We start from the raw sequence: 288,358 nt of genomic DNA, 5'->3' as shown, positions 1-288,358 counted from the left end.
CCAGGCCGCAGCCACGCCAGGTGCGGCCCGCCAAGCCCAGGCCTCAGCCACGCCAGGTGCGGCCCACCAAGCCCAGGCCGCCGCAGCGATGCCCTGCTCAGCCCGCCAAGATCCCGCCGTAGCCGCGACGCCGATCGACACCGCAGGAGCAACTCCAAACAAGGCCGCAGCCACGCCAGGCGCGGCCCGCCAAGCCCAGGCCGCCGCAGCGATGCCCTGCCCGGCCCACCAAGAACCGGCCACAGCAGCGATGCCCGCTGAGACTCCGGCTGTGACCCTGATTGAGACCGCAACAGCGACGCTAATCCAGGCTGCCGCCATGCCAGGCGCGACCCGCCAGGACCAGGCCGCCGCTATGGAGGGCGCGGCCCGCCAAGACAAGACCGCAAGGTCATCTACCCCGGCCTGTAAGGCCAGAGCAGACACCACTCCCCAGCCCAAGGAATTGGACCTCCCGCTCACGCTGGGCAAGGACCCCGAATACTGGAGGTTGAAGGCCGACCTAGAGGCTTATTTCCCAAAGGAGATGGTGGACCGGTATCTGCTCCCTCCACATGCCCACAGGAAGACTCCCGTAACTTCCATGGTAAAGAGTCCACCGCCCTGGCCTGCTGATGAAAATCCATCTCCAGTGCTGCCACAAGAGGAGTGCTCAGAAGAACTAAGGGGGAGGGGAGGCCAGAAGGCTGAGAAGCTGACCCCAGAGCCAGAAATGCTGCCGTATTCTCGCTGGGAGGAGAGCCCGACACCCCCTGCTGAAGAAGAGCTGACTGTCTTCATGCCCAGTAAGTACATCACCTGGGAGCCTGCAAGCAGTGAGGTGGCAGCCCAGCAGAACCCAGCCCGCAAGACACGGCGCCGCAGCAGAACGAAGCTTTCCCCTGCACAGCAGTCTCTAGATAGGAAGGATGAAGTAACAGCCAGAGACTTGGAGGAAAACCAGTCTTTAAGGAGAGCTAAATCCCAGGTCAGAGGCCCCCTTTGTCATGGAGTTGTGGAAGACTTCAATTTGAAAAGTGGATACGGCTTCATAGTTGCACCTGGCCTGAATGAAGGCATCTTTGTAAGCAGGAGAGACATTAGAGCACACTTGCCTAGAGGACATCCAGGAAGAAACCTGTATATGGGAGACCTGGTAGAATTCACCAAACACCAAGGAGAACGCGGATGGTACGCACTAGATGTTACACCATGCCCCAGAAATCCCTACAGTAACCCTGCTGTCTCAACACTACAAGATAAAGAAAGAGAAAAAGAAACAGAAACAGAAGATGAAGATAGAGAAAATGAAGACAAAAGCAAAGAACCCATTGATGAGACCACTACGGATGATGACAGAGATGTAGAAAGCAACAGGTGCCGCAGCCCTACAGGCACAATCCCTGGTGAAATAGAGGAATTCACGTAAGCAAAGCAAGAAAGTACAGCAAGTTACTGTTTTTGACTAGTTTGCAACGTTCACAAGTTTAAGCACGTGCCCACATGAACTTATGTGAGAAACCCTTTTGCACTTTAACCTATGAACCTTAAGGCTATGAACTGGCTATAGCCACAAACTCTCGCAGTTTAAATAGTTACCCCAGAGGTACAACCACTACCAGAGCCAGCCTGTTTAGGGGCCTGGCTCGCCTGCAACCAGGGAGCACACCTGTTTATGGGGCCTGGCTCACCTGCAACCAGGGAGCACGCCTGTTTATGGGGCCTGGCTCTCCACCACAAGAGGGTACCTGGTCAGCACCAACTGTGGAGGCTGCCTCTACATCCTGCCAGAAGAGGCTAAAGGCGCGGCTCCACCAGGCCAGGTATGCCCTGAAACCACCAGACCACGAAAGCCACCTCTACATTCTGCCAGAAGTGGCTGAAGGCGCGGCCAACGGGAGAGGAAGATTGGAGGAAAGGTCTGGGGAAGCGGATGGCCCAGACCTGGTTGCTAAAAGGACCGGTGACCTGCCTCCTGACAGGGTTTTGGGTGGGTTAACGGACTTGTGGGTGGAGGTTGGTGATGTATGGTACCTGGTTGTTTTATAATGTTTTTACAATGTTTTACTGTTTTATGCATTTTAAAATGTTGTCTTGCAGCCCGAGGACGTGCTGGTGATAACTAAGGGGGAATGTGGTGCCCCTGACCTGGTCAGGCACCACTGAGTACTGCACCCATGCTGGGGGCAGTACAATACAGGTAATCCAGAAGGCTGACCGAGGTGTGACTACACAGGCACATAGTAATCAGGTCTCACACATGTACCTTTTGGGAGGAATCCTGAGAGCTTCCAGGAGGGGGCGTGGCCTCCATGTCCACTCAAGGGGTGTGGTAGAGAGCCTGGTTGCTAGGTTGCGTAGGCAAGAACAGGGGAGGAGGAGCAGTGAGCCAGTTTAGTAAGTGCAGCTCAGGGAGAGCAGATGTGAGGAGCAGACCCTGGAGTCTGTCACAAGCTGTACACGCAGTGACTACCAACGGGGGTGTTCGGTCACCTGGTAGTGCCACCCAAAATCCACCCAAGGCTAGAGAGAGCAAAGGGGTGGCAGAGTAAGGGGACTGCCAGGGAGGTACCAGGCCCGCACGGGTATCAGGTCCCAGTGCAGAGATAGATTTACCTTTCTTCTGCCAAACCTGCCTAAGGGGGCACTTCAGACCCGCAAGACAACACCACAGAGTCCGCAGCCACGTAGCAAAGTGAGGGCCCATAGTTCACAGGAAGCAAGCAGCCAGAGTGACCTGGTCCAGGCTACAAGCAAACGGGCCAAACAGAGAAGGGGAGAAAGACACCAGCTACTTCCCTGGGCGACCCCAGCAGGGCTTCAAGCAGGGGTTACCCCAAAACACAGAAGGGCTAAGGAAGGCGAGTTGGTAGTCACCTTCACAAGTCAGCCTGAAGGACGCCTGATTCCAGCCTGGTTCATCCCAGCTACGCCCGGGTTACTCACTCTGCCACCATCAGTGAGTAAAATCCCTGAAAGACTGTTTGGACTGTGCCTGAGTCATTCTGCGCCTTGTGGTTCCACACACACCTACACGGGGTCCTGGGGCTTGCCTCACTCTCGGGAGGCCACTACAACTGACTGCACCCACCATCTGCTCCAGGCACCCCTTAATCTGCAGTGGCGGTCACCCTGACCGCAATACCGAGAGTGGCGTCACGACAATCCTAGAAGAAGGTTCTCTACCTGTGACCAGACTGTTCCATCCACGTGGAGTCCCTGAAGGTAATGCACCGACACAACACCTGCGGGGCTTAACATATACAATGATGGAACAACAAGCCTGTGCTGAGAGTCAGTACACACAGTGTTCAGAGCAGACCAGTGCATTTTAATTATTGGTCAGTACTTGTGTGGGAGAAATGTGGGGAACCTTAATACTATGTGCGGCGTTATGGGTGCAGTAATACTGTATAAAGGGCTATGGGGACATCATGCTTATGTCAAAGGAGGGCACAATACTGTATGAGGGGCTGTGGAGACATCATACTTCTGTGAAGGGCTCTGGGGTCATCATACCTGTGTGTGAAGCCATAATACAGTGTGAGGGGCTGTGAGGCAGTAATATTGTGTGATGGTCTGTGGGGACATCATACTTGTGTTGCGTGGGACACAATATTGTGTGAGGGGCTGTGTGGTCAATATTTTGTGAAGGGCTGTGAGGTCATTCTTGTGTGAGGACATTATACTTTTATAAGGGACTGTGGGAAAATCATACCTGTGTGAGAGGCAGCGGGGATATCATATTACATGAGGGGCTATGGGGACAACAAAAAAAGTGAGAGGCTGTGAGCATATTATACTGTGTGATGTCCTGTAGGACCACCAAACTTTCTGGGGGCTGTGGGGACATCATACTGTTTGTGGGGGGCTGTAGGGATATCATACAGTGTGGGGGCAGCTGTTGATCAAGGTACATTACATATTAAATATACTTAAAGGGAACCTATCATCAGATTTGTCTCCACCTGCAGCCACCACCAGTAGGCTGTTATATACAGCGTTCTAGAAGGCTGTATATACAGTTGAAACCAGAAGTTTACATACTATCTATAAAGACACATCTGCATGTTTTTCTCACTATCTGACATGAAATCGGAATAAAACTTTCCTGTTTTAGGTCAATTAGGAACCAAAATTATTTATATTTGCCAAATGCCAAAATAATGAGAGAGAGAGAATGTTTTAAGGCATTTTTATTACTTTCTGGAAAGTCAAAAGTTTCCATCCATTTCTTTAGTATTTGGTACCATTGCTGCAAAAGGAAGCAAAATGGGGATTAAAGCAGGACAATTACACTACTGGTGAATATTCACTGCTTCTCCCGCCCACCCTCTGTGTCACTGTCTGTGATTGGTTGCAGTTAGACTGCTGACGTATGTGATTGGTTGCCCTCACACTAGCAGTCTCGGTTCCCGAAGTGGAATGTAAAAATAAATAGATAATTGGAAAAAAATTACGTAGGGTCCCCTGTATTTTGATACCCAGCGCAGATAAAGCAGGCAACTGAAGGCTATAGCCCCTAGCTGTGTACGTTATCTTGGCTGTGTATCAAAATACAAGGGACTCCATGCACATTTTTTAATTATTTAAATAAGTAAATTAAAAAACCTGTGTAGGGTCCTCCCCAATTTTGATACCCAGCCAAGATAAAAAAAAACAGCTGGGGGTTAGTGTTCTCAGGCTGGGTAAGCCCATGGGTATTGGGGCCTCCCCAGCCTAAAAATAGCAGCTCGCAGCCTACCCAGAATTGGTGTATCACATTAGATGTGTCAATTCTGGCGTTTTAGCCAGTTCATACTGATTACCCTGGAGTGGTGGCAATCATGGTAATATAAGGGGTTATTGACAGCTGCAATTTGTCAAAAAATCACAGCTGTTATCAAGCCTTAGGTTAGTAATGGGGAGGGGTTTGAGTTTGCCTATCTCTAGCTGTGACCCCTGCTGTGTCATCTAAACTCACTTATAATTGACTCATGCTTTCCTCCTGGTCAGGAGTTGTGGTATGTACCAACTGTGAACTAGAGAAGTTCTGCATCTTCGGAAACAGAAAATAACAATATATAGCAGGGTCACATATCGAAAATTATCTCAGCACAGAAACATTGTTTTTAACACATACAATTGTGGAACTTATTATTATTCCAATATTGATTAATTAAAATGTACTTGTTTTTTTGAGATAATCCCTTTTAGGGTACACCTGGTTGGATGACGTTTTAAATTCTTGATCAAAATATGTTACCTCATATTGTCAGAGGTCATGTTGCAGTTCAAGTGAAGGTCTGGGGTGTTGGATTTCTTTTTATACACACCTACTAATTAGGGGTTATTTAGTGAGCACAGGTGAGGATGTAAACTAGGATTGGGTGCATTATATGACAAGGCGACAAAACGTTTGCCTTGCCCAAATCTGACCCTTCTGTGTTCATTAAATGATCAATATTTCAGCTTTGCAGCAACTTTATTTTCATAACCTAAACCAAATTTGGGAGGGTTTCAGCTTTCAAAAGAGTAATTTATGGGGGGCGGAGCTGGACATGGCTGAATGAGGAGGCTGCTTCCTTGAGCTCCTTGCTATAACCCACCATAAAACCGGCATATCCCTGTAAAATGGGCAAATCAACAACAAAAAAGAACATTTCCCACACTCCTAAACGGCCATCTACCTCTCAGAGCAACATAGGCTCCTATCTCACCCGTTCACGGGAGCCTGGAGAATCGCTGCAGCCGGGGCGAGATCTGCGGCCTGAAGATTCTGGGCCCAAACCTGGCCCTGAGCCTGCCAGCGTGGAGGAACCGGAGGTCCGGAGGCTGGGGGAGATTCCGGGGAGCACCCATGACCTGGAGGGCCCCATGGACACGTCCTTACCAGCGGCGGGACACAGCAGCAGCCCCGCGGCAGAACACATGGAGCCACCAGCGGCGCCATGTCAAGATGGCGCCCGCGAGTCTGGGCGACGGGCGGACGGACCAGCACAGACCGCCACAACATGTGCAGCCAGGGCCTCTCCTGGGTCCTGCATCGCCGTGACTCTGCCGGGACCGGAGTTCTCGTCAGGCCCACCCGCGGTCGGCACACGTAGAGGTGCTGCAGCTGCAGCCTCTGGGAACGCTGCACACGTGCGCGCAGGCCTGGGCGCTGAGTCACCGCTGCAGCCTCAGGCACTGGAGGTACCAGCGCAGAGCCGAGGAGCTGGAGTGATGCCATCTGAAGTCCCACATGCAGGTGCCCTGGATAGGGGGGAGGAGTGGGCTTTTGGCGACCCTGCTGAACTGTCTGTATGCCACCCTAAGTTGCTGGGGCTGCAGGGAGAGCCTGGGAAAGGAGCACACGCTGGGAGCCCTGGCAGCAAGCATAGTCACACTTCCTTACCTGAAACTCCACTGGCCATGATGAGAAGTGGGGAGGTAGGGGGACCTCACAAACCCTCTGTGTCTATGAACATGTCCTGGGAGTTCCCACAGAGAGAGCCATCCCCTGTCCCGTCAGATAGGTGGTCCACGGGATCCTCCTGGGCAGAGAGCCCAACAGCTCAGAGGGGGGAATTGGAAGGCGGCACATTGTTACCCTTGAATGGTGGACCCAATGTGCCGGGGTCGTCCCCACGCCGTCTCACAACCATGCCACAAATGTGGGGTAGCATAAATAACCCCCAAGGTGCACAGAAAATATTATATGGTCCAGCCCTGCAGGACTCTTATTGCACATACCCCAAAACGTCATATACTGCTGCTTCAGGGGGCGAGGACCGTCCAGCATCCTTGGCGGATTTACGTGCCCTGCTGCAGGCGATCCCCACCAAGAGCGATATTGCTGCACTGGCCAATCAAGTAGTGGTGGAGTGTAAACAAGAATTTGTTCAACTGCGGACTGAACTCTCCTCACTTACTCAAAGGGTTGACACACTGGCCGAGCAGCAATCCAATTCTCAGGTCTCTGTTCAATCTATCCAAGAGGCAGTAGAGAGCCAGTCCAAGCAATTATTCGCCCTTCAACAACATGTAGATGACTTGGAGAACAGAAACAGAAGGAACAACCTACGTGTTAGAGGTATTCCTGAATCAATTGCTGCTCCGGATATTCCTACTGTTCTCCGCTCCATTTTCAATAGCCTACTAAAGCGGCCTCCGGGTAATCCCCTTGAGCTGGATAGAGCCCATAGGGCGTTACGTCCCCCGGACCCAGAGGACTCCCGCCCAAGAGATGTTGTGTGTAGGGTGCATTTTTTTGCCGCCAAAGAGGCCATCTTACAAGCAGCTAGGAAGAAACAGAACCTATCATACAACGGCGCTGCCATCCGTATAATGCCGGATCTCTCAAGGCACACTTTGGCCCAACGTGCTACTCTTAAACCCCTTCTGGATGTTCTGAAAGAGAGGGGCCTACCGTTTCGGTGGGGATTTCCATTTTCACTGTCGGTTCAGAAGGACTCGCGATGGTGGGTCCTGCACTCCCCAGAGGACCTCCCGACATTCATCAAGAGCCTAGGTCTGCCTGCAATCTCTATCGCAGCCTGGCCAACTACTCTGCTGCAGCCTTGGGTTCCCAGGGGAAGAGCCATCAACTCTTCACCGGTTCCATCTTCCGGGTTCAACAGGGGGCTGCCACCGAGAGGTGAACGGAGCCGTGGGACGGGCCGTTCTCGGCAGTAGACATGGCCAAGTTAGGAGGCTGTGCGCGCCTGTACGACCTATATTTCTTACAGTTATATCAGTTAATTGACTCTTCCATGTTGCCTTTCAATATACTTACCGCCCATATTGCATAAGCATTTGATACTTTTGCCGGTGTTTGTGGTTATCTTCAATGTTTTCAGTATATCTAGAGCTCTGCTCGGTTATGTCTAACATCCTTTTCCCCCAAATAGGTTGGGATCCTCTGTCTTGCCTCGATGAGGCGGATATGTTCCCTAGGAACGTTTGTTCGGACTTAGAATATTATGCAGGGTTTTTATACCTGCTGTTCTTTCTGTTTTTTTCCCTGATATATTCTATCCTTCTTAAGTCTCTTCTTCTCTTTATTCCCTGCGGCCGGGTTGTTCATGTCCGATCCCTTCTCTCATATATCTCTAATGTCTCATTTTCTTATAGATGGCGGATCTAACCATCGCTTCTTTTAATGCCAAGGGCCTCAATATTCCGGAGAAACGGACTCAGATACTCTACCACCTTCATAAACGGAAGGTGAGAATAGTGTGTTTCCAGGAGACCCATTTTAAACAAGGACATGCCCCTATTCTTAAAAATAAATACTACCAGACATGGGTATCCTCAAACAACCCAGATTCCCGTTCCAAGGGTGTGGCAATAGCCATTCACAAATCCCTCCCACATCAAATTTTAAAATGCACAACAGATAGTTTTGGAAGATATATTATCCTCTCACTGAAGGTGGGGGACCAAACATTCACAATAATCAATGCATACGCCCCAAATCAAAAGCAGGACAGCTTTGTTGCCCGTTTGGTCGACACCGCGATTCCGGTGATACAAGGTACAGCAATCCTATGCGGCGACCTTAATGTCACCCTCGATCCCACATTGGACAATTCCAGGGGGAAATCTAGCATTGCATACACCATCATTAAACGCATCAAAAAAGCTTTATTGCGCATTCAATTGTTCGACACATGGAGACTGAAGCACCCGTCGGACAGAGACTACAGCTTCTACTCCCATACACAAGACTCATACAGTCGCATAGATTACATACTGCTACAACACAATGCTCTCCCCTGGATTCAACATACTGAGATGGATAATATATTGTGGTCTGATCACGCCCCGGTCTATTGTACGATCGAAATCCCCTCTCTCTCGGCCCCTAGGGGAACGTGGCGGCTGAATGAGTCGTTGCTGCTGGACGAGCTCTGTGTTACTGATGTTCAGACCTCTATCACAAGGTTCATGGAGGACCACTCGGTGGATGACACAGCCCCCACTTATAAGTGGGAAGCATTGAAGTGTGTCCTGCGAGGTATTTTTATTAAACATGGGTCCCGAATTAAAAAAGAAAGGGCCCAAGACATAGTTAAAGCTCTCCATAGGGTTTCTGAACTGGAGCTCGTTCATAAGCGATCCTTATCGGCCGCAAATTTACAAGCCCTTCTACAAGCTAGGATAGAGGTTAAAAAACTGTTAGATTCTTCATACAAGCGCTTGCTGCAGGTGGGGAAGGGGAGGTTTTATGAGTTTGGGGACAAGCCAGGAAGACTGTTGGCCAACGCGTTGAGAGAGGGGAGAGCCCACACCCTCATTCCCTGCATCAAGAACTCACGCGATAAACTACTTTATGCCACCCCCGACATCTCAAATACCTTTCACGACTTTTATTCCCAGCTATATAATCTGCCTGTCGAGCCCCCTGAACCAAGTGATGGTGACCTCTCAATGCCCTCACCTTTTAAACGTCTTAATAGTTCTATAATTGTAGACCTGGAAAGCCCATTTGTACTGGAGGATTTGTTGGCGGTGATTCGCAATACACCTGGTAACAAGAGTCCTGGACCTGATGGGTTCCCCGCCAAATTTTACAAATCCTTTTCAGAACAGTTAGCACCCCTAATGCTTCTCTCTTTTAACTCAATCTCCGACTCTGTTCCTTTCCCGCCCCACTCCACCACGGCTCACATCTCTTTGCTCCGTAAGGCTGGAAAAGACCCCACGGCGTGTAACAGTTTTAGACCGATATCACTTCTTAATGTAGATTTAAAAATCTATGCCAAGCTTTTGGCAAATAGACTTGGCCCCCTGCTCCCGGACCTGATTCATTTGGACCAGGTCGGATTTGTCCCGGGTAGGGAGGCAAGGGACAATACAATAAAGACCCTGGATCTAATCCATCACGCACACACCAAAAAACTTCCCCTAATGTTATTATCTCTGGATGCCGAGAAGGCTTTTGACAGAGTCTCCTGGCAGTCGCTTTCACAGACTCTAGTCCATATAGGTCTGGGGCCAGTTTTTTCATCTAGGATTATGGCCTTATACCATTCCCCGACTGCATATCTTAAAATTAATGGCACTCTGTCGAGACCCTTCTCCATCCATAATGGGACCCGGCAGGGGTGCCCCTTGTCACCTCTACTATATATTCTGGTCATGGAACACTTGCTGTCGGCCATCAGGTCCAACCCCGATATACAGGGAATTAGGATCGCTAATCGGGAGCATAAATGCGCCGCTTTTGCTGACGATCTCCTTATATACCTCTGTAATCCCCTCACATCTCTTCCTTCCCTAATGATGGAACTAAACCGTTTTAGCAGGTGGTCCAATTTTAAAATTAATTTTGATAAATCAGAGGCCCTGAATATAACCCTGCCCCAAACGACGGTTGATGCTATAAAACCAAACTTTCCCTTTAGATGGCCACCCCACGGCAGTATTGGATACTTGGGCATCAACATCCCATCCGACCTGACCAGGCTCTTTCAATTAAATTATCAAAGTTTCCTGTCAAGACTTGAGGGAGATTTAGCCTCATGGCAAAAGGGCACTCTCTCATGGTTTGGCAGGATTGGTGCCCTCAGGATGACGGCTTTGCCAAGACTGCTATACCTGGTACAGACGGTCCCGGTTTATGTCCCGGCAGCCTACTGGGCCAGGATGCAGCGCCTATTTAATCAGTTTGTCTGGTCGAAGAAACGCGCTCGTCTCGGAGGTAGCGTCTTGACTAGGACCAAGAACGCAGGAGGAGTGGGGTTGCCTGATGCAAGGCGGTATTACATGGCGGCTGCCCATGCCAGAGTCCTGGACCTTTTACATAGCTCTGGGTCCAAACTCTGGGTTTGTCTAGCACAAGACTTATGCCCCTTATCAGTGCCGACCCTGCCGTGGACCTGGCCACTTCTTACCAAACATAAGATTGAAATGTCCTATAGCACTAAACAAACACTAAAGACTGTGCACTCTGCACCATTGCGGGGTCGCCTGATTCAGTCCGGGGGACCCCTCATGCCATTAACCGATAACCCAGAGTTTTTACCGGGGGCATCATCCAACAATTTTCTGGGTAGTACGAAACAGAGCCCCCTAAGACTGAACCAGGTGGCCCCGAGGGGTTCTCTCCTACCACTACTGCAGATTGTGGAAAATCGTAATTTCAAAATGCGGTTCCACTTTGAATATGCCCAACTCAAACATTTCATAGTCTCGCAGAACATTGTCGTGGCTCACCCCTCTCCCATAACGCCTTTTGAAAACCTTTGTACTGGGCCTACTAATACACGTCACGCCATATCAAAAATTTACAAGATCATAACTAGCAAGGCAGATGTATCTCTCCCTCGCTTTTGCGCGGCATGGGAGGTAGAGCTCAATCAGACGTTCCCAAGGAATCAGTGGGAACGCTGTTTCCGTCTGACCCACAGATCCGTGGTCGCCACCAGGATGCAAGAAACCAGCTATAAAATACTTTCCAGGTGGTACAGGGTCCCAACGTCACTCCATGCGTGGTGTCCCGAAGTACCTGATACCTGTTGGCGTTGTGGAGCACATGGGGGTACCATGTCCCACATCTGGTGGCACTGCCCGAGTTTGGCGGTCTTTTGGAACAAAGTGTTGGCAGCCATACAGGAGGTCACCGGGGTCACAGTCCCTAGCCGTCCGGAGGCAGTCCTTTTGTACATCTTTAACGTTTCGGAAAAGGCCTATAAAAAATCCCTCTTGGGTTACCTCCTTCAAGCAGCCAAGACGGTGGTTCCGCGGCGCTGGAAAGACCCTGCCCCCCCTACGCTAGATGAGTGGGTAATGGAGGTGAACGTGATCCACCGCATGGAAATGGTGATGGCTCAGTCGCATGGACAGACGGTAGAGACGGCCACTAAATGGTTTCAATGGGACTCATTCCTTTCGGGCAAAAAATTTCTTGAACTAATTTAATCTCCGGAAGTTAGGCACCTTGGCTATATCCCTTTCAGACAATATACAGCATCCCTATGACAAGTTTTGGTACAACGGACAATGCATTAGACCCGGCCAACACTCTCTACTCTTTATCTTCCTTCCTCCTTTCCGGACTCATTCTTTCTTTTCTACTCATGGTGACTGCCCTTTTCTTAATCTCTCCTTTTTTGTTTTAGTGTTTTCTGAGATTTAAAATGACTACCCAAGCATTATATTAATCATCTATATTTTGTTATGAAGTTTGCAAATGTGTTATGTCACTTAGACTTTTGATTCGCGTCATTCGTTACAACAGGGATCTATGTTTTCTCAATGTATGCTTTTAAAATTCAATAAAACTTTCAATTGGAAAAAAAAAAGAGTAATTTATAAAACCAATGGATGAATTTAAAGTCAGGTTATAAGCTTTTATTTACATAACATGGAAAAGCAACAGAACTTCTGTCAGGGAGTGTATTGGTTAATCACAGTTTGCTGTAACATAGTGTATGTATATGTTTATATACTAGCCATGGTGCATTCTGCACCTGTACATTAATCTTACACCAAAGATGTCCAAGCCATTTTTTCTTTTTTTTGGAGTTTACTAAACACAATAATCAGGATAGTTCCTAGACATATTAGACTAGTATGTGCACCAAAAGAGGTTTAAAATTGTTGACATCGAGGCCAATATGACCATGCTTTTACTATTGATTTGGGCTAAGTGATTCCTGGTAGTAGTGTTGTGCCATCGAAATTGCCATTCTTAATTTATAATTAGTTGAGCAACGAGTTTTCATGGAAATAAACATTATGAAATAACTGGAAAGTAAGAATAATGGGTAAACTGAGTGGTCCAGTGATAGGACAGTATCAAAGGGGGCCAGCAACCAAGAGGGTCTACCCTTTACCCTATATATAAACCATATAAACCTTACAGGTGGGTACCTTCCTTATCAACAGAATTAAGGGCACTTTACACGCTGCGATATCGCTATCGATAACGCTAGCGAGCTTACCCGTCCCCGTCGGTTGTGCGTCACGGGCAAATCACTGCCCATGGCGCACAACATCGCTTACACCTGTCACATGGACTTACCTTCCCTTCGACGTCGCTCCGGCCGGCGAACCACCTCCTTTCTAAGGGTGTGGTTCGTGCGGCATCACAGTGACGTCACAAGGCAGCCGTCCAATAGAAGCGGAGGGGCGGAGATGAGCGGGCGGAATATCCCGCCCACCTCCTTCCTCATTGCCGGTGGACGCAGGTAAGGAGATGTTCGTCGTTCCTGCGGTGTCACACACAGCGATGTGTCATGCCGCAGGAACGACGAACAATCAGCGGCATGCACCACCAACGATATTATGAAAAGGTGCAACATGTCAACAATCAACGATTTTTGATATTTTTGCGATCGTTGATCGTCGCTCCTAGGTGTCACACGCTGCGATATTGCTAACGACGCCGGATGTGCGTCACTAACGACGTGACACTGACAATATATCGTTAGTGATGTTGCAGCGTGTAAAGCACCCTTTACTCTACTCAGCTAGCTCAGTTATCTTGGTCTTACAATGGGTCACTGTGTTGAGTGGATGACGCTTTTAAGTTCCAGGTCCGGAGTCTAGGGAACCCTTAGTTTTCAAATATTTATTAAAACATACAAATGTCTTGACTGAGATTTCTGCTTCATAAATCTAAATCTACACTGAATACATTAAAAACTGTATGGGCTATCTCCATTCCAAGTTATACAATATAAACAGATAAAGGTATAATGCAGCTACTGAGAGATGTCGGGAAGGAACAACAGATAAATGACATGGACCAACTTATTATGCAGGAGCAGCGGGAGATTAACATGACTTCACTATACAAAGCTTTACGAGAGGTGTTAGTTCCCTTAAGCACGGATAAGACCCTGGGAACATGGGCGAGACAATTGGGAGATGAGACAGCAGGGGACAAGATACTAAGAGGATGGATGAGAATGAGAAAAGAGGTGGTTAATGAGAGCTGGAGGGACACACAGTTTAGACTGATGCACAAGGCGATCTATGGCTTCAACATACCAAACAAACAGAAGGTTAATAAGATAGTTAATTGTCCCAAATGTAGGATGCTAAACACGGATCTGTTACATGGGATTTGGCAATGCCCAGAGAGTCAAAAATTCTGGAAAAAAAAGCAGGCGCTAATAACTAGTATATGGGGGGTAGAGGTGGCGATGGACCCATTGATATGGATTTTTCATGATGACCATGTTGAACAAATGGCAAGAGTGAGTGAAAAAAGAGATAGAATACCAAAGCTGTTCCATAGTATAGCCATAATAGGAAAAAGGGCTTTGCTGGGCAAATGGCTCGAAGGCAAGGTTCCGTCAGAAGACGAGGTAATGAGGCAGATTAAAATGCTACTTAGAATTGAACAGAGGACAGCAGAAAAAAACAAAGATGGTTTGACAGACACATTCTTTAAAAAATGGAGAAAATTCATTGAAAAACAATGTGAAGCTACAGAAATACAAACAATAGTTACCCCCTTCACGTACACAGAGTGGTATCTACTAGAAGACATTAAGAGAACATTAGGGAAATTAAAACAGCCATAATGTGAAGGAGTGATAAGGAGGCAAATGATTCATCTAGAGGCATGGGGTGGAAAAAAATATAAATGACAAAATGTGGCGTGGTTGGGTATTCTTCGTGTGGGCTAGACAGAAGGAAAAAAAAGTGTGCTAAGTTGTTGGGGGGGTTATTTTAGAATAGAAGGGGGGGAAAACAAGGGAAACAGGAGGAATAGTTATTTGCCAATAACCTGTTAATGGACATGGTGAATCCATACTTGCTATATTGTTTAACAAGATGTAATGCATATGAAAATTTGGAATAAAATTTGGTGTTTAAAAAAAAACAAACTGTAACTTTTATACCCTTGTGTATTTCTATTTCCTTCTTCCCAAAGTAAATATTTTTTTTAAGAACCGAATCAAAAATATTATTTCAAATTTTCATTCTATTTCAGTATGCAAAAGAGCAGCCTCACCTCACAGCGCTGATTTGCATTTTACTAGGATCACTGACTGTACGCATCTGGTAAGCTAATTACCATCCAGTAAACGTATCTGGAAAGAATGGAAAAGTTTGTTTTTCCCTGTTAGTGGTTTGGAGGGTTTTCTGCTCTGAATGAAAATATCTTTGGGCTGAATTCTGTGTAGGAAACAGGAGGTTTACTTAAACAAGTAGTGTGTATAATGTCATTTGACATGACGTCCTAACCGGAGAAGAGCAGATTTGTGGTGGAGAGAACGCCGTGTCCTATATATTGCAATGTGAGCACAAACACTTGGCGTGCACCTCAGATTTTAGCTTCCGACTGCCTTGATGTATAACTGCAATCTCACAAAAAGGAAGATCACTTTCAAAACTACCTATATAGCCTAGCGGCAACTACACTAATGCAGCCCTGCATTGTTGTTTGCTTATTTTGAATGCCACCTGTAGTACTTATAATATAACGCCATACCTAGATTTTATTATGCCATTTAGGTTGCATTCACACTGCGTTCCATGCTCCGTTCAGTGGTCCCACAGGGGCTTCCGTCCAAACCCCCCACAAAACGGGATTGCGCCAACGGAGCCATTGATTCTAATGGTGCAAATGGAGTCACCGTGTGCTCTGTTGTGCACCATTTTCCGCAGTATACACTTTCCGGAGGCAGACACCTAGACTCAGTCTACTACATCTTGGTGTCTGCCTCCAGAAAGCGTAAACTACTGAAAATGGTGTGAAATCCGGAAGCAGTGAGACAGCCACACGGAAACTCGGTAAGTATAATTGTCCTGCTTTAATTCCCATTTTGCTTCCTTTTGCAGCCCCTAAGCTCTTTATCTGGGCGGCCAAACTCGATCAGTAACATGGAGTTCCCTGAGAAGTCCATGTGCGAGTTTCATGCATGGCCACTACAGTTTACACTACACTACACTACACTACACCACACTACACAGTAGTGATGAGCAAACCTGTGTTTGGGAGATGGAGTCTCTAGATGTTTTTTTTTGTTTTATTTGTAATAAAAAATTTTTTTCTATGTGTTGTGTTTTTCTTTTTACTGTTTACTAGAAATTCATTGTGGCCATGTCTAATTTGGCATGACACCATGAATTTCGGACTTAGTACCAGCTGGTATTAACCCCTTTATTACCCAGCATGCCACCACATTAGGGCTGCTGGGAGAGCTGGGTAAAACGCCTAGAAATGGCGCATTGTTTCTTAGCTAAGAAACAATGCGCCATTTCCAGGGGCGGCTGCGGGCTGAAAAGAATCCCAGCCCCCAACTACCTAGTTTTACCTGACTGGCGATCAAAATACGGCAGGAGCCAACGCATTATCTTTTTTAATTATTTTTTTAATAATAAAAAAAATAAAATAATGGGCTTCCCTGTATTTTGATTGCCAGCATAGGTAAAGCCAGGCAGATGGGGGTGGCAGCCTGTAGCCGTCCGCTTTATCTGTGCTGAGAATCAAAAATACCTCAGAGTGCTACGTCATTTTTTTAATTTATTTATTTTTACACTACTAATTGTCACGCAGAAAGGGCATCTGTGATTGTCTGTGACATTTTTTGAATAAGCAGCAATGTAGCACATAGTTGTCAACACTTCGAGAAAGGCCGAGAGGCTTCCAGAAATAGGAGAGACCTCCTAAATTGCAGTAAGAGTTGGGAAATCTTCCTGGCAAGGAGCACTTTCAAATGTAGCAGAGGAGAGAGTCATCAGCTCTCTGCTCAGTCTTCCACCCAGTGGCGTAACTAGAGTTTGATGGGTCCTGATGCAAAGTTCAAACCTGGGCCCCCCCTCACCACGTAAGCTGACACTTGGGGTATGGGATAATGACGCTGACACTTGGCTCTTACCCTCAGCACCCAGGTTTCCCATGATCTGAAATCCCTCTATCAGCACCCAGCTTTCCTATGTTCTAATATCTATCTTGTCCTCGGCACCCAGCTTCCCCATGCTCTGTTATACATCTTTCCCTCAGCACCCAGCTTTCCCATATCAGAGCATGGGAAAGCTGGGTGCTGAGAGATGTATAGCAGAGCATGGGAAAGCTGGGTGCTGAGGGAAAGAGCCCTTTTCCCTCAGCACAAAACGTTCCCATCCCCTGCTTGTATCTTTGTCCCTCCCTTGTATATAGTTCTCCAAATACTATAATGGCTCCCGCATAGCCTTCCATATAGTATAAAGTGTCCCACATAACCCGTCATATATTAGAATGCACCTCCATAGTCCTCCATGTATTATAATGCATTTCCCATAGTCCTCCATGTATTATAATTCACCCCATAGTCCTCCATATATTATACTGCACCATATATTATACTCCTCCATATATTATAATGCAACCACATAGTCCTCCATGTATAAAGTAGCTCTCATAGCCCTTCATTTATTATAATGAATTTCTCATAGTTCTCCATGTATTATAATTCACCCCATAGTAATCCATATATTATACTGCACCACATAGGCCTCCATATTTTATACACCGTGTGCAGAATTATTAGGCAAATTGTATTTTAGAGGATTTATTTTCTTTATTATTGATTAACAACTATGTTCTCAATCAACCCAAAGACTCAAAAATATAAAAGCTTAATATTTTTGGAAGTTGGAGTGGTTTTTTTTTAGATTTGGCTATCTTAGGGGGATATCTGTTTGTGCAGGTAACTATTACTGTGCAGAATTATTAGGCAACTAAAAACCAAATATATTTCCATCTCACTTTAATATTTTCACCAGGTAAACCAATATAACTAAAATTGTGGCATAACAGGTATAAGGATTGGACAGACCAAAAAAGGCTACAATAATAATATACAATTCATAATGTACCATATATAACCATTCAAAAATTGATAAAATGGATAATACTGACAATATTTCAACAAAGTGCCCACTAACAAAATTCAATATCAGGATAATAAATTAGTATATTAATATAGTAACCTTGAATTAACAGCCAAAAATTGTTAAATTAAAGAATGTTAGGCCAATAATTTATTAGTGAAAAATAACAGTATTCCCCTCTGCAATCAATAATATATGCAGAAAAACGCTGGATATAAATATTACACTGACCGAAAGAGAAAATAAAAAAGGTGCAAAGTGCTAAGATAGCAAACTGAAAGGTGTAAGACAAGCCCAAGAGTATATATATAAAAAAGTGCAAAGTGCTGTTTAAATAGATCTGGGCATAGGTGATAGATAAATAGATTACAAAAAAATTGGACTAATAACTAATAATTAACCTTTTGTAAGGGAAAAGTGCAAAAGTGCTAAGATGATCAATTGTAATTTCTAAGATAGGCATATAAACACAGTTCACAGTGATATAGCTTGAAAAGGGGAAAGCATAGAAGTAAAGGCTGAGTGAAAATGTCACTTACAGAAAGGTCTGTACAATCCTGCTACTCCAACGTACGTTTCATACAAAGCCTTCTTCAGGGGGCGCTCCCCAGAATTGCCGCATCCATTAGATACCACAGTCCCGGCACTTTACCCTGCTCTTCCCAATTGCCCTGGTGCAGTGGCAATCGGGGTAACGAGGGAGTTAAAGGCAGCTAACAGCAGCCACTAAGTCCTGGATTAGTAATGGCAGGTGTCTATGAGACACCCCCATCACTAATCTGTAAGTAAAAGTAAATAAACACAAACACCAAAAATTCCTTTATTTGAAATAAAAGACAAAAAAGCAACCTCTCTCACCCCTTTATTAACCCCCAAAACACCCCCTGCAGGTACAATGTAATACACACAAAATCCCACAACGCTTCCACCACTGCTACATTTCAAGCTCACAGCGAACGCCATTGAACTTGACTGCCCACTGTGAGCTCCATGCAGCGACTGAAGTGAGCCGCGCTATCAGCGGTGATGTCACAGGTGATTTGCGGTCACAGGCGGAGGACTCCAGCTGTGGCCACGCCTAGTCTTTGTGATCTTGTTCACATCATGGTGTTCCAGATGTACATTCTTTAATTAGTATGCATTTTCTGTCTGAGAACCCTGTCCCACCCATAGCCATGTGTCTTATTTCACATATATAGCTTGGTCCCTTGCTTCCCATACAGAGCAAGTTTTTAAACTGCAGGTGAGGTTACACGTAGGTTAGGGACCCCAAAAATAGAGATTACCTTGGCGTTTGGTTTTCGGGCTCCTTTGTATTGATCAATACAATGGCTAAATGGCTCTCATTCCTATTATTCATAGCAGTTATGCACATATCATTTTCATGTTTTTCACTTTTTTCAGATAGTCCATTGTATTTTTCAGTCTAGTTTTCCCATAGCAGTTCTGCTTTTCATTATTCCCCTATACATTGTGACTGGTGTACAACTCTTTATCCTATTATTTAATCTTAGTGATGGCACCGCTGATCACGCCGCTCACTTCAGTCGCTGCGTGGAGCTCACAGCGGGAAGTCATGATCTATGGCACTCGCTGTCAGCTTCAGATGTAGCATTTTTGCCGTGAGTGTTTTTTTAGGGGACAAAGACGTGCATCTATGTGGTCATCACAAAGATGCAGCGTGCACACATAGCCTTAGATGACATATGACCACAAGTCTGCAAATCAATGTAAGCAATTATGTGATGACCGCTTGTACAGGCAAGCAGAGCAAAATCCTAACATAGCGTATATTGCACACCTTTAGGATTCGGCAGGTTAATTTCAACTTTACAAACAAGTAAATGACACCTAATGTCATGGCCTGAAAGTGTTGAAACCATTGAAATTGTTCCAGAAAATGAAGTATTTCTCCCAGAATAAACAGTTTGGCGACATATTGCAACATTTATTATTGTCCTTATGTGGGGCTGCACGAGTGCTCTTTGTGTCGGTAGCTAGATTTCAGTATATCATGAATTCACAGATTTACTGCTCTATATTGAAAGAGAAGATGCTACCAACACTTCATGCCCATGTCAGATGTACATTTTTCCAAGAATGATCCAAAACACACATCTGTTGCACTTCTGAAGAACAGAGTGTAAGGGATTCAGTGGCCAAGTATGTGTCCTGATCTGAGCCCAATCGAATACCTATGGGGAATTCTAGCGAGACAAGTTGTCATCACTCTCCGTCCAGCATCCAGGCTCTAAAAGAGGTCGTTCTTGAAAAATGGAAAAAGATAGATGTTGCAATATGTCGCCAACTTGTTTCAAAGGGAATGTACTCATTTATGCAAAGCACTGTATGTAAGCACAATTATTAGGTATGTGAGTATTTTGACTATATCATCATTTTTATGCATAATTTCAAATGTCAACACAAGGCCAAGAAATATGTGAAGACAAATTTTTCAAAGGTTTTATGGACTGATGAGATGAGAGGGACAATAGATGGGCCAGATGGAAGGGGCTGTAGCTGGATCAGAAATGTGTTCAGACTTCCACTTTGACTGAGATGGAGGTGGGGTACTCCTATAGGCTGGTATTATTAACCCCATAGCGACGGCCTAACGTCTCAAGACGTCGGAAAAACAGGGTACTTATTCTGTTCCGACGTCTTGAGATGTCAGGCCGGAAAAAGCTTGTAGCGCCCCCCAGTGACGAAAAATCTCGGGGGTTTCAGCTACCGGAGGTAGCTGAGACCCCCAAGATTATGAATCGGGGTGTTTTTTTGGACCCCGGTAATGTGATCGCCGGTATACACCGTATACCGACGTACACATAAAAAAAAAAAAATGGCAAATAATAACGATTTCTTTCTCATCTGACATGATCAAACATGTCAGATAAGAAAGAAATATAAGCCCCTAGTGCCCCCAAAGCCCCCGGTACCGGAGAAATGAACCCCCACCACCCCCACCCCCACCGGACATCCAAAATGGCGCCGACGCGCGCCGAAAACTGCCGCCGCCGCCGGCTCTGCATTCATTTCCCTCCGATCTGAAGTGATCAAACATTTCAGATCGGAGGGAAATGTGCTCCCCCTGATCCCTCTACCGGTACACCGGAGCTGTCTGGTATCCCGGAGCACCCTTCGGTTCTCCAGAGCCCCCCTCCGGAGCATGCAAGATGGCGCCGATGCGCGCTGAAAACTGCTGCTGCCGCTGCCGGTGCATTCATTTCCCTCTGATCTGAAATGATGAAACATTTCAGATCGGAGGGAAATGTCCTCCCCCTGACCCCCTCCACCGGTCCACCGGAGCTGTCTGGTATCCCGGAGCACCCTCCGGTTCTCCAGAGCCCCCCTCCGGAGCATGCAAGATGGCGCCGATGCGCGCTGAAAACTGCTGCTGCCGCCGCCGGTGCATTCATTTCCCTCTGATCTGAAATGATGAAACATTTCAGATCGGAGGGAAATGTCCTCCCCCTGACCCCCTCCAGCGGTCCACCGGAGCTGTCTGGTATCCCGGAGCCCCCCTCCGGAGCATGCAAGATGGCGCCGATGCGCGCTGAAAACTGCTGCTGCCGCCGCCGGTGCATTCATTTCCCTCTGATCTGAAATGATGAAACATTTCAGATCGGAGGGAAATGTCCTCCCCCTGACCCCCTCCACCGGTCCACCGGAGCTGTCTGGTCCCCCGGAGCACCCTCCGGTTCTCCAGAGCCCTCCCTCCGGTCCACCGGGGTCTTATCCGCTATTCCCGGTATCTCCCACCCGATCTGGGATCCCCCGTTCCCCCACCGCCCCCGCACAGTACCTCAATAAAGAATCTTGAACCCCCCGGTCCCCCGCGGCCCCCCTTCCTCCCTTCTCCGGGAAAATGGTGGGCGCATGCGCAGTGTGCTTGGCATAATCTGCCTCCTGCACCCGGCAACAAAAAAAAAAAAATCTGATTGGCCGTTGTGATTTGAATACTGTGATAGATCCTATCACAGTAGTCAAAATGCCAATATTTGATAAATATGGCAGCACTTAGGTCTGCCTTTCTCCTCTCTCCCTTGTAGTTGATCTGGGAGAGAAGAGAGAGAGACTATGTGCTGCTATATTAGAGACAAGAGAACTCAGAAAAAGCGGAGTCATAATCCAAAGTTTATATTAAAAAGGTATAAGTTTATTCAATACAAAATTCATACAAATAACACACAGTAAAAACTGGGGGAATGAGGTGCAAGGAACAGCTATACTACCACAGTAAAAGTGGTTGGTGAGTATAAGGGAATTCAAATAGCATGTAGTGCAACCCACATCCGGTACAATTAATATCAGTGCAATAGTGCTGATATCTGGGTTAGCCAAATCTTTCAACATACTGTAGTAACACCAGTAGCCGTAGGGATCCTCCTCCCACCATATACCATAGGCTACTGTCAGTGACACGACAGAACCTGTAACATTATAGTGAGTATTTGTAATATGGTGGTGGAGGCAGAGATCCCAGTGGCCACATGGAAAGCGCCTTCTGGCACAATGTGAATGTCGTTGGATCCACATTCTGGGAACGCTTAGACCAGGTGGTCTTAATGAGCAACAGAGCTTTGCTCCTTTTTTGTAAATTATGCTGAGCTCTTTTCTTGGGTCCTTAGTTTTTAATGTGTGTTTTCTTTTAATTATTCTTATTTGTGTTTTTTATCTATCTCTTTTATAGGCTGATGGGATCCATATCTCTTTCAACTATTGATATCATCACCTCGAGCAACAATAAACTCTCTATGGTGCACATCGCTATAAATAATTGTTGCTCTTCCCCATGTATCATATAAATGTAAATGTGCTACATTCTTGGTAAACTCCATATGTTTGATCTCTCTTCCTATACTTACGTGCTTTATGACTCTCTGTTTACCTCCTGTCTGTGTGATTACTGGTGCGCATGCGCGCCGGGAGCCGGCGGCTTAGACGCATCCTGGAAGGTCTCTCTGAGTGATGTGGGCGGGACTCTGTGACATCACCAGGGTTTTCCCTGACCCGCGACGTCACTCTGAGGCCGGAAGTGATGCGGCCGTGTTGCCCGCTCGCGCTGCGCATGCGCCGCATATGGCGGTAATCTCACAGTCACGTAGGGCTTTAAAAAGCCCGGCACACACAATCAAGGCATGGCCCCCCGAGGAAGCCCTACGCGAAACGCAGCGTCGGGGCCCCCTGGACAGTCCTACCGCATCTCATACTATGGGTGAGCATTCATAACTTTATGTAAACTTTACATTCTATTTTGGCTGTAGTGCAGCTCTGCTATACATCCGATGTAACTGACCTTATTGTATGTGCTGAGCTCTGGGTGTTTGCCTTTCACTACACACCTGCGGCATATCTCCATGTGGCCACTGGGATCTCTGCCTCCACCACTATATTACAAATACTCACTATAATGTTACAGGTTCTGTCGTGTCACTGACAGTAGCCTATGGTATATGGTGGGAGGAGGATCCCTAGGGCTACTGGTGTTACTACAGTATGTTGAAAGATTTGGCTAACCCAGATATCAGCACTATTGCACTGATATTAATTGTACCGGATGTGGGTTGCACTACATGCTATTTGAATTCCCTTATACTCACCAACCACTTTTACTGTGGTAGTATAGCTGCTCCTTGCACCTCATCCCCCCAGTTTTTACTGTGTGTTATTTGTATGAATTTTGTATTGAATAAACTTATATCTTTTTAATATAAACTTTGGATTATGACTCCGCTTTTTCTGAGTTCTCATATCGTTGGGAGTTTCCATATGTAAGAAATATGTTTATGATACACCGGATGTATTTGATTGTATATATTAGAGACAAAAAGTTATAAATCTACAAAATTCCTGATAATCAATTCCCAATTTTCTGATCACCTCCCCGTGATCATCCCCCCCTCCGTCATTCCGTCATCCCTTGCTGCGCCGTTCCCCTAATCAATATTTTTTTTTTTTATAATCATTATAAATCTGTTTTAGGGTTAGGGTTATAAAAAAAAAAAAAAAAATATACTAGTGTTAGATTAGGTTCAGGTTTATTTTTTGTTAGGCAGGGATGCATAAAAAAAACGCCCCCCAAAAAAAACATGGCCCGCAGGATGTTTACGGCAGAGCAAGCGTACTCACTGCTTGCCTCCGGCAGTTCTGGGTCGGAGAATGAATCAGCCTCAGAAAGAGAGGAGTTTTCGGATAGCGGGTGACGATTCGGCTTCCTCCACGGGGTCCCACACCCCGCCAGTCGCCACTGCTGAAGCGTCAGGGGCAGGACCTAGTTGTGCAGTCCCCCATGCTCCCTGGTATCCCAACCCGTCCTTTACCCCACAAATTCCCCCTTTCATAGGAGACCCTGGCATCAAAATAAATGTCACCAATTTTGCCCCACTGGATTTTTTCCAAATTTTTGTTACCCAGCATGTGCTTGAGCATATCACCCACCACACCAACTTATACGCCCGCCAATATATTGCCCAAAAGCCAACATCTGTCCATTCCCGTTCCTGGATCCCCACAAGCGTCCCGGAAATCAAAAAATGTTTAGGCATTACCCTCAACATGGGAATAGTGAAAAAACCCAGTTTGGGCAACTAAATCTGTCCACGCCACCCCTGTATTTGCAGCCGTAATGCCCAGAACCCGATACGAGACCCTATTGAGATTCCTCCATTTTAGTGATAATTCCCAAGTCCCCCCAAGAACTGACCCCAATTATGACCGCCTTAATAAATTGAAACCCCTAATATCCCTCCTGAAAGAGTCCTTCCTAACTTCCTAAAGCCCAGAGGAGAATGTTTCGGTTGACGAGTCCCTAATGAGTTACAAGGGCCGTCTCTCATTCCGTCAGTTTATTCCCTCCAAAAGAGCCAAGTATGGCATAAAATTATATAAAGTGTGCGAAAGCACCAGCGGGTACACGTGTAACTTTATCATTTATGAGGGTAGGGACCGCCAAATAAGCCCACCCAACTGTCCCCATACAATTGGCGTCCCAGGAAAAATTGTCTGGGAGCTAATGACGCCATTTCTTGGTAAAGGTTACCACGTGTACACCGACAACTACTACACCAGTATCCCCCTATACCAATCCCTCCATGCTGCAAATACAGGGGCCTGTGGGACAATAAGGAAAAACCATGTTGGTTTGCCGGCACAGTTAGTGTCCAGATGTGTAGAGAAGGGGGCGTCATTCGCACTGGCAAGTGACAAACTGCTTGCCGTAAAGTGGAATGACCGCAAGGACGTCTACATGCTCACCACCCTACATGAGGACACCACTGTGTCGGTCAGAGAGAGGGGAGCCACCAGGGACAAACAAAAACCCTTCTGTGTGACACAATACAACAGGTTTATGGGTGGCGTGGACCTGTCTGACCAGGTGCTCCAACCATACCTGGTAAAGCGGAAAACGAGGGCCTGGTACAAAAAGGTAGCAATCTACCTGATACAGATTGCTACCTACAACAGTTTTGTACTGTATAAAAAATCACAAGGGGCCCTCACATTTCTGCAATACCAGGAAAAAATTATTGAGTCCCTCATGTTTGACTCAGCGGCACCAGAGGCAGCCTTCGAGTCAGAGAATGCCCGGAGACTAACAGAACGGCATTTTATGCGTCTCGTGCCTCCTACTCCCACCCAAAACCGTCCTAAAAAAAGGTGCCGGGTCTGCAGCAAACAGGGCAGTAGGAGCGAATCTAGATATTACTGTCCCATGTGCCCTTCCCAGCCAGGACTTTGTGTTACCCCCTGCTTCGAGATCTACCACACATCCCACAATTATTAGACGTTATACACTATTCCCAAATTGTGTGGTAGGGTTTTTCTTTCACAGCATTTATATTTCCTGTGTAGTGAGCCCCTGTGTTACTTGTCAAATAAAATTTACTATTTTCATCAGTAAAACACATTTTACCCCATTTCACAAATAATTCCAGGACTTGATCACTCACATACCGAAGTGTTATGCACACAAATTCTCGTCATATGCCCACGTCTGCGTACTCCAGAATGTGGACCCCGCAAATGTTCTTGAAACATCTGATCATCTGACAAATAATTCCAAGATTTGATCACTCACAAAGTGTTAGCACCAATCATCTTAGTCTGACTGCTATTACAACTATGTCTTGGTGATACGGGCATGATAATTTTATTGGAGGATCTGAAGCTGTTCTGTAATTTTACACCATGGGCTTTACTGCATGGTTCTTTCCGAACCTCCTGCACTGGACAATACTTTTATAACCCTGTAGGGGACTGGTTGTTTTGTGCATATAGCGGTTCCGACCTTGGCAGGTAGGAGCCTGTTATGGTGTACCACGTCGGCTGGCACAATTGTCCCTCATATAGGGATTGATGGTGCTAAACAGACGTTGTACGACCAGTCTCTGAAAAATTAACGTGTCCTTCTAGCCCTCCTGGTGTTCCTTGATCTCTGGAACAAGCACAAGTCTGCCATATAGTTGGCGGTATTTTCCTCCACATTTTGCCCTTCACTCCAAGATAAAATGTACAAAAAATCCATTTATGTGGGTTTTCAGTTGTTCTGAAAACACATAGGCTCTGCAAATCAAATAATCCAAAATTTTAAAAGTGCACCTTCCCTTCCAAGTCCTGCCGTTTGCCCAAACAGAAGTTTTTGACTACATGTTGGGTATCGCTGGACTCGTAAGAAAGTGGGTAACAAAATGAGGGGTCCACTTTTTGGTGTTACATCTTGTAAAAGTGGAAAATTTGGTGCTAAAGCATCACTTTTGTGAAAAAGAAGAAAATTTTCAATATGACAACCTATTGTTATAAAATTCTGTGAAGTACCTGTGGGTTCAAAATGCACACTATACACCTAGATAAAATCCTTAAGGGGCATAGTTTCCATAATGGGGTCAGTTGTGGGGGAGCTCTACTGTTTAGCCACTTCAGGGGGTCTCCAAACGCAACATGGCGGGCGCTAATGATTCCTGCCAATTTTGCAGTCAAATGGTGCTCCTTTCATTCCGAACCCTGCCATGCACCCTTACAGGTGATTTCCACCACATATGATGTATCAGCGAACTCAGGAGAAATTGCACAATACATTTTATGGTGATTTTTTTCCTGTTACCCTTGTGAAAAAAAAGCTACATGGTTGAAGTAACAATTTTGTGTTAAAATTTAATTTTTTTATTTTCATGGCTCAACGTAATAAAATTCTGTGAAGCACCTGGGGGTTTAGGGTACTCACCAAACATCTAAATAAATTCCTTGAGGGGTCTAGTTTCCAAAATGGGGTCAGTTGTGGGGGGTTTCTGCTGTTTAGGTACCTTAGTGGACCTGTAAATGCAACATGGTGCCCACAATCTATTTCAGCCAAATTTGCTTTCCAAACTTCAAATATTGCTCCTTGTGTTCCCAGCCCTCCCATTTGTCCAAGCAGAGGTTTCTGACCACATATTTGGTATCACCGCGCTCATAAGAAAGTGGGTACCAAACATTGGGGTCCAATTTTTGGAATTACCTCTTGAAAAAGTGAGAAAATTAATGCTAAAGCAACATTTTTGAGAAAAAAATGAAAATTTTCAATATGACAACGTAACGTTATCAAAATCTGTGAAGTACCTGTGGGTCCAAAATGCTCACTATACCCTTAGATAGAAGCCTTGAGGGGTCTAGTTTCCAGAATGGCATCACTTGTGAGGGGTTTCTGCTGTTTAGGTACCTTAGCGGACCTGTAAATGCAACATGGTGCCCGCAATCTATTTCAGCCAAATTTGCTTTCCAAAATTCAAATATTGCATCTTCTGTTCCGATCCCTCCCATTTGTCCAAACAGAGGTTTCTGACCACATGTGGGGTATCGGCGCACTCATAAGAAAGTGGGGAACAAGTTTTGGGGTCCATTTTGTTGTGTTATTTCTTCTAAAATTGATTACATTTGGGGTAAAGCAACATTTTTAGGTAAAATTTTATTTTTTGCTTTTTTCATTCCACATTGCTTTAGCTCCTGTGAAGCACCTAAAGGGTTAATAAACTTCTTGAATGTGGTTTTGAGTACTTTGAGGGGTGCAGTTTTTAGAATGGTGTCACTTTTGGGTATTTTCTGTCATCTAGGCCTCTCAAAATCACTTCAAATGTGATGTGGTCCCTAAAAAAATGGTTTTGTAAATTTTGATGTAAAAATGAGAAATTGCTGATGAACTTTGAACCCTTCTAACTTCCTAACAAAAAATATTTTTTTTTCCAAAATTGTGCTGATGTAAAGTAGACATGTGGGAAATGTTATTTATTAACTATTTTGTGTCACAGAACTCTCTGGTTTAACGGTAAAAAAATTCAAAAGTTGAAAATTTCAAAATTTTCAAAAATTTTGCCAAAATTCATTTTTTTTCACAAATAAACGCAAAAAATTTTGTCCAAAATTTGGTACTAAAATGAAGTCCAATATGTCACGAAAAAACAATCTCAAAATCACTGGGATCCGTTGAAGCATTCCAGAGCTATAACCTGATAAAGTGACACTGGTCAGAATTGCAAAATTTGGTCTGGTCATTAAGGTGAAAATTAGCTCCGTCACTAAGGGGTTAAAGATGAGCTAATTGGACCTTTTCGGGTTGAAGATTAATTCAAAATCAACTCCCAAACCTACTTACAGTTTTTAGAAGACATTTTCTTCAAGCAGTGATACAGGGGAAAGTCTGCATCTTTCAAGAATAAATAACCTACTGTATAAACATGTATATACAGATGTTTACATACTTTATCTAAAAAGACACATCTGCAGGTTTTTCTCACTATCTGACAAGAAATCAGAATAAACCTTTCCCATTTTAGGTCAGATGGTAACCAAAATTATTTATATTTGCCAAATTCCAGAATAATGAGAGAATGTTTTAAAGCATTTTTATTACTTTCTGCAAAGTCAAACATTAAATCTTTATTTTTATATAGCGCTAACATATTCCGCAGCGCTTTACATACATACATTTACATACACTAAGAATACTATGCCTGTAGACAATATGGGACAGCCCATATGATGATGTCATGTCATTGGAAGCTTCTAATATGTTGCCAATAAACCTCTGAGTTAATTAGAGACACACCTGTGGATGTATTTTCATGCACACCTGAAACACACTGCTTCTTTGTGTAGTATCAATGGAAAATCAAAAGAAATCTGTCAAGATGTCAGGAAGAGAATTGTGGACTTGCACACGTCTGGTTAATCATTGGCTGCAATTTCCAGATACCTGAAGGTGGCTTGTTCATCTCTACAAACAATTATATACAAGTACAAACAGGAAGGAGACGGGTTCTGTGTACCAGAGATGAACGTGCTTTGGTCAGACATAGGCATATCAGCCCATGAACAAAAGCAAAAGACCTTGTGAAGATGCTGGTGGAAGCTGGTAAGATTGTGTCATTACCCACAATGAAACGAGCACTGTATCAACATTGGCTGAAAGGCCTCTCTGCCAGGATGAAGCCATTACTCCAAAAAAAAAATTAAAAAAGACAGATTAATGTTTTCAAATACACACAAGGACAAAGACCTTAATTTTTGGAGACATGCCCTGTGGTTTGGTAAAACTAAAATTGAGCTGTTTGGCCATAATGACCATCATTACGTTTGGAGTAAAAAGGGAGTAACTTCGAAGCCTAAAGGTCGCTTTACACGCTGTGATATCGTGACCGATATCGGTAGCGTGCGTACCCGCCCCCATCGGTTGTGCGACACGGGCAAATCGCTGCCCGTGACGGACAACATCTCACGGACCCATCACACGGACTTACCTGCCTAGCGACGTCGCTGTGACCGGCGACCCACCTCATTTCTAAGGGGGGGCGGTTCGTTCAGCGTCACAGCGACGTCACAGCAGCGTCACTGAACCGCCACCCAATAGAAGCGGAGGGGCGGAGATGAGCGGGACGTAACCTTCCGCCCACCTCCTTACTTCCGCATTGCCGGCGGGCGCAGGTAAGGTGAAGTTCCTCGTTCTTGCGGTGTCACACATAGCGATGTGTGCTGCCGCAGCAACGAGCAACTGCATCGCTAGCTGCAGCAGCAGCGATAATCTAGAATAGGGGGGCATGTCACCGATGAGTGATTTTGAATGTTTTTGCGACGATTCAAAATCGCTCATAGGTGTCACACGCAACGACATCGCTAAAGCGGCCGGATGTGCGTCACAAATTCCGTGAACCTAACGAGATCGCTTGAGCGATGTCGCATCGTGTAAAGCGGCCTTAAGAATACCATCCCAACTGTGAAACATGGCTGTGGCAGCATCATGTTGTGGGGTTGTATTGCTGCTGGAGGGATTGGTGCACTTCAAAACATAGATGGTATCATGAAGAAAGAAGAGTTTCTGGCAATCATGAATTAACATCTTCAGACATCAGCTAGGAACTTAGGGGCACTTTGCACACTACGACATCGCAAGCCGATGCTTGCGGTGCCGAGCGCGATAGTCCCCGCCCCCGTCGCAGCTGCGATATCATGGTGATAGCTGGCGTAGCGAACATTATCGCTACGCCAGCTTCACATGCACTCACCTGCCCTGCGACGTTGCTCTAGCCGGCGACCCGCCTCCTTATTAAGGGGGCGGGTCGTGCGGCGTCATAGCGACATCACACGGCAGGCAGCCAATAGAAGCGGAGGGGCGGAGATGAGCGGGACGTAAACATCCCGCCCACCTCCTTCGTTCCGCATAGCTGGCATGAGCCGCAGGACGCAGGAAGGAGATGTTCCTCGCTCCTGCGGCTTCACACAGAGTGATGTGTGATGCCGCTGGAACGAGGAACAACATCATAACATCGGTAATTTCCAAATTATGGAAATGACCGACGCTACACCGATGATACGATTATGACGATTTTGCACTCGTTAATCGTATCAAAAAGGCTTTACACACTACGATATCGCCTGCGACGCCGGATGTGTGTCACTTTCAATTTGACCCCACCGACATCGCACCTGCGATGTCGTAGTGTGCAAAGTGCCCCTTAAAGTTTGGATGAAAATGGGCCTTCCAAATGAACAATGACCTGAAGCATACAATCAAACTGGTTACAGAGTGGCTTAAGGATAACAAAGTCAATGTTTTGGAGCTGCCATCACAAAACCCTAATCTCAATCCTATTGAAAATTTATGGGCAAAGCTGATAAGGCCGGTGTGAGCAAGGCGACCTACAAACATGGCTCAGTTACACCAGTTCTGTCAGGAAGAATGGGCCCAAATTCCTACCAACTATTGTGAGAAGCTTAAGGGCCCATTACACGCTACGATATATCTAACAAATGTCGTCGGGGTCACGTCGTTCGCACATTTCAAAAAATCGATCGTCCTTCTGTGTGCTGGTTGTTCATTGTTCCCGAGGCAGCACACATCGCTCCGTGTGACACCCCGAGAACGATGAACTGCAGCTTACCTGTGGCCGCCGGCAATGCGGAAGGAAGGAGGTGGGCGGGATGTTACGTCCCGCTCATCTCCGCCCCTCCGCTTCCATTGGGCGGCCGCTGTGTGACATCGCTTTGACGCCGAACGTCCCTCCCCCTTCAGGAATAGGATGTTCGCCGCCCACAGCGAGGTCGTTCGAGAGGTAAGTACGTGTGACGGGGGTTACCGACTTTGTGCGACACGGGCAACAAATTGCCCGTAACGCACAAACGATGGGGGCGGGTGCGATCGCTCATGCAAACGCACGATAAATCGTAGCGTGTAAAGCAGCCTTTATGGAAGGAGATGCAAAACGTTTCACACAAGTCATACAGTTTAAGGGCAATGGTACCAAATACTAATGAAATGGATGTAAAATTTTGACTTTGCAAAAGGTAATAAAAATGTGTTAAAACATTCTCTCTCTCGTTATTCTGGCATTTGGCAAATATAAATAATATTGATTCCTAAGTATTCCTAAGTATGCTCTAAATCCAGGATTCTTGTGCACACTTGCATCAGCACAGCCTGGGGTGTTGTCTCCTGGAGATGTTGGGGTCTCTTTTTTACTAGGCTGTTTCATCTTATAACATCATGGTTTATCGTGACCTTATGTCTAGCTGTGACTAGAGCCTAAACACACGGTAACTACTTGGAAAAATCTAAATGCATTTATTGTAATGTATTTTTTGCTAATTCATTGTGTGTTTTGTATTTCCTTAAAACATTTACTGTGTGTTGGTTTTATATACTAGCCAGCTTATTAAATTCTGGTCCATTTTATATTGGGGATCACCTGGTTTTCTTGTGTGCTTTTGCATGTTTTAAATGTTTTTAATGGTTTGGCTATGGTTGTTTCACACCATAGGTGCTGTGAGACACAAAAATGTTTTTGACATGTAATAATCTTATTTATAATTATTGATTTATTTGTTTGGTGATCCCTCATTTATGGCACTTCTTTTCTCCTTATTCTGATCACATGCTTCTGTGGCGCCCTGGACTAGCCAGGTCGTCACAGGTACTACAACACACCCCCCCACCCAGAGACAGGCACATCAGCCAGACACAAAATCCTTGTTGCCTCCCTCCAGGGGCTGATGTCCACACCAGGTGGGGTGGAGCCAGGCGGTTGGCCTCACCCACTGAGGAGTTCACAGTCCTGGAGGCGGGAAAGGAGTCAGAGTAGAGTACAGTTAGAGGAGAGGAGTGAAGTGGAAGTAGAGGAGCAAACTGACCGTGTCCGGGTGTGTGGCCCGGGCACTAAGAGCAAGGTTGGCAGACGGTGGTGGCCGTCTGCAGGAGAGGTGAATCAACGCGGAACCGTAGGACCGGGGACGGGCGGTGGTGATACCGAACCGGGGAGCAAAGTGAAGCCAGCACACACAGGCAGGGCCTACGGACCCCGACCAGGCTTGAAGTCGCCATTAGAGGTCAAATCCGTCAGTGACCGGAACCCCAGGGGTTTCCTAACAGCCAAGACCCGATTGAAGGCAACCGTCCGACCAGCAAAAGGAAATACAGCTACCGCCACAGCTAGAGTTCCAAGGGCCAGAGCCTGCGGGCAAAAGGGCTCCTCCGGCACATATACACGCTGGGGAGCGGGTTACCGGTGGGAATCCATCGGGACCGAACATACACAAAGGTGCAGGGAAAGGCAGCCACCACCAACCGTCCAAGAGAAGTCACAGCAGCCGACTGCGGGACCCGTCCATCCAGCCGTTTGGTTTACCAGAGACTTTGCGTACATTTGTGGCTGAGTGAGTACAACCGTGCCATCCGGCACCGCGCTGCGCAGTCCAGGCGACCCTGCACCTTGCCAACCCTGCCTCCCTGTCACCTCACCGGGCCCCGGGACCACCAACCCCTACCCACGGAAGGGGAAAACAACATCCCAGCTGCTCCCTACCATCGCTCCCGGGATCCCCGTCACCAGCAGCGGTGGTGCCCAACCTCACCACAACCCGTGGGTGGCGTCACGGACTAAATCTCCAAACCAAACTACCCCCTTTCACTCACGGGTGAGGAGCGCCGCTCGAGTCCCCTGATCCGGCCCACCGCTCGAGCCACCGAGCAGCCATCGCAGCAGCGCCGGACCCGAGCGTTAGCGAGCGCAGCACAGTGGCATCCTTCCCCCGCCCGCGACACTTCTAGTGCCAGGGGTGATCCCAGGGGTTGGTGCCCTCCTCTCTTCTTAGTATATGATTCGTAATTGACCTAAAACGGGAAAGGTTTATTCTGATTTCATGTCTGATAGTGGGAAAAACTGGAAATGTGTCTTTTTAGATAGTGTATGTGTCGCGGGCGGGGAGGAGGGTGTCAGCACACTACGCTCACCCCCTTCTGCTCGGGTCCGGCGGCCGCTGCTCAGTGGTGGCTCGAGCTGTAGGCCGGATCCCGGGGGTTTCTCGAGCGACACTCCTCGCCCGTGAGTGAAAGGGGTTTGTTGGGTGTGGGGATTGTTTATAGTCCGTGACGCCACCCACGGTTGTGGTGATTGCACCACCGCTGCTCTATACGGGGATCCCGGGGATGGTGATGCGGAGCAGCCAGGTGTTGTGTTGCCCCTCCGTGGGTAGGGGTTGGTGATCCCGGGGCCCGGTGATGGCTTGGGAGGTGCAGGACCTGGTGGGCGCAGGGACGCGGGGGCAGCGCTGTGCCTTGCGGCACTGTGGTACTCACTCAGCCTGAGACGTTGACACAGTTTTTACGGTAAACCAGATGGCTGGTAAGACGGTCCCACGGACGGCTGCACTTGCTCTCCCGGTAGATGACGGTGATGTCCCTTTTCCTAGCACCTTGGTGTACTTGTTGGTTGCGATGGGTCCCCACCGGTAACCCGCTCCCTGGCTTCAAGCTGGGCCGGAGGAGCTCTACTCTTTGCCCGCAGGCGCTGGCCCTAAGAAACTGGTGCCTTGGCGGTGGCGGTGTCTCTCTTACACTGGCTGGGCTGTTGCCTTCAATCGGGACTTGGTTGTTGGGGGATCTACGTCCCCTTCACTGACGGATTCGGCAAATTGTGGCAACTCCAAGCCTTGCCGGGGTCCGAGAGGCCCCTGCCCTGGTGCTGACTGTCCTTCGGAACACTGCTCCAGACCACCGGGCACACAGCCTACGGGGTCCTTCCAGGAACTTCCAAACGGTCCCCCTTCGGACAGTCACCGCCGTTGCTGACCTTGCTGACCTGCCTTGCACTTAGCTGGACTCTTCAGGCTTTGCACACTCTTTCTGTTCTGTCACCACTCTTGCTTTCCTCCTTTACTACTTTTCTTTCTTCACTTTCACTTAGCTCTTTACTTTAGCCCTGTCTGGGCTACTCCTCCACTCCTTCCACTTCCTCCTCCAAACTCTATCTCTGTTGTTTACTCAAGCTCGTCCCTGAGCTGACTGCCTGGTTTCTCCCGCCTCCAGAGCTGTGATCTCCTCGGTGGGCGGAGCCAACCGCCTGGCCCACCCCCTGGTGTGAATCATCAGTCTCTGGAGGAAGGCAACAAGGATTTTTGGTTAGCTTAGATGTTTCTACCTGGGATGTAGGGTGTGGTGGTGTGTGACCTGTGTCCCCTGGCTTGCCCAGGGCGAGACATTCCCCCTTAGCAAAATGCAGACCGTCCGCGGGCTGCCGTCCAACACCGGATTTATTTTTCTGCAAAAGATAACATAATAATAATATAACATATTTACATTTTTAATAACTCTTCCCAAAACGGGAGGCACATTTCTTTAACGTTGCAACGGTTTACGGTTACGGTTTCCGCTCTCTCCCACCCAAGCAACCTGGCCCTGATGCTGCCCCTAAAGCCCAGGCAGCACCCCTTGACCCACAGTCCAGCACACGGCACCCGAGCGGGATCTGTCCTTCCCTCCAGAGGGTAGCCACCGGTTCCTTTGGTGGCTGGGCCCTAGCCTGCTCTGCTCAGGGCCCTCCCTCCAACCTGCCTCTCCGGAGGCGGCATTGCGGAAAACGGTAACGGCAAACAACATATTTACAAGCCACTTAACGTTTGTGGGTGCCCTGCAAGTTCACAGGCTTGTCCATGGATAGTTCCCATGCAAAATAACTTTGAAACGGTCCCCACGGGGACAACGGTGCCGGCTCCAGCCGGTTCAATCACAAGGATAATCTGGTGAAGTACTCGGTATCATTTCACTTATCATTTTCAACTTTTAAACAAACTTGTACACATGCTGACTGGTGGTCCCAACGGGGACTGTGCAGCAGCACTCCGCTGCCTTTTGCGGCTCAACAGTCCATTCTCACTCGTGGGGCTCTAGTGCCACCTTCACATGGTGCACTGCTCTGGACCCCAATGGTAGCTCGCTGCAGGCGATCTTCTTCCATATTCATGCGGGCATGCACATCCGCTCTACACCCCTCTCGGGCATCGATCTCCCTGCGCAGCTGCTGTTGCCGCCGCTCCCAGCCGGGAGTACTTTCTGTTTGCTCCGGTTCAGCGTGTGCGGGGGACGGACCCAGCCAGAGTCCCTCCGTGTCGGCTACGACCGGCACCTTCAGTAATGAGGGACCCCGCTGTGACATGGCCTCCTCTGCCTCCTGGCAGCTGCATCCCCGCCGTGCCTCCGGTGCATCTTTGCTGACGGGCTCAGCCTTTGGCTTCTTCCCTGGAAGCGGTTCAGGGTGGTCATGAGCTTCTGCTGCAGGTCGGTCCGCCGGGGCGGATTGGCAGGGTACCGCTACCGGTGGTGGTGGTAGCGGGCCTAGTGGCGGGGCAGCAGCAGCTAACACGGGTAGCGGGGAAGGTAGCAGGGCGAGCGGGTATGGACCGGGTCCCTCAGCCGCGATGACCGACCCACTAGGGGTACAGGGGCGTGGGTCACTTACCCTCCCTTCCAAGACTCCCTCCACCTCGCGTCTCCGTATGGCCGTCACCACGTCCACCATGTCGGCCTCCCACTCCTCCAGGAGGAGCTGCATGCGGACCTGCAGACGGCTGCTTAGCTGGACGGTCCGGGCTTCCACCCGCGCCGCGATGCCAGGCGCGGGGACCACGGTGTTGTTGGTCGGACTCAGCATCTTTAGCAGCGGCTTCTTCCAGGAACCAGTAAATGGCCGCAGAGTCCTGGCGTCCCTGCTTCTATAGCCGCGGCTACATGCGTCCAGCCGCCATCGCGTCCCCCTTAGCTCTTTCCGGCCCCTCCTCTCTCGGGGCGGGGTTTTGGCCTTCGCGCCTCTACTGCTCGAGAAGACGCTCGAGCGGGAACTTTTCGCGCCAAAGATGGCGGCTTCTGAAATTTTTCTGCCGGATACCTCCGGCGGTAACAAGGCGCACCTCTACCAGACGGCAGAGCGGTAAGATCCTGTTCGTGACGCCAAGTTGTCGCGGGCGGGGAGGAGGGTGTCAGCACACTACGCTCACCCCCTTCTGCTCGGGTCCGGCGGCCGCTGCTCAGTGGTGGCTCGAGCTGTAGGCCGGATCCCGGGGGTTTCTCGAGCGGCACTCCTCGCTTGTGAGTGAAAGGGGTTTGTTGGGTGTGGGGATTGTTTATAGTCCGTGACGCCACCCACGGTTGTGGTGATTGCACCACCGCTGCTCTATACGGGGATCCCGGGGATGGTGATGCGGAGCAGCCAGGTGTTGTGTTGCCCCTCCGTGGGTAGGGGTTGGTGATCCCGGGGCCCGGTGATGGCTTGGGAGGTGCAGGGCCTGGTGGGCGCAGGGACGCAGGGGCAGCGCTGTGCCTTGCGGCACTGTTGTACTCACTCAGCCTGAGACGTTGACACAGTTTTTACGGTAAACCAGACGGCTGGTAAGACGGTCCCACGGACGGCTGCACTTGCTCTCCCGGTAGATGACGGTGATGTCCCTTTTCCTAGCACCTTGGTGTACTTGTTGGTTGCGATGGGTCCCCACCGGTAACCCGCTCCCCGGCTTCAAGCTGGTCCGGAGGAGCTCTACTCTTTGCCCGCAGGCGCTGGCCCTAAGAAACTGGTGCCTTGGCGGTGGCGGTGTCTCTCTTACACTGGCTGGGCTGTTGCCTTAAATCGGGACTTGGTTGTTGGGGGATCTACGTCCCCTTCACTGACGGATTCGGCAAATTGTGGCGACTCCAAGCCTTGCCGGGGTCCGAGAGGCCCCTGCCCTGGTGCTGACTGTCCTTCGGAACACTGCTCCAGACCACCGGGCACACAGCCTACGGGGTCCTTCCAGGAACTTCCAAACGGTCCCCCTTCGGACAGTCACCGCCGTTGCTGACCTTGCTGACCTGCCCTGCACTTAGCTGGACTCTTCAGGCTTTGCACACTCTTTCTGTTCTGTCACCACTCTTGCTTTCCTCCTTTACTACTTTTCTTTCTTCACTTTCACTTAGCTCTTTACTTTAGCCCTGTCTGGGCTACTCCTCCACTCCTTCCACTTCCTCCTCCAAACTCTATCTCTGTTGTTTACTCAAGCTCGTCCCTGAGCTGACTGCCTGGTTTCTCCCGCCTCCAGAGCTGTGATCTCCTCGGTGGGCGGAGCCAACCGCCTGGCCCACCCCCTGGTGTGAATCATCAGTCTCTGGAGGAAGGCAACAAGGATTTTTGGTTAGCTTAGATGTTTCTACCTGGGATGTAGGGTGTGGTGGTGTGTGACCTGTGTCCCCTGGCTTGCCCAGGGCGACACATATGTAAGCTTCTGGTTTCAACTGTAAATAATCACAGTAGTTGTAGACTATCACAGTAATCTATTGATAACTGACAAAAATATTACATGCCAACTTAGGCAGTCATAAATGTTCAAGGAGAAGAAGAGCAAAATACAGGGAAAATATAGTATAAGTGGCCTGAGTACAAAAAACACAAGACTGGCGAGCACAATGTACTTATAAATGAAAAGTGATGAAGGAATAGTAATGCTCTCCTGGCTAATTCAGCAGACAGGATGCGGAATTGGATGGCACATTGCCTCACACAGCTAGCCCCTTGTCTTAGCTGCAATATGGAATCTGCAGCTCAGTGAACGCAACCTGATTTATGAAACACTTGATGGACTGTGATCTGAAAGGAGAGCTGAGAATGCATCATGGGGTCATCTCAGTCCTACAATGGTGTGGCTCACACCAAAGCATCACCAGGAAATAAAGAAAAAAGATATGCCTCTTTACACTGATCAGAAGAAAAATCCTGAGGACACAATTTGAAGCGCATTAACTGTCAAAACCTCGTCAGGCTTCTGGATCACCATTAAAACATGCAGGCATAGGTAAATGCAGAGCAACTTCCTAAGTAGAATCTTGCACATTAGGGTGTGGTGGGAGCTGGTGGAAAGACTGCAGGAGTCTGATGCGGGGCATCATATGGGCTGCAAGGTTTGCACTATCTGGACAAATTCACATTGGCTGGCAACCAGTTGAATCACAAGTGCCAGCAGTTCATCCATATCCCACAGCAATGGTGTTGTTGTTGTGCCATTGGTATCCATAGTCTTGGTATTCTGTTAGGATCACCTGGTGAGGTGGATTCTTCAAGCCCAAGGTCCGAGTGGGCACAAAGGCCACTGGTGTCAGTGCAGCAGGCAGGTGAGGCATGCGGAAAAGAGTAGGTAACTGAACTGGAAGTGTGGCGCCACTGCGGCTTCAGTCGCCACAGAGTATTGCATCTGTCTTAAGGTGTAATGCTTATCCCGGGTAAGAGGAGGTTAACTGCTGGTGCTTGGAGCTTACACAATACAATTATATCAACACCCAGTCAGCACTTACATTACTCAGGAAGCCAGGCTAAATTCCCCGGCAGGATGAGTCATAAAAAAGGTGGGGGCTGTCTGGGAAATGTGCGAACACACTTAGTTTCACTTTAGAAGGCGTTTTACCTAAGAACAGTTTGGACGCAGGAGAGAGAACAGCTTGAGGTAGAGAAGAGCAAGGCCTTTGGGGGGATGCTACAGCTCCCCCCAGAGGGGCCGACCAGGTGCGGGCAGACAGAGAGAAGCAGGAGATGACCGAGTGGAGCTGTGAGACAGAGGAGTTTATACGGTAGCCGGAGGGTGAGCTCCAACAGCCCCTTCAGGATCAGCGCCAGTCAGGGTGCAGAGCCCTCGGTTAGGGGAACCTTCATGGACTCTAACAAATCTGCAGGGAAAGAGGATTTCACGTCCCATTACCCACCAGCAAAAGTCCCTGGGTACAGCAGCAGATAGAGACAGGAGCCATGGCCACGGTCGGGTCCATAACAAGTTTTGCGCTGCCTGCCTACGGGACGGCAACTAAAGCCAAGAACACTGGGGTCCCCAAGTAGCTTCACGCAACAGATATCCACACTACAAGGCGCAAGGAGAAAGGTCTCACGTGCTTCTGTAGTCAAGTATTTGCCACCTAATCTGAGAGCAGCATAATGTAGAGACAGAGACCCCAATTACAGAGATGTGTCACTTAATGGCCAGCTTACTATAGTTTTGACAAAATCATTGTTGTATCGGCAGGAGATTATCACTAGAAGACTAGTAACCATCACAGATTGGCAGCTTTCTGCCTATGCACATGTCGCGGGCGGAGGAGGGGACGCCGCGCTCTCCCACTGCTCGGGTCCGGCTGCGGCTGCGGCTGCGGCCTGCTGCTGCTCGGTGGCTCGAGCGATGGGCCGGATCCCGGGGACTCGAGCGGCGCTCCTCGCCCGTGAGTGAAAGGGGTTTGGTGGTGAGGATTGTTTATTGTCCGTGACGCCACCCACGGTTGTGGTGATTATGTGGACACCACCGCTGCTCTGGCTGGGGATCCCGGGAGTGGTGGTATGGAGCAGCCAGTTGTTGATTTGCCCCTCCGTGGGTAGGGGATTGGTGGTCCCGGGGCCCAGTGATGGGGTTGGGATGGTGGACAGGCGGGTTATGGGGCCTGTGGAGGTGCAGGGGCGCAGGGGCAGCGCTGTGCCGCACGGCACGGAGGTACTCACTCAGCCAGTCAACACGACACAGTTCTCGGTAAACAAACGGCTGGTTGGACGGGTCCCTCGGACGGTTACGGTGCTGATGTTCCCTGCAGTTGACGGTGACGGTCTCTTCCCTGCACCTATGTGTAGTCTGTTGGTAGCGATGGATTCCCACCGGTAACCCGCTCCCCAGCTTGGATATGAGCCGGAGGAGCCCCTCTCTTGCCCGCAGGCGCTGGCCCTGGGAAACTGGTGCCTTGGCGGTGGCGGTGTCTCCCCTTAACGGTTGGACTGTTGCCTTCAAACGGTACTTGGTTGTTGGGAGACAGAGGTCCCCTTCACTGACGGATTTGGCAAATTATGGTGACTCCTAGCCTTGCCGGGATCCGAAAGGCCCCTGCCCTGGTGCTGACTGTTCTTTGTATACCGCTGCGGTACCGCCGGGTCACCACCCGTCCACGGTCCTTTCGGCAACCTCCGAGCAATCTCTCCTGCAGACGGTCACCGCCGTCTGTCAACCTTACTGTCTCAGTCCGGGGCACACACCCGGACCAACTTCAGGCTTCTTGCTGTCACTTTTCTCTTGTCACTTCCACTACTGTCACTTGCTCCTTTACCACTTCCTTCTACTCTCAACTCTTCACTAGACTCAACTGCCTGGTTTTCCCGCCTCTAGAGCTGTGAACTCCTCGGTGGGTGGAGCCAACCGCCTGGCCCACCCCCTGCTGTGGACACCAGCCCCTGGAGGAAGGCAACAAGGATTTTAGTTTCGACTTCGGTGTACCTGCAGGGAATGTGGGGTGCATGTGGTGTTGTGACCTGTGACCCCTGGCTTGCCCAGGGCGTCACACACAATGTACACAGAAAGCTGCCAATCAGTACTGTAGGCGGGGTTATACAGAGCTCATCATTCAGAGAACTGTAGCAGATAGGACAGTTTTTAACTGGTACAGCCTAGAGAATGACATTGGTCAGGGTGCTGTCTGATTTCTACTTGGACAGCACACATCCATGTAATCCGCTCATCTAAATAAGCCCTTACAGTATGTACCACCATTTGTTGAACCACTAGTGTAGAAATAACCTCTCTATATTGTGACGCCCCAGGGCTGTGGGGTACTCTGTCCCGGGCGTGTTTGACACTCAGGGGAGTCGTGGTTGATGCCCGGTTCCATGACCCTGGGGGCCGTCCCGAAAAAAATGGGGGTAAAAATAAAAATAAAATAAAAGAGTTTGTCGGCTACGCCACTTGCCAGGTTATTGAGGCCACTGCTGCAGGTTTCTGCTGGGGCTGATGAAGTAGTGCAGCTTAGGACCCTCCGCAAGCAGGGCTGGACCCCAGCAGTGGATGATGGGGGTTGTAGTGGGAAACAGTCAGTGTGTGTGTACGGAGGCGGTAAGGAAACAGTCCTCACCAGTTTTGCAGTTTTAACTTGCCTTGTTTTTACTTGAGTGTTTGGACCTGCTAGTGCCGGTTCCAGGTGTTCCCGCTTTCCTTGTTCTCCATGCCAACTGTGACTTGGGTTGGCTGTCCTCCAAGCACTCTTGTTCTTGATGGGCTCCCGTGGTCTAGAGCTGCTTGGGAACCCCTCTGTTTCTCTTGGTCCTATTGCAGGCAGCCTGGACTATTTAAGGGGTTCAGTCCCCGCTCCCCTCTTTGCTGCTGATGCTTCAGACTCTTGGGTGGGTGATGGATCCTGGTGATCTTCTCGCCTGGCAGATTTAACAGTTGACCATAAAGTGTCCCGCTGTCCTAGGGTCTGCACCCCGCCTCGTGCTGAGTCCTGTGAGCCTAGGTTACAGACTTCCACAGGTGTCCTACAGTCACTGGAGTTTTCCACTTCCACAGGTAACTCACGGTCCCTGGAGTCCTGGTCCCTTACTCCACAGTCCCTCACTCCTGTCACACCACTCTGATGTTACTGCAGGTCTTTCTTTCTTTCTGCACTTTCACTCTTTCACTACTACTCTCCTCTCTCCTTCACTTCCTTTTCTGACTCCTTCCTCTGACGGACTAAACACTTCCTCCCACCAACTTTCCAACTGACCACAGGCCCCTCCCCTTGCTGGGTCTCTCCCTACAGATTGGTTGGCGACTATCCAGTCAGTGGCCATCCCTTTACCTGCTGCTAGGCAGTCTCCCAGTTTGGTGTTGGGGTGTGTGTGTGGCCTGAAGGTGATGGTGTGTTGACTGGCATGGATAATCCGGGGTTTGGGTTTCCCCTTACATTTTGTTGCACCTGGTACCTCAGGGGTGCTACAATATGATCAAATTGTACTTGTTATGACCAGAGCTCCATCTGACTTAAGAATATAATGTGACTCTTCTACGTTCGAAATGTTGAGTCCCCTTTGGAATATGAATTGCACTTTTTTACATGGAACGTTACGTGATCAATCATAAATATCCATATTACGCTGCAGCTGCATTAGATGTCAATCATTAGTCCTCTATTCACATTTTAATTTTAAGAATTTCTCAGTTTCAGACATCACCATGAATGAAGCTTAGGGTCAGACCTTCCACTTCCCAAAGAGGGAACTGTCACAAGAAACAACTAAGCTGATTTTCTGTTTCCTTGTCAAACACAGTTTCACTGATATTTATTATTTTATTATATTTTGTCTATCATATGCAGAAGAATGAAATATCTACGGACTTTATGTTAATAATGTCCGAGTAATGCTAAATAATTACATCCGAAACAACTCCCCTGGGTGCAATGTGTCTGGCAAAAGTCCTAATCTAATTAGACCTTCGGCTTGTATTATTTAATTTTCCAGGAGCTTAAGGATCTGTCTTGAAGGAATAATAATGAACCTGCCACTCTCCAGGCAGCTCTTGAAGGTTGATGGATGTGAGAAATTTGCTACATTAACTTTTCTTAACATGTAGTATTCTAAAATGTGTCATATAGTCCCGAACATTCACATTTTTTTCCAACATCAACTTCAGCATCAATAAAAGTCATTGAATATTTCTGCTCCATTAAGTGTTCATTCACGGAATAAATTAGATTCGTGAGTTAAACGGGTAAATATTTCCCCGAAAATAAAACACTGTCTTATATTATTTTTGCACCAAAAAATGCACTAGGGCTTATTCTCGGGAAAACACAGTTGGGGGTATTCCCCCCAAAAAAAGCAGACCCACCTTCCCATGAGAATCATACTCACCAATCCTTGGATGATGGCGTTGCTCTCATTTCCTCCTGTGATCTTTGGCGGGCCATCCCAGCAGGTATGTTTCATGCGGTACTCAACTGTTTGTGGCCGACACCCACATAGATCAGATAGCGCGCACACACACACTCATACACCCACATACAGTACATGAGGTAGCACACACACACACATACACACACATACACACACAAACACACTCATACACCCACATACAGTAGATCAAATAGCACACACACACAAACACACTCATACACCCACATACAGTACATCAGATAGCGCACACACACACCCATATACATCAGATCACACACACACACACACACACACACACACACACACACCACATCCGGCAATACCGATTGCTTCTGACCGGCAGTGGAACCAGGGACGCAGTGCCGTGGAGCACGAGGACCTGCGGTGGAACGCATCAATGCTTATTTTCGGGGTAGGGCTTATGCCGAAAATTATGAAAACTCCTGCTAGGGCTTATTTTCTGGAAAACACGGTAGTACTTCACACAACAACTGTAGAAAAGCTTCTGGTGTACATATGAGTCTGATATGTACAACAACTATCCTGATTCATACACACTGTTAATTGCTAGCCGCACTTCATCAGCATTCTGACAGCACTATAGGCACTGGAACTTTTTTTTTTCCTAGCATGCATTGCTCATGCTATTGTCCAATGGCTTTCCTGCCCCTCTCTGTAAGTCTACCCCTCTGTTATGTCTGTAGCAGTTTGATATCTCAATATGTCTGCTACTACTATTCACAGATTACATCTGGAAACAGATAGTGGACTGCAAGTTACACAAAAGGAAGACACTCACCAAATATGCTCAGTAAAAAAGTTGTTTATTCAACCATAAGGTCAGGGGGAAAGGCGTGAGGGAGGTGGGAACACACAATCCATTGGACGATGGCCGTTTCGCGTCTTTACAACCAACGCTTCCACGAGTCCATGAGTTGGACTTGTAGAAGCGTCGGTTGTAAAGACGCGAAATGGCCGTCGTCCGACGGATTGTGTGTTCCCACCTCCCTCACGCCTTTCCCCCTGACCTGATGGTTGAATAAACAACTTTTTTACTGAGCATATTTGGTGAGTGCCTTCCGTCTCTTTTTCATGGACTGTGCGGATTGTTGTCTATTGAAATGAGCACTGTGGCCAACATGCTATGGATTTTACTGCCATATAGTGCGCTCATAAGCCTGGATTAAGTGGACAGAGCGGGTAGCTCGCTGAATAGTGACGGTGATTCCTTCTTCCTCTTGAATACACAAAAGGAAGACACATCTAATGGCCAACATGTTGGAGTGATTTATCATGCGTATGACATAGTTTTTTAATAAAATGGTTTGAATATTCTTATATTTACCTATCCAATATAACATCAAGTTGAATAAAGTACAGTGACCTTCTAAATATTATTATAGGGATTCTGTGCATTAGATGATCCACTTAATTTGACATTTTTATATTCACGATTTCTATTAATTAGCCGGAGCAGAGAGGAGAACATGAGCTCTCTTCTTCGCTAGCTCTAAACAATGGAGGAATATAAACTCTTGAGATTGTTAACTGCAGCCGAGCGCTCTACATTCCTATTAGTATGTGCATATTTACACAAAAGTCTCCAGGCAGAAGTTATCATTAGAAAACTCTTGAATATTTGATCTGTCATCCAGCACAAGCATATAAAATAATTTTCAATCTTTATTCCAAGAAAACTAAACTTTTCCCAAGTTTCCCCTGCACATACAGATGAGACTAGAATATATATATCTAGGTGTTATAAATAAATCAATGTGGGGCTTAGATGACACTGCTTGTGAATATCTTCTCCCAAATAGCATGTATATTTTTGTAAGGTGCTGCCAGAGGGATTAGCAGCAGAGAATTTACCTTAGGCCAGTGTCCCACTTGCGATTTCCTCATGTGTATGTCGCGGTGCATCACCCGTCATGGGCTCACACTCTGCTCACAGGAGCGGGTCGGTTGCATGCATCTCTATGAGAGTGACGGGTGATGCACCACGAAACTCACGCGAGGCAATCGCAAGTGGGACACCGGCCTTAAAGGGGTTTTCCACCTATAATGTTTAATGAACGATTTAATGGATTCTAAAACATTGATTGTAGGGATTTGACCCATTGAGACCACCTAAGGACAGATTGTTTGAATTTTCCTAGGGAACTCAATGCATCTGCTTGAAGGAATTGGCAGGATGCAAAAATCTTTGCAATCGTCATGACTCTCTGGGTTGAGTTGGAAAAAACGTGTATGTGCTACCTCCTTTCCCACATGAAACAGGCTTTTATTTGGTACCGGTCTCTGTGGTGACTTATATTAATGGTCATCAAATATAAGTGTTATAAAAAAAACAAGTGAAGCTTTTTCACTAACCATCTCACATTTTTTTATGGTGTCTGACCTCCCATTAACAGCTCATATAAGGGATCCAAATTAGGTCAGACCTATTGGCTATTCCGTTTGACAAGTATGTTGTTGCCATCACTGGTGTAAAAACCATACAATGTCTCGGTGGCAGTGGTCGTCAATAGAGATGAGCGGACCTGTGGGTTCTGTTTGTTCAGCCAAACTTTAGATAAAGTTTTGTTCTGGACTTAGACTTGACCTGAACCTCAGTGGAAGTCACTGATTGGGCAGTCCAGGTCTTCGCTCACATACAGCCAACCATAAACAAGTAATTTCTGGGGAGGGTGGACAGGGCTTTTTTTTTTTTCATTCTTTTTTGTACACACTACATCCGACATGCTGTCGGTACCCCAGTGCAAGACGTTCAAACAAGGCTCGCACTGGGCCGAGCACCGAGCGTACCCGAGAACAGCGATGCTCGCGCGAGTGGTTTACATACATAAAGCATCCAAACTCTTTTTGCAAAGTCTGTATTCAGTACAAACACCAAACTTTACAGTTCTGGTATACTCATCTCTAGCAGTCATCCAATATTACACCTAATAAAGCTGGGACCCACTACAAAAGTTAGCCATGATGTGGCAGTGAGAATTAACATTTAGAAGTCATCAGTTATTATTTTTTCCGTGTGTACTATCAGACTGTGAGATAAGCTTTCTATATAATGGACAGGTTCATGTCTGCCAGAGCTGGAGTTTCTCTTTCATTAGGGATATCTGTTCTGGTTCATTGGTATATAAGAGCTGTGCATGAATGGTGGTCCCTTTAAAGAGTATGTATACAATGGTACTTGTTGGTCTGGGTAGTTTCTCCACTCAGGGCATACGGTATGTGGACAAACACCAATTACAGTTTAATTGGATTTTGCTCCCAAATCTTGAAAAGAGTTAGATGATTAGTAAAAAGCAATCTTCACTGTTGGTGGACACACTCTTCACCCACAGGCAGGAATAAGCATATGTGTTCCTGTCCATGGTGGCAATTCTCGCTCTCTCCTAGCCTAGCAGGCTGATCAATTCCTCCTGGAACAAACTATACAGTCTGTAGCGCAGTAAAAGCTTCCTACATGCTCCTCCTTGATCCCTAGGGAGTTCCTTGGGGTGGCAGACATATTGATGAGTGTTACTCCTGCCCAGGGGCGTAACTAGAGTTTGATGGGCCCCGGTGCAAAGTTCAGACCTGGGCCCCCCCTCCACGTACATCGACATTTAGGGTACAGGATAATGACACTGACACTCGGGGTACAGGATAATGATGCTGACACTTGGCTCTTACCCACAGCACCCAGGTTTCCCATGATCTGAAATCCCTCTATCAGCACCCAGCTTTCCTATTTTCTGATATCCATATTGTCCTCGGCACACTGCTTCCCCATGCTCTGCTATACATCTTTCCCTCAGCACCCAGCTTTCCCATATCAGAGCATGGGAAAGCTGGGTGCTGAGACATGATGTATAGCAGAGCATGGGAAAGCTGGGTGCTGAGAGAAGATGTATAGCAGAGCATGGGAAAGCTGGGTGCTGAGGGAAAAGAGCCTTTTTCCCTCAGCACAAAACGTTCCCATCCCCTGCTTGTATCTTTGTCCCCCCTTGTATATAGTTCTCCAAATACAATAATGGCACCCACATAGCCTTCCAAATAGTATAAAGGGTCCCACATAACCCTTCATATATTAGAATACACTTCCATAGTCCTCCATGTATTATAATGCATTTCCCATAGTTCTCCATGCATTATAATTCACCCCATAGTACTCAATATATAATACTGCACCACATAGTCCTCCATATATTATAATGCACCCCCATAATCCTCCATGTATAAAGTAGCCCTTCAATTATTATCTTGAATTTCTCATAGTTCTCTATGTATTATATTTCACCCCATAGTTCTCCATGTATTATACTGCACCACATAGGCCTCCATATATTATAATGCAGCCCTATAGTCCTCCTTGTATAAAGTAGCCCTCCAATTATTATAATGAATTTCTCATAGTTCTCCATATATTATAATTCACCCCATAGTTCTCCATATATTACACTGCACCACATAGTCCCCAATGTTTTATAATGCACCCCCATAGTCCATGTATAAGGTAGCCTCCATAGTCCTCCATATATTATAATGTAGCCCCCATAGTCCTATATGTATTATAACGCAACCCCATAAAACTTCATATTGCATTATGCAGCCCCATACTCCATCATGCATAAGGCACCCTATATTCCATGTATGAGGTGTCCTTCATTTTGTATTATGCAGCCCCCCTAGACCTCCATATATAATAATGCAGCCAGCCTCTCCAGGCCTCCATGTATAATAATGCAGCCAGCCTCCTCAGGCCTCCATGTATAATGTAGCAGCCAGCTTCTCCAGGCCTCCATGTATAACAATGCACCCAGCCTCCTCAGGCCTCCATGTATAATATAGCACCCAGTCTCTCCAGACCACCTCCATGTATAACAATGCACCCAGCCTCCTCAGGCCTCCATGTATAATATAGCAGCCAGCCTCTCCAGGCCTCCATGTATAACAATGCACCCAGCCTTCTCAGGCCTCCATGTATAATGCAGTATCTCCAGGCCTCCATGTATAATGATTCAGCTTCCCCAGACCTCCATGTATAAAGCAGCCTCTCCAGGCCTCCATGTTTAATAATGCAGCCACCCCAGACCTCCATATATAATGCAGCCTCCCCAGACCTCCATGTATAAAGAAGCCTCTCCAGGCCTCCATATATAATGCAGCCTCCTCAGACCTCCATGTATAAAGCAGCCTCTCCAGGCCTCCATATATAATGCAGCCTCCTCAGACCTCCATGTATAAAGCAGCCTCTCCAGGCCTCCATGTATAATAATGCAGCTACCCCAGACCTCCACATACAATGCAGCCTCCTTAGACCTTCATGTATAAAGCAGCCTCTCCAGGCTTCCATATACAATAATGCAGCTTCCCCAGAACTGCCTTCCCAAGCCTCTGGCCATCGTTTACTCACTTATATTAAAAAAAAAAAACCAAGTACTCACCTTCTCTCTTCCTTCCACCGCTGCTGTCTTCCCCGCTGCTCGTTCTCCCGGTGCTGCGGTCGGCGTCCTCCTGTCCTGCACTCTGTGCACTCAGCACAGCAGTCGCTCGGGAGTGACGTCATCGCACAGGGGGAGAATGGTGATGCATAGCGTGGCACCGGCCGCGCTATGCTTCATCATTACTGTGCGCGGTGATGGGGGAGACGCTGCAGCCACTGACACCAGGCAGGGGGGCCCGGTGTCGGCGGCGGCAGCGGGTCAAATAGCGGCCGCGAGGTCTGTGACAGATCAGCGCAGCTCCTCTCACACTGACAGGAGCTGGCTGCTGATCTGCCTGGCGGCCACCGGGCCCCTAACCTCCCGGGCCCGGTCGCGATCGCGACCGCGGTAGTTACGCCACTGCTCCTGCCTTATTTGCTAGCAATCTATATTACAGATCGTCTATGCAAGACCTCTCTCCTCTCCTGCTATTACCTGATTGCTTGTCTGCATGTGTTTGCACCCTTAGGAAGTAACAGAGAAAAATGTATCTCTCCTCCCAGTGGACATAGTCATATATGTTAATGCCACAGTCCTAGACTGAGCATTTAAGACACCAAGCTCAGCATCAACCAACTAAAATGGCATTGGGCCACATACACAAAATAATTATATTAGGTTGCAGTCATGAATGCAATAATTATAAACCCATAATAGGAACGACAATCACCAAGAAACTCAGTGTGTCAACTCTTTTAGCTCGTTGATTGCTTACTTACCTCTATAACCCCCAATCACCAAGAAGCTCAGTGTGTCAACTCTTTTTGGTCATTTATTGTTTCTTCACATCTGGAATCCCCAATCACCAAGAAGCTCAGTGTGTCAACTCTTTTTGCTCATTTATTGCTCCTTCACATCTGGAATCCCCAATCACCTCTGGTATCCATTTGTACCCATAGTAGCATTTTAGGACCAGGGTATTTCTCCCACAAAATAGATTGGTCACACATTTCCAATCTCTGGCATCATATACTGCACATGGAATAGATGATCACATGGCATACATCTACCAGCATACATTAACACAGCATGAGCACAGAGAAACAGTAACTTAGGTAATTAGTTGATATCTCCACTGCAACTGGATAGACCTACCATACACACCAGTCAAGTTTAGCATACGTCAGCATGTGATAAAGGGGTTCAATAGGCCACAGTCCATAATATTTGTAAAACTCCTTCTGCAAAACTTTTTCAAGCATCCTTAACAGGGAACCCGCTCTGTGAAACACATATACTAAAATTGGGCATATGAGCAAGTTTTGTCCCGAGTCAACCCTGCTAATTATTTGGGAAGGTTATATAATTGCGACCTGCTTACATATAAATATAACAGTTAAAGTTATTTTTCCCCTTTTATATTTTGTAGGTCATTTATTTTTTAAGAAAGTAATTGCACTGACATGAAAACAGGCCATTCACTGTGCAGGGTATTGTGGAGCTATTACCTCGGCACTGCAGCGAGGAGCAGTAAAACATTGCACTGATTGCTTCTTAGCACAAACCACAAATAACCATCATGTAACTGGTATAAGAGTCGCCTTCAACAGCAATTATACTGACAAGGGCATCTGGATCACTGTCATTGAGCGGTTTCTCAAAATATTTCGTCTTCTATTATTAGCTGCCTTGCGAATTGACTGATTTTTCCTCTTAGAAACTGATTTTTTTTTATTCTATTGCTGAAAAATTGCAAATAATAATGTGTATATTGAGGGTTCCCTGTATATACGGTTTGTGTAAAACATTCAAAATATTGTTTTTACCATAATTTTCTAATATTTTCCTGCTCATTTAGCAAGGGAAGAGGAACACTGAACACCTTGCATAAAAACTCACACTTTTTTTTAACCTTCAGATTTTAGGATTCCTTTAAAAGGAACTTGTCAAGTAAACAAATGCTGTACTAATGCAATGCTGAGCCGTCTGTCAGTCAGTGTCAGGGCGTGGTTACAGCTACCATTCACTATACACAGGATCACCCAAATAATAAATACATGATAAAATAGATTGCATTTTATTGAAATATGTTAAAAATAGATATGAATAAAATAGTGGGGAGAAACATCTGTCACACTGAGATTTTCGCAAACTTTGCCGACTTTCATGGTAGCATCAAGTTCTGTTTAGACTATAGATTCTCACATACTGCCTGATAACTCCTCTGGTGTCTGTAATCTATGCAGGAAGACTTGGGTGTAAACATGAGTGCTAATTCAGAGGCAGTTTAGCAGGAGTTAATCTCTACTAGTCTGCTTGTTAGTCTCCTTTGATCACCTGCTGTGGGGGAGCCAACCACATCTGCTTCCCTTCTACATATGCTGGCTGGATCCTTCTATCTTTGCCAGGTATAGCTTATCTTAATTGATGTGGTGATCCAGACTATCTGGTGTGATACCTGTTGCTGTGTATTTATTTTGACTATAGAAAGACACAGGACTCCGGCGTCTCCACCATTAGGAGTAATCTGGAGTTGAGGGATAGCCTAGGTTCCCCTAGTGTAAGGGACAGCATAGGAGCCCTCTGACCCTAGCTATCCCGAAGTAACATTCTGAAAAATAAACACACAAATAATTTTTTGCATAAATAAACCAATCTGGGAGGGGCATACATACAAAGTGTCAGAAATATTTCATAGATATTTACTAAATATCTGATAAAAATGCATAGTATTACAATGTATTATATAAAAAATGTTTTATTAAAAAAAAATTCATTACAAAATCAGATATTTAACATACGAATGTGCAAAAGGGTCACCACATGAGATGAAGAACCCCCACTTTATCACATTTATTAAATATGTACTAATATTTTTGCCACTTTGTATATATGCTCCAACCAGATCCGTATATATATATAAATCTGTGTTTTTTCTCTCCACTATTTTATTCATATCAATTTTAATGTTTCACTAAAATGTAATCTATTTTATATGTTTATTTTTTTGAGTGATTTTTTTTACCCTTAGTGTTTAGCTATAATCTTATCAAGTGTAATATTCCTTCTTATCATCCAATATTTTTCCTGTGTGTTTCGTGATTGCTATACACAGAGCAATAATTGAAATTACGACAGCCACCCTCATGACTGAAAGCCCGAGGCAGCCAGGAGGAAATAAGTTAATTTCCTCCAAGCAGCATGGATCTCAGTGTGGCAGCCACATGAACTCTATTAACCTGCAGATTAACTCCATTAATGTAGCATAATAGTGTTTTTTTTACATGACAGGTTCCTTTTAACAGGAAACCAAAGAAAATATAGATTATGTATAAAAATGAATGCAAAAAGTATTGTTGGTCATTGCATCAGCTTAAAGCACACATACAGTCAGGGCCAGAAATATTTGGACAGTGACACAAGTTTTGTTATTTTAGCTGTTTACAAAAACATGTTCAGAAATACAATTATATATATAATATGGGCTGAAAGTGCACACTCCCAGCTGCAATATGAGAGTTTTCACATCCAAATCGGAGAAAGGGTTTAGGAATCATAGCTCTGTAATGCATAGCCTCCTCTTTTTCAAGGGACCAAAAGTAATTGGACAAGGGACTCTAAGGGCTGCAATTAACTCTGAAGGCGTCTCCCTCGTTAACCTGTAATCAATGAAGTAGTTAAAAGGTCTGGGGTTGATTACAGGTGTGTGGTTTTGCATTTGGAAGCTGTTGCTGTGACCAGACAACATGCGGTCTAAGGAACTCTCAATTGAGGTGAAGCAGAACATCCTGAGGCTGAAAAAAAAGAAAAAATCCATCAGAGAGATAGCAGACATGCTTGGAGTAGCAAAATCAACAGTCGGGTACATTCTGAGAAAAAAGGAATTGACTCGTGAGCTTGGGAACTCAAAAAGGCCTGGGCGTCCACGGATGACAACAGTGGTGGATGATCGCCGCATACTTTCTTTGGTGAAGAAGAACCCGTTCACAACATCAACTGAAGTCCAGAACACCCTCAGTGAAGTAGGTGTATCTGTCTCTAAGTCAACAGTAAAGAGAAGACTCCATGAAACTAAATACAAAGGGTTCACATCCAGATGCAAACCATTCATCAATTCCAAAAATAGACAGGCCAGAGTTAAATTTGCTGAAAAACACCTCATGAAGCCAGCTCAGTTCTGGAAAAGTATTCTATGGACAGATGAGACAAAGATCAACCTGTACCAGAATGATGGGAAGAAAAAAGTTTGGAGAAGAAAGGGAACGGCACATGATCCAAGGCACACCACATCCTCTGTAAAACATGGTGGAGGCAACGTGATGGCATGGGCATGCATGGCTTTCAATGGCACTGGGTCACTTGTGTTTATTGATGACATAACAGCAGACAAGAGTAGCCGGATGAATTCTGAAGTGTACCGGGATATACTTTCAACCCAGATTCAGCCAAATGCCGCAAAGTTGATCGGACGGCGCTTCATAGTACAGATGGACAATGACCCCAAGCATACAGCCAAAGCTACCCAGGAGTTCATGAGTGCAAAAAAGTGGAACATTCTGCAATGGCCAAGTCAATCACCAGATCTTAACCCAATTGAGCATGCATTTCACTTGCTCAAATCCAAACTTAAGACGGAAAGACCCACAAACAAGCAAGACCTGAATGCTGCGGCTGTAAAGGCCTGGCAAAGCATTAAGAAGGAGGAAACCCAGCGTTTGGTGATGTCCATGGGTTCCAGACTTAAGGCAGTGATTGCCTCCAAAGGATTCGCAACAAAATATTGAAAATAAAAATATTTTGTTTGGGTTTGGTTTATTTGTCCAATTACTTTTGACCTCCTAAAATGTGGAGTGTTTGTAAAGAAATGTGTACAATTCCTACAATTTCTATCAGATATTTTTGTTCAAACCTTCAAATTAAATGTTACAATCTGCACTTGAATTCTGTTGTAGAGGTTTCATTTCAAATCCAATGTGGTGGCATGCAGAGCCCAACTCGCGAAAATTGTGTCACTGTCCAAATATTTCTGGACCTAACTGTAGCCAATTAAGATGAGATAGCCCATGTCCAAAGGATATATTAACTTTGGAGACTTGAGGAGGGTAAAAAGGTTTAATGGGAACCTGTCAGGTGCAATATGCACCCAAAACCACGAGCAGTTCTGGGTGTATATTGCTAATCCCTGCCTAACCGTCCCTGTATCTAGTAGCATACATAAAGAGAGCTTTAGATTTCCAAATCAGAGGCGCTGGATGTTGGTCTTCCTCCCACGCTGGTGAGTCACTTTAAGGCTATGTGCGCACTAGAAATGTGAAGTTTCTCAAGAAAATTTCTTGAGAAACTTCTGGGAGTGAAAGATTTCCGGACCTCCGGAAAAAATCCGCACCAAATCCGCATGCGGATTTGCCGTGGATTAGCCCCGGAATAGCCGTGAATTTGCCGCGATTTTCCCGCGGGTGGTTCCCTGCAAATTTTGCAGGCTGTACTGCCAAAATCCGCAGGGTACCTGCGGAAAAGAATTGACATGCTCATTTTCTCAAGAAATTTTTATCAAGGAAATTTCTTGAGAAAAATCCGCACAGTGTGCACAGCTATTTTGTTTTCTCATAGAATTTGCTGGGAAATGTCTGCACAAAGATTGCAGACATTTCTCAAGAAATTTCCGCGGCAAATCCGCGGGTAAAACGCACTAGTGCGCACAGAGCCTAAGGCTATGTGCCCACGGGACAATTTACCCGCGGATTTTGCCACGGAAAACCTGTGGATTTATTTGGATTTTCCAGATAAATCCGCAGGTTCTAGCAAGTACAAACATTCCCCATGGTATCCTATGGGATTTGGGGAGTGCTGTATCAATGATGCGGTATGTGCTGCTGTGGAATATGCTGCGGATGTCCTGCCGACGTACGTAACTGCATGTCAATTATTCATGCGGAAATATCTGCAGAATTCTTGTTCCTCCTCTATGGAGATAGAGGCCGGGACTTCCGCAGGTATTTCCGCACTTGTCCCGCAGGTTTACCACAACAAAAATGCTCGGAACCCACAGCAATGGATAGCTGCAGATTCCGGGGAGCAGCTTCAGGAAACCTGCAGACAAACCTGCGGAAATATCCGCGGGTACATTGTCCCTTGGGCACATAGCCTTAGGGAGCCTTTAGTTTCAAATGGGCAACACAGACGTTTAACTACCTGGGAATAAAGATTACTGCATCTCTTCCGTTACTATACCAATGCAATTTCCCGGGACTTCTCAAAGTTATACAGGCGGACTGTGATAGGTGGTCCAAATCCCTGTTTACCTGTTTGGGTAGGTGCCAAATATTCAAAATGAATGTGAGATTATTACATTTAATGCAGGCCTTTTCCATTAACCAGCTCTGTCCTCACCTATTGTACCATCACCCATTCCCTGTAGACTGTGAGCCCTCGCGGGCTGGGTCCTCTCTCCTCCTATACCAGTCTGTTTTGTACTGTTAATGATTGTTGTACGTATACCCTCTTTCACTTGTAAAGTGCCATGGAATAAATGGCAATATAATAATAATAATAATAATTATTATTACAGTCCCTTCAGCCTTCTTCATGACCGTGGATGCATTTCAGACGACCTTTGTTTCAGGCGCTCTGTCCTATGTAGACCTAAATTGGAAGGAGGCATTGGTCTCCCAAATCTTAAGCTTTACCACATTGTGTGTCACTTGTCTCGGATCGCTGACTGGTTTAGAAACAAATGCAATAAGGCTTGGGTCCAGATCGAACGGAGCTTTTCAGATTCCTTATTGTGCACCCTCCCCTGGGCTGCCTTGGCGGACCCTAATACTCTGAAAACGCACCCAACGATCGGGCATACACAAACTTTGTTGGGTTCCTCTAGTGTCTGGGGTGGCGATTCCCCTGCTTTCTAACCTTACTCCGATTATTAGCCACCCGGGTTTTATCCTGGGCTTTTCTGAGCCCGTTTTCAGGGCATGGAAAAAGGCGGGTTTTGACAGAGTAGCTGGCTGGGATGGAGACACGGACTGGTCTTCATTCGCCGATCTGAACACTGCTTCAGACCCAATCCCTCTGGGGAGTTGGAGGAGCACTCAGCTGAAACATTTTCTAAACACTCTCCCCCCTTTAACCCCTTCAGCCCCGGGGCACTTTCCGTTTTTGCGTTTTTGTTTTTTGCTCCCCTTCTTCCGAGAGCCGTAACTTTTTTATTTTTCCGTCAATCTTGCCATATGAGGGCTTGTTTTTTGCGGGACAAGTTGAACTTTTAAATGAAACCATAAGTTTTACCATATGGTGTACTGGAAAACAGCAAAAAAATTCCAAGTGTGGAAAAATTGCAAAAAAAGTGTGCTGGCACAATAGTTTTTGGGATGTTTTATTCACGGTGTTCACTATATGGTAAAACTGATGTGTGGGTATGATACCTGAGGTCGGTGCGAGTTTGTAGACACCAAACATGTATAGGTTTACTTGTATCTAAGGGGTTAAAAAAAATTCACAAGTTTGTCCAATAAAAGTGGCGCACGTTTTGTGCCATTTTCCGAAACACGTAGCGTTCTTATTTTTTGGGATCTATGGCTCAGTGACGGCTTATTTTTTGCGTCTTGAGCTGATGTTTCTAATGGTAGCATTTGTGCGCAGATGCTACGTTTTGATCGCCTGTTATTACATTTTGCGTAAAACTTGCGGCGACCAAAAAACGTAATTTTGGCGTTTGGAATTTTTTTGCCACTACGCCGTTTACCAATCAGATTAATTGATTTTATATTTTGATAGATCGGGCATTTCTGAACGCGGCGATACCAAATATGTGTATATTTATTTATTTTTTAACCCTTTAATTTTCAATGGGGGGAAAGGGGGGTGATTTGAACTTTTTTTTTTAATTTTTTAAAACTTTTTTTTTACTTTTTTTATTTTATTTTACTAGTCCCCCTAGGGGGCTATAGCGATCAGCAATCCGATTGCTGATCGCTATCTGCTGATTACAGCTATACCGCTGTAAACAGCAGAAATAGTCACTTTCTTTCTTCCTCTGCTCCGTGCCGAGGAAGAATGAAAGTGAAACTTCGTAGCACCAGGCGTCATCACATGACCCTGTGCTACGATGGCAACCACCGAACGTCACGTGATCACTCACGTGACGTCCGGAGGGGGCGGCGGTAAGTAAAAAAGATGGCCGCGCGCATATAGATCTCGCTGCCAGACTTTGGCAGCGAGATCTAAGGGGTTAATGTTCCGGGTGGAATGCGATTCCACTCGGAACATGTAGGCACACATGTCAGCTGTTGAAAACAGCTGATATGTGTGCCGATCCACGCCGCCTGCCCGCGGCAGGGGGCGGGGCTTACCGGGACACGATCCATGACGGATATATCCGTCCATGGTCGTGAAGGGGTTAAGGGTAAGATAGAGCAGTAGTCTACTGGACCTACACACACTTGAATCTGGTCCTGACTATAGAAACTGTTCAAATTCTCTCTCCAGTAAAGGAGACAAACTCTAGCACAGCGCCACCTATTGGAAGTAGTATCCTAAAAGTCACAAGTGGATTTTTAACAATCCTTTGCAATATGACTCAGATTATAGAAACTGTTGTAATTTGTTTGCCATGAGAAAAGTGTGTTTTTCTTCAGAATGTAGAAACCTACATTTGAGAAACCTCCAATAACAACTGCAAAAATCATATAAAAGAGAATTCTGGATAACTTTTTGCTGACTGATAAGTTCACCCTATTGACCAGGAATTTTGTGTTCAATTATTACTACCTGTCTGTGGTAGAATACACATTACAAAGCTTTTTCTCAAATTGTTTTCACTTCTGGGGATTGCAATACATTTAACATCCCATAACCTTCCGTGAGCGTTTTAAGAGTCTTCCAGCTAATAGGTTTCCTCTGGATCAATATCTGTTTGATTTCCCAAAAGGTAATAGTGCAGTGTTGATGAATAAAAGAACAAACCACAAAATGGATTCTTCCGCTGCTTTGATAGATTATATCCACATACAGAGGAGAAGAAAAAGGAATATTCTCCCAATGGACTACATGAAAATCCAATTTGACAGGGTAGGATTACTCTAATACTTCAGAATTAAAGGAAAGTCTCACAATAAAATAAAAAAAAAAAGTTACTTGAAACAAGGCATGACAAGAGAAATCAGTCAGGAAGATGGATTATACCGGTATGGTTACATAAGACTTTCCGGAACACTATGGTCAGATGTCCGGCTGATACTGTCTTATGGACTTTGTTCTATCGAGAACTACTCCTTAGCTATGGCTATGACGTTATTACTGTGGCACAGTAGAAGATAGCTATAAGTTATCAGGATGTCAGTTGTGGGGGCAGCATGTGGCCATAGAGTTGGGTACAGTCTTTTTAGAGTACTGTTATACAAGGCAGCCAATTGCATTGCCAAATCTGGGGTCTCAGAAATAAGGATGGGCGATCCCCCCGATGTTCAAGATCGGGAGACTCGCCCAAACGTTTTGTAAAGATTGAGTTCGGGTTCTGAGCTAATGCGAACTTGCGTTCGAACACCGAATTCGGGCTTTACGTTCCGCGACGCATCCCGCAGACTGTCTCCCGGCCGCTTCTGCTTCCGTATCCAATTATTGCTGTGCACCCGGAAAAGCAATACTGACTAAAGGACCTTCCATGACGTCATAGCCATGTGATCAGTCTGGTGTGAATGTTGTACAGACACTGGCTTACAGACTGGTCACATGGCTATGATGTCATCAAAGGTCCCATTAACTGAACTTTGACTGTGCGAGTGTCGCATCGCATCACCCGACATGGCGCACACTCTCCCAACAGAAGCGGGTCGGCTGCATGTATTTCCATGCAGCTGAGGTGCTCGTGTCCGGAGAGTGTCAGTCCGTGCCAGGTGATGCCGATGCGAGACTACACGAGTCATACGCAAGCGGAACTCCAGCCTCAGTGTCCGCCTGCTTCTCACTTTGTATAGACGCTGTCTGTACAGAGTGATGAAGCAGAGCTAACAATGCTCTCTCTGCTTCTCACTCTGTATAGGCAGTTGTCTGTACAGTGATGAAGCAGAGCTGACAATGCTCTACCTGTGAACTACGTCGGACTAAGGATTTTTTTATAGTAAAGATTAAGTCTCTAAATGTTTTTTTCTAATAAAAAAAACCCATCACATCTGAGTCAGAAACCCAGTATTGTCTTGAGGGTGTGTAACGTTAGGGTATGTGCACACAAGTTTTATGAAAAGCTCAAAGATAACTAGTTTTCTAGTGGAAACCACTTCAACAAATGATGTTTTTGGAGGAGTTTTTTTGATTTCCTAAAGTATTTTGGAGATTTTTCTTTCTGATACTTTTTGTGCAGTCTTCCAATTGGTCAACGTCTTGTCTGGAGGTTTTTCAAATCAGTAGATGGTTCAAAGAACTGACATGCACTTTGTTTTCTCCAATCAGGAGAAAAGAAAAACATTCAAACATATGACCAGAAAATGTTTTGTTGTTTTTTTTTTCAATAGAATTGAATGACTATCCTTTCAGGCATTTTTTTGGAGCAGAGCTGCTTCAAAAAACAGACTACAGTATACATTTAAAAAATGTTGTTTCATAAATGGCAGATTGTCACTAGTTTTTAGAAAGTGAGACACGCCATTAGTGATGAGTGTGCGTGCTCACCATTGCTCGTTACTCGATCGAGCATTGGATTGATCCAACAACAATGGAAGTCAATCAGAAACTCGACCTCGGGGTACTTCATTAAGCTCAGTAAGCCCACCTGAGGTGAGGTCATTAACTTTACTGAGGTCACCCGAGGTCAGATTACTTGCGGTCACAGGTAGAGGGCCGTGGGAACCTCCAACTATGCCCACAACTTATCTCGGTAAGTATAGACCACTTACTTCATTCTTATTTTCTTTATCGTTCCATAATTATTATTTTTTATTTCCTGAGTTGCCGGATCCGCATCATTAGCCGGAATTCTCCGACAATTCCGGGCCCAGGGCCGGCACTCGGTTACACTTGAAACCGCTCTGATCCAGAACTTTAAAGTCCGGGTCCGCCCATCACTAGTCATAAGCTTTAGATTGCACTTGGCCACACAAGCATCAAAACAAGAAGAGGGTGTCTTACTTGAAGGCCAGCTTCACGTAGCCATTATACTCGTATATACACGTTTTCTTACTTCTCAAATAAACCACTGATTTTTATAGTAAAGTAAAAATTTAAAAAAATCGTAAAATTACACTTATATGGCATTAAGACACTTTTTGGTTTATGCAGCATGCAAGGCCACATTGGATGCATATATTAGAAAATACACCAGACAAATAAAACGCCATTTTCTCTTTTAAATCGAGTAGGTCAGCCCAGAGTATAAACTGAGCATACAGCCTTGGACGGAGTATCGCCTGTAGAAAAATTGCAACTTTACTGCTCTGATCATTGCCTATGTTCTGCAGAAACAGAGGTTTAATCAAACATGCTAATTAGGGGGCAGGGTGAAACCTTGTGTGGTCAAGTGGCTTGGTGCACTTTTCTGCCCACTGGTTTTGCCCATCCCTGTGTCACGCTAGGTACAGGGAAGTACCAAGCGAGCGGTGGAAGACACGGGAAGGGGACCCCTGCGTCTAGGGAAGGGAGATGGGGACCCCTGACCAAACCTACCGTTGATCCCTGGGGTCCCTCACCACCCTAAATAGGTTCCGCACCTATGCGCCGAGTCGAATACCTGACCTTAGGATCCTAGTGCTGGGCCTTAAATAGGGAACCGGTGGGATGAGCTCTTCGTCAACCCCACTAAACACTAAAGGAAGACACAAGGAGGACACACGGGAAAAAAATGCATGAACTACTTATCCACAGATGCCTCAGGCAGAAGTTCAGCAATTAAACTACAGATGAGTACTAGCCACCTGCTTGCAATCCAAGCTTGTGTGAACTGAATAATATCAGCACAAATCCAGGAAATATGGGAATATTTAAGCACAAGTGGAATACTGAAAATTAGCAACTGGATGGAATGAGAGTGTCTCTGAGTCCTAAAGAAGAATAGGTGAAAACTCAGCAGCAAAACTACCTAGTACAATGAATACTAACAGCAGGAACAATAGAAAGTCAGGGAGCATTTTGTGCAGCCAAACGTTGTGACCTTCTATTGCCAGAAACCATATGAATGTCATCTGTGACACCCTGCTCCACCAGTGAAAGTTGAGGAGCGCAAAACCAGTGAACAGACCACTGCACCAAGCCTCTTGGTAACACCAAGGATGAAAAACTAACAGAGGCACCAATTAGGAGGTGTAATTTGTTATAGGAGATATCTCCCACAAGGCTATATGCTTAATGATATCAGTGTGGGATGAAAGACTCGCTTTAAAATAGAAAATTACTTTTTTTACGTGAAAGAAATATTGTACACCAATGAATCAGGTCTACCTCCATTTTATTGCGGTCCAAATATACAGTGGCTTTGTGCATATTACATATTTACAGTGCAGATACATGTGAAATGACCGTTTCAGCACCTCTTTAGAAACAGGAGAGTAAAGCAACAAAATACACAATGAACAAACATCATTCATAATAACGGCATGAGGGGTCAAAAAGGAGCATTGTAAAATATTCATCAATTAGTTACATAGCAGCTTTTAACGAAAAATACTGTATATGCTGAATTTACAGTAAAATGGACTGTAACTGATGTAAATTACTGTCATATACCATCACCCATCAAAACTGCCAGCCAACGCTGAAAATTCGATTCACCATTCAGCACTGCGAGGCTTTCCCCTTGTAGTATCTCAGATGGGGGCCTTGATTTTGAAGAAATGATGCCTATCTGCCTATATATATATATATATATATATATATATATAATATATATATATATACACACACACACACACACACACACACACAGTATATATACAGTATGCATATATACACACACATATATATATATACACACACAGCTATATTCACATATGTACAGTATACATGTACATATGTGTATATAGATATATATATATATATATATATATATATACACATACACATACACTGTATGTGTGTGTGTGTATAATATAATATAATATATATAATATATCTCTGATGGGGAGCGTGACCAATCGTTTCTACATTCCCGGGTGACTGTTCCATGGCTTGACAAAATGAAAATTGATGCATCAGTGAATTTTTTCGGTAGCTGGAGAAGCTGCGGGACTTTTACACGGAAAATATAAAATGGTGATAACTACGTCTGTGTCAGTATGTTAAGCAGTGGACAAATATTACTTTTTGCTGCCAGCAGAGGCTTTTTTTTCTCTGCAGGTACATTTGACCTGACCGGATCCAGTCAACTTCAGGGCAGCACTAAAGGCAGGCTCTAAAGCAAAGAGCAAGTGATGTACACGTACCCAGGTAACCGGCCTCTCGAGACTCTAGGGTGGTCGGTGACCTAGGTAATGAGCTGTAAACTATAGAATTAAAAATCCCTCTGTTCTTGAGAATGAAGAGGATTTTTAATTAGATAAATTGCAAAATTGCTTGTTTTTATAAAAAAATTATAATTTGACCCTGAGTCAAGCCATTTAGTTTTCAGAATGGAGTTTTAGGCTATGTGCCCACGCTACAGGATTTACCGCGGATTTACCGCGGATTTTGCCGCGGATTTACCGCGGATTTGCCGAAAATCTGCAGCAGCAGCACTTCCAAGCCATTTCAATGGCATTTTGGAAATGCTGTGCCCATGCTGCGGATTTTTCCGCGGCGGATTTGCCGCGGATTTTGATCCGGAAAAATCTGCAGCATGTCAATTGTTTGGTGCAGATTTGGTGCGAATTTTTGGCTTTGAATGGGGAAAAAAAAAAAAAAAATCCGCATCAAAATCCACGGTAAATCCGCGGCAAATCCGCGGGTGCGGATTTGCCGCGAAAGTCGCGGATTTTCAGGCAAAAAAATCCGCAGGGACATTCTAGCGTGGGCACATAGCCTAAGGGTGTATTTAGACTTAAGGAGCTGAGAGCGTTTAAGGCTGTGTGCACACGTTTTTTTTGCTGCAGTTTTGCTTGCAGATTTCCAGAAAAAAAAACGCATAATAACAACACGACAAATCTCGGCAAAAGTGCACATTTTTGCTGCTGCGTTTTTTTCTGCCAGAAGATGCAGATTTGGTTGCACAATGTCTGCAACCAAATCACCAATGTGTGTACATAAGATGGAAAAATCGGAGAGGAACCAGCTCACCTGTGTAGTGATCTGGATCTAAAACCCTGGAAACTCCAACAAAAAAGGAAAAAAATGATCCAGCACTATAAAAAAGACTTACTTTATTAGAAGTCCATTAGAAATAACATTCAAGCGGAGAGCAGACAGAAGCCATAGTGGTTTACAAGTTTCGAGGTATTCACCTCTTCATCATAACCTCTTAAGATCAAGAGGTGAATACCTCAAAACACGTAAACCACTATGGCTTCTGTCGGTTTTCCACTTGAATGGACTTTTAGTAAAGTGAGGATTTTTATAGTGCTGGATCTTTTTTTCCCCTTTTTTTGTGTGTGCACATAGCCTTACGGTTGCCAATTGCACTACCATGCACAAGGAACGATTGCCAACATGATTGTTCTGTGCGCATAGAGTAGCACTGTTCTCAGAAGCACGTCCTGTTTACACAGGACAAATGTGCTGCCGAAAACGACGATTTTTAAGCAAGCATAAAAATAATCTAATCTGAAGACCAAGCATTTTACTCTTTCGTTGGGTGTTTGGAAAGCCATTTAGACATGCCAATTAATTTACTTTATTATACAGTATATGCTCATATATTGTTTTCTCTTGGGTTTCACCTGTGAAATGGCCACGGCGTGAATGTGCTCTTATTGCATGTATGCAAACTTGTAATCTGGCTATTTTTTTTGCCAATTAATAGAAAATGTTGGTAATAGGGTCCATTTACACTAGTCAAACTGGCAAATTCTCCATGAAAGAAAAAAAAAATAGAAAGTGAAGTTGCCCGAATAATGAGCATGATACTTCTTTTTATACATTTCACAGTTTCCAAATGCTGAAGCAGTTAAGAGAAGTAACAAAAAACATAGTACTTGCATGGCGTTGCTGTGTATTACCATGTGATCATTTTTTTCAGAGGTTTTGTGGCGCTTTTTCAGGAGGGTTTCAGGAGGAATCTTCCTGATAAAGATATTATGTACACATACCCTTAGGGTTGTCTCACACAAATCACTTTTTGGAAAACATTTGAGTCAAAGCCAGAAATTGATTCAAAAGGAAATCTAAAGAAAGGATTTATAGTTCTCCTTCCGGTTTGATTCACTTCTGGTTTTGGCTCAAAAACTGCAGTAATATTTTTCCAAAAACACTCAATCAGAAACCATATTAAAGTGCATCTCCAGATATGAATGCATTTACATCCCTGTGTAACATTTTGATGTGACATTCAGCCAAAAGAACAGGAAGTCCAATCTTATAGACCGGTGTTCACCAAATCCAATCCTCAAGTTCCACCAAAAGATCAGGTCTTCAGGATTTCCATAGTATTGTGCAATACCATGGGTCAGCTTACATGGACCAGGTGGCGGCATGATACAACTTCTGATTGGTAAACGTTTACTGGTTGGCGGTACTTTGAATTCCTGTTTACACTGGCAGACTAAAACATATGATGCATATTAAGCGATCAGTAATATACATAGGCTGCCATAGCTCTCACCAGTGGCCAGTACTGTTTACACAGGACGATGCCCCACCAAGAACAATGATGAGTGATGAGCGAGCATGCTTGGCATTGCTCATTACTCAATCGAGCATTAGTGTGCTTGGGTACTCGCAGAGCTCGCCCGAGTGTCACGGGTGCTTGGATACTTTGTTCGTGAAGGAATGACTACAACGCAGAGGCTTTTTTCAATGCATGATGTATACAGGCCCCATAGGGAGAGCCATTCACAGTCTCTGTGGCTGACTCTCACAGGGATGAAACAATGTTTTCAGATGTAGTGTGACAACAAAAAACCCCAAAAACCTGCTCTCCCTCCAGCCGGAAATGCTCTGTTTATGGCTGCCTGTATGTGGGAGACCCGAACAGGCCAGTCATTGACTTTCCATAATGCTCGTTACTCACATCGAGATCGTCCTATCGTCTAATCAGCTCAAATCGAGGAACAAGCATTTTAGTGCTCGCTCATAGTTATTTATAAGGCAATCCAAGAGAAGGCAGATCCAGCATATCTAGAATAACAGCAAACTTTATTTTCTTCAAGTAAAAAAGCAATACAAGGATCACATGTCAAAGTCAGAGAAAAAAAAAAAAGTCTCATACCTGAACATATTAAAGCAGGGTTCACATGTCCTGTAATCATCCATTAGGATCCGTTAGAGATTCGTTTGCAAAAAAGTTGTGCAAAGACAACTTTTTTGTCCGTTGTGAAATAAAGGATGTTGATTGGATACGTTTTTAACATGTGGAGTCTATGGAAATTGAATGCGTTAACGGTTTGTCATTTATCATTCATTTGGAATGGATCCTTTAATAAAACAACAGATACGTTAGAAATGCAAGTACAACGGATGGCTACATGGCAATCCGTTAATGGATCCGTGGTCCATAGACGCCCATGTTAAATAAAAAAAAAAAAAAAAAAAATCAGATCCGGCAGAAATCCGATTCGCAACAGATCCATTCTAACGGATGACTACAGCACATATGAACATAGCCTAATCCAGGTTTAAGTGTTTTTGAGTACAAGATGTCTTAATCACCATGACTTTTTCTCTCCTACTTTGACATGCTATTCTTGTATTGTTTTTGCACATGAAGAAAATAAAGTTTGCAATCTAGACGTGATGTATCTGCTTTCTCTTGGATCGCATTATCCCTGTGGATTTGAGATCCATTGCACCTGTAAAGACAGGTGAGCCGGTTATCTCCCTGATGATCTTTTATGCGGCATTTCACCCAATGAACTAGTGTTTTGTTTTTTTTTATCTGGGGATTGACAGACTGTTTACATGGCAAGATAATTGGGAACATTTTTAACAATGTTCATTCACGATTATGTTTCAGTGTAAGGCTATGTGCGCATGCTGCGTTTTTTTGACGCTGCGTTTTTCTGCGTTTTTGGCCACTAAAAACGCACAAAAACGCACCTGCGTCGAAAAAACGCATAAAAAACGCATGCGTTTTTCCGCGATTTGCTGCGTTTTTGGCTGCGTTTTGCTGCGTTTTTGATCTCTGCGTTTTGCTGCGTTTTTCCAATGCATTGCATGGGCGGAAAACGCAGAAAAACGCAGGAAAGAATTGACATCTCCATTTTTTTTTCAAGCTCAAAAACGCATCTTAAAAAAACAGTTGTGTGCGGACAGCAAAAATGAAAACTCATAGACTTTGCTGGGGAAGCAAAGTCATGCAGTTTTGAGGCCAAAAACGCACCCGAAAAACGCGCAAAGACGCTGCGAAAAACGCACTGTGCGCACATAGCCTTAAGGCCCCTTTACACACAGACTTTCTAGCGATCCCACCAGTGATCCCAACCTGGCCGGGATCGCTACAAACTCTCTGGTGAGCTGTCAAACAGGCAGACCTGGCCAACGACGCAACAGCGATCTGGACCTGCAGAACGACCTAGCTAGTCATTGGGGACGTTGTCACACATCCGTGAAAACCACCGTGAAAACCACCGTGAAAACCACCGTGAAAACTGTCGGCAGATAGAGTAGCGCGATGAGAATGAACTCGGGTGAACTTCACCCGACTTCATTGTCATGCCGCGGCTCTGTCTGTGTGCCGTGTACTGATTAGCGGTCACCTGTGAAGGATTCACCGGTGACCGCTAATCCCCCGAGTGACTGAAGTGTCCCCCCCTCTCTCATACTCACCGATCCCCGATCACCGGCGCTGCACGGCGTTCACACTGCTCCGGCAGCTTTTTCTAATTTGAAAAAGCCGGCCGCTCATTAAACAATCTCGTATTCCCTGCTTTCCCCGCCCACCGGCGCCTATGATTGGTTGCAGTGAGACACGCCCCCACGCTGAGTGACAGGTGTCTCACTGCACCCAATCACAGCAGCCGGTGGGCGTGTCACTATGGAGTATAGAAATAAATAAATAAATAATTTAAAAAACCGGCGTGCGGTTCCCCCCACATTTAATACCAGCCAGATAAAGCCATACGGCTGAAGGCTGGTATTCTCAGGATGGGGAGCTCCACGTTATGGGGAGCCCCCCAGCCTAACAATATCAGTCAGCAGCCGCCCAGAATGGCCGCATACATTAGATGCGACTGTTCTGGGACAGTACCCGGCTCTTCCCGATTTGCCCTGGTGCGCTGGCAAATCGGGGTAATAAGGAGTTATTGGCAGCCCATAGCTGCCAATAAGTCCTAGATTAATCATGTCAGGCATCTCCCCGAGATACCTTCCATGATTAATCTGTAAATTACAGTAAATAAACACACACACCTGAAAAAATCCTTTATTAGAAATAAAAAACACAAACACATTCCCTGGTTCACCACTTTAATCAGCCCCAAAAAGCCCTCCATGTCCGGCGTCATATAGGATGCTCCAGCGTCGCTTCCAGCTCTGCTGCATGAAGGTGACCGGAGCAGCAGAAGAAACCGCCGCTCCTGTCACCTCCACGCAGCAAATGAAGAGAGCCGCGTGATCGGCTGAGCTGTCACTGAGGTTACCTGGATCTAGCGGTGGATGCAGCGGTGGCCGCGAGTAACCTCAGTGACAGCTCAGCTGATCGCGATACTAACCTCAGTTGCTGCGTGGAGCTGACCGGAGCGGCGGTGAGTAGCGCGATCAGCTGAGCTGTCAGTGAGGTTACCAGCAGCCACCGCTGCATCCACCGCTGGATCCAGGTAACCTCAGTGACAGCTCAGCCGATCACACGGCTCTCTTCATTTGCTGCGTGGAGGTGACAGGAGCGGCGGTTTCTTCTGCTGCTCCGGTCACCTTCATGCAGCAGAGCTGGAAGCGACGCTGGACCATCCTGGATTCCGCCGGACATGGAGGGCTTTTTGGGGCTTATTAAAGTGGTGAACCAGGGAATATGTTTGTGTTTTTTTTTTCTAATAAAGGATTTTTCAGGTGTGTGTGTTTATTTACTGTAATTTACAGATTAATCATGGAAGGTATCTCGGGGAGATGACTGACATGATTAATCTAGGACTTATTGGCAGCTATGGGCTGCCAATAACTCCTTATTACCACGATTTGCCAACGCACCAGGGCAAATCGGGAAGAGCCGGGTACTGTCCCAGAACAGTCGCATCTAATGTATGCGGCCATTCTGGGCGGCTGCTGACTGATATTGTTAGGCTGGGGGGCTCCCCATAACGTGGAGCTCCCCATCCTGAGAATACCAGCCTTCAGCCGTATGGCTTTATCTGGCTGGTATTAAATTTGGGGGGAACCGCACGCCGGTTTTTTAAATTATTTATTTATTTATTTCTATACTCCATAGTGACACGCCCACCGGCTGCTGTGATTGGGTGCAGTGAGACACCTGTCACTCAGCGTGGGGGCGTATCTCACTGCAACCAATCATAGGCACCTGTGGGCGGGGAAAGCAGGGAATACGAGATTGTTTAATGAGCGGCCGGCTTTTTCAAATTAGAAAAAGCCGCCGGAGCAGTGTGAACGCCATGCAGCACCTGTGATCGGGGATCGGTGAGTATGAGAGAGGGGGGGACACTTCAGTCACTCGGGGGATTAGCGGTCACCGGAGAATCCTTCACAGGTGACCGCTAATCAGTACACGGCACACAGACAGAGCCGCGGCATGACAATGAAGTCGGGTGAAGTTCACCCGAGTTCATTCTCATCGCGCTACTCTGTCTGCTGTCTGCCGACAGTTTTCACGGTGGTTTTCACGGTGGTTTTCACGGATGTGTGTTTTAAGCAGCTTTTTGAAAGGGAAGTCGCTAACGAAGTCGCTGTAAAGTCCCCTTTACACACTGAGACTTTGCTGCACAGTGGGAAACAAAGGACCAAAGAATGGTCCTGAACGATTTGTAGCGATCAGCAACTTCACAGCAGGGGCCAGGTCGCTGATGTGTTTCACACACTGCAATGTCGCTGGGGAGGTCGCTATAACGTCACAAAACCGGTGACGTTACAGCGATGTCGTTTGCGATGTTGCAGTGTGTAAAGCCACCTTTAATGCTCCTTAAAGGGAATCTGTCAGGTGATTTTGTAGTACAATACTAATGTTATCTTTAAAAAGGGCTTAAGGAGACCTTTCAGGATCAGTAAGTTTTATTGCTTTACCTTATCCTGTTATCTTCCTGTGAGTTCTGTAGAATTCAGTGTCTCCCACAGGCTATTCAAGTGTGTGTAAATACAATTTGCATAATCACTGGTCCTCCTACCCATCTACCAGTGCATTCACTATCATTACTGAGAGTTTGGGAGAGAGTATGGGTAGGGGCAGCAGTGCAAATTCAATTCAGATTTACTTTCAGGGATGTCAGCAAACACAGAACTCAGAGGGACTAGCACATGACTTATTCTTTCCAAAAACAATACTAGGGACTAGGGGGCACTTACTGCGGGTAGAAGAAAATAGATTCAAATAGCTGAATAGGAAAGGGATCTTTACAGTTAGAGTAGTCAGATTGTTGAATGCCCTACCACAAGAGGTAGTAATGGCTGACACTATAACAACTTTTAAAAAAAGGTCTGTATGATTTCCTCAGTACACACAATACTGTTGGTTATAAATGATTTAGTGACAAAATATATAATTGGTGGAGGAAGGGTGAACTAGATGGACCTAAGACTTTTTTTTACCTATGTAACTATGTAAGCACTAAGAGGTTGGAGCAGTGAATATTTCGTTTGTATTTATATATGCTTGACTAGTTACTAAGTGCAATGAATTCTATGGAGCTTATAACAAGATAACAGGATAAGGTAGAGCAATAAAACTTACTGATCCTGAAAGGTCTCCTTAAGCTCTATTGAAAGATCACATTAGTATTCTTCTACAAAATCACCTGACACATTCCCTTTAAGGAAATCATGAAAACATGATCTGTTGGTGAGCCTAGAGGACTGGAGTTGGGGTACACTAGTATAGATTACAGGTGGAATCCTCTCTTGTAAAGCTCCATAGTATGAGAAGCATCACATAGTAGATATGACGGGGACAGAAATACCTGCAGCTGCTTTCCTTTGTGCAGAAACTACATTTTGCAGATGGGGCAATACACACACACACTCCAGTCACACAACAGTTCCAATCTCCAATGTAGTCTGATATATAACCTACAGCTTCATTAGTAACTGTAACGCGACTTTCATGCAGTTCGTGTGCAATGTTTTATTGTTAATTTTGAAGTGAAGTCAATAGTCTCGAGAGTGGAAAAAAAAAAAAACCATGTCAGTCGTCCAATAAATTAAAGCAAAAAATTTGCACAAAATTGCCAACCCTCTTTACAGTCTTGAGGTATCTTGAAACATGAACACATAACTTCTACAGAACTTCCACATCCCTGAGAAGTTGTGACAAAAAAACCCAAAACAATAAAACAAGTAATTTCCACAGGGTATATTCAGAAATTATACAGAGCAACTGCTCAGAGTTTATCATTAGCGCATGAAGACCAGTCCAAACTCTTGAGATTGTGCAGCATTCAAGTTTTGAAACTGTAAAGACATCAAAGGTTCTAGAGAAAACTTAACAAGTTTTCTTGCATTAAACACATAAAAACTGAACAGAAAATGATCTGAGACACAGACACGACGCAGCGCTGAAAATCTTGGGCAATAAATAAACGCTGCTACTCCGTGACCCCTTTTCTTTGACTTTCATCTTTCCGCTTTGGCTGCCGTGTAAGTAACTAATTAAGCAGAGACCCATATGTAATGCTGTTTGATTTTGGCTGGATTTTATCCACTGATTCCTTTCCTGCAGAGAGAAGAAAAAAAATGAAATTAATAAAAAAAAACCCAAAACCCTTTTATTCTATTTTCCCAATAGGACATTAGTGGTGTTACTTTGACAAGTTGTTCGCAGGAAATGTGAAGACGCCCTTTTAACCCACACACAAGACACCAGAGAACGCAATCTGTTGCTAGAAATAATCCAGTCACTCGTTAGGTGCAAAGTCTTAAAACATTCAGCGGATTTAAAGCTCCGAAATAATAATAAAAAGTGTTATCTGGTGTTACCAGCATTAATCCAATGTGAGGAGTGTTAGCTAGTTTGATTGGACAATCCCCATGCTAAAAGCCTAAGGGTTCATTCATATGTCAGTTTTTCACATAAGAGTGCTGATTTTCAGTGACTGATAGAGAAGAAAAAGTTTCTAATGAAACTTACTGGTGTTTTTCTCGTACATGAAAAAAAACTGACATGTGAATGAACCCTAAAGGCTGCTTTACACGCAGGGACGTCACTAGCGATCGCACCCGCCCCCGTCGTTTGTGCGTCACGGGCAAGTCGCTGCCCGTGGCGAACAATATCGCAGGTACGCGTCACACCAACTTACCTTCCCAACGACGTCGCTGTGGATCGCCGAACAAACTCTTTTTTAAGAGAGCGGTTCGTTTGGCGTCACAGCGACGTCACACAGCGAGCCACCAATAGAAGCAGAGGGGCGGAGAGCAGCCGCATGAACGTCACTCCCACCTTGTTGCCGGAGGACGCTGGTACGTTGTTCGTCGTTCCCGGGGTGTCACACGTAGCGATGTGTGCTGCCTCAGGAATGACGAACAACCTGCGTACCAAACGAGCAACGATTTTTTGGAAACGAACGACGTGTCAACAACCAACGAATTTGTGAGTATTTCAGATCGTTAGCGGTCGCTGGTAAGTGTCCCATGCAACGACGTCGCTAACGAGGTCGGATGTGCATCACGAATTCCGTGACCCCAGCGATATCTCATTCGCGATGTCGCTGCGTGTCACGGGGCCTTTAGGCTTCTTACACATGTTTATATTGTGCCGAAGGTCAATCTCCAAGCCTTGGAAATATTGGGCACACTACTACACTGAGAAGCAAAAGGGTAACAATGTTTTGAAGTTTTGACTTTCAGGCTCCATATCTCACCATCCACTACAGCTTTGAGTGGAGACTATCTTCATTTTCTAGAGACAATCATCTTGGCTATCTCATACATAAATTTGACTTGCAACTATTTAGCATATGATTAGTTATGCAGATTCGTTTCATGTCACTACACGGTTACTGTTTTGCTCTTAAAAATCTACATTTTTATTATTTTGTTAGTATTTTATAAATCCACCTTTGACTTTCATCACTGCATGAATCCTTCTGGGCATGATCTCGATCATATTCAAGCAGGTCTCTATCGAAATCTGATCCCAGGTTTCTTCTACACATTCCCAATGTTGGTGCATACTGGTTGGCTCACTTGGGTATGTTGTATAGTTGTATACAGCTTTTTCTTCAACTTTACCCACAACTGTTTGATAGGGTTGAGGTCTGGCGACTGTGGGGGCCAATCCAACAACTCTACTTCATTGTCATTCAACTATTTCTTTACCAAACTCGACATATACTTTCGGAAAGGGGTTTCCTGGTAAGCACGTTTTTTTTTCTCAACTCGTCCTGGTATGTTGCTATCTGCAGCACTGTTCTTGTATCATGTCATGACATGGAGGTAAGGTCCAGCATGAGGTAAAACACACAACAGACAGGGGTTTTACCAAGACAAACAAGGGGTACATCAGGGACTCGTTAACAACGGTGGTCCCTAGCACTAGTGAGAGGGAAGATGGACCTCCTCCACTTACCTGCAGCTGTGCCCTGCACTCCTAGCCAATCCCTATACAGGTTCCTCACCGGTCACCAAACAGGAATCTAAATCTCTGAGTGACCCTACAGTAGTTCTGGCTAGTGAGTAGATAGGTAAGGATCACTAGTCACCGCTGCACTAAAACAATACACACGGGAAGGAAGACAAACAGGGGAATCAACAAAATGATAAGTCCAGCTTCACAGCTGGAGTCAACCACCAATACTGCAGCCTACACCGCTTAACAGCAACATGGGCTCAGCAGCGCCTTCCACCTCAAGGCCCAGCTTCTAAATGGATCAGAATAATTGGCGCCCTCTACTGGAGTTGTGACCATATATAGGGAAAGGGAGTGGTCACCAACCGGAAACACCTGAGGCCTGGAGTCAGAAGCTACTGCAAAGCAAAAACTGACATAAACCCATTACACGCTAAAAGAAAAGAAACTACATTTAATATTGAGAGCCTTGCATGGAAATCACTCTCTAGCCTTGAATCTGTCACTAGTGTCAAATGCAGAGAGATAGCCGTGACATATCAACAGCGCTGTAGCCAATCTGTGAGCTCAGAGTTCCTGAGCGGTTCAGGCTGTCAACTCGAGTAGAGCCGCTGAGCTCAATGATTGGCTGCAGCACTGTTTACATGACGTCAGCTCTGCAGACAACAAGAGACACAGGAAGGAGTAGCAGAGACTCAGCATCAGACGTGATTGAGCAAAGAACAATTATTATTTATTTTTAAGTTGTTTAAGCTGCCATTTTAGATTTTTAATAGAGAAATTGTAGAAACTACTTTAACCTCTTAACGACTGCATTAAAATGGTGGTTGTTAAGGGGCCTTATTCCTTAATGCTGTTTTTAAAATTACAGTAAGTAATAAAAAAAAGATTACCTCATCTTGGGCCAAACTTTCAAGGGTACCAGCTGTCATGACGTCATAGGAGCGGAGGGGCGGAGATGAGGGGGACGTAAACATCCCGCCCACCTTCTTCCTTCCGCATAGCCGGTGGAGGCAGGTAAGGAGATGTTCCTCACTCCTGCGGCTTCACACACAGCAATCTGTGCTGCCGCAGGATCGAGGAACAACATTGTATCTCCTATTGGTGCGACATTATGGAAATGACCGACGCTACACAGATCACCGAATTTCGACGCTTTTGCAATCGTTAATCGGCGCATCTAGGCTTTACATGTTGCGACGTCGTTACCGGCGCCGGATGTCCGTCACTTTCGATTTGACCCCGATGATATCGCAGTAGCGATGTCGCAGCATGCATAGTACTCCTAAGTGTTTAAAAGACTCCCTTTGCCAGAACCGCCCCCGTGATCATAATCGCTGGTGCCAGGAGAAGGCCCCAGAAGAAGTGATTCTGACCCGCTGGGTCGTATCCCGCCACTGGAGACATGGGGCTCTGTTGAGAGATGGGCTGACCGAAATATGTTCCAAAAGGGTGAAGTCCAGACGGCCTGGATGGTGGCTGCTCCCTGGCCTACAACCAGTGTTTCAAATCCTCATGTCAATTTCTTGTGGGTATGCTCAGTCTTCTGTGCAGATTTTCCCCATAAACTTATGTAACGTCCCTGGACTAGTCAGGGTGTCACAGGGAACTGCACTCCTTCTTATGGTGCAGAAACCACCCTCCATGGTTCTGGGATCCTAACCTTTGGTATTGCTTTATCAGCATTCAAATCCTAGTCACTTTACACCACACCCTGTCAGGCACACCAGTGGGTGGTCTAGCTGGAATAGGGCCACTCGCCTAGGGGTCAGGCTGACTGGTGGTAGGGACTTAGTCAGTTGAGTGGTAGCCCTCAGAGAGTGAGGAGCTACGGGAGTTGTAGATCCCTGGGAGACTTTGGCTAGGTCGCAGACGGTGATCTGGGACCGGAGGAGTCAGAGACCCAGTCGCAGGGTATTGGAGAAAGGTGCCAGACTTAGTTTTGGAAAACGGTCGGCACCAGAATATCTAGTAACCGGACTGGTACAGAGTACGGCAAGGTACTGGACCCTAGATCAGGGAGTAGCTTCACACAACCTGATAATTAACCTGTGGAGGATAGTCTCTTTATGAAGTTTTCCCAAGAGCTCAGAGATTGAGGGCACCAACACAACGAGGGGATAGGGATTTCCAATCCATGCAGCCCACTAAAAGTGTCAGCCATCGAGAGTACAGCTCCTCTATCAAAATATAGGGAGCGGGACCCCAAAAGCTTTAGGCCGAGGGGTCACTCAGAAATGTCTAACATCAGTGCATGGAGGCAGGTCAGGACCATCAGCAACACCAATGGGAAAGGGTTCCCGGACGAGCTCCCCCAGAGAGGCAGCAGCACCCAGAGACTTAGTTTACTCGAGTGTCAGAGTCTCCTTAATGGTTGCACCAACATCCACACGGCCTGAGTGAGTACGCTGCTTCCCCTCTGCGTTCTGCCTGCTGCGCGGTCTGCACCACGCTTTCCTGCACCTCCACCATCCAGAGTCCCAGGGCCTACACTACCCGTGGAGGGAACGACATCTGGCTGCCCCACTCCATCTCCCCCGGGTACTCCCATCGGCAGCGGCGGTACTCCCCTTACCGCAAACCACGGGTGGCGTCACCAACACTAATCCCCTGTACATAGTTCCCCCTTTTTATTTTCGAGTGGCCACGAGCCCCTGGGTCCGGAGACCCTCGAGCCACAGCAACCCCCGAATCCGAGCAGTACGACTGCTGCAGGGGCGGTACACTTACATTAGATGCGGAAAATCCACAAGTAAATAAAGCAAATGCATCAAAAACGCATGTAATCCGCAACTAAGAATAGCAATAAAGTGATGTCAAAGCCAAATATCAGAAAGTATACAAAACAAAGCAGCTTTATAGCATGAAAAAACCCCAAAACAAAACAGACAAAAACCAAAGCTTCAAAAAGGTGATAAATGGACTGATGTAGTGAGAGGGAAGGGTTAAACCACGCTGCCGTGGAAGAAATACAGTGAAGCAGAGATCCTGGATCGTGATTTATTCAGTCAACGCGTTTCAGAGAATGGAAAGCTATTTTAATAAGTAGTAAATTGCAAAATTGAAAGGTGCAATTTTACCCATTTAATAAGATGAGAATCTTTTTAATTCCAGCATCAATAAGCAGAAAACCCTTTCAATTTTCAGTATCTTTTTGGTGACAAAGCAATGACTGTGACATTTCTGTATGGCCATACTTGTGTGTAAGGATTGTGGTGCAGTCCCTTGTCTCCTCACCCCGCGTCCAGCATGATTCACTGTTGCTCACAAGCCTGGATGAGATAATCCTTTACCTACGGGACCTATTCTGGCTCGGGCCTAATTGGGATTCCTATATTATGCTGCATTCAGGAGGAACGCTCCCAACTCCCGGCCTGTAGAAAGCTCCAAGTGTGGAAAATATGAGGCCACGGAGAGTCCTCATTTGGGAAGTGCAAACATCTGTCAACATGGAAATCATCGAAACACACTCAGGAGGTGCTATGCTCCAATATGTCTGAACATATCAGAATGAAAAACGACATCTCTACCCTTTTTCAACAGGATTGATCCTCGCCAACCATCCGGACAATTATCACTTCAGCACATATCTTTGATAAAACACGTGTCCACATGAACGTAACTCTGCTGTTTAGTTGATAATGGAATTTTGTAACATAATCTGCATCACTATTTACAAATTTGTATTTATAGCCTCTTATTTTCTCCCCATTCACGTCCTTTAGACATCCCCCATCCCATCTGTGGCCTTGGATTAGTGGCTTCTTATATTGAGTGAGGTAATTCTTTATGTACCTTTGGGGCAAGTCATTTAAAAAGGGTTGTCCACTACATGGATAACCCCTACTCATTCCCCTTGTTCGCCCCATAACAATAAATAACCCTTTACTCACCTCTGATGTGGCTGCAGTTCCAGCGATGTTTAAAGCAGTGTTCCCGGGGCCAAACCTGACCTTGTTATGATATGCGAACCCCGTGACCAATCAGCGCCCGGTCTCTGTCTCCACACCTTCAGACATTTGAGCAGGATGTGAGCGCAGCGCTGACTTCCTGCTCAAAAGTCCGAAGGCAGGGAGAAGGAAGCCAGTGCTGATTCGTTGCAGGGGCCATGTTTCATAATGTCATAAGGGCCCAGAGAAAGCGACTTTAGTTTTTTCTGCTGCAGATCTACCAGTTTCCTGAATGCTGAGCTTTATATAACCCGACCCACAGAACTGATTAGCAACTTTTTGACTATGCAGTGTACACAAAGCAGCCAATCAGTGGTATGTGCAGGGTTATAAACCGCTCATGTAAATGAAGGACTACTTGGCAGGTTTACTAGTCCTCTAGTGATAATCTCCTGCTGATAAAACTGTGATTTTACCCAAACTATTACACACAGCCCAGTAAGCTACACATTGCTAGAATCAGGGTCTCTGCTCCTATATAATGCAGCTCTCTGATTAGGTGGCTAAAACTTGGTGACAGATTCCCTTTAATAAGAGATATATTAGTATATTCTTCTGCAGAACAACTACATCCAAGCTTGAGATCTTACAGGACACATCCATAGGGACAGAATATACTGTGGACTTTTCACAAGTTTTTTTTGCAAAACCCACATTAAGTCATGCAGATTTAGCTGCGAAAATGTTCCAGATTTACAGCAGGTTTTACCCTTTCCATTTCAACTGGTGAAAACTGTATTTTAAGTCTACAGCGCAGATCAATTTTGTTGCGCGGCATGTTGATGAGATAAAAACCCCCAAAAACTCATGCACAATGCAAGTACTGAAAAAAATCTAAAAAAATTCACAAGATATCTGCATACCACAATATGGACAACTATTAATACAAATGATCAATACCCAGTCACGAACTATATGGTTGATTAGTTACAATTAGCACAAATTATTATTTTGTTTTAAAGGGCAGTGAGCTGTACTTGGTGAGATTAGTCAGCATCAAAGCAATCACATTCATTTGTTAGGCTTTCTTTTTTACCTTTTTTTTCTCAGAGCCTTCACTTCCTGCTGCAGGCTGCCCAACCCTTGTACCACTGACAGGCTAAGCAAAGGAGAGGCAGGAGGAGACATTCAAATTTCAAGAGGTCATATATCATTTTTACAAGGCCTGTTCAGAAGATGATGTCAGGGGCCAGATGTATCAGACAAGCTCACTGATAGATCCAAGGTTAACTCATTCTGCTATGTACTTTGATACTGAGAAGACAAATATATATATATATATATATATATATATATATATATATATATATATATATATATATATACATACATATACACACACACATACATATATATATATATATATATATATATGTATATATACACATACATACATACATATATATACTGTATACATTATATTATAGACACAGACACACAACCTAGGTTGGTTGTACAGAAATCTTAAAGTTATTTTTATTATTAAATGCATGCATTTCGGGTTTAAAAAAAAGCTGTGGTATATATATATTATATATGTATATATATATATATATATATATATATAAATATTTACACTGTGTGTGTGTATATATATATATATATATATATATACACACACATACACACAGATATATATATATGCATATATATATAGATATATATATATATACACACACACATATATGTATATGCACACACACACACACACACATTATATATATATATATATATATACACACACACACACATATATATATGCGCACACATATATATATATAACACACACACACACACACACACACACACACACACACACACACACACACACAGTGTAAATAAATATAAAAAAATATATATATGCTGTATATAAAAAAATACTGTGTATACCACAGTTTTTAAGCTCGAAATCCATGCATTTAATAAAAAAAAAAATCTTTAAGACCTCTGTACAACCAACCTAGGATTGGGTATTTTCACACAAAGTATTTTACATGGAATATGAAGTGGATCTGCTTCAAAATCCAGATATAAAACCTTGTGTGACCATACCCCTTCCTTAGGTGATGTATTACTAGGTCCTTTTATTTTAGAAGTCCTTGATCTGTGATCTCCAAATTGTACAAAACCGTATCACTACATCATTATTTTAAGAAATAATGCTGCGTTATGTGGTTGAATTTTATTTAAAAACTATTAACTAAAGCGTACCCAGGAACATCAGACAGGAATGCCAACTCATCTATTTCTGCATGGCTAACAGTCATCAGCCATGACCTCCGGCATGATCGTGTCTTACTCAACACAAAGTGTGACAAATTCTAAAAAGTGTGAAATGCACTGCAGCAAAAAAGAATGTTATTTCTTTTTTTATTTTTTTTTTTTTAAATTGTGAAAAGTTTATTCAGAGGGTCATTTATTATTCAACCCCTCAAACCACAAGAATTCTGTTTGGTTCCCCTAAAGTATTAAGAAGTATTTCAGGCACAAAGAACAATGATCTTCACATGTTTGGATTAATTATCTCTTTTTCCAGCCTTTTCTGACTAATTAAGACCCTCCCCAAACTTGTGAACAGCACTCATACTTGGTCAACATGGGAAAGACAAAGGAGCATTCCAAGGCCATCAGAGACAAGATCGTGGAGGGTCACAAGGCTGGCAAGGGGTACAAAACCCTTTCCAAGGAGTTGGGCCTACCTGTCTCCACTGTTTGGAGCATCATCCAGAAGTGGAAGGCTTATGGAACTACTGGTAGCCTTCCACGGCCTGGACAACCTTTGAAGGTTTCCACCCGTGCCGAGGCCAGGCTTGTCCGAAGAGTCAAGGCTAACCCAAGGACAACAAGGAAGGAGCTCCGGGAAGATCTCATGGCAGTGGGGACATTGGTTTCAGTCAATACCATAAGTAACGTACTCCACCGCAATGGTCTCCGTTCCAGACGAGCCCGTAAGGTACCTTTACTTTCAAAGCGTCATGTCAAGGCTCGTCTACAGTTTGCTCATGATCACTTGGAGGACTCTGAGACAGACTGGTTCAAGGTTCTCTGGTCTGATGAGACCAAGATCGAGATCTTTGGTGCCAACCACACACGTGACATTTGGAGACTGGATGGCACTGCATACGACCCCAAGAATACCATCCCTACAGTCAAGCATGGTGGTGGCAGCATCATGCTGTGGGGCTGTTTCTCAGCCAAGGGGCCTGGCCATCTGGTCCGCATCCATGGGAAGATGGATAGCACGGCCTACCTGGAGATTTTGGCCAAGAACCTCCGCTCCTCCATCAAGGATCTGAAGATGGGTCGTCATTTCATCTTCCAACAAGACAACGACCCAAAGCACACAGCCAAGAAAACCAAGGCCTGGTTCAAGAGGGAAAAAATCAAGGTGTTGCAGTGGCCTAGTCAGTCTCCTGACCTTAACCCAATTGAAAACTTGTGGAAGGAGCTCAAGATTAAAGTCCACATGAGACACCCAAAGAACCTAGATAACTTGGAGAAGATCTGCATGGAGGAGTGGGCCAAGATAACTCCAGAGACCTGTGCCGGCCTGATCAGGTCTTATAAAAGACGATTATTAGCTGTAATTGCAAACAAGGGTTATTCTACAAAATATTAAACCTAGGGGTTGAATAATAAATGACCCACACTTTTATGTTGAAAATTTATTAAAATTTAACTGAGCAACATAACTTGTTGGTTTGTAAGATTTATGCATCTATTAATAAATCCTGCTCTTGTTTGAAGTTTGCAGGCTCTAACTTATTTGCATCTTCTCAAACCTGCTAAATCTGCAGGGGGTTGAATACTACTTGTAGGCACGGTATATATATATATTTATTATATATATATATATATATATATAGATATAGATATATATATGTATATATATATATATATATATATATATATATATATATATATATCCCGTTTCCCCGAAAGTAAGACCTACTGCAAAAATACGACCTTTTAGGATTTTGGGGGCTTTGAGCATGCTTAAAATATAACCACTGCTCCAAAAATAAGCCCTAGTTGTGGTTCCATAAGGTATTGTCAAAGCAGCTAAAAAAAAGTAAAAAAAATAGCCGGAAAGAAAGCAAACACCCTCAAAAGAAAGCAGACAGCCTCCCAAAAAAATAATTAAAAATAAATAACACTCACCAGACCCCAAACAATTAGTTGGCAAATGCCAGTGGTAGATGGGCTATCACACAAAGATCTGTGTCGCTGTCAGGTCCCTCGCCATTCTGGCTGCATTACACTACAGCTATCACAAATAGATCGGGTACAAGTAATCACTCAGCGAGAGTAATTCTGCTTCAAGTCACCCGGGGGGAGCTAACCACTGTAGAACGCAGGGAGCGACACAGGTTTGTATGTAAGAGACCACTCACTTGCAAACTCTTAATTGTTTGGTGTCTGGTAAGTGTGATTCATTTAGATGTTAAGCAGGTAATTTAAACCTCTGTAAATATGGTATACACCCACCACTATAGGACTGGTTCTGCACCAATAGAATAGCAGATCAGATAAGAAAATGTGCATCTGAACCAGTAATAGGATTAGCACAAAATGTTGGAGTTCCAGAATGTGATGAGATGATATGTGAAAAAATGTTGACCTTTTTTTCAAGTATATATGTGGATTGTTCATAGGAAAATATAAGAATTCCCCTGGAACTAAGTTCCAGCGCATCTTTCGGAGCAAAACAATAATATAAGTCCCAGTCTTATTTTCATGGAAACACGATATATGGAAACACGATATGTGTGTGTGTGTGTGTTTACAGTAGGTACGGACAGTATTCAGAACCCCTATACATTTTTCACTCTTTGTTTCATTGCCACCATTTGGTAAATTCAAAAAAGTTCATTTTTTGTCTCATTAATGTACACTCTGCACCCCATTTTGTCAGAAAAAAAAACCAGAAATGTAGACGTTTTTGCAAATTCATTAAACAAGAAAAACTGAAATATCACATGGTCATAAGTATTCAGACCCTTTGCTCAGACACTCATATTTAAATCACATCCTGTCCTTTTCCTTGTGATCCTCCTTGAGATGTTCTACTCCTTCTTTGGAGTCCAACTGTGTCTAATTAAACTGACAGGACTTGATTTGCAAAGACACACACCTGTCTATATAAGACCTCACAGTCAGACCAAAGTAGAATCATGGAGGTCAAAGGAACTGCCCAAAGGAGCTCAGAGACAAAATTGGGGCAAGGCACAGATTTGGCCAAGGTTACAAAAGAATTTCTGCAGTACTCTAGGTTCCTAAGAGCACGGTGGCCTCCATAAGCCTTAAATGGAAGAAGTTTGGGACCACCAGAACTCTTCCTAGACCTGGCCGTCCAGCCAAACTGAGCAATCGTGGGAGAAGAGCCTTGATGAGAGAGGTAAAGAACCCCAAGATCACTGTGGCTCCAGAGATGCAGTAGGGAGATGGGAGAAAGTTCCACAAAGTCAACTATCACTGCAGCCCTTCAGCAGTCGGGCCTTTATGGCAGAGTGGCCCAACAGAAGCCTCTCCTGAGTCCAAGACATATGAAAGCCCGCATAGAGTTTGCAAAAAACAAATGAAGGACTATGAGAAATAAGATTGTCTGGTCTGATGAGATGAAGATAGAACTTTTTGGTGATAATTCTAAGCGGTATGTGTGGAGAAAACCAGGCACTGCTCATCACCTGCCCCATACAATACCAACAGAGAAACATGGTGGTGGCAGCATCATGCTATGGGGGTATTTTTTAGCTGCATGGACAGGATGACTGGTTGCAATTAAAGGAAAAATTAATGCGGACAACTAGAGATATCCTGGAAGAAACCTCTTCCAGAGTGCTCTGGACCTCAGACTTAGTCGAAGGTTTACCTAACAAGAAGACAATTACTCTAAGCACACAGCTAAAGTAACAAAGGAGTGGCTTCAGAACAACTCTGTGACCAGTCTTGACTGGCCCTGACCTAAACCCAATTGAGCATCTCTGGAGAGACCTGAAAATGGCTGTCCACCAACATTCACCATCCAACCTGATGGAACTGGAGAGGATCTGCAAGGAAGAATGGCAGAGGATGCCCAAATCCAGGTGTAACAAACTTGTTGCATCATTCCCAAGAAGACTCATGACTGTACTAGCTCAGAAGGTGCTTATACTCAATACTGAGCAAAGGATCTGAATACTTATGACCATGTGATATTTCAGTTTTTCCTTGTGTAATAAATTCGCAAAAATTTCTACATTTCTGGTTTCTTTCTGTCAAGATGGGGTGCAGAGTGTTCATTAACGAGAAAAAAATAACTTTTTTGAATTTACGAAATGACTGCAATGAAACAGAGTAAAAAATTTAAAGGGTTTTGAATACTTCCTGTACCACTGTATATACGCACACACACTATATATATATATTATATATATATATATATATATATATATATATATATATATATATATATATATATATATATATATATATACACACACAGTTCCGACCAAAAGTTTGAAAGTTTGGACACACCTTATCTCTAGATCAACTATTAAGGGCGGCACGGTGGCTCAGTGGCTAGCACTGCAGTCTTGCAGCGCTGGGGTCCTGGGTTCAAATCCCACCAAGGACACCATCTGCAAGGAGTTTGTATGTTCTCCCCGTGTTTGCGTGGGTTTCCTCCGGGTACTCCGGTTTCCTCCCACATTCCAAAGACATACAGATAGGGACTCTAGATTGTGAGCCCCAATGGGGACAGTGTTGCCAATGTATGTAAAGTGCTATGGAATTAATAGCGCTATATAAATGAATAAAATTATTAATTATTATTATTATTAAGAGGAGGTTTTGTGCAGCAGGCCTTCATGGTAAAATAGCTGCTAGGAAACCACTACTAAGGACTGGCAACAAGCAGAAGTGATTTGTTTGGGCTATAGTACACAAGGAATGGACATTAGACCAGTGGAAATCTGTGCTTTGGTCTGATGAGTCCAAATTTGAGATCTTTGGATCCAACCACCGTGTCTTTGTAGAGAAGGTGAACGGATGGACTCTACATGGCTGGTTCCCACTGTGAAGCATGCAGGAGGAGGTGTGATGGTGTGGGGGTGCTTCGCTGCTGACACTTTGGGGATTTATTCAAAACTGAAGGCATACAGAACCAGCATGGCTACCACAGCATCTTGCAGCGGCATGCTATTCAATCCGGTTTGCGTTTAGTTGGACCATCATTTATTTTTCAACAGGACAATGAGCCCAAACACACCTCCAGGCTGTGTAAGGGCTATTTGACTAAGGAGAGTGATAGGGTGTTACGCCAGATGACCTGGTCTCCACAGTCACCAGACCTGAACCCAATCGAGATGGTTTGGGGCGAGCTGGACCGCAGAGTAAAGGCAAAAGGGCCAACTCCTTCAAGACTGTTGGAAAACCATTTCCGGTGACTACCTCCTGAAGCTCATCAAGAGAATGCCAAGAGTGTGCAAAGTAGTAATGAAAGCAAAAGGTGGCTACTTTGAAGAACCTAGAATATAAGACATATTTTCAGTTGTTTCAAACTTTAAGTATTTCATTCCACATGTTTTAATTCATAGTTTTGATGCCTTCAATGTGAATCTACAATTTTTAGAGCCCTGAAAATAAAGAAAACTCTTTGAATGAGAAGGTGTGTCCAAACTTTTGGTCTGTACTGTATATATACATACATACACATACATATATCATTCTCTTTGGTTCAATAGTCAAGAAGTCAGTGGTGGTCATCTATCCACTGAAGTTACAGTAATTACCAGGTCATAAATTTACATCGTGCAATAATGGCTACAATATTACTTCTTCAACTGAAACAGACTAATTTATACTCAATCAATATAATTTTATTACTTACCTGGAATTTCCCCAAAATTGATGTAAGGTTCTTGGAAAGTCTGCTTCTCTTGGTTTCTAGCGATTAGAAACACCCCAAGGAAAGACAAGAGGCACCTGCAGGAAGACATTGAGTTACACATATAGGCAATGTCACATATGTGTCTGGCAGATATAGATGATTACATTCCATTACATCATTTTATAGAATAAGATGTAGGAAAACATCTTAAATTGGAGAGACTGCAAGAAAAGCTTAAATCGAGTGGTATAAAGCCAACCAAAGCAGAAGGCTCCATAAATAATGAGAACACAGCGTTTGATAGATGAAGAGATTATTGCTCAGCAGAGGCATACGTTATCACTGCACTTTGTTAATCTGTTTAATGCAGAAAAGTTTTAAAACCAGAGTTATAAATATATCAAGCATTCGTCACTGAAGAACGAAATCTGACATGACAGAGAAGGCATTTTTGTAAAAAAAAAAAAAAAAAATCCAGCCTCCTCCATCACAGCACACAATGTTCCTATGAAGCAGATAATGCGAGCCCGGCCTAATGTCCTTTTTATATCAGCTGCTTCAACGGTAACTGAAGATGCAGAACAATAAAATAATACATCTATGGAAGTGATGAGGCACAACACCTTTCACCAGGTTTCCCCACACATTGTAGTCTATAACTGGTAGAGATTAAGTAGGTGGCTTTATGACCCGAGGTGAGGTCACTGACTTTACTGAGGTCACCTGAGGTCAGGTTACCTGGGCTCACAGGTAGAGGGCCATGGAAAACTCCAGCTGTAACCGCAACTTACCTGAGTGACATCACCACTGATCGCTGCTCAGTCTCTGCCTGAATTCCGCAGCAGATACAGAAAACGGTATATAACAGGGCACTGCAGACCATAAACGAAGGAATAATAATTTATTTTATTGCACTACGCGTTTGAAAGACTGTGCTGTCCTCTTCCCCAGGTGCTCCCCTCCGGTAGAGCATCTGGTCTCCCTCTTTGCATTTTTGCAATTGAGGTGGTGTATGGTGCAGCAGCAGACCAGGAAGGATCTATCCACCTCCATCACAGGAGGGGATTGATTGCAAATACACCAGCTTACCTGTCCGGCCAGTCTCCTGACCGCATCTATTGTTACTCACCCGACGAGAGCAACCTGAGAAGGAACTGACTAACACCTTCCATATCACCCATTGAGACACTGTGCTCCATCAGCAGCTGTAGATCTCTCTGTGTGCCAGTGTCTGAGTCCAGGCGATCACTGTAGTTGTGCAGGGGTGCACAACCATCTGGGTGAGGAGTACCTCACATTTAATTTATGCTCACTACTTTAAGCAGGTTCACACAGGAGCGCACCGTTTTTTTATTTTTACATGCACTTAATTCCACAGCGGGCGGTCATGTTGCATGATCACGCTCTGTGACTTCAGAGACATTTTTGATTTGCATACTTCCCAGGGGGCAATGCACCTAGGATTTCACTGTGTTGAGCACCTTCGCTGGCTGCCGGCAGTGTTTTCTTTGGCTGGTCTCCCTGAGGTCAATGATTGTTTTGTCTTGCTGGTCTGCTAGGCATTGCTCCCATCTAGTCAGAATCCTACTCCACACTGATGAGGGGCAATACCCCAAAACAGCTGTCTGTGGATGGATACCTGGCCTCGGTATTTCCCTTGTTATATAAATAATAAATAAAACTTTATTTTTATACTAGAAGGTGGTCCGATTCTAGCGCATCGGGTATTCTAGAATCTATTGTGTAGTTAATGTATGATTTTTGTTATATATATATATATATATATATATATATATATATATAGATGTTGTTGTGTGTAGTTCCCAAGTGTTTGTGTAGGGTGCTGTACATGTTCTGGGTGTGGGGGTGTGTGAGAGCGGTGTTATTTGTGTGTTGCTTTGTGTGTGTTGCATTGTTTGTGGAGCGCTGTGTGTCCGCAGCGTTGTGTGTGTGGTGCTGTGTGTGTTGCGCGGTTTGTGTGGGTGTGTTTTGGGGGAGGTATGTTTTGTGCACTAGGACTAGTCCTGGGGGGAGAGGAGTCTAATAAAAGGAGTAGTCCTGGGGGGAGAGGAGTCTAATAGGAGTAGTAGTCCTGGGGGAGAGAAGTCTAATAGGTGGAGTAGTCCTGGGGGGGAAGCATGGCCGAGCGGGCACAGTGTGCGGGGGCGTGGCCGAGCGGGCACAGTGTGCGGGGGGCCTGGCTGATCAGGCGCAGTGTGCGGGGGTCTGTGGCCGATCAGGCGCAGTGTGCGGGGGGGTTGGCTGAGCGGGCCCAGTGTGCGGGGGGGCATGGCCGAGCGGGCACAGTGTGCGGGGGGGCATGGCCGAGTGGGCACAGTGTGCAGGGGCATGGCTGAGCGGGCACAGTGTGCAGGGAGTGTGGCTGAGCGGGCACAGTGCGCGTGGGAGCATGGCCGAGCAGGCACAGTGTGCGGGGGGGCATGGCCGAGCGGGTACAGTGTGTGGGGGGGCGTGGCCAAGTGGGCACAGTGTGCGGGGGGTGTGGCCGAGCGGGTACAGCGTGCAGGGGGCGTGGCCGAGCGGGCACAGTGTGCGGGGGGCGTGGCTGATCAGGCAACGCGTGCGGGGTGGTGTGGCCGGGCCGACCAAGCGGCCAATGCGTGCGGGGGGCGGGGTCACACCGAGCCGAGCAGCCAATGCGACGGTTGTCACTGTAATCACATTATTTTGGAGCAAGACAGACAGACAGAATAAGGCAATTTATATATATTTTTATGTATATATATATATATATATATATATATATATATATATATATATATATATATATATATATATATATATATATATAGATAGCGCTAACATATTCCGCAGCGCTTTACATACATCAGGAACACTGTCCCCATAGGGGGTTCACAATCTAAACTCCCTATCTGTATGTTTTTGGAGTGTGGGAGGAACTTCGGAGAACCCAGAAGAAACCCACGCAAACATGGGGAGAACATACAAACTCCTTGCAGATGTTGTCCTTGGTGGGATACGAATCCAGGACTCCAGCGCTACAAGACTGCAGTGCTAACCACTGAGCCACCGTGCCGCCCATCATATCTTTAAACTCGTCAAGAGCTGGATATTGACTAAAAGGGCCACTTAAAACGGTGGTTATGGTGGTCTCCTAAAAAGAGCCACTCCTTGGCTAGGTCCTTCCCGGAAGGATATCTGGCTATTTTCCGTGTCGAGACTCCTAACAGAGGCTCCACGGACCTTTTTGATTTGCATACTTCAGAGACATAGCACAGCTGGAATCATCATGGGACCTCGTGTGGATTATGTCGGACCTCCAGGGGTGTTTTGGGGATGGATTAATGTGGTGAAAGAGGAGTTTTTTCGTATTTTATTTCATAGTTGCATAGGTTGAAAAAAGACCTAAGTCCATCTAGTTCAACCTTCCTCCACCAATTCTACATTTTGTCCCTAAGGCCCTGTGTGCATTTATCGTTTTTTGCCGCGGATTTCCTGCATGTTTCGCTGCAGAAAATGTTAATAACATCTCTGCAGTAATTCACCAGCAAATCCTATGGGAAAAAAAAGCTGTGCGCACTATGCGGATTTTGATAGCTGCATGTCACTTCTTTTCCGCAGGTAGCAGCGGGATTTCACTCCATTAACTGTAATGTAATCGTGAAAACCCGCAGGGAATAACGCAGGTAGCAAATTCCGTGCGGTTCATTGCGTTTTCCTGCGTTATTCCCTGCAGTATTTCGCGTTTTCAGGCCATAATGTTCATCACTGCCTGTGTTTTGCAGGGAAGTGATGTCATTATGACAGGAAGAGGAAGCGGAGCAGAGTAAACACTCACAGATCACACACAGACACATACATATAGAATACACATAGAGATCAAACGTACATACAAAAATAGAAAAAACAAAAAACCGCGGGCTCCGCTGTATTTTTACGGTCCAGCCGAGGTAAACACACAGCGGCGGCCCGGTATTCTCAGGCTGGGGAGGGCGAGGGCCGGGGTTAATGTCGCCCACCCTCCCGCAGCCGAGAATATCAGCCCGTAGCTTCCCCGGGACTATCGCATCCATTATGCGACAGTCCCGGAGTGTCCCCGGCTCTTCCAGATTGCCGTGATGTGGTGGCAATCCAGGTAATAATAATAAGGAGTTAAATGGCAGCGGATTGCTACCATTTAAGTCCAGGCTTAATCATGGCAGCGTCTATGAGACAGCTTTCATGATTAACCCGTAAGTAAAGTGAATAAGCACACACTGAAAAATCCTTTATTTTAAATAAAAGACAAAAAAGCTCCCTCTTTCACCCCTTTATTAACCCCTCCCAACACACAGCTCCGGCGTAACCAAGGTCCCACGACGCTTGTATCCAGCTGCAACTGACACACTGTACTGAATGCAGCCTTGTAACAAGCCTGCAGAGGTAATTACAGGTCATTTCTCACGGTCGGTAATGTGAACACACTACCGCTCGGGAGAACTGCAGTGTCCTCACAGGAACTCTATCTATTGATTGATAGAGGACAGACCAATCTATTGATTATTTATCTATCTATCTATCCTTCTATCTATCCATCCTTCTGTCTATCCTTTTATCTATCTATCCCTCTATCCATTATCTATTTCTCTATCTATCTATATCAGAAGGAAATTACCTTTTTTTTTTTTCAATGTGCTTTATTGCATTAAATGCATTAAAACACATGTACCAACCCGTGGAAAAAATGCACCAAAACCGCACCGAAACGCAATAAAACGCATGCGGATTTCGGTGCGGGTTTTTTTGCATTTTTTACAGCGGGTGCGGTAATCTTTCAGTGCCTGCGGAATTTTCTTAAGAAAATTCCATTTTCTAGTGCGCACAGGGCCATAGTCACTTATAACCAACAATGTTGTGTGTACTGAGGAAATCATCCAGCCCTTTTTTAAAAGCTGCTATAGTGTCTCCCATTACTACCTCTTGTGGTAGGGCATTCCACAGTCTGACTGCTCTAACTGTAAAGAACCCTTTCCTATTTATAAGCCGGAATTGCTTTTCTTCCATTCGCAGTGAGTGCCCCCTGGTCCTTAGTACTGTCTTTGGAAGAAATAAGTCATGTGCCAGTCCTTTATATTGACCACACATGTATTTATACATATAAGGCCTGTTTCACACGTCAGTGAAAAACACTGACGTTTTTCACTGGCGTGTAAAACACGCACATGTCCCTCCGTGTGCCGTGAATTACGGCACACGTGGGTTGTCTAAGTGCAATCCGGGCTCCGTTCTCCGTGGCCCGTGATTGCACTTAGAGATTAACTCACCTGTGCCCGCTCCCGCTCTCCATGGTGCTGATCGCTCCCGCGGTGCAGCATCCGGCCGGCGCTGACCCCTGCAGCAGCTGCTTCCGGGTCGGCTGTGTCGTGCATCATTAATATGCGCGACAGTAATGAGCCGGCTTAGAAGCAGCAAGCAGCAAGCTGCACGGGCTGCAGAGGGCGCCGCTGAAGCCGGGTGAGTAAAAATGTTTATTATTTTAAATGCACGTTTTTTTCTGGCACGTGTTTCACGGACCACACCACTGCGTGGTCCGTGGGACATCAGTGATGCCAGAAAAAATGGACATGTCTCCGTGCGGCATTTACGCACACGCGGGTACGCCGCACGGAGACACGTGCAGTGAAAAATCACTAACGTGTGAGCAGACCTATTCATTATAAAGGGTCTGCGTATGTCAGTGATTCTGGTACGTTTAAAAAAAAGCACAAACTTACCAGAATCACTGACGTGTGAAACAGGCCTAAATCACATCTCCTCTGAGATGTCTTTTGTCTAAGCTAAACATATCTAACTTTTTCAACCTCTCATCATATGGGAGGCCTCCATTCCTTGTAGTAGTCTAGTTAGCCGCCTTTGAACTGAGTCTAACTTCTGAATGTCCTTCTTAAAATGTGGAGCCCAAAACTGGATCCCATATTAGAGATGTGGCCTTACAAGTGATTTATAGAGGGGTAACAATAAATTGGGATTCCGGCATCTAATCTCTTTTTATACACCCTAGAATCTTGTTTGCTTTAGCAGCTGCTGCCTGACATTGAATACTACTGCTTAGCTTATTTGTAATGAGAATACACAAGTCCTTCTCCTGTTCTGTAATCCCTAGTTTACTTCTATTTAATGTATATACAGCTATAGGATTACTCCGTCCTAGGTGCATTACTTTACATTTATCAACATTAAATCTCATTTGCCAAGTATCTGCCCATTCTGACATCTTATCCAGATCTTTTTGTAATATTGTACTATCAAGGTCAGTTTTTAATATCCTACATAGTTTGGTGTCATCAGCAAAGACTGATAATAAAGAATTGGTCCTAGCACAGATCCCTGCGGCACCCCACTGCTGACTATAGCCCATTTAGAGTATGTACCATTTATGACTACTCCTTGTTTCCTATCTTTTAGCCAATTCCTTACCCAGTTGTATATAGTTTCCACTACTCTTTGCTTTTTGGAGCTTTAGTATAAGGCTATTATGTGGTACAGTATCAAATGCCTTTGCAAAAGTCCAAATAAATCACATCAACTGCATTACCAATATCCAGGTTTGCACTTACCCCCTCATAGAACCCTAACAGACTGGTTAGACACGACTTATCTTTCATGAATCCATGCTGTCAGTTATTATATTATTTTCTGCAATATATTTTTGCATGTCATCCCTTAAAATGCCCTAAAAAAAACTTTGCATACTACTGATGTCAGGCTTACTGGACGGTAGTTGCCTGGATCCACCCTCTTACCTTTCTTAAATATCGGTACCACATCAGCAATCCTCCAATCCTGAGGCACCAACCCTGTTACAAGCGAGTCTAAAAAGATGAGATACAGAGGTCTGTCGATTACAAAGCTCAATTCCCTCAATATTCGTGGATGAATGCCATCAGGCCCAGGGTATTTGTCAATGTGTAATCTACTCAGATGCAGGCGTACTTCTTCTTGTGTTATAATTAATTATATCATGCGGTGAACTTTGATTTTTCACTTGTTGAATGATTCCTGGAACAGTCTGCTCCTTGGTGAACACTGATGAGAAATGCCTGTTTAATATCTCAGTTTTCTGTTTGTCCTCTATAACTAACTTGTCATTATATTTTAAGGGGCCAATACTATCCTTTGTTTTCTTTTTTGCATTAATGTATTTATAAATTTCAAATAAAGGATTTTTTCAGTGCTTGCGTTTATCTTGGCTGGGGGGGACAGCACGCAGGTTTTTTTTAATTATTTAATAAAAAAAAAGCAACATTTAGTTTCTCCTATTTTGTTACACAGCCAAGGTAGGCTTATCTGTGCTGGGTATCATAATTTGGGGGGACCCTATGCCAAATATTTTGTTTTTTTATTTTTACTGTATGTTAGACCCACAGACAGAGCCTGTGATTGGTTGCAGTCAGATGCTGTCACACAGGCTGGGGGCGCATCTGACTACAACCAGTCACAGATGTCGATGAGCGGGGAAAGCAGTGCATATGCAATGAATGTAATGAGCGGTCCCGGAAGTGAATGAGTAGCAGCGGGAGCAGTTACAGCTGCGTCGGAGCCTAGGTAAGTACAACACGCTTGTTTCATTCTTATGTTCTTTATTTTTCTTTTCTAAGTCCAGAGTTGCTGGATCCGGATCAATACCCGGAATTCCGAGCCCGGCACTCTGATACGTTTAAATCCATGTGGATCCGCCCATCACTATTCTTGTTCCAAATGTTTTGTTTTAGAAGTGTAACGGTCGTTTCAGGAGAACATCTGCCACTAGCTCCTCCTTCCCACTCCATAGATATATATAAGCAGCAGCTATCTTCTATCTCAACAATGTGAAAATCTGTATTCCCTGAAAACAGATTTTATGGGTGGAACTTAGAGTGAGTGATCAGTCCTGGAGAAGAAAGAAGCAGATATCTTTAAAAAGATACAATACACTGTTTTGTTGTGTACTACTTGGGCCTCAAAAAAATCTAAAAAAAATAAAAAGACAGTTAATTTTAAAAGGGTTTTTCATCCTCAGGGTACAAGTCTGGTCTGGGGTCTGTGACCGTAAATATGCGATTTGCATACATGCGGTCACAAGCCGACTAGACTTGTTCAGCCTTGCTGAATAAAAGTGAATGAGCACGACCTGATACACCAAGTTGGAATGAGACCAAAACTATGCAAATAACATACTTTTGGTTACATGACTGTCGGCTCCTGGCAGCATCACCAAAGAATCCTGACAGCATGCCCTGTGTGCTGAGAAGGCTCAAAAGACTGCGGTCACAGAATGACCCCTTTAAGTTTACTACTCACTCCTATAACAATACAATTGGAAAATAAACAAGTTCTCAAAAATAACAGAAGTTGTCTCTTTTTTTGAAAAACAACAACAAAATATTGCATTGGTGACTATAAAAGTGAGAGAATGTTCTGTATATTCCCAGAAGACATGACTGTCAGGCAGATTGAGACATTTCTATAGGAGAACAATGTGTTTAAGATAAACTGGTGAAGAAACCCCCGGTTATTCCTGATTGTGGCGGTTTCAGACCAAGTCATTAAGCGCAAATGATTTTAGGCATCACGATGTTCAATGTTGCTTTTTAGAGTATCTAGTAAACCATTTACACATAAACATACACTCACAGATCAGAAACAACAGTAAAATGGAATTATTTGTCCAAAATATTGTTTAAGTCAGGAATGTGTGACTTTTTATTGTTAATTTTGACAATTTTTTTTTTCTAATATCACGAGCCTTATAATAAAACCCCCCCTAAATTAGTAATATTGTAATTGTCACACTGGCCACTGTGGCTAGTTGTGACTAAAATTCCTGTCCTTTCAGAAACAGTTTTCAGCAGTTTCCTTATCATCAGAGGCAGGATTATACTGAGAGATAACACCTTTATACACAGCTGATAACACAGGATGCACCACTCACATGTCACAGCTCCCACTGCTCCCCATTTCTTACATTATCAGTTTTGCACATACTTATTAGATGCTTCAATATGAAAGATAAAAAAATTTGTTTCTTGATGCTAATATACAGTACATGTACATTTCCTGAAACAGGACTTTACAATCTAAAGTAAAAAATGCTCGAGTGGCCAGTGTGAAAATTGCAAGATTTCTACTTTTTACTTTAAATAAAGATGGTGATATGAGGGGAAAAAAATAAATAATTGGCAAACGTTATTAACCCCTTCACCCCAGGATTTTCTGTTTTTCTCACCTTCCAAGAGACATAACTTTTTTATTTTTCCGTCAATATAGCCATATGAGGTTTGGATTTTTTTAAGGGACAAGTTATAATTTGAAAGTCAACATTCATTCTGCCCCATGTTGTATTGGAAAACGGGTGAAATTAAAAAAATGTGCAATTGCACAACTTGTTTTTTTGTTTTTTTTTTTTTTTATTTACCAAGTTCACGATTTTGTAAAACTGACCAGGCAATATGATTCTCCAGGTCAGTACGAGTTTGTAGATACCAAACATGTATAGTTTTACTTTTATATAAGTGTTGAAACAAAAATTCAGAAGTTTGAAGAAAAATAAAAAAAATAGAATTGCGCTTTTGTCGCCATTTTCCGAGACCTGTAGCATTCTCATTTTTCGGGATCTGAGGCTCAGCTATTGCTTATTTTTTGCGTCTGATCAGGAGAAATGCTGCTTTTCTGTGAGAGCCGGCGCTCTGCTGGAATTCACAGGAAACACGTCATGGTAGCGAGAGGGGTCATCATCTGACCCCACGCTGTCATGACAATCCATTGGTGTCCCATGATGGCGTCACAGGGCAGCGGGAAGCAGCTCAATATTCGCCATAGAACGTTAGATTGTGCTGTCAGCTTGACAGTGCGATCAAGGGGTAACAGGTGCAGGTGGGTCTGAGATCCACTTGTGCCTGTTAGCTGCACATACCTGCTGATCGGATCATGTGCGGGAAATAATGTGGGCTCGCCACGCAAGCCCGCATTAAAGGGACACACACGGCCAAGGACATATAGGTACGTCCTTGGTCGTGAAGGGGTTAAAATATACAAATGACACAAATACCTTATTTCTTGCTAAGACATGCTTCCTAAGGAGGACAGGTAAAGGGAATATTATTGATACAATAAGAGGTAAGGTCACACAGGTGATCTCACTTTGTCATGTCCATGTAGCTTCAGAAATTGTAATATAGGCATGTGAGACCTTTATAAGCCGAAATTGATTTTGCCTTAATCATCCGACCCACGTCAAGCTAAGAGATTTAATGTACTATTAACCAGACAGGAATCCGATGCCATGCAGCAGTAACTGTTCAGTTATCCAATCCTTCCGCCCAGTGATTTTACAATTGTGCACAAGAGAGAGCACACTATTAGAGCGATATCTACTTTTACAAACTGTCCTACACTAATTTTTAATGGTTTTTTTTCTGTTCTTTAGATAAATTTATACTGCACTCCAAAAAAATTAAGAGAACAGAAATTACACCTCGGATCTCGACGAAAGATTCAAGTTGATCATCTTTAAGCCCGCTTTACACGCTGTAATGTATCTTACAATGTGTCGGTGGGGTCACGTTGTAAGTGACGCATATCCGGCATCGTAAGGTACACTGCAGTGTGTAACAGCTACATGCGATTGCGATTGAATGGTAAAACGTTCATCGCACGCACGTTGTTCATTCCTCAGGAATTGAACGTCAGGGTGTTCATCGTACCCGGGGTAGCACACATCACAATGTGTGACACCCCGGGAACAATGAACAGACCTTACCTGCGTCCTATGGCTCCCGGCCAGCAATGCGGAAGGAAGGAGGTGGGCGGGATGTTTACGTCCCGCTCAGCTCCGCCCCTTCGCTTCTATTGGCCGGCTGCCGCGTGACGTCGATGTGACGCCGAACGTTCCTCCCACTCCAGGAAGTGGACATTCACTGCCCACATCGAGGTCGTATGGACGGATAAGTACTTGTGATGGGGGGGTTACTCGTATGTGCGGCACATTCAACAAATTGAACGTGCCGCACATACGATGGGGGCGGTTACGATCGCATACGATATCGTATGCTGGATCGTAAGGTGTAAAGCAGGCTTTACAGATATAAATTGTGCAATTCGTTAAAAACATAAATATGGATCAACAGTCAATGGAAATCAAACTAATTGACCAATTGAGACCTGGTTTGAAATTCACTTAAAAAAAGGAAAGGGAAAAAAACTGAAATCACAGCTGGATCGAATTCTGGTGAATCTCATAATGATTGCTCATACTGTGACTCAGTAGTATTAATGGCTCCCATGTGCCTGTATGTGTGCTCCCGATGAGATGGCAGATGATGCACCAAGGGATCTCCTCCCAGACCGAAATTAGGGCATCATTGAGACTTTGGACAGCGTGTGGAGTTACTTGGTAAATTCAGATTCACTGATACAGAAAGGTTCCAGAGGCTGTCACTTATATTTAGGTCTGGGGAACTTGAGGGCCAGTTTATGTCTTAAATGCCTTCCTCATCCAGGAGCTGCCTTCACTCTGACCATATGAAGCTGGGCTTTCCCTGAACCAGAAGGAACCCAGAGCTCACTGCACTGGTGTAATGTGTGACAATGGCTCTAAGGCGGGCTTTGCACGCTGCGACATCGGTAACAATGTGTTACCGATGCTGCAGCAATAGTCCCGCCCCCGTCGCACGTGCAATAACTAGTGAAAGCTGCCGTAGCGATTATTATCGCTACGGCAGTTTCACACGCACATACCTGCTGTGCGACGTCCCTCTGGCCGGCGACTCGCCTCCTTCCTAAGGGGGCGGGTCGTGCGGCGTCACAGCGACGTCACACGGCAGGCGGCCAATTGAAGTGGAGGGGCGGAGATGAGCAGGATGTAAACATCCCGCCCACCTCCGTCCTTCTCATTGCAGCCGGCGGCAGGTAAGGTGAAGTTCCTCGCTCCTGCAGCTTCATACACAGCGATGTGTGCTGCCGCACGAACGAGGAACAACATCGCACCTGTCGCTGCACTGGCATTATGGAAATGTCGGAGGCTGCAGCGATGATACGATAACGACGCTTTTGCGCTCGTTCATCGTATCAAAAAGGATTTGCACGTTGCGATATCGACTGCGACGCTGGATGCGCGTCACTTTCGATTTGACCCCATCGACATCGCACGTGCAATGTCGCAACGTGCAAAGCCGCCCTAAGAACTTCATCCTGCCATCTAATGGCACTGAGGAGAATATTGGCTCTGACAAGGAGGTTTGTTCAACCTTATGCCTCCCAGATCATCATGGACCTATTGTCGACTCAAACACATCGTGCTGGATGATGTTGCAGGCAGCCTAACGTTCCCCACAGTATCTGTAGACTGTCAGATCTGTCTCATGTGCTCAGGACAAACTTAAGAATTTTTTTAACCCTTTAGATAAAAGTAATCATATACATGTTTGGTGTCTACAAACGTGTACCAACCTGAGGCATCACACTGACATCAGTTTTACTATATAGTAAACACGGTGAATAAAATATCCCAAAAACAATCATGCAATCACATTTTTTTTTGCAATTTTTCTACACTTGGAATTTTTTTGCTGTTTTCCAGTACACTATATGGTAAAACGTATGGTTTCATTTAAAAGTACAACTTGTCCTGCAAAAAAACATTCTCTCATATGGCAAGATTGAAGGAAAAATAAAAAAATTATGGCTCTTGACAGAAGGAGAGCAAAAAACAAAAACGAACAATGGAAAATCGCCCTGGGGGTTAAGGGCTTAATTAAGACATCACATTTTGATTTGCCCTATGATGGTATATGAATGTCAGAGGTGATCTCCACTCAAGAACTCACTTAGCCAAGTTGAGTTTTGGCAAACTGAGTCTTCCATGTATTGCACTGAACGGCTAGCAAATAATCCTTTGCATTAAAAGCGTAAATACATGGCCAGTTTACCATCCGATCACTGGTCGCCTGCAATCTGGAATGGGGATTGTTTCCATGACACAACTCCTATTAGGAATTACAGTATAGTCTGACATGCCCAGCTCCAGGGCTGGGGGGTACTCGTTACCAGGCCTGACTAGTCCGGTGATGTTGCAGCGGTGTGGCCCGGTTCCGTGACCCTGGCGGTGTCTTTCAATAATAAAGGGATGATGATTGTGATGATGGGAGTTGTAGTTGAAAGTAAAAGTTCATGACACCATCTTTGGGCAACAGCTGGGCTATGTATTCCCCGGGGCAGATGTTGATGGCACATCTGAGGCGCAATTGCTCCCCACAGGTAGGGCTTGAGGCCCGGGGATCATGAGAGGGCGTGGGAAGGATGTAGATGACACTGGGGGTTGCAGTCAAAGTCTTTACTCATAGTACCAGTTCCACAGGGGTACAGTAAGTTGGCAATCACCCGCGATATGCTTGGATCCACCGTAATGGGCTCCCGCCGATCCCGGGCAGCTCAGAGGTCAATATTGGTGCACCCCTCAGATGTGCCTTTCCTGGTCGTCTCTACTGCGCTGACTCTCGCCCTCCTGTCCTGCGCCTCCGCACACAGTGCCCTGAGCCAGGGCCGCGGACCTTCAGCGGGTTTTCTGCCTGCTTGGCGCCTGATCCTCACTGGATTTGTGTGCTGATTTTCGGCCCTGGATGCTTGTAGCCACCCAGGCCCCCGGTGTTACTAAAGAGTACATTAGTTTTCTTTAGTCTAAAGATCGGGTCCCAGTTTTGCGGCCAGATCCTTCCACCCAATGTTCTGTGGAACAAGCCCATGGGTGCTTCCTGCACTCCCGTGTCTCTAAAACCTCAGATTCTAATAAAAGTACAATCTTTAATGAGATAAATTAAAATTAATAACACCCAGAAGACATGAAAATAAATACAGGAACAGTATGAGGGAATAATCTATGTAGATGGGATCCCTATAATACCCTATGGGATCTGAATCTTGCCTAACAACGGAGGGTTTGACACCGTAACTTTTTGGGCGCCCCCGTTCCGCGTCGGCTATCCCTCTCTTTACCCTGTAAATAACAGTGAATTAAGAAAAAATTACCTAAAGATTGCCATAGAGGGAAAATTGGGTCAAAGTTTAGTGGTGTGTTGTGATGAGTCTGTCTGTGTGCATGTGTCGTGTGAACCGGTGGATGACCCCTTCCCTATCCTGGGATAGGAAACCACACATCTGCATGAGGTGCAGCACCTCTGTGGTGACAGAGGCCTCAGGGACACCACACTTCCATTGCCTATTACGGTATATACATACTGTACAGGGTTAGCAAAGAAAACTACATATTTATTATTAGGTGTTTAATTGCATTTATGATACATTTCTTATGGTTTCATAACATTTTTTCAATTTTTTTTTATATTAAAATCCTAATATTATTGAGCTACAGAAGATAAATAGGACTGAATCGGAGAGTAGAACATAAAAGTAAAATGATTGATTGAAAACAAACCCTATTAGATCAGTCACTTGGAGAAGAAGGGAATTTTGTTTACTTACCGTAAATTCCTTTTCTTCTAGCTCCAATTGGGAGACCCAGACAATTGGGTGTATAGCTATTGCCTCTGGAGGCCACACAAAGTATTACACTTAAAAGTGTAAGGCCCCTCCCCTTCTGGCTATACACCCCCAGTGGGATCACTGGCTCACCAGTTTTAGTGCCAAAGCAAGAAGGAGGAAAGCCAATAACTGGTTTAAAGACCAATTCAATCCGAGGAAACATCGGAGAACTGAACCATACCACATGAACAACATGTGTACCCGAAAAAACAGAAAAACCCCGAGAAAACAGGGCGGGTGCTGGGTCTCCCAATTGGAGCTAGAAGAAAAGGAATTTACGGTAAGTAAACAAAATTCCCTTCTTCTTTGTCGCTCCATTGGGAGACCCAGACAATTGGGATGTCCAAAAGCAATCCCTGGGTGGGTAAAAGAATACCTCATGATAGGGCCGTCAAACGGCCCTCTCCTACAGGTGGCCAACCGCCGCCTGAATGACTTATCTACCTAGGCTGGCGTCTGCCGAAGCGTAGGTATGCATCTGATAATGCTTGGTAAAAGTAAGTAGACTCGACCAGGTGGGTGCCTGACACACCTGCTGAGCCGTAGCCTGGTGCCGTAATGCCCAGGATGCACCCACGGCTCTGGTAGAATGGGCCTTCGGCCTTGAGAGAACCAGAAGCCCAGTAGAACTGTAGGTTTCAAGAATTGGTTCCTCGAGCCCCCGAGCAAGGGTGGATCTGGAAGCTTGCGACTGTTTACGCCGACCAGCGACAAGGACAAAGAGTGCATCCGGGTGGCGCAGGAGCGCCATGCGGGAAGTAGAACCTGAGTGCTCTCACCAGAACCAACAGATGCAAATCTTTCTGAAATTGATGGACTGGACGAGGACACAAAGAAGGTGAGGTGATATCCTGATTGATATGAAAATGGGATACCACCTTAGGGAGAAATTCCGGAACCGGACGCAGAACTACCCTGTCCTGGTGAAGGACCAGGAAGGGAGTTTGTATGAGAGCGTTGCTAGCTCGGAAACTCTCCTAAGAGACGAGACCGTTACTAGAAGGCCACTTCCCGTGAAAAACGGGAAGGGAGACATCCTTCAAAGGCTCGAAAGGCGGCATCTGGAGAGCAATTAGAACCTTGTTCAGATCTCAGGGCTCTAACGGCCGCTTGTACGGAGTGCTGAGAAGACAAACTCCCCGTAGGAACGTGCGTACCTGAGGAAGTCGTCGTTTCTGAAAAAATACAGATAGCGCTGAGACTTGTCCCTAAAGGGAACTGAGCGACAACCCATTTTCCTACCTAGATTGCAGGAAGGAAGGAAACATAGACGATGCAACCGGCCAGGGAGAAACACCCTGCGCCGAGCACCGAGATAAGAACATCTTCCACGTCCTGTGGTCAATCTTGGCGGACGTTGGTATGCTAGCCTGTCTCATGGTGGCAACCACGTCCTGAGGTAATCCTGACGACACTAGGTTCCAGGACTCAATGCCACACCATCCGGTTGAGGGCCGTAGAATTCAAATGGAAGAATGGCCCTTGAGACAGCCAGTCTGATTGGTCTGGTAGTGCCCCCGGTTAGCCTACCGTGAGGCACCACAGAACCGAGTACCACAACATCCTCGGCCAATTTGTAGCGACGAGGATGGCGCGGCCGCAGTCGGTCTTGATCTAGCGCAGTACTCTGGGCAACAATGCCAGAGGTGGCACCTAAGGTAGCTGGAACTGCGACCAATGCTGAACTAAGGCGTTTGCCGCCAGAGCTCGATGATTGTGAAACCGTGCCATGAAGCTGGCACATTGTTGTTGTGCCGTGACGCCATTAGATCGACGTCCGGCCTCTGTCAGCGGCGCCAGATCTCCTGAAACCCGTCCGGGTGAGGAGACCATACTCTTTCGGCCACACCTCAGCGACTTAGGAAGTCAGCTTCCTAGTTTCCACACTTGGGATGTGAATTGTGGATATGGTGGATGCCGTGTCTTCCACCCACATCAGAACCTGCCGGACTTCCTGGAAGGCTTGCCGGTTGCGCGCTCTTCCTTGGTGGTTGATGTATGCCACCGCTGTGGAGCTGTCCGACTGAAGTCGGATATGCTTGCTTTCCAGCCGCTGTTGGAAGGATTGTAGGGCAAGATACACTGCTCTGTGTTCAAGAACATTGATCTGAAGAGTGGACTCTTGCTGAGTCCACGTACCCTGAGCGCTGTAGTGGAGAAAAACTGCTCCCCACCCTGATAGACTCGCGTCTGTCGTAACTATCGCCCAGGACGGGGATAGGAAGGACCTTCTTTTTGACCAAGAGGTGAGAAGAAGCCACCACCGTAGAGATTCCTTGGCCGCCTGAGAAAGAACGACGACTCTGTTGAGGGACATCGACTCCTCGTCCCATTGGCGGAGAATGTCCCATTGTAGTGGACGCAGTAAAACTGCGCGAAAGGAACTGCCTCCATTGCTACCATCTTACGTAGGAAGTGCATGAGGCGTCTCAATGTGTGCGACTGGTTCTTAAAGAAGAGCTTGCAGCCCGTAGTGAATGCTGTTTGTCTAGCGGCAGCTTCACTATCGCTGAGAGAGTAAGAAACTCTATGCCTAGATATGTTATCGATAGGGTCGGGGTCGGATCTGACTTTAAAAAGTTGATGATCCACCCAAAACTCTAGAGAGTCTCCAGCGCAACGTTCGGGCAGTGTTGGCATGTTTCCTAAGAGAGTGCCTTGACAAGTAGATCGTCTAAATACGGGACCACAGAGTGACCCTGAGAGTGCAGGACTGTGACTACTGCTGCCCTGACCTTGGCGAAGACCAGTTGGACTGTCGCTAGCCGGAAGGTAGAGCTACGAACAGAGGGTGTTCGTCTCCTATAACGAAGCGTAGAAACGCTAGTGCTCTGGATCAATCGGCACGTGTGGATAAGCATCCTTGATGCCTAATGATGGTAGGAAATATCCTTGGGACCTTGAGGCGATGACATGGCGGAGGGATTCCATCCGGAACCGCCTGGTGTCCACGAGCTTGCTGAGCATTTTTAGATCCAGAACGGGACGGAACGGCCCGTTGTTATAGGTACCGCAAAGAATTTGGGGTAAAAACCGTGACCTTGTTCCTGAAGAGGAACGGGGGTCATCACTCTTTCTGCCTATAGAGTGCACCGTGTTTGCAGAAGAGCAGCGGCCCGGCCGGGAGGTGGAGAAATTCTGAAGAATCGAGTTGGAGGACGAGAAGTGAGCTCTATCCTGTACCCGTGAGACAGAATGTCTCACACTCAATGGTCATTGACCTATGGCAGCTAAATATCGCCAAGGCGGGAGAGCCTGCTACCGACCGAGGCCGCAAGTCATGAGGAAGCCGCCTTGGAAGCGGGTTTTCAGACTGTCGCTTTTTTGGGCGAGACTGAGCCTGCTAAGAATCTTAGCTCCTCTGATCCTTTTGAGTCCACATTGGACGAGGAAAAATGGGACCTGCCCGAGCCTCGAAAAGGCCGAAAACCCCGACTGCCTCTTGCTCTGTTGGGGTTTGTTGTGTCCGGGCTGAGGAAAGGATGAATCCTTACCCCTGGACTGTTTGATGGTTACATCCAACGCTCACCAAACAGTCGGTCAGCAGAAAAAGGCAACTGGTTAGGCAACCTTTTTTGGAAGCAGAATCTGCCTTCTATTCACTTAACGAGCAGACCAGGCTCTGCTTAAAAACACGGAGTAGCGGAGGCTACCGCCGCACGGTTCGCAGAGTCCAGGATAACCTGAATCGCGTAAGAAACAAATGCAGACATTTGAGAGGTTAAGGATGCCACCTGCGGCACAGATGTACGTGTAACCGTGTCAATCTGTGTAAGACAAGCTGAAATAGCTTGGAGTGCCCCAAGGGAGAGAATGCCGGAGCCAACGGTGCGCCGACAGCCTCATAGATGGCTTTCGACCAGAGATCCATCTGTCTGTCAGTGGCATCTTTGAGTTTGCAGTTCCATCTCCCACTGCAACTATGGATCTAGCTACAAGCCTGGAGATTGGAGGATGCCGCTCGGGACATTGGGTCCAGTCCTTGACCAAGTCAGGGGACAGGGATAACGTGTATCCTAAGCCGTTTGGAGAAGCGCATATCTGGATAAGCGTGGTGTTCCTGGACTGCCTCTCTGAAGGCAGAGTGGTCCAGAAAAATACGTGAAGCTGACTCCTCCACTGGAGGAGCTGTGAGAAATAACCCACATTCTATAGATGGACGCTATAAGATTATTTACTATGGCGTCACAATCAGGTGTATCCAGATTGAGAGCGGTCTCAGGATCAGAATCCTGAGCCGCTACTTCCGCCTCATTACACAGCGAGTCCTTCTGTTAGGACCCTGATGAAACCGAGGCCGCTCATAGCGAGCCCACTTAGGCTGTCTGGGACTGACGTCCGTGCAGAGCCGTGACTCTGGGATGCGTGTGACATTCCCGGAGCTGTTAGTTATTCACACTGAGGGGGGCCATGGATCAATGATTCAACAGTGCCCATATTGTGAGAGACATGTCCGGACTGCTAGGCTTCTAGTATCATAGCCATAGTCTCAGAAAAACTGTCAGTAAATACTGCAGACACCGTCCTCATCCCCTGGCCATTAGTGCATACAATGGGAGTCTATGTACCTGCCGGCCGTATAGCCGTACATGCTGTACCAGCTGTATAGAAAAACATGTGGTTCTGCACCTTTGTTTTACACAGAGAATATGCTGATAACTCCTCCGCATAATCCAGGAGGGTATATACAACGTGCGACCAAACAGTGCAATGTATATAGTACAAGCATATCTATAAGTGCACTTCTGCACTAGTGGGGTTAGCACCACAGGTGCTGCTTAACGCCTGTTACAGCGATTGTGTGACTATCAGAATGCCAGGGTCTTCCACACTTGTCTCTGTATCGTACAGAAACTGACACTAATGGCTGCCGGTGTCCTTGTAGAGAAGGAAGCCGTGGGCGTGCCTGAGAAAGTGCGGGAATCCGGTTTCACAGTGCACACAGTGAGAGGGGTGGAGTATGCAAAACATACTCCAGCTCTCAGCTCTGCTCTATGCAGCGTCACGCCCCTACCCTGACTGTCAGGGCTGTGGGCGGTAACGAAGGGAGACTAGGCCCAGAAGCCGGGGACTCGAGTTAACAGCGCGGCCGCCGTAAAAGCGCGGGCCGCGCTGAAGTCCCCGGCGCACCACAAGTGCCAGCCGCGCCGCAGTTCCAGCGGCCGGCGCGACCGATTCATAGAAGTGGCCAGCGTCCCGCCCCTCTCCTGACTGGCAGGTCTGGGGGCGGGATTCCCATAAGTGAGCCTGCTTCAGCAAAGCTGAATGAGGCCATGGCACAGGCGCCGCAGCGCTGATGTCCCCCGGCGCACTACAACACCCAGCATGCTGCGGTGTGAGCGCCAAATGCACGGGGACACAGAGTACCTTGAGGAAGCAGGGCCATGTCCCTGATGTACTCCGCTCCATCCAGCATCTTCTCCAGGGGCTGTAGATGGAGCACGGTCTCAGTGCCTGGAGACCGGTAAATCCCACTTCACCCAGAGCCCTGTAAAAAGGGATGGGGAAGGAATCAGCATGTGGGCTCCTGCCGCCGTACCCGCAATGGGTACCTCAACCTTACAAACACCTCCGACATACAGTGGGGTGAGAAGGGAGCATGCTGGGGACACTATATGTGTCCTCTTTTCTTCCATCCGACATAGTCAGCAGCTGCTGCTGACTAAAAAGTGGAGCTATGCGTGGATGTGTTGCCTCCTTCGCACAAAGCACAAAACTGGTGAGCCAGTGATCCCACTGGGGGTGTATAGCCAGAAGGGGAGGGGCCTTACACTTTTAAGTGTAATACTTTGTGTGGCCTCCAGAGGCAATAGCTATACACCCAATTGTCTGGGTCTCCCAATGGAGCGACAAAGAAATATAATTTCATTTGAAAACCACTTTCCATAAAGCGTTAGATTAACACATTACAAAAGTCGTTTTATTTCCCTTCACTTTTTTATGTCTTTCATAATATCAGCCATTAATATGCAAGAAGCTCGTCTTCCCACACACCAGGCCGCTTTGTGCAGCAATTATCTTTGTTAATTATGATATTCATTGTCTGCTGGAGCACTTCACTGTCTGAGAGGCCTAAATGGACTAATATGAAACCTCGTTTTCGGTGTAAGTGACTCTAAAACAAGCCAAACATCATCACTGCCGAGCATTAGACTAATTAATGGATCGTCCATTTATAAAGTGCCGTTTTATTGCCTGGAATTAGATAGACTTGTAAAGAACCATAAACTTGTTTTTATTGCTTATGGCTTAATGAAAACAAGGCCAGTCCTCCGTGTATATGGCATAATAAGAAGATTTCAGAGATCTGGATTTCATATAGAGATGGAGTCAAACACCACATTTACTCTTAGGTTTTTGTTGTTTGTTTTATTTTTGTTTTTTTTTTTGTTTTTTAAAAAAAGAAAAGTTACTGAAAATCAGGAAAAAATACTAAAACTCTGTGCAGACATGGTGAATAATTTTTTTTTTTTTAAAGGGTTCAATATACACTAAAAATGCCGTGCCAATATGAATATTTAATCCCTCCATGACTGGTGACGAACTGGTATGTCCTTGGTCATATCGAGGTAATCACCTCTGGCTGCTGCAGTGAGCCAGCGGTGATCCTTGCACATGTCTGCTGATTTGAACAGCAGACATGTGCGGCTAGCAGGCACGGGTGGATCCGCGATCCACCCGCACCTGTTAACCCCCTTAGAGCATGCCGTCAAACTGTGACAGCACGATTTAAATGGCCACTGTGGGCTGTGACGCGATTACGGGGAGCTGATGGTTGCCATGGTAGTGATGGGTCATGGGATGACTCCTGTTACTATCATGATGTGTTTCCTGTTCGAGCCGACAGACACTGGCTGTAACAGGAACGCTGCATTTGTGCTGATCAGAGCTGTGCAGCTCTGATCAAGAGAAATGAACAAGCGATCAGACTGCTGATCCTTATAGTCCCTTAGGGGGACTAGTAAAATCAAATAAAAAAAAAAAAGTTTTCAAAAAAGTTTAAAAAAAAATAAAAAACCCCTAAACGTTCAAATCACCCCCCCATTTGCTCTATTAAAAATTAAACAATAAAAAAAAAGTAAAAATATACACACATTTGGTATTGCCGCATTCAGAGATGCCCGATCTATCAAAATATAAAATCAACTAACCTGATTGGTAAACAGCGTTGTGTCATAAAATTCTAAACAAACACCAAAATTATGATTTTTTTTTTCGGTTGTTGCAAATTTTGCGTAAAATACAATAACAGGTGATACAAATGGCACATCTGCACAGTAATGGTATCGTTAAAAATGTTAGCTCGAAACACAAAAAAATAAGTCATCAATGAGACCCATGTCACGAAAAATGAGAACGCTACGGGTCATGGGAAATGGAACAGAAAGTGCACCACTTTTTTTGGACAAATTTCTGAATTTGTTTTCATCCTTTTATAAAAGTAAACCTATACATGTTTGGTATCTATGAACTCGTATTGACCTGAGGCATCACACCGCCACATCAGGTTTACCATATAGTGAATACTGTGAATAAAATATCCCTAAAACAATCGTGCAATTGCACTTTTTTTTGCAATTTTATAATACTTTTAATTTTTCTGCTGTTTTCCAGTACAGTACATGGTAAAACGAATGGTTTTGTGTAAAAGTACAACTTGTTCTGCAAAAAACAAACCCTTATATGGCAAGCTTCACAAAAAAGAAAAGTTACAGCTCTCAGAAGAAGGGGAGCAAAAAAACAAAAACGAAAAATCACCTGGTTGTAAATAAGTGAGATAATGGCCATATAAAAATTGTACAGTTTTTAAAATTAGTTTAGTGCCAAAACAAAGTACAGAACTTTGTAAAAAAAAAATAAATAAAATAAATACATTTTGGTTTGCATCGACATTTTATGAGATCTGCAACTCTTATCTTTAAGACAATGAATCTGTATGAAAATTTGTTTTTGGAATGTCAAGCTTCTGTTTTTATTGATCTCATTTTGCACTAAATATAGTTTTTTGACCATTTTTATACTTAAACACGGGACAAAATTAAAGGCAAAATCAAGATTTCCATTACTTATTAAATAGTTTTTAGTTGCAAGGATTGGCATCTGTACTGCTGCAAAGGAAAATATACTCCGCACACTAATATAGTTAAGCTCTGGGGCAGAGCAGAGAGAAATTGTCGCCTTGCACCCCTGCTATCCGGTCTGTCGGCAGTAGACCGCTTTAGGCCTGCAGAATGCAGAGTGGCAGGTCCCAAGTGGAGCGAGGCAACGACATCATTGTGCCACGACACGCAGAGGACGTCAGTTCCAGCATGAAGAGGTCATTGCATAGGTCTGCCTGGGACCTTTATAGGGATCTGTGGGAAGCATCATATTTCATATAAGGGAGCGGTGGGCCCTTCATACTGTGTAGGAGGGGGCTGTGCGTCCATCATACTGTGCACATGGGAGCTGTGAGTTCATCATACTGTGTGGGAGGGGGTGTTGGCTTCATCATACTGTGCACAGGGGAGCTATGGGCCAACAAACTGTGTAGTAAGAGATGTGAATCCATCATACTGTATAGTACGGGGTTGTGAAACCATCATACTGTGCAGGAGGGTGCGATGGGTCCATCATACTGTGCAGAGGGGAGCTGTGGGCCCACCATACAGTGTAGGAGGGTCTTACGGGTCCAGCATACTGTGCACAGGGGAGCTGTGGGCCATCATACTGTGTAGTAGGGGGCTGTGGGTCCATCATATTGTGTAGGAGGGGGACGTGGGTCCATCATACTGTGTAGGAGGGGGACGTGGGTCCATCATACTGTGTATAGGGGAGCAGTACGGGCACCATACTGTGCGCAGGAGGGGGACAAAGGAGACATTATTAAATGTTCAGTAGGTATTTATTGTTATAGGTGCACTAATAGAATGGTATTGTGACTGTCAAAGGGGCACAAGGGGCTTTTACTGTCTGAGACTTGAGCAGCAGTATATGGCAAACTGAAAAACGCCAATTTGGGGCACATGGCTTGTATGGGGGAAAAAATCCTCTATATTAACAAACCCCAGACCAGACCCCTAAATATGATCAGATTCCCTATAATAATAATATCCCATTGAAAACAGAACCCCTAAGTAAAATTCAGACCCTCAAACCAACCCCCCCAAAATATAGTCAACATACCCAGTCTTGTGACTTGCTGAAATGGTCACGTGTGCTTTAGTTGTACCACGACTCCTGCAGCCGGTCAATAAAGACCAGACCAGGGATAGAAGCAGTGCAGGACCTGCTGGTAAGTACTGGTAGGTTTGTCATTTCTTTATGTCTGCAATACTATAGTAAAAAAATATTTCTTATATATTTATATTCATAGAAAACTTCTTTAGTGTCAGACCCCCTGGCAAAATTCAGGGGATAGTAAAAAAAAATAAATAAAAAATAATAATATACATAACCTCCACCTATCGGACTAGACTGGAAAACTCCAACAGAGAATGATTTTTTTTTTTAATAAAGAAGAGGGCCTACAGGTCTACAATACACCCTCTCCAAATTCTGGTATTCTGGTTAAGCTTGTGACAGTAGAGGGTGAGTAAACATGTCTTCTGTTTTAGAATGTCGGACACTTAGTGGACACCAGAAACGTTTTTTTTTCTCAAACCTCCATCGGTATATTTTTGGAGTGTTGGAAAAACCTGGAAAATTCAGAAAATACACTCAAAAAGCCAAGATTTTTCTGAGGTGTATCTATAGTGTTTAGAAGACACAAACAAATACGATTAAATTACCTACCCAAAAATAAACATGAATATATTCAGTAAGGCCGCATCCCGAAACTCCTGGTAAAAAATGATTCCTGTGAATAGAGAAAAAAGGAAATTTTATTAAAACATTATATATGTAAGTGTAGAAAAAAAGAAAAGCCCCAGCTAATCAGGAAAGAGGGGTACAATACATATAAACCAGAGGAAAAAACCCCCCATATAAAATAGAACCTTTTAGTTAATACATTAATGTATTAATTAAAGGTTATATTTTATATGGGGTTTTTTCTTCTCTGGTTTATTATATATATATATATATATATATATATATATATATATATATATATATATATATATATATATATATATATATATGTAAATCTACAATGATCAGCATAAATGAGTACACCCCTACAGATTTGTCAGAAAACCTTTAGTTTCCATTCAGACTCAACATACCATACTACATAATACTTCCACAAATGTGGGCCATTGATTGCAAACAATACTTATTATTTTGAACTCCAAAAAAAGTAATTTTCCTAACAAATTCTTATAAAAATGAGTACACCCCAATGAATGTCTTAGGAGCAAAGCTAAAGTTTGGACTACAAAATTCCAATTAACAAGAATTCTAATTATTCATTAAAGGGAACCTGTCACCAGTTTTTTCACTATTAAAACAAAAGTATCACCTTCTGCAGCTCCTGGGCTGCATTCTATGAAGGTGCACCTTGTTGCTGACCCACCTTGCAGACCCCAAAAAGAACTTTAAAAAATCTCACCATTTCCTATGCAAATGACCTGTGTTGGCCAGATGGGCAGGCTCCATTTCGGCTCCTGTCCCCCCTTCTGCCGCTGTTCGCCGTCCTCCTGTCATAATTGACATGGATGACGCTGCCGCCGTCATCATCCATGCTGCTGGCGAAGTCTCGCACAGGCGTAGTTCACTGTGCCCCTATCGCGGGCCTGAGCAGAAAACAGTTTGCATCGCACGCGCTGGTGATATATTTGCGCAGGCGTGAGATTAAGTGTGGCGCTGTGCATGACCTCACCAGCGTCATCCTCATATCCGCCCATAATCTCGTGCCTCTGCAAATACATCACCGGTGCGTGGGAAATGGTTTTCTGCTCAGGCCTACGATAGGGGCACAGCGAACTGTGCCTACGCAAGACTTCCCCAACAGCGTGGATGATGACGGCGTCGTCGTCATCCATGTCAATCATGACAGGAGGACAGCGAACAGCGGCAGGAGGGGGGACAGGAGTCGAAATGGAGCCTGCCCATCTGGCCAACACAGGTCATTTGCATAGGAAACAGTGAGCTTTTATAAAGTTCTTTTTGGGGTCTGCAATGGAGGTCAGCAAACAAGGTGCACCTTCATAGAATGCAGCCCAGGAGCTACAGAAGGTGATACTTTTGTTTTAATAGTGGAAAAAATGGTGACAGGTTCCCTTTAAACAGGTGTCCAGCAGACCGTTGACTATAAAAGAGCATTACTTAAAGAAAAGCCCTTCCCATTTCATGATGTCAGCAATGGCACAACATGTAAGAGAAATGGCAGAAAATCTGAAAAAGAATATTAAGGTGAAAGCTACAAGAAGATCAGTAAAGCTTTACTTATCAGTCGGAATACAGTAGAAAAAGTGATACAAAAATGTATCAAAGATGGACTACAATGGTCTTACAAATGTCCAGGACCATCATGAAAGTTAACACCTAAACAGGATCATCGTCTGATGAGACGGGTTAAAGAAAATAGTCATGCAAGTTCACTGCAGCTAGCTAAAGGCGTAAAAAGCCAAAACAGAGTAAGAGTTTGACACAATACATTATTACGTACACTGCGGAGGAATAGCATGTATGGGTGTCATCCACGAAGGAAGCCTCCCCTAAAGCCCATGCACAAAAAAGCTACAATTTGCGAGGGCCATTGCTGAAAATTATGAAGGCTACTAGGACTCTGTACTCTGGAGTGATGAGACCAAGATAAATGCTTTTAGAACTAATGGCTTCAAAACTGTATGTTGTCACAAAGGTGAGGAGTATAGTGAAAAATACACGGTGCCTACAGTGAAACATTGTGGTGGCAATTTCATTACGTGGGGTTGAATTACGTGGGGTTATTGGTGTCGCAGAGCTACATTTCTTTGATGGTATCATGGATTCACAGATGTACTGATCTATACATATAAAAAGAAGATGCTGTCATCACTCCATACCCTTGGTAGACATGCACTTTTCCAACATGACAATGATCCAAGACACACATCTAAGGCCACTGTTGCATTTCTGAAGAACAGGGTGAAAGTGATTCAGTGGCCAAATATGTCTCCTGATCAGAACCAACCGAACGCCAATTGGGAATTCTGAAGAGACAAGTTGAGCATCACTCTCCATCCAGAATCTAAAACATCTAGATAAATGTTGCAAAATGCCACCAACGTGTTCATTCCAGGCCTAGAAGACTTGGTGCTTTCCTTGAAAATCATGGAGGTCAAACAAAACACTAGATGTAATAGTTTTTGATGTGGGGTGATCTCATTTTTGCATCCACTAATTTGAGTAAAACTGATGATTTTGTAATGGAAGTTATATTACTAACATTACTTTCATGTTATGTTTTAAAAAATATTCTAGAAAATTCAGTATTGTCAAAATTTGGGAAATTATTCTTCTGTTCAGTGAGGTGAGATTTTGATTAAAATCTTTCTTTTCAAAGGTGTAGTCATTTATGTGCTGTCATTCTGATATGTTGCTGAAGTCATTTAATTGACTCATCATTAAATTTCTTAAAACTCCAGGAAACCTCTTTAAATAAGTATTCCAGCCAAGTTATTATACAAGCAAAACTCTTATGTGTGAAGGTTCATGTTGTCACTAGCTACCTCTTAAAGGGGTTTTCACATGAATAACAGTATGCGTTATGCACTGTTAAGATGATGAATATCTTGATCACTATGGGTCCGATCAGTCCCATAGACAATGAATGGAAAGGAAAAGTGCACAACTTATTTTTCCATTCCATAGCAACTTTAATTGGAGAAAAATAACAGGGCTTCAGAACCTGTCCTAGTGATTGGTGGTAATTCGAGCAGTGGGAACCCAAGAACCAGACCTGGATCACCTATTTTAAGAAAAGTGAAAAATGTGATTTGTGGGAAAACCTCTAAAACTGTCAAAGATCTCTTTCTCTTGTCTGTATTATCATTCTATTGTATTCTGAATTGTATTAACATTGCTGTTTATTGTTTATGGTGGTTGTAGGCAACTAATAATAGCTGCTTAAACTACTGTTTTCAACAAAGATGATAATTAAAAGGGCGTTTTTTATCATCAGAAATAGTTAAAATTTCAAAAGTATTGGAAAATCAAGCAACGTTTTAATTGACTCATTAAAAATTCTCACCATTCTCACTTCCTGACATCTCAGTGTTGGGTGGTTTCCTAAGGAAGGAGTGCAGCACTTACAAGCCCTTTGCTATGGAGCTTACACATGCTGTTCTGAAGCTGACCGGATCGCTGGATCTGCCCAGCTTTAGGGCCCCTACATTCCTCCTCCTCTATCCACAGAAGTTTAAAGGGAACCTGGCACTTGGGAAAAATGCTATTAACCTGCAGATATGGGATTAATTAATCTTCAAGTTAATATTATTCTAAACCTGCCCCGGCGCCTGCTGCTGATCGGAAAAAAATGTTAATCCTCCCAGCAGTGTTTTCCGGTTTCAGTCACGGGGGCAGCACCGGCGCGGGTTTCAGTCAACCTCTGTGTATGGAAAAAGGCAGCTATAACAATGCTCCCAGCAGTGACTGACAGCTGGTCCTAATGCTGAGTGGCTGTCAGTCAGTTCAGGGGGCGTGGCTATAGACGCAGCTCTCCATACACAGAGCAGTGACTGAATACGCGCCGGTGACAACCCCATGACTGAAACCTTAACACTGCTGGGAAGATTAAAAGTTTTTTTCCTCCCAGCAGCAAGGTTTAATGTGCAGGCACAGGGTAGATTTAGAACACTATTAACCTGAAGATTAACCCAATATCTGCAGGTTAGTAGCATTTTTCCATATCACAGGTTCCCTTTAAAGGGAACCTGTCACCACTTTTTTGGCCTATAAGCTGCGGCCACCACCACCGGGCTCTTATAATACAGCATGTTAGGATGCTGTATATAAGAGCCCAGGCTGCTGTGAGAACATAAAAAACCCTTTATAATACTTACCTAACGGTCGCGTGGTTGGCCATATGGGCGTTTCCGTTGTCCGGTGCCGGCTCTTTTGGCCATCTTTGTTCTCCTTCTCTAGCCTCGGTACATGACGTGTCCAACGTCATACACACTCGCCTGCATTCAGGTCATGAGCAGACGCACTTTGATCTGCTCTGAGCAGGGCAGATCAAAGTATTGTAGTGCACCTGCGGAGGACCAGCGAGTGTTTATGACGTAGGACGCGTCATGCACACAGGAGTCAGAAGGAGGACGAAGATGGCCGAAAGAGAAGACGCCGGCACCGGAGAATGGAGACGGCCATATGGCCAACCGCGCGACTGTTAGGTAAGTATTATAAAGTGTTTTTTATGTTCTGACAGAGGCCTGGGCTCTTATATACAGCATGTTAAAATGTTGTATATAAGAGCCCGGTGGTGGTGGCCGCAGCTTATAGGCCAAAAAAGTGGTAACAGGTTCCCTTTAATAGTAGCTGTAATCTGGCGCCTCACTGAGCTGGCTATCCATGTTACTTTGAAAACCAAAAAAAAGTTTTGAAAAAATAAATTCATAGGACCCTGATCCAGCACCCACAACAATATTCTGTGGCTGCTGATCAGGATTACCATGAACACTTTCCTTGCCAGTATCCCCACGCTCCACTTTGATTAGCTGGTCATGCTAATAAAAAAAAAAAGAGCTGGAGATGCCAGCAAGTAGGAAATGGTTCACAGAGTTCCTGTCCAGTAGTATCGGCTCACTAATGTGGCCACTGGACCAGGGTCCTGCGAATCGTTTCACTCATCTCTAGCAGCGAGTTCTGCAGGCAGGGGAAGAAGTGGCTTATAAGTGGAGAAAGAATCAGATGTCTCTGCTAAGATATATTTCAATTTTTTTTTTTAACCCATTTACGAACAAGAACGTCTATATATGTGCTTGGCTGTGTCTGTCCCTTTAATGCAAGCCAACATTATTCCCCGCATATGTCTGCTGGTCTGATCAGTTGACATGTGCAGCTAAAAAGTTCATATCACCCCCCCCCGTTTTTTTTGTTAATTGCAAATAAAACAAAAAAATACACATTCATAAATACCCAATCTATCAAAATATAAAATCAATCAATCTGATCGGCAATGGGCATAGCGAGAAAACAGAGATCAAAACGGGTTCTTTCTGTGCCACAATATTGCATTAAAATGCAATAACAGGTGATCAAAATATTGCATCTACGCAAAAATGGTACAATTAAAAACGCATCTCACGATGCAAAAAGTAAGCCCCAGATCTCGAAAAGATAAAATTAAAGCTATACATGTTTGGTATCTATGAATGTATACTGACCTGGGGAATCATACTGCCAAATCAATTTTACCATATACGGAAAATGGTAAATAAATACCCCCGCAAAATAATTGTGGAATTGCACTTTGTTTTGCTTTTGCAATTTCACCGCACTTGGATTTTTTTCCCCCATTTTACAATACAATGTGGGTCAGAATGAATCATGTCGTTCAAAAGTACAACTCGGCCCGCAAAAAAGAAGCCCTCATATAGCTTATACTGACGGAAAAATAAAAACAAAAAAAACAAAAAAAAAACAACTTATGACTCTTCGAAGAAGGGGAGGAAAAAACGAAAAATCACCCGGGGGTGAAGGGGTTAATATTTGCCTGTATCATTTATTTATGCAAAGTTTGTTGAAGGCTTTAATTACTACTCTAAGATGTTGTCATGGGGGTGTGATGGAACAGAGGCTCCTAGGCTGACCCTAAGACTGGGGCCCCTGCGCTGTCCCTAATCTTGAAGGTAGGCTCGATGGTAGCCAGGTTCGAGCCTCCAACGTGGCCCTGCTTCCTGTTCAAGCCCTGATACTACTTCCCCTCACCTGGGGAGCGGGCCGAAAACCCAGTAACCAAAACCCCACAAATAATCACAGATAACAGTAAACGAAAACTCGTGCACATAAACACAAAGCAGGGACAGTATATGAACTGGGTAGCAACACAAAAGGTGTAGGAGATAAGTACACAACTGGACGACTCACACACCATGCAGAACCGTAACAACTTGTAGATCACCATAAAGCTGGATAAACATAGGAACCAGGGAGGAGAAAGCAATATCTGGCACTCAGCCCCAGAATGCAGAAGCTTATAAAGGGTGAGGGCAGCTAGTGGTGATTAGCAGCCTGAGCTCCCAGCAGACGATCACAAGCCAGCAGGAATTAACTCCTTCTGTACTGAAGAGCAGTGAAACCAGAACGAATTGACGCCCATGACAGGTTGTACAACTAAGTGATCCCAGGCTGTTTGTCAGACTCTGCAATGTACACAGCGTCAGACACTGCCATGACACCCAACAAGTGCAACACTAAACACTGCACGACAGATGTGCAAAGTGGTAATATGGCACTTCTATAGGTCTCGCAAACTCTTACATTCTATATAATAGTGTCAGACGGAAGCACTACGCAGAGGTACACAATGTGCCTACAGTTCTCAATGACCGACAGGCTGCGGTTCTAATTTATTTTAGTAATATATAAAAGATTAATGCTTCAAATTGAAATATTGACGTGGCAAATTTAATCTCAATCTGTCCTTCAAGCTAATTTTCTTTAATTTATAGAAGGAAGTTTAAAGCCTTTTTTTTTAATAAACTTGAAATGAACCACATTACAGAAAAAAAATAACTTTAGCAATTGAAAGCCTCAGGCCAATCGCTTACATAGAGAAAAACAAGACGCAATAAGAAAGTATTGATTTGGATAGAGAACAAACATGGAAATGAGACTTTTATTGAAGCTGGCACTGCCTCTGACTAATAATCCAATAAAACACTGCTGAGATAAAAGTTGTCAGGATTTATCCTGAACCATTACAACCGGCTATAAATTAGCAGCTGCCGGCTGATTTCATGAAGTCATATTATAAGGCAAAGTAAAAATCAGATATACTTTATTGGCTGTTTTTATATACTATGACATAATAGTACAGTACCTGCGAGTATCGCGCTGGTCGTGAAAAACACATAGTTAATTGGCACCACTTCAGTTGCATTGTAAAGCTGCATTGCCTGATTTAAAAACCTAACAGAAAAAAAGTACAAGAAAAACAAGTGAGAATAATGCGGTAGACGTTTTAATAAAGATTTACCAGCGTCATAAATATTTATATAGAGCATGGTGTTCAGCGGGACCTAGAATTACTTCTCAATGCGCTCCGGAAGCCAAATTAAATAAATAAGTACCCCTCTGAGATCAAAAACTAGAGGAAAAAGCAGACAATGTAAAATTAATCCCTGAAAAATGCACTCGCCGCGTACGAGACGAACGATCGTAATTAAATTTCATTTTCCGCACCTATTTTCAGTTATGTTTCCGTTATGGTTGAAGAAAATAGACAATAACCCAAGTAGAAAAATAAGTAAACGTGCTGCGCTCTTATCTCTGGGAGCAGGAGTCTAAGACCCCGATACATCATTAAAGGAAAACTCAAGCAAAGTGTTATAGAAAAAAAAGGCTCTATACTGAATATTTAAGACACAAAAACCTTTCCAGTATCTCATTCTTGTGACGAGAGTGATTTATAGGAGGCTTCAAGTCTAGCGTCTGCAGCTCCTTTGCTTTATTTTGCCCAAATGATAACACTTTCTCAAAGCTCAGATAGTTTAGTGTTATCACAGGGAAATGTAATGGATCCCAAAGTTTTTTTGTGTATTTCAGGCTTCCATGACATAAAAGTAAGCTGTGGTTAAGAAGCGCAGATAAGACCCTATCTGGTGGGATTTGACAAGACAACAGGTAAGGTACTCGCCTGTAGAAGTTGCGCCAGTCACACCGCCTACATAGGCATAAAATGGCGTCTGCTGCAACCCTGGAGAGACGCGTTAGGCTGCTTTCACACCTCCGGTTTTTGCTATGCGGCACAATCCGGCACTTTGCAGGAAAATCACAACCGTTTTTTTTTGCTGCCGGTTGCAATTTTCCTGCATAGACTTTAATTAGTGCCGCATTGTGCCGCATGGCCTTGCGTTCCGTCCGGTTTTTGCCGCATGCGGCAGATTTAGCCGATGCGGCGGCCGGATGGAACGTTGCTTGGCACGTTTTTTCGTGCGGCAAAAAACCCTGCATCGCGCCGCATTCGGCCGATGCGGCGCATTTTTCAATGCATGCCTATGGCGGCCGGATGCGGCGCGATGCGGCAATAACCGCATCCGGCCGCCGCATGCGGTTTTTGCCACTGCGCATGCTCAGTAGCATGCCGCAAGCGGCAAAAACCGGACTGGCCGCAAAGGAAAAACTTATGCAAAGGATGCGGTGTTTTCACCGCATCCGTTGCATAGCTTGCACAGCCGGATTGAGCCGCAGAGCTCAAGTCGGATGTGTGAAAGTAGCCTTACAGATGTGGAAGAAGGAAACCGGGATATGCCACGCTGACATCAAACATCCAGAAGTTGTTTATGTTCTCTTTTATTCAATCAGGTCTATGCATTTCGGAGTACGCAGCCTCCTTCTTCAGGACAATTACAGAAAAAAAATCAACCATATGGTTGATTTTTTCTGTAATAATTGTCCTGAAGAAGTAGGCTGCGTACTCCGAAATGCATAGACCTGATTGAATAAAAGAGAACATGAACAACTTCTGGATGTTTGATGTCAGCGTGGCATATCCCGGTTTCCTTCTTCCATATCTTTAATAAGGCTACCATGACAGACAGACTGTATTAAGAGATTATTGAAATATCTGCCCTAGCTCAATTTAGGCCACTTGTACACGTTGAGTATTAGATGAGTTTTTTACCTCAGTATTTGTAGCCAAAATCAGGAGTGGAGCAATCAGAGGAAAAGTATAAGGCCCGTTTCACACGTCAGTGATTCTGGGACGTTTGTGCTTTTTTTTTTAAACGTACCAGAATCACTGACATACGCAGACCCATTATAATGAATGGGTCTGCTCACACATCAGTGATTTTTCACTGCACGTGTCTCCGTGCGGCGTACGCGCGTGTGCGTGATTGCCGCACGGAGACATGTCCATTTTTTTCTGGCATCACTGATGTCCCACGGACCACGCAGTGGTGTGATCCGTGAGACACGTGCCAGAAAAAAACGTGCTTTTAAAATAAAAATCATTTTTACTCACCCGGCTCCAGCGATGTCCTCTGCAGCCCGTGCAGCTTGTTGCTTCTGAGCCGGCTCATTAGGCTATGTGCGCACGTTGCGTAAAAACATGCAGTTACGCTGCGCTTTGTAGCGCAGCGTAACTGCATGCGTCCTGCGGCCCCTGCACAGTCTATGGAGATTGTGCAGGGGCCGTGCGCACGTGGCGTCTAAGAGCGCAGCGCTTCGGCTACTGCCGAAGCGCTGCGCAAAAAGAAGTGACATGTCACTTCTTTCCTGCGCTTTGCCGGCAGCTCCTGCTCTGTCTATGGCAGGAGCTGCAGGCAGAGCGCATGGAATCGGCGCTCACTACGGACATTTCTGCAGCGATCTAAAGCGCACATGTGCTCTTCAGATCGCTGCAGAAATTTCTGCAGGGCTTGTACGCAACGTGCGCACATAGCCTTACTGTCGCGCATATTCATGATGCACGACACAGCCAACCCGGAAGCAGCTGCTGCGGGGGTCAGCGCCGGCCGGATGCTGCACCGCGGGAGCGATCAGCACCATTGAGAGCGGGAGCGGGCACAGGTGAGTTAATCTCTAAGTGCAATCACGGGCCACGGAGAACAGAGCCCGGATTTCACTTAGACAACCCATGTGTGCCGTGATTCACAGCACACGGAGGGACATGTGCGTGTTTTACACGCCAGTGAAAAACGTCAGTGTTTTTCACTGACGTGTGAAACGGGCCTAATAGAACCACGGGCTCCACTTCTACACTTATTACCCACTCCTGGTTTTGCCCAACAAATACGGAGGTAAAAAAACCCTCACCAAATACTCAAAGTGTGAACAAGGCCTAACCGCTTCTCTGCTTCTGCCTTTTTCATTTTTTTATTGTCCCCTTCTTTCAAGAGCCATAACTTTTTTTACTTTTTTCTTTTCTGCTGACCTAGTTGTATAAGGATTTTTTTGCGGAATAAGTTGCAGCTTTGAATAACAGCTTTCATTTTCCAATTCAATATAATTTAAAAAACATGGGGTGAAATGTGCAAAAAAACCAAAACCCAAAACCCTAAAATTCTGTAATAGCTTTCTTAGCTTTTTTTCAATACATTTCTCTCAACATGATTCTACAGGTCAGTACAGCTACAGCGATACCAAACTTGTATAATCTTTTTGTATAGTATAGTTTCTTGTATGGACAGGAACATTTTTTTTTGCCGGTGTTGCCAATTTTCAAGACCCATACCGTTTTAATTTTCTGGTTGAGTGAGGGCTGTGAAGACATGTGATTTTTCATGGTGAGCTTATGTTTTTATTGATACCATTTTGGGGTGCATAAAATGTTTTGTAGGGAAAGCTCAGAAATCTGGGGTAGAGGGAAGCCACTCACCAATCCCGGGTTCCACCTGTTCCGAATGGAGATATTACGCACGGAGCTGCCCAGGTCAAGGCTTAATTAAGCATAAGAAAAAAAAACTAATTTCCAGTTTCCAAACTACATATTAAAGGAGTATTCATTCATAAAATAGTAAAGGCAAACATGCCACCAAACAATCTACTGCTAACCACAAAACCCAACGCATTTCGACTGAGGAAGTCTTATTCATCATGGTATACCATGAATAAGACTTCCCTAATTCCAAACGCGTCTGTTTTTATGCTTAGCAGTAGATTGTTTGGTGGCATGTTTGCCTTTACTATTTTATGAATGAATACTCCTTTAATATGGACTTTGGAGAGGTTTTTTTTTATATATAATGTTTTGACTGCATCCAGTAAACAGAAAAAATGCAATTGTGGCATTTTTATTTTTTTTCCTTATTATGGCCCTTGATGGAGTTAATTCATTTTACATTTTGATAGATTGGACCTTCATGGACATAGCAATATGACGTATATTTTTTAAATAATTTTATTTTGACTTTTTACATTGTTATTCCCCTTAGAGGACTAGAAACTGTGATTGTCTGATTTCTTATGCTATAAACTGCAATACCACAGTATATTATACTATATATAAAAATAAGTCTCCTATAAGTCCAGCCACAAGCTTGTCTTCATAGGAGCACAGTCATGACAATCGCGGGGATCTTCCGCTGGCTTCTGGATGTCATGGCTACCAATATGCAATCACATCGTGAGGGCGCCAATGGGCACATGGAATGGCTCACCAATATTCCCTCTTCTCTTAGATTTACAGTAACATTTCAGTGGTCAAAAGCAGCTCTGCTACACCGGCTTCGGTTAGTGGCAAATCCTGACTGTATCACAGCCATTAGCTGCAGTGAAAGATGCAAACTCAGGGACGAGACGCAACATTACATGTACTGTTACATCCTATCTTGGCCAGGCGTTAATATTTTTATGTGTGTAATGTATGATAACAGACATACTTATATGGCACCTATTTTGTATAGAACTCTATAATTGCAGCCACTTACATTGGGGATTTCGCAAATATAATATATATAATATATATATATATATATATATATATATATATAAAATATAATATTAATTCAGTGAAACTATGCTGCATTGGACTGGATTTATTATTATTATTATTTATCATTATTGCGCCATTTATTCCATGGCACTTTACAAGTGAAAGAGGATATACGTACAACAATCATTAACAGTAATAGTGATTTAATACATTTATTTAAAAAAGGCTCATTTTTGTTAAATTGTTATGCTTATGAGCTGATCACAAGGTTTCCATCTGTTGGGGACCCCCAATAATCAGCTATAATTTGGTATAACTGAAAGAGTTTGATTTCCCTGCAGCGCCACCACAGGTGAAATTAGGCATTACACAGTGCTCAGTCAAATCAATGAGTTGTCTGTGTACAAGACAGGTCCTGCAAAAAGAGTCACTCCTTATAACTGCTCCCCACTTGTGCTGAACAGAGGTCTCACACTCCATTAACTCTTCATTGTATAAAAGGTATATTAAAAGAGGAATTTAAAGGGCTGAAGGAAATCAAATCTCAGTAAAGAGGAATGAATAATAGAATTGTAGATAAATGTGGTTAACATTTCAATCAATACTTATTGATTGGCAGAGTACTATTTGGCAGTGCAGTATTGTATTACTTGAGTTCAGCCTAACATTATAAAGAAGCACTGCACAGAGAACCAACCAACCAACCTCAGAGCACCATATGTTGGCCCAAACGGCCGTTGCTTTTCGGGCGGGCTTTAAGATAAGTGTCATGCACCCCGCCCAAAACCATGTCCGCAGACGGAGTCTCCTTGGCGAAGGAGAGCGGTGCCTGTGTGGCCCGGGGCTGGCTCATTCCAGATCTTTACCACCACCCATTCTGTCACATGTTGGCAAAGGCAGACACAGCATGGCGAGGACAGTGGGACCGAGTGGGAAACCTTGATGTAATGATTAAGATGTGCATCCCATAATATTTTTTGTCCTTATTGTGCATGTAAGGAATGGCTCAGTAAGTTTTGCATGAGAGGACAACTTTATTGTATTGATAACTATTCCTTCTTTTTCTATTCAAAGCCGATAAAGTTTTGCGTTCTCCAGCAGCGTCACATATACACAGCTGCCATTTTTGTTAGTATTTGTTCCTCACAACTATTCTATTTGGGTCGAGCTCCCATCTTACGTATGAACAGTTGTATTGAAATGTTCATTAGGGACAGATGTTCAGCCCTTTGAAGTGGAACTCCATTTTTTATTTTTAATCAGCGCATTTATTTTACTTGGTGTCTAGTAAATAGTCTTATATTCCAAACTGCAAATAATAGAAGATGACATTTCTATGTATAATTAGGGATGAAACCGCACTGACATCCGCTAATGAAGATTAATTATACCGGATCTTAGTCCAGATTTTAAACTATTATTTCTCAGTAAGATACCGGTGAGCAGAGATCCCAGTGACGTTTCGCTGTATTGTGCTCAGACAGACGGTACAGTCATTATGATTCTGTTATAGAAGGACCTGTCTGGTCAAACAGACAAATGAGGGCTGTCATGTGGAAGCAAACCATTATAGATAAATGCGGCAATACTTACTTGACCTGAAAGGCACATGATGCGACCATTGCAACTACCATGACGTAGAAGATGGCGTATGTGAGCTGCATATCCCCCTTCAAGGTCATTGCAATCATACCCGCTACAGCTTTTACTGAAATCACTGCTACCGAAGCTGAAAAGGAGAGAGATAAAGGTGTGTAAGAAAGTCATACATTACTTATACAGAACTCCCGTAAATATCTATATATATCATTGCCTTATTCTGTCTGTCTTGCTCCAAAATTGTGTCGTTACAGTGACAGTGTCGTTACAGTGACAACCGTCGGATTGGCCGCTGGGCTCGGCCTGGCCCCGCCCCCACACACGGATTGGCCGCTCGTCTCGGCCTGGCCCCGCCCCCCGCATGGATTGGCCGCTCGCCCCGGCCCTCCGCACGCATCGCCTGCTCGGCCACGCCCCTTCCCCCGAATTCAAACGAAGCCCCGACTCCCAGGTGACTGCTGCAGTGCACTCCCAGGAGTCCACACCGGCAACCCAGCCCAGACATAACCTTGCGATGCTGGGATCGTGACGGAGCCGGTGTACGCTGGTAACCATGATACACATCGGGTAACTATAGGAAGCGCTTCCCTTAGTTACCCGATGTGTATCATGGTTACCAGCGTACACCGGCTCCCGGTACACATGTGCAGGGAGCCGGCATACGCTGACGCCTCGCCTGCTCGGCCCCGCCCCCGGCACACATTTGCCCGCTCGGCCCCGCCCCCGGCACACGTTGGCACGCTCGGCCCCGCTCCGGCACACGTTGGCTTGCTCGGCCCCGCCCCCAGCACACATTGGCCCGCTCGGACCCGCCCTGCCGGCCCGCTCTGCCCCACCCCCGGCACACGTTGGCCCACTCAGCCCCACCCCGTCACACGTTAGCCCGCTCGGCCCCGCCCCGGCACACGTTGGGCACCTATACACCACCCTCCAGGACTACTACTCCCATTATACTCCTCTTTCCCCAGGACCACTTCTCCTATTATAGTCCTCCTATTATACTCTGTGTATAATAGGAGGACTATTATAGCATGGGGGATGGAGCACGATGGGGGGTGTGCAGCATGGGGGATGGAGCATGATGGGGGGTGCGCAGCATGGGGGATGGATCACGATGGGGGGTGCGCAGCATGGGGGATGGAGCACGATGGGGGGTACGCAGCATGGGGGATGGAGCACGATGGGGGGTGCGCAGCATGGGGGATGGAGCACGATGGGGGTGCACACCTCCCCCCAAAACACACACACACACCGCCACACGCGCACCGCACAACACCACACACACACACTGGGAACCACAAACACCGCCCTACACAGACACCCACACACACAGACAACGCCGCACACACACAACACCTAACACACAAACACCGCGGCATACACAAATATACGCACATATCGCGCAACACACACACATTGCACAAAACATACCTCCCCCCAAAACACACACACGCACCCCACACCCACACAAACCGCGCAACACATACAGTACCACACCCAGACAACACTGCAGAAACACAGCGCTCCACAAACAACGCAACACACACAACGCAACACACAAACAACACCGCTCTCACCCCCCCACACCCAGACAACACCCAGAACATTTACAGCACCCTACACAAACACTTGGCAACTACACACAACAACATCTATCTATATCTATCTATATATTATATATATATATATATATATAAATATAACAAAAATCATACATTAACTACACAATAAATTCTAGAATACCCGATGCGTTAGAATCGGGCCACCTTCTAGTGTACATATAATAGCAGGGCTATTGTAATACTTTAATCATATAGATGCATTTGTCATAAAAGTGAATTTTTTGGGCATCCAACCATTAAATACACCTATATCGCCACATGCACTACATCACATCGAGCCTGGTAGGATGTACACCGCGTGCAGAAATATTAGGCACGTTGTATTCTAGAGGATTTTTTTTATTATTAATCAACAACTATGCTCTCAATCAACCCAAAAAACTCATATCAAAGCTTAATATTTTTGGAATTTGGAGTGTTTTTTTTTTTTTTTTTTTTAGATTTGGCTATCTTAGGAGGATATCTGTTTTTGCAAGTAACTATTACTGTGCAGAATTATTAGGCAACTTAATAAAAACCAAATATATTCCCATCTCACTTGTTTATTTTCACCAGGTAAACCAATATAACTGCACAAAATTTAGAAACATTTCTGACATGCAAAAACAAAACCCCAAAAAATGACTGACCAATATAGCCAGCTTTCTTTATGATAACACTCAACAGCCTACCATCCATAGATTGTGTCAGTTGCTTGAGCTGTTTACGATCAACATTGTACAGCAGCCACCACAGCCTCCCAGACACTCCGAGAGGTGTACTGTTTTCCCTCCCTGTAGATTTCACATTTTATAAAGGGACCACAGGTTCTCAATAGGGTTCAGATCAGGTGAACAAGGGGGCCATGTCATTATTTTTTCATCTTTTAGACCTTTACTGGCCACCCACGCTGTGGAGTAGTTGGATGCATGTGATGGAGCATTGTCCTGCATGAAAATCATGTTTTTCTTGAAAGATACCGATTTCTTCCTGTACCACTGCTTGAACAAGTTGTCTTCCAGAAACTGGCAGTAGGTCTAGGAGCTGAGCTTCACTACATCCTCAAGCCGAAAAAGTCCCACAAGTTCATCTTTGATGATACCAGCCCATACCAGTACCCCACCTCTACCTTGCTGGTGTCTGAGTCGGAGTGGAGCTCTCTACCCTTTACTGATCCAGCCTCTGGCCCATCAAGAGTCACTCATTTCATCAGTCCATAAAACCTTTGAAAAATCAGTCTTAAGATATTTCTTGGCCCAGGCTTGACATTTTATCTTATGTTTCTTGTTCAAAGGTGGTCGTTTTTCAGCCTTCCTTACCTTGGCTATGTCCCTGAGTATGGCACACCTTGTGCTTTTTGATACTCCAGTAACGTTGCAGCTCTGAAATATGGCCAAACTGGTGGCAAATGGCATCTTGGCAGCTTCACGCTTGATTTTCCTCAATTCATGGGCAGTTATTTTGCGCCTTTTTTGCCCATCACGCTTCTTGCGACCCTGTTGGCTATTTACCATGAAACGCTTGATTGTTTGGTGATCATGCTTCAAAACCTTGGAAATTTCAAGACTGCTGCATCCCTCTACAAGGCATCTCACAATTTTGAATTTTTCAGAGCCCATCAAATCGCTCTTCTGACTCATTTTGCCAAAGGAAAGGAAGTTGCCTAATAATTAAGCACACCTTATATAGGGTGTTATTGTCATTACACCGCACCCCTCCTCATTACAGAGATGAACATCACCTGATTTACTTAATTGGTAGTTGGCTCTCAAGCCTATACAGCTTAGAGTAGACAACATGTATAAAAAGTATCATGTGATGAAAATACTCATTTGCCTAATAATTCTGCACACAGTGTAGATGTTATTATATACTGGGATGTGAACCCACACCAAAAAAAAAACCTCTGGGGTGTTTGCCTGTAAAACTGTAACTCAACTTCAAAAGGAAAAAAAATAAGGAACATTTTTCGTAAAAATTAAAGGGCTTTTAGAATATTATCCTTGTTGAATTCCTTTAAAAGGGAACCTGTCACCAGGTTTTTCCCTTATGAGCTGCGGCCACCACTAGTGAGCCCTTATATACAGCGTTCTAGAATACTGTAAATAAGAGCCCAGGCTGCACTGTATAACGTAAAAACACATTTATAATACTCAGCTTGGGGGCAGTCTGGTCCGATGGGTGTTGTTGCTCTCAGTCCAGCGCCTCCTTTATCTTATGCAGTCACTGTCCTCCATCCCAGCCCCGTGTGGATGACGCGTCCTACGTCATCCACCAGATGTCGCCATTGCACTCCTGCGCATGTGCACTTTGATCTGCTACAAGTTTTGTTAAGCAGTTCAAGGACCAGATCTACATCGCTGCTCTTGGTCCGGCACCTCCTCCATCTTGTGCAGTCGCTGTGCTCCTTCCCTGCTTTGTTTGGATGACGCATCCTACATCATCCACATAGTGTGCTCCATTGCGAGCCTGCTCACGCACACTTCTCTGTGCCCTACTAAGGGCAGAACAAAGTACTGTAAATGTCAAAGACGGTCTGCAAATGTGTACTTCAGTACTTTGATCTGCCCTCAGCAGCGTAGAGAGAAGTGCGCATGCGCAGGAGTGCAATGGCTTCCTTTGTGTAGATGGTGTAAGACCTGTCATCCACATGGGGCTGGGAAAAGGGACGGTAAGTGCACAGGATGGAGAGGTGCCGGACTCTAGAGGAGCGTGCCCATTAAACCCGCCCACCCCCTAGATGAGTATAATAAAGGTGCTTTTTACGTTCTACAGAGTGGTCTGGGGTCTTATATACAGCATTTTAGAATACTGTATATAAGGGCTCACTAGTTTTGGCCGCAGCTCATAAGGGAAAATTCTGGTGATAGGTTCCCTTTAAGCCTTTCAAGGCCAGGGGATTTTCCGTGTGTGTGTTTTAGTTTTTTTCCTCCAATTCTTCCAAGAGCCATAACTTTTTAATTGGTGAAATGGTGAAATTTGATGTTTTTCACCATCGTTTTTTTGTGTTTTTGCTTTTATGGTGTTCATTGTGTCATAAAAATGATCTGCACACATCATTTGTCAGGTCAGTATTGATATTAGGATTGTCATATTGATATTAGGATTGCTGTCAGAGACTGGAGACAATTAGTATGATAAAAAATTGAAAGTATATTTTGTCACACATTTCATAAGTTTAATTCTTATAAAACAAAAATGTATCAAACACAACGTCCCTACATAGCAATGATACAAATAAAACAACCACGAGAACAGATTTTCTCCAAGAAGATTTGATTTCAGCAGACTCTAATGGGAAGAGAAGAAAATGATGCATAAGTTTTGATGTAATCAGAAAGCGAAGAACACTCACCCAAAAGAGCCACCAGAAGTAGCAAAACCACAATATGATTAACCCCCTTCTTCTTGTACACGTACAGGAGGACACAAAATGCGATCACTTCAAGGATCTACAAAAGATATCATACATAAAACATAATGAGAAATCTCCCCTATCCAAGCCCCTCATACTTCTACATTGAGTCTAAACACCATTCTTCTACCGAAATATTAATATATAATTATATATATATATATATATATATATACAGTGCTGGCCAAAACTATTGGCAACCGTGCAATTCTGTCAGATAATACTCAGTTTCTTCCTGAAAATGATTGCCATCACAAATTCCTTGGTATTATTATCTTCATTTAATTTGTCTTCAATGAAAAAAAAAAAAAAAGTTTGTCATAAAGCCAAATTGGATATAATTCCACACCAAACATAAAAAAGGGGGTGGACAAAAGTATTGTCACTGTTTGAAAAATCATGTGATGCTTCTGTAATTTGTGTAATTAACAGCACCTGTAACTTACCTGTGGCACCTAACAGGGGTTGGCAATAACTAAATCACACTTGCAGCCAGTTGACATGGATTAAAGTTGACTCCACCTCTGTCCTGTGTCCTTGTGTGTACCACATTGAGCATGGAGAAAAGAAAGAAGACCAAAGAACTGTCTGAGGACTTGAGAATCCAAATTGTGAGGAAGCATGAGCAATCTCAAGGCTACAAGTCCATCTCCGAAGACCTGAAAGTTCCTGTGTCTACGGTGCGCAGTGTCATCAAGAAGTGTAAAGCCCATGGCACTGTGGCTAACCTCCCTAGATGTGGAAGGAAAAGAAAAATTGACGAGAGATTTCAACGCAAGATTGTGCGGATGGTGGATAAAGAACCTCGACTAACATCCAAACAAGTTCAAGCTGCCCTGCAGTCTGATGGTACAACAGTATCAACCCGTACTATCCGTCGGCGTCTGAATGAAAAGGGACTGTATGGTATGATACCCAGGAAGACCCCCACTTCTTACCCAAAGACAAAAAAAAGCCAGGCTGGAGTTTGCCCAAACTTACCTGAGAAAGCCTAAAACGTTTTGGAAGAATGTTCTCTGGTCAGATGAGACAAAAGTAGAGCTTTTTGGGAAAAGCCATCAACATAGAGTTTACAGGAAAAAAAAAAAGAGGCATTCAAAGAAAAGAACACGATCCCTACAGTCAAAGATGGCGGAGGTTCCCTGATGTTTTGGGGTTGCTTTGCTGCCTCTGGCACTGGACTGCTTGACCGTGTGCATGGCATTATGAAGTCTGAAGACTATCAACAAATTTTGCAGCATAATGTAGGGCCCAGTGTGAGAAAGCTGGGTCTTCCTCAGAGGTCATGGGTCTTCCAGCAGGACAATGACCCAAAACACACTTCAAAAAGCACTAGAAAATGGTTTGATAGAAAGCACTGGAGACTACTAAAGTGGTCAGCAATGAGTCCAAACCTGAATCCCATAGAACACCTGTGGAGAGATCTCAAAATGGCCGTTTGGAGAAGGCACCCCTCAAATCTCAGGGACCTGGAGCAATTTGCCAAAGAAGAATGGTCTAAAATTCCAGCAGAGCATTGTAAGAAACTCATTGATGGTTACCGGAAGCGGTTGTTCGCAGTTATTCTGGCTAAAGGTTGTGCAACCACGTATTAGGCTAAGGGTGCCAATACTTTTGTCTGGCCCATTTTTGGAGTTTTGTGTGAAATGATCAATGATTTGATTTTTGTTTCATTCTCTTTTGTGTTTTTTCATTGCAAGCAAAATAAATGAAGATAATAATACCAAAGAATTTGTGATTGCAAACATTTTCAAGAAGAAACTGAGTATTATCTGACAGAATTGCAGGGGTGCCAATACTTTTGGCCAGCACTGTATTTTATATATATATATATATATATATATATATACATACAGTTAGGTCCAGAAATATTTGGACAGTGACACAATTTTCGCGAGTTGGGCTCTGCATGCCACCACATTGGATTTGAAATGAAACCTCTACAACAGAATTCAAGTGCAGATTGTAACGTTTAATTTGAAGGTTTGAACAAAAATATCTGATAGAAATTGTAGGAATTGTACACATTTCTTTACAAACACTCCACATTTTAGGAGGTCAAAAGTAATTGGACAAATAAACCAAACCCAAACAAAATATTTTTATTTTCAATATTTTGTTGCGAATCCTTTGGAGGCAATCACTGCCTTAAGTTTGGAACCCATGGACATCACCAAACGCTGGGTTTCCTCCTTCTTATTGCTTTGCCAGGCCTTTACAGCCGCAGCCTTCAGGTCTTGCTTGTTTGTGGGTCTTTCCGTCTTAAGTCTGGATTTGAGCAAGTGAAATGCATGCTCAATTGGGTTAAGATCTGGTGATTGACTTGGCCATTGCAGAATGTTCCACTTTTTAGCACTCATGAACTCCTGGGTAGCTTTGGCTGTATGCTTGGGGTCATTGTCCATCTGTACTATGAAGCGCCGTCCGATCAACTTTGCGGCATTTGGCTGAATCTGTGCTGAAAGTATATCCCGGTACACTTCAGAATTCATCCGGCTACTCTTGTCTGCTGTTATGTCATCAATAAACACAAGTGACCCAGTGCCATTGAAAGCCATGCATGCCCATGCCATCACGTTGCCTCCACCATGTTTTACAGAGGATGTGGTGTGCCTTGGATCATGTGCCGTTCCCTTTCTTCTCCAAACTTTTTTCTTCCCATCATTCTGGTACAGGTTGACCTTTGTCTCATCTGTCCATAGAATACTTTTCCAGAACTGAGCTGGCTTCATGAGGTGTTTTTCAGCAAATTTAACTCTGGCCTGTCTATTTTTGGAATTGATGAATGGTTTGCATCTAGATGTGAACCCTTTGTATTTACTTTCATGGAGTCTTCTCTTTACAGTTGACTTAGAGACAGATACACCTACTTCACTGAGAGTGTTCTGGACTTCAGTTGATGTTGTGAACGGGTTCTTCTTCACCAAAGAAAGTATGCGGCGATCATCCACCACTGTTGTCATCCGTGGACGCCCAGGCCTTTTTGAGTTCCCAAGCTCACCAGTCAATTCCTTTTTTCTCAGAATGTACCCGACTGTTGATTTTGCTACTCCAAGCATGTCTGCTATCTCTCTGATGGATTTTTTCTTTTTTTTCAGCCTCAGGATGTTCTGCTTCACCTCAATTGAGAGTTCCTTAGACCGCATGTTGTCTGGTCACAGCAACAGCTTCCAAATGCAAAACCACACACCTGTAATCAACCCCAGACCTTTTAACTACTTCATTGATTACAGGTTAACGAGGGAGACGCCTTCAGAGTTAATTGCAGCCCTTAGAGTCCCTTGTCCAATTACTTTTGGTCCCTTGAAAAAGAGGAGGCTATGCATTACAGAGCTATGATTCCTAAACCCTTTCTCCGATTTGGATGTGAAAACTCTCATATTGCAGCTGGGAGTGTGCACTTTCAGCCCATATTATATATATAATTGTATTTCTGAACATGTTTTTGTAAACAGCTAAAATAACAAAACTTGTGTCACTGTCCAAATATTTCTGGCCCTGACTGTATATATATATATATATATATATATATATATATATAATATATATATATATATATATATATATATATATATATATATATATGGCATATTTTGCATATAGGGCATATTTTGCTGTCCTTAAAAAAATGTGAGGTGTGTGATTTTTTTTTTTTTTTGAGGCTGAGGAGGCATAAACAGATTATTTTGACTGTAATTATCATTTTACAGTTTATATGCAGCTGATGTCTTCATATCAGAATTATGGGATGTACACATGTCACTTAGAATCATAATGATTTATTATGGTTTTCCAATGTGTCTGTATAACATATTGTCTGTCCATGATTTTTTGATAACTCATCCAGAATAAAAACGAAAGCCAAGTTGGTAACCCTGACAGTATATGATTGACATCATCCATTTTTAAGCTTTTGATGAACACAGAGAGATTACCATATGGAGATCAGAAGAGAATTACAGTCACAAAATACTCGGTTAAACAATAGTGACATCTCTATCTGCATTTTTTAGTCTACGTGCAAACAGTTGTCACTAGAAATGGGCAAATACGCAAATATTCAGGATCAGCGGATCCAACCGGATTTAAAAAAAAACAAAAACAAAAATAAAACCCGGGTTGGGACCAGAATTAATCCAAAATAGTTGCCCGGATGCCGATCCCCATATAAGTCTATGGGGACCTTAATATTGTGCTTTAAAATGGTGGTAGAAAGGGTTAGGGGGATAAGAGCAGGTGCTTTGTACTTACATTGTCTCCCACACGACTGTAACACTGCTTCTGGGGCTCCTCATTACCCTCATACATATTCACTGCTTCCCCCGCCCACCACCATTCCAGTGTCTTCGATTGTTTACAGTCAGACCGCGCCCCCAGCCTGTGTGACAGCATGTCTGATTGCTTGGAATCACACATGCGTGTGCATATACCCAGCACAGATAAAGCATACAGCTACAGGCTTAAGCCCACAGCCATGTGCTTATCTTGGCTGTGTATCACAATAAAAGGGACCCCATGCGGCTTTTTTTAAAAATTATTTGATTAAATAAATTTTTAAAAATAGCGTGATGTCCCCCCAAATTTTGATACCCAGGTATGATCAAGCCAACAGCTGGGGGATGCGCCCCAGCCTAAAACCAGCAGCCTTCAGCCACCCAGAATTGTTGCATCCATTAGCTGCAGCCTGTAGCCATATGCTTTATGTGTGTTGGGTATCACAATCTGTGGGACCCTACACCAATTTTTATTTATTTATTTTTACACTACCATAGAGCCGCAGACAGCATATGTGAATCCAAGTAGTCACACAGGGTGGAGGCGCAGTGTGACTGCAACCAGAGATGCTGGGACTGCCAGTGGGCGGGGGAAATCGTGAATATGTAAGAGGGTAATGAGCGGCCCCAGAAGTAATGTTACAGCCATGTGGGAAACTCGTAAGTATAATGCTCCTGCTTTATTCCCTATTTTATTTTTATTTTTTTATTATTTGGGTGGTTGAATCCTGATAGTTACATGGAGTTCCTTGAGAACTCAGTATTTGGGGTCGGTGCACAGAGACTAGGTATCCCTACTAGGGATGAGCGAGTAGTGAAATACTCGGACTCGCTATACTCGTAATGAGTAGGTCCTAATACTCGGGTGCTCGATACGAGTAGCGAATCCAATGCAAGTCAATGGGAAATGCGAGCAATTGTCTGCTGGACCCTACAAAGCGGTCTGTCGGCTGATTAAAAGGCTTAAATAGATGCACAATTGTTTAAAAGCCAGGCGGTAAAAAGCCGCCCGCTTTTTTAAGCAATCAGCTGATGCACGCTCCCCGCCCAGGTCCTTCGCTCCCAGCTCCCTGGTGCTGCGCAGGCTGGAAGGCGGCGGGGGAGCGAGGCAGCGGAGAGGGAAGCATCGGACGGGAAAGCCGTCTGTGAAGTTTCACCTGGCTCCCCGCTGCTGTCCGCGGTGCTGTAACTCTACTTACGGAGCCACTCATTACACCTAATGTAATATGCACTGCATCGCCATGCCCACTCCATGTGACAGCCGAGTGTGTAAATAAATAAATTTAAAAAAACGATGCAGGGTCCCCCCACCCCCCAATTTTGATAGTCAGCCAAGATAAAACAGATAGCTGGGTGTTGGTATTCTCCCCCTGGGGGGGCACATAGTTATTGCCCCCCCAGGGTAAGAATAGCAACCGGCAGCCGCCCTAGATTTGGCAGATCCATTAGATGCGCCATATCTGGCGTTTATCCCGGCTCATCCCAATTGCCCTGGTGTAATGAGCGGCTCCGGAAGTAGAGGAACAGCACCCCTGGACAGCAGTGGAGAGCCAGGTAAGACTTCACCAACTGCTTTCCTGTCTGATGCTTCCCTCCCCGCTGCCTCGCTACCCCGCCTGGTGCTTCCCTCCCTGTTGCCCGGTGCTTCGCTCCCCCGCCACCTCCCCACCCGATCTTAAATTAGGACCGTGCGGGGAGCTCAGCATCAGGGAGCGGTGAGCGAAGGACCTGGGCGGGGAGTGTGGATCAGCTGATTGCTTAAAAAAGCCGGCGGCTTTTTACTGCCCGGCTTTTAAACAATCATGCATCCATTTCAGCCTTTTACTCAGCCCCCAGACTGCTTTGTAGGGTCCAGCAGACAATTTCTCACATTTCCCATTGACTTACATTGGACTCACTACTCCTAACGAGTAATTAAAAGGATACTCACGGAGTAACGAATAGCCCGAATACCATACTACTCGAGTAGTAATGAGTATACTCGCTCATCCCTAATCCCTACAGATTCCGAATTTTACAGGCCAGGTTCACGCATGACTAGTTGTCACTATTTTATGGAATGAGTTGCAGGTGTTAAAGATGACCAGTCCCTTTTTCTTTTGTTCCTGTGCTTCTCCATTCCTGAGAAATGGCCCCCTCTTCCATGTGTACAAATCTAGTCTTGTTTGCCAATGGGTCGTGGCAGTGAATTCTTCTCTGGGTGTCTTCTTGGTGACCATGCCTAGTTGGCTAACAGCACGAGATTTTTATTCAGGATAGATAGGAGAACCAGGGGTGGACATATTATTGGTGTAGCCTGTCCGGCCGCACAGGAGCCCAAGAGGAAAGGGGACCAATTTCTACCTAAAAAGAAGGTGGGATTGTGCATGAAGATGACCTCTTAAGGCCCATTTACACACAACGATATCGCTAACGAGATATCGTAGAGGTCCCGGTGTTGGTGACACACATCCGGCCTCGTTAGCGATGTCGTTATGTGTGACACCTTTTTGCGATCAGTAACGATCGCAAAAAGGTGTCAAATCATTCGTCGTGTACACGTCATTCATTTTTAAAAAATCGTTCCTCGTTTGGAACGCAGGTTGTTTGTCGTTCCTGCGGCAGCACACATCGCTATGTGTGACACCGCAGGAACGAGGAACAACATCGTACCTGCAACCGCCAGCAATGAGGAATCAAGGAGGTGGGCAGGATGTTCCGGCCGCCCATCTCCGCCACTCCGCTTCTATTGGGTGGCCACTTAGTAACACCGCTGTGACGCTGAACGAATCTCCCCCTTAAAGGAGAGATTGTTCGGTGGCCACAGCAACGTCGGTGAGCAGGTAATTGCGTGTGATGCTGCCGTAGCGATATTGTTCACTACGGCAGCAATCACCCCGTGACGCGCCATCGACGTGGGCGGGTGCTATCGCTCATGACATCGCTAGCGATGTCGCAGCGTGTAAAGCCCGCTTTAGACTGCATATGTTGTTCTTGCACAGGGGCCCTTCTCTGTTTGTTTCAGCCAGTAGAGAGGACTATATCTCAGGAATAGAGGCACAGGAACAAAAACAAAAACATTGTCAGATTCAAGTGACCAGCAGCATTTAATCCAACGGAAATTACATATACAGTATATCTATGATCGTACTCCCCATGTTACTGAAGTAGACAATGCATTTTTTCTTTAGATGTATTCTGAAAGGTGCCTACATTTATAGGGAATATTGCATGGAGGTCTATAAGGGTATGGAAATTTCTCCAATGATGATCACAATGAAATTTAGGCAGATAAGTTATGAGCCAAGACTGAATGGTATTTGCGTGCTTATACCGGAGGGTCTCAATGTTGAAATCCTATTGGATATTGAGAAAAAGGCTCCAGAGTTGACCCTATTGAATGGAGCTGCAGTCAAGTATGGCTGACTTATTCCAAGTCTATGGAGCTGCAATAAACAGCCAAGCTGCATGTATTTCTATGCAGCTGACCCGCTCCTGTCTGAGAGTGTCGGATGATGCAGATGCGAGACTCGCCGAGTCATAAGCAAGTGTGACTCCGGCCTAACTGTTAAGGCTGCTTTACATGGTACGACCAATTGTGCGATTTCACAATCGATCGTACCTGCCCCCTTCCTTTTTGCGTCACGGGCAAATTGCTGCCCGTGTCGCACAAAGTCAGTAACCCCCGTCACACATACTTACCTCTCGTGCGACCTCGCTGTGGGCGGCGAACGTCCACTTCCTGGAGTGGGAGGGACGTTCGGCGTCACAGCAACGTCACACGGCCGCCGGCCAATGGAAGCGGAGGGGCGGAGATGAGCGGGATGTAAACTTGCCGCCCACCTCCTTCCTTCACATAGCCGGCGGCGGCCGCGTGACGCAGGTGAGCTGCTGTTCATCGTTCCCGGGGTGTCACACGGAGCGACGTGTGCTACCCCGGAAACGATGAACATCTAAATTAAACGATATTATGGAACCTAGCGAGCAGTACACGACTCACGATTTGTGAGCGATACTGCGTCGCTAGGAGGTGTCACACAGGCCGGCATCGCCAGCGATGCCGGATGTGCGTCACAAAAACCGTGACCCCGACAATCTATCGCATGATAGATTGTCTGGTGTAAAGCAGCCTTAAGCCTCCTGCCCCTGGTCATATAATCACACGCTTCCGTCCAGCAGTGCCATTTTGTGCCCATAATTTCTGACTTGCTGGAGGTCAAAAGTTACATCACAAGTGCTCCAAGCAAGTCTATGAGAGCCAGAACGATGCTCCCATAGACTTGTATGGAGTTGTGACCTCCACTATGTTAAATGAAACACTGGAGCTGTTGACTGGTCACTTTTCGGTGCAGACCAACTGGATTGCCGGAGGAAAAAGATGAAGGAGGTGGAAGGAGAGTATCCAACAGGGATCAGGGGATTTAGATTGTAAGCATCACTCCAGAGCTGCAATTAAAAATAAAAATGCTGTAGTGAGTGGTGCATTACGCATCTTGGTAACAATTTTCCCAGCTCTGAAGACCACTTTCCTTAGGTAGTACGACATGTGCTCAATATAAACTTTGCGAACCTCTGTACACATGACCACCTCCACCAAGACATGGCAAACGATGTAAGAAATAATAATTGTGTTGTTGTACTTTAGAGGAGACATAATGACCTTCATGGGAACAATTTTTCATGTTTTTGCAAATCGTTGCTTTTGTGCATGGAACATTTTCCAATAACGAGCCCTGTACATTGGCATGCCATAGTCGCAGCATATGAAATGATAAGTGCAAAACCAATTTCTTAACTCATTTTTGCTACATTAGAGACTTTTTTTTCCTGCTTTTGAGCTGTACGGATATTCTAACACCTCACTAATGATGTCCCCAGATAACTCGTCAGTCCTTCCTATAGCAAAGGCTCTGCCTATCATTGATTCCAGTAAATCCCAATCATTACACAACAACTGTTCTGACGAATGACTTCATACAACCATGAATTTGACGATTTTTTTTCTAAAGTATAAAGCGAAGAATGAAAAAGCAAAAGCTATTTGTCTATGTAATTAGATTTTATTATTATTGCTAAACTGAAACATTTCCAACACTACAAACAATTTTTTTTTAAAAAACGTTGTTTTTTTTAGGCCTAATGGTACTGACTTAAAGGGAATTGGTCACCAGGTTTTTTTTCCATCTAATCTGAGAGCAGTAAAATTCAGGGGTACAAACAAATTCCTGGGATGAGTCACTTATTGGGCTGCTTGCTGTAGTTTTGATATAACCTCCTACTGACTACACAGTGACTTTTTTTTAAAGGACTAGTAAACCTGCTTCATATTAATGAGCTCTATATAACTTTGCCCCAACCACTGACTGCTGATTGGCAGCTTTTTACCCATGCAAAGTATAAAAAGAAAGCTGTCAATCAGTGGAGTGGGCGGGGTTATACGGGGCTCACCATTCAGAGATTAACAAAACTGCAGCAAGCAGTCCAGTAAGTGATACATTGCTGGAATCAGTCTCTGCACCTATATCTTTCTGCTCTCAGATTCTTAGATGGGGTAGCAAAAACCTGGTAACAGAAGTCCCCCTTAGGGTATGTGTACATAGAGTTCTTTTCAGTTGTTCAGCTTAAAAAAAAAAAAAAAACCTCAGACATGCGAGGAATGGCGTAAAAAATAAAAAATCTAAAGACCCCATTAGATTAAATTGGGCAAAACGTAGAGATTTTGTAGGGATCAGCCAACCATCTCATCTGTATGGGGGCCTACTGCCCCATTACAAACAAAAAAATGCTGGGCTAAACCCAAGCATTACGAAGAAAAAATGTTTTGGAATGTGAGACTCATAGATTATAGAAAATTTTCAAAACAATGAAAAAAATATATTGGTTAAAACCAGAATGCCCTATAAGTTGGTATTTTCTATGTGATGATATTACGGTCAGTATTTTAAATCAACCTATGTAAAGCAAAACAAGAGTGGCTCCAAAATAAAGATCTTGCATTATACTTTTTATTTTCCACTTTTGGCTTTGGCGTAAAAATAGAGATGAAGAACCCGTGGTTTGGTGTTCGTACCAAACACAGACTTTACAAGAAGAGTTTGGGTTCTTTACGTATGCAAACCACTCGCATGAGCATTGATGTGCTCGGGTACACTCGGTACTTGGCCCAGTGCGAGCCACTTGCAGTGGTTTGAACGGCTCACAACAAAGTGATTGAATGTGCACCAAACAAAACAAGAAAGGAAAAACATTGCCTACCGAAACTGTACTGTTTATGGCTGGCTGTATGTAAGCGGACACCCGAACTGCTCAATCAGTGACTTCCATTGGGGTTCAGGTCTAGTCCGGGTCCCAATTTGAACTTTATCTAAAGTCAAGCTGAACCCGCCGAACCGAACTTCCACGGGTTCTCCTCAAAGCATGCATAATGCTGATCAAAAATACACGGGGTTGTAAATGCAATTTAGGTTAAGAAGTGAGTAAGAAGGATATTCTCATTCTCAGCATGAAAAAATAAAAATATTAGACTACATTATAAAAATAGCAACAAAAAGAGGAAAATATCCTCCAAAAATTAAGCATTACTTACAGCAAGATGGGCTGCAGTGTGTACATCGCCCAGGCCAAAAACTAGTACTCTACCAGGATACAGCTAAACCCCCACTAAAGTGGAAGCATCACAGGTGCAGGAGGAGCAAATCACACACACACCTCCATGGAAAGGAAACAGATAACACAAGACAAGGGGTGGGAAACAAGGGAATGGTTAGGACAAAAGAGATGAAGGAGAGAGGTATTATGGTCATGACTAGAATTGAGCGAGTATCAAAATATTCGTGTTCGCGATACTCGTAACAAGTAGCTCGAAATAATGAGTACAATGCAAGTCAATGGGAAATGCGAGTAATTTTCTGCTGGAATCCAGCAGAAAATGACTCACTTTTCCCAATTAGCGAAAAATACTCGTGTATCCCATTGACTTGAATTGTACCGCTATTTAAAACAAATACGCGAGTATTACACAGTACTTGTTAAGAGTATCATGAACATGAATATTTTGATACTTGCTCAAGTCTAGCCCTGACTCCATCAGACTTCTAGAAAGTGGGCTGTGGCATCATAGATACTCCAGTGGTCCCAGATCTGCAGAAATTTTTGTATGGTGTTGCGGAGGAAGGCCGTAAAGTGCGCCGGTCTTGTGGAACTGTGCGCCGGAGTAAGATTCATGCACTTCCTAATGAATTTGGTGCATCTTTTAGTTGCCAGGTGTCACTGCAAAAAAATGTACTAATGTACTAGTGTACTAAAAATGCCAAAAGTCAAACTTTTTGCATACATAAGAGTTGGGGGGGGGGGGGGAGTGACATCAAGCAGCTATGCTATTTGATTTTTCAACCCTTGGTATCTGGATGGATCATGCTTGTGCGAGTTATTTATTCTCCCGCTTTGCACAAAATATTGGTGACGTGAACTACTATTTGGGAAATACTGTAATGCTTCACAAAGATGAAGTATGCCTAATAAGGGTTAGCTACCCATGTAGGTCAATGTAGCACAAGCTGTCTGATAGAAGAGCAAAGCACTCACCGGGTAAATGAGCTTACCGGAATCCATTTCTGTCCATTTTACATAGACAATTATACACTGTACTAGAAGGTGGACCGATTCTACGCATCGGGTATTCTAGAATTTACGTATTGTGTAGTTCATGTATGATTTTTGTTATATATATATATAGATGTTGTTGTGTGTAGTTACCAAGTGTTTGTGTAGGGGCTGTACATGTTCTGGGTGTTGTCTGGGTGTGACGGGGGGTGAGAGCGGTGTTGTATGTTTGTTGCGTTGTTTGTGGAGCGCTGTGTGTCTGTAGCGTTGTGTGTGTGTTGCGCGGTTTGTGTGTGTGTGTGGTGTGTTTTGGGGGGAGGTATGTTTTGTGCAATGTGTGTGTTGTGCGGTATGTGCGTATATTTGTGTGTGCCGCGGTGTTTGTGTGTTGGGTGTTGTGTGTGTGCAGCGTTGTCTGTGTGTGTGGGTGTCTGTGTAGGGCAGTTGTTTGTGGTTCCCAGTGTGTGTGTGTGGTGTGTTGTGCAGTGCGCGCGCGTGTGTGTGTGTGTGTGTTGGGGGGAGGTGTGCACTTCCCATCGTGCTCCATCCCCCATGCAGCGCACTCCCCATCGTGCTCCATCCCCTATGCTGCGCACCCCCCATCGTGCTCCATCTCCCATGCTGTGCACTCCCAAACGTGCTCCATCCGCCATGCTGCGCACTCCCAAATGTGCTCCATCCGCCATGCTGCGCACTCCCAAACGTGCTCCATCCGCCATGCTGCGCACTCCCAAACGTGCTCCATCCGCCATGCTGCGCACTCCGAAATGTGCTCCATCCGCCATGCTGCGCACTCCCAAACGTGCTCCATCCGCCATGCTGCGCACTCCCAAACGTGCTCCATCCGCCATGCTGCGCACTCCCAAACGTGCTCCATCCGCCATGCTGCGCACTCCCAAACGTGCTCCATCCACCATGCTGCGCACTCCCAAACGTGCTCCATCCGCCATGCTGCGCACTCCCAAACGTGCTCCATCCCCCATGCTGCGCACCCCCCATCGTGCTCCATCCCCCATGCTGCACCAGCATCAGCCTCTCTACTCGCAGCATCAGCCTCTCTCCTCCCAGCATCAGCCTCTCTACCCGCAGCATCAGCCTCTCTCCTCCCAGCATCAGCCTCTCTGTCCCCAGTATCAGCCTCTCTCTCCCCAGCATCAGCCTCTCTCATCCCAGCATCAGCCTCTCTCATCCCAGCATCAGCCTCTCTCCTCCCAGCATCAGCCTTTTCTGTCCCCAGCATCAGCCTCTCTCCTCCCAGCATCAGCCTTTTCTGTCCCCAGCATCAGCCTCTCTCCTCCCAGCATCAGCCTTTTCTGTCCCTAGCATCAGCCTGTCTCCTCCCAGCATCAGCCTCTCTCCTCCCAGCATCAGCCTCTCTCCTCCCAGCATCAGCCTCTCTCCTCCCAGCATCAGCCTCTCTCCTCCCAGCATCAGCCTCTCTCCTCCCAGCATCAGCCTCTCTCCTCCCAGCATCAGCCTCTCTCCTTCCAGCCTACCCCAGCCTCAGCCTCCCCCAGCATAAGCCTCTCTCCTCCCAGCATCAGCCTCTCTCCTCCCAGCATCAGCCTCTCTCCTCCCAGCATCAGCCTTTTCTGTCCCCAGCATCAGCCTCTCTCCTCCCAGCCTACCCCAGCCTCAGCCTCCCCCAGCATCAGCCTCCCCCAGCATCAGCCTCCCCCAGCATCAGCCTCCCCCAGCATCAGCCTCTCTCCTCCCAGCATCAGCCTCTCTCCTCCCAGCATCAGCCTCTCTCCTCCCTGCATCAGCCTCTCTCTTCCCAGCATCAGCCTCTCTCCTCCCAGCCTACCCCAGCCTCAGGCTCCCCCAGCATCAGCCTGTCTCCTCCCAGCATCAGCCTCTCTCCTCCCAGCATCAGCCTCTCTCCTCCCAGCCTACCCCAGCCTCAGCCTCCCCCAGCATCAGCCTCTCTCCTCCCAGCATCAGCCTTTTCGGTCCCCAGCATCAGCTTCTCTCCTCCCAGCCTACCCCAGCCTCAGCCTCCCCCAGCATCAGCCTCTCTTCTCTCAGCCTCCCCATCCCAGCCTTCCCCAGGATCAGCCACTCTCCTCCCAGCCTCCTCCAGCACGCCGTGCTCCTCTGCCGACACTCACAGACCCGATCGCATACACTCACACACACACACACCCGATCGCATACACTCACACACACCTGATCGCATACACTCACACACACCCGATCGCATACACTCACACACACACACATTGACGATATTGCACATACGCGCTTATACTCACAACATCCGGAGATACCACATGCTTCTGGCCATGTGATCCTCCGGCAGGTCCTGGAAGCTCACAGCACAGTATCGCCGCCGAGAAGCAAGCGATATCCCAGGATGTGTGTGTGTGTGTGCTGTTATGTGTGTGCGTGTGTGTATGTTCCGCCGCTGCAGGACCTTGATGCGCTGGTAACTATGCTAGCATGGTTACCAGCGTATCTCGTCCCCCGCTCGCACGGGAGCCCACACCAGCATACGCCGGCCAGCCCCAGCAATGCGAGGGTATGTGTCGGCTGGTTTGGCGGCGTACGCTGATGTGGGCTCCCAGGGGTACAGTACTCACCTGGTAGTCGTGGCTCCCTGACCGTGTCGGTTCGGGGAATGCGTGGGGGGGCGGGGCCAGAGCTAGCGTGCATTGCGTGAGGGGGGCGGGGCGTGGCCGAGTTGCCAATGCCTGCAGGGTGCCGGGGCGAGAGGCCAATCTGTGGGGGGCGGAGCCTGGGCGAGCGGCCGGCCAATCCGTGTGGGGGCGCAGCCTGGGCGAGCGGCCAATCCGTGCGGGGGGCGGGGCCATGGCGAGCCCAGCGGCCAATCAGCTTTGTGTCACCGTAAGGACACAATTTTGGAGCAAGACAGACAGACAGACAGAATAAGGCAATTATATATATAGATAATAAAGCAAAATAAGAGAAAAGTCTGGTAATAGATGGCTATAGAAGATCATACTATATGTCACAAAGTCCCTGTTTAAGAATAAATATGAACATAAAACGGGCGGCATCTTGTAGAGGACACATACAGGCACAAGTTTCACAGAATTTACCATCTAGATCGCAGAATGGTAAACAGATTTGTAATTTTTACTAAAAAGTTCCACGTAAGCATAAAATTAATTATAAAGAAATCCAACCCATCATTGGTTCAAGACGTCTCATTTCAATTCTTAGCAGCCTGGCATGCGTCAAAGCGGTTGTAATCCATTCCATGAACTTTCCATGCTGCAAAGGTCAGAACGTTCTTGCTTTATAGATACACAATCAAAGCCATAATCTAATGAATTTCTAATGGTGTGGTAGAATCCAGAATAGGATTTTGTATGGTATAATCCTTTCATTGGAGGGAACAGAACTGCAAACATGTGTTAAATAGTGTTAACTACACATGTTGAAATTTAACCATGTCTTGGCCTTGAAAGATCAAGTGAAGACTAATGCGGGCGTCACATGATACAATCTATCGTGCAGGTAAGCTGCAGTTCATCATTCCCGGGGTGTCACACGGAGCGGTGTGTGCTGCCTCGGGAACAATGAACAACCGGCGCAAAGAAAATAAACGATTTTTTAAAAATAAACGACGTGTAAACAATACATGATTTGTAACCGATTTGCGATCGTTCTGAGACGCTCGTAGGTGTGTCACGAAACGATGTCGCAAACGATGCCGGATGTGCATCACGAAAACCGTGACCCCAACGACATATCGCACAATAGATCATCTCGTGTGACGCCCGCATAAGCCTCTTTTTGGTGTACACCAGAGCTGGACAAAGTGCAGCCTGAGGACCACATCTGGCTCTCTGACTGTTCCAGTATGGCCTACGGAAGGGCTGAAAACAGTGGACTGTGCGCCGCAACATGCCCTCCACTGCCATCTGCTTCCCGATGTCACCACTATTTGCACCCTATAGGATATAGACAGCGGTGAACACATTGGTGGAGGAGAGGCCTCTGGCTCAGTCACTTGAGTGGAAGTAAAAAGTGTGGTAGAAAAAGGTGCACAAGCAGCTGGGATAACTTCGGCTTTGAACAGATTGTTAAGAAAAGGCCATTCAAAAATTTGGGGGAGATTCATAAGGAGTGGACTGCTGCTTGAATTTTTTTATTTAATTGGTGAAAAAAAAATTCTGAAAATTGTAAAAAGAAATAAATACATTTTCTTTTGTCACCATTTTCCGAGACCTGTAACATTTTCATTTTTCAGAATACGGGGCTGTATGAGGGCTTATTTTTGGCCCCGAGTTGTCGCTTTTAGGATACCATTTTGGGGCAGATACAATGTTTTGATCAGCTCTTATTGCATTTTGTTGCAATGTTGCGGTGGCAAAAAATGTAACTCTGCTGTTTTTATTTCTCGTTAGGCCGTTTACCAATGAGATTAGTTTACTTTACGCAGCAATACAAATATGTGTATTTTTTTATTGTTTTAATGCTATTGTCAGTGCAGCTCCTGCTGTCCCCAAGGGAGTGGGCACCCTGGATAATTGCCTAGTTGTTACGTAACCACCGGAGTCTGCTCCAGCGACTTCTGCTCCGATCGCCAGGCGACGCCATGTTCCTGACGTGGATGGTGCTGGTGATGGGAGAGGAGTCGATGCCAGCGCCACCGGTGGGCGCAGGCTCCGATCATCCACTGGGCTGGATTATCTTGGGATCTGCAGTACCACTGGCTGACTGTGGGTGGCGTGTGTCTTCCAGCTGAAGTTGTAAGCGTTCAGCTACAGCCAATGGGAAGACACCACACCCTTCTTAGTTGCCCTCCTATCTGCTGACCTCTGCCAGAGATAGTTCTGATTTCCTGGCTCCTGATCCGCGCTATTCTGTTTTGTGATTCCTGTGTGCTGACTTCTGCGTGTTTTCTGACTACTCTTCTGCCTGCTGTTTTTGTACTTCGCTGCCCGTTCCAGATTTGACCTTTGCTACGTTTTCGGATTACGTCCTTGCCTGCTGATTCTGCCCTGTTCTGCTATTCCTGGTTTGACTCTGGCTCACGACTACTCTCCTCGAACTGCAGCCTTCCACAGGTAGTGATCTCCAGGGCCCTGTGTAATTCCAAATCCCTGTATAGGGGTTAAAGGGTTTCAGGGTTCTGGGGGTCCTGCTTGGTGAGTGGCTTCCCTCTAGCCTGTCCATTACATCTCATCTGAGTCTGTTGATCCAGGCAGGCATTACACTAGTTTGCTGCCATCCCCCTAACGCTGACCCTGATTGTAGGTTATCAAGGAACGAGTTGAATGAGAAGTGTGAAAAAAGTTCACTGTGTACATGATGTTCAATGCGTTAGGAGGCAAACTGGAGAAGTGGAATGTTAGGTTGAAAGATGACTTTCTCAAGTTCCTGATGTGTGAGTATTGTATGTTTGTAAGCAAAAGAGAAAAACCAAAAGTAAATGATAGGTTCAAGAGATTGGTTGGGTAGGGAGAAGCGAAGTGATGTTGAGGTTGGGGAGAATAAGAGCTAGAATAGGATCATGTACATAAGTGGTAAAGTGTAATTTGGAGAGAAGTCCTTAACAGAGTTGAGCGGACATCAGTCTCAAGGCTCGGGTTCGGAAAATTACATGAAAATCACCCTGGTAAATATCGCACTGTACTGGTGTTTGAGTCATGCGCAGCATTGTGGGCGCTGTGGGAAGTGTTTGATCTGCTCAAATCTGACTTAGGGAGGGGAGAGGGGGGAGGAGCACAGGAGGGACAAAAGATAGTTGCAGGAGAGAATTAGGAGGAGAGTCCCTGAGTCGTGAACGTAGACACATGTGTGAGAGGCCTGACCTCAGAGAATTAGTGGGTCCTAAGGGCCAATCCTGGACCGGCAGAACGAGGGATCCTGTTGCTGAAGGACTGTCTGAACCTTGTCCCCTGCTGTGGGTATCGTCTGGCCAGTTGGGAAGACGACCGTTCCCCTGCTGCGGATACTCAAAGAATTCCCCTGGTGACTGACGGTCGGTTGCACCCTCTGGAAAAGGGTACGTCTGGTCCCGGCCGGAGCAAAGCCAACGAAGAAAACACTAAGTCCTTTCCAGGCAACATGCAGGTCCCTGTGGGTGGGATAGAAGGGTGTTGTAAATACGTTTCCCAGTTTGGGGCTCCCCATTGTGGTCAGTGCTGGCGGTGCAGTTGATGCGTGGAATAAAAGCCACACACCTGTGGAGAACTGGCAATTAGGGTCAGATTGGGCTATTTAACTGAGTAGTTTTCTCTTGTTACTTGCCGGTGGTCATTCTATCCTGTGTTTTAAGGACATTCTGTAACCAGCTCTGCTCACTACCAGAACTCCTCTCACATAAGTGGTCTTTGTAGTTCCGCTGTTTGTTTTCCCACTTTCTTGTTGTTTTTTTCTGCTTTAATACTAATGCTTGATTCCTATTTTGTCTGTGTGGTGTTCTTTGTGGAATGGGATCATTCCCTGCTGGGAGTGTCTGTATACTTAGCTCCATGATTCTGCAACGTATTGTGTTTTTCATGCTTGATATTAATTCAGTCCCTCATCTGTATTAGTGTTTTTGGATCCCAGTAACATCAGAGTGCTGATACAGTGGGGGAGAGGTTGTGTGACCTCAGGATTTTTCCATATCAGAAGTGCTGGTATATATTAGGGTGTCAGGTTTCCGGGTTTTCCAGTCCTCTTTTGAAAGAGCTTGCCCTCGGTTAACATGGAGTTTTATGTTCTGTTGCCCTACTTCCTGTCCAGCTGCTTAAAAGGCCGCCTCTAAGCCTAGTCCAGTGCCTGAGTATACTGCTTGCTGTGTGCTCCTGCTTTACTGCTGCTGCTACTTGATTACCTTTGGATCCTCCTGAAAATCTACCAACCGACTCTGGACCACACCCGGTTTCTTCAAACTGTGCCCGGACTCCGTCTGCCGTCTTTGGTCAGCACGTCTGCCCGGTTTCTTCCGGTTCGTAACCATTCTGGACTTTCATCCCGTACGGACACTTCTGGACTTTACCGCTTGCCCCTTGTGTCCCGGCTGCGGCGCATTTAGGCCTTCCGGGGTTGATTGCCGGACAGTCCCTGTATAGGGGTTCGCTCTGGTGGTCTCCCTGGGGGAGTCCGGTGCGTGGCCCCGGGAATCCCCTTCGCTCCGTTTTGGAAAGGTATTTTCATGTGTTTGTTATACTGTGTATTTCCGTTGTGTATCTACCGTGGTTACATATCATAAACATCTTGTACCACAAACTCGTCTCTGGCTGTCATTGCCCTAACGCTATCGAAATCCTCAAAACATACAATAGTATTACATTATACTCAGGCCATAAGAGGATTTCGCTGGGGCAATGACTGAGACACGAGGAGTAGATCAGCTCTTTTCTATGATTAACTCCTTGCAGCAGGAGATGGAGGTGGTGCAGACTAAACTTAGAGATGTGGAGGCACAGCTGGGCCATGATCACCAGGTACTGGGTCCGGCTATACAGGACTTGCAAGTCAGAGTGGAGGCTCAGGAAGCCGGCCCCACTACGTCCGTATCAGCTGCCGGTATGCCTAGGTTACCCCCATTCCGTTTCAATGGTGACCGTAGTCAGTTTCGTGGATTTGTGAACCAATGTATACTGTTTTTTGATGTACATGCCGATTATTACCGTTCTGACCGGTCCAAAGTGTTATGTATAATTATGTTATTAACCTCACGAGCACTGGCTTGGGCTAATCCTATGATAGAGAACCGGGACATCCGTTTAAATCACCTAGATGATTTTCTGACCGCAATGGCGCAGATGTTTGATGATCCGAATCGCCGTGCTACCGCTGAATCGGCTCTCCTTTCCTTACGTCAGGGAAAGCGTTCTGTCGTTGAATACGCCACTGAATTTAAGAGGCTAGTGGTAGACACCGACTGGGGAAACAATGCATTATTGTCTGTTTTCAGAAAGGGGTTGTCCGGTACCATCAAGGACGAGTTAGCTCGTTCTGAATCTCCAGGGGATTTTGAACTGTTTCTCCAGCACTGTGTGCGTATTGATACCCGCTTGACGGAACGTAGACAGGAAAAATGGGCAGCTGTAAACCGTGTAAACAACTTTGCATTTCCTTCCAGAGAACCCGCTCTCAGGACGCCACGGGAGGCCGAGGACGTTCCTATGCAAGTGGACTCTCTGCAAAAGCGAGAGACCAATGAACGTCGCGAACACCGGCTCCGTGAGCGTTTGTGTTTCTATTGCGGTCAATCGGACCATTTCTTGATCGACTGCCCGAAACGTCCGAATCGCCCAAATAAGGTATTGGCAGCCATGGCAGAGTGTGACAACACGGACGCAGAGTCCGATATCTCTGAGGCAAGTGGACACTTGGATGCGGTATTTCCCTTGACTGTAATGTCAACCTCACCGAAGGACTCGGAAGGGAAATATACCCATTGCTCGCTCCCCATTCAGATCCGGTGGGAGGGACAGCTAATACCTACCTCTGCAATGATAGATTCTGGGGCAGGGGGAAATTTCATGGACTCCTCTTTTGCCAGGAAACACGGTATCCGGACTCAGCAAAGAGCTTCACCGGTTACCATGGAGACGGTAGACGGATCTCCGTTAATCTCTGGACCAGTTGATCGGGAAACCGTACCGCTAGAATGCGTCATGAAGCCAGGTCAGCAGGAGACCCTTGTTTTCATGCTAATTTCCTCTCCTCATTTTCCGATTATTTTAGGTATTCCGTGGCTACGGTCTACAAATCCGGTCATCGATTGGGAAACTAAGGAAATATCCTTCCCACCGCAGAGTATTCCGACCATAAGTCCAACTGTTCCGGTTCCAGTAACACCGAATGCGGAGGGCACTGTACAGGTACCTGTTCTACTCCCGGTGTATAACGACTTTGCGGACATATGCGACAAAAGAAAAGCCGATCGGCTTCCCCCGCATAGACCGTATGATTGCCCCATAGACTTACTCCCAGGGGCGGAGATCCCGTTTGGTCATGTCTACCCGTTGGCGGCACCTGAGCTAGAAGCACTAAAAAACTACATTGATGAAAGTCTAGCTAAGGGATTTATTCGTCCGTCTACCTCACCAGCAGGGGCACCCATCTTTTTGTGAAAAAGAAAGAGGGGACTCTAAGACCCTGTATTGACTACCGGGAACTGAATAAAATAACCATCCGGAACCGGTATCCGTTACCATTGATTCCTGAGCTATTGGAGAGGGTCCAACAGGCAAAAATATTCACCAAATTGGACCTCCGTGGGGCATACAATCTACTCCGCATACGTCCCGGAGACGAGTGGAAGACCGCGTTCCGATGTCGGTATGGACATTTTGAGTACCTAGTGATGCCTTTTGGACTTTGTAACGCTCCCGCGGCTTTCCAACATCTAGTTAACGATATTTTTAGGGATATCATGGACCAATTCATGGTGATTTATCTGGACGATATCCTAATCTTTTCTGATTCCCTACAGGAACACCAGGAGCACGTCAAGACCGCACTTACCCGGCTGAGGGAAAACCACCTGTACATCAAACTGGAGAAATGCGAATTCCATTGCTCACAGATACAATTCTTAGGTTATGTCATCTCTCCTCAGGGACTGAACATGGAGTCTGGCAAAATTCAAGCAATTCTAGACTGGCCGGAACCGGGAAACATCAAAGAGGTACAACGCTTTGTCGGTTTTGCCAACTTTTACCGACGTTTTATCCGTAATTTTTCAGAGATCGTTCGTCCCATCACTCTGTTAACCAAGAAAGGACAGAAGTTTGTGTGGTCCGCCCAGGCCCAGGAAGCCTTCCATCGTCTCAAGGTTTGTTTTACCTCAGCGCCTATATTGGTACATCCGAATCCCGCACTTCCCTTTATCGTGGAAGTCGACGCTTCCGACTACGCATTAGGGGCCATCCTTTCTCAAAGGACTGGGGACAAGAGTCTCTTACATCCGTGTGCTTTCTTTTCCCGCCGGTTGTCCCCTGCAGAAAGGAACTATGACATTGCGGACAAAGAATTGTTAGCGATTATTTCCGCTTTCAAGGAATGGAGACACCACTTACAGGGAGCCGCGCAGCAAGTGATAGTACTCACAGATCATCGTAACCTAGAATTTCTTAAGTCTGCCAGGTGCCTGTCTCCACGGCAAGCCCGTTGGAGCCTATTCCTTAACCAGTTCAATTTTGTCGTTACATACCGTCCAGGTTCACGTAATGGGAAAGCCGATGCCTTGTCCCGAATCCACGCCGTGGACTCCGTGCCTGGAACCCCGTCTCAGACCGTGTTATCGGATGCCAATTTCGTTGGAGTAATCCAGGACCAGGACTTGTGGAAGGACATCAAGCTGGCCTATGATGGTGACGTATTTCTTGCTGCCCCCCCGAATGATGTAACTCTTGTTCTTCGGAATGGTGTGTGGTTGAGAGAGCGACGCATTTATGTCCCGGAGGCCGTAAGACTTCGGGTTCTCAAGTTGGTCCATGACTCCGTGTTGGCTGGTCATAGGGGGGTACAGAAGACGCAGGAATTTCTGAACCGTTTTTTCTGGTGGCCTACCTGTTTAAAGGACGTAAAGGACTATGTCCACTCATGTGTGGTTTGTGCCCGGTGCAAGGTCCCTCGTGTGGCTCCTACAGGACTCCTCCAACCGTTACCCGTGCCATCTCGCCCTTGGGGGTCTATCTCAATGGATTTTATTGTGGAGTTGCCCGTCTCAGACGGTCACAATACCATTTTAGTGGTGGTGGATCGGTTGACTAAAGCTGCTCACTTTATTCCGTGTGCCGGTCTTCCCTCAGCCGCAGAGACAGTGGATCTGGTTATCCAGAACGTATTCCGATTGCATGGGGTACCAGACGAGATCATCTCTGACCGGGGCGTGCAGTTCACGTCTAGGTTCTGGAAGGGGTTTTGTACGGCACTCCAGATTGATGTCTGTTTGTCTTCTGCATACCATCCTCAGACAAATGGGCAAACCGAACGGACCAATCAAACCCTGGAACAATACCTTCGCTGTTATGTCAGCCATCTGCAGGACGATTGGTTGAAGATGCTTCCGTTGGCGGAGTTCTCATATAACAACACTCAGAGCAGCTCCACTAAGGTAACGCCCTTCTTTGCTAACTTGGGTTACCATCCGACTATTTTGCCTAGGTCACCGGTTGCGGTCTCAGTGCCTGCGGTGGAGGACAGATTGACAGAGCTACGACAAAATCTGGAGGTTCTGAAGGACACTGTGGCTACAGCTCAGGAGCGTTACAAGAGGTCGGCAGACGCTCACCGGAAACCGGCACCCATGTATAAGGTAGGGGACTCTGTATGGTTATCCACCAAGAACCTGAGATTGGGTGTCCCTTCGCAGAAGCTGGGACAAAAATTCATCGGTCCGTTCAAGATCACCGGGATCGTGAGCCCTGTGGCCTGTCGGCTGCGGTTACCGCACCATCTAAAGGTACACCCGGTCTTTCATGTTTCTCTCCTCAAATCCGTCTCTCCCAATACGTTTCATGGTCGTGTCGTGCCTCCTCCTCCGCCTGTGATGGTCGACGGCGAGGAGCAGTTCGTGGTTGAGGACATTATTGACTCCCGGCTCCATCGTCGTCGGCTTCAGTATCTGGTACGTTGGCAGGGGTACGCCCCCGAGGACGATTCCTGGGAACCGGTGGGTAACATTCGAGCACCCCGGAAGATCGCTCAGTTTCATCGACGGTACCCGGACAAGCCGGGCCCTGACCCGTCCTGAGGCCGTTTCTGGGGGGGGGAGTAATGTCAGGTTTCCGGGTTTTCCAGTCCTCTTTTGAAAGAGCTTGCCCTCGGTTAACATGGAGTTTTATGTTCTGTTGCCCTACTTCCTGTCCAGCTGCTTAAAAGGCCGCCTCTAAGCCTAGTCCAGTGCCTGAGTATACTGCTTGCTGTGTGCTCCTGCTTTACTGCTGCTGCTACTTGATTACCTTTGGATCCTCCTGAAAATCTACCAACCGACTCTGGACCACACCCGGTTTCTTCAAAGTGTGCCCGGACTCCGTCTGCCGTCTTTGGTCAGCACGTCTGCCCGGTTTCTTCCGGTTCGTAACCATTCTGGACTTTCATCCCGTACGGACACTTCTGGACTTTACCGCTTGCCCCTTGTGTCCCGGCTGCGGCGCATTTAGGCCTTCCGGGGTTGATTGCCGGACAGTCCCTGTATAGGGGTTCGCTCTGGTGGTCTCCCTGGGGGAGTCCGGTGCGTGGCCCCGGGAATCCCCTTCGCTCCGTTTTGGAAAGGTATTTTCATGTGTTTGTTATACTGTGTATTTCCGTTGTGTATCTACCGTGGTTACATATCATAAACATCTTGTACCACAAACTCGTCTCTGGCTGTCATTGCCCTAACGCTATCGAAATCCTCAAAACATACAATAGTATTACATAGGGTTTTTATGGCTGCAGACAGTTGCCTTTCCTATCCTTTCCTATAAAGATAGTTTGGGCCTAGCCTTTGCTGAAATCTATCTTTTCTAGCTTTGTATTGTGTTTTTCTATATCACCGTAGCTTTTACATGTGGGAGGCTATCTATCTTTGGGGACTGCTCCGAGGCAGATTAGCTTTCTTATATCTCTATCTGTGAGATTATTTAATTCTCTGCCTTTGTCGAGGCGTCCAGATCATCGTAGGCACGCCCTACGGCTACTTCTAGTTGTGTGTCAGGATTAGGTCTGCAGTTCGTTAAGGTTCCAGCCACTCTGGTACCTTTTGGGATTCCGCATTTTTTTGATCCTCCTCGGTCCCTGAATCATAACAGAAGGGCTTAGGAGCTGTAATGACTTGGCCAGTGCTATTGTGAGGTCTGTCAGGTCAGGGGGATGAGGGGCCTAGTGATGCCCAAAGGTATACAGGTGCCCGGGAAGCGGCCGGCTAGAAAATTAGACTGTGTAACTGAAAATGCTGTAACTGTAGAGAACCCCTGTGGGACCAATGTTGGTGCCCTGTTTGCCGAGACTGTGGTATCTATGAACCTGAAAGTTGTGGGGAACTCCTGTTGGACCAAATCCGGTGCCCTGGTTACCCAGTCTGTTGATAATAAAGAATGTTGTGTTGGTGTTGGATGGGAGGGCTAAGTACCCTGATAACCAAAAAGTTAAAGTTGCAAAGAAGAACTCCCTTGAGTGTCAATTCCTGTGTCGGAAAGAGTGTGATGTACTGAATGGAAGACACGAATACCCCCTTTTCATTGGAGCTCAGACTGTGGAGGCATGTAGTTAACCGCCGGCCGCGCTGCGGCCTGGTAACCCCTGAAACTACGGCAACTACTGCCTGCCAGCTTGGCTTCAACACACCCACCTCTGGAAGTGTTTTACTGTGGGATGATAGTACCAGGTTAACACCAGGTAGTTTAAAAAACAAAACAGTTTATTTAAAGCATGGGACACCAAACAGATACAAAATTTGCAGAGTCTAAACACAATAATGAAAGAAAAAAAAACCCAAAAGCACAAGTAAACAAGGTGCAGAAATTCTGCAGCATCACAAACGCTACAAATACGGATTGTGGGAACGTAGCCTTGCTGTGTCAGCTGCATTGACAAATTCTTTTCTACTATACAATGATTGCTTGTTCTTTTAGAAAGAATATAAAATTGTAATGTGAAATTCAAGGGGTTGTAATTTCACCCAAGTACAAGGTGGCCATAAAATAACCTTAGGTGTTTGGAGCCGTGTGAAGACTGACCCAGTGGACAGAATTGGCTGATAATTAGTATTTATGCTATTCAAGGCATGGGGAAAGAAGACATCTTAAAAAAAATAATATACCAAAATTCCCCAGCCGGTGAAAAAGTGGCGCTGTACAGTGAGCGCGCCTTCCAATTCAGTCAGCAAAATGCCTGTCTCTTTGCCGGATCGCGCGCTGTTAGTGCGGTTGTTTTAGGAGAATGCCAGGAATGCTACAGCTTGACTGAGAGCCTTTCGTCATTTGAAAGACATTCACACACGTTGCGGTCCAATGGCTGTCAATTCACTGAGACAGATGAAGTCTGGTCCCCATCCAAATGTCTCCATATGGCATATAGGCATCTAAGCAAAGTTCTCCAGCTTTAAATTGTATCTAGTAAACTAGAAAGTTTGTATATCAGGGGTCTCCAATCTGAGGCTTAGGAACCACATGTGGCTTGCTGGCCCATGATGTGTGGCTCGCACCTGTCTTCCAGCTTGGGACACTAGCATCAGGTCAGGCTCCAGATAGTCGAAAATGTGCAAGTGATCGGCACTCTATCCGTGGAGGTTATAGTGCATGTGGAAACAATAATATGAGAAGAAAAAAAAATCCCGGCACTCACAAAATCATTGATTGAGAAGATTCTTTAATACCTTCTGAAAATATTATGCGCCGAGCCAGATACCTGACCCTAGGTATCCCTAGTGCTAGACCCTAAGGATACCTAGGGTGGGTGGGATGAGCTCTTCCCCGGAAATGCTCAGTATATGGCTGGCTGTATGTGGGCGGAGAACCGAACTGCCCAATCATTGACTTCCAATATACTAGTTACTCAAGTCGAGCCCGGTAGTTCGACTTATATGGGCTTCGGGGAACAAATTTAGGTCAGGTCTGGGTCCCGAAACTAAATTTTAACTAGTTCGGCCGAGCCCAAACACACACAGGTCCACTCATCTCTACTTAGGAGGCATTTTAAAAGGGTTGTCCACTACTAGACAACCACCATTTAATAAAATAAAAAATAATAGACTTACTTCCTGGGCCATCAACACTCTTCCAGTGTCAGCGATGTGTCTCCTGATGGTCATGTGACTGCTGTAGTTAATCCGTGACTGTTGATCGTCTGCAGCCTTTACCATTCTGCTCATTAGCTGCAGCCTTTCAAGCTGATCAGTGGCTGACGATTATTATGTCACATGTCAGCCAATGTCTTATGAGCGTTCGTAGACACAGCTCTCACATCTGACTTGCGCAGTCCTTTTGGGATGTAGGTGTATGGTTTTTTTTTCTTTTGGCTTCTTTAGCTGTCAATAAGCGATTATTCAACCCCATAACTGGCTGGCACCCTTGTCTCGCCATGCCACATGGCCTGATTTTACTATATCTGACCATAGTTAAATGCCAGGTTTTTGTAAAAAAAAAAAAAGAAATCGTAGCGAGAAGAATAATTTCAGAACTTTTTCCACCTTTAACACTTTTAGGATATGGCGATTTTTCATTTTCGTGCTTTAGTTTTTTTCCTTCTTTTTATTCTTAGGTCCACAACTTTTTTTATTTTTCTGATGGCTTGTGTTTTGCAGGGTGAGTTGTTGTCACGCATAGAATAGGATAAGCCCATGTGCACATCGTGACCGCTGCATACAGACCTACGATTGTGTGGCGCACTACAAAAAACACTGCAACCAAAAGGGGGAACACCGAGGACACTATAACAAAGGTGGACCCTGGCGCTAGGGAGGGGGAAGATGGGACACCTCGTGTACTCACCTGCAGCTGTACCCTGTACTCCTAGACAGCCCTATACAGGTTCTGCAACTGTCGCTGAGCAGGATACCTGAAACCCTAGGAAAGCCCTGCAGTTACCCTGGCTAGTGAGCTGGCAGGTGACTATTACTAGACCCATCTCTGCACTAATACAACACAAGGGAAAGGTAGACACACGAGGGAAAAGGATACAATACAAACTCCATGGCTGCATTCAGACTACAAGACAGCAGACAGAAGGGCACAGGTCAGTACCCTATCAGCTCCTTTCACCAGAGTAGAATGAATGAACAGCAATGGATGCGCCACTATATAAAGTTGAGGGACATGGCAACTAAGCAGTTACTCCTGACATGGACTGCTGGAAAGCTGCTGACAACAAAACTAACATTAACCCTTCATACACCAACGGAAAGAAACACATTTAATATTAAGAGTGTGAGAATGAGACTCAGGCCCTGACCCTGTCACAGGTCTCTATATGAAGAGAAACCACCGTCACAGCTGTATTTTTCAATGACACCATTCATTTTATCTTATAACGTACAGGAAAACAGCAAAAAAAAAATCCAAGTGTGAAGAAAGAACAAAGAAACCGCAATTGTGCAAGGAGGAATAACAGAAGAACAATACGGAGTTCTAAGGCATTAAGCTACAGAACGGCTATTTTATCGGGGATAGAAATTATTCATAGTGGAGAACCTTTGGTACATTGTAAATTAAATACGGCAGCAATGTATACTAGGGGAATAGAACATAGCTGTATATCACAGGTTTTATAATCAGCTCATACATACCCAGGAAACTTTATTTTAAATTGCGCTGTTTATTTTCACTGACGGAGTAAACATAGCGAGCAGATGGTTATAAAATATCGCACATCATTAACTTAGGGATGACATTAATTGTCGTTATAAAAATGAATTTATAAAGCATGCAGAGCGGCGACATGCTCGAAATCCTCCACTTACTCCATTAATTGGAAGCCTGTGACACTCTTAGTGCCAGGGGTGTACCTTGGTTATACAGTTTCTCGGAGTATAAGCAGTGACATTTGAACAGGATAGATAGGATAACAGAGTGACTGCCGTCCTGATAAGAAGATAAATCAATATGAGAGGTGTAGGGAAGAGGACGGCACAGATTACTAGCATAGCGCCGATGAGCTGATGCAGACACTAATTGATGTCAATCAGCTGTCGGTGCAGGGAATGGTAATGAAAATTACTTAGTAATGCAAAATGTGGTAATATTCTCCGAAGGCAATGCTAAATCTGTGCTGGAAAAATATAATAAACTGCTTAAAAGTTTTATACTGTAGAACTTTTTATGAGCAACCAATCCAGAATCCTGTATTTGCCGGATTAGTAGTAAAATGCCCAATGTAGTAGCAATTTTAGGGATGTGTAAGGGTATGTTCACCTTGGGAGATGGCCGGTATGTATCACAGAGTCCCCTGGCATCTAAACCTGGAATGTCTACTCTGGTACCATAGTACTGTGAGCTTTGTTAAGGAGTTCAGGGGCCAGGTTTACGAATAGCTGGGTAGATGGGTGGTTCTGGCTATCCACATACCTCTATCAAAGGGTGTGTCTCATATGTTTTAATGAGACTGTTTGTTTGGGACAAATCAGTCTGCGTGAAGAAGTTGCCACACTTCCTGATGGAGGAGTGGTGCACTGGCCAGAGTGAGAGTGTGTGCACTGACAGGAGTCAGTGTATGGAAGGACCAAACCTCCTAAAGGTAAACGGACTTGAAACCCATGGGTGAATACTTGCTGGAGTCAGTGAATGGCAGCTGATAGCTCCACTGGGATACTTGAGGAAGGTATCTGAACCTGTGCGGGCATACCTGTAAGGTAATGGACTATAATACTGTGTGTATGTGCCTTTAAGCTGGAATAGGCTTTGTATGTTATATTCCTGGAGAGGCTTATAGGATGCTCATGAACCTGCCAGACTTTTTAAATAAATTGTGTTTCCTGTGTGCTACCTCGCATCGCAAGCAAAGTGAGTAACCCCATCACATTCAGTGAGTGCACTGTCACAACCTTTAAACACAATTTACAATTTTTATAAAAAGGTGCAGGCTACATGAAAAATTAAGGGGGCATTTCAGACTAATGATAATAATGACCTTAGAATAGCTAATCAGTATAAGATTGGTGGGTGACTAACACCTACAGCCCTAGCCCTCAGCGATCATAACTGGGTACTGCAGCTCAGCTGCTATTCACTTACACAATCTGCATTGCAGTACCACAGAATGGCCATTACACAGTGTACGGCACTGTGGCGTTCTGGCTCGGTACACTGTGTACATCCTGCCACCACCAGAACTGCAAATAGCTGATTGACGGGGTACCAGTTGTCAGACACCCACCAATGTGATATTGAGTACCTATCCTAGGTAATGGTCATTATTATTATAAGCCTGGAAAAGTAATTTTATAAATACTTTACATTGCATTATTTATCTTGCATTGATTCTTATTACAGGCTACTTTATAATCCAGAGCCACAGTCACACTTCTACAGATTGCTTTGGGAAAGGGTCAACAAGCTCGTCATCTCTAACTGGTAAGAGGTTAAAGGGTTTTTTTGTCCCTGTTTAATGAAAAAGTTGAAAAAGTTTGGAAGCCATAATTAATGCCCAGTATTGACATCTGTTACCCTTAGACTACATTGGTATCCATCTAAGAGCTTTTCATGACTTCTTACTTCCTACCTTCTAAAGATCGCCGTCCTCCGTCCCAGGCCCATGTGAATGACGCATCTTACGTCATCCACACGGAGGCCGCCATTGCACTCCTGCGCATGCACACTTCTCTCTGCCCTGCTGAGGGCAAAGTACTGTAATGTTCAGGTGCTGGGAAAGGTCAAAGAACTCCAGCGCATGTGCGCTAAAATAATCAGATCTGCACTCAGCATGGCAGAGAGAAGTGCGCCTGCGCAGGAGCGCAATGGAGGCCTCTTTGTGGATGACATAGAACGTGTCATCTACGCAGAGCTGGGAATTAGGACGGCGATCGCAAGAAGAAAGGAGGTGCCGGATCGATACTAGCAACACCCATCGGACCAGACCATCCTACAGGTGAGTGTTATAAGAGCTGTTTTTTTATGAATTACAGATCGGCCTAGGCTTTTATATACAGTATTCTGGAATGTTGTATAGAAAAAAAGGGCTTACTGGTGGTGGTCATAGACTATAGAGAAAAAACCTGATAACAGGTTCCCTTTAAACAGATATTATTATAGCCTATGGGTGATTCTTGACACTGTTAGGCACCTCCCCACAAGCATGATCACCTGCAGAATCCATTGTTAACTCCTTAAGGACCTACTTATTTTTCATTATTGCACTTTCATTTTGCCTCCCCTTCTTCCACATGTGATTATGGCAATACCAAATTATTTTATTATTGTTGTATTTTTTTTTCATATTTGAATTGTTTAAAATACATTTTTAGTTCATGTCATCATTTCTTAGACCCTTTAACTACAGTTTTTAATTATACCATTTTGGAGTACATACAATGTATGCTTTTTATTGTATTTTTGGAGAGGGGGGCGTTAATGGCGATCAATAATTTTTTATCAGGTTAGGCCATGAAAATACCAATCACTTTTTTTTTATTTTTTTTATTTATTTTTTTTACAGGGGTGTTATAAACTTTTTGCTAGTTTTAACACTTTCCCTAAGGGGACTTGAATCTGCGATCACTTTATCGCCTACTTAATACACTAATATATATATATATATATATATATATATATATATATATATATATATATATATATATTACTGTATAATACTATAGTACTTAGGGTACTGTAAATTTAGGCTCTTCTGTGACATCTAGCCATGGTTTCACATGAGCCATCAGTAGGCCTCCATGAGCCGTGGCAATTGATCACCACCTTGTGATTGAGTCACGGAAGTGAGAGGCGATGGCCGACAGAAGAAGTGCCGGACAATATTTCAAAGCCTTTACATGCTACGGTGTCTTTTAAGAGGTTAAACTGATCCGATTACCTCAGTTGCTCTTAGATGTTGGCTGTGTAACACGCCCGGCACCCAATCTGCTTTTTATTTTTTACGGTGCCCCACAAAATAGAATAGTCTACTTTACTATTCCAGAACTTCTTTGCCAACTACTGGTATATAATGACCAGTCCGAGGTGAGAAGTACACCGATTTGGCTTCCATTGGACAATGCAGTCCTATGGACATGATATGAGCGTTGATCGGAGAGGTTTCTACACACAAACAATATAAACAGAATCCAACTAAGCTCTTATGATGCAATAAATGAGTTTGTTTTCAGATTACAATGTCTCATGTCAATACTACACCTCAAAAAGATGCAAATCACTAGAGCAAAATCTATGCATATACTGAGACATCGGGGCATGCTGGGAGATTTTAGTTCCAAAACCTCAAAAACTATAACATATAGGTGTAACGCAGGACCATGGTTGCACTTTTCAACCCTCAGCAATCACAAGCAGTTAAAAGGAATCTGTCATCACGTTTTTCACATCTAATCTGAGAGCAGCATGTAGAAACAGAGACCCTGATTCCAGCGATGTGTCACTTAGGCCTAAGACACACGGCATGAAAATCGGACCGAGTGGAATGCGATAAAGCATCGCATTCCACTCGGACCAATATTAGCCTGTGTGCTAGCACCCATGAGCGATTATTTTCTCGGCCCCAATCGGACCGAGAAAACAATTGCAGCATGCTGCGATTTTAATGTGAGACTCTTTCTCTCGCACCCATTCAAGTCTATGGGGCGAGGGAAAGATCGCACTGTACTCACGGTACACCAGTGTAATACGAGTGCAGGGCGAGAATAGCAATAGCCGGCAACGGAGGAGAGAGGGAGATAAATCCCTGCCTCCCCTCCTCAGTGCCGGCCCGCCCCCGCAGCTGAGGTCCGATTGCATGATCGGACCTCAGTCGCAGTGACACTCCCATGACACTTGGCTCCTGCTGTACTGCCAGTGAGAGCCGACTCTCATGCAAGGATCGCATTAGTCCCCATTTGGCCCCGGCCTTACTGGGCTGCTTGGTGTAGTTTTGATAAAATCACTGTTTTAACAACAGGAGCTCATCATAAGAGGACTAGTAAATCTGCTGCCATGTAGTCCTCCATATTCATGAGCTCTTTATAACCCCGCCCCCACCACTGATTGGCAGCTTTCACAGTGTACACAGAAAGCTGCCAGTCAGCAGTGGGAGCGGGGTTATTACAGACCTCAACATTCAGGGAACTGGTAGATCTTCCACAAATAAATCAGCGATTTTAATCAAAAATACAGAAAGCTGCCCAGTAAGAGATACATTACTGGAATCAGAGTCTCTGTTTCTACAACATGCTGCTCTTAGGTGGGTACGCAAAAACTGATGACAAATTCCCTTTAATTATGCACTTAGTTCGTCAAATCTGAAGAAAAGCAAAGGATTTGCAGTTCTGTGTGTAAATTTAAGCGGTGCAAATAACTAACCCCCTTAGACGAGCTGATCCAGAAGGTTAATTAAAATATATCGTGCAGCAGAGTGGCTCAGTGGTTAGCACTGCAGTCCTGCAGCGCTGGGGTCCTGGGTTCAAATCCCACCAAGGACAACATCTCCAAGGAGTTTGTATGTTCTCCCCGTGTTTGTGCGGGTTTCCTCCGGGTTCTCCGGTTTCTTCCCACACTCCCATACTGATAGGGAATGTAGATTGTGAGTCCCAATGGGGACAGTGATGATGATGTCTGTTAAGTACTAAGGAATTAATGGCACTATATAAGTGAATAAAACATAAATAAATAAAAGCAGCGTGTTATCTGCGCCCGTCGCCGCGTTACACCGGACGATGCGCTGCCAATTATGATGAACTTTAATCTGGTTTAAGAATCATTGCAAAAAAGCGTTTTGTTGTACGTTGTGTGGACAAAGCAGTAATCACGAATGAGCTTTGCTACAAATGTGCATTCCCCAATTATTGACTTGACTAAATGGGTCAGAATTTTCTGTTTGTTTTAAAGTACATGAGGGGAATTTTCATTCTATGCTTTGCTATTGGCTCTATAATTTCTGGAATAAACTCTGGATTATCACATGTGACCTATACACCACATGGTTTTAAAGCGAATCCGTCAGCAGGTCTTTGCTCCCCCATCAGAGAGCAGCATAATGTGGAGACAGAGAACCTGATTCCAGCGATGTCACTTACTGAGCTGTTTGCTGTCATATTGATAAAATCCGTGTTTTCTCTGCTGCAGATCTAGCAGTTATACAGAGCTCATGAATATGCTGGACTACCTGCAGCACACCAAGTAGTCCTGTAATGATAATCTACTGCTGATTCAGGGGCGTAACTGCCACGGTCGCAGAGATCGCCATTGCGATCTGGCCCAGGAGGTTAGGGACCCGTGGCCGCCCGGCAGATCAGCAGCCAGCTCCTTTCTGTGAGAGGTGCTGCGCTGTTCTGCCACAGACCACGCGGCCGCTATATGACCCGCTCGCCACCGCTGACACTGGGCCCCCTTGCCTGGTGTCAGCGGCAGCGGGCCCCCGTCATCGCACACTACTATGATACTGCATAGAGCGGCCGGCGCCGCTCTATGCATCATTATTCTTCCCCCGTGCCTGCGCGGTGACGTCACTCCTGTGCGACTGCTGTGTGTGGGGAGAGCACAGAGCGCAGGAGGACGCCAACCGGAGCAGTGGGGGAACGAGGACAGAAGTGAAGACAAGCAGCAGTGAAACAAGTAGAGGTGAGGACAGAGCAGCGGTGGAAGGAGAAGAGAGGTGAGTACTTGTTTTTTTATTTTTTTATAAATCAGTGAGTACACGGGGAAGCTGGCTGCAGGACCCTTAAGGCCTTGGTGGGTGGGGGGAATGGGGGGGCTGACTCCATGACTCATGGAGGCCCTGGGGTCTGGCTGCATGGCACAAGGAGGCCCATGGGGGGGCTGGCTGCATGACAAATGGAGGTCCTGGGGGGGCTGGTTGCATGATACATGGAGGTCCTGGGGGGCTAGCTGCATGATACATGGAAGCCCTGGGGGGGCTAGCTGCATGATACATGGAAGCCCTGGGGGGGCTAGCTGCATGATACATGGAAGCCCTGGGGGGGCTAGCTGCATGATACATGGAAGCCCTGGGGGGGCTGGTTGCATGATACATGGAGGTCTATGGGGATACATAATACAGGGAGATCTATGAGGCTGCATAATAAACATGAAGGACACCTTATACATGGACTGTAGGGGTGCATTATGCATGGAGGTGTATGGGGCTGCATAATACAATATGAAGGTTTATAGGGCTGCATTATAATACATATAGGACTATAGGGGCTACATTATAATACAGTGCCTACAAGTAGTATTCAACCCCCTGCAGATTTAGCAGGTTTACACATTCGGAATTAACTTGGCATTGTGACATTTGGACTGTAGATCAGCCTGGAAGTGTGAAATGCACTGCAGCAAAAAAGAATGTTATTTCTTTTTTTTTATTTTTTTTTTTAAATTGTGAAAAGTTTATTCAGAGGGTCATTTATTATTCAACCCCTCAAACCACAAAAATTCTGTTTGGTTCCCCTAAAGTATTAAGAAGTATTTCAGGCACAAAGAACAATGAGCTTCACATGTTTGGATTAATTATCTCTTTTTCCAGCCTTTTCTGACTAATTAAAACCCTCCCCAAACTTGTGAACAGCACTCATACATGGTCAACATGGGAAAGACAAAGGAGCATTCCAAGGCCATCAGAGACAAGATCGTGGAGGGTCACAAGGCTGGCAAGGGGCACAAAACCCTTTCCAAGGAGTTGGGCCTACCTGTCTCCACTGTTGGAAGCATCATCCGGAAGTGGAAGGCTTATGGAACTACTGTTAGCCTTCCACGGCCTGGACAGCCTTTGAAAGTTTCCACCCGTGCCGAGGCCAGGCTTGTCCGAAGAGACAAGTCTAACCCAAGGACAACAAGGAAGGAGCTCCGGGAAGATCTCATGGCAGTGGGGACATTGGTTTCAGTCAATACCATAAGTAACGTACTCCACCGCAATGGTCTCCGTTCCAGACGAGCCCGTAAGGTACCTTTACTTTCAAAGCATCATGTCAAGGCTCGTCTACAGTTTGCTCATGATCACTTGGAGGACTCTTAGACAGACTGGTTCAAGGTTCTCTGGTCTGATGAGACCAAGATCGAGATTTTTGGTGCCAACCACACACGTGACGTTTGGAGACTGGATGGCACTGCATACGACCCCAAGAATACCATCCCTACAGTCAAGCATGGTGGTGGCAGCATCATGCTGTGGGGCTGTTTCTCAGCCAAGGGGCCTGGCCATCTGGTCCGCATCCATGGGAAGATGGATAGCACGGCCTACCTGGAGATTTTGGCCAAGAACCTCCGCTCCTCCATCAAGGATCTTAAGATGGGTCGTCATTTCATCTTCCAACAAGACAACGACCCAAAGCACACAGCCAAGAAAACCAAGGCCTAGTTCAAGAGGGAAAAAATCAAGGTGTTGCAGTGGCCTAGTCAGTCTCCTGACCTTAACCCAATTGAAAACTTGTGGAAGGAGCTCAAGATTAAAGTCCACATGAGACACCCAAAGAACCTAGATAACTTGGAGAAGATCTGCATGGAGGAGTGGGCCAAGATAACTCCAGAGACCTGTGCCGGCCTGATCAGGTCTTATAAAAGACGATTATTAGCTGTAATTGCAAACAAGGGTTATTCCACAAAATATTAAACCTAGGGGTTGAATAATAATTGACCCACACTTTTATGTTGAAAATGTATTAAAATTTAACTGAGCAACATAACTTGTTGGTTTGTAAGATTTATGCATCTGTTAATAAATCCTGCTCTTGTTTGAAGTTTGCAGGCTCTAACTTATTTGCATCTTATCAAACCTGCTAAATCTGCAGGGGGTTGAAGACTACTTGTAGGCACTGTATATGGAGGACTATAGAGGCTACCTTATACATGGACTATGGGGTACGTTATAAAACATGGAGGACTATGTGGTGCTGTATAATATATGGAGAACTATGGGGTGAATTATAATACATGGAGAATTATGGGAAATTCATTATAATAATTGGAGGGCTATGAGGGCAACTTTATACATGGAGGACTATGGAGGGTGCATTATAATATATGGAGGACTATGTAGTCAAGTATAATATATGGTGAACTATGGGGTGAATTATAATACAGTTAGGTCCAGAAATATTTGGACAGTGACACAAGTTTTGTTATTTTAGCTGTTTACAAAAACATGTTCAGAAATACAATTATATATATATATAATATGGGCTGAAAGTGCACACTCCCAGCTGCAATATGAGAGTTTTCACATCCAAATCGGAGAAAGGGTTTAGGAATCATAGCTCTGTAATGCATAGCCTCCTCTTTTTCAAGGGACCAAAAGTAATTGGACAAGGGACTCTAAGGGCTGCAATTAACTCTGAAGGCATCTCCCTCGTTAACCTGTAATCAATGAAGTAGTTAAAAGGTCTGGGGTTGATTACAGGTGTGTGGTTTTGCATTTGGAAGCTGTTGCTGTGACCAGACAACATGCGGTCTAAGGAACTCTCAATTGAGGTGAAGCAGAACATCCTGAGGCTGAAAAAAAAAGAAAAAATCCATCAGAGAGATAGCAGACATGCTTGGAGTAGCAAAATTAACAGTCGGGTACATTCTGAGAAAAAAGGAATTGACTGGTGAGCTTGGGAACTCAAAAAGGCCTGGGCGTCCACGGATGACAACAGTGGTGGATGATCGCCGCATACTTTCTTTGGTGAAGAAGAACCCGTTCACAACATCAACTGAAGTCCAGAACACTCTCAGTGAAGTAGGTGTATCTGTCTCTAAGTCAACAGTAAAGAGAAGACTCCATGAAAGTAAATACAAAGGGTTCACATCTAGATGCAAACCATTCATCAATTCCAAAAATAGACAGGCCAGAGTTAAATTTGCTGAAAACCACCTCATGAAGCCAGCTCAGTTCTGGAAAAGTATTCTATGGACAGATGAGACCAAGATCAGCCTGTACCAGAATGATGGGAAGAAAAAAGTTTGGAGAAGAAAGGGAACGGCACATGATCCAAGGCACACCACATCCTCTGTAAAACATGGTGGAGGCAACGTGATGGCATGGGCATGCATGGCTTTCAATGGCACTGGGTCACTTGTGTTTATTGATGACATAACAGCAGACAAGAGTAGCCGGATGAATTCTGAAGTGTACCAGGATATACTTTCAGCCCAGATTCAGCCAAATGCCGCAAAGTTGATTGGACGGCGCTTCATAGTACAGATGGACAATGACCCCAAGCATACAGCCAAAGCTACCCAGGAGTTCATGAGTGCAAAAAAGTGGAACATTCTGCAATGGCCAAGTCAATCACCAGATCTTAACCCAATTGAGCATGGATTTCACTTGCTCAAATCCAGACTTAAGACGGAAAGACCCACAAACAAGCAAGACCTGAAGGCTGCGGCTGTAAAGGCCTGGCAAAGCATTAAGAAGGAGGAAACCCAGCGTTTGGTGATGTCCATGGGTTCCAGACTTAAGGCAGTGATTGCCTCCAAAGGATTTGCAACAAAATATTGAAACTAAAATTTTTTTTTGGGGTTTGGTTTATTTGTCCAATTACTTTTGACCTCCTAAAATGTGGAGTGTTTGTAAAGAAATGTGTACAATTCCTACAATTTCTATCAGATATTTTTGTTCAAACCTTCAAATTAAACGTTACAATCTGCACTTGAATTCTGTTGTAGAGATTTCATTTCAAATCCAATGTGGTGGCATGCAGAGCCCAACTCGCGAAAATTGTGTCACTGTCCAAATATTTCTGGACCTAACTGTACATGGAGAACTATGGGAATTGAAAGGCATTATAATACATGGAGGACTATGGAGATGCATTCTAATATATGAAGGGTTATGTGGGACCCTTTATACTATATGGAAGGCTATGTGGGGGCCATTTTAGTATTTGGAGAACTATATACAAGGGGGGACAAAGATACAAGCAGGGGATGGGAACGTTTTGTGCTGAGGGAAAAAGACTCTTTCCCTCAGCACCCAGCTTTCCCATGCTCTGATATGGGAAAGCTGGGTGCTGAGGGAAAGATGTATAGCAGAGCATGGGAAAGCTGGGTGCCAAGGACAAGATGGATATCAGAACATGGGAAAGCAGGGTGCTGATAGAGGGATGTCAGATCATGGGAAACATGGGTGCTGTGGGTAAAAGCCAAGTGTCCGCGTCATTATCCTGTACCCCAAGTGTCAGTGTCATTTTCCCGTACCCTAAAGGCCCCGTCACACACAGAGATGAATCTTTGGCAGATCTGTGGTTGCAGTGAAATCATGGACATATTGTTCCATTTGTACACCGCAACAAACCTGGCACTGATTGTCCACAATTTCACTGCAACCACAGATCTGCCGCAGATTTATCTCTGTGTGTGACAGGGCCTTAAGTGTTGGTGTACGTGGAGGGGAGGCCCCAGTCCAAATCTTGCACCAGGGCCCATCAAACTCTAGTTACGCCACGGTGTTGATTAATCAGTGATTTTATCAAAGCTACACTAAGCAGCTCAGTAAGTGACATCACTGGAATCAGGATCTCTGCCCCTACATTATGCTGCTCTCAGATTAGGTGGCAAAAACCTGGCGACAGATTCCCTTTAACAAAAATTCACTGAAATTCAAAACGGTCTGCAAGAAAGACAATGTTAAATTTGGAAATACGTCACTTGCTATAAACGCTAAGTTTTTCATTTTTTTGGCATGTACACCCCTTCAATAGTTATGAGATACAGTAAAATTTGCAACCCGTATCTCTATATGATTCTTAGGTCACTTCTTCAATAAGGGCAGATATTCAGAATCTAGTGAAATAAAATCCTATTAGGCCGAGATGACCCCATTTGTGTCCAACTCCAACACTTACCAAATACAACAAGAACTGCCAGCTTACAAAATACCGCTCCACTTTCAGTGCTGTAATATCTTGAGATACATTCGGAGAAAAGGTTACCAGAAGATACGTGCCCGTGACAGCCAACGTGCCACCTGCAAAACAAATAACACCCATAACTACAGGACCTTATGGGGGGAAAAAAATAGAACGGTGACATTTAATGGTCCTTTATCTGATAAGTATTACAATGCAAAGTCTCCTGGGTTAAGGCTAATAATAAAGAATGATCAAGTGATTATATCATAATAAAACAAAATGCCAAACTAGACACAAGACAGTTATAAAACACACTTATAATAAAAAAAAGGAGCATTTCCAGCTGCAAACATAAATCACAGTGTCTCAACATGAAATCCTATCACACTAATGACCAGAACAGCCGACGAGCCAGGACGCACACCACTAGTGGATGATAGAAGAATAGGAATTTATATTAAACACATAATGAATTTATATTAAACTCATAAATTCAATATAAAAAGGCTTACAGGGCATGTTATCAGAAAATTAACTATTGTTTAAACCAGTTTTCCAGTTGTGTGTGATAAGTATATTTTCTTTGGGGTGAGAGGGGGGGGGGGGGGGGGAAAATCGCAAAATGTTTTTTTTTTCTTCAATATCTTAATCTGTATTAATAAAAAAAAAATGCAATTTTCACTCTGGTCATAGCGGCTATTTTAGACTCAAGTGTTCCTTACAGAAGACTTTTCAGCGGTCTCATTATCATTAGTTATGAACGAGCACTACCAGGCTCGAGTGCTCGGTACTCATAACGAGTATTTGGACGCTAGGACAGGAGCAACTCGAGCTTTTTCATATAAGACTTTTTGTGTCATCCTGTATATAGAGTGTCTTGCGAAAGTATTCGCCCCCCCTTTGAATTTTTCAACCTTTTCCCACATTTCAGGCATCAAACATAAAGATATAAATTTTAATGTTATGGTGAAGAATCAACAACAAGTGGGACACAATTGTGAAGGTGAACAAAAGTTATTGCTTATATTAAGCTTTTTAAAAAAATAAATAACTGAAAAGTGGGGTGTGAAATATTATTCGTACCCTTTACTTTTAGTGCAGCAAACTCACTCCAGAAGTTCATTGAGGATCTCTGAATGATCCAATGTTGTCCTAAACGACTGATGATGATAAATATAATCTACCTGTGTGTAATCAAGTCTCCGTATAAATAAATCTGCTCTGTGATAGTCTAAATGTTCTGTTTAAAGCACAGATAGCATCATGAAGACCAAGGAACACAACAGGCAGGTCCCTGATACTGTTGTGGAGAAGTTTAAAGCAGGATTTGGTTACAAAAAGATTTTCAAAACTTTAAACATCCCAAGGAGCACTGTGCAAGCGCTCATATTGAAATGGAAGGAGCATCATACCACTGCAAATCTACCAAGACCCGACTGTCCATCCAAACTTTCATCTCAAACAAGGAGAAGACTGATCAGAGATGCAGCCAAGAGGCCCATGATCACTCTGTATGCACTGCAGAGATCTACAGCTGAGGTGGGAGAGTCTGTCCATAGGACAATAATCAGTCGTACATTGTACAAATCTGGGCTTTATGGAAGAGTGGCAAGAAGAAAGCCATTTCTCAAAGATATCCATAAAAAATGTTGTTTAAAGTTTGCCACAAGCCACATGGGAGACACCAAACATGTGGAAGAAGGTGCTCTGGTCAGATTAAACCAAAAATCGAACTATTTGGGCACAATGCCAAACGATATGTTTGGCGTAAAAGCAACACTGCTCATCACCCTGAACACACCATCCCCACAGTCAAACATGGCGGTGGCAGCCTCATGATTTGGGTCTGCTTTTATTCAGCAGGGACAGGGAAGATGGTTAAAATTGATGGGAAGATGGATGGAGTGAAATACAGAAGCATTCTTGAAAAACATCTGTTGGAGTCTGCAAAAGACCTGAGACTGGGACGGAGATTTGTCTTCCAACAAGACAATGATCCCAAACATAAAGCAAATCTACAATGTAATGGTTCACAAATAAACATATCCAGGTGTTAGAACGGCCAAGTCAAAGTCCAGACCTGAATCCAATTGAGAATCTGTGGAAAGAGCTGAAAACTGCTGTTCACAAACGCTCTCCATCCAACCTCATTCAGCTCCAGCTGTTTACAAAGGAGGAATGGGCAAGAATTTCAGTCTCTCGATGTGCAAAACTGATAGACACATACCCCAAGCGACTTGCAGCTGTAATCGCAGCAAAAGGTGGCGCTACAAAGTATTAACTTAAAGGGGACTAATAATATTGCACTCTTCAATTTTCAGTTTATTATTTTTTTTACAAAAGTTTAAAATAAACAATAAATTTCGTTCAACTTCACAATTGTGTCCCACTTGTTGCTGATTCTTCACCATAACATTAACATTTTTATCTTTATGTTTGAAGCCTGAAATGTGGGAAAAGGTTGAAAAATTTAAGGGGGCCGAATACTTTCGCAAGGCACTGTATTTATTTTTTCACTATAGTGTTGGATTGACAAAGGTCAGAATAGACAACATGTCATGTGTTTGACACGTGAGCCACAAATTAAAGATACTCTTTTCACTGCCATTTTGTGCTGGATTCTTCTTAGATATTTTTACAGGAGTATATATGCAGTGCCCCATGGAGCAGGTGGCTAACCTACTCATTGCCGGGCAGTCGCGGGTCGGGTCAGGCAATGTCACAGGTGGCCTTGCCCGGTTCAATTGCCCCGAGGCGTGCAGTAAATGAAGTGGAAGCGGGGGTGATGGGGAAAGTTTGTTGTGATGCCACCTGTGGTACGCGGCCAGGGAGTGGCCACCACTGCAGAATTCCTCACCGAGGCGGATGTTATGGCAGCCGGGATGGTGTTGCTCCCCACAGGCGGAGCGTCCCTGGGTGGATGACGAAGGGTATGGCAGTCCCTTGGGAGAGCCGGAGCGCGGCGCGACAACGTCGCTAATCAGAGTCTGAGTCAGCAACTGTGGTTCCAGGTTCTTTTAATCACTGATTTCAAGCTGCACCCAGGTGCTGGTCTCTGCCGTCGTGGGCTCCGGTAAATCCCAAGCAAGTAAGGGGCCACCACCGGTGTTTGAAGAGAAAAAGAGAGCGAGAGAGTGTCCTTTTCCTAGGAAGTCCCCCTCAGCGGTTAGGTACCCGGGCTGAGCTCCTGCTCCAAGCCCAGGGCCTAGTAAAGTCCAAGAGTTCCAGAACTGTCTTGTCAGAATTATGGTCCCGACTCGTCTGTCTGTAAGAGTGTGTTGCGCCTACCACTACACCCAATGGTGCCCGTCCCCTGGCAGTTGCCCTAGCGACTGGAAAGTCCCATGACCCTATATGGCCACCCCCCATCTGCCCCAAGACAGCTCTCCAGTGGGAAGCACCTGACTGTATGTGAGATGAAATATGGTGACACCGATTGTTAACCCCCCCTTACCTGAGATGATACCGCACCTTAACTGAGGTGCAGTACCCAGTGGCAACCAGAGCCTCAGGGGTGCCACATATACACTACAGTTCAAAAGTTTGGGGTCACCCTGACAATTGTCTTTTCCATGAAAAATCATACTTTTATTTATCAAATGAGTTGCATAATGAATAGAAAATATAGTCCAGACATTGACGAGGTTAGAAATAATGATTTTTAATTGAAATAATAATTTTCTCCTTCCCACTTTGCTTTTGTCACAGAATGCTCCTTTGCAGCAATTCCAGCTTTGCAGACCTTTGGCATTCTAGCTATTAATTTGATGAGGTAATCTGGAGATATTTCACCCCATGCTTCCAGAAGCCCCTCCAACAAGTTGGATTGGCTTGATGGGCACTCATCAAGCCAATCCAACTTGTTGGAGGGGCTTCTGGAAGCATGGGTTCTTTTGCGGACCATACGGTCAAGCTGCTTCCACAACAGCTCAATAGGGTTGAGATCTGGTGACTGCACTGGCCACTCCATTACAGATAGAATACTATTGTTTTCAAGGAAGCTTATCCTTAAAAAATTACATCATAAAAAAAGTGAAGAACCTTTGACCACATCAGAGCATATTACAGAAGAAGATACCTTGAGAAATTTGAATGCCTTGTTGGATGAGCAGGATGGAATAACTGAAGGTAAATACCCTAGACATCTATACCCAAAGTCGGTCACGTTTCCCCCTTTGTCAACATGCCCAGCGGTGGAGATCTTCACTGACCTGGTTATCCGGGATCTCAGGAGGATCTCCACCGCGCGACGTAGTGATAATCTCACACGGGCAGAACGTCTAGCTTTACATGAATTACAATCACTGGACGACCTTGTTATTAAACCCGCTGACAAAGGGGGAAACGTTGTATTATGGCCTAAAAGAATGTATGAGAGGGAAGCACAAAAACAGCTGAGGGATCGAACCACATATACCAAACTACATACTAACCCCATAGTGTCGTACTCAGCTGAGCTGGATTTAATTCTGTATGATGCCTTTATACAGGGCATCATACCGAAAAAAGTCTATGATGGTTTAACTGTAAAATTCCCCAAAACACCGACCATCTATTTTATCCCCAAAATTCACAAAAATGCCATAGAACCCCCGGGTAGGCCAATAGTGTCCGGTTTGGAGGGCATCAATGACCCAATATGTAAGTTCATAGACTTCTACCTGAAACCTCTGGCGGAGGCTCTTCCATCGTACGTCCGGGATACCACTGACGTACTAACCAGAATTAATGGTATCCATTTGGAAGATGATATGTACCTCGTGACTGCGGATGTAGAGTCTCTCTACACTTGCATAGATCATGAACTAGGGTTGGAGGCGGTCCGCTTCTTTCTCATGAATAGCAACTGGGATGGAATCACATGTGAGTTGGTCCTTGCGCTGCTTGAGTTCATCCTCACGCATAATTATTTTTCATTTAAAGAACAATTTTATCTACAGCGGAGGGGTACTGCAATGGGGGCGGCCTGCGCGCCTTCGTTTGCAAACCTCTTTTTGGGGTTTTGGGAGAGGGGTTTGTGGGGGGGCGAGGGTGCGCAGGCTGTGGACCATATACCCCTCTGGCTTAGATATATTGATGACATTTTGTTTATTTGGCAAGGCGATGGGGATGGGCTTAGGCAGTTCATGGACCAACTCAATGTGAATGATTAGAACATCAAGCTGACCTATGTGTGCAGCAGGGAGGCGGTGGACTTCCTGGACATTAAGATCGAAATTGACAGTAGCCTACAGTTGCAGACTGATTTGTTCAGGAAGCCCACTGCAGTAAACTCCCTGTTGCACGCAGGGTCTAGCCATCATTATGCAACCATCAAATCCATTCCAGTTGGACAATTTATGAGAATGAGGAGGATCTGCTCCACCACGCAGAAATTTGAAGAGCAAGCTGACAAATTAAGAGAGAGATTCCAGTCACGAGGGTACAGTAATAGATCAATTAAAAAAGGATACAATAGAGCAAAAAAACTTTCACGTGAAGCTCTATTGAAGCCCCCCGCCAGAGACAGCAAAAATAGTGATAAGGTCAGGTTCATCACGACATACAACTCACAATGTGATGAGGTAAAGAGAGTCTTGCAACATCATTGGTCAGTCCTCCAAACCGAACCTATTTTGAAAGAATATATATTAGATTACCCCCAGATGACCTATAAGCGAAGTAAAAATCTCAAGGACATACTGGTTAGAAGCCACTATGTGGCGACTACTAGTACTCCTTTTGGTACAGGACCACCAATTCGGGGATGTTATCCCTGTGGTGGTTGTAAGGCATGTACCAATATTTGTCGAACCAAAACCTTCGTGTCGTCTGGTGGTGACAAAGAATTTGAAATTCGTCAGTACATTAGCTGTTCCACAGTTCAGGTGATATATTACGCGACGTGCGGTTGTGGGCTTATTTATATAGGGCTCACATCACGGCAGCTAAGAGTCAGGACAAGGGAACATATACGTGACATTGTCGCCGCAAAATCAATTGCAAATATGGAGGAATTAAAAACAATCCCGCGACACTTCAAATTAAAACATGATAGTGACCCTAGCACTTTTATAGTAAGGGGGATTGAACAAGTGTCGATAGGGATTAGAGGCGGCAATATAAACCAAAAACTATTACAACAGGAATGCAAATGGATTACCCTATTGGAAACAAAAGCACCCAGGGGATTAAATGAGACCAATTCCTTTGCTTGCTTCTTGTGATAGATAACTAGGCCCTGACCCTTGTTGTCTGAGTATGTGATAGCCCTGCAGCCCCCACCACTATTTGATTTTGATTTTAATTGGTTTATTGCGCAGCAGCCCCATTATTTATTTGATAAAAATGTCAAATTGAGTTCTGCAAAAATATTCTTATATATAGTTATAGAGAATTTATTATAGGTTTCTCCACTGCCTTCCTGCACTGTTTTTAATCGGTTTTTTATTTATGTATTGTTTACAGCACAATCCGCTTCAACTATATCGATCACCTTATTGTACTTGAGGATACAAGCTAATGAGATGGATGTCTACTTGGATTTGTATGGCATGATGGAACCACCTTGCATGACGATGTCTGCGCTACATGGCTTATATATATTAGCGCATGGTTTAGCGCTTTAATGCTATATCTTTGTATTATTATTTGTTTAATAAGTACATTGTAAGATCATGGTATGGTATAATGTGAGAAAATGTCATGTAATTGTTTATCCTGTGATCTGGAGCGCGTGCCCGCTGTTCTTCGCCCTCCGGCTAGGTCGCGCTGCTATCTAAAGGTATGGACACATGCACTGGCTCACACGGCCACTGCGTGCAGCCAGTACCGCAGACGAGCGGCTCTTCCTGGCCGGTGTTTGTGAACACCAGTGCGCATGCGCCGATAATTGATTGCAGGTGACACCCATCAATAGCACATAGTATAAAGGGTGAGGGGAGACCGATTACCAACAGCCCCCTGAGGAAGCTATAACTGTGAAATGTACATAGGGGTATAGGACGATTTGCCCTTGAATGACTCCCTCTCAATCTGGTAATTCATATTACTATTTACCATACAATTATGGGTTTCCATGTTTCTAGCACAACCATATGACTTTAATTGATTATTTTGAACCACTGCTATAGCCATTCACTGGCATGAGTGCACTGTGTCTCTAAATTGTAACTAATAGCCTGCAGAGGCAGTAATGGTAGCGATACAGTGTGCTGATCGCATGGCTTTGAGATTATAGTAGACTGACTTCCCTGTTACTCGCAGAATGGAGATGATTTCCATTGCATGACATATTGTATTGATGTAAATGCGGTGGTAGCTTTGGAGGTCATAATCTGTGGTGACTGGAACTCACCTCTAACCATTTTGTTTGCAATCCACGGAGTTTGGCTGTTCAAAGCTACAATCGCTGTTATCAGCCAATTAGCTATTTCTATAGGGAAAATACATGCTATTTAAAACACTGAGTACACTGTGTCTCTAAGGGTACCTTCACACTTAGCGATGCAGCAGCGATCCGACCAGCGATCTGACCTGGTCAGGATCGCTGCTGCATCGCTACATGGTCGCTGGTGAGCTGTCAAACAGGCAGATCTCACCAGCGACCAGTGAACAGCCCCCAGCCAGCAGCGACGTGCAAGCGACGCTGCGCTTGCACGGAGCCGCCGTCTGGAAGCTGCGGAGACTGGTAACTAAGGTAAACATCGGGTATGGTTACCCGATGTTTACATTAGTTACCAGTGTGAGCAGGGAGCAGGGAGCCGCGCACACTGAGCGCTGGCTCCTTGCTCTCCTAGCTACAGTACACATCGGGTTAATTAACCCGATGTGTAATGCAGCTACATGTGCAGAGAGCAGGGAGCCGCGCACACTGAGCGCTGGCTCCTTGCTCTCCTAGCTGCTGTACACATCGGGTTAATTAACCCGATGTGTACAGCAGCTACATGTGCAGAGAGCCGGAGCCGGCAGCACAGGCAGCGTGAGAGCTGCAGAGGCTGGTAACTAAGGTAAATATCGGGTAACCACCTTGGTTACCCGATGTTTATCTTGGATACAGCTTACCTCAGCTGTCAGACGCCGGCTCCTGCTCCCTGCTCGCTTCATTTGTCGCTCTCTTGCTGTCACACACAGCGATCTGTGTGTCACAGCAGGAGAGCGGCTTTGAAGAAAACGAACCAGGGCTGTGTGTAACGAGCAGCGATCTCGCAGCAGGGGCCAGATCGCTGCTCATTGTCACACACAGCGAGATCGCTAATGAGGTCCCTGTTGCGTCACAAAAAGCGTGACTCAGCAGCGATCTCGGCAGCGAGCTCGCTGTGTGTGAAGCACCCCTAAAATAGCCTGCAGTGGCAGTAATAGTAGTGGAGGAGTGTGCTGATCACATGGTTATGAGATTATAGCAGATTGACTTTCCTGCTACTCGCAGAATGGAGATGATTTTCATTGCATGACATATTGTATCAATGTAAATGTGGTGGTAGCTTTGGAGGTCATAATCTGTGGCGATCCATACTCACCTCTAATCATTTTGCAAACCACAGAGTTTGACTGTTTAAAGCTACAATCGCTGTTATCAGCCAATTAGCTATCTCTATAGGGAAAATACATGCTATTTAAAAACACTATCTACAAAGTGCAACAAATGCAAATTTATACATAATTAAATGACTGATTATTCTGAGTCACTGTCATTTGGTGCAAAGCGTTAAGATTGTGGTAGAGGTAAAAAGAAAAATCTCTGGTCGTTTGCAGAACGGTGATGTATTTTTTTTTTTTCATGATACTCTGCACTGATCAAACTGCGGCTGTAGCTGTGGAGGTTACAATTTATGTTGATTGAAAAACTTCTATTCAACCATTTAGTGATCCACATAACGTGGCCATTCAGGCTGCAATCGCGGTTTTTCAGCTAGTTGGTTATCCCTATATAAGATAGCATACGCTATTTAAGCATTACCCACACATTGTGGTAAATGTACATCCATGTATCAATCTAAGGCTGTTAACAGGATACCCATTCACAATCTAGCATAGTACAAACGATATGTATATTCATGGCTAAAATTTCTACCTTTTGTATTTGAAGGAGTCTTATGAAATTATAATATATATTATTCATTATTGAAAATTATCCAATATTTCTAATCAAGCGCTATCGTCCTACACATCTTTGTGTGTCAACATCTTGTAACACTGCATTTTTTAACGTGTTCTGTATATGTTTGGTAAAAAAACTTTTTCACCTTTTTTGTACTTAATCATAATAATAAAATAAATAAAAAAATTTTTAAATGTGAAATTACTCCTAGTCTCTTGTTTAAATATGAATTGTATGGAGTTAGCATAATAATGCATAAGAATATAAAAATCTGGATTTTTTTGTTGGTACAGATAGAATACCAGCTGCATGCTTCTTCCCTAAATATTTCATGCATAATTTGGAGGTGTTCTGTTGTAGCATGAAATGTGCTCCAATCAAGCGATGTCCACAGGGCATGGCATGGCGTTGCAATATGGATTGAAAGCTTTCCTTATTTACCAGCACCAATGCAACCCCAGACCATCACATTACCCCCACCATGCTTGACCGATGGCGTCAGGCACTCTTCCAGCATCTTTTCAGTTGTTCTGCGTCTCACAAATGTTCTTCTGTGTGATCCAAACACCTCAAACTTCAATTTGTCCGTCCATAACACTTTTTTCCAATCTTCCTCTGTCCAATGTCTGTGTTCTTTTGCCCATATTAATCTTTTCCTTTTATTAGCCAGTCTCAGATATGGCTTTTTCTTTGCCACTCTGTCCTGAAGGCCAGCATCCCGGAGTCACCTCTTCACAGTAGACGTTGACACTGGTGTTTTGCGAGTACTATTTAATGAAGCTGCCAGTTGAGGACCTGTGAGGCGTCGATTTCTCAAACTAGAGACTCTAATGCACGGTACTTGTCTTGTTGCTCAGTTGTGCAGCGGGGCTTTCCACTTCTTTTTCTACTCTGGTTAGAGCCTGTTTGTGCTCTCCTCTGAAGGGAGTAGTACACACCATTGTAGGAAATCTTCAGTTTCTTGGCAATTTCTCGCATGGAATATCCTTCATTTCTAAGAACAAGAATAGACTGTCGAGTTTCACATGAAAGTTCTTTTTCTGGCCATTTTGAGAGTTTAATGGAACCAACAAATGTAATGCTCCAGAATCTCAACTAGCTCAAAGGAAGGTCAGTTTTATAGCTTCTCTAAGCAGCAAAACGGTTTTCAGCTGTGCTAACATACATGCACAAGGGTTTTCAAGGTATTTCTAAACATCCATTTGCCTTCTAGCACTGTTAGCAAACACAATGTACCATTAGAACACTGGAGTGGTGGTTGTTGGAAATGGGCCTCTATACACCTATGTAGATATTGCATTAAAAACCAGACATTTGCAGCTAGAATAGTCATTTACCACACTAACAATGTATAGAGTGTATTTGTTTAATTTAATATGAGCTTCATTGAAAGAAAAAAAAGTGCTTTTCTTTAAAAAATAAGGAAATATCTTAGTGACCCTAAACTTTTGAACTGTAGTGTATATTATATCTAATAAATATAGCATTCGATTAGATTTTGAATTTCTGAACCTGCGCCACTTTCACCTATGAGCTGTGCATATTATTGCAGCAAAAGCCATATTCTGATACAAAATCCTTTAAAAATAAAGTAGAGGCTTAAATAAATATAAAAACAAAAAAAAAATTGTGATTGTAAAATATTTTTCAATGTTTTTATTTCTAACTGGGGAACATGCAAGTGAGGCATAATAAATCACATCGCATGATACAACTGCATCAGATAAAATATTAATCAAGAACACTTTCTATTATACTAGATGACACTCTGCCTTCTCTCAAAGTACTTAATAAAAAGCCATCTTTGTGCACATGCAGGTCACAGATTGTTAAATAGATGCCTTGATATTTGCCATATCAAGTCAATGAGCTGTTAAGGTCTATAGGTACGACATAAATCTTCCTGACAATCTGCCTCCAGATTTATGTTAAAGGGAATCTGTCAGCAAGTTTTTGCTATGTAATCTGAAGACAGCAGGCTGCAGAGATTAACACAGAGATTTCAGCGATATCACACTGTGTGCTGTTGTTTGCTTACATTATTTGTTTTAGCTTCAGGAGATTATCATTGCTGGACTAGGTCAGCTAGTCCAGCACACCCCTAAGGCCAGAATCACACTTGCTAGTGCCTCGCGTGTAACTCGCGCGAGTCTCTCATGGTAGAACCTGGCTTGGCCGCACACTCCCCTGACAGGAACGGGTCAGTTGCATGTATCTCTATGCAGCTCAGACGCTCCTGTATGCATAGTGTGCGGCCATACCGGGTGATTCAATGAGAGACTCGCGCGAGTTACACGCGAGGCACTAGCAAGTGTGATTCTGGCCTAACTGTGATTAGCAGTTCACGGTCTATAGACTTTTAAGATTATGAACGTGGTGTATGGGAGGCAGCTGTATCAGGTCTGCTGCATTGCTAAATCTAAAAACCTCTGATTGTGTCAGACCCACTGCACCCAGTAATCTAAGCGATACATCGTTGGATTCAGGACCTCTTTGCCTATATCATTCTGCTCTCAGATGAGGTAGCAAAAACCTGCTGACATATTCCCTTTAAATGAAAGCAAGTGAAGCCAGTGTGAGACATGTAATGACTGACAGTATTCTCTCCTGATCTCACTGAAGAGCTTGTGTAGCTGACACAGTATATCAGATATCAAGGTATACTTTTATTCAGCTTTCCATGACCTTCATGCCCATATAGACGGCTTAGAAGGGTTGATTCCTTTGCCAGATTCCTTTGTAAGTTAATGACTACTGTTCAAATTTTATTCTAATGCCTTATTAGCCACTAACGTTAAAGCCTTAAGGCTATGTGCCCACGGGAGTTTGTACCTGCGGATATATCTGCAGGTACGGCCGCAGGTTTTTATTTTTTTATTTTATTTTTAGCTGCGGGATTCCAGCGAAATAGCTGCGGTAAACCTGCGGACATTCATGCGGATTACCTGCGGAAGTCCCGGCCCTATCTCCATAGTGGAGGGCCGGGATTTCCGCAAGTAATTCCGCAGAAAGAATTGACATGTAATTACGTGCGGCTACGGGACATCCGCAGCATATTCTGCAGCCGCACGTATCCGCAGCATGAACACAGCACTCCCCATGTCCCATAGGATATCATGGGGAGTGTCTGTACATGCTGAAACCTGCGGATTTGTCTGGAAAATCCGCGGATTTTCCGCAGATAAATCCGCAGGTTTAATATCCCGTGGGCACATAGCATTAAGGATATGTGGTTCAATGGGTAAAATAATTTTCTTCATTATTATTTAAAATTGGTTGCCCACAAAGATGTATGAGCACAGAAAAGATGGACTTCTAGAGGTACACTTTTAGCCATTTCTTTGTTGTTGCATTAGTTTCTGAAATATGGCCGATATTACAGACAAACATACAGTCCTAAAAAGTAAATTTGCTGGTTTATGTAGAAATTTTGAAGAAATGGGATATATTATTACATAAATAGACAAAATAGGTGGCCGACCTTTGGGCAACCGCTATATTGTAAGTGTAATAAAATGGCCGAATATGCTTTTTTTTTTATTTTAACAATAAAGAGGTACAGATACAGCATCAATAACTGTAATAAATATTAGGACATCAGCCATTCCTCTAAACTCCTTCATACACATGCACACTTGAACAGTGTGAGCGTACATGTATTCTATTGAAGAAAGGGAGAACAAACTTGTCCGATCATGTTTCCACCTAACATCTGTTGGAGGGAGGCCTCTATACAAATAAGATGGCCAAGGGGTTCCATCAAATTTACCTTCTACAAACTTTGCTGTAATGTGTATGACTGTCCATAATGTAAACGTCCCACTCACATCTACAAGACTTCTCTCGTGCTGCACCAGCATCCCGGGACACACTATCACAGACGGTCATGCCAATTAACAGGATCCATAGTTTTAAGCACAGCGTATAAAGTTTTTTTTAGGCAGGTCAATCATATTATTGCACTAGTCTCTAAACTTTTCCCTTTTCTTCATTTTTGTTTGAAATCTGGTCTCCTTTCTCAAATGTTTTCCCCACACTCCATACCACTTTTTGGAGATACACAGACATGGGCTGGCAACCAATTCATGCAGATTTACTTGGATCCCCTTATTTATTATAAAGATGGCTGGACCATATTATGCAAGCGCTTTTCATCTTTATCCCCATTTCCTTATGGGTTGTAATCCCTTGCATGAGTAGCTATAACAAATCCTAAAACCTTTGAACCTGTATAATTAAAATGTGTTACATGGACTAACATTTCTAGAAAGTAATATATAGAGAAAACATAGTTAAAACTATAGGAAATGCAAAGTTTACAGTCACATCGGAACTTTGAATCCTGAGTGGACCTAAATAGCCCATTTGACCCATAAAAATAAAGCCCTAACAGAGGGTTCTTTACAGTTAGAGCAGTCACACTGTGGAATGCCCTACCACAAGAGGTAGTAATGGCAGATACTATAACAGCTTTTAAAAAAGGGCTGGATGATTTCCTCAGTGCATACAATGTGGGTAATAGATAATATAATCAGAAAAAAATATATAATTGGTGGAGAAGGGTTGAACTTGAGGGACCTAGATCTTTTTTCAACTTATGTAACTAATTTTGCATCTGGACCCAAATATTCACATTAAGCCAATGGAGTGATAGGCAAAGTTGGTGATATCCCTTACTAACAACTGGCCAGTCTCTCCATTGTGAAGAATTGGGCCGGAAGTAAAGTCATGCCCATACCCAACAATATTTTTTTTTTTATTTCTAAAAGAGGAATTAAAGATTATTTCTCACCAGTGTGAGCATGTTTAACTGGACATCACACAATAGTGGCTGCAGAGCTGAATAAAACAGTTTTTATTTTTAATTTCTCCTTTCCGTTGCAGAGATTAGCTTGTAAGGTTTAGGATATGATTTACCCAACTGGGCATTATCAGAGATTTTTCTCTGGGGGCGTGTACTTATTCACCTGCATAACATTGACCAATTATAGGCAGAAAGCGTTTTGCAGGGGGAAAAAAAACCACCCCCCATAATAGGTTAGAATATACTCTCAGTGTGAGACATGTACTGAGAGACAGTCTGCTCTTCTCACTGATCTCACTTACAGAGCTGTATGTGATTACAAAGTGCTAGGAGAAGAGTAGACAGAAGTGTGATTATATACACCTTTCATCTCATGGTAGTCAGTGAAGGAAGAGGTGCAGCTGAGCAGACAGTTCTGTGAGGAAAGCAGATATAAGTGTTTGTTATGAGAAAGCTCAGCTCTGTTGTACTGTCCCCAAATTGGCTGCCATGAGATTAAAGCTGATAAGGTGTATGTAATCACATTAATAACTGCACTACGCTCAGCACTTCATAATCAAACACAGCTCTGCAGTGAGAGTAGACTGTCTATTATTACGTCTCACACAGGAGAAAGTCTGAGGTAATTATGTTCTTCTTTTCCATGTATGTTGCTGCCTGCTTATGATTGGTCAACCTTATACAGGGGAAGATGTACATATCCCCAGAGACAAATCTCCTGTAACACTTAGTTGGGCCCATCATAAATTCTAACCTAAACTTTACAACCTAATATCTCTTCTTTTCCCTGTATGTTGCTACCTGCCCATGATTGGTCAACCTTATACAGGGGAAGATGTACACACCCCCAGAGATTAATCTCCGGTAAATTCTAACCTAAACTTTACAACCTAATATCTCTTCTTTTCCCTGTACCTTGCTTATGATTAGTCAACTTTATACAGGGGAAGATGTACATACCCACGGAGACAAATCTCCTGTAACACCAAGTTGGGCCCATTATAAATTATCACCTAAACTTTACCTTTACAACCTAATATCTCTTCTTTTCCCTGTAGGTTGCTGCCTGCTTATGATTGGTCAACCTTATATAGCGGAAGATGTACACACCCCCCAGAGATAAATCGCCGGTAAATTCTAACCTAAACTTTACAATGTAATATCTCTTCTTTTCTCTGTATCTTGCTGCCTGCTTATGATTTGTCAACCCTATACAGGGAAGTCCCCCCCTCCCCCCCCTGAGAAATCTCCTGTAACTTCTCACCTAAACTTTACAACCTAATACCGCTTCTTTTCCCTGTATCTTGCTGCCTGCTTATGATTAATCAACCTTATACAAGGGAAGATGTACACACCCCCCGGAGACAAATCTCCGGTAAATTCTAACCTAAACTTTACAACCGAATATCTCCACAATGGAGAGGAAAATTTAAGAAATAAAAAAAGTCGCTTTAGGGTATGTGCGCACGTTGCTTTTTACCTGCTTTTTACCTGCTTTTTTGCTGCTTTTTCTTCTGCGCTGTTTAATGCCAAAATGGATGTGTTCTTCTATTCAAGCAAAGTCTATGGGAATTTGGGTTTCTTGTTCACACTATGTTGTTCAAAATGCTGCCTTTTTGTGGCAGAACTTTGGTCAAAAACTCAGCTTTGCAGTGCAAAACCCAAATGGCAAAAACAATTGCCATGTTGCTTCTTTGAAAAGCTGAGTTTTTGACCAAAGTTCTGCCACAAAAAGGCAGCATTTTGAACAACATAGTGTGAACAAGAAACCCAAATTCCCATAGACTTTGCTTGAATAGAAGAACACATCCATTTTGGCATTAAACAGCGCAGAAGAAAAAGCAGCAAAAAAGCAGGTAAAAAGCAGGTAAAAAGCAACGTGCGCACATACCCTTACTCACTCCTGCAGCCATTATCCCATGAAGTGGCCAGTTTAACATGCTAAAACTGGTGAGAGGTGCTCTTTAAGAAATGGCTATATAGTCAGGGGCATAGACAGCATGAGAGGACTACTCAAGAGATTTTGCTGTATTTTCGAATCAGTCGTTAGTCTCACGTACACACATGGACTCCGGTGTAATGAGGAGCACACACGTCGTAAATAAATAAAACATTTATTTTAAAGCCATTACAATGCCAGGTTTTTAGTTACAATGTTGATGTGAACCCACAAGGCTGAGCTACAGATTTCACTGTCTTTAGTACAATGATATACTTGTTCACATCTAGCCAAACAAATATTTATAAGATGATACATCTGGAATGCGAACTCTCTCGGCTTACACCCTTCCCAGAGGAAAACGCTGAATTATACAAACTGACAAAGTTCTTTCAACATGAAATAATTACTTCCATATATGACAGTATCTGTCTGATAAGAGGATTTCTTGTAGTGCGCCAATGCCACTGGCCTGGATCAGTGCTGTAAATAAGAACAGGTTCTGTCTACTCAATGCCAGTGGTGGGACAGCGAGCAGCCAGTTCCACCCGGACAGCATGAATGCATTTCACAAGTCAGTTTAGGCCAATGGAGTAGAGCCAGTGTGGGCACCGCAGGCCAGAATTTAATGAAAAGAGCAATGCTACATCACCTCTTAATATGGAACATTATATTAGAAAAAGACTTCCTTTAAAAGTAACATGTTTTATGTATTTATTTCTTAGCGCAAAAAACTGTAATCAAATATTTGTTTTTTTGTTTTGTTATTTTTTTTTTTGTTACGTGCCCTAATTCTTTCAGGATCATTTCCATCACGGGTCACGCCAGTTTATTAAACTTTATAAACGGTTTCCCACATATTACAGCATTTCTTTCTAATTTCAAGTTTTATTTATGATAAGTAACATAGGTGAAAAAGGGAGAAAACAACAAGTAATTATATTTAGTGATGAGTGAGCACTACCATGTTCGGGTGCTCGGTACTATTAAACAGTTGGATGCTTGGACAGGCTCAACTCATGTACCGAGTATAATGGAAATCAATGAGGAACTCGAGCATTTTTCTGAAAGATCTTAGGGAAAAACGTTTGAGGTCCCTTAATGACTTCCTTTATACTCAATACACGAGTCAAGCCCGTCTGAGCGTCCAAGCTCTCGTTACGAGTACCAAATCACCTGAGCATGGTAGTGTCAAGCTAGGTACGGGGAAGTACCAAGCGCAAGGCGAAAAGGGAAGGGAAACCCTGTGTCTAGGGAAAGGGAAGATGGTGACCCCCTGACCAATACTACTGCTGGTCCCTGGGGTCCTTCACCACCCTAAATAGGTGTGGAACCTATGTGCTGATCCGGATACCTGACTCTAGATATCCCTAGTGCTGGGCCCTAAATAGGGAACGGATGGGAAGAGCTCTTCGTGAACCCCGCTAAACAAGTATAGGTGGACACACGGGGAAAAGCATGAACTACTTATCATTAGATGACTCAGATAGAAGTTCAGCACAGTTATCAGCAATGACAACGCAGAGGAGTACAAGCCACTTGCCTCCAACCAAGGCTTGAATGAACTGAAAATATCACCAGCACCAGTCCAAGGAAGGAAGGGATAGTTAAACACACCAAGGGAATACTGAGGATAAACAGCTGGGTGGAAGTCGAGCTCCTGCTGGGTCCAAAAGGGAGAGAGAGGAATCCAGCAGGAAAGCTACTTAGTACAATGAATACTAATAGCAGGAACAATGGAAAATCAGGGAGCATTCTATGAAGCCAAACGCTGTGACCTTCTATGGCCAGAAACCACATGACTCTCTGTCACACGTAACACACCCATGACAGGTAGTGCTCGCTCATCACTAGTTATAGTTCTGATGCTTCTTATTCTTAGGCAATTTCAGGTGACCATTCAGATGTTGTGACTGATAACATTATTTCTGGCATTATTATGGGACATGTATCCTATATTTTCCACAAATTTTCTCTTCTGGCCTTAATTTTTTCAGTTGATTCTGAGCGAATTGGTGCAGGCTAGCTGCCATGATGCCTAATATACAAGGAACATAGAGACATGAGGAATTCCAATATATCTATACATAGATATAGAATGCTCAACATAAATAAGTGCACCCTCTTTGAAAAGTGCACTAATGTATGCTGAGTACTATATACCTACATAGATATAATAATAATAATACACACACACACTCAACATTGAAATTGCAACACAAAGGAAAACTTGTGGAATTATGGAAATCGAAGGATGGAGAACCTCTTGTCTTTATGAAGAACAACCGCAGGAGCAGCAGCATAGAGGGCAGACCATTGGTGCAACCTGTGCACTATAGGGGCCTAAGAGATAAGGGGGCCCATGCTTACCTCCCAAACAGGTGGAATTGAGTATTACGATGAGCTATTGGACTGCAAGTACCCATATATTGTGCTTGCATGGGGCCCTCTTCCCTCCGTGTCTGCGACTGTTGGAGGTCATTATATAACAGTACACAGCAGTGTAGCACTGGGGTGAGATAAAACACTTACTTAGAATACAGCAGCACCCCTCTACCTAAAATGATATACATTTAAATAGTTTTTGTCTTTTGGTGCAAGCGGGATACTTTGCTCACACTTCACACAGCGTATCATTATACTCATGTATGTCTATACAAACTCCACTAACAGCAAAAGCTTCTGCCAAATAATTCTTCAAATCTCAGTAATGAGTCACGTTACCATATTACTTGTAGAGCCAACACGGAATGATAGGATATATTGACATGCATATGGCAAACATCTCATTAATTTTCCCTCAGTTTGGTTTCAGAAGAAAAAAAATACTTTTTTTGCTTCCAAGTAAATGCTAAGTCATTTCTGGACCAAGACGTGGAAAAAGAAGGCAAAGAAAAGCGGGGGCCTGCATTCTTAAGACATGTGTATGCCATCTGAATTCTGCTCAAAGATGACTGCACTAATTTACATCGGTGTGGGAATCCTGCAAATAAATAATCCAATGGAGAAAAAAAAAATCACTAGCTGACGGCATGTTCAGACCTTTCATTTGTACTTCACTATCTATTACGATGAGTCGGTTGCAGATTTCTCAGAGATTAAAAGGTAAAATTAGCCTATTCATGTTATAATATTGAGAAACAGAAATTGGAGGTTGGTAATTTAGGTGACATTTAAGTTGGAAATGATATATGTTCAGTTTCAATATATATATATATATATATATTTTTTTATATATATATATATATATATATATATATATATATATATATATATATATATACATACATACATACAGTTAGGTCCAGAAATATTTGGACAGTGACACAATTTTCGCTAGTTGGGCTCTGCATGCCACCACATTGGATTTGAAATGAAACCTCTACAACAGAATTCAAGTGCAGATTGTAACGTTTAGTTTAGTTTGAAGGTTTGAACAAAAATATCTGATAGAAATTGTAGGAATTGTACACATTTCTTTACAAACACTCCACATTTTAGGAGGTCAAAAGTAATTGGACAAATAAACCAAACCCAAACAAAATATTTTTATTTTCAATATTTTGTTGCGAATCCTTTGGAGGCAATCACTGCCTCAAGTCTGGAACCCATGGACATCACCAAACGCTGGGTTTCCTCCTTCTTAATGCTTTGCCAGGCCTTTACAGCCGCAGCCTTCAGGTCTTGCTTGTTTGTGGGTCTTTCCGTCTTAAGTCTGGATTTGAGCAAGTGAAATGCATGCTCAATTGGGTTAAGATCTGGTGATTGACTTGGCCATTGCAGAATGTTCCACTTTTTTGCACTCATGAACTCCTGGGTAGCTTTGGCTGTATGCTTGGGGTCATTGTCCATCTGTACTATGAAGCGCCGTCCGATCAACTTTGCGGCATTTGACTGAATCTGGGCTGAAAGTATATCCCTGTACACTTCAGAATTCATCCGGCTACTCTTGTCTGCTGTTATGTCATCAATAAACACAAGTGACCCAGTGCCATTGAAAGCCATGCATGCCCATGCCATCACGTTGCCTCCACCATGTTTTACAGAGGATGTGGTGTGCCTTGGATCATGTGCCGTTCCCTTTCTTCTCCAAACTTTTTTCTTCCCATCATTCTGGTACAGGTTGATCTTTGTCTCATCTGTCCATAGAATACTTTTCCAGAACTGAGCTGGCTTCATGAGGTGTTTTTCAGCAAATTTAACTCTGGCCTGTCTATTTTTGGAATTGATGAATGGTTTGCATCTAGATGTGAACCCTTTGTATTTACTTTCATGGAGTCTTCTCTTTACTGTTGACTTAGAGACAGATACACCTACTTCCCTGAGAGTGTTCTGGACTTCAGTTGATGTTGTGAACGGGTTCTTCTTCACCAAAGAAAGTATGCGGCGATCATCCACCACTGTTGTCATCCGTGGACGCCCAGGCCTTTTTGAGTTCCGAAGCTCACCAGTCAATTCCTTTTTTCTCAGCATGTACTCGACTGTTGATTTTGCTACTCCAAGCATGTCTGCTATCTCTCTGATGGATTTTTTCTTTTTTTTCAGCCTCAGGATGTTTTGCTTCACCTCAATTGAGAGTTCCTTAGACCGCATGTTGTCTGGTCACAGCAACAGCTTCCAAATGCAAAACCACACACCTGTAATCAACCCCAGACCTTTTAACTACTTCATTGATTACAGGTTAACGAGGGAGACGCCTTCAGAGTTAATTGCAGCCCTTAGAGTCCCTTGTCCAATTACTTTTGGTCCCTTGAAAAAGAGGAGGCTATGCATTACAGAGCTATGATTCCTAAACCCTTTCTCCGATTTGGATGTGAAAACTCTCATATTGCAGCTGGGAGTGTGCACTTTCAGCCCATATTATATATATAATTGTATTTCTGAACATGTTTTTGTAAACAGCTAAAATAACAAAACTTGTGTCACTGTCCATATATTTCTGGACCTAACTGTATATATATATATATATTATATATATATATATATATATATATATATATATATATATATGAAAAATGTATTCCATATATACACACATACACTGTAATATATATATATATATATATATATATATATATATTATATATATATATATTACACATACATATATTACATTTGAGCCAGTAGCTGCTGTACTTACTGTAACTAGGACACCATGCAAGAGTGACATGAGAAGTATATAGATGACATGAGGACATAAGAGGAGTATACAGATAGCCTACGGCCCATAGTACAACGTAGAATGACCCGCAGATCTGGAATATGCACAGCCCCTTTATTAAAGGTTAATTTCTATCATTCTACTTTGGCTTCAACATTCTGTGTTGATGTTTCTCATTAATCCTTATAAAGATATATTTTTAATTTTCTGTCTCTACCACTAGGGGGAGCTAACTGCACATAGATTTATAGAATTAGTTCCGAGCTTCCCCTAAAACAGTTTTGGGCCCACAGTGTTATATATGATACAAACTCAATAACTAAAGGAAATCTGTCACCCTTTTGAGTAGTTATTAATATGTGCATACAGGTGGCATATACCTGAATTTAGCTATACCTGTATGCCTCCTGGATGATGAGCAATTTTGGCAAAATCTTCTTTTAGATCTTCCGGGCCATGGGGCGTGTAGTGCCCAGAAGATAAACCGGCCTCCGGTCTTCATCATCCCCAATTTCTCTTTCTCTTCTCTTTCCTATGTGCCTGCGATGTCAGCAGCACGGCTGGAAATTCTGCACCTGCACATTATGCCTGTCTCACCTCCTGCAATATGTTGCCCTTCCGTGGGCACAGTCTTCAATTTTGATGTGCGCAGGCACTGGCGAGTCACTGCTAATTCACAGTAGATCAATACTTAGACATTGGTGGCCTACCCGCAGAATAGGTCATCTACATCTGCTCAGTGGGGATCCGGCACCCGACACTTCCAGTTAGCTACAGCACTGGTGGTGGCGGTTAGATGAAAACTATGTACAGAGTCGGAATACTACAGCACCATAAACAGTGTAGTGGCTATTCTCAGGTACTGCCTCTCAGATCCCATTAACTTCAACAGGAGCTGAGGTGCAGTACCCCTAAGCACTTTACAGTATACAGAGATATAGTAAGCATGTGGCATACACTGTTTACATCTAGTTGGATGGTGGGGTGCTGGGTGTCGAACACTCACCAAACTGATACTGATGACTAGTGACGGGCGAACCCGAACTGTAAAATTCGAGGTCCATACCAGACACTTAGTGTTCATGCATGGTCCGAAAACGGACTTCTAAGGGAAGTCAGTGTTACTGTTCAAGTTTGGCTACCCATATACCTATATATATAAAAAAAAAAGTTAAATGGAAGCAAAATAGAGATTAAAAAAATAATTCTACTTGCCTAGTCTCCCGTGAGACTGTCACACCGCCCTTGCGTCCGCTTATTAGCTCTCATGCATATTCAATGCTTCCCCCACCCACCTTCTGTGACTGTTTCTGTGATTGGTTGTGGAGTGGAAAAATAAATAATTGGAAAAAATAGCATAGGAGCTTGCATTAATAACCAGCTGGACAACTTTCAGGTTATATGGATGCCTTAGGACCTTGTTATGGACAGTCGATAATTAGGTGTCGGAGTAAAAAGTTGGCATATTTCGGAGCCTTGCTCAGACGTTTAGTGTGTACCACATGTTTGTCATCCACTCTCCCTGTCTCTTCCTACAGCATCCCTCCTTGTGCCTTACTCTTGTTTGATGTCTTGTTGATACATTGTCAAGATACTGTGATTATACAGTCTGAAGTTTGTATGGAAAATATCTCAGTAAATACACAGTTTAAAAAAAGAAAATAGCATAGGGTCCCTCATATTTTGCTACCCAGCACAGATAAAGCAGACTGCTACAGGCTGCAGTCACCAGTTATCTTGATTGTGTATCAAAATACGAGGGACCCCATGCAATTTTTTTTTTATTTAAATAAATAATTAAAAAAAAAAAAGTTTCCCAGTCCGCCAAATTTGGATACCAAGCCTGGATAAAGCGGAGAGTTGGGGGATGGTATTCTCAAGCTGGTAAGGCCCATGGTTATTGGGCCCCCAGCCTAAAAATAGCAGCCCGCAGCTACCTCGGAATTGTCGCCTCTATTAGATGTGATACTTCCAACGCTTTATCCGGCTCATTCTGATTACCCTGCTGCAGTGGCAATCGGGTTAATATAAGGGGTTAATGACAGCTGTGAATTGTCAAAAAATCATAGCTGCCTTCAACCCTGAGGTTAGTAATGGGTAGGGGTCTATGAGCCCCCTTTAAATTTTTCACTCTGTTTCATTTGAGATATTTGTAAATTCAAAAAAGTTAATTTTTTTTCTCATTAATGTACACTCTGCCCCCCCCCATCTTGACAGAAAAAAAAACACAAATGTAGAAATTTTAGCAAATTTATTAAACAAGAAAAACTGAAATATCTCATGGTCATAAGTATTCAGACCCTTTGCTCAGGCACTCATATTTAAAGTCACATGCTGTTCATTTCCTTGTGGTAATCCTGCTTGAGATGGTTCTACTCCTTCATTGGAGTCCAGCTATGTCTTATTAAACTGATAGGACTTGATTTGGAAAGCCACACACCTATATATAAAACCTCACAGCTCACAGTGCATGTCAGACCAAATGAGAATCATGAGGTCAAAGGAACTGCCCAAGGAACTCAGAGACAGAATTGTGGCAAAGATCTGGCCAAGGTTACAAAATAATTTCTGTAATACTCAAGGTTCCTAAGAGCACAGTGGCCTCAATAATCCTTAAATACAAGAAGTTTGGGACCTCCAGAACTCTTCCTAGACCTGGTTGCCCAGCCAAACTGAGCAATCGTGGCAGAAAAGCCCTGGTGAGAGAGGTAAATAAGAACCCAAAGGTCACTGTGGCTGAGCTCCAGAGGTGCAGTAGTGAGATGGGAGAAAGTTGCACAAAGTTATCTATCACTGCAGCCCTCCACCAGTCGGGGCTTTATGGCAGAGTAGCCCGACAAAAGCCTCTCCTCAGGGCAAGACATATGAAAGCCCGCATAGAGTTTGCAAAAAACACATGAAGGACTCCCAGACTATTAGAAATAAGATTCTCTGGTCTGATGCAATGAAGATAGAACTTTCTAGTGATAATTCTAAGCGGTATGCGTGGAGAAAACCAAGCACTGCAAAAGAACAAGAAGGTGTGTAAGAAAAATGGCATCACCAAATATAGAATCAAATATAACAATTTTTATTTAGCAAACAGACATCAATATTATATTAAAACCATTTAAAATACAGAGTGTTCAAAACAAGTAGGGTTGCATATAATAAGACAAAACCCCACAATTTACCCCCTCCTTATGGATGAGTGTCATATACAAAGCACACTATAGGTCAGCAAAGCCTCAATACAAATGGCTACAGGTATAAATAACAGAGAAACATATAAAACATCCAATACCTATGCTGTTGCACAAAATATCATAGATACCAGTCAGATGTCCAAATGGAGGTACCAGCAATCAAAAAAAGGACCTATAGGAGCAAATGGGGCAACCATAATGGAGGAAGGCAACAAAGAAAACCAAGCACCGCTCATCATCTGCCCAATACAATCCCAACAGTGAAACATGGTGGTGGCAGTATCATGCTATGGGGGTGTTTTTCAGCTGCAGAGACAGGACGACTGGTTGCAATTGAAGGAAAGATGAATGCGGCCAAGTACAGAGATATCCTGGAAGAAAACCTCTTCTAGAGTGCTCTGGACCTCAGACTTGGCCGAAGGTTCACCTTCCAACAAGACAATGACTCTAAGCTAAAATAACAAAGGAGTGGCTTCAGAACAACTCTGTGACCATTCTTGACCAGCCCAGCCAGAGCCCTGACCTAAACCCAATTGAACATCTCTGGAGAGACCTTAAAATGGCTGTCCACCAATGTTCACCACCCAACCCGACAGAACTGGAGAGGATCTGCAAGGTAGAATGGCAGAGGATCTCCAAAATCCAGGTGTGAAAAACTCGTTGCATCATTCCCAAGAAGACTCATGGCTGTACTAGCTCAGAAGGTGCTTCTACTCAATACTGAGCAAAGGTCTGAATACTTATGCCCATGTGATATTTCATGTTTTCTTGTTTAATGAATTTGAAAAAATGTCTACATTTCTGGGGGTTTTTTCAAAATGGGGTACAGAGTGTACAGAGTGTACATTAATGGGGAGGAAAAAAAAAATCAACTTTTTTGAATTTACCGAATGGCTGCAATGAAACAAAGAGAAAAATTTAAAGTGGTCTGAATACTTGAATACATATATACACACACACACACACACTGTATATATATTGTATATATACTGTATATTGGCTACAATAGAGAAAAAAAAATTCCAAATACGTTACTACTTTGGTATCAGTGCAATCATACTGACCTAAAGAATTGTGTTGGCAGGTTATTTTTAATGCAATATGAAAACTGCTAAACCTAAAAACAAATTGTAGAACTGCACTTAATTTTTTTTTTAGACATTTCATTTTTTTCCCTAACTTCCAGTGCATGGTATGATAAATTGAAAGGTGTCACTCAACACTACAAATCGTCAATCACAAAAAGTACTCATTGTATTGCTATGTCGACAGAAAGGAAAATGTTATGACTCTTAGGCAACATTCACATGACCGTTCCGTTTTTGCGGGCAGCAAAAAACAGTCCGTTTTTTTCACGAATGCATCAGTGTGGCATCCGTGTGACATCCGTTCCGTTCCGTATACGGTCCGTGTGTCATCCAAGTGCCTTTCATTTTTTTTGAGGACCGCAAAAAACGGAAGCAGCAAGAAAGAAATAGATGAGTAGATATACAGTCATGGCCAAAAGTTTTGAGAATGACACCAAAATTATATTTTCACATGATCTGTTGCCCTCTGGTTTTTAATTGTGTTTGTCTGATGTTTACATCACATACAGAAATATAATTGCAATCATATTATGAGTACCAAAAGGTTATATTGACAGTTAGAATGAGTTAATGCAGCAAGTCAATATTTGCAGTGTTGACCCTTCTTCTTCAGGACCTCTGCAATTCTCCCTGGCATGCTCTCAATCAACTTCTGGACCAAATCCTGACTGATAGCTGTCCATTCTTGCATAAGCAATGCTTGCATTTTGCCAGAATTTGTTGGTTTTTGTTTGTCCACCCGTCTCTTGATGATTGCCAACAAGTTCTCAATGGGATTAAGATCTGGGGAGTTTCCAGGCCACGGACCCAAAATCTCTATGTTTTGTTCCATGAGCCATTTAGTGATCACCTTTGCTTTATGGCAAGGTGCTCCATCATGCTGGAAAAGGCATTGTTGGGCGCCAAACTGCTCTTGGACAGTTGGGAGAAGTTGCTCTTGAAGGACATTCTGGTACCATTCTTTATTTATGGCTGTGTTTTTAGGCAAGACTGTGAGTGAGCCGATTCCCTTGGCTGAGAAGCAACCCCACACATGAATCGTTTCAGGATGCTTAACAGTTGGCATGAGACAAGACTGGTGGTAGCGCTCACCTTTTCTTCTCCTAATAAGCTGTTTTCCAGATGTCCCAAACAATCAAAAAGGGGATTCATCTGAGAAAATGACTTTACCCCAGTCCTCAGCAGTCCACTCCCTGTACCTTTTGCAGAATATCAGTCGGTCCCTGATGGTTTTTCTGGAGAGAAGTGGCTTCTTTGCTGCCCTCCTTGAAAGCAGGCCTTGATCAAGCAGTCTCCACCTCATAGTGCGTGCAGAAGCACTCACACCAGCCTGCTGCCATTGCTGAGCTAGTTCGGCAATGCTGGTAGTCCGATCCCGCAGCTGAAACAGTTTTAAGATACGGTCCTGGCGTTTGCTGGTTCTTCTTGGCCGCCCTGGAGCCTTTTTGGCAATAATGGAAGCTCTCTCCTTGAAGTTCTTGATGATGCGATAGATTGTTGACTGAGGTGCAATCTTTGTAGCTGCAATACTCTTCCCTGTTAGGCCATTTTTGTGCAGAGCAATGATGGCTGCACGTGTTTCTTTAGAGATAACCATGGTTAACTGAAGAGAAACAATGATACCAAGCACCAGCCTCCTTTTAAAGTGTCCAGTGGTGTCATTCTTACTTAATCATGACTGATTGATCGCCAGCCCTGTCCTCATCCATACCCACACCTGTGTTAATGGAACAATCACTAAAACAATGTTAGCTGCTCCTTTTAAGGCAGGAATGCAATGATGTTGAAATGTGTTTTGGGGGTTACAGTTCATTTTCTTAGCCAATATCGACTTTGCAAGTAATTGCTGTTAAGCTGATCACTCTTTATGACATTCTGGAGTATATGTAAATTGCCATTAGAAAAACTTAGTAGACTTTGTAAAAATTAATATTTGTAGCATTCTCAAAACTTTTGGCCATGACTGTAGAGATGGATAGATAGATATAGAGACAGAGAGATAGAGGGATGAATGAATGAATAGAGGGATAGATATATAGATAGATAGATGAGAAAGGCATATAATGTCCCACCCCCCTGCATATTCTAAGCTGGCCCCCTTTAGTGACTTTCATGTGGCACTAAAGGGTGCTTAGCCTTGTATTTAGCCAAAAAATAAATAATTTTTAAAAAAATGACTTGGGGTCCCCCCTATCTTTTGTAGCCAGCTAGGGTAAAGCAAACGGCTGCAGCCTGCAAACCATAGCTGGCAGCTTCACCTTGGCTGGTAATCCAAAACAGAGGGCACCCCACGCTGTTATTTTAAGTTAAATACATAATTTAAAAAAAAAATAAAACAACAACAACATGTGGGGTCCCCCCCAAATTGGATCACCAGCCAAGGTAAAGTGGACAGCTGGGGTCTGATATTCTCAGACTAGGGAGGTCCATGGTTTTACACTTTACCCAGCCTAAAAATAGCAGGCCTCAGCCGCCCCAGAAGTGGCGCATCCATTAGATGCGCCAATCCTGGTGCGGTACGATCCATTATAACTATTGACGGATATAACGGAATCCGCCGTTTAGTGTCATTTTAACTTAAGCAATTAACGTTACATGCTGCGTTCCTTCCGCCCAGCGGAAGCAACACAGCGTCGGCCAGCGTAAGCACCGCAGGTACAGCTGTCGCAATCCGTCATCCATACAAGTCTATGGGAAACAGCGGAATCCGTTAACGGATTCCGCTGTTTTCGAAAACAGCGGATTGCGACTGAAGGGAAAAAACGCAAGTGTGAAACTAGCCTAAGGCAGAAGGAGGGGGGAGCAAACAACTGAAATTGGCTTTGGTGGTAGGGGGTTAAAATAGACAGTTACAGTATAGGGAGCCCAAGAGCCCGATCCTCCGGCTTTCCTAACTAGTGTGCAGCTTTTAAAGTACGTTCCTCTCAGAGAAAACATAAATAAACAAATCATTCTTCCAGTGTTTGATTCACGCTGGTGCAATTTTATTACATCAGGGCACACGGAAAGGAAAGATCAAATAGAACACTATTTCTTGTGTTCTAAAGGTCCATCACAACCCCGAAGTAGTGCACAGTTATATATACAGTATATATATATATATATATATATATATAAATCCAAAGGAGAAAGAAAGTCGCACTCCAGATGATCACCATATCACTCCGTCTTTATTGCAGGGGAAATATGAAGGTACAAGTGGTGGGGAGGGTGAGACAAGCCATACAACGAAAACGTTCGGTGTTGTATGGCTTGTCTCACCCTCCCCACCACTTGTACCTTCATATTTCCCCTGCAATAAAGACGGTGTGATATGGTGATCATCTGGAGTGTGACTTTCTTTCTCCTTTGGATTTATCTTGGTCTTCACCGCAAGTCTGCACCATGATCCCCTCTATGGCTCAGTAGGGCTCAATGAAGAAAAACAAAAAGCCAGCACTAATTGTGCACTTCAGCACTAAACATTCCAAACTGTACTGATTATAAAAATTTTGAGATTTTTGGCAAAAAATTGCAATTTCTTGAGCTGCCTCGCCACGTCACGGCAAATCTCATTTGAGGCAGTCCTACACTAAAATATTTTTATAAAATGTACCATACGGCCTCACATATGAATAGTAGAACTGCTCTTAGCAGCACTCACCTGGTCTATTTCAATCCCGTACCCATGCATGAAGTAAGCAGTTCTACTATTCATAATATATATATATATATATATCTCTCTCTCTCTCTCTATATATATATATATATATATATATATATATATATCTCTATATCTATATATATATCTCTCTCTCTCTATATATTATATATATATATATATATATATATATATATATATATATATATATATATATATATATACATATATACACACACAACACACACACACTATACTATATACATAGTAGCTTTATCACACTGTATATATTCAGAGGCAATTACTTAATGCAATCCATTAGGGTATGTGCGCACGTTGCTTTTTACCTGCTTTTTTGCTGCTTTTTCTTCTGCGCTGTTTAATGCCAAAATGGATGTGTTCTTCTATTCAAGCAAAGTCTATGGGAATTTGGGTTTCTTGTTCACACTATGTTGTTCAAAATGCTGCCTTTTTGTGGCAGAACTTTGGTCAAAAACTCAGCTTTTTAAAGAAGCAACATGTCAATTGTTTTTACAATTTGGGTTTTGCACTGCAAAGCTGAGTTTTTGACCAAAGTTCTGCCACAAAAAGGCAGCATTTTGAACAACATAGTGTGAACAAGAAACCCAAATTCCCATAGACTTTGCTTGAATAGAAGAACACATCCATTTTGGCATTAAACAGCGCAGAAGAAAAAGCAGCAAAAAAGCAGGTAAAAAGCAGGTAAAAAGCAACGTGCGCACATACCCTTACTTAGCTTTGCATTTGTCTGTAAAGACACATTCTATTTACAATCCCAGTCTCTAGGTTTCCTGTAGGTGTCATTATTGTTACAGGCATCCGCAGTCATTTTACTACAGATTTAGCCAGGAATCTCCACGGGCAGCGATGTTCTCAACATCACAAGACGCTCTGTGTAAATATTGAAATATCTGGAATAATATTTGTTTCTATTAAATGTCATTTTGATGACAGTTTTAGATTAAAGCCAGCTCCGAGCTGAGTCACCTCCTGAACACATCGCCATGTAATCTGCTCCGTAAGGAAATTTCTTGCATATTCTATATAATAAACCTGCGTTTACGTGGTCAGTTTCTCACTCATTTTAACCCCTTAAGAACCTGCTTATTTTAAGTCTTTAAAAACAAACTGATTTTTTCTTTATATACAGTATATATTTTCTTATTTCTTTATGAGCTAAAATTCTTTCAGTTTTCTGTTCGTAAACTTTGCAATAACACGTTATTGTAAACAATAATATTTATTATTGATTCAATTGAATAGAAAAGGTTAAAAAATACGGGGATTAAGGAGAAGGAGAGGGGGAGGGGATGCAGAACAGTGATAATACAAGATGACCCCCAGTGGTCACCCAACGCTTGTAATCAGGATGTAGATACATAAGGTTACAATCAATGTAAATAATGTTGGGTATACTTATGGAGTAATGAAACCGAATTAATCCATGTAGTCAAAAGATCATATAGAGCCGTGGGTGTATGAAAAGTAAGGAGCATAAATAGTTGATCTTAAAAGGTCAAGGTTACCATAAATAGATCTCTAGAAGATCTAGTAGATGCTCCTAACTGTAACAAGAGGGCTATTTTAAGAGGATAAATTCAGTTTACATGAGACCATACGTATACAATGACAGTTTTATACAAAAGATGCTCAAGATGCTGGGACTGTGGAAAAGGTTCCTCATATTCCTATATTCAGGCTAGACTAGTGGGTGGGATAACATCAAAACAGTTTTTAGATTTTAATAATATGTAGAGTACTATATGCAACCCCCATCAGGTGGAGCAGACATGGAGCGCACCATACATAGATAGGCTAGTGCCTAGAAGAATAGTACTTTGACATTTGAGTACTAAATCAAACCAACATATATATAGGCAATATAGGAAAATACATGTGTTCATGAAACACTCCATATGTGCTCCATCAGACTGGAGGAACCACATCAACCAGCAATGATATAGTCATTTAGCATAATTGTTGACCTGTTATTAGATGTATATATATATAAAAGGATTCTATTAATTATCCATTAGTCCATTAAATGCAGCATCATACAGTAGTTACAGAAAAAAGTATATTCAGCATGTCTATTTGACCAGGTAGAAGGATAAATACCATTCAGGAATAAAAGTATATATTACCAAGTTGGTATATCTAGAGATGAAAATTATATAATACCCAGTGCAATGAATGCTACAATATAGGGGCTATAATTTCCAGTTTGTAGATATATCCCTGAAGACACAATAGAACAGTTGAGCTAATGAAGATATTAAACCTGGAGCATGCTGGAATATACACATACAGATGCATAAAAAGCAATCAATGAATTACTTACAAACAGGAGACCACTGGGAGGCTTCCCAACGCGCGTTTCGCCGTCTTTATCAAGGGAAACATATATATTGTAGCATTCATTGCACTGGGTATTATATAATTTTCATCTCTAGATATACCAACTTGGTAATATATACTTTTATTCCTGAATGGTATTTATCCTTCTACCTGGTCAAATAGACATGCTGAATATACTTTTTTCTGTAACTACTGTATGATGCTGCATTTAATGGACTAATGGATAATTAATAGAATCCTTTTATATATATATACATCTAATAACAGGCCAACAATTATGCTAAATGACTATATCATTGCTGGTTGATGTGGTTCCTCCAGTCTGATGGAGCACATATGGAGTGTTTCATGAACACATGTATTTTCCTATATTGCCTATATATATGTTGAAATAAATCAAAAGAGGGCCACTTGATGAATAAAGGCAACAACTCTACAAATGAATATAACCAAGAAAAAAGAGTCTTTCAGTTTGCCAAGTAGCAAATATACCCACACAAGCCATATTATGAAAATATATATAAATATTTATTATAAAGGCTGTAGGGGAAAAACAATACATAGGCATACATATATGAACATAGGACCAAGGGAATTAGTGCTGAAGGGGAAAACCCCACGTGTCCCAAGCATTCATTCAGGAGAACAAGTCTCTACTGAGTAACGGCAGACATACCATAGTAAAATCACACCAGGCAGGCACAGCTCAAAGAGAGTAGAAATGGCCAAGATGGCACAACCAGTTGTTAGCAAAAGCCGAGCAAACCTACCAGGAGGATATGACGCCGAGGGCCCGGGTAACACGTGGGGACCAAACGTCCCAACACGTGTTTCGCTCCGTGTGCTTCGTCGGGGGACGTCCCCCGACGAAGCACACGGAGCGAAACACGTGTTGGGACGTTTGGTCCCCACGTGTTACCCGGGCCCTCGGCGTCATATCCTCCTGGTAGGTTTGCTCGGCTTTTGCTAACAACTGGTTGTGCCATCTTGGCCATTTCTACTCTCTTTGAGCTGTGCCTGCCTGGTGTGATTTTACTATGGTATGTCTGCCGTTACTCAGTAGAGACTTGTTCTCCTGAATGAATGCTTGGGACACGTGGGGTTTTCCCCTTCAGCACTAATTCCCTTGGTCCTATGTTCATATATGTATGCCTATGTATTGTTTTTCCCCTACAGCCTTTATAATAAATATTTATATATATTTTCATAATATGGCTTGTGTGGGTATATTTGCTACTTGGCAAACTGAAAGACTCTTTTTTCTTGGTTATATCTATATATATGTTGGTTTGATTTAGTACTCAAATGTCAAAGTACTATTCTTCTAGGCACTAGCCTATCTATGTATGGTGCGCTCCATGTCTGCTCCACCTGATGGGGGTTGCATATAGTGCTCTACATATTATTAAAATCTAAAAACTGTTTTGATGTTATCCCACCCACTAGTCTAGCCTGAATATAGGAATATGAGGAACCTTTTCCACAGTCCCAGCATCTTGAGCATCTTTTGTATAAAACTGTCATTGTATACGTATGGTCTCATGTAAACTGAATTTATCCTCTTAAAATAGCCCTCTTGTTACAGTTAGGAGCATCTACTAGATCTTCTAGAGATCTATTTATGGTAACCTTGACCTTTTAAGATCAACTATTTATGCTCCTTACTTTTCATACACCCACGGCTCTATATGATCTTTTGACTACATGGATTAATTCGGTTTCATTACTCCATAAGTATACCCAACATTATTTACATTGATTGTAACCTTATGTATCTACATCCTGATTACAAGCGTTGGGTGACCACTGGGGGTCATCTTGTATTATCACTGTTCTGCATCCCCTCCCCCTCTCCTTCTCCTTAATCCCCGTATTTTTTAACCTTTTCTATTCAATTGAATCAATAATAAATATTATTGTTTATATAACATGTGTTTCAGTGTTTTTTCTGTAGGTTTTCATGTATATGCACACTGGAACAATTAATATGTTCTCTTGTTTATTGAAACACGTTATTGTGATGTAGTGTACACACTGGAACCTTGGATTAAGAGTAACTTGGTTTGAGAGCGTTTTACAAGACAAGCAAAGCTTTTTAAAAATTTGTAACTTGGTTTAAGAGCAATGATTTGGAATAAGATACGGATACGATACACTTTATTGATCCCGTGGGAAATTATGAGAATAATGAGAATAAGAGCAAATACTCACAGCGCAAACTTGCGGTTCAGTCTTTTCACCGCGCTCTGACCCACTCTGAGTAAACCTACTGGAGGTAATTTTCTGTACATATGTGCTGTATACAGTATACCATTGTACAGTACAGTATATATATAGCATGTCTATCAATTTGCATTTGTGGATACAGTACTGTACTTTCGTTCTGCTAATCAGTACAGCGCATTGCTTGTACAGTAATTATTTGCCTGCGCAGTATTTTTACCCAACATTTGGCATAGCTCTGCCCTTATTTTGGGGAGAATAGATTTGGGGTGTAATATTGTGTAATGTACTAGAATACAGGTTATGATATTTATACATCATTTTTTCTCTCAATAGTGCACCTCCTGCACCCCAACAATTCTATTGTAAGCTAACGTGCAGTTTAATTTGCTTTATGTTTTTTACTGTACAGTACTTTGTATTAGTGTACTGTAATAATTTTATATGAATACAGTACATTTTGTATTACTGTAATAGGTTTGTATAAAAACAGTAAATATTCTTGGGTTGTGGAACGAATTGCCTGTGTTTCAATTATTTCCTATGATAAAATTCGCTTTGATATAAGAGTAACTTGGTTTAAGAGCGCACCTTCGGAATGAATTCTGCTCGTAATCCAAGGTTCCACTGTATTAGCCTAATTTTGCGATCCATACAATTCATTAACGTTCATTATTTATTTTTTTATTACAAACCATAACGCATGCAGAACAAATAACACGTGAAGGATAAGTGCATACAAATTCTTTTAGAGACTGAAGTATCCCCATCATTTTTGATACTGAAGACGCTTCAGAAAAAGTCTGCAGCATTTTTTCTGAAGTGTCGTCTTTGTTGTCTTTTTTTATTATTTTTTATTGCATCTGCTCTTCCCCCCCCCCCCCCCCTTTTTAAATATGTATATAAAATAATAGGCAATATTGGAAGGTGCTAAAGAATGGTCAGATCTATTCATTGTTTATATTCTAGGCCATATTTGTCTGTTAATGGTCACAGTGTCTTTGTGCACCTACACTTATCCTAACTGGTGCGCTGATTCATTTTTTTTGCTACAGTTTCTTGTACGGAGTACATTTGGGTTATGCCCACCCTTTGAGCTGTGCACCCTATCCACTCAGCTTTCCATGGGCAGGTGTAAAACCCACCCAGGACCAGGTCCTGATCTGCCCATTATATAATGCCTGCCACATAACGAGGTGAGATATTTGCGATAGGGACCATCCTGATTGGTTACATCTTGTTGCAGTGGGAAGGACAAATAGAGCTCCAGCAGCTTTGCAGGGCAAGCAAAGGGTTAATTATCCTGCACTATGTGGGTGAGTAATTAGTTGGGTCAAAAATTTAAGGGGTGGTTATATGGGGATGGTTGCAAGAAAGAGTGGACATACAGTATATAAGTCAGTGCGCTGAATGCTTGCGGCCGAAGGAAGGTGACCGATGGCGGCAGGCATTCAGCAATGTCAGGGTTATTTTTTTTTCTCCGAAATGAACCCCCCTCGGGTAGGCAGGAGGTAGCGCCCTAGGCAAGTGCCTACTCTGCCTATTTCTCATCACAGCCTTGGGTGGATTCCTCCGCGATGGAGTGAAGCCTTCATGTGGATCTTCTGTCATTGTTCCTGAAAGATGTGATTTGCATGGAAGGGAGATAATGGTTAGACAACTGAAGGGGTAATGACGGGTCCAAGGAATGAAGATCGGCAAGATTCAGGCTCTTCGGCAGGTGCATTTCGGGTGCCTATGTAGCCTGGTGAGTAAGATTTTATGTGGTGTCCATCTTTTTCTACTGCAGCTTCACTGGATGCGGTAATTGGTCAAGTGTCAGATCCATTGCAGGGGGTTCACTGCCACGGTATGGGCTGCAGGTGGTAATTCCACAGCACAATTTGTTGAGGTTGCTTCAAGTGAAGAAACTAGTGGGAATAGTATGTCAGTGTCCGTTCAGACCAGAAGAAAAAAAGTGGGAAAAATTTAGCTAGATGTATACTTACATTCAAACTCCCTCTCCTTTTTATAGTTAGGTGGTTCGCATTAAGTGTGAGTTTTAGGGCACTAGTTTGTATATTGTGGGTGATAAGAGCAGATATACACAGAAAAGGGCACCAGATGGGTTCTTCTAGGAGCAAGGTTGTGATTAGGTGATTAGATGTTCAAGGCAGGAGTTGGCAGCAAGTATTACTGATTTGAATTGCTTTGCTTGGTTAGAGCTTTATCTAAAATTACTTGGGGGCAATGACCAGGGTATACGCCCCTGCCGAAATTTGATCAGAGATATTCGTCTCTGTGCATCTTATCCAAAACTGAAGATTGTATGGTCAGACAGTGTTCCTAGGTCTGGCGCAAAACCAAATCCATTCAAAAAATGAATAAGACAAAAATTAAAGCAAATAGGGCAGTGGGGAATTTTATAGTAAGGAACAGTGGCATAGCGATCAAACATACAGATCTGGAGGTGGTGGAGGGCAATTTTTGGAGTAACGATGGTGTACATTTGTACACAGTCGGTATTGACTTGTGGAGCTTGAAGATATAGGAAGGTGCTTCTTTTGGTGGAGTGACGCACATCATTGAGGAGTCAAGTGATGCTTGCTGTGGCGGTGTGAAGGAGTTCTTGTAGTTATTAGAAAATTGAAGTGTGGATTTGTACATCAAGTAGATGGCACCCTCCAATTACGTTTTTTCCATCTCCTATATAAGAAAGTCCTTAGTTACCCCTCTCCACCCATAGCAGTTTTTAATTGCAATGAGATGACACACAGTTAGGGTCACAGAGCTAGGGACCCCAATATAGAGATATGCCTTGACGAGGCCTTGGGGCTCAGTTACATTGATCAATGCGATTGCTAAATATCTCCTTTTTCCTAATATTCATGGCAGGTATGCAATTCATTATTCACATGTTCAAATTAGCAAGTAGCATTTTTCATTGTATATTCCAATATTTGTCCATATGCTTGAGGCATTATACCATTATCTAAGTTTGATGTGCAGCCTTATCCTTTTATAATGTATGTATTTTTTGGCTTGCACTCAATATATATATATTAGTGCTCACTTCAGTTATCCTATTCAGTTATATGGAATTTGGTAATGGCCTGGCGGCGTTTTGTGACTCTTCAGGGTGAGGTCCTGGGGAGTTTGTGCCATGGAAAATGTTTTCTGGGGACAGAGGTGTCCCTAAGCTGGTGGTCCAGGCTAAGGGTAATACTGGAAGATTACAATATTAGGCTACCGACAAGGCCTTCGGAGCTCCAAGAACATCCTTCAACCTAAAGTCATTATTGTTATGTTTGCTGTAATAAAGGCCAGCTTGGCCATTTTAATCCAAAATGATGGGTCTGTCTTGCTCTGGAGGGAAAGGATTTACTGCCAATATGCAAAGTAGTCGACAGAAGGTGGTGGAAGCACAGCCTCTACAATACTCGAGTCATGGATTTTATGATTTTTTGATCAAAGAAATATCAACTAATTACCCTATGTTTTTGACATGTATTACTATTTCCTGAAACCTGACTGTAATATACATAGTGTGGATATGCCCTAACTATGGGACAGTACAATTACGGCAATAACAAATTCACATACCTTTTTGAAAAAAATCATTTTTGGTTTTAAAATTAAATCTTTGTTGTTGTCCACACATTCTAAAGATTTATAGCATTTCTATTTTTTCATTAAAAGTAGCCATATGACGCATCATTTTAAAAGGATCTATAATTTATTGCATGACCTTTTCTTTGAATAGAAAAAAAAGTATTTCTTAAGTAACACATTATCGTTTTTTTCTGAGGTTGTTAAGATTGCTGCTACCACAAAGATCTCATTATTTATTAAAAATAAAAGTATAATTTTGAGTAGGTTTATCATATTATATTCTATAGAAACTAATAACTTTTTTTGTTCCCTTAGAAGACATGTTAAAGGGAACCGGTCAGGTGCAATATGCACCCAGAACCACAAGCAGATCTGGGTGTATATTGCTAATCCCTACCTAACCGTCCCTGTATACACTAGCATAGATAAAGAGATCTTTAAAGAAAGTGTTTCTAAAGTTTTTTTATCATATGCAAATGAGCGTGGGGACTAATCCCAAGGACGTTATATCTCCATATAGTCCACCCTCTTATGTTAGCATGCCCACAGGGGCGTGCTAACATGCTATTCAATGCAGCATCACCAGCACTGCCACGCGTACCTGTGTCCCCGCTTCTGAATGCCGGGTACTTCTGGTCATCCACAGTATGAAGCCGGGTGTACGCGTCCCAGCTTTCATTGAGGTTTACTGCACATGACTGGAAGTGCCGGGCAATCAGAAGAGCGGTCACAGCGAACACAGGTATGCACGTCATCGCTTTGAATAACACATTCACATGCATTGAATAACATGTTAGTACACCCTTGTGGGCGTACTACCATGCTAAGAGGGTGGACTATACGGGGATAACACGCCCTTGGGACTAGTCCCCGCACTCATTTGCATAAGATAAAAGATCTTTAGAAATTCTTTTTCTAAAGATCTCTTTATCTATGCTAGTGTAGGGACAGTTAAGCTGGGTTCACACATAGCGACAGCGACGACGTCGCTGTTACGTCACCATTTTCTGTGATGTAACAGCGACCTTGTAAGTCACTGTTATGATCGCTGCTTAGCTGTCAAACACAGCAGAAGCAGCAGCGATCATAACGACACGCGTCGCTGTGCTACATGTTCAGAGAGCAGGGAGCCGCGCTTAGTGCTGGCTCCCTGCACTCCTAGCTACAGTACACATCGGGTTAATTACCCGATGTGTACTGCAGCTACATGTGCAGGGAGCCGCGCACACCGCTTAGCGCTGGCTCCCTGCACTCCTAGCTACAGTACACATCGGGTTAACTACCCGATGTGTACTGCAGCTACATGTGCAGAGAGCAGGAGCCGACACTGGCAGCGAGAGCGGTGGACGCTGGTAACGAAGGTAAATATCAGGTAACCAGGGAAAGGTCTTCCCTTGGTTACCCGATGTTTACCCTGGTTATAGCTTACCGCACCTACCAGAAGCCGGCTCCTACTCCCTGCTCGCTTCATTTCGTCGCTCTCTCGCTGTCACACACAGCGATGTGTGCATCACAGCGGGAGAGCGACCACCAAAAAATGAAGCTGGACATTCAGCAACGACCGGCGACCTCACAGCAGGGGCCAGGTCGTTGCTGGATGTCACACACAGCTACAGAGATGGGACGTCGCTGCAACGCCACAGAAAATGGTGACGTAGCAGCGACGTCGTTGTCGTCGTCGCTGTGTGTGACACCACCCTTAGGCAGGGATTAGCAATATGTACCCAGAACTGCTCGTGGTTCTGGGTGCATATTGCACCTGACAGGTCCCCTTTAAGGCTAATGCAATTTTACCACAATGGTAAGGGTATGACACCATTTTGAAGATTAGCCATATGATTTTTAGCCTCACCTCCACCACGTACACAAACAGCAGAATCATTCCGCAGTATGTATATCGTGAGTAAAAGCTACAGATTTTTCAGTGTAAACACTTCAATGGAAGAAATCCAGAAGAAAATCCAGAAATTCACAAAAAAATTTGCATGTAGCACATGACTGTTTTGCAGCATATTGGCCGTACTAGACAATATATGCCACCTGTGCCCTCCAGACATGGTGGAATTGCCACAAAAATTTACAGTGAATTACATAAGTTTTAAAAACCCCATTGAGACTTAGCAGGGAATACAAGAAAGATTAGATCATCAGATCAGATTTTATCCTTTGCAAAGCAAAACTCTGATTGTAAATCATTTTTGCCATGGAATCATAATGAGCGGTAAAATCTGTAGCTGCATGTACCTTTTGTGCATTGCTGATTATATATGGGGGATCTCATTTTTAGGAAACCCTTGGAATTAGAATTCTGACCATATTGGCTGATTTTTAGCCTTCAGCGAATAAAACATTTTCAATTGCGTTTTTATTTTACTTTATTTGTACAAAATGCTGATCTTACACATAATATAAGCCTCTATTGATATCCATATGAAATACCGTGCCACGTCTGTCATGGTTAGGGATGCACCGGTAGGGTTCAAATCCGTAATTATTATTATTTATTTTCATAGCGCCATTTATTCCATGGCGCTTTACAGTGAAAGAGGGTATACATACAACAATCATTAACAGTACAAAACAGACTGGTATAGGAGGAGAGAGGACCCTGCCGGCGAGGGCTCACAGTCTACAGGGGATGGGTGATCGTACAATAGGTGAGGACAGTAATGATAGAAGATCAAGCCGGGCACCAACAAAGTTATATTGAATCAAGAGAAAATTTATTTATGCAGTGAGTCCAGAAAATCATAAAAGACGTTTGGGTCTTGAGACAATTCTTCATCAATTTAACATGCTGCCGAAAAGGAGACCGCCTGCATTGGGGGTGTGGAGAGATATCAGTGATATGTGGCGCCAGATCTATTGACATCCATGTCATGGATTCTATTACTTAAGGGGTTGTCTGGTGAAAACAAGTCATAACCTACTGATCAGTCAGGGTCCGCTTGGTAGGAGCTGGACCAAGCAACAGAACAGGGAATGTTATCTTTGATCCCCACTCTCTGTGGGTCTGCCGAAAAAAGTTCAGTGCAGGACTAATCCCCTCCTAGAGAATGAATGGAGTGGTGTGTGTCAAGTGTGTGGCTGTGGCTTAATTTTAATGGGGATAAAAGTACTTTCTTCTCCAATCAGCACATGTTCTTGGATAGGTGATAATTAGTGATTAGCGACTACTAAAATGCTCAAATCATCATTACTTGAATCGAGCTGGTCAGACGTGAGTAAAGGTCCAGTCACACTAAGCAACTTACCAGCGATCCCAACAACGATAGGGATCGCTGGTAAGTTGCTAGGAGGTTGCTGGTGAGCTGTCACACTGTGACGCTCCAGCGATCCCACCAGCAACCTGACCTGGCAGGGATCGCTGGAGCGTGGCTACACGAGTTGCTGGTGAGCTCACCAGCAACCAGTGACCAGCCCCCAGTCTCCTAGTTACAGCACACATCAGGTTAATTAACCCGATGTGTGCTGCAGCTAAATGTGCACAGAGCAGGGAGCAGCGCACAATGCTTAGCGCTGGCTCCTTGCTCTCCTAGTTACAGCACACATCGGGTTAATTGCCTGATGTGTGCTGCAGCTATCTGTGCACAGAGCAGGAGCCGGCAGCACAGGCAGTGAGAGCGGAGGAGGCTGGTATCAACTGTAAATATCGGGTAACCAAGGACAGGGCTTCTTGGTTACCCGATGTTTACATTAGTTACCAGCCTCAGCAGAAGCTGGCTCCCTGCTCACTGCACATTAGTTGTTGCTGTCTCGCTGTCACACACAGCGATCTGTGCTTCACAGCAGGACAGCAACAACTAAAAAATGGCCCAGGACATTCAGCAACAACCAACGACCTCACAGCAGGGGCCAGGTTGTTGCTGGATGTCACACACAGCAACATCGCTAGCAACGTCACAAAAGTTGTTCGTTACCAGCGATGTTGCTAGCGATGTTGCTTAGTGTGACGGGGCCTTAACGAGCAATATGGAAAGTCAATGATTGGCCTGTTTGGGTCTCTGCCAGCCATAAACAGAGCATTTCCGGTGGGAGAACGGGGTTTTTTGGGGGGGAAGGGGAAGGGTAGTGTCACACTACCTATGAGAACGTTGTTTTATCCCCCAGGAGAGCAGTGAAGCAAGACTGTGCATTGTGGTCATTATTTCATGGCCGAAATATCCGAGCACCCACAATACTTGGCCGATCTCTGTGAGTACCCTAGCACCCGGATGCTCGATCGAGCAGTCGAGCATGCTCACTCATCATAACCTGACAACCCCTTTATGGAAGCCATAAAAGATATGTCAGACTCATTTTCAAATGTGTTTCAACTAACAATTCCAATGTTTTGGAAGGATAAATTGCACATCATTCTTCCTCATTCTTGCTATGAAATTAAACAGAAACAGAGCGCCCAAACATTGCGTTTACTTACTTTCCTCCCTATGATTTGGTACTAAAACAAGTATCTTTAACCCAACCTTTAACCTGTATGAAGTCAGCCATTATTCTGGAATAATCCATATCCAAGGAGTACCCCATATGCATTTACACAAGTATTTACATTCTTTTGGCATTTAGATTCTTACCTATAACATCAGATGCCCTCAAAGATTCCTTCAAGAACAAAACCGATATTGCTGCACTCCCTGTAATAGAGAGGTTTTACTATTAGCAGATTTACTAATATATTCAATATTCCAATCTCCAACAGTATATCCAATCTAATGCAGACCATAGAAATATAGGCATATGCAGAAGAAAAGTGGGACAAGTACAACCCTCTACTGTTCTTTCATCAGAATATACTACACAATTTAAACAAAACTCCTGAAAAGTTTAGATTTTTCCTGCATGTAACCTTCTCAACCCAACATTTTAAAAAAATATTGCCATTAGTTTTTTTTTCAAATCCCCGTTTAACTTTAATAGGGTTGTAACTTGGCAAATAGCACTTATATAGTAAACATTATCCTCTTTTGCTGGCCTTTGTGTCTCCATGGTTACAGACTACAAAATACTCTATGACTGTAGAATCAGACTACATAGTCACATCCAATTTTATTAAGTATTGGACAGATGGAAGAAATAATACATAGACCATCATAAAAGTTATAGGCACAAACATTAGAATATTCTTTGTTACATACATTATTATAATTTATTTATATAGCAGCATTAATTCTGCAGCACTTTACAGACTTTATCATCACTGTCCCTATTACTATCCATATTCCCTATCAGTAAGTCTTTGGAGTGTGGGAGGAAACCGGAAAACCCGGTGGAAGCAAACACGGGGAGAACATACAAATAATTTTTCACCCATACTCCCTATCACTCAATGGGACAGTGCAATTTATGGGGTCTTACAAGACTCATGTTACAGATATAAATGGTGCCGGATTCTCTATTCTGCAATGAATTTGATCTTGGTTTCATCCTTGGCACCGAAAGTGGTAAATTTGATGGCCATTTCCAGCACTTTATTACAGCTGAAATATTTTGGTGTTGACTCTATGACCTGTAGCTGATAAGAGGCTCAACAGGCGCAGGTTTACTTGGATGAAAAGAATACTACAACGTAGAATGTAAAATGTAATATAAAATGTAGAATATAGAATATTAGATGTAGGGAATAGCAGCCATAATACAGACACCATATAGTCAATTGGAACGAGCCTTGTAGTCAAAGTTAGGATGTGCCATCAGTCTTTTTCTTAGGCTATAGCGTCATGCCTTCTGATTGAGCACTCCTCCTCTTCAGCCTTATGCGATTTTAATTTTTTATTTGCAGGTTCCTGTCCGCTCATAAACTGGAGGTTGTTTTAACCCAAACAGAGGCATTAGAGTAAGCAGGGACCCAACAAAATCAAGTCACCTTCACGTTGGCTGTTGGGCTCACATAAAATCTGGCCATTTTTGTGTGCTAAGTATCTCAATTTTTACGTTTTTTCATAGCAGTAATTCATATCTATATGTCCATATTCATTGTTACACATACATTAGCACTACATAGTGCAGCGGTCTCTTTTTGTTATTATAGTCAGAGTTAGGCTACGATTCCACAATCTGTATTTGTTGAATTTTTAAGGCTGCAGAATTCCTGCACCATTTCTTCACCTTAGGTTGCTTTCGATTTTTTTATTGCATTTTTGTATGCATTTTTTTAACGTGTTTATCTTTTTTATCTTTAGTGTGTCATGCTTTACATAAAGCGGCCTCATTTTTGAATGTTCCTGGTATTGACAGTCTTATGTTTGGATTACATGTCTTTTTGATGCATTTCTGCCAAGAAACGCACTAAAAGCACATCTGTGTTTTTTCATGTGTGGATTTTCCGCATATAATACAACTCTACGGGTAAATAACACAAAGAAAACTCAGCATACCCGCAAGAGAAATTGACATGCTGCGGATTGGAAAAACGCATCGCAGGTCAGTTTATGCAGCGTAAAAAGAAGCGCAGTGGGGAGATTTCTATAAATCCCATCCACTTTCCGTAAACTGTAAAACGCTGCATTTTTGACGAAGCAAAAATACGCAAAGCTAAAAACGTGGTAAAAACTCATAGTGAGAACGCATAAGGGTGAACGCATTAAGGAAAAAGGTTTACTGAACAGAACATCAATGCTTCTGAATAGCGCGGTCCTAGATATGTCACACTATGGTATAATCAATGTAATTATGTTATGGCTCTCTCAGTTTTATATCTCCATATTTTTCGTAAGTGCACGGCTGTTAGGCTCAGAGCCTGATTCTAGTTTATAAAGACCCACAGGGGGAAAACAAAAATGACATTAACTTTCTAAATGATCTGTTATCTCAGCACAAGCCTAATCTCTGACAGCAATGTGCATTAAACAGATAAGGCCAAAAGGCCAAAGAACTGCTCTTCTGTATCTGGAAGTCACATCCCAGGGCTATTTGTTTTGGTAATTGTATCTGCAAAGCAGCTTTAAAAGAACATTTACAAACATTTATTCTTTTAAACACAGAACATCAATCTCCCAATAAACTGCGTCATTTATTATTGACGACAACTGGTCATTTATACGTAAACTTTTCATCGCAGGTCAAATTGTTACATGCAAATGGTGGTCTCCTGACTTGTCCCCCTCTCCTTTTGTAATTATATATTCTGTGCTCAGTGGTTAGCAATGTAGCTGCAACACTGGGGTCCTCCAGAGTTCAAATCCCACCAACGACATCATCTGTAAGGAGTTTGTATGTTCTCCGCGTGTTTGCGGGGGTTTCCTCTCACACTCCAAAAACACATAGGAAATATGGACCAATGTCCAAGGAGTAGAAAGTCACGGCATACAGCATCCAATATTCCAAAGTGTTTTATTTCATGGTAAAGTGCAGATAAAAGTAGCGGGGAGAGAGCTGGGTGCAGGTCCCCTAAAGACGGCCGACGGCTGTTTCGCACCTCTTAGTGCTTCGACGGGTCCATTGAAATAAAGCACCTTGGAATATTGCATGATGTATGCCGTGGCTATCTACTCCTTGGACATTGGTCTGGATTCTCTTTTCCTATGCCCCGTGCACTCATAATTTTTTCCATAAAGAGGACTTAAGCTGACATGTTTATCCGGTTATAAGGTAGAGCATGGTTTGATGCAGAAACCGCTTCTGTTTGATACATAGGGAATATGGATTGTGAGCCCCAATGGGGACAGTGGATATCTCTTTAAAGCGCTGTGGAATTAAGAGAGTAAAATAAATTCAAGATTCAAGGGTGCTTTGTATTCCATTTTGGGCTGGAAAATAAGAATTTTTTTTAGGTAAAATTTGGCAAAAACAATTATGTGAACGTAGCCGAAGCACTCACTTCCTGTTGATTCACTTGTTTGGTCCAAAGGCTCGTTTGGTCTTAAAGCCATTTGCTAGACCTGTTGTTAATGCACCAAGCTGGCAGACTGCAAAGTGTCCCACTTCATGGGCCTGCGAGCTACAATGTGACTCACGAGACCCCAAGTGTACATGTTGACCTCTCAGATAGGCAAAAAATAGTTTCTGTGCCATTTACGAGCAGATAGCTTTAGGCTTTGCGCGCACTAGAAATGTGAAGTTTCTCAAGAAAATTTCTTGAGAAACTTCTGGGAGTGGAAGATTTCCGGACCTCCGGAAAAAATCCGCGCCAAATCCGCGGTAAATCCGCATGCGGATTTGCCACGGATTAGCCGCGAATTTGCCGCGATTTTCCCTGCAGATTTTGCAGGCTGTACTGCAGAAATCCACAGGTACCTGCGGAAAAGAATTGACATGCTCATTTTCTCAAGAAATTTTCTCAAGAAAATCTTCTCAAGGAAATTTCTTGAGAAAAATCCGCAGCGTGCGCACAGCTATTTTTTTTTCTCATAGGATTTGCTGGGAAATGTCTGCACAAAGATTGCAGACATTTCTCAAGAAATTTCCGCAGCAAATCCGCGGGTAAAACGGCCTAGTGCGCACATAAATTTGCAATTACTTATTGAGAGAAGATCAACTATATAGCTAGTCAATAGGCACTGGTTGGCTTTCATTTTTCATAGAGCAGCCGAAAGATTGTTTGCACTATTGGGTGTCCAAATACTGAGCCATCGTTGTCAGCAACACATCCTCTGTTTATATGAAATGATGTGCTGCCAACAATATAAAATTTTGCATCAATGATAAGATCGAGTTTGTTTCCTTTTCGACGGGTAGACATTGTTACTAGAGAAGAGCGAACCTTAAAAGTAAAGTTCGGACTTTAAAAAATAAAACAAAAAAAAAACAAAAACACAACAGTGTCTGAAGTTCGGGTGCTATATGCATGCCAACCACTCATGCGAGCATCGCTGTGCTTGGTTACGCTCGGTGCTCGGCCCAGTGTGAGCCACTTGCAATGTTTGATCGGCTCAAACTGGGGGTAACAACAGCGTGATCAGATGTAGTGTGTGCAAAAAAAAAAAAAATGGAATAAGCCTGCCTTCCCCTGGAAGTGATCTGTTTATGACTGGTTGCATGTGGAAGGAGACCTCGACCTGTCCAATTAGTGATTTCCAATGGAGTTCAGTGCAAGTCTGGGTTCCAAAGTGAACTTTATCTAAAGTCCGGCAGCACCCACAGAATCGAATTTCAACAGATACGCTCATCTCTAATCATTATATCAGATAATGATCAGAAAGAAATTATAAAATAGTAATTTGGCCAACCATTACCAGATGGAAAGCAGTTTTTCCGTCAGATTACTAATATTTTCAAAAAATCCTTCAAAGTAACAATTATCACTATCACAAAAAAGACAAATTTTATGGCACCAATGGGAGTAAAATGCATTTATAAATGTGACCCAGTAAGTTGTTGCCCACGACTAATTACAGTTTAGTTTTCATTGTAACTCATAGATTAAAAAAAAAGTGAGCAGGCTCTCTCTTGATTTTTCTTCACTACATGGCTAGCCTCTTGAAGTTTCTAGTGCACAATGGGGCAGATATCCCACCAGAAGACGCACCTCCAGCAATTAGATATCTATGGCACATCTTACATTACATGGAATCTTTTCTTTCAATGGCCTTCAGCTTGATCTTGAGCCATGGCGACTTGATGGATGAATGCTCTGTAGGAAGGTTGATGTTGTGCAAGGCTAGATAGGTCCACCAGGGTCTTCTCCAATGTTTTTTTGATAGTGCCTAGCCATTGGGTTGCTGGTCTTCCTCTTCACCTTGTTCTTTCTTTTTTCCGGCCATGATGTCCTTCTCCAGTGATTGCTCTCTTCGAATTATGTGTCCAAAGTTAGCAAGACGTAGTATTACATTGAATAGCCCATAAAATATATCCATGTGCAATGTTGCAGAAATCATTTGAAGACTCACCATGACAGCCGGTAACAAAAGGCTACTTACCAATAACTGCAACACAACCTAGAGGAGCGATCAGAGTAGCTGGGGCAAATCCATAAGCAGCGAAGTTCCCCAGCTCACCGATGCCCATCAGCAGGACTCCACACCACCACAGCTTGCTTTTGTAATAAGGTAATGGATCTTGTTTCTGAGCTAGCCGAACATGCGTGTATTTCTGAAACAGAAAACTCAATTATCATGAAAGGTCATATTATGCTATAGTCATATCAAATTCATCAAAAATGATTCATGGAAAATTAGATTTACAGAGGAACAGAACATTTTGTGTAAAATGGGTAGACGCATTCAGAATTTCTATATAAATATAAAACTGACAATAAATCAAATGAAGTAGTCAGCCCAAATCAGAACAATGACCCAAGTAGTTCCCAAAATCTGAATAATGAGATTTCCCATCTTGGATTTGTTTAATTTCCATACTGTTATTTTTTTACCGAAATTTTTGTATTTTGGACTAAGAATTATTTTTGGATTCTATTAAAAATGTTGCATCTTTTGACTTTAAAGGCCGCTTTACACGCAGCGACATCGCTAGAGATCGCACCCGCCCCTGTCGCTTGTGCGTCACGAGCAAATCGCTGCCCATGGCAAACAATACCGCTAGTACGTGTCACACGCACATACCTTCCTAACGACGTCGCTGTGGGCGGCAAACAAAATCTTTTTTAAGGGGGAGGTTCGTGCAGCATCACAGCGACGTCACACAACGGGCCACCAATAGAAGCGGAGTGGCGGAGAGCAGCCGCATTCACGCCACTCCCACCTCGTTGCCGGAGGACGCAGGAATGCTGTTGTTTGTCGTTCCCAGGATGTCACACGTAGCGATGTGTGCTGCCTCAGGAACGACGAACAACCTGTATCCAAAATGAGCAACAATATTTTGGAAATGAACGATGTGTCAACAATCAACGATTTTTGCAGTTTTTCGGATCATTAGCGGTTGCTCATAGGTGTCAAACGCAACGACGTCGCTAACGACGCCGGATGTGCGTCATGAATTCTGTGACCCCAGCGATATCTCGTTAGCGATGTCGTTGCATGAAACGGGGCCTTAAGGCTGTTAACTTCCATGAACAGCAGCTCATGATAAGGAACTTAAAGGGAATGTGTAGTCAGAATATTAGATTTTTGCTTTAAATGTATATTTTGGCTTCTTTAGTCTATATTTCAATCTGTATCAAAAATAAAAAATAGAAATATTGCAATTTTCCCGCTGACCATGTGGGATAGCCAGTTGTTTCAAGAAATAACACAGGGATATTAGCCACAATTAACAGACTCTAATCCTACCTTTTGTACTGAAGCATCTAATGAGCATGTGCAAAGGCCACTGTGAAGGGAGGGGGAGCAGGGGGAGCTGTGACATTGTCTACTGTGATTGGTGAATCCTGTGTTATCAGATGAGTACAGAGGCGTTATCCATCACTCTAATCCTGCCTCTGCTGAAAACTGATATAAACTATTCCTGAAAGGACAGGAAGTATAACGCTAACTACCCCCTCCCCCGAAGAGCCACTGTGAAAATAGCAATATTACTTTTTTTTTTTATAGATAGTATCATGAGAAAAAAAACATTGCTATACATAGATAAATGTAACAAATATCTGACTGAAACAATAACTCATTTTCTGATATCTAATGGATGGTAAAGGATTTTAATATATAAATATGAAATTTTTCTTTTGAAAATGTGTGAATCCTATCCATATTTTGTATTTTATTACGTCTCAGTCTCTTTCTATTTAGAGTCAAGTTGCAATTCCATGAATTATCATAAAAAGCATGTAAACAACAAATTGGAGTAAGATGTGCTGCCGAGAACATCGATACAAAGGTGCATCACATATTTATACCAGGACAACGCATTTGAGAATTGTAGGTTCTCATCAGGTCTCAAAAGGCGCTGCCTGAAAAATATTTGATGCACCCTATTTTATGTAGACATTCCTGACTTTACTGGCAGCACATATTACTCCAGTTTGACGTTTACATTCTTTTTTTATTTTTTTGAAAACACGTGCAAGGTTGAGTTTTTCAATCCCGTTCATTTGTGTAGTTGCTGTGTGGCGGCCATTGTTGCTGTGGCGGTGGTATACCTGTGGAGTGGTATACCTGTGGGGTGGGAGTGGCCCTAAGCCTTGGAGGCTTGCAGCTTGGGTTCTGTGGGGTGCAGGATGCCCCCACTGCTGGGGCGCGGTTTTGGCGGTGGTCGACACATAGGACTGCACCTATAAAGTTAGGAATTATGGGCCCCCGAGAGGTTCACCATGACGTGGTAGTGGACTTCATAATCTGATCAAAAAATAAGAACTTCATTTTCAGTTTTCTAAATTTTCACCTGGTGGCATAAGATGAATGGATTGTTTTTGGATGTGCAGTTCATGAGTTTTTCTACTTGCGTGCATTTTATGCTGTGCTATTCTAGATGACCTTATCTACTGAGAACTGGAGAATTTCATCAACTCCACTATGGACCAGTGCGGTGCCAAAGTATGCACAGTATGGACAGGTGAGAAGATATCTTTACACCATCTACCTTTAATACTGCTCCTAATATAATACTCTATGGTACTTTGCCTTTTCTTTATAGGTACTCTATAAAATAGCTATGGACAGGTATAGCGTGATTTGTGAAACAAAGCAGTAATGTTTTTTTCTAAAGCTGAACGTCACTTTTGAAGAAGTCTTCCAAACTGACACATTTCTGTTATATTATGCAATAGATGCTTGATACATACTTTCCAACATTTACAATGCAATTGCCAAAATCAAGACATTTACATATAGACAAACTATTTACATTGAGGAGCAAAAGGGTAACAATGTATTAAACATTTGAATATCAGGCTCCATATCTCACCATCCAGTACAGCTTTCATCATTAGACTATGTTAATTTTATATACAGTCATCTTGGCTATCTCATGCAGAAATTTGATTTGCAACTATTTAGCATTTATGATTAGTTATGCAGATTCTTGTCATGTTCCTGCATTGTTACTGTTTTGCTCCTAAAAATCTAAATTTAATTTTTATCATTGTGATAGTATTTTGTAAATCTTCCTTTGGCTTTCAACATTGCCTGAATCCTTTTGGGCATGTTCTCGATCAAATTTAAGGATGTCTTGACCGAAATCTAATCTCAGTTCTCTTGTACACACAGTCCCAATGTTGGTGTACACTGGTCGTCTCACTTGGGTATGTATACAGCTTTTTCTTCAACTCTACAAGTGTTCAATTGGGATGAGGTCTGGGGACTGTGGGGGCCAATCCAGCACTTCTACTTCATGGTCATTGAATAATTGCTTCGCCAATCTTGACGTATGCTTTAGGGCGCTGTCCTACTGGAACACTATGCCGTCCTTTTCATACTCATAGTACTCGAATGTACGAAGTAGCTTGTCTTGTAGGATACTCACATATAGCTCAGCATTGAGACCACCATCGATCTTGGTCATCATCATGCTTCCTCCACTGAACTTGACAGTTCCCTCAATTTCTCAATCTGTTAGCCTCCTGTTCTCCACGTTTCTTACAAACCCATTTCCACCCGACAGAGCCTTGTCTTAACGTTTGACCCAACGCTCCAAATCACCAGTTTCCAATCTTCTACTGTCCACGTCTTAATTTTTTTGAAAACTCAAGCCAATGCCTTTTATGACAATACTGAATTTGATGTTTCTTCATCTTTTTTCGGGCCCCATTCAAGATCTGTCTAACATGCGTCACATGGTGCTTGTATGGACATCTGTGATCTGACTATTATGAAGGATACGAGCAGCCTCCACTGCCGTGTTTGTTGTTCCAGAACTGATAAACCTTGTGATGAGCCGACTTCTTGACTCTGATATTTTGCCTTGACGTCCAACTCTTGGCTTTTGAATGGGTGGACGGATTTCATTTCGTATTCTTCCAACTGTCATGGCGCTCACATGATGCAGTTTGGCAATTTTCCTGGCCGAGAGACCACTATTGATGAGCTGGATGATGCAGTTTCTTTTTTCTTGGGAAATATCCTTGATACCTGCTCCTCGATTTGAACCAGTGACTTTTGCTTGGGAATAGCCTAATAACACACTGAGCTATTAGAGAATGTGAGAACAGGTTTTAATTTGCAGTATACAGGAAGAAAATTATTTTTTCACTATTAGGAGCAAAACAGTAACAACGCAGTGACATGACAAGAATCTGCATAACTAATCACACTAATCATAAGTCAAATTTATGTATGAGATTGCCTTCATTCTATAGACAATCATCTTGGCTATCATATGCTCAAAGCTGTAGTAGATGGTGAGATCTAGAGACAGTCAAAAGTCCAAATATTGTTACCCTTTTGCCTGTCAGTGTATGTTTATTTAAAGCACCACTCCAGCGGTTGTTTTTTGTTTTTTTTAATGTTAGATACCAGCCCCCTGTCTCATGTATACCCTACGTTGGCTTCATCCTTTTTCAGTGCTGCTTCGGTCCCACGGCACTATGTTGTGACTGCAACTTCTGACTGGCCGGAAGTAAGAAATTACATCACAAGCTTTCAATGCATCTCTATAAGAGCCAGAACGAGGCTCTCATAGACTTGTATTGAGTTGTGATCTCCGGCGCGCTCCATGAAACACTGAAGCTGCCGACAGGTCACAAATCACAGAAGATCTACGCTGGAGACAGATAAAAAACGTGGCAGGTGAGTTTAAGACAGGGGACTTATATGTAAAGTGCCACTCCAGAGGTAAAAGAAAAAAGGAATGATGAAGTGGTGCTTTAACAGATTGGAAAAAAGGAAATATCTGACATTAAAGTACATTCATAATCGTTCTCGCCAAGGAGGTCACATATGAATTATACAACCAAATCTTCAAAGAGCTTTGGTTAGGATATGACTTAAACACATTAGCTAATATGTGACTATACGTAACCCGTGTTAAATTTACAATTGCAAATTAAATGGTTATGCATTAGCTAATGCAATCACTAGGGCTAGAGAACAGGTCAAGAGCATCCACCGAGGCCATAGCTCAGTCATCTGCCGGCCAGATTTACACGCATACCGGAAAATGATCCAACACAAGTATTGGCCATCAAGATATTCTCAATGAAGTCTTTTTCTTTTTTTCTATAGGTGTATATAAATGTCAGGCACAAATAAAAATATCAAGCATTCGAGCCCCATTTTCCATGAAGAGATTAAATAACTGTATCTGCCTGGGGTGAAGACTAATAAAGAACAAATTTTCATAGATGTAAAAATAGATGTAAAAAAAAAAAGAAACAGGAATAACTAGTTAGAGAAAGGATAATGGTTTAACAGAGTCCAGCTGTCGAAATAGGAGGATTAGGGTATGTTCACATGTAGCATTTTTTGCAGTGTTTTTTTGCGCAGTGTATTTGGTGCATAAAATATGCCGCATTTTACAGTGCCAGTATAATCAATGAGATTTTTTAAATCTTGTGCATACGCTGTGTTCTTTTCCACATGTATTCTGAGCCCTACAGCGTTTTTACCAAGGCACACTTGTCATTTTTTTTCAGTGTTTTTGCAGAGCTTTTCATGTGGTCAAATTAATGTAAAAGCACTGCAAAAATGCCAAAAAAGTGATAAAATGCATGTATTGTACTCCGTGTTTTTCCTGCCAACGCGTTTTTGGTGCAGATTAAAATGCGTTGGAAAAAATACTCTAAAGGTACCGTCACACTTAGCGACGCTCCAGCGATCCCACCAGCGATCTGACCTGGCAGGGATCGCTGGTGAGCTGTCAATCAGGCAGATCTCCACAGCGATCAGAGATCAGCCACCAGCGACCCGTGTAACGACGCTGTGCTTGGTAACCATAGTACACATCGGGTTACTAAGCAAAGCGCTTTGCTTATAGTTACCTGATGTGTACCTTGGCTACGTGTGCAGGGAGCCGGCTTTTAGAAGCTGCGGACGCTGGTAACCAAGGTAAATATCGGGTAACCAAGCAAAGTGCTTTGCTTAGTTACCCGATGTGTACCTTGGTTACCAGCGTCCGCAGAAGCCGGCTCCCTGCACATTCAGATCATTGCTCTCTCGCTGGGAAACACAGCGATGGCTGCTTCACAGCGGGAGAGCAACGACCAAAAAATGGTCCAGGACATTCAGCAACGACCGGCGACCTCACAGCAGGGGCCAAGTCGTTGATGGATGTCACACACAGCGACATCGCTAGCAAGATCGCTGTTGCGTCACAAAAAACGTGACTCAGCAGCGATGTCACTAGCGATGTCGCTTAGTGAGACGTGGTCTTAAGTTTATGTTCACAAGCAGCTTTTTCAATGCATTTTTCTGCATAAGAGATGTAGGCTATTGCCAGAAAACCAAATCAGAATGCGTTCTTTTGGGCTGCTAAATAAACCTCTTTGATGTCAATGGGGAAAAACTGCAGTAAAAACGTTGAAATGCAAGGGAATAAAAAACAACACTGTCTGAATAAGATTTTAGAAATCTCATTTATTTTGTTACTGTAATATGCAACATGAAAAAAAATGTAGGAAAAATGTTTCGAGTGGACAAACCGTCACACTCAGAGTCAAATCATGCAAGTAGAAAGGGTTAATTATAATAAAATATGATGCCTAAAAAGTATTAGCAAAGATTATAACTCTAGAAATTACAGGCAATGGAGATAGACTTTTTCTATTTAACTAAGACTGCAGACAATTGTCGAAAAGGAATTTAAAAGGGGTTGTCTACTACTTCGAAAGCCCTTTCTCTTTCCTCATGTTTGACCCCTTTAAAATAAAAAACCTTATACTTACCTCCGGTGCCAGCACCATTTCAGCGATGCCGGGGCTCACATTCCTGAGGTTCACATGAGGTTGTGACGTCACATGAGCCCTGCACCCAATCACCGAAAAATCCTGTTGAGTACTCATACGGCCCTCCGACATATAAATACTCGGCAGGAAGCGAGTGGCCGGCCCAGCTCTCTCTTCCTGTTAATTAATCATTCATCTGAAGGCGGGGAGAGAGACGTCACAACTACACGTGAGCCCAAAGAACATGAGCAACAGCACCGCTGGACCTGCACCAGCATGGGAGGTAAATATAGGCTTTTTCATTTTAATGGGGACAGTTATGAGGGATGTTAAACGGCTGTTTAAATAGTGAACAAACCCTTTAAATTTAAATACTTGAAAACATTTTGGTAAAATTTATGGCCCACACTTTTAAAAAAATAAATGTAAAAAAAAAAAAAGTTGTAATTTGCACTAAATCTTTAGTGCATTCACTTCAACTTCACCACTTCATAATAATGATACCATTGTCATCAATTAAAGAGGACCAACCACCAGGATTTTCAGATATAAAACTAAAACCAGTGCTATACTGGTGCGATCATGCTGATTCTATACATACCTTTAGTTGTGAGATCGGATGTATACGTTCTGAAATATACGCAAGTAAAGTTCGTGAAATTCACTGTTATTTGATGAGAGGTGCAACGGAATATCTAATAGGTGGGTCGGGTTTTGCTAGTTATTTCTGCCAATGTCTGCCTTCCTGTCCTTCCAACTGCCTCTTATTACAGGGGGAGGAAGAAGGAAGGAAGAACGGGGGAGTAATAACTAGCAAAACCCAACCCACCTATTAGATATTCCATTGCACCTCTCATCAAGTAACATTGCATTTCACAAACTTTACTTGCCTATATTTCAGAAAGTATACATCCGATCTCACAACTAAAGGTATGTATAGCATCAGCATGATAGCACCAGTATAACACTGGCTTTAGCTTATATAGGAAAATCCTGGTGGTTGGTGCTCTTCAAGCCAGCACAACTTCTTAAGCATGGTAGTGCCCTTCTCAGTGTTCTATCATAGTCAATGCAAAATGTTGGCACAAATTGTGACTTGGTGATTGAGAGACTTCCCAGTGCTAGAAAACTACAGGAGACCAATGTGACAAATGTCACACGATACAGAATTTCATGCAAATTTGTAAGCAAGTTAAAAATGGTGACAACAACGTAGGTGTTCCACACCTTTTTAACTATGAACTGCCTAGAATATTCAACTTTTTAAAAACTTTTAAGTGGAAATGCTATCAGAAATATGTCGTATTTCAGGCTGAAAAGGTAACCGCACCTCGTTTTCTCATCATTTTTTACATTTGTGAGTAGTGAGTAGGTAAAGTGGTGTAATAAAGCAACCTGTCAGTGATTCATGCTCAAACTCTATCGAAAAAATCGGAACCTGTCTGCATGATTGTACCTAGTATATTCTATGGCATTTCAGAGAAAATATAGTTTAAAGATCCAGTGGAGGACTTTAGGCAGAAATAAGCTTGGTCAAATGATTTGACCGGCCAGATTCCAGTGACAGGACTCTCCCTTGTGTGAACATTGATTGAGACTGAATCACAGGGAACGTTGGGTAGAGAAGCGGGTTGGGGACGTCATCTATCTGATCTCATCTCTTAGCCTAAGGTCTTCGACTACATCTTTAATATATATTTTTCCTGATATGCCAGAGAAGAACATGACTGCCTGCAATATTACAGGCTCTGATTTATGCTGCCCTTGGTGTGGGCAGCATGAATCAGTTTACAAGTTCCCTTTAAACTGGACTTGGGCCTTTACGACTATGAAGTGTCACAATTTGCACACAAATTTAGGCACAAACACAATTGATAAATATCCCTGTATATTTTTTGTTACATCATATTTTTTTTTTTACATTTGAATAATTTTTTTATTTAGCTTTTTCTTTTCAGCCGTGTACGCAACGTAAAATTGTGCCCACGATGATATGAAGAGTGTAAACCGGTGCAGTAAGGGGAAGTGAAGGAACTGTTGTTGATTAAATTAATTATTGAATATTTTTCTTCAAAATTACCTTCGGGTCAGCTGTAAAATCCACAACTGATGATTTTCAACCTATTTATTTTATTATTTGTTTGTTTGTTGTCTTCCTTTTCAAAATCAGGCAGGCGAGTCTACAAAATTTAGTGCAAATTTTCCTACTGCTTTCTGCAGATTTTCCTGATATTTTCCATAAGTAATTCCATCCCACATGAAATGTCTAAACAATCAAAATTCATGGACTAACAAAATATGATGGGATGCCAAAGTCTGTTACAGCGAAGCATAATGAAACATATGCTCTAATTTTCTGTATAATAATATCATGCAAAAAAACAAACTGTCAAAGTCACTGAAAGGGACGACATTGTCCCAGCCCTTCTCTATTTGACCATTTAATGCTAATTTTATGAGTTCATATTGAAATATATTCAAACTAAGTGTGTCAAGGCATTTTTTCTGACCCACTCACTGAATATATTGGAATTTTTAAATAATTAATTTAGTTGGAATTAATTCCTTTCATTGGTCATTTGCTTCCTCCTATTTAACAGTTTATGTATAATTCGCTAGACAATCTCTTACCTGCAGATTAAGGGATATGCTGATCAAGAAACTTCCAGCAATTGACAAAATGATTCCAAAAATTAGGTTCTAGGGGAGAAGAGAGACATAGGATTGTGAAAATAGAGAAATTCCATTAGTACTTCAGATCGTATACAAAATTCTGAGATTTCTCCACGTAAAAACTGTCAACAAGGCATCATTTTCATGACGTCCATCGTGTCCGTCACAGGGAGATTAATGGTGCCTGCCTCGCAATACCAGTACACCCCCTCCTCCCAGCCCATCGCCTCACTCGTGCCACCTCCAGCTTCCCATGACCCTGCTCCACCGCCCTTGCGCCGTCCATAAAGATATATTCGGCTTATAAGACGCACTGCCATTTCCCCCCCAATTTTTTTGGGGAAAGTGCGTCTTATAATCCTAAAAAATATGGTACATCTACTGTTTTGTATGACCTTCATGATTTTTAAGGACAGCACCAACTCTTCTAGGCATGGAAAACATGTTGGAGACATATTATAACATCTTTTTCTATTCTTCAAGAACGACCTCTTAGTTTCCGAATGCTGGATGGAAAGTAATGACAACTGGTGTCATCAGAATTCCCCATAGGTGTTTGGTTGGTTCAGATCAGGAGACATACTTGGCCACTGAATATCTTTCACCCTATTGTTCTTCAGAAATCCAACAGTGGCTTTAGATGTATGCTTTGAATCATTATGAAGAAACCAGAAGAAATGTGGGTTAAACCATGCTGCAGTAGAAGAAAAGAAGCTTCAAACCACTGGAAAGTACTTTTCAATGGTTTGGAACTTCTTTTCTAATACAGCAGCGCAGTTTAATCCATGTTTTCTTTTTTTCATAGTGCTTCAGCCTCTGGGCTTGTGGACCTTGTAGCAGCTGTTTACATTCGTACTGCTGATTGTGGGTGACACAGCCATACAAAGTGAGCACCTTACTAGCATAGCACCACCCTTATGTTTTGATAAGGTCCTATTGCGCTTGTTTATCCACAGAAATTGAATGGTTTTGAATCATTGTCATGTTAGAAAAGTGCACGTCTTTCAAAAAAGAGCAGTACATCTGTGAATTCATGATACCAATGATATGTAGCTCCCTGACACAGAAGCACTCACCCACGTAAGGACACCATCATGTTTAACTGTAGGCATCAAGCATTTCGAAAAATGCATGGTGTCTATAGTGAAACATCTTACTTTCCAAAGGGGGTGTACTCCTTTATGCCTGTGGATATATAACCGCTTGCCATTTACGTGTTTTAGGAGGTGATACTGGTCCCCTGATATATATTGGTACTGCTTGTTGCCTATACATATATTTTCCTTCGGGATATGACTGTTTATTATGGCCGGTTGGCACTGCTACTACATGGTTATATATATTCCCTTAAGCAGGTTTTTCTGATTGTGTACAAGCCAGTTGGCATCTTGCATTTATGTGAGATATTTCATCAGCCTTTCTACATTTTTGCATGATTCATATTTTATATGTATGACGTCTTTATTATTGCATATTATTGCTCATGCTGTGTATATGACGGGGGTCACAAGGGGTATCAGGCCGTGTTATCTTGTGTGTCACATTTTTTAGTGTTTTTATTCTTGCTGTCACAATAAAGATTTGCTTTTTATATATATACTATTGTAGGTGTGCTCCCTGTTATATGTAGCTCTTTTCTCCATATATTGTCCAGCTTTTTCCGCTACATGGGTGAGCACCTAACTATTTATCATTATTAAGGTGGTGCACCTGCCTTGTTATTTCCCTTTACTCCTTTATGCTGAACATTGTTAGATATACAATGCCATTAGTTTATATTACCAGCAATCCAAAACAATAAAGTAAAATGTTAACAAACGTAGCACATGATTTCTGGCTTTAGATAGTAAATGTGATAATTAATACATCGGTCATATACATAATAAAAAACACAACAAAAGTGTCTTGCTAAATAATAAAAATAAGTTGTGAAACTAAAAACAATATAGTAAGGCGCTCACTATTGGATGTAAAGCCATAATGGAAAGTAACACGGTGTCTGGAGTAACACAGGATGGAGATACCATTAGAAAAGGCAAAATCATGACAAAGGACACTTCCAAAACTCACCAAGGAGTATGGCACGCATAAGCAGAATGAAGAAGCCACATCAAAGGATATTTCACATGGGTAAATACAGTATATAATGTGCACATGCTCAGCAGGCAAAGCACTGACACGGGCTCCATATAGGAAGGGCAGAACCATAGTTCAGTGTGCACATACTCAATCTAAAAGAAATTAAAGTAGGCACCATATCTTAAAAGGGCAAAACTATAATGCTTCTGCTAATTAGCCATCTTCTCCAGATCTTACAGCTATTGCAAAGACATATGCTCAGTATAAGAGGTCTTGCTTCTATTCCTTATGCTGGATGTACTGTATTTGTATTCCTTTGCTGCCATCTATATTGCTATACTATGATTTTATGTATTTGTAATTTTTCAGTTTGCCTCTTTCTATAACTAGTCCTATCTTGTTTCCTCACATTCTGTTCTTCTTGGTCAGTGCCATATTGTCAGAAACGTGCATCGGAGCTGGAGAGAAGATTTTCCTGTTTCTTTCCCTCATCTGTGTCTCCTCATCTTCCTTAGATATCTGTACCACATCATTCATCAAGGTGTGGTCAACAAAACCTAAAAGTTATTCTACTGCATCTTCCTATTTGGCAGGGGCATAATGACAGTGGTTCCAGAGGTCGCCATCGCGACCAGGCTCGGCAGGGTTAAGGGGTTCAGTGTCTGCTCTGAGAGAAGCAACTGGCTTCTCTCTGTGAGTGAGGAGCTGCACTGCTCTGTGACAGACTATGCGGCCGCTATGGGGCCTGTGAGTTAGGGGGGCCCGATGTCAGAGGCGGCATTGGGCCCCCCTTACCACAGGCTCTCGTTCGTCATCACACACAGCAATGATGAAGCATCGACCGAAGCGCTTTACCCCATGCTTCATCATTCTCCCCCTGTGCCTGCGCGCGACATCTCAGTGCAGCAGAGCGCAGTGATGTGACTCGTGTGTGACTACTGTGCTGAGACTGCATAGCATAGGACGGGAGGAAGCTCTGACCGAACCAGTGGGGAACAAGGAGAGGGGAGGACTTTTTTTTTTTAATCAGTGAGTACACAGTGGCCAGAGGCCTATGGGGCTGCATTATACATGGAGGTCTTGGGGCTACATAATACAACATGAAGGACACCTTATACATGGACTATAGGGGTGCATTATACATGGAGGACTATGGTGCTCCATAATACAATATGAAGGACACCTTATACATGGACTACAAGCCTGCATTATACATGGAGGTCTATGGGGCTGCATAATACAATATGAAGGTCTATGGGGCTGCATTATAATAAATCTAGGACTATGAGGGCTGCATTATAATATATGGAGGACTATAGAGGCTACCTTAAACATGGACTATGGGGGTACATTATAAAACACTGAGGACTATGGAGGTGCAGTATAATACATGCAGGGCTATGGGGGCTGCATTATAATATATGGAGGATTATGTGGTGCAGTATAATATATGGACCTCTATGGGGTGCATTATAATATATGGACAAATATGGGGTGAGTTATAATACATGGAGGAGGACTATGGGGTGCATTCTAATATACAGTATGAAGAGTTATGTGGGACCTTATACTATATGGAAGGCTATGTGGGGGCTATTATTGTATTTGGAGAACTATATACGAGGGGGAACAAAGATACAAGCAAGGGATGGGAAAGTTTTGTGCAGAGGGGAAAGAGGCTTTCCCTCAGCACCCATCTTCCCATGCTCTGCTATATATCTTCCATTCAGCACCCAGCTTTGCCATGCTCTGATATGGAAAAGCTGGGTGCTGAGGGAAAGATATCTAGCAGAGCATGGGAAAGCTGGGTGCCGAGGATAAAATGGATATCAGAACATAGGAAAGCTGGGTGCTGATAGAAAGAGGGATTTCAGATTATGGGAAACCTGGGTGCTGAGGGAAAGAGACAAGTGTCAGCATCATTATCCCGTACGCAGAGTGTCGGTGTACGTGGAGGGGGGGGGCCCAGGTCCAAACTTTGCACCGGGGCCCATCAAACTCTAGTTACGCCACTGCTTTTTGGATTAACTACATGCTGGTCAGGCAAGAGAGTAGAGGATATCGAGTAACCGATCTACCATTTCTTCTACAGAGACCCTTGCTCACACTTCTCAGAAACATCTCACTTATGTACATTGGTGGCAGAAAAGTGCTTAGGTGTTAAAGTCCAGAAATATATTAAACAGAATTTGGAAATTAGGACCATAATGAAATTAAAAAAAAAATACATATATATGTCCGAAAAATAAAAATAAAATAAAGAAACATAATGTGCAAAAAAAGTAGGTAATAACAAAAGTAGATGTTTAACATGAAACACACCCAAGTGTAGCATCTATACTCACTATGGACGTACTTAAAAAGCCAGGGGATGAAAGGGACCCACAATTATAGCATTACAAAAGTAGCCATAGTAGTAACATCACCAGATCTTATCATAGTATCATAGTTTTTAGGGTTGAAGGGAGACTCTAAGTCCATCTAGTTCAACCCGTAGCCTAACATGTTGATCCAGAGGAAGGCAAAAAAACCCCAATGTGGCAAACAAGTTCCAATGGGGAAAAATTTCCTTCCTGACTCCACATCCGGCAATCAGACTAGTTCCCTGGATCAACACCCTGTCATAAAATCTAATATACATAACTGGTAATATTAAATTTTTCAAGAAAGGCATCCAGGCTCTGCTTAAATGTTAGTAGTGAATCACTCATTACAACATCATGCGGCAGAGAGTTCCATAGTCTCACTGCTCGTACAGTAAAGAATCCTCGTCTGTGATTATGATTAAACCTTCTTTCCTCAAGACGTAGCGGATGCCCCCGTGTTCCAGTCGCAGGCCTAGGTGTAAAAAGATCTTTGGAAAGGTCTCTGTACTGTCCCCTCATATATTTATACATTGTGATTAGATCCCCCCTAAGCCTTCGTTTTTCCAAACTAAATAACCCCAAGTTTAATAACCTGTCTTGGTATTGCAGCCCCCCCATTCCTCTAATAATCTTGGTCGCTCTTCTCTGCACCCTCTCCAGTTCAGCTATGTCCTTCTTATATATCGGTGACCAGAATTGTACACAGTATTCTACGTGCGGTCGCACTAGTGACTTGTACAGAGGTAGAACTATATTTTTTTCATGAACACTTATACCTCTTTTAATACATCCCATTATTTTATTAGCCCTGGCAGCAGCTGCCTGACACTGTCCACTAAAGTGAAGTTTACCATCCACCCATACACCCAAGTCTTTTTCTGTGTCTGTTTTACCCAGTGTTCTACAATTAAGTACATAATCATAAATGTTATTTCCTCTACCCAAGTGCATGACCTTACATTTATCTACATTAAACTTCAATTGCCACTTCTCAGCCCAATCCTCCAATTTACATAAATCTCCCTGTAATATAAAATTATCCTCCTCTGTATTGATTACCCTGCAGAGTTTAGTATCATCTGCAAATATTGAAATTCTACTCCGCATGCCCCAAACAAGGTCATTTATAAATATGTTGAAAAGAAGCGGGCCCAATACTGACCCCTGTGGTACCCCACTATGAACTGAGACCCAGTCCGAGTACGTACCGTTAATAACCACCCTTTGTTTCCTATCACTGAGCTAGTTTTTAACCCAGTTACACATATTTTCCCCTATCCCCATTATTCTCATTTTATGTACCAACCTTTTGTGTGGCACCGTATCAAAAGCTTTTGAAAAGTCCATATACACAACATCCACTGCATTTCCCTGGTCCAGACTTGAACTTACCTTTTCATAGAAGCTGATCAAATTAGTTTGACAGGATCGATCCCTCATAAACCCATGTTGATACTCTGTCATAAGGTTATTTTTCTTGAGATACTCCAGTATAGCATCTCTCAAGAAACCCTCAAGGATTTTACCAACCGTAGAGGTTAAACTTACCGGCCTATAATTTCCCGGCTCTTCATGTGATTGTCGGCAAAAGATGGACTATCTGTAGGCTAGGTCATCGATAAGAGATTTGTGAGAGTCCAGTGGCAACACTATAGATTAGCTGAAATCAGCTATGGCATTGGTGGGATATAAGCAAGAAGCGGGCCGAACACAGCAGCCCCGTAGATTTCCAAGTGGACAACTCCTGGTATTGCAGCACTTTATCTTATAGCAAGTGAGACCAGTGATGGATGGGAGGTACCAGGTGTCAGACCACATTGATATCAAATTGATGACCTATGCTTTGCTTAAAGTGGTTGCCCTGGCTTGTGTGCAAGTCTGCAGTCACTCTATATAACTGCAGACTTGTGAACCCTCCACCGCCGGAAGTAGACGATGCGTGACCCCAAGTATAGGGTTTGCATTCATGCAGTCACTTGACAACTAGTCATGTGCAGCCCTGTTCAATACAAATGGATTGAGCAAGCCAGGACACTTCTAGTCAGAATGTGACCAGAAGTATACAAATAGCATACTTGCAGTCACACGACTGCCTCCCTCCAAGGACTGGAGAATCCTGGCAGTAAGGATTCACAAGTCTGCAGTGACTGCAGACTTGCGCCCAAAGACTGGACAACCCCTTTATGTCCCAGACAATCTCCATTATGTTGGACATCTTTTTGACAGGGTCAGATGAGCTGTTCAGAGAATGTTAATACCGGCTTCATCTTTTTGTGTGGTAATTGCTAGAAGATATCTGGCCCCAACATTACTGTAGAGAGATTTCAACACCTTGTGAAGTGTATGTCAGAAGTAAATGGTCTTCTGAGCCAAAGTGTGACAAGATGGCTGTCACTAAGTGGCTATTATATACACACTAGAAATAGGCCTAATGCTATTGCATCGAGAGCTGCGGTGAAATGAACATCTGTCTATGCTTATTGGCGCTTTCCAATATATCACGGCCACGCCTCCTTACTGCTCCGTGACATCGCAAATGTGTAATTTAAAACACCAACACCTCATTATACCTGCATGTGGTATGGGTAGCCCAATTTTAGACTGGGAACAGAATTGCGCTTACTCAGCCCACAATTTGGGTTCCGCCTGCACTATTGTCCCTGGTTACCCTGGCTATGATGCGAACTGCGGTTGCATAACTGACAGTGCTGCAGTGCATTGTGGGATACGGTTATATCCGCAACTGGCAATTATGTATGTAGATGTATGCAGAGAGCGCCTCTAGTGGCTGCTGCAGGTGGCACAATAGTGGGAAAGCAAACCTAGGATGTAATTCTGTACTAGGCCCAATCCAATGTCCTCAGTTGATTGGTCTCCACTTTTTTCCTGTTTAGATAGATGAGGCCCGATGGGTTATGGTATAATTAAGAGCTAAGCTAACATTTATTAAGAGAGTTACTTATCTTCTTATCATGAAAACAATTGGTGATGGGGACAAACTATGTACAAGAAAAGGAAATAAGACAGAATTTCCTAAAAAAAAAAAAAAAAGACTTGAATTATATAGTATTTATAAACTGTAGGCTGCAAGGTTCAGATAGTAAAAGCTAGAAAGATAATTATACTTCTACACAACTGTTTTGGTTGAACAAAGCATTTACTCATGTACTACAAAAAGGGCTATGCTTTATTAAATTTAGTTTTGTCCAACCTTTGAGGATATTTTTTTTCCTTAGGCCTCGGATCCACTTGTGTTTTGCAGGGACGAACATCGGATTGCACTCGCACCAGTTCAAAACTATGGGGCAGTGTCCATCTGTGATTGATTTCTCATGCCATATTGGCCTGAGAAATGAAATCACAGCATGCTGCGTTTGGCAGCGAGTCTTGGCTCACACACACCCATACAAGTCTATGGGAGCGTGTGAAACATCGCACTGCACTCGCATGTCATCCGACTGCAGTGTGATGTATGCAGACACAGGCAACGGAGGAGATGAGAGAAAGTGCTCCCCCCTTCTTTTCCGCAGCTGTGATCCAATCGTCTCACATTCGCAGTAGAGTGTCATTAGCATATTGCTTGATACTCTCACAACAGAAGCTCTGGGAAAGTGGAACCGATGCCTTAAGTGCTTTTCATTTGGTTTCATACTGTCTCTTTGTTGCACTGCCTATCATTGGCTGTAGTATGGATAACCTGAGAGTTTGTCAGTGAGCTCATTCTGACAATACTGATAGTAGTTTTTTGGCCCATCGACCACATCAAGGTTGAATGTGCAGGGAAACAAATAATCAGTCATTTTATATTCATTGGCATCTTCAGATTCCACATTAATTCTTCTAAAATGTAAAATTACACACTAAATTACTTTTGCACATACTGTGGTGCTTGAAAGTATGTGAACCTTTTTATAATTTTGAATTTTCATAAGTAAACTCGACCTAAAACTACAGCAGTTCATGGCAGTAAACCTACCAACATAACAGAGTTCAAGCTGTTTTGCAGGGAGGAATAGGCTAAAATTCCTCCAAGTCGATATGTAGAAATAATCAACAATTACTGGAAACATTTAGATGCAGTTATTACGGTAGAAGAGTCACATGAGATACCGAAAAAAAACAATTGACATAAATTTGCCCCTAACAGACATGTGATATTGGATAATATTTTTAACTCATTTGTTTCTGTTGATCTACTTTTAGGACCTGTATGAAAATCTGTTGTAGTTTTAGGTCACATTTCTGCAGACAGAAACTTCTGAGGGGTTCACCTTCAAGCACCACTGCAGATTAACCCCTTCACGACCATGGACGGATCTTTCCGTCATGGATCGTGTCCCGGTAAGCCCCGCCCCCTGCCGCGGGCAGGCGGCGTGGATCGGCACACATATTAGCTGTTTTCAACAGCTGACATGTGTGCCTACATGTTCCGAGTGGAATCGCATTCCACCCGGAACACTAACCCCTTAGATCTCGCTGCCAAAGTCTGGCAGCGAGATCTATATGCGCGCGGCCATGTTTTCTACTTACCGCCGCCCCCTCCGGACGTCACGTGAGTGATCACGTGACGTTCGGTGGTTGCCATCGTAGCACAGGGTCATGTGATGACGCCTGCTGCTATGAAGTTTCACTTTCATTCTTCCTCGGCACGGAGCAGAGGAAAAAAGAAAGTGACTATTTCTGCTGTTTACAGCGGTATAGCTGTGATCAGCAGATAGCGATCAGCAATCGGATTGCTGATCGCTATAGCCCCCTAGGGGGACTAGTAAAATAAAATAAAAAAAGTAAAAAAAAAGTTTTAAAAAATTAAAAAAAAAAACAAAAAGCCTGAAAGTTCAAATCACCCCCCTTTCACCCCATTGAAAATTAAAGGGTTAAAAAATAAATAAATATACACATATTTGGTATCGCCGTGTTCAGAAATGCCCGATCTATCAAAATATAAAATCAATTAATCTGATTGGTAAACGGCGTAGTGGCAAAAAAATTCCAAACGCCAAAATTACGTTTTTTGGTCGCCGCAAGTTTTACGCAAAATGCAATAACAGGCGATCAAAACGTAGCATCTGCGCAAAAATGCTACCATTAGAAACATCAGCTCGAGACGCAAAAAATAAGCCGTCATTGAGCCATAGATCCCAAAAAATAAAAACCCTACGTGTTTTGGAAAATGGCGCAAAACGTGCGCCACTTTTATTGGACAAACTTGTGAATTTTTTTTAACCCCTTAGATACAAGTAAATCTATACATGTTTGGTGTCTACAAACTCGCACCGACCTCAGGCATCATACCTATACATCAGTTTTACCATATAGTGAACATCAGCAATAAAACATCCCAAAAACTATTGTGCCATCACACTTTTTTTGCAATTTTTCCACACTTGGAATTTTTTTGCTGCTTTCCAGTACACCATATGGTAAAACTTATGGTTTCATTTAAAAGTACAACTTGTCCCGCAAAAAACAAGCCCTCATATGGCAAGATTGACGGAAAAATAAAAAAGTTACGGCTCTCGGAAGAAGGGGAGCAAAAAACAAAAACGCAAAAACGGAAAGTTCCCCAGGGCTGAAGGGGTTAATTCCAAAAATCTAAAAAGGCATCTCCAAATGTGAGCCAAGTTAAAGGGAACTGCATTCATAGAAATAAACTGATATTAGATGAGATTTTTGATAACAGAATTTCATTTCTATGGGGAAAGAGAACTATTCCATTTTGACTTTAAACAGCGGAAAAACTGAGAAGATAGATCTAATCATTTTGTTTCAATGAAGAGGAGCAGAGGAGCTGTGCCAGTTGTCTTGACAGCTTGAAAAACAAGATGGGGAGGGCACCAAAATTATATCCTACAGTCATCAATACCACAAGCACATCCTGAAAAATATAAAGTTTAAAGAGAAACAGCGAATGTGCAAAAAAGTGGCATCACCAGAAATATGCTTTTGAATATTATACAAATTTATTAATTAAAAGAAACCAAGCAAACACCCATATTAAAATCAATTAAAAAAAGCAAAAGCTTACAAAAATACACAATGGATGCCAATGGTATATAACACCAAAACCTCACACCCGCTGCAAACCTGAGCCCCATTAAATAGGAGTGACAGAATAAGTTGTAAAACGATGCAAGCAAGTTTCAAAATAAACAGGTTAAATAGAAAAAAAGTGTCTGTGAACAGGCCAAAATAATATACCCTAAAGAGCCAGATGGAGAGAGTAGGCAATAAACTAATCCTGACAGTGCTAGAACCATGTATCACAAATATCCAAAAATCAATTGGACAGATAAACAAACATGGACAATGCATGAAAAGACCTGTCCAAAAGAGAACCTAAACAATACTACCTGTAGACAGACACGCAGAGGTCAGATAAAGATAGGAGGAGTGAGGTCAAGACCCCACGCGTATCGCCATTGAATGATGTAGCTTCCTCAAGGGAAAGTGTCAAGTTAAAGGGAACTGCATTCATAGAAATAAACGGATATTAGATGAGATTTTTGATAACACAATTACATTTCTATGGGGAAAGAGAACTATTCCATTTTGACTTTAAACAGCGGAAAAACTGAGACGATAGGTCTAATCCTTTTGTTTCAATGAAGAGGAGCAGAGGAGCTGTGCCAGTTGTCTTGACCGCTGCTCATCTGCATGCCTTCCAGAGGAATAACAATCTCTAAGCAAAGCTAAGAAGCGAGTATACAGCCAAGTCATCTAAACTGGTTGATTTCTAAAGGACTGGTGGACTACATTATGAGTAGAGATGAGCAAACCCAAGGTTCGGTGTTCGTACCAAACACAAGACCTTACAAAAAATAAGAGTTTGGGTGCATTACGTTTACACACCACTCATGTGAGCATCGCTGTGCTCGGGTACACTCGGTGCTCAGCCCAGTGTGAGCCATTTGTAGTGTCTGAACGACTTGCACTGGGGGTAACAACAGTGTAATGATCCTAGAGATAGGTAGCAGTCAGAGGTATTTGGCATTGGCTTAGGCCGCCCTTAAGGTCAGCACACACGGCGAGTAATTCAGAGTGAGTGGAATGCGATAAGAAAAAAAAAAAGAAAAAAAAAAAAAAAAAAATCGCATTCCACTCGGACCAATATTACTCTATGGGGCAGCTCCCAAGAGCGATTGTTTTCTCAGCCCTTATTGGACCGAGAAAACAGTCGCAGCATGCTGCGAGTGCAATGCGAGCTTGTTTCCCTCGAAGCCATTCAAGTCTATGGGGATCGAGAAACGTCGTATTACACTCGCATGGCACCAGTGTAACGCGAGAGCATTGCGATTTGTACATCAGCCAGCAACGGAGGAGGTAGGGAGATAAATTCCTCGCTCCCCTCCGCAACTGTGGTCTGATCGCACGATCGATGAAATGTCCTATAAATGGCTGTTCTATTCCTGATCTAAGGCTACATTCACACACAGCGTTTTTTGAGGATACGTTTGTCAGCTGCAAAAGCAGATCAGATTTTTAAAAAACCGCATCACCTGAAAGGTTTTTGAGCTCATAGATCATGCTTTCAATAGCAAAAGCAGATTAGAAAACACCACAAACTGACTGCTCATTCTTTGTGAGGATCCTCACAGAACGCTGTGTCTGAATGTCCTATCTTTTCACCCATTGCCTTTGCTGGATGCCAGAGTCACTGCATTTCACTGAATTATTTTGCCATCAATGTTCGATATGTTTGTAACAAGAAAGAAATTGTTAGCAAGACACTGGCAGTAAAAGATACTAAAGCTCATCACACCAGCCAGATTTTCCAGGCCTTAGTGGAAAAAGTTCTGCAAGATTATGAACGCAAAAAAGAACAGGTTCTTGCCATTGTAAAGGACAATGCTTCAAACTTGAGAAGTACAATTACACTTATGAATGAGAGTAATGAACAACATCTAGAAGAAAATTTAGGATTCAGTATGTGAGATGGAGCCACAGCGCTGTTCATGTAACTGAGGAGCAAACAGATATTACAACAGAAGAACAGCAAAATGATACTTTAGGATTAGATGATCTTGTTGAAGTTGCTTCAAAACACTTTCATATTCCTCACATGTGCTGTGTTGTGCACACGCTGCAGCTGGCAATAAGAGATAGTCTGCAAGAGGGACCCCGGTTTCACACATCCGGCTTTTTGCCGGTTTGGCGGATGTGGCGCACTCCAGTACAGTGCATACAGTACAGTGGCAGCGCGACAAACTCCGGTCGCATGCTGTCATGTGACCCGGAAGTTGCGGCGCTGCCACAGTACTGTATCGTACTGTACTGGCGTGCGCCGCATCCGCTAAACTGGCAAAAAGTCGGATGTGTGAAACTGGGCGGACATGCTGGAAATCTGATTGGAAAAGTGAGGAAATGGATTATTGCCGCCAGAACCCCTAAAATTGATTCCATCTTGAAGAGACTGGGAAAGGGGCAATTGTTGATCAAGCCACTCGGTGAGGCAGCACTTATTTAATGACTGAGCGATTGCTTGAACTAAAATCATTTCTTATAGATATGGAGAACCCTCAAGTAACTTTAAATGAAAGTCAATGGACACAGGTGATTGAATTTAAGGAATTGCTTAATCACCCATTTACCGTGACTATGACTAAAAAATTACAAGCTGAGGATTTAACTCCTGGCATTTTCATAAGGGAGTGGAAGAACTTGCTATTTTGCCTGTCCCAAAGAGGAGGTTTAATCCCAGATGGCATTTCTGCTTCAATGAAACGGAGAGAGACAACTATTGAAAAATAAAATTCTTCTGGCAGCTGTTTATGTGGACCCAAATCATTGTATACTGCTTGATGATCTGAACAGCTTACTAAAGAAAAAGAAGCTTTGAGTGAGGTAGCAGTTAGGATGAGCGGCTACAGGACTGCCAGGCGCAACAGGACTTGGGTGCTGACAGTGCTACTGCTGCTATATCTTTATCCTCATCAGATGAGGAGTTTAACTTTGACAAGTATTTGGATGACATGGAGCAGGCAAAGCGTTGCCGCAAGGAAAAAGATTTCACTCCGTCTCCTATAGCAGCAGATTGAACAGATTTCAGTTACATTTTTCACTTGCTCTCAAAGAAATAGAAAAATTCAACCGTTCATCAAAACTGACTGTGCATGAGGCAATTCCTTTATACCCGGAAATTGTTAGAGATGTTGCCCGTGTGGTTACGGCTTTGCCTCCAACCCAAGTTAGTGTAGAGAGGTTGTTCTCTAGCCTTAAAATTATTAGGTCAGATTTGAGGTCATCGATGAAGGAGGATCTGATGGAGGCAAGTCTATTTCTTACAACAAATTCATGGACTGCACAAACGTTATTTAGTATGTTTTTGTTGAAAACTGTTTTTGCCACTTACATAGTGTATTATATATATATATATATATATATATATATATAACACTATATAATAAACTATGTAAGTGGCAAAAAACAGTTTTCAATAAAAACATACTAAATAATAACATTTAGTATATTGCTTATATTTAAGTGAAAAATGTATTGTAGTACAATGTGAACATCAGACATTTAATCATTTTTATGATACAATAATCAAGATATTTAGATAGAACATAAAATATATTTATTGGAATACAACTTTAGAACACAAAAAACTGTAATAAATTGTAAATATGTAATATATATATATATATATATATATACACACACACACACACACACACACACTAGAAGGTGGCCCGATTCTACGCATCGGGTATTCTAGAATTTACGTATTGTGCAGTTCATGTATGATTTTTGTTATATATATATATATATATATATATATATATATATATATATATATATATATATATGTTGTTGTGTGTAGTTACCAAGTGTTTGTGTAGGGCGCTGTACATGTTCTGGGTGTTGTCTTGGTGTGACGGGGGGTGAGAGCGGTGTTGTATGTGTGTTGCGTGTGTTGCGTTGTTTATGGAGCGCTGTGTGTCTGTAGCATTGTGTGTGTGTGTGTTGAGCGGTTTGTGTGTGTGTGGTGTTTTGGGGGGAGGTATGTTTTGTGCAATGTGTGTGTTGTGCGGTATGTGCGTATATTTGTGTGTGCCGCGGTGTTTGTGTGTTGGGTGTTGTGTGTGTGCAGCGTTGTCTGTGTGTGTGGGTGTCTGTGTAGGGCAGTTGTTTGTGGTTCCCAGTGTGTGTGTGTGTGGTGTGTTGTGCAGTGCGCGCGCGTGTGTGTGTGTGTTGGGGGGAGGTGTGCACTTCCCATCGTGCTCCATCCCCCATGCAGCGCACTCCCCATCGTGCTCCATCCCCCATGCAGCGCACTCCCCATCGTGCTCCATCCCCCATGCAGCGCACTCCCCATCGTGCTCCATCCCCTATGCTGCGCACCCCCCATCGTGCTCCATCTCCCATGCTGCACACTCCCAAACGTGCTCCATCCGCCATGCTGCGCACTCCCAAACGTGCTCCATCCGCCATGCTGCGCACTCCCAAACGTGCTCCATCCGCCATGCTGCGCACTCCCAAACGTGCTCCATCCGCCATGCTGCGCACTCCCAAACGTGGTCCATCCGCCATGCTGCGCACTCCCAAACGTGCTCCATCCGCCATGCTGCGCACTCCCAAACGTGCTCCATCCGCCATGCTGCGCACTCCCAAACGTGCTCCATCCGCCATGCTGCGCACTCCCATACGTGCTCCATCCGCCATGCTGCGCACTCCCAAACGTGCTCCATCCGCCATGCTGCGCACTCCCAAACGTGCTCCATCCGCCATGCTGCGCACTCCCAAACGTGCTCCATCCGCCATGCTGCGCACTCCCAAACGTGCTCCATCCCCCATGCTGCGCACCCCCCATCGTGCTCCATCCCCCATGCTGCACCAGCATCAGCCTCTCTACCGGCAGCATCAGCCTCTCTGCCCGCAGCATCAGCCTCTCTCCTCCCAGCATCAGCCTCTCTCCTCCCAGCATCAGCCTCTCTCCTCCCAGCATCAGCCTCTCTCCTCCCAGCATCAGCCTCTCTGTCCCCAGCATCAGCCTCTCTGTCCCCAGCATCAGCCTCTCTCCTCCCAGCATCAGCCTCTCTCCTCCCAGCATCAGCCTCTCTCCTCCCAGCATCAGCCTTTTCTGTCCCTAACATCAGCCTCTCTCCTCCCAGCATCAGCCTCTCTCCTCCCAGCATCAGCCTCTCTCCTCCCAGCATCAGCCTCTCTCCTCCCAGCATCAGCCTTTTCTGTCCCTAACATCAGCCTCTCTCCTCCCAGCATCAGCCTCTCTCCTCCCAGCATCAGCCTCTCTCCTCCCAGCATCAGCCTCTCTCCTCCCAGCATCAGCCTCTCTCCTCCCAGCATCAGCCTCTCTCCTCCCAGCCTACCCTAGCCTCAGCCTCTCTCCTCCCAGCATCAGCCTCTCTCCTCCCAGCATCAGCCTCTCTCCTCCCAGCATCAGCCTTTTCTGTCCCCAGCATCAGCCTCTCTCCTCCCAGCCTACCCCAGCCTCAGCCTCCCCCAGCATCAGCCTCTCTCCTCCCAGCATACCCCAGCCTCAGCCTCCCCCAGCATCAGCCTCTCTCCTCCCAGCATCAGCCTCTCTCCTCCCAGCATCAGCCTCTCTCCTCCCAGCCTACCCCAGCCTCAGCCTCCCCCAGCATCAGCCTCTCTCCTCCCAGCATCAGCCTTTTCGGTCCCCAGCATCAGCCTCTCTCCTCCCAGCCTACCCCAGCCTCAGCCTACCCCAGCCTCAGCCTCTCTTCTCTCAGCCTCCCCATCCCAGCCTTCCCCAGGATCAGCCCCTCTCCTCCCAGCCTCCTCCAGCACGCCGTGCTCCTCTGCCGACACTCACAGATCCGATCGCATACACTCACACACACCCGATCGCATACACTCACACACACCCGATCGCATACACTCACGCACACACACATTGACGTTATTGCACATACGCACTCACACTCACAACATCCGGAGATACCACATGCTTCTGCCCATGTGATCCTCCGGCAGGTCCTGGAAGCTCACAGCACAGTATCGCCGCCGAGAAGCAAGCGATATCCCAGGATGTTGTGAGTGTGTGGATGCGATGTGATGTGTGTGTGAGGTGTGTGTGAGGTGTGTGTGAGAGTGAGTGTGATCTGATGTGTGAAGGAGGCCATGTTCACATGTAGCATAATTGTTTACTGCTATGATTTTTGTGTGTGCAGAAAATCCACTGTGTTTAATCGTTCAAGCAAACTGGATGTAGTTTTATTTAGCGTCATTTCCACTGTGTATTTAAAGATGCTGTTGAACCCTTTTTGTTTTTTTATGTGTTTTTACATTTCCTCTAGGTTTCTATGGGTAGACTGATAAAAATAAAGCATGTTAAAAACAGAAGTGGTAGTTTTTAGCTCAGATTCCTAACATTTCTGCAGTACATTAAAAAAAAAAACAAAAAAAAACACTCAAAAGGTGGCTTCAAATCAACACCAAAACTGGATACAAAAAAGGGATAAACAAAAAAATGCACCAAAAATAATAATACAAACAGATTTTGCTTTGGAGGATACAAGAAAAAAAAAAAAAAAAAAATCAAAACTTTTTTCTCCCTTGTCCCTATTGAAAAACACTGCATATTTAACTACAGCTAGCGGGCAGATCTCACAACCGAAGCTCATTAGGCCGACAAATATTGCATGTTTGTTGTAACTTTTACAGTGTCCTGATACAAGTCTAGGGATTATTTCCAATTTACTAAAAGTTGGAAGCCACCTAAAATAATTACTGTATGACCAATTGTAGATAATATATGCAGCGGAACAAAACCACGGTGGCTCACAGATTAGCAATGTTGACTTGCAGTGCTAGGATCAAATTCCATTAAAAACACCACTTTTTATTATTTCACCACTGGAGTAATGCTTTAATTACTCATGTCCCCTGCCTCCATCTGATACTCATCTGCCTCATTTTCTTCTGTTATTGCCCCATATCCGATTGGTCTGCTGTGATTTGTGACCTACCAGTATCTACAGTGTTTCATGGAGCATGCCGGAGGTCAAAACTCAATACAAGTCTATGAGAGCTTCGTTCTGGCTCTCATAGACTTGCATTGAGAACGTATAATGTAACTTTTGACTTCAGGCCAGTCAGAAGTTAAGGACACAAGATGGTACCACCGATGAGAGCACCACCAAAAAAGGATGAAAACACTGGAGGATGAGTAGAAGACCGTAGGCAGGAGACCTAGATTTAAAGCACCACTTGCTGGTAAACAGAAAAATAAAAAAAAAGTTGAAGTGGCGCTTTAAGGACAACATATTCAAGAAGTTCTTTCCATGTTTTTCATGGGTTTTCTCTGGTTTCATGTCACACTCCAAAGATATACCCATAGGAGGATTTAGATTGTGAGCCCCAATGGGGACAATGATGATTTCTGTAAAGTGTTGGGGAATATAAAGGCACTATATAAGTACCGTGTTTCCCCGAAACTAAGCTGTAGCAGGAATTTTCAGCGTAAAGCATAAATATAAGCCCTACACCAAAAATAAGCTCTTGTCATGGTTCAATAATGAAGTGTCCATGCAGCTAAAAAAGTTAAGAATACTACAGGACACTTCACTGTAGAAAGCAGACACCCCCAAAAGAGAGCATACAGAAGACCCCGCAATCATACTCACCAGATCCCGATGGGGAGGACCTGCAGTGGAACGCACACCCACACACATCAGATCGCACACATACACTCACACCAATCGTCCATATCGATTGCTTCTGGCTGGCAGAGGAACCTGGGACGCAGTTCAGTGGAGCGCGAGGACCTGTGGTGGAACGCATGGAAGACCTGCAATGGAACACATCAATGCGTTCAACCGCAGGTCCTCACACTCTACTGCACTGCGTCCCAGGTTCCCCTGAAGGCTGGATGCAATCAGTATCAAAGGATGTGGTGAGTGTGTGTGTGTGTGTGTGTGTGTGTGTGTGTGTGTATGGGTGCGTGCAATCTGATTGTATGTGAGTGTTGGCCAAAAGCAGGGGAGGACAGCGTGTAGTATACCTGTTGGGAGTGCCCACTGAAGATTGCAGGAGGACCTTGGAGTGACGCAGACGCCCGGGATCTGGTAAGTATGATTCTCCTGGGAGGGGGGAGGAGGGTCTGCATTTTTTGGGGGGTAAACTTTCCCCCAACTGTGTTTCCCCAAGAATAAGCCCTACCCTGAAAATAAGCTCTAGCACATTTTTCGGGGCAAAAATAAGAATTATTCTTACTGTTAATTCGGTTTCTAGGAACCTTCCACGACAGCATAGGAATTAAGTGCTGTCGTGGAAGGGACCAGAGAAAAAAATATATATAAGACAGTGTCTCATTTTCGGGGAAACACGGTAGAATAAATATTAAAAGGGATTATCTGCTTTGCACAATGCCATTTTATTAGGAGGGTTTCATTGACCATAAGCTGATCACCATGTGTCCTACTGCTGGACTGTGGGAAAACCCAGTGGTTTGTAATTTAAACTTGCCTTTTAGAAATGTACCGAAATCATTTATTCTTTACATTTGATGCAATTCTTTCTTGCTTTGTTCTTAAGTAATTTTAGCTCCATTGATGACAACATCAAAGATGTAGACACATCTGAGCATACAGAGAACTTTCTCCCAGCAGATCTCGATGTACGATGCTTCCTAAATGACTGCAAACGTCTCCGTTGTGTTTGTCTAGTAGTGCAAACAGCAGGGTGGTGCCTGCACCGCGCATATGTTGTACTGTACTAAGTGGAATCAAGTTACATTACTACACCCACATTACAGTCATTTCTAAAGTAGCTTAGTAAAAAACGAACCTGAAACCTAAGTAAATATCAATGTAATAATTATTAGAAAAAAAAAATAAATCTTCTTTTCCTAATAACTTTTTGATTGTATTAGTTTTTTGTTTAAATCCCTTCCATGTCAGCACATTGCAATTACCGAAGTTTTCATTCTATAAGAAGCACCAGATTATAAGACTAACCCCAAATTTAGAGAAAAAAAAAAAAACTAGGGAAAAACAATATGTTGTACGTCTTATAATCCGGTGGGATCTTACCGGAGGTTGGCAGCGGTAGTGGAGCAGAGCCACAAGAGGCAGGGACAGTGCTGGAGTAGGGTGATGTTGCGGTCGGTGTGGCGGGTGTCCCGGATGCTCACTGCGGGCACTGTGAGGTAGGAGGAGCATCCAGAAACTGTTGGTGGTGCGGGCTTCAATGAAATGGCACCCGGAGTCAGCATGTGCGTAGAAGGAGCTCTTGGCTCATTGACAAACCGAGATCTCATCTGCGCATGTGCCACCTCCGACCACCATTTTCCTTAAGACTGCTGCAGGGAGATCAATTGGCCTTAGGTGGCGTGGACGCAGATGAGATCTTAAACCTAGAGCTCCGCCTGGGCACGCGCCGACACCGGACGCCATTATTTGAAGCCTGCGCTGCTGACACTTTCAGAATGGCGGCCCTTGCCTCACAGCCCGTAGCAGTGCAGCCCACAGCCCCAGCACAGCCCACAGTAAGCCCACAGGATAGCGCCAGCGTCCCGCAGCATCTCCTGTGATCCATCTCCACCTGCCCCGGTAAGTTTCATTCAGATTATAAGATGCACCCCTTATTTTCCTCCTAAATTTTTTGGAGGGAAAGTGCGCCTTATAATCCGAAAAATATGGTACATACATGCTATTGTGACACCTGCTGTTCTTTTGATATCCTTTACATATTTCCTTATTTTGTGTTGAATATATCCTCATTCAGACATTCGTGAAACACAAACAGTGTATGGACCATGATGTACAGACTTGGTTATGTGTCTCCCAACCGAAAACGTAACTGCCTCATCACTCCTTAACATTGAAATTGTAACACAGCAAAAGAAAAGTTATGGATTTATGGAAATCACAGGATGGATAGACAAATTGATGATATGCAAATACTGAAAAATGGTAACTAAATTTTCAAAACCTTTCACCTTATTCAGTATCCTGTATCAGCGACATGTGCAGATATACACGCTCTTACATGCCTTGACTGCTCTCAATGAGGTTACTAACGGTTGTCCGGTGAATGTGCTGTAGCACTTAATGCGCTCAGGGAAATCATCAAGATCATCTTCTGGCAGTTCCTTTTGCAATTGCTGACCAACGTTGTCCCAGATCTGCTTGATAGGGGACAAGTCTGGAGATGCTGCAGGTAATGATAGCACGTGTAGGCCACGCAGGCAGCGCACAATAATAATATCTTTCAGGTGCAAGTACAAATTAAGCCCTGACCCCAGAAGTAGTAATCCATAACTTCACAGATAACATAGTTATGTATTGCATTAGGTATTGTTAGAGAGTACAAGTTAAGGATTACTACATCTGTTTTTATATTAGTAGCACTAATTATGAAATTAAGCACTGTAGCATGAAAAATCCTAACAGCGTGAAATATACTGACTGTCAGAATTCGGCTCTGCTTGCCAGTTCCAGCGGTTGTCACATAACCACTCATATTCAATTTTCATACTTACAGACACGAGACAATTAGTTTTTTTCCTGCTTCTCATACAGCAGGGGATGTAGAGTTTAACAGAACATTGAGAGAATTAGGAAGAGCAGCTAGTCGGCACATTACTAAGAATGAAACTCACATATGAACTACTACTCAAAGCACTTAAAAGGGAACCTATCACCAAGTTTTTCCCTTATGAGCTGCGGCCACCACCAGTGAGCCCTTATATACAGCATTCCAGAATACTGTATATAAGTGCCCAGGCTGCTCTGTAGAACGTAAATAACACCGTTATTATACTCCCTAAGGCCCCTTTCACACGTCAGTGATTCTGGTACGTTTGTGCTTTTTTTTTTAAACGTACCAGAATCACTGACATACGCAGACCCATTATAATCAATGGGTCTGCTCACACGTCAGTGATGTTTCACTGACCATGTCTCCGTGCAGCGTTCACGCGTGCCCGTGATTGCCGCACGGAGACATGTCAATTTTTTTATGGCATCACTGATGTCCCACGGACCACGCAGTGGTGTGATCCGTGAGACATGTGCCAGAAAAAAACCTGCTTTTAAAATAAAAAACATTTTTACTCACCCGGCTTCAGCCGCGCTCTCTGCAGCCGGTTCTGCTTGCTGCTTCTGAGCCGGCTCATTACTGTCGCGCATATTCATGACGCACGACACAGCCGACCCGGAAGCAGCTGCTGCGGGGGTCAGCGCCGGCCGGATGCTGCACCGCGGGAGCGATCAGCACCAAGGACAGTGGGAGCGGGCACAGGTGAGTTGATTTCTAAGTGCAATCACGGGCCACGGAGAACGGAGCCCGGATTGCACTTAGACAACCCACGTGTGCCGTGATTTTCGGCACACGCAGGGACATGTGCATGTTTTACACGCCAGTGAAAAACGTCAGTGTTTTTCACTGACGTGTGAAACGGGCCTTAGGGGGCGATCTGGTCTGATGGGTGTCGCTGCTCTCGGTCCGGTACCTCCACCATCGTCTGCGATCGCCGTCCTCTTTCCAAGCCCCATGTGGATGACACTTAACACGTCATCCACACAAAGGCCATCATTGTGCTCCTACATATCCTAGACTGTGATCTCTCTTTCAAGCCACACATCCAAGCCCTCTTCACCTCCTGCCACCTCCAACTTAAAAATATTTCACGGATCCGAACACTCCTTTCCCAAGAAGCTGCAAAAACATTAGTACATTCCCTTATTATCTCCCGCCTGGATTATTGCAACCTCCTGCTCTGTGGCCTCCCTTTTAACAGTCTCGCACCCCTACAATCTATTCTAAACTATGCTGCCCGACTAATCCACCTGTCCCCCCGCTACTCCCCGACCTCTCCTCTCTGCCAATCCCTTCACTGGCTTCCCATTGCCCAACGACTCCACTTCAAAACCCTAACCATGACCTACAAAGCCATCCACAACCTGTCTCCTCCTTACATCTCTGACCTAGTATCCCGATACTTACCTGCACGTAACCTTCGATCCTCACAAGATCTTTTTCTCTGCTCCCCTGTCATCTCCTCTTCCCACCATCGCATCCAAGATGTCTCCTGTGCCTCCCCCATACTCTGGAATGCTCTGCCACAACACATCAGACTCTCGCCTACCTTGACAAGCTTCAAAAGGAACCTGAAGACCCACCTCTTCCGACAAGCCTACAACCTGCCGTAACCCTCAGTCTGATGCAGCGCCGCACAATCAGCTCTACCCTCACCTACTGTTGTATCCTCACCTATCCCTTGTAGACTGTGAGCCCTCGCGGGCAGGGACCTCTCTCCTCCTGTGCCCGTCTGTGTCTTGTATTGTTTATGATTATTGTACTTGCCCTATTATGTATACCCCTTTCACATGTAAAGCGCCATGGAATTGATGGCGCTATAATAATAAATAAATAATAAATAATAATAATAATAATAATAATAATAATAATAATAATAATAATAATAAGCGCAATTTGAGCTGCCCTGTTAAAGTCAAAGCAAAGTATTGTAATGCGCAGGCGTGAGGAAGGTTCAAATACCACTAGACCATGCACATGACAGTACTTTGATCTGCCTGACTAAGGGCAGATCAAAGTGCGCATGTGCAGGAGTGCAATGGAGGCCTCTGTGTCAATGATGTAGAACGTGGCATCCTCACAGGGCTAAGAAGGAGGACGGCAATTACAAATAGTGAGGAGGCGCCAGACTAGCGATGACCATCAGACTAAACCACACCCCTAGGCGAGTATAATAATGGTGTTTTTTACATTCTACATAGCGGCCTAGGCTCTTATATACAGCATTCCAGAAAAATGTATATAAGAGCTCACTAGTGGTGGCTGCAGCTCATAAGGGTGACAAGTTCTCTTTAAGCTGTGTAGGAAGTGGCGCCAAACTGAATTTTCCCCCCAGCTGCAGTAAAACCTAGATTCGCTTCTGGGTTCCACCACCAAGTTAACGTAACACATAACTGCTAGTGTACCAAGAATGAAGACTAGAGGGATCTGGCTACCATAAATTATGGCACCTGACTCCAAAATCCCAGGAAGTTTAAAAGTGGTTGCAGGACACACCACTATGTTTTTGTTCCACTCGTACTTGGTCAACTAACATCACAAAAATTGGTTGGAAGACCATGTGGGCAACATCATGAGGAAGACTTCACGAGAGAACATCTCACCAGTCCTATGAAGAGTTGTGATCTATCGCTCATAGATCTTCCTTTTAAGCAAGTGTGGCATTCAGCACAACACGGCAAAAATGACAACATAAATATTAATCAGACAACATAAACTGTTGGCAGTTTTACACCATGTTTGATGAGAGTACAAGATAATTAACCTTCAGATGGGATACGAGCAGTTTCCTATCTGCATTAATTAGCCTTGATAATAATCTAAAATGTGTACGTATGAGGAGGTTGTTTTGTTGGAGACTAACCTTATGCCTCCTGGCAATACATATTTAATTACAGGAATTTCAAGTTCTTGTAAAGCAGGACTTCGTGCCTAAATCTAAACAAAGGGCTCTGCATTTTTTTGTTCTGTCCTTACAATACTCTGATGTAATTTAAGATATATTTAGATGGGCTCATCCTGGTCTCTTAACAAGCGCTGATCGACTATATACAGGTTGATTTGCACCACACCAGTCCAGCGGCCATGTCGGTAATCTAAGGCCACCAGACCAGTGCCCTGAGACCCTTCTCCTACCTGTAGTTACCCTGGCTCTTTTTCTGATTAGAAAGCCTCACGACATTACATTGCAGCATGACACATGCGCAAGGCATAGTTTTCAGGGCTCTGATCCAGTGGGGAAGTACATAGACTGTTGTTTTTATAGGTCAGTCTTAAGGCCACGTCACACTAAGCAACATCGCTAGCAACATCGCTGCTGAGGCACGACTTTTGTGGCGCAACAGCGATGTTGCTAGCGATGTTGCTGTGTGTGACATCCAGCAACAACCTGGCCCCTGCTGTGAGGTCGCTGGTTGTTGCTGAATGTCCTGGACCATTTTTTAGTTGTTGCTCTCCCGCTGAGAAGCGCACATCGCTGTCTGTGACAGCGAGAGAACAACAACTGAATGTGCAGGGAGCCGGCTTCTGTGGACGCTGGTAACCAATGTAAATATCGGGTAACCAAGAAGCCCTTTCCTTGGTTACCCGATATTTACCTTCGTTACCAGCGTCCTCCGCTCTCACGCTGTCAGTGCCGGCTCCCTGCTCCCTGCACACATAGCCAGACTACACATCGGGTAATTAACCCGATGTGTACTCTGGCTAGGAGTGCAGGGAGCCAGCACTAAGCGGTGTGCGCTGGTAACCAAGGTAAATATCGGGTTGGTTACCCGATATTTACCTTAGTTACCAAGCGCAGCATCGCTTCCACGCGTCGCTGCTGGCTGGGGGCTGGTCACTGGTTGGTGGTGAGATCTGCCTGTGTGACAGCTCACCAGCAACCCGTGTAGCGACACTCCAGCGATCCCTGCCAGGTCAGGTTGCTGGTGGGATCGCTGGAGCGTCGCTTAGTGTGACGGTACCTTTAAGTTGCATAAGTTCAACATTTGCATTAGTAAAGAAGTAAACTGAGTGTTTTGGGGCAAATTTACTACATTTTGCCCTTTCAAGCTGGGAAAAAAAAAAGAAAGATGTCAGAAAGACGTTAATTACTTACTGATAATGGGATTTTCCAGAACCCATGACATCACCCCAGAGAGAGAGGAATATGCCCTTCAAGTAGAGAAAACCTACAGAATAAAAAGAGCCTCTCCAATCACATCAGTGATAGACAGTCAGTTAGCTTTTATACACATTACAAAAGAAACAAGTAAAAAAAATTAACCGCGACCATGTGAGTAAAATACCCAATACACAATGGAATGTGACTCCCCAATTACCAGCGAAGGGAGGAAATATAAGGGAGCCATCATGGGTTACCAGTAAGTAATGTCTTTTCCTATCATCCATCATAGCACCCCAGAGAGATTATAGAAGAGAACAACCTTAAACCTTAGGAAGTTACTACTGCTTGTAAAACTCTGCTGACCCTTCGTTTTGGAAGAAGACGACCCCAAATCCAACCTATAGTATTTGTAGAAGGAACAAGGTAAGGACCAGCTCACAGCCTTACATTTCTGCTCAATGGAAACATTTGCTTCCTCTGCCCAGGTAGGTGAAATAGCCCAAGGAGAATGAGCAGTTAGGCCCCCTGAACAGCATGATCCCTTGCAGACAAGGCAAACTAGATAGCTCCCCTAATCTATCTTGTCATGGTGCTCTTGGCGGCCTCAAGCCTTTTCTTGGGACCCTTAAAGGGCACATAGAGTGATGAGCACGTTCTCCAGGATTTTGTGCCCAACTTATAACCTTCAAGATTTCTCTTGACATCCCAACTATGGAATTCCCTTTCCAAAAGGAAGAAATTACAATCTTCTGATTCATGTGGAACTTTGGGGAGGTAGGCAGGGTCCGGTTTTAACACTACTCTGTCTTCAAAGAACTGAGTAAATAGAGGATATGATAAGTCTTGATGGTCACTAACCATACGGGCCATAACAATGAGTGTTTTGGTGTAATTACCATGATAAATGCTGAAGCCAGGAGTTTAATGAAGTTATGCTTTAGTTACGGCTCTGAGTTCCAGATTGAAATCCCAGGATGACAGTTTTGGTGTGGATATTGGCTTAGACCTCAAACTTAGTTTTATGAACCTTGAAACCCAATGATTATTTGCAAGATCACAATGAATCGCCTAGCGCCAACATCTGAACATTGTAGCTGTATATAGTTCTGTCTCTAATCCATCCATCCCTCCATCTTCCTTTTTTGATTCTGAACTAATTAGAAATTTCCACCATATTCTGCCATGAATCATATATTGACATATATGACCATGGGCCAAAACTATTAAGATAACTCTTGCCTGATCCTCTTCAGAAATGCTGGAATCAATGCTCTTGTGGCAAAAGCATCGGCTGGTTTGAAATTCAGCTTCAGCAGGAAATAAATCTATTGCTTGTGGACTTCCCCTGGGATCCAGAACAAAACTTTCTCACTTTAATGTTATGCTTGTCTTCAAACAGACAGATTTCTGGATATTCCCACTGGTTAACAATCCACTTGAACATGCTCTGAGTTAGTGTCCATTAACCCTGCTTTAGTTAGACACAACTAAGAAAAAATATTTTGTTGTTTTTCTACCCCCTTATGTGGAGTGCTGTCAGGAAAAAGTGATGTCCATTAGATTTGATCAGTTTCTGTCATTAGGGATCTGGATTTTGTTCCCCATTGATGATTTATGAAGACCACAGTATCCCTGTTGTCTTAAAAGATCCTTACATGGTGGTCCTGTATGGTTGGAAGTTACACGTGAAGTGCCCCTTTCATTGCTCAAAGCTCCTTCAGGTTGTAAAAACTGAACCTCTTCTGACCACAGACCCTGGATATAAAAATCCCTGAGTTGTGCTCCCTCATCCCAGGTGACTTGCATCTGTTGCTATGATCCAGGATATTTGAGTCGTCCTGTAAACCCTTCAGGAGAGGTTTTCTACCCCATCCACCAGAGGAGAGACTGGGTAGCCTCAGAGATGTCTAAATGCCCCTTTAATCTTCATTTAGTTGAGCCAAAATACTTACACTATTAGTCGCTGCACCTAGCTGTGGCACGTGTTGTCAAAGCCGCGATGATCTGAGGAGGGAGGGGCACCCAAACTATGAAGCTACCAAAACAGAAGGTTATCTACTTTCCATACTTGTGGAATTATGATGAAGACAACCTTGCTTAGGGTCAAAAGGACCCCACGCAAACAATTAAAGGTTAATGTTCTTTTCTTTTCCAGTACTTCCCACTGCGATATTCAAGTATGAGTTTGAGGTTTGAGCACAGGTTACCACAGGAATACTGTAGATTAAGGCTCCTAAAATGGATATCGCTTTCCTCAGAGTCGTGACCAGATTGGATATCAGCTCTGACACCTGGAATAGTATCTGTCAACCATTAGTAAAATCGTCAATATAAGGTATCACTATTGCATCTCTTTCTCAAAAGTGGACCACAGAGTGCGTTGTGTTGCATTCGATAACACAGAGGGTCTGGCTACCAATCGGATAGCGTCTGCTGAAGTATTTGATACTCTTTGAATCATAGGGAGAGAAGCTAAAAATATATTTAGCTGCCTTATTACATAATTGGGCTTGCAGGTAATCCAGCCTTGACATCAAGGACCTGGCCATACAGGTGGCCACTATGGCAGGAATAAAAGAACCTGCTGAAGACTCCCAGGTTCTTCTCAGGAGACCATCCGCTTTCCTATCTAGGCCGTTCCATTTCATCATAGCGCAGTAATGATTTCTGGAGGCTTTCTACATAGTGATTTAAATTTTAGGGGCTTTAAAGCAGATGGCTGAAGTAGACAAAGGGTATTTACGTGTTCATACTGATAGTAAGAACCTCTTTCACTCATACTTAACTTACTCCACTCCTGTCAAAAAAGCCATAATACCTTGCAATGTTACACCCTCAAAACATTATATCCTAAATAGGATCTTTTGGGTTCATTAATGTCCATTGTGATAATAATGGCTTTAATAAGGTTGTTCATGTCATCAATTACAAAGCACGGCCATCCTGTTTCACCTTTGTATGAAGAGAAAAACTAGGAGGAGGATACATATTCCCCTTCAGATATGCCTAGCTCATCTGAATTCGAGGATATGGCTTTGGCTTTCCTACATTTATCCCCTTTAATTTTTTCTGGGTGGATTAGGGTTTTAAGGGAATTGTTTTACTTCTCCTTTAACTATCTAATTAGCGCAATCCTGCTGGGCTCCAATCTTCTGTGCTATAACCCATTGACAGACACCCCACCGCCATCAGATCGGTAAAGCACATTTTTTTTATTTTAAACTGCCTGCCTCCCCAGGAAACTCTTTGACTTTTTGCCCCCCCCCCCCCCCCCCCCCCCCCCCCCCCCCCCCCCCCCCCCCCCCCCCCCCCCTCCCCCCCCCCCCCCACCCCAACCTGCATTCCTGACGTCATTGGGCTTTGGGCCCCCCCCCCCCCCCCCCCCCCCCCCCCCCCCCCCCCCCCTCCTACGTCATGGCTTGCTGCCTCATCAGGGCATGCCCCTTATCATCAGGTGTGTCCTTGCATGGGCAGCCCCCAGATTATCTTGCAAATGGCTTCATGGAAGCACATACACTGCTGCCTCACTGATCGGCAGCTGCCTTAGTCTGGGGAACCGCTGTGGTGCCTCCAGTGCTCCACCTGACCTGCCGCGGCAGCATATTGGACTCCCCAGAAGGCAACTGGACCAAGGCCTGGATAAATTCCCATGAAGATGTTCTCTCTCGACAGTCCAAGGTGTAGGCTCCCTTCCAAGGACAAGAAACCACTGATGCAATTGGAGAGGCTCCTCCTTTTATATTTTAGGTTTCCTGTCTTTAAAGGCTGGATCCTCCCTCTCTGGGGTGCTGTCATGGGTGATAGCTATAATCTACAGTTTAATAGCATTGGAAAAATGCCCAGCTGCTGTACTGAAAGCGCACTTATGCTTTGCAGAGTCAGGTGTCAGCCAAAAGTCTGTGAGCGGCAACAGTATCTAGGCTGCCATCTCTGTATGACTGAAAGCAAGTGGTTCCCAGCAGAAATAAAGTTCTTTTTCTCCTGGATGTTGCACTTTCAGTACACAAGCTGAAAACCTTCTTAACTTTAATTTGCAACTTAACCCCATATCAGTATATGGTGTTAATTTGCAAATTAATTAACCCCATATCAGCTATACATGTGATGTGCAATATACAATCTTAGGCAGGCATTCATTATAGTTTTCTAATGTGTTCTATAAAAAAACAATTTGGTGGTTTGTGATTTTGAATCAGTTACTAAGGAAAAATAAAGTTGGCATCTCGGTCATCCACCTGTTCAGCTGCTATACTGCCTCATCAATCCCTGCATTAGCTTCATATAACCAGGAAGTACAAATCAAATGTTGTCACTACTGATGGACAGACTCGCAGATAACCAGGTTAAAAAGAGAAAAAAAAAAAAACAACGCAGTTCCGGCCTGGAATTGATTTCGGATATCTGGCCGGACGCTGGTCCCCATATAAGTTTATGGGGACCAGAATCTGGCACTTAAAATGGTGGTAGAAGGGATAGGGTGATTGGAGCAAGTGCATTATACTTACAGAGTCTCCAGAGCGGCTGTAACTGCCTCCAGAGCCACTCATTCTACTTCAGGGGCTGCTCATTCATATGCACTACTTTTCCTGCCCACCAGCAGTCCTGCTGTCTGTAATTGGTTGCAGATAGACAGCACCCCCACCCTGTGTGAAAAATCAAACTAAATAACTTTAAAAAAAAAACCAAAAAACATTGGCATAGGGTCCCCCTTATATTATGATACCAGCAGAGATCAAGTCCAAGGCTACAGAAAGCAGCTCCAAGCCATGTGTTTATCATGGCTGTGTATCAAAATAAGAGGAACCGCATGTAGATTTTGTTAAAATTACTTAAATAACTAAAAAAGGGCATGTGGTTCCCAAACAATTTTGATACCCTGCTATGATAATTCCTGACAGTTGGTAGCTGGTATTCTCAGGCTGGGGAGGCTCATGGTTATTGGGCCTCCCAGCCTAAAAATGGCAGCCTGCAGCTGCTCTGGATTGTTGCATCCATTAGATACGACAATCCCAGACCTTTACCTGGCTCATCCCGATTACCCTGGAGTGGTGGCAATTAGAGTAATAGGAGTTAATGATTGCTCATAGCTACCACAAAGCTCTAGATTAGTAACGGGCGGGGTCTATGAGACCCCCCCCATTACTAATATGTAAGTGGAAAAAAACTCAGAAAAAAAACACAAACCTTGTAAAAATCCATTATTTGAAATAAAATACAAAAAAACCCCACCCTCTTTCACCCCTTTAATAAACCCCAAAACACACAGGTCCAACGTAATCAACATGCGGTCCCATGATGATTCCAGCTTTGCTACATCTGAAGTGACAGCGAGCGGGCACAGAACATGACTGCCCACTGTGAGCTTCAGGCAGCGACTGAGCCACGCGATAAGCGGTGACATCACTCAGGTTTTTATGTCACAGCTGGAAGTTCCCTCAGCCCTCCAACTGTGATCACAGGTAACCTTTGTATAAGCATACTTATACAAAGGAATCTATCAGTCATCGACAGGACCACCCACTGAGCTGAAAATCCCAGAAAAAGAAGATTAAAATGATTAAAACAAAGGAAAAAAAAAAAAAGGTATACTGACTCTTAACTCAAAACTATGCATCAATCTACTCCACTTTCCCTGCTTTTTTAACAAGCTGCCTGCAATTTAGACTGCATTTTTATGCTGACAAGTTCCCTTTAAAGGTGTTTTCCCCACAAACAAAGTTAATTTCAATCAATATATCATGGAATAACAACGTCCACAATCCAGAAAGGTTCCTGTGCTGATATAATCTTATAAATGGGCCCCTGCTATGTACTGGCAAGAAGGGAGAAAAAAAAAAATGAAAAAAAAATAAATAATCGATGGTATAAAGATGCGCTGCAGAGCGAGGAGGCTAAATATATGAAACAAGGTTTTATTACGCAACACATTTCTGGGCCGGTTTGCCCCTTTCATCAGGTGCTAATCCAAAATCCAAAATGGAGAATTTAGATAGATATTTGCTTGCATATATGGATACATAATTAAAAATTGGTTATGAGAAGAAATCACAAAATAAAAAAAAAAAAAAATCAATGTATATATGCTGAATACTAAATGCCATAAAAAATAATAATAATTAAAATACATAGAGACACTACATTTCAGAACCCCTTGTTAGATGTTATGGTGATGTTTGATAAATCTGTAGTGCATAGTTCATCCTACGTACTGGAGATTGCAACTGCATTCCAATAAATAAATTACATGCGAGGAATAACAATTCAATTTATCGTTAATATTAAAGCACTCGCCAGTAACCCTAGAACTAAATGTGTTGGTACCGTGTGCAATGATTTTACAGCATAAACATTTCGAATTACCACATCTGAAAATCCCTTTGGAGGTATTTAATGATAAATTGTTGGGGAGTGATCTTAAATTATGACTAGTTAGAAAAAAACCTAACACTAGGAGCCAGAAAATTCTTCAAATTAGGATTCCTCCTGAAATTAATAAAAGGATTCTTGGATAAATTATTTCCAAGGATAGGATCATTCCCTAAAATAAACCAATATTTCCAAATTACATTTTTGATGACTGAATGGGAATTACTAAAAGTGGTAACTAGACTGCATCGAAATTCATCAAAATCATTTTTTATATACAGCTCTTGGATATTGTGTTCTATTTTAGATAAACAATCCTGTTGACTAAATAATTTAACCTTATTGTAAATGTGGCGTCCCTGAGGCTCCAGTCGCCACAGAGTATTGCACCTTATTTAAGGTGCGATATTTGCTTCGAGTAAGGAGGGGGTTAATCACCGGTGTTCCACATTCACACTTTACATAGAGATTAGGAGCCTTTTCACAGGGGGAGATGGCTCAGGGTAGGCAGGAGGGTGGCCATCACGAGGCATGGGACTTCACCGGTCACTGAAGCCAGCCACCTCGGCGGTGGGTTCCACTTGGGGTAGAAGTAGGAGCAAACTCACACAATCTTCAGTCAGTCAGTCACTCTACCCGGGACACTAGTTCTTGGAAACGACACAATCACCTCTTTCTTCTCTTCTCTTCTCTTCAAGGGGCCTGGGGTTTGGAGCTCAGCCCAAGTTCCTCACGGCTGGAAGGGCAAAAGGACTTTCTTCTTTCAAACACTGGTGACTGCTTCTAACTAATCTGAGTTTGACGGGGCCCATCACAGTGAGTGACCGGTACTACCCGGGCCAGTGTCACAAAGAGTGAGTAAAGACACCTGGAACCGCAGCATCAGACTTGGACTCTTATTACCGATGCCACCACCCCGCGTCTTGGCGCCAAAGGCCATCATCATCACTACTCCCCTCTTCATCCTTCCCGGGGCTTGCTCTGCCTGTGGGGAGCAATACCATTTTTACCTGCTATTACCATCCGCCCCGGAGCTAATCTCTGGCCGCGTACCACAGGTGACGTCACGACAATCACTACAACCCTCATCATTCTACCTCCTTATTGGTGTACACCTCGGGGCACAAAGCCGGGCAGGCCACCGCAACAGCCCAGATCACCACACCGGCCCAGCGACGAGTAACAAGTACAGAACCCGTGCCTGATTTCCCCTGCCCCCCCGGGTGCTACATAAGCGTCCCTGAAGAGGTTTTTAAAAGGTATCCTTTTTCCTAAAAACTGACTTTAAGAAGACTAGATACCCTAATCAAGTTTTCATCCTCACTACAGTTTTTTCTAACTCGCCAATATTGACCATATGAAATGTTACAGTACATCTGGGGAGGTGTCCACTCTTAAACCACAGATAACTATTAATGTCCACTTTCTTGATATAAGTGGACGTTATAATTTTCCCCTGGGATCCTTCGATATTGTGAGATCCAAAAACTGAATACTTTTATCTGATATAGTTAAGGTGAAAGGGAGTCCTCAGGAATTAGTGTTTCATTCTTTTACAGACTGCTATCATAAGACGAGGAGTTTTCATATGAGGTCTTCACACGTCCAGTGTAATGGCGTTTCCCCTCGGAGACCCCCCCCCACCTCCCCTCCCCCCAAAAAAAAACATGCATTCTTGCGTCTCTGGGTCCAGGAATGGACCTAGAAGTTTTCAATCACGTACTATTAATTATAGGATTGCTGAAGCTAGCATTCCACCTAGCTTAACCACTGGCTTGAGTACCAAAGATGTTAAAACTTCAAGTTTGGTCAAACCCCAATATATTCATCCGTCAGATTCCACAAGTTCAGACGTTACCCACACCTTTCCCGTTTCACTTGTGTTTTGGATGGACAAGTGCAATCTGATAAAACATCGGATTGCTCTCACTCTAGTGCAAAACTATGGTGCAGTGTCCATCTGCGATTGATTTTTCATGCCATATCGGCATGCGGAATGAATCACAGCATGCTGCATTTAGCACAGAGTCTTGGCTCTCACGCACCCATACAAGCCAAACATCGCATTACACTCGCATGTCATATACTGCGATATATGCCGACACAGGCCAGGGAGGAGAGGGAGAAAGTGCTCCGCAGCTGTGATCCGATCGCAAGATCGCATCACAGTCACATGAACCTTGGCTGATGCTCACAGCAGAGGGTCATAAAATATAATTTCTGATGCTCTTGCAGCGGAATCTATGCGCAAGTGGAAACATACCGTTAGAACAACACTAAGTCCCAATAATTTACCCACCTCACTTGTGGACACATTCTACATCCTTGTCTTTCTCCACATTTCCAACACCTACTGAGGAGGTAGCTGATCTTGACGCATCTATTTTAACAGTTCACCCCACTTCTCAGTTAGACGAGTTGTCCCTTGTTGACAACCACAACAATGGCGCTCTAATAGAGCCCATCAAGAGAACTGAGCCCAAGACCTCCACTCATATCAACACAACTGGTTTAGTACAAGTTGTTGACCAAAATCCCTCCGCTGCTACCAATCTTTTTTTTACTGACAGGTTCTTGCCTAGTTTACAATCATACGGAGCAGTTGAATTTCGTGTAACTGAGCAAGATCCCACAATTTTTCAGTTCCTAATCCCTCACCGACAATCAAAACGAAAAGAAAACCCAGTGGTAGTAGAGGAGGCACAAGGGAAAATTCAAGAATCAATTACCAAAGAAAAACAAGTCTAGGTATATTCAATCAATTTAACCGGACTCTTACAGAAGGTCAAACCCTTTTATTGGGTAGAGGATTATCCTCTTTCCCTAATGCGCCTACCAATGTATTTAATCTATTTTTATATATTAATTCATTAGAAAGTTAACCCTTCATAGACACTTTCTCATACAGCAGAAGAGAAATATTGACCAAGTTTCTGTCTCAGGTGATGGTTCCGGTAACGCTCACGCCTTTAGAATGAGCAAATTAGCTGGTGCCAATTTTGAGCCAGATCCAATTCATGTCCCAGTTAGGCGTAAATCTAATTTTTACCCTTAACATCATAGAGGTAGTCAGCTTGAAACATTTCATTCTAACTTGGAGGCTTTCTACATTATCGTAAAAGAGAAAATCTTACTTTAAATGAATGACAAGTCATTATATCTTTACGGAACAATCATAATAGTGCGAATAAAGGGGGAGGGGGGGGTCATAATGAATAGAATTTGGTACATACAGGAGATATATTACGTTTGTTGAATGACACCAATTACTACCAAAAATTAGATGAGGATCCTTCCATACAATATATTTTGTCATATCAAAATTTGGTAAACGGTGCTATTAGTGCCAACATCCAGAATAAAAAAGGAAAAATATGTTTGGATATTAAGAGCTACAGAGTCTCCCTTTTTTTTTACCTAAAATCTTAACTAAATCGCCCGGGACGTCCTATTATGTCAGAGATTGAATCCATTACAGCAAATTTGTCATATTACATTGATCAATTTCTGTAAAAAAAAAAAAAAAAAAAGTCCTTAAAGTAAATTCCTACCTTCGTGATTCATCACATTTGATTAATCTCCAGAAACACCTTGCTTCTATTACAGACTGCTGTTTTTTTTACTTTGGACGTTAATTCCTTATAAGTAATATTAAAGGGCACTAAGGGAGTAGAACACTTCTCTGAGGATGATAGGTTGATTCGCTGTCTAGTCCGCAAAAGAAATATACACACACCCCAACCTTCATTTCGTTACTACAGCAATCCTGTGTGTGGTTTGGCCATTAGCACAACCTCCTTTTATCTCCAATTCCTTTGTATAAGCGCAATTTGGGTCAAGTTCTCTAATGGATCCGATTACATACATGAGATTTTGGTATGTGGGTCCACCAAGTATCATACAGTATGTCCATGGGAATAGAAATTGGACAAGATGAATTTTTACTTTACTGATCCTGGTACGGGGCCTTATCTTCCTACCACCATAGAAATAAAAAGATGAACAGGCATGGTAACTTAGGAGTCAAGAAAAAATCATTTGACCAAGAGCTATCGGTCTATGCCCGATTAGGTTCTTATGTTAAATGGGACCTGTTAGGTCCCATAATCACCCAGAACTATGAGCAGTTCTGGGTGCATATTGCTAATCCCTGCCTAACCGTTCCTGTATCTAGTAGCATAGATAAAGAAAAGATCCTGTATAATATGCGAACGAGCGCAGGGACTAGTCACAAGGGTGTTATGTCCCCCAACTAGTCTGCCCTCTTAGCATGTTCACACGACCACAGGAGCGTGCTAACATGCTATTCAATGCCCAGCATCATCGGTGGTGATGCGCGTACTTGTGTCCATTATCACCGCCTTAAGGCCGCTTTACACGCAACGACATCGCTAACGAGATGTCGTTGGGGGTCACGGAATTCGTGACGCACATCCGGCCACGTTAGCGACGTCATTGCATGTGAAACGCAGGAACGACCATTAACGATCAAAATTACTTACCTTATCGTTGATCGTTGACGCGTCGTTCCATTCCCGATTATCGTTGCTGTTGCAGGTTGTTTGTCGTTCCTGCGGCTGCACACATCGCTACGTGTGACACTGCAGCAACGAGGAACAACCTCGTACCTGCAGCCGCCCGCAATGAGGAAGGAAGGAGGTGGGTGGGATGTTTGACCCGCTCATCTCCGCCCCTCCGCTTCTATTGGGCGGCCGCTTAGTGACATCGCTGTGACGCCGAACGAACCGCTCCCTTAGAAAGGAGGCGGTTTGCTGTCCACAGCGACGTCACTAGGCAGGTAAGTATGTGTGACAGGTGTTAGCGATGTTGTGCGCCACGGGCAGCGATTTGCCCGTGACGCACAACCGACGGGGGCGGGTACGCTCGCTAATAATATCGCAGCGTGTAGCGTGCCCTTTAGACTCTGAGTTTAGAGTCAGTGCACATGATCAGAAGTCACCGCACTTCCAGTAATTCGCACTATGAAACTGGGTGTACGCGTCCCGGCTTCACAGAGGTCTAGAGCGCATGACCAGATGTTCCGGCACTTCTGATCATGCGCATGAAGCCTAAAACTGGCATCAGAAGGATGACAACGGACACATTATCACCGATGACGCAAGGCAGTGAATAGTATGTTAGCATGCCCATGTGAGCGTGCCAACATGCTAAAAAGGGCGGACTAGTCGAGGGAACTTATGCCCTTGCAACTAGTCTCTGCACTCATTAGCATATCATAAAGGATCTTTAGATCTCTTTATGTATGCTACTAAATACAGAGACAGTTAGGCACGGATTAGCAATATGCACCGAGAACTGCTCGTGGTTCTGGGTGCATATTGGACCTGACAAGTTCCCTTTAAAATGTATATTTTTATTTATTTTTTTTATTTATTTATTTTTTTTAATAGCACAAATCACCATTTATATTTAAAAAAAAAATCTATGCGCACTAAATCAGATATAATATTAAACTGCTAGTTCCTGGTGACCACATGGACACTTGGAGCAAAAGACCAACTTAGACTCTACTAAATGGCATTGATGCATTTTATGAGCACAGGTCAAAAATCTTTGTGAAGGAAAGGAGTTGAAGTAAGCTGTGACGTACCCTTCTGTGATTGGTGGATCCTGTCCTATCTAGTGTAAGTATCAAAAATTTAAAGGGTTGCTACACTACCTTTATAGTGATGACTTTTTTAAGGATTAAGTAATATATCAGATTGGTGGTGCCCAACAAGCCGTTTTCACTGCAAATGTTAGTGGTTGCACAGCTGAATAGCATGGCTCTCGGAACTGTGCAAGGGCCACGGCTGAGTACAGCAGATCAGTCTCTGAATGAACAGGAGTGAATCCGCAACCACTACAGTTGACAGACCTGTACTGTTCAGATCCTTAACCACTAACATCCAGGAGCTGCTACAACGAGAGCAGCTGTTCGGTGGGGGTGTCGGAACCCCATGGGTCTGATATTCATGACCTGTCCTCAGGATAGGTTATCAATATAAAAGTACTAGAGTAACCCTAGCCAGTTTTTGCTCTTATTTTTTTACTCATTACAGTCCCATGAGTACTATGGGTTAGTGCCGATATGTATGGACTTAAGGGTGCTTTACATGCTGCGACCTCGTTAACGATATATCGTCAGGGTCACGGTGTTTGTGACGCACATCCGGCATCGTTAGCGACATTGCAGCGTGTGACAGCTAGGAGCGATGATAAACGATCGCAAAAACGTCAAAATCGTTGATCGTTGACACGTTGCTCCTTTTCATAATATCGTTGGTGGTGCATGCCGCTGGTTGTTCGTCGTTCCTGCGGCATCACACATAGCTATGTGTGACACCGGAGGAACGACCAACATCTCCTTACCTGCGTCCACCGGCAATGAGGAAGGAAGGAGGTAAGTGGGATATTCCGCCCGCTCATCTCTGCCCCTCCGCTTCTATTGGATGGCTGCCGTGTGACGTCGCTGTGACACCGCACGAGCCGCCCCCTTAGAAAGGAGGCGGTTCACCGGCAACAGCGACGTCGCAGGAAATGTAAGTCCGTGTGACAGGTGTAAGCGATGTTGTGTGTGGCGCCCCTGACCTGGTCAGGCACCACTGAGTACTGCACCCATGCTGGGGACAGTACAATACAGGTAATCCAGAAGGCTGACTGGGGTGTGGTACACAGGCGCATAGTGATCAGGTCTCACACATGTACCCATGAGAGGACCCCTGGGGATCCCAGGAGGGGGCAAAGCCTATACCTCCACTGGAATAGTGGCAGGGGGTCAAAAGCCTCCATCTCCTCTCAAGGGGTGTGGTGGAGAGTCTGGTTGCTAGGTGGCGTAGGCAAGAACAGGAGAGGAGGGGCAGTGAGTCAGTTAGAGGAGAACTCCAGAGGGCTCAGTGAGGAGCAGACCTGTGGGGTTGATGCTGTCTAACAGCGCCCGCGCAGTGGCTACTGACGGGGGAGAACGGTCAACTAGGAGTGCTACCTGAAAGCCAGCTTCAGCTAGAGAGAAAGCACGGAGTGGGAAGTAAGGAGACTGCTAGAGAGCACCAGGCCCAACCGGGCGGCAGATCCCGAAGCGAAGATAGATCCAGCTTTCTTCTGCTAAACCTGCCGGTGTGGGGCTCTCAAAGCCCACACCACAATACCACAAAAGCCGCAGCCACGTAACCGCAGTGAGGGCCCATAGGTCACAGGAGGCAAGCAGCTGGAGTGGCCTGGTCCGGGGAACAAGCAAACGGCAAACAAAAGGGGGAGAGAGGCTGCAGCATCTTCCCTGGGTGACCCCCATAGGGACTCAAAGTCGGGGTCACCCCAAACCACCAAGGGCTAAGGAAGGCGAGTCAGTAGTCACCCTCATAAAGTCAGCCTGAAGGATACCCGGTTCCCATCTGGTTCATCCCAGCTACGCCCGGGCTACTCACCCTGCCATCAAATGTGAGTAAAGCCCTTGAAAGACAATTCTGCCTGTGTGGAGTTATTCTGCGCCTTGTGGTACTACAAACCTACACCGGGCCCTGGGGCTTGCCTCACTCTCAGGAGGCTATTCCAACTAACTGCACACACCATCAGCCCCAGGCGTCCCCTAACCTGCAGTGGCGGTCCCCACTGACCGCAATACTGAGAGTGGCGTCACGATCAAAACCGAAGATTTCCTACCTGTGACCAGCACCAGCTACGTGGAGTCCCTGAAGGTATGCACCGATACAGCACCGGCGGGGCTTCACATCTGGAGTCACGAACAGGATAAGGACTAGACCTGTCCAGACAGGTGACCATGTGCCTGGGCGGTCCGCTTGAAAAATTGGAAGCGCCGCCATATTGCCACCATGAAAAGCGCGCTGAAAAACAACAGCAGCCCGCGCTGGAAGAAGTTACCGCCCACGAAGAGGTGTGGCTACCCAGAGATCCCCTGCAGAGTTCGGAGCTTGCCAGCAAAGAGAGCGGAAGCGTCCGGAGACGGCGGAGCAGAAGAGAAGCCAGCAGCTTGCTAATGAAAATGGCGTCTGAGTGCAGAGACCCAGAGCCAGGCTCCGCTGCCTGGTGGTGTCGGGAGCTTGCCGAGTTCTGCGATCAACTGGAAGCCAGGGTCGGAAGGCTGATCAGAGAGGGACGCGAGGAGTTCCTATGGATGACCGCGGCGGTTCGGGCCTACGAGGAGAGAGCCGCGCACCGAGTGCCAGATTGGGCGGTGACAACTCAGACCCCGATGCTGCCAACGATGGGTGAGTCGAGTGATGCCCCGGCTAGCGCAAGTGCCCCGACCCCTACTGCCACGCCCGCGGTCCCTGAAGAGGCGCCCGGCGCGGCGACGCTGAGCCAGGCCGCAGCCACGCCAGGTGCGGCCCGCCAAGCCCAGGCCGCCGCAGCGATGCCCTGCTCGGCCCGCCAAGACCCGGCCGCCGCAGCGATGCCCTGCTCGGCCCGCCAAGCCCCGGCCGCCGCAGCGATGCCCTGCTCGGCCCACCAAGACCCGGTCCCTGCAGCGATGCCCAGCCCAGCCTGCACAGACCCCATCGCAGCTGCGACGCCGATCCAGGCCGCCGCCATGCCAGGCGCGGCCCGCCAAGACCAGGCCGCCGCCATGCCAGGCGCGGCCCGCCAAGACCAGGCCGCCGCCATGCCAGGCGCGGCCCGCCAAGACAAGGCTGACGTACCATTTACCCCGGCCTGCAAGGCCAGAGCAGACAAGGCTCCCCAGGTTCAGGAAGTCCCTGCTAGGCAATCCCTGGTAGGTGAGGACTCCGCATACTGGCAGCTAAAAGCCGACCTGGAAGCTAAGTTCCCACGGGAGATGGTGGAGCGGTACATGCTCCCTCCGCACACCCCAAAGAGTATCCCGACAGCTCCTGCAGCAACCACGGCAAAGAGTTCCCCACCTGGGCCGGCAGAAAGAAGTCCATCCCCAGCACTGCTACCCAAGGAGTGCCAGGAAGAACTAAGGGGGGGAGGAGGCCAGGAGGTTGAGGGGCTGACTCCAGAGCCATACCCAGAGCCAGAGATGCTGCCCTATTCTCGCTGGGATGAGGAAGATCTGACACCATCTGCAGAAGAAGAACTGCCCAAAAGCCTTACCTGGGAGTTTGTGAGCTGCACCCTACAGAATCCAGCCCGTAAGACACACCGCAACAGAACGCAACTATCCTCTGCACCGTCATCTCCAGAGCAGAGAGAAGTCACCGCCAGAGACTTGCAAGAAAAACGAGCCCTGAGAAGGTCCAAAGCCCAGGCCAGAGGACCCCTTTTCAGAGGAGTAGTGGAGGATTTCAATTTGAGAAGTGGATACGGATTTATCGTAGCACCTGGTATCAAAGAAGGGATATTTGTCAACAGAAGAGATGTGAGAGCTCATCTGCCTCGAGGACACCCTGGCAGAAATCTAAAGATGGGAGATTCAGTCCAGTTTACTATGCATCAAGGTGAAAGAGGATTGTATGCCCTGGACGTAACACAAAGTCCTAAAGAAAGAGAAGGAAGACAAAGCAGAGAAAAAGAACCTACGGATGAGACGACCACAGACGACGATAAAGAGCAGGAAAGCAGCAGGTGCCACCGCCATACAGGCTCAAGCCCTGGTAAAGAGGAGTAAAGTAAAGTAAAGTAAGAAGTACAGAAGTTAAAGTTTTGAAAAAGTTTGTTTTGCAACGTTCTCAAGTTCAAGTAATGTGCCCACAAAAACTATTGTGAGAAATAAACCTTAAGGCTATGAACTGGCTATAGCCACAAACTCTCGCAGTGTAAATAGTTACACCAGAGGGCACCACCGCCACCAGAGTCAGCCTGTTTAGGGGCTTGGCTCGTCTGCAACCAGGAGGAGCCCGTCCGTATATAGGGCCTTGGCTCACCTGCGACCAGAGAGCACGCCTGTTTATGGGGCCTTGGCTCACCACCACAAAGAGGGTACCTGGTCAGCACCAACTGTGGAGGCCGCCTCTACATCCTGCCAGAAGAGGCTGAAGGCGCGGATCCACCAGGCCAGGTATACCCTGAAAACCACCAGCCCATGTAAGCCGCCTCTACATCCTGCCAGAAGTGGCTGAAGTCGCGGCCAACGTGAAAGGGTTTTGGGTGGGTTAACGGACTTGTGGGTGGAGGGTGGTGATGTATGGTACCTGGTGCTTTTAAAAATGTTTTACATGTTTTAATGTTTTATGCATTTTAAAATGTTGTCTTGCAGCCCGAGGACGTGCTGGTGATAACTAAGGGGGAATGTGGCGCCCCTGACCTGGTCAGGCACCACTGAGTACTGCACCCATGCTGGGGACAGTACAATACAGGTAATCCAGAAGGCTGACTGGGGTGTGGTACACAGGCGCATAGTGATCAGGTCTCACACATGTACCCATGAGAGGACCCCTGGGGATCCCAGGAGGGGGCAAAGCCTATACCTCCACTGGAATAGTGGCAGGGGGTCAAAAGCCTCCATCTCCTCTCAAGGGGTGTGGTGGAGAGTCTGGTTGCTAGGTGGCGTAGGCAAGAACAGGAGAGGAGGGGCAGTGAGTCAGTTAGAGGAGAACTCCAGAGGGCTCAGTGAGGAGCAGACCTGTGGGGTTGATGCTGTCTAACAGCGCCCGCGCAGTGGCTACTGACGGGGGAGAACGGTCAACTAGGAGTGCTACCTGAAAGCCAGCTTCAGCTAGAGAGAAAGCACGGAGTGGGAAGTAAGGAGACTGCTAGAGAGCACCAGGCCCAACCGGGCGGCAGATCCCGAAGCGAAGATAGATCCAGCTTTCTTCTGCTAAACCTGCCGGTGTGGGGCTCTCAAAGCCCACACCACAATACCACAAAAGCCGCAGCCACGTAACCGCAGTGAGGGCCCATAGGTCACAGGAGGCAAGCAGCTGGAGTGGCCTGGTCCGGGGAACAAGCAAACGGCAAACAAAAGGGGGAGAGAGGCTGCAGCATCTTCCCTGGGTGACCCCCATAGGGACTCAAAGTCGGGGTCACCCCAAACCACCAAGGGCTAAGGAAGGCGAGTCAGTAGTCACCCTCATAAAGTCAGCCTGAAGGATACCCGGTTCCCATCTGGTTCATCCCAGCTACGCCCGGGCTACTCACCCTGCCATCAAATGTGAGTAAAGCCCTTGAAAGACAATTCTGCCTGTGTGGAGTTATTCTGCGCCTTGTGGTACTACAAACCTACACCGGGCCCTGGGGCTTGCCTCACTCTCAGGAGGCTATTCCAACTAACTGCACACACCATCAGCCCCAGGCGTCCCCTAACCTGCAGTGGCGGTCCCCACTGACCGCAATACTGAGAGTGGCGTCACGATCAAAACCGAAGATTTCCTACCTGTGACCAGCACCAGCTACGTGGAGTCCCTGAAGGTATGCACCGATACAGCACCGGCGGGGCTTCACATCTGGCGTCACGAACAGGATAAGGACTAGACCTGTCCAGACAGGTGACCATGTGCCTGGGCGGTCCGCTTGAAAAATTGGAAGCGCCGCCATATTGCCACCATGAAAAGCGCGCTGAAAAACAACAGCAGCCCGCGCTGGAAGAAGTTACCGCCCACGAAGAGGTGTGGCTACCCAGAGATCCCCTGCAGAGTTCGGAGCTTGCCAGCAAAGAGAGCGGAAGCGTCCGGAGACGGCGGAGCAGAAGAGAAGCCAGCAGCTTGCTAATGAAAATGGCGTCTGAGTGCAGAGACCCAGAGCCAGGCTCCGCTGCCTGGTGGTGTCGGGAGCTTGCCGAGTTCTGCGATCAACTGGAAGCCAGGGTCGGAAGGCTGATCAGAGAGGGACGCGAGGAGTTCCTATGGATGACCGCGGCGGTTCGGGCCTACGAGGAGAGAGCCGCGCACCGAGTGCCAGATTGGGCGGTGACAACTCAGACCCCGATGCTGCCAACGATGGGTGAGTCGAGTGATGCCCCGGCTAGCGCAAGTGCCCCGACCCCTACTGCCACGCCCGCGGTCCCTGAAGAGGCGCCCGGCGCGGCGACGCTGAGCCAGGCCGCAGCCACGCCAGGTGCGGCCCGCCAAGCCCAGGCCGCCGCAGCGATGCCCTGCTCGGCCCGCCAAGACCCGGCCGCCGCAGCGATGCCCTGCTCGGCCCGCCAAGCCCCGGCCGCCGCAGCGATGCCCTGCTCGGCCCACCAAGACCCGGTCCCTGCAGCGATGCCCAGCCCAGCCTGCACAGACCCCATCGTAGCTGCGACGCCGATCCAGGCCGCCGCCATGCCAGGCGCGGCCCGCCAAGACCAGGCCGCCGCCATGCCAGGCGCGGCCCGCCAAGACCAGGCCGCCGCCATGCCAGGCGCGGCCCGCCAAGACAAGGCTGACGTACCATTTACCCCGGCCTGCAAGGCCAGAGCAGACAAGGCTCCCCAGGTTCAGGAAGTCCCTGCTAGGCAATCCCTGGTAGGTGAGGACTCCGCATACTGGCAGCTAAAAGCCGACCTGGAAGCTAAGTTCCCACGGGAGATGGTGGAGCGGTACATGCTCCCTCCGCACACCCCAAAGAGTATCCCGACAGCTCCTGCAGCAACCACGGCAAAGAGTTCCCCACCTGGGCCGGCAGAAAGAAGTCCATCCCCAGCACTGCTACCCAAGGAGTGCCAGGAAGAACTAAGGGGGGGAGGAGGCCAGGAGGTTGAGGGGCTGACTCCAGAGCCATACCCAGAGCCAGAGATGCTGCCCTATTCTCGCTGGGATGAGGAAGATCTGACACCATCTGCAGAAGAAGAACTGCCCAAAAGCCTTACCTGGGAGTTTGTGAGCTGCACCCTACAGAATCCAGCCCGTAAGACACACCGCAACAGAACGCAACTATCCTCTGCACCGTCATCTCCAGAGCAGAGAGAAGTCACCGCCAGAGACTTGCAAGAAAAACGAGCCCTGAGAAGGTCCAAAGCCCAGGCCAGAGGACCCCTTTTCAGAGGAGTAGTGGAGGATTTCAATTTGAGAAGTGGATACGGATTTATCGTAGCACCTGGTATCAAAGAAGGGATATTTGTCAACAGAAGAGATGTGAGAGCTCATCTGCCTCGAGGACACCCTGGCAGAAATCTAAAGATGGGAGATTCAGTCCAGTTTACTATGCATCAAGGTGAAAGAGGATTGTATGCCCTGGACGTAACACAAAGTCCTAAAGAAAGAGAAGGAAGACAAAGCAGAGAAAAAGAACCTACGGATGAGACGACCACAGACGACGATAAAGAGCAGGAAAGCAGCAGGTGCCACCGCCATACAGGCTCAAGCCCTGGTAAAGAGGAGTAAAGTAAAGTAAAGTAAGAAGTACAGAAGTTAAAGTTTTGAAAAAGTTTGTTTTGCAACGTTCTCAAGTTCAAGTAATGTGCCCACAAAAACTATTGTGAGAAATAAACCTTAAGGCTATGAACTGGCTATAGCCACAAACTCTCGCAGTGTAAATAGTTACACCAGAGGGCACCACCGCCACCAGAGTCAGCCTGTTTAGGGGCTTGGCTCGTCTGCAACCAGGAGGAGCCCGTCCGTATATAGGGCCTTGGCTCACCTGCGACCAGAGAGCACGCCTGTTTATGGGGCCTTGGCTCACCACCACAAAGAGGGTACCTGGTCAGCACCAACTGTGGAGGCCGCCTCTACATCCTGCCAGAAGAGGCTGAAGGCGCGGATCCACCAGGCCAGGTATACCCTGAAAACCACCAGCCCATGTAAGCCGCCTCTACATCCTGCCAGAAGTGGCTGAAGTCGCGGCCAACGTGAAAGGGTTTTGGGTGGGTTAACGGACTTGTGGGTGGAGGGTGGTGATGTATGGTACCTGGTGCTTTTAAAAATGTTTTACATGTTTTAATGTTTTATGCATTTTAAAATGTTGTCTTGCAGCCCGAGGACGTGCTGGTGATAACTAAGGGGGAATGTGGCGCCCCTGACCTGGTCAGGCACCACTGAGTACTGCACCCATGCTGGGGACAGTACAATACAGGTAATCCAGAAGGCTGACTGGGGTGTGGTACACAGGCGCATAGTGATCAGGTCTCACACATGTACCCATGAGAGGACCCCTGGGGATCCCAGGAGGGGGCAAAGCCTATACCTCCACTGGAATAGTGGCAGGGGGTCAAAAGCCTCCATCTCCTCTCAAGGGGTGTGGTGGAGAGTCTGGTTGCTAGGTGGCGTAGGCAAGAACAGGAGAGGAGGGGCAGTGAGTCAGTTAGAGGAGAACTCCAGAGGGCTCAGTGAGGAGCAGACCTGTGGGGTTGATGCTGTCTAACAGCGCCCGCGCAGTGGCTACTGACGGGGGAGAACGGTCAACTAGGAGTGCTACCTGAAAGCCAGCTTCAGCTAGAGAGAAAGCACGGAGTGGGAAGTAAGGAGACTGCTAGAGAGCACCAGGCCCAACCGGGCGGCAGATCCCGAAGCGAAGATAGATCCAGCTTTCTTCTGCTAAACCTGCCGGTGTGGGGCTCTCAAAGCCCACACCACAATACCACAAAAGCCGCAGCCACGTAACCGCAGTGAGGGCCCATAGGTCACAGGAGGCAAGCAGCTGGAGTGGCCTGGTCCGGGGAACAAGCAAACGGCAAACAAAAGGGGGAGAGAGGCTGCAGCATCTTCCCTGGGTGACCCCCATAGGGACTCAAAGTCGGGGTCACCCCAAACCACCAAGGGCTAAGGAAGGCGAGTCAGTAGTCACCCTCATAAAGTCAGCCTGAAGGATACCCGGTTCCCATCTGGTTCATCCCAGCTACGCCCGGGCTACTCACCCTGCCATCAAATGTGAGTAAAGCCCTTGAAAGACAATTCTGCCTGTGTGGAGTTATTCTGCGCCTTGTGGTACTACAAACCTACACCGGGCCCTGGGGCTTGCCTCACTCTCAGGAGGCTATTCCAACTAACTGCACACACCATCAGCCCCAGGCGTCCCCTAACCTGCAGTGGCGGTCCCCACTGACCGCAATACTGAGAGTGGCGTCACGATCAAAACCGAAGATTTCCTACCTGTGACCAGCACCAGCTACGTGGAGTCCCTGAAGGTATGCACCGATACAGCACCGGCGGGGCTTCACATGTGCACCATGGGCAGCGATTTGCCCGTGACGCACAACCGATGGTGGCGGGTACGCTCGCTAGCGATATCGATAGTGATATTGCAGCGTGTAAAGTGCCCTTTAACCAATAGCTCAACTGATAATAATGCAGAGTGGCCTAACTGACCCTACCCCAGGGAATCACGAGAGCCTCGCTCTTTTGCTAAATGCAATGATACTCAATCGAGCATCGGAGTGCTCAGGTGCTTGGCCAAGTATCGCAGGTATGTGAAACAACGCACAGGCTTGCTTCACTGCATGAGGTGTGCAGGCACCCAGGGAGAACCATTTGAAGTCTCTGAATGGCTCTCATTGGTGTTAAAACAACGTTTTTAGATGTAGCGTGTCAAAAGAAAAAAAAAACGAAAAAAGAAAAAAACCTGACCACCCTCTCTCCCTCAAAAATGGTCAGCTTACGGCGGCTTGTATGTGGTCGGAGAGCTGAACTACCCAATCATTGACTTCCATTATACCTGTTAGTTGAGTTGATCTCTTTCGGAGCGTCTGACCTGCTTGGCTCAAGTAGCGAGCACCCAAGCTTTTTAGCGCTCACCCATCAATACTAAAGACCATAACAATGTACTAAATAAAAAAGACCAGATCTATGGAATGGTATTGCGGATTTAAAAAGAAAAAACAGCAACTAAAACTTTGCAAACTCAGGAAAGCAGCAGGGATAAAATAAGAGTAAAAACTGCACACTTTTGACCTGGTGACAGGTCCTCTTAAAACCACTTAACGCCACCTCCGGCAAAAGCTCGTCTCCGCTGCCTGTGCCATTATTTCTACACTTTTATTTCACATAATATGTATTGTATTTACATATTTCTTTGCATTCACCCCTCTTATTCTGCAGCGATCAGTACCATGGAAGATAATAGTGTTACAGAAATAATGATAAAGCCGCGAGTGATTATTCCAATGAGACTCTATACATCAGAACCATCAAAGCTAACCCTTCTAGACCGGTAAATTACTATGTGCTCTCCCAAATATCAGAAATACATTTCCTGTAATTAGGTGAACTGGAAAGTAGTTCTTTCAATTTACATCAAAGGAAGAAATAAAGAAATTTACATTTCTATGAAGAATCTTAAGTGTGAAATCTCTTCATGTGATAGAGAGGAGACATCTGCTTTGTTCACCTGTGATGGCGCAAAAACTGACTCGGAAATCCCAAATTCATCACAGAATGAAGAGAAGTCACCCACTTTTGTAACCCCTTCTTTACGTTCTTGCTTCCAATCCTGGCACAGATCTCATTTGGAAACCATGTAGCAAAGAAAAAACCATAGATGATCCAGGGAGGGAAGGAGATCCACCAGGAATAAGTAAAATCTAGCATTTTTTTTCTTCAATCTTAAAATATCCATTGCATATACATTCATCAGAAAAAAAACCTCCAAAAACTCTCTAAGGTGTGTGACAAGTTACAAATCAACGCGTTCCAGCTTACAAGCCTTATTCGTGAGACAAAAAATTACACTATTAGAGCAATATATAAGAAAGTCCAAAAATGAAGTCCTCTGAAAAGTTTTTAGAGTGCTTTCTGATGAATATATATGCAATAGATATTTTAAGATTGAAGAAATAAAACGCAAGATTTTACTTATTCCTGGTGGACTTCCTTCCCTCGCTGGATCATCTATGTTTTTTTTCCAGATTACATATGTGCTTTGCCTACAGTAATTGTTTAATAATGTTTGGTGTAGCTGTGGCGCCCCTGAGGCTTCAGTCGCCACAGGGTACTGCATCTCCCTTAAGATGTAATACTCATCCCGGGTAAGGAGAGGTTAATCGCTGGTGATTCTCACATTCACAACCACGCACAGTTAGGTGCCTTCCCACTGGGGGGGGGATGGCCTAGGGTAGACAGGGGGTTTGGCCATCACGAAACAAGGGACTTTCCCGGTCACTGGGACAGCCACCTGGGGGGCGGGCACCACTTGGGGAAAAGGGAAGGAGCATCTTCACACATAGTCAGTTAGCCCCGGGCACAGATGGGGTTGAAACGCACCTAGGAGCTCGGTTCAATCTTCTTCTACTCACATTTCTGGGAGTGCCATAGGACCTGTGGCTTGGCGCATACAGCTCAGGCTGGGTTCTCTACAGCTACACGGGATTCCAGGGTCTGCGGCGAGTACAGGAAACACCCGCAACCCATTCCATATTCCACCTACACTGGGATAGGAGGGACCATGACTAGAAAGGACTCACAGTGGGAACACTGGCAGTGACCTCAAATTGCTCGGGATCGGCTGGGGCCCATCACAGCGGTGGCCAGTGCTTCGGAAGCGGCAACTGGGTTACTTAAAGAACTGTGAGTAAAACACCTGGAACCCGGAGAGACTGTGTCCACCTGTCTTTGCTGGCGCCCCGCGCTTCAGCGCCCGCCATTACTACTCCCCTCATCATCCTCCCCGAGGCCCGCTCCACCTGTGGGGAGCAGAAACACCTTAACTGATGCTACCATCCGCCGCGGAAGACAGCGACAGCTAATTCCTGGCCACATACCGCAGGTGGCGTCACGAAAACAACCTCCACCATCATCCTTCACCACCCCCCTCCTTTATTCTACACCTTGGGGCCACGAAACCAGGCAGAAAGGGCCACCCAGTGACATCCCTAGACCCAACTTCATCAAGCCCGGCAACGAGTAATTTAACCCCTTGCCCCGTGCGTGCTACATAGCCACCAAAACGCTTCAGAAATCCAGCAAAAAAAAAAAAAAATCAGCAAAAGTAAAGAAATAACATTTTTTTGCAGAATTTTTTCACTTTCTCATGGCTTTCCATGGGTAAAATAAAAACCTTTAAAAAAAAAAAAAAAAACTGAAAGAATTGAGATGCTACAATTTAAAAAACAAAATGAAAAAACGCTGCAATTCTCAAATTCAGACAGAAAAAAAAAAATAGGTGGGACCATGAAACTGCTGAAATCTCATAGCTTTAGCTAATACTCCAAAAGGCAGCTTTAATTTGCATTAAAAAATTACAGCAAACAAATGCTGCATGTGAACATGGCTTTAAATTACTCAGTTTTCATCAATTAAAGGGTTTGCTCACATTTGCGTATACAACAAACGAGAGACATGCAAGGGGAAAAAAAATGCATTGCACTCGGGTCAATGCTATTCAATGAGTCAGTGCTGAACTGAAAAATTTTTCTCCTCAGCTGTAAAGGGGAGGAAAGAAAAAAAAAAAAAAAAAAAAAAAAAAATCGCAGCATGTTGCTAGTGGACACGTAAAATGGCTGAGACTCGCCAATACAAGTCAATGAGTGCCAGAAAAAAACAAACGGAAGTCGCATAGACCATCTGTGTGCTGTTCGGTTGTTATGGATACATTACCATTCTGTAACGTTCTGTTAACCCCTTAACAACCACCGATACGCATACAAACTGCGGTCATTAAGAGACTTTATACCCTCATCGCCGTTTTAAAACGGCAATCGGGAATAAGTAAATAGAGCCCCCCCACGGCTGACAACTTCGGGCATCGGCCTCCACTGTTCTTAGAACAAATCGGAACCGACTAACCCCTTTAATACTGGTGTCAACTGCAACAGCAATATCCAAGAGGTTAAAAGGGGGGTTAAAAAGACCCCCTTTGGCCGGATTGGCCTGCTGCAATCGAAATCGTGGATGATAATCGTTGCCATAGTACTCTGAGGTCATCTGATGACCCAGGCTACGATGGCCTGTTGGATCCTGCTATAAGCATGGTCTAACAGGCACAGTCAGTGAGCAACTGACAGGTCTCATGTGCTGCAGTACAGGAGATCAGCGATCAAAGTAAAAAATATTCATAAAAAGAAAATCCAAGTCCAGTTTTCCAGTTTGGATTACAAAGTTACAGCAAATGCCACACCCCCTACGATGCATCACAGGGAATGTGGCGTGTGCTGTAATTTTGTAATTTTAACAGTTAGGGAAGGCAGGACTTGCATTTTTACACATTTTGGCGAATCGGATCCATGCTCCTAACAATGGGCTTGTCAAAATGCAGTGAGCTGGACTTTGTCTTATTAAAAAATATTCATGTCTCACAGTGGGACTAAGTGAAAAAGTTAAATTACCGTATGTAAAAAAGAAAAACACAAAATATAAAAATCACGAAAGTCCGTTTCACCACTAAAAACGCAGCTTACGTTAAAACAAAAATAAAACAAACAAAAAAAAAAAGTATACATAACTGGTATTGCTGCGGCCGGAACAACCTGGGCAATAAAACTGTCATGTTATTTATTCTATATGTCAAACACCATAAAAAAATAATAAAAAGCATGCCAAAAGTGTTGCTTTTTTATCATACTAAAACACACACAAAAAAAAAAAAAAATTGAATAAAAAGCAATCAAAAAGTCATAAGTAAAAAGAAATGGTAGAAATAAAAAACTGCAAACTGTCCCACAAAAATTAACTAACGTGCCTCATTAAGAAAAAAAAAAAGTGAACAACTCTACAGCTCTCAGAATATGAAAAAACCAAGGAGAAAAATTGTATGAAAAATACCCTGAATATAAATAAATAAATTGCAAGTGCTTAATAACAGGGTACTTAGTGTATACATTTTTGCAAAAAGGTAAAAAGCTGTCTCACCTCGTCACGGTGTACCCATCTGAGACAGTCCCTAACCTACTGAAGTTAAAAACATTATCAATACCTGACTTGTGTCATGTCAGAACTCCAATATGGATGGTGGCAAGTGGTTAGCTGTGTCCCAGATAAAATTGAATAAAAAGCAATCAAAAAGTCATAAGTAAAAAGAAATGGTAGAAATAAAAAACTGCAAACTGTCCCACAAAAATTAACTAACGTGCCTCATTAAGAAAAAAAAAAAGTGAACAACTCTACAGCTCTCAGAATATGGAAGTAGAAAAATAAATAATTTTTTCTAAAATATTCTTTTTGGTGTGTAAAAGCAGCAAAGCTTAAAAAAGGCAAAATGTCTGTTATTGCTGTAACTATACTGACCTGAAAAATAGATTGGTCTCATCACTTTTACCGCACGGTGAACTGCACGCAAAAATAAATAAATAAATAAAAACAAATTACTGAATTACTGGTTTTTATTCATTCGGTGTCTGAAAATTCAGAAAAAAAAAAATAATAAATAAATATGTTGTATATCCCAACATAGTACCCCAAAATAACTATTATAGTACTGCTGTCCATCTATTCATTCTACCTCCCTAAAATCAGGAAAAGCTTTGGTTCACATTTATCCTGCGCTCCCCGCTGAGCACTTACGTTGGGCTTTCCGAGTACATACCAAAAACCGGGATTCAGACAAAATCCCTGACTGAACCACTCACTGTAATAAGGCAGATAGAGACACTTTGCACTCCATCTAGTCTCTGTTCCGGCCCAACAATGTCCCATCATTTTAGGCATCTTTTTAGCGGACAAGTGTGGACAACCACAGTTCTGTGGAAGCCTAAAAAATATGGATACCACTGGAACAGATGCCAAATGGAGTCCAATCATGTCTTCATCTGCCTCATTATAGTGACTGGGGTTTAGTCTGAACCACATTCTTGGGGGATTTACATATAAACCACGACAAAGTTCTCAGCATAGAACAGAAGAACGTGGTCCCAGCCTTATACTGAAAGAAATCAAAAACATTCTTTACAACAAAATGTTACCTATAAAACCCCTAACTTATCCAGCAAAAAAAAAAAAAAAAACAAAACAGCCCCCACTCAGGTTTATCTGTCACTGGAAATATTGGGGGCTCCCACGTTACTGGCAGAACAGACTCTAGAAAACCAACAGCTCCCACCCCCAAATAAAATCCAGGGAAATCTGGGCTCCCAAATCCAAAATACCCACCTCCTTCTGAACCCCACTGTGCCTAAACTGCCATAAGTGACCGTATGTGGCATTATTGTAGTAGGGAGAGCGCACTTAATTTATGGGGGGCATGTTGCCGGAACCACAAGCTGGGCATAATGTATAGGTACTAGGCTGGCATATTTGCAATTCTCCAGAAAAGAAAAGTATGGCATGGATTTTACAAAATAGTCACTGCAGCCATAGCTGTATTCATTAAGAGGTGCAATTTGTACAGTGGGGTCACTTTTGGGGCTTTTTTGCTTTGCTGGCACCTTTTGGGCTATACATGCAACACGATATCCAAATGTGCATTCCAAAAATTAAATAGCGCGCTTTTCTTTCGGAGTTTTGCATGTGCTCAAACATTAATTTTTGACCAAAATTTATAACAAACTATGGGGTCAATTTTTTCCTGTTACCCTTTATGTAAATTATAAACTTGGTGCTAAAACTATTTTAGCGGAAAAAAAAATTGGTGTTTTCACATCTAAATTGTATAGTTTTGTGAATCACTGGTAGGATAAAAATGCTTAGTACACCCGTAGATGAACTCTTTGAGTGGTCTAGTTTCCAAATTTGGGGTCACTTGTGGGGGATTCTGCTTTTTTGGCTTGTTAGGGGCTTTGCAAATGCGACGTTATTCGCAATTTATTCCAGATAAATTTATGTTAAAAAAAAATCAAATTATGCTCTTTCCTTTCTGAGCCATGCAATATTCCCAAACAGCAGTTATTGACCATATATATGGTTGTTAACATCATTTTCAGGAGAAATTGCCTAACATATATGGGGTCCATTTTCTACTATTATCTATTGTGAAAATTACAAATTAGGGGATAAAACAACATTTTAGAAGAAAAAAAATAAATGTAATTCTCGTTTTCACATCCACATATGAAAAATTTCTGTGAAGAACCTATAGTTTAAAAATGCTGCCGATAACTCGAGATGAATTACTTGATGGTGTATAGTTTCCAAAATGGGGTCACTTGTGGGGGGGTTCTGCTGTTTGTGCACCTTAGCCCTGCAAATGCAACAAGCCAAATTTGTGTTCCAAAATTCAAATGGTGCTACTTCCCTTCCAAGCTCTCCCGTCTGACCACATGTGGGGTATCCGCTCAGAAGAAACTGGGTAACAAATTGTGGTGTCTATTTTTGTATTCTCTCCATTGTAAAAGTGAAAAAAAAAAATGGGACTAAAGCAACATTTTAGAGGATAACTTAATTTTTATTTTCATTCAATTTTGCATTAATTCCGGTGTAGCACGTTAAATGTCCTGACAGTAGTTTTGATATTTTTGAGGGGTGTGGTTTTTAAAATAGTATCACTTTAGGGGAGTTTTCAATATATTGGCTCATCAAAGTCCATTTCAATCTGAATAGGTCCCTAAAGAAACAAGTTTTGTAAAATTTCTGAATATTAGAAAAATTGCTGCTACAGTACATTTTTAAACCTTTTTAACATTTTAATAAAATAAAATGACATTTGAAAAATGATGCAGATGTAAAATAGACATATGGAAAATGTTATTTATTAATTATATTGGAAAACATGACTAACTTGTTTAAGGATATAAATATTAAAACTTTGGAAATGGCAAAATTTTAAAATTCTGATATGTTCCCAAATAAACAAAAAAAATGATAGACCTACATTTACTACTAACAAAACACAATGTGTCCCCACCAAAAAAAAAACAATTTCAGAACCAAAAGGGATTTGTTGAAGAATTTTGGCGTTATTACTACATACGGTAAATTGTCCCTAGTCATATATTAAAAAAAATTGGCCTGGTCATTAAGGTCAAAATTGGCTTGGTCACTAAGGGTTTTCTTTCTTACTGGATAAGTTTCAAAAGAAGATAAATAGCAATCAGTTGACGGATCCAATTCCCATAGACTCCCATGTTAAAAAAACAAAAAACAAAAAAACAAAACACGGATCTTGCAAAAAATTTTTTTTTTTCAAAATGGAAAAAAAAGTTGTGTTTGCATTCGGTCATTCACTCATACCCATGAACCCCTCCCTATCGCACCTGGTGTATATAAAATAACACGACTGCCTGTCACTTGGTTAATGTCCCCAGCAGCCTCTGTATTAAGTATTATACACACAAACCTGAGGCAGCTACAACAATGGTGCCCCCAGTACATTGATTAGCTGTTTATTTTCATGTAATAGGTCTGGCCCAGAAGGAAACACCACATCCTTACGAATACCCTTGGCTGCAATGCACCAGCAGAGGGGTGAGGTATTAGTATCTCATAATTGATACCCCTACAGGACCTACACCTGTGAGTTACCTTGGCCTGTAAGGGAAGCCATTATTCCCCACTTGTGACTTCCCACCCAAAGGACATTACCTATCAATCAGACCTATACCTTCACCACTGACCTGGCCACATGACATCTTACTTGACCTAGTCCCACCAAACCACCTAGGCTTGCTCGATACTGTCCCTCAAACCCAGTAGCCAAAAATCACTGCAAATGGCATGGAGATGAACACTGTACAACCTTAAATGATCCACCGATAGTATCTACCACTCCTTGGGTCTCAACATTATGCCGCCATTCCAAAAATAGCCAAGGACTTATTAACTTAAATTTTGGCTTCATTAATACACTCCACCGACCTCATGTACCGCTATGTAAGTAGCGCTAGGATGTCTGATCAGATAATGATAATCCCTAGATAGGAAGACCACAACCTCAATAGGAAAAACTTTATATTTCGAATCAACTCTCAAAAAGATCTCACTCCAATATCATAGTCTCCTACATTTAACACCAGCACATTCTGTGGTCAATACACTCTGCAATAGTAAGAGAATTACAATAAAACCATCCCCATGTCATACTGCGTATTCTGGGCCATTTAATCAATGCCAAGAACATAGCCTACTCAAGTTGTTGGCCATCAGGATCCAAATTAACCATGCACCTACAGTGACTCAAACCACTTACCACATAATACCCCCAAAAGCCATCCATGAGTCAAACAACCATTTAGAAACCCGAACAGTCCTTTAAAAAGCCACCAGATAAGAGCAAACCTAAGAAAGAAAACGGGATGATTCCCAGCGCCTTGTACGCCAAACCACCTTGTCTCCCAAACGCTAGCACAGAGACTCAGTCGCCACCCAGATACAAAAATAATGTGATCCATACTCTCCAGACTTCTCCCCTAAATGCAACAAACATTCCTTCAAACTGCAATACACTGATATTTTGAAACTGCACCCGCTCTTTCTCAACTATGTCCCTCTTATATGTACCGGAGACCAAAACTGTGCATCGCATTCTAAGTGTGGTCGCACTAGTGACTTGTATAGGGGTAAATCTATGTTCTTCTCAACAGTTTGAAATCCTTCAAATATCTAAAGGTGGCTCATGCTCAAAAACACTTCAATGTGGCCAAATTACAACAATTCTGCAAAGATGAGTGGGCCAAAATCCCTCAAAAACATTGCAAAAGATCATTGCCAGTTATTGCAAACGCTTGATTGCAGTTGTTTCTGCTAAGGGTGGTCCAACCAGTTATTGGGTTTAGGGAGAAATCATTTTTTCACACAGGACCCTGTAAGTTTGGATTTCTTTTTCCCTTAATAATAAAGACCTTCATTTATAAACTGTATTTTATGTTCTCTTGTGTTATCTTTGTCTAATATTTAAATTAGTTTGGGGATATCTGAAACCAGGAAGAGAGCAAACAATGTGTGTGCGCATAATTAAAAAAAAAATAAATATATATATATATATATATATATATATATATATATATATATATATATATATATATATATATATATATATATATATACTAGAATGTGGCCCAATTCTACCCATCGGGTATTCTAGAATTTACGTATTGTGTAGTTCATGTATGATTTTTGTTATAGCTATAGATATAGATTATATATATATATATATATATATATATATATATATATATATATATATATATATATATATATATATATATATATATATATATATATATATATATATATATATATATATATAGATGTTGTTGTGTGTAGTTACCAAGTGTTTGTGTAGGGCGCTGTACATGTTCTGGGTGTTGTCTGGGTGTGGCGGGGGGTGAGAGCGGTGTTGTATGTGTGTTGCGTGTGTTGCGTTGTTTGTGGAGCGCTGTGTGTCTGTAGCATTGTGCGTGTGTGTGTTGCGTGGTTTGTGTGTGTTTTGGGGGAAGGTATGTTTTGTGCAGTGTGTGTGTTGCGCGGTATGTGCGTATATTTATGTATGCCGCGGTGTTTGTGTGTTGGGTGTTGTGTGTGTGCAGCGTTGTCTGTGTGTGTGGGTGTCTGTGTAGGGCGGTGTTTGTGTTTCCCAGTGTGTGTGTGTTGTGCAGTGCGCGTGTGTGTGTGTTGGGGGGAGGTGTGCACCTCCCATCGTGCTCCATCCCCCATCCTGCGCACCCCCCATCGTGCTCCATCCCCCATCCTGCGCACCCCCCATCGTGCTCCATCCTCCAAGCTGCGCACCCCCCATCGTGCTCCATCCCCCATCGTGCTCCATTCCCTATGCTGCGCATTCCCCATCGTACTCCATCCCCCATGCTGCGCACTCCCAAACGTGCGCCATCCGCCATGCTGCGCACTCCCAAACGTGCTCCATCCGCCATGCTGCGCACTCCCAAACGTGCTCCATCCGCCATGCTGCGCACTCCCAAACGTGCTCCATCCGCCATGCTGCGCACTCCCAAACGTGCTCCATCCGCCATGCTGCGCACTCCCAAACGTGCTCCATCCCCCATGCTGCGCACTCCCAAACGTGCTCCATCCCCCATGCTGCGCACTCCCCATCGTGCTCCATCCGCCATGCTGCGCACTCCCAAACGTGCTCCATCCGCCATGCTGCGCACTCCCAAACGTGCTCCATCCGCCATGCTGCGCACTCCCAAACGTGCTCCATCCGCCATGCTGCGCACTCCCAAACGTGCTCCATCCGCCATGCTGCGCACTCCCAAACGTGCTCCATCCGCCATGCTGCGCACTCCCAAACGTGCTCCATCCGCCATGCTGCGCACTCCCAAACGTGCTCCATCCGCCATGCTGCGCACTCCCAAACGTGCTCCATCCGCCATGCTGCGCACTCCCAAACGTGCTCCATCCGCCATGCTGCGCACTCCCAAACGTGCTCCATCCGCCATGCTGCGCACTCCCAAACGTGCTCCATCCGCCATGCTGCGCACTCCCAAACGTGCTCCATCCGCCATGCTGCGCACTCCCAAACGTGCTCCATCCGCCATGCTGCGCACTCCCAAACGTGCTCCATCCGCCATGCTGAGCACTCCCAAACGTGCTCCATCCGCCATGCTGAGCACTCCCAAACGTGCTCCATCCGCCATGCTGCGCACTCCCAAACGTGCTCCATCCGCCATGCTGCGCACTCCCAAACGTGCTCCATCCGCCATGCTGCGCACTCCCAAACGTGCTCCATCCGCCATGCTGCGCACCCCCCATAGTGCTCCATCCCCCATGCTGCCCGCAGCATCAGCCTCTGTGCCCGCAGCATCAGCCTCTGTGCCCGCAGCATCAGCCTTTTCTGTCCCTAGCATCAGCCTCTCTCCTCCCAGCCTACCCCAGCCTCAGCTCCATCCGCCATGCTGCGCACCCCCCATAGTGCTCAATCCCCCATGCTGCCCGCAGCATCAGCCTCTGTGCCCGCAGCATCAGCCTCTGTGCCCGCAGCATCAGCCTCTGTGCCCGCAGCATCAGCCTCTCTCCTCCCAGCCTATCCCAGCCTCAGCCTCCCCCAACATCAGCCTCTCTTCTCTCAGCCTCCCCCCTCCCAGCCTTCCCCAGGATCAGCCTCTCTCCTCCCAGCCTCCTCCAGCACACCGTGCTCTTCTGCCGACACTCACAGATCCGATCGTATACACTCACACCCACCCACCCGATCGCATACACTCACACCCACCCACCCGATCGCATACACTCACACTCACCCGATCGCATACACTCACACACACACACCCGATCGCATACACTCACACACACCCGATCGCATACACTCACGCACACACACACTGACGATATTACACATACGCGCTCACACTCACAACATCCGGAGATACCACATGCTTCTGGTCATGTGATCCTCCGGCAGGTCCTGGAAGCTCACAGCACAGGATCGCCGCCGAGAAGCAAGCAATATCCCAGGATGTTGTGAGTGTGTGGATGTGATGTGTGAGGTGTGTGTGAGAGTGAGTGTGATCTGATGTGTGTGTGTGTACTCACCTGTGAGTCGGAGCTCCGTGTCAGTTGGGCCAGAGCGAGCGTGCATTGCGTGAGGGGGGCGGGGCCTGCAGAGAGCCGGGGCGAGAGGCCAATCCGTGGGGGGGGCGGGGCCATGGCGAGCCCAGCGGCCAATCAGCTTTGTGTCACCGTAACACAATTTTGGAGCATGACAGACAGACAGACAGACAGACAGAATAAGGCAATTATATATATAGATATATATACACACACACACACACACACACACACACACACACATACATAATATAATTTTTTCATAATATAATGATTAATATGATTAATATATATTATATATAATATATATATTCCATTTGAACTGTGCAAAGTGGCTGTTGTTTTTTAAGAATGGGATGTTATCTACCTTGGACAACTGTGTTAAGTTTTCGAAATAATTGGATCTTCTGCGGAGGCCACTTTTGCACTTCTGGTTAGTGTCACATGTACTTTAGCCACTCGCTTCCCTTATGTTTCTGTTGCCAAAAGCCATTATCCTATTAATGATAATTGGATCATAGACAAGTAACTGCAACCAACAGAGGACATAAATGTAATTATTTATGAAAGCAGTAGGGTTTACTGACATACTGTTCACATGCGGCCTGTTGCCTTTCCCTTTTTGGGCTAAAATAATGTACAATATAAAATTATACTATGGTACTGTGTTAGCCATAAAAAAAATAAAATAAAAAATATATCGATGTAAATACTTTTTATGACAAAGTATTACAAAAGTATTCTAGGAAGTGACACCTCGTCAGGCAAATGGGGTAAAATAAAAATGCAAGGAGAAAGTAACTACAAAACTGATCTCACAGTTTTATATGGGGATAGTTATCTGTCTATTGGCATTGCTTGCCATGTCGGCTATACAGACTATGGCAAAAAAAGAAAAACGACTGATCACAATCGACATTAGAACAAATCCCAACTAGAACCCCATACCTACTAGGCTGGACTCACACGAGCGTATGGCATCCGATGCGATATGCTAATGACCCCCGGCTCAGGCTCTGCTGCAAGCCTGAGCCTAGTGTCATGCGACTGTAACCCGATCTTGCGATCGAGTCACAGGTGTGAAGCTGAGGGCGGGCGCTGCAGAGAAGAGGGAGGGGTTAATCCTCCCATCTCCTCCACTGGTCAGCCTGTGCATATATCGGATTGCACTGGGATAACATCTGAGTGCAGTCCGATGTAGCTCTCACATCGATTCACTTGAATGGGTGCGAGAGATACGGCTGTAGCAGAAAATCGCAGCATACTGCAGATTTTCTCGCATACAGAATCTGGATGCGATAAGAGCTGCCCAACAGCTCGCCCTCATTGCCTAACATTGGTCAGAGTGCAATGCAAGATTTTCTCGCATTGCACTCGTCCGATTTTCACGCTCGTGTGAGCGTACCCTTAGACTGATTGTTTGGCCACCTAATCGATGCGCCAATGCGCCAATTGTGGGGCAGCTGCGAGCTGCTATTTTTGGACTGGAGAGGGCCCAATAACCATGGACATTCCCAGCTTGAGAGTACCAGTCTTCAGCTGTTTTATCTGCGCTGGTTATCAAAAATGGGCAGAAGCCGACATCGTTTTAATTTATTTCAACAAATTTAAAAAATAACGGTGAAGAGGAGCCTGTATTTTTGATAACCAGCCATGATAAAGCACTCAGCCGAGGGCTGCAGCCTTCTGCTGTCTACCTTTGTCTGCGCTGGTTGTCACAATTAGGAGGGGGACTGCATGTCATTTTTTTTCACTGCACCTGCCAATCACAGTAATGTTAGTAGCAAAGATGGCAACAAGATTATTGTGATTGGCAGAAAATCCCTGCATGTTTAATGGCTGAAAATCAGGTGCCAAACATGTGGGGAGGGGAACTGAAACTCACCCAAATACTCGACGCATAACCAATATCCTGAATACATGCGAGTAACGAAAAGTGCAGAATATATTCGCTCAACACTGTTTATAAGGGGTATGTGCGGTATCCAAAAAAACCAGATGCCCCATGTACTGGTAACACGGACATGTGAAGAAGGCCTAATGTATATAGTGGGGGTCCTGGAAAACTGATCATCAGGGGAGATGTTGATTGCGCATGTGCGATTTCAGACAGATAAGCTGCCGGTGGATATGTCAGTTGGTAGATTTTTAATAGCGAATATAGGAAGCCCTCAGCCAAATGACCACTTCAATGTATGGGTGAACCTTCTGAACCAACCATCATTCGGCTGACTGCCATCTAATGTGTGCAGCCGGCTTTAAAGGGAATCTGTCACCAGGTTTTTGCTTCCCCATTTGAGAGCAGCATAATGTAGAGACAGAGACCCTGATTCCAGCGATGTGTCACTTACTGAGCTGTTTGCTGTCATTTTGATAAAAATCAATGTTTTCTCTGCTGCAGATGTAGCAGTTATACAGAGTTCATGAATATGCTGGACTACCTGCAGCACGCCAAGTAGTCCTGTAATGATAATCTACTGCTGATTAATCAGTGATTTTCATCAAAACAACACTAAATAGCCCAGTAAGTGACATCGCTGGAATCAGGATCTCTGCCCCTACGTTATGCTGCTCTCAGATTAGGTGGCAAAAACCGGCTGAAAGATTCCCTTTAACATAGAAACTTCTGAGCTGTTGGACCTTGGTAAATCTGAGTTTCTCCTTTTATTAAAAATGTGATTAAACACAAACCGGCTTCCAAAGCTCAGACCAGTGTGTAGGGCAGGCCCCTATCTGCAGGACAATGGGCTCTTGTGCGCCTCCAGATAACATGGAAATTAAATGATCCCCAGGCCCTGGTAATAAAATAAGGCCATCCACAAATGCCTTTTGTCTTCTCCTTAACCCCATCACTGCTAGCCCTTAGCACAATGTATAGGAAACAGGATTTAAAATAATAATGAATGGGACGACAGGAGCAAGCACCACTTTAACAATGACATCTTGTGTGCTATGAGCGGAGCCTGTCGGAGCATCTCACATAGGCCCAAGTAACCTGTAGCTGTCCAAATCCTAGGAGACTACAATGGGGTATATAAAAGCGAAAAAAAAAAAAAAAAAAAAAATGAATAAAGCCGGTGACCTTACCGGATGATCTTTGAGTGACCAAATAATTCTGGGGATTGTACCTGAATGATACTGGTGTACTGACGTATAATTCACGCCTGCGGAATCCTATTCTTTGCCATATTTCAGTTTATTTTTACGTTGCTAGTGATGTAAGTTGTTAGTTACTGATCACAATGCAAATAATTAAAACACTGCAGAAAAATAAAAGTTCTCTAAAAGTTTATAAATAGAATAATTTTATTATATAAAAATATTATGATGCAGAATAGGCACCCCGGGGTGTCACTTACCTTATGTGAATCACTCCACGCACTCGTTACGCCCGTGCTATTTTCAGGAGTGTCTGCCAATGTAAGGTTTGCAGGCAGGGAAGCCATTGATTCCATATTGCCCACTTTCCCTTAGAGAGGGATATAGGGCCAGACTGATTGGCACTTCATAGAAAGTTGGCATCAGTTTCTGTAGGGCTGACACCAGACCCTGCAGGGTGTGGATGATCACAGCTGGTGCACAGTGACACTGGCTTTGTTGGCAAGCTGAAATTCCCAGTGTGCAATCACTTCCTACTCCAGAGGGTGTGTGAGGCATCTCAGTCCACACCCCTTGTTCACAGCAGCTTTGCAAACAGCACTTGTCATCTGAGTCTGCTGCAAAAGGACACAAGTGAATAATGATCAGTGAGTGTGACAATCCACATGTCTGTGCTGCGCTCTCATACATATGCTACAAGTGAGAAAGACTCAGGACTTACAACTCCATGAGCAGCTACAGTCCCCGCTTCTCAATATCCTTGGCTGAATGCTTACACCTCAATTTGCTGCATTTTTTAATGAAGTTTTTATTGCCCTTTTTCCCTTTATATATGTGACGCCCTGGACTAGCCAGGTAGTCACAGGTAGACCCCCTGCACAAACACCAGCCCCTAATAAGGTGACAGCAGCCAACCTACAAAACCCTTGTCACCTCGCTCAGTGTTCAATGGTCACACCAGGGGGCGGAGCCAGGCGGTTGGCCGCGCCCACCGAGGAGTCCAGAGGGCCTGAGACAGGAAACAAACAGAAGTAGTTCGTGAGTGCAGTGAGTAGAGTACAGTGGAGTTGAAGTTCAAGTGCAGCAGGCCTGTGGCGTCAGGTCTGCAGCGACAACACTGACCGATGCCAGGGTCGTAGCCCTGGTACCGTGGCAAGGAGGCAGACGGTGGTTGCCGCCTGCAGGAGCCAGTAAGACGGCTGGTGGAACCGTAAGGGACCGGGACAGGGTAGTGGCCCGCCGGTACCGAATCGGGGAACCAACTGGAAACCAGAGCACCAGGAGGGGTACTCAGACCCAGAACGAGGTCCAGAAGCCACTGGACCACGTCGAATTCACTGATTGAGGTCTGGACCTTAGGTTCTTTCCCGTCCCAAGACCCAAAAGATGACAACGGCCTACCGAGGGGGATAGAAAGGCACCGCACAGGCAGAGAGATCCCACGGACCAGCGCCTGCGGGCAAATGGGTTCCCCGACACACATCAAGCCGGGGAGCGGACTACCGTTGCTGAAGCATAGGCAGTCAAGTTCTACCACAGAGGTACAGGAGAAAGGCGGGAACCACCAACCTGAGAAAGGGGCACAGCGCAGCCGGCTGCGGGCACTGACCACCATCCTTTTTGGTTTACCAGAGATTCCGATGTATCTGTCATAGTGAGTACAACAGTGCCCTCGGGCCGCGCACCGCACCACACCATCTTGCCCGCACTTCACAACCACCGGGCCCCTGGACCATCACCCCCTGCCCACGGAGGGGTCAACGCCAGGCTGCATAACTCCGTCCCCGGAAGCCTAGTTAACGGCAGCGGTGGTGTCCACACTCACCAAAACCCGTGGGAGGCGTCACGAACTTACACCCCTAAACTTCACGGCCTCGGCCGTGAACCTTCCCCACCGAAATCCCTACACGTAGCGCCAACTCCCCTTCAGAGCGACGTGACCCCTGGGTCTGGGAGGAGCTCGAGCCACCCACCGACGAGCACGGATCTGAGCGGATCGGCAGCCGGCCAAGCCCCGGGGCGGTACACATCCTCTGCTTTCTTTATACTGTATAATTTTTTTTGGTTTTTCAAAATTCATCATGCTGTAGAAATTATTCCCCCCTTCTGTCATATACTACAATATAGGAATTCAAGTCCACATTCCCACAATCAGCTTTTCGTGAGTTTTTGCTCTTGCAGATTTTCTGGACCTATTAAGTAAATCAGATTACTTGTGTTTTTTTACATGTATTTTTATTTCATTTTTGATATTGTGTTTTTTTGTCTCTCTTTGGTAGTCTATGTCTTAAGGCCCCGTTACACGCAACGACATTTATAACGATATGTCGTCGGGGTCACGGAATTCGTGATGCACATCCGGCGTCGTTAGCAACGTCGTTGCGTGTAACAGCTAGGAGGGAGTGTTAACGATCAAAAATACTCACCTAATCGTTCACCGTTGACACGTCGTTCATTTTCAAAATCTCGTTGGTCGTTGTGGATGCAGGTTGTTCGTCGTTCCTGAGGCAGCACACATCGCTACGTGTGACACCCCGGGAACGACGAACAACAGCTTACCTGCAACAAGGTGGGTGTTTCGATAATGCGGCTGGTCTCCGCCCCTCCACTTCTATTGGCCGACCGCTGTGTGACGTCGCTCTGACGGCGCACGAACCTAAGTATGTGTGACAGGTGTTAGCGATATTGTGCGCCACGGGCAGCGATTTTCCCGTGACGCACAAACGACGGGGGCGGGTATGCTCGCTAGCGATATCGTAGCGTGTAAAACCCCCTTTAGGCTATGTGCATTCTATCATGCTGTATATAAGAGCCCAGTCCGGGGGTATAACATAAAAAAACACTTTATAATTCTTACCTAACTGTCGCGCGGTGGGCCTTATGGGCGTCTCCTTTCTCCGGTGCCGGCGCCTCCTCTTTCGGCCACCTTCGTCCTCTTTCTGAAGCCTGGTTGCATGACACGTCTATGTCATACACACTCGCCGGTCCTGCACAGGCACACTACAATACTTTGATCTGCCCTGCTCAGGACAGATCAAAGTGCGCCTGCTGAGGACCTGAATGCCGGCGACTGTGTATGACGTCGGACCCGTCATGCACCGCGGCTAAAGAAGAAGGAGCCCAAAGATGGCAAAAAGAGGCGGCGCCGGCACCAGACAACGGAGACGCCCATAAGGCCCACTGCATGACCGTGAGTATTATAAAGTGTTTTTTATGTTATACCCTCAGCCTGGGCTCTTATATACAGCATGTTATAATGCTGTATATAAGAGCCTGGTGGTGGTGGCCGCAGCTTATAGCCAAAAAAAGTGGTAACAGGTTCCCTTTAAGAAAAAAACAGACCCCTGAAAGATTCCCGCACCTGCGGCAAACACTGTGGTAAAACCGCACCCACGTTTCTGCCGCAATTTGCCGCAGATTTTCCACAAGTTGGTCCCCGTGGATTTTAACCATTATCTATGGGAAAAACCGCAGGTACCTGCGGAAAAGAAGTGACATGCACATTAATTCCACAGCGGAAAATCTGCGGGTAAACCCGAAGGTATAAAAAAAACGCAGTGTGCGCACAGCATTTTTTAAAACCCATAGGTTTTGCTGAGGAATTGACTGCAGCAATGTTAGACACATTTTCTGCAGCAAATCCACGGCAAATCCGCGGTAAATCCGCAGCGTGCGCACATAGCCTAAAAGGGTTTTTTTCAAGAACAAAGATCATTTTAAAGTTGATTTTAATGTATCAATCTTGGAATAATAATAATTTCCACAACTGAATGTGTTTAAAAAATGTTTCTGTGCTGAGCTAATCTTATATATGTGTCTGTGTCGCCCGGGGATAAGGGGTACTCAGATCCGGGCCACGGGGTCACTTCTTTGGGTATCATGGTGGCGTGACCCGGTCTGTGATCCCAGGCTCCACAGTAAGAAGGGGATTAGGTAAGGGAGATTGTCCGTGACGCCACCCGTGGTATGCATTGAAGTGACAGAGCACCGCCGCTGCCGGTTAATGGATCCCGGGGATGGTGGTGGGCAGCAAGGTGGTGATTTCCCTCCACGGGTAGGGTGTTGGTGTTCCGGGACCCCGGTGAGGTGGTGCAGGGAGGAGATGGAGACCGTCTGAGAGCTGTGC

At 44.4% G+C, this 288,358-nt stretch overlaps 1 protein-coding gene across 2 annotated transcripts; it reads right to left on the bottom strand.

The window, feature by feature from the left end:
* Positions 1-69,679: 69,679 nt before the first annotated feature.
* Positions 69,680-284,710, bottom strand: NIPAL2 (NIPA like domain containing 2). 2 transcript variants are annotated; one of them, XM_075316247.1, is made up of 11 exons: positions 284,493-284,710; positions 222,515-222,583; positions 213,093-213,264; positions 207,813-207,872; positions 166,144-166,265; positions 126,865-126,961; positions 121,903-122,038; positions 115,753-115,841; positions 108,579-108,642; positions 84,270-84,364; positions 69,680-70,598 (listed from the first exon to the last, which is right to left on the bottom strand). In XM_075316247.1, the coding sequence occupies exons 1-11, from the start codon at positions 284,586-284,588 to the stop codon at positions 70,531-70,533; spliced, it is 1,068 nt and encodes a 355-aa protein (XP_075172362.1). In that variant the 5' UTR covers positions 284,589-284,710; the 3' UTR covers positions 69,680-70,530. The 2 variants fall into 2 exon arrangements, with proteins under 2 accessions (XP_075172362.1, XP_075172363.1); XM_075316248.1 differs by lacking the exon at positions 69,680-70,598 and adding an exon at positions 77,432-77,498.
* Positions 284,711-288,358: the final 3,648 nt, after the last annotated feature.

This window comes from Anomaloglossus baeobatrachus, chromosome 6, assembly GCF_048569485.1.
Source record: "Anomaloglossus baeobatrachus isolate aAnoBae1 chromosome 6, aAnoBae1.hap1, whole genome shotgun sequence".
Classification (NCBI taxonomy): Eukaryota; Metazoa; Chordata; class Amphibia; order Anura; family Aromobatidae; genus Anomaloglossus; species Anomaloglossus baeobatrachus.
This window is presented reverse-complemented; position numbering and strand designations above follow the sequence as displayed.

Excerpts from the sequence above, each read along its gene's own strand:
- NIPAL2 (XM_075316247.1), bottom strand. The coding sequence starts at position 284,588 with ATGGAATCAATGGCTTCCCTGCCTGCAAACCTTACATTGGCAGACACT. Across the intron at positions 213,265-222,514 it reads GCATATCCCTTAATCTGCAG|AAATACACGCATGTTCGGCT; the intron begins GTAAGAGATTGT and ends TTTCTGTTTCAG. Across the intron at positions 70,599-84,269 it reads CAATTTTGGGGAAATTCCAG|GAAAGGAATCAGTGGATAAA; the intron begins GTAAGTAATAAA and ends TTCTCTCTGCAG.